The 243,793-nt window shown below is 42.4% G+C and overlaps 4 protein-coding genes across 4 annotated transcripts; all 4 read left to right on the top strand.

Moving 5' to 3' along the window:
* Positions 1–10,694: 10,694 nt before the first annotated feature.
* Positions 10,695–33,802, top strand: LOC148450933 (vomeronasal type-2 receptor 26-like; the record flags this gene model as incomplete). Its single annotated transcript, XM_088462501.1, has 4 exons — positions 10,695–10,991; positions 24,767–25,555; positions 32,954–33,181; positions 33,773–33,802. Coding segments are annotated over 4 exons (1,344 nt in total), but the record flags the coding sequence as incomplete, so codon positions are not given.
* Positions 33,803–33,815: 13 nt separating this feature from the next.
* Positions 33,816–54,909, top strand: LOC148450932 (vomeronasal type-2 receptor 26-like). The gene is made up of 3 exons (XM_088462500.1): positions 33,816–33,824; positions 52,772–52,895; positions 54,002–54,909. Exons 1-3 carry the CDS (start codon positions 33,816–33,818, stop codon positions 54,907–54,909), a joined length of 1,041 nt encoding a protein of 346 aa, XP_088318626.1.
* Positions 54,910–63,665: 8,756 nt separating this feature from the next.
* Positions 63,666–127,616, top strand: LOC148450931 (vomeronasal type-2 receptor 26-like). The gene is made up of 5 exons (XM_088462499.1): positions 63,666–63,819; positions 64,251–64,379; positions 64,655–64,941; positions 112,941–113,237; positions 126,795–127,616. Exons 1-5 carry the CDS (start codon positions 63,666–63,668, stop codon positions 127,614–127,616), a joined length of 1,689 nt encoding a protein of 562 aa, XP_088318625.1.
* An 8,608-nt stretch (positions 127,617–136,224) lies between these two features.
* Positions 136,225–171,877, top strand: LOC148450930 (vomeronasal type-2 receptor 26-like). The gene is made up of 4 exons (XM_088462498.1): positions 136,225–136,353; positions 139,839–139,855; positions 169,614–169,741; positions 170,970–171,877. Exons 1-4 carry the CDS (start codon positions 136,225–136,227, stop codon positions 171,875–171,877), a joined length of 1,182 nt encoding a protein of 393 aa, XP_088318624.1.
* Positions 171,878–243,793: the final 71,916 nt, after the last annotated feature.

Here is a 243,793-nt window from a genome sequence, read left to right as displayed (position 1 = left end):
AGTATGGAGGACAGTCACATGCCAGGAGAGCAGGATCCACATACCAGTCTTGTAGCAGCCAGGAACAGTCATGATGACGATGCAAGACTGTCAATGTCATCTATGAAGGCCGATGCTCTAGGCCATGTAAAAAAATACTTTTGCCCTGTTAAAGAAAAAAAATATAAAGCTAACTCTGCTTTAGAGAAAAAAAATTTTCTCCAAAAAGACATAGATCTCCAAGGAGAGTCCAAGTGTGGCCTCAGTGTGTGAGCCTGACCTTTCTAATACTGTACTTGAAGAGGATCCTCCTTCCACCAGTTGTGTGCCTTCTGCAAAAGTGGGCATGAGCAGCACAAGTCAACATGTTGATGTAGAAATAGATAATGCTTCTGTAGAATTGCACCAGGAGGAGGAAGAGAATATTTCTGTAGTTGGCGGTAACAACAAGGATGATGAGGATATTGATTATGAGGATGTTGATGCCGAGGCTGTTTGTGTAAAAACTGTAAATCGGGCAACAGTTCTTGACCATGGTGGGAAAATTCCCATTATTGCCATGCCAGGACAAAGAACCAAAAAATCCACTTCTCGTGTGGAATCATTTCCACCCAAATCCAGACAACCTTTTCCAAGCCATGTGTGACCATTGCCATGTAACAGTGAGTAGAGGTAAGGACCTTAACCATCTAGGAACATCCTCCCTGTTATGTCACTTGCAGTGCAATCATCAAACTGGAAAGGGTATTTCAAATTCTGAAACTTTTGGGGACAAAAAACTGAACAATAATCAGTCCAGTGTCACCTTACTGCTCCCTTCTATATGGATCCAAGCACCTGCAATCTCCACCACCCACAAGTCTATGGGGCCACCGACTGACATGAGAGATCCTCCATTCTGGCTTGGTGATTTGCCAACAATGAGATGGACAATGCTGCGGAAAGTGACAATTTGTAAAACATCCTCCAATGCTGCCTGAACAGTGCGTCCGCAATGGAGTGATCATTACCCGTCACATGACAGGCTATAAACAGAATGATAAACTGCAAAGCGCACAGCACCAGCTCAGCAAGGAGACACAGCACTGAAACCAACGACAATCTTTGGTTCTTGATCACATGTACAACACCCAGATTATCGCACCAAACCATGACGGATCGGTAACATAACCAAAGACTCCATAGCTTCAGGGCCATGACTATGGTGAATAGTTCAAGCAGGAGCAAATTGTTGATCAGCCCCAACTAAACCCATACCACTGGCAAGGCTGAAAAACACCAATCGCCACCCAAACAAGAACCAAAACCTGACGAGCCTGCAGCATCTGTGAAGAGCTTCAGGCAAGAGTTAGACTGAGGATCCAAAAGCCATGCGCACACTCCGTTAATCCCAACCAAAAAGGCCTCCCAAACCACCAGGTCCAGTTTTAATTCAGACGATAGCTGCGGAAAATAATGTGTCAGCCGCAGCCCTACCAAGGCCCTCTGTAGCTTGCAACAAATAACCCTCTCCATCAGGATCACATGAAAGGCAACAATAACAAGCCCTAGCAAGGATTGCCCTTGCCAGAGAATTACCTTCCCCCCCTGTCAACGTGAGGAGGATAGCATCCTGCAAACAACGCACCTTGTCAGGCAGAAACCAGCATAATCCCTCCAAGGTATCAATTTTGATACCAAAGAAAACTAAATTAGTAGTGGGTCCCTCTATCTTCTCCAGGGACACTGAGAGGGGGGGAGCGGGTACAGATTACCCGGGCCCAGGCTTCCTGAGGGGCACGGCGGGGGCCCAGGTCAGATGCCGCCCCCCCTCCCTCACAGTAGCCCAGCACACAGCATGTGCTGAGCTGCAGTTGGAGACTGCTCGTGGCTGCCACAGCAGTCTCATGTGCCAGTGCGGAGGAGTGATCACATTGATCATGCCCCCCTGGCTTTGCGCCGGGCTGAGGGGGCTCAGAGCGCCCCCCTCCCCGGTGTGCTTCGCGTCGCTGAAAATCTTTTTTGTTTCATTTTTTTGCAAGGGGGCGTGGCCATGCATCCCGAAATTAGGCCACGCCCCTATTACCGAGGCCCGCCTTGGCTCTTGGTGGCCCTGATCTTACCGTGTGCAATTGGAACCCCAATTTCCAAGAAGAGTGCTTGCAATGAAAACAGGAGATGGGTGCAGTTATCAGAACCCACAGGACCCACACACAGGAAGCTATAAAGGTAATAAGCCTGCGGAAACACACCAATGGAGAAAGGAATTGAAACACTGAAAGAAGGTGCAGGAAACCAAACAACCCACAGGGAGACACTTGTCAAGAAAGTACCCATCCGGTAGCCAAAACCCATGATTTTTAAGAACTCAAGATGCAAGGGCAACAGCCTAAAAGCGGACTCAATGCCCACCTTCACCAACAAGGAACCCTGTCTGGAAATGCAGACTGGTGCCTGCATGGAATCGAATAACTGATAACATACCTGACACACACCCACCACTATGGTGTCGAAGCCGGATAATTGGCTGAGACAGGATCGGTTTAAAATTAAATCTGCATAACACCATTTTGAGAATGGCAATGACACGCCATTTTGCGACTGGCCGCCCTGCGCCATTTTAGTGAATCTCACCTATTATAAGGACATACGGCAATGCTATTATTTAGGGTCGTGCGATTCCCACGCAATAGAACGAAGTTAAAAGTCCTCACCATATAAATACAAACAGTCATTAAAACATATAAAATGATTAACCCTGCATAACATGTACCATGGTGTACACCACAAACACGTAGTCGTACAACGCTAACTAGCGTCTTTTCCCAAAACACCAATACTTACACACTGCACACTTACAAAAAAGATTCCCTAGCATTAAAGTGTAATAATCAAGGTTTATTCAGTATTATTAATGTTGTGAAATAAATGTAATTTGATATCTAAGGTTTAGTACATGGTAAGCAGACCGTGTTTGGTGTTGTACAGATCCACTGTGTCTTTGCAGATTTCCGGTATCATCGGTGAGAAGATCGCACCGTGTGTCTGCAAACTATGGACTATAGAGAGTTAAACATTAAAATGTACTCTGTAATGTAGCCAGCTTAGATTTATTATGCAGCAGGAAACAGGACACAAAGGGGTACATTTACTAAGATGGGAATTCTATTAAGAAGAGATGTTGCCCATAGCAACCAATCAGATTCCAGGTATTATCTTCTAGAAGGTGCTAGATAAATGAGAAGTACAATCTGATTGGTTGCTATGGGCTACAACACTTCTTAAATAGAACTCCCATCTTAGTAAATTTACCCCAAAGAGCTGTTGGAGGCTGTATTGTGTCCATTCGAATTGACCTATGAACTATACTGTAACAGAGGAACCAGGAAGAACCAATAGAATCATGCCAAACTGTTCTATTGTATTGCCTATCTCTGTAAGAGTATATATGTGGGCTCTCTAAACCTGTATGCCAGTCTGCTTGCTTTGCTGTTGATGGAGGTTTCTATTTTGATGCCTGTATCTGGGTCCAGAGCAGTGCGTATGTAACAACTGTACCTTGGGTCTGTATAAATTATTTGCGCTAATTGTATTTAGATCACAGCGTGTAACCACCTGTTTTTATATTGAATAATAACTTTTTGTGCTTTGGAACCACACTCAAAGTCTGAAAGCATTTATTTCTTGTGCGACTCATAATGCTAAATAGCGACAATTTTAGAAGGTATAGACAGGCAGGAATCGATAGTGGCATCATTAACTGAATTACATGACGGATGTGACATGTGAAGTACTAAATGGTAACTATCCTGGGCCTTCTTGGGGATAACTCCCACAAGTGATATTACAAAATTAGGTACTGGGGGTTCAACGAAAGGCCCAATAATGCGCCCCAGTCCAACCTCTTTCATAACCTTGTCCTTAACTAGGTGGAACAAATCGTAGGCGGAGTTAAATTCCTAGGGGACCAGGGACTCACTTACCCTATTATTGGGAGCAGAAATCCTCCTGCAAAACCCTTACACAAAAATTCGGCATCATCCCGTACAGAATATCAATCTAGCCATTTTGCCATAGCATCAAGGTGAATGGGAGATGCTGCTCTACTTTGAATTCTCAACCCACTTGGCAGTAGGTCTGTTAAGGCGGCTTGTGCCCCTCCCGTTCCATGGAAGCAATCCTTGCTGGGGTGAGCTACACCACAATGGATGTAAAGGTGTCAAATACAACACCTGGTTCCCAAGGTACAATTCCTGTTATTGTATGTCTAACATTTTCCCCTGTTCTACACTTCACTGGCTGCCTTCTGCACTGAAGGGTATGAGGGTTGAACTGGTCACCACAGGGCTGGATCAGAAAGAACATGTGCAGGCTGCGCTACCTCAATCCATACCTCTACATCCTTACAATCTAGGTCTATGATCTTAACCCGATCCTTCTTCTGGCGAAACTCCTAGTTGTATAAACACCTAGCCTTGCCCCGTGATGACTTGAACAGGCCATGTATTAGGTGTAGATACCAAATAACATTCAGGTACTCGGTCAGTCTAGACTTAAGGTAGCAAGCCAAAACCCTGAGATCCAATTATTGTAGGAGTTAAATTAATCTATACCAATACCCCCTTTAGCCTTTGCAGATGCAAAAGCCTTTTCTTCCTTAGCCGTAAGGGTGAACTTGTCTACATAGCTGCCTTTTCTTTATTTGCTGCTTAACCCCGGTATGCAGACCTTACGTGACTGCCATATTAGCTTAGTGCACCACATCCTCAGGACCTGCCCCACGGTCTAAACTACTACTAACCCCTGAGGACCTATCACTAGAATTCCTTTGATGATGCGAGTGACACATACGAAACCTCTTGGCCCATTTGCATCTAGCCATATCGCTCAACAAGGAAGGAGGAAATAGAACTAGACCACCTGCAGATACACTTTCCGGAAGGACTGTCAATGGCATTGGCAACTCCAGCCCCAGCGATGGTGCCAACATAAGCTAATCCGACCCTGGGCAGGCCCCAATCACTGGTAGTCCTTCCATGCTGTATTCTAAAAAAGAAGATAGAGAGGCACCATATTGTGCACTGACTGCATCCACAGCCTGATTGAGTTGAGGAAGGGAGACAGTAGAGGGAGCAAAAGAGACAGAATGAACAGCTGGAATAGGAGATAGGGAGAGACCGCAAATCCTGCCTAGCTGTTGCAACAGAGGGCCCAGCTGCCCCTGTACAGTGGACACCGATGATGATGATGAAGGAACCCCGGTGTCAGCAGCGCTTCTGGGCTGCTGCATCAACAGTGGTATCAAAGCACCTACTACAGACATCAGCAGCCCTGCAATGGCCATAGCATCCAACAAGGGGAAACTCCCAGGTGCTATAGACCCTGTAGGTAAACTGAAAAGAGAAAATAATGGGAGTGTTTTATCAGCTGCTAGTTTGAAATGTGATTATGACCATCGCCATGGGTTACGGCAATTCGTCATGGCCACGTGTCATGATTTATGTATTCTGTGTGCCCTGGGTAAAGTGTGCTCATGGTACTATGAGCAACAACCTGACCATGAGAGTGATGCATGTTATTATAGTTCCCCTAAAATATAATTTTTTCAGGAATGTCTGCTTGCTATGAAATGGTACAGTATGTCAAAACTGGGTTGCATCAGCTACTCAGAACCAAGTGGCCAGGTGCTATCTAGTAGGTTGGGGTGGACTGCGCACATCCATGGTGTGGTCAGTTTGGAGAATAATGTGAAGGGGTGAAATTTTTTGGGGGGAGAAATGGAGAGGAGGGGGTTGTGGTTGGGGTTAGTAATGCAGGTGGGGTAGGTGGTGGGGGGGTTAGTGGGGTTGGAAAAGCAGGCTGATGGGTGGGAGAGTAAGTATATTGTTGGTGGGTGGGGTGGATGGGTTGTGGGTTTGTGAATTGCTGCACCTTCTTACAGGAGTACCAGGTGTGAGGATCCCGGGTTTATGCCCTTCCGCCATGTACTGCCTTGAGAAGGGATGAAAGGTTATAGCTCTCTCTCGCACAGTACCCCAGGTCCTTTATGAGTCCCTTCAGATTGCACAGGAAACTAAACTATAGCAAACGTATAACAATACCTTTGTTCTGTGAAAAAGCTATCATACTGTGGTGCGAAACATGTCAGAGCAAACTACTGGACTCACTGCGTATACTCGCTGACACTTGCTGTTTACTGTCGAGACAGGAGATCCGGCTGCTTTATTGTGCGGCTGGACACATCAGGAGATCTACAAGATCGTGCACACCTGACTATTGTGGAGCCCTGGAGACATAGGGCCTGATTCAGAGCCGCTCGTTCGCTCTGACCGATGTTCGCACATCTGCGCATGCGTACGGATTGTAATACGCATGCGCGAACCAGTCAGTGCGGCCAAAAATCGTTTGTTCGCTATATAGCGAGTGCCTGCTATTTTGAGTGACAGAAGGAGGCATATGTGGGTGGTAACAGGGGAAGGTGCTTGGGGAGTGGAATTAGAACGCAGGCGTGCTTAAAGGTCAAAATGGGCATTTTAAGGGAGTGCATAATTAATACAGGAGCTTCATTAACCACGTCACTTGGTTGTTTTATAGGCAGAAATGCTCGCAAAATAACGGCATTATTTGTATCCGATTCTATGGTGTTTTTGTTTTGTTTACATCTTGAATGCCTGTGTGAGGTCCACGAGCATCACTTCCGGCGATCTAGGAACCCCGATGCCTTCCCCGTTGCCTGGCTAGTGTAAGTTAGTTCCGCCTGACGTCACTTCCGGTGATGGACGGAGCTGACTGCTAGCATGTGGCATGGAGACAGCGGGGCTCCGGCGGTGGTGTGATGCGAGTGGTGACGCTCCACAGGTGAGTTGTATCACAATTGAGATATTGGGTATTTAGCTGGCCATGGGCTCAGTAGTGTTTTGTGGTTCCCTGAGGACGGTAACCCGAAACAGCTGTTGGAGCCATCCCGGTTCAGAGCGTGTCTCCCCGGCCCTATGGAGGTTATACATTATCAAGATGTCAAGATGTGCTGAGTATTACTTCTTTCATTATTGCTCTATTGCTGGCTATTATACCCTGGTGGTGATTTTTAAACATTAAAGTTTTTTTTCATATTACTCTCTGCAAAAGGTGTGCTAGATTTTTGTCCATTACTGAACTTACTGCTACAAATCATTTGATCCGTGCACTCCTGAACAAGTTTTGTGTGTGACCTGACACTTGTTTCTACATATATATATATATAAATACATATATATATATATATATATATATAAATATATACTGTGTGTATGTGTATATATATATATATATTTATATATATATATATATATATATATATATATATACAGTGAACATGCATATTGTGTGTGCAGACAGTGTGTATGTATATATATATATATATATATATATATATATATATATTGTCGAAGCTGAATAATTGGCTGAGACAAGTTCAGTTTAAAATTTTATCGCGGCGACGCCATCTTGCGAATGGCCGCAAGACTCCATTTTGGAAATGAGATCGCAAGACACCATTTTGTGGTCAGCGTCAATTCAAGTTATAACTCAAGAGCTAAGAACAGATGGCAATGTTTTTGTTAACCTACCAAGGGCAACTGGAAAAACAAGCTTTCTGAGTAAAAGTAAATAAGAATAGACAATGGGTATTTTTACATACAAATTGGGAATCCCTGGATGCAGATAAAGTATAGTTGTGGCAATTGTAATATTATCCAGGCATTGATCTACACAATTGGATTTGTCTGAATCCTAGACAGGATGGCCCCAAACTCCACAGCTTGAGGTGGTAATACATTTGCATTTCACACAAGAGTCTGTGAGAACAAAAGAGGTTTTGTTTTCCTTTGAACACACAACAGGTGGGGGCCTGCTGACAGAGGGCATGTAGAACTACAACCCTCAGCCATCCACACTGCTGGATGTTCACTTCGCGTATGAGAGATTATGCACTTAAATCTCACCCATTAATTACTAGCGTCCTTATACCAAACCCCGAATACCCACACAGTACATATTCGCACACAAGGTTCCATTAGCATCAAATTGTATGATTCAAGTTGGTAAGTTAGTTTAAATGCTAAGAAATAGAGGTTTTTGATAACTAAGGTATTATACATGATAAGCAAGGTGTGTTTGGTTTCGTTCTGATGCGTACGCTTTTTACAGCATCCCGGTGTTATCGGTAGAGAGATCGCATCATGCAAACTCAAGTTACGGATCGCAGAACTTACAAGCAACAAAATGTTTAGCTGATGGAATGTTACAGGAGGCGTTACTAGAAAGACCCCTGTTGTCGGAGGCAGGGAAAGTCTATTTGAAACAACCTGTTAAATGTGCCGTAACATATGCTTCTCCTCTGGGAACCAATGAGATCAGCAGGAAGTTTTCCCTTTGTCCTGTTTCAGTCTGGGGGGAATAAATACATGTGTCCAAATACTGGTTTGCCAGTCCATGCTGAAGGTTGTATATACTAGGGGTCTCTAGTCTGAGGTCTATCTCTGGGTCCGGAGGTGCAAGCGTATGTATACTGTACTTGGGTCTGTATTATTTCCTTTTTATGCCTAAATTATGTATGTATAGATTGCGTGTAACTGACTGTAGTTTTACCTGAATAATACTTAATAAAACCACAGATACCACTCCTGTCTTTATTTGCAGTCATACTGCATACGCAATTAGCATTGTGTTTAGAGGTTTGTAGGAAGGTTTTCAGAAGGTATAGGCATGGGTATATAGAGGTTCATTTCTAATATTGTTACTATATATATAATGTATACACACAACCGTTCAAAAGTTTGGGCTTACTTAGAAAATTCCTTTTTTTTGAAAGGAAAAGCACTGTATTTTTCAATGAAGATAACATTAAATTAATCAGAAATACACTCTTTACATTGTTAATGTGGAAAATGACTATCCTAGCTGCAAACGTGTTTGGTAAGCGCATTAGAAGACTAATGGACTTTTAGAAAAAACCACTTGAGCAATTATGTTAGCACAGCTGAAAATGGCTTTGCTATAAAACTGGCCTACCTTTGAGCTAGTTGAGTATCTGGATGATCACATTTGTGGGTTCGATTATACTCTCCAAATGGCCAGATAAAAAAACATTTGTGTGAAACTCAACAGTTTATTCTTGTTCTTAGAAATGAAGGCTATTCCATATGAGAAATTAGCAAGAAACTGAACATTTCCTACAACGGTGTGTACTACTCCCTTCAAAGAACAGCACAAACAGCCTCTAACCAGAGTAGAAAGAGAAGTGGGAGGCCGAGATGCACAACTGTGCAAGAAGACAAGTACATTAGAGTTTTAGAGTTTCTAGTGTGAGAAATAGATGCCTCACAAGTCCTCAACTGGACTCAGAGGCGACTCAGGGATGCTTGCCTTCTAGGCAGAGTGGCAAAGAAAAAGACATTTCTGATACTGGCCAATAAAAGGAAACAATTAATATGGGCAAAAGAACACAGACATTGGACAGAGGAAGATTGGAAAAAGGTGCTATTGATGGAAGAATCGAAGTTTGAGGTGTTTGGATCACACAGAAGAACATTTGTGAGACACAGATCAAGTGAAAAGATGCTGGAAGAGTGCCTGACGCCATCTGTCAAGCATGGTGGAGGTAATGTGATGGTCTGGGGCTGCTTTGGTGCTGGTAAAGTAGGAGAGTTGTACAAGGTAAAATGGATTTTGAAAAAGGAAGGCTATCACTCCACTTTGCAATGCCATGCCATATACTGTGGACAGCGCTTGACTGGAGTTGGCTAAACTCTGTGTTTCAATAGATTAATTAAATTTATTTCTCTCCCAGGGATTGGCAGTCTGATCAGCAGTCGGCAGTTCTGTGTCACAAAGTGCAGATCATCTATGTGCGCACATAAAAAGGGGCATGTACAGTATATCATTTTGAAGAAGTAACCACATGCCACCTCCCCATTCTTGTCATGGTGGGGGCTTGCTCAGATCTCTGGGAGCTTTTGGCCAGCTCCCAGCATATCCCAGCACAGTGTGGGTGATGCATGTGTGTCATCCATCACTCCTGCAGTGCTGCTCAGTGACATCATCTGAGGGGGTGACACCAAACTAGCGCTGCTAATACCCTGTGTGCCTACACCCCCTAGTGATGCCACTGGTGTAGTGCACACATAGTGAAACATGTGTATATCAGTGACGTGCGGTGAGGTTAAATGGCTGGGGAGGCTCTGGCTAGTGTCAGAGCCAGATGTACAGATACATATATGATCCCGAGGGTATATGTGAGCATTGTACAAAGGAGCAGCAGTATATAGTGCTGGAAAATTGTGCAGTTTTGATCAGGGATGTGCAGAAAAGGTAGATAGGGGAGGCAGTGCCTCACCTGCCATACACTTTTTACTCCAGAGTTTTGACTATAAAAATTATTAGAATAATACAAAGAAGATATTTATAATATTTTTTTTATTTTTCTGGTAATTTTTATAGTAAAAATGTGAAGTATACCTAAGTATGACAGGAAGGCTCTGCCTCACCTCACTGAATCACTTCTGTATATATCATTGGAGATCTGCCTCCTTCCTCTATGGTGGCAGCTGGTCAGGATTCTTGCATATGTTCTTGTACTATCTTCCTTGATGGTGCTGATTATTATACATGTAATGTATAGCCTCAAATCTATACAAAATAAATAATGTCATGAAATGATTTGCTGTTTAATTTAAAGAAACCAAATCTAAAAATCTTGCAGCATTAACATTGAACAGTACAGAAGCATATTGTCTTTCATATTTGCTGTTGACAAAATTAACAAAGACCCCGACCTTCTCCCCAATGTTACTCTGGGTTATCATGTGTATGATACTTGTGCGGATACAAAGAAGACCTTAGGCTATGTCCTGCAGATATTGTCTGGAGAAAAGAAGGAGGCTCCTAATTACTCATGTAGGGAACACGGGGAAGTAGCTGGATTTGTCGGTGATTCTGGTTTCCATACAAGTCATGCGATGGCCCAGTTACTGAGTCTGTACCGGTACCCACAGGTAAGTGGTCTATCACTATGCACAGAGACACACATTGCCAGCCTGGGTCACTATGAATAAGAGCTAGTGTCACTTGTATGTATTATCAACACTGTCTCTGAGATAGATACTGATCATAATAATAATAATAATAATAATAATAATAATAATAATAATAATAATAATAGGGAAAGGCAGTGGTTTGCTATTGTGTAACATATGAAAATAATTCCACAGGTATCATTGATGGTCAATCAGCCAAGAATAAAATGTCATCAGGATTTAAAACATTTGTAGTCAATGTAGCACCAATTTGGTGTCATGATGGAACCAGCCACTTCATCCTCCAATATTAGGAAAAGGACTAAGTTACCAGCGCTAGAACTAATTACTAAATAATATTAAAAATGGAAGTAAAATGGACGGTTTCTCAATATATAAAAAACTATTTTATTACAATTGAAACATATAGCATGTTCTAAAAGGACATGGAATAAGGTATAATGGTTAAATGAATAATAAAATAGACCAATGGGTGTGGGCTGAGATCGCATAGGACAACCATATAAAGAACTGTTAAGTCATGAACCAGGTATAAAAAGACCATTTGGAAACACACAATACATGCTCCTGAGGAAGCTGGATTCCAAATACTTCCAGTGAAACGCGCTGAGTGCTACATTTGATTGCTATTTTGGATTTAACATACCTTATATACTTGGATATTTAGTTTGACTCTGGACTGAATTATATCAGTGATTGCAGCAGTTTACTAACATCCGGAGGACCCATTTCAGCCTACACCATTGCGGTTATCCTGCTAAGGACTGAATGAACATCTGGTATTCCAGAACCGGTAATATTGTGCTGCTCCATGAGTCGTAACCATTACCAAGGATACAAATTGAACAATTTATATGGTTGTCCTATGCCCACACCCATTGGTCTATTTTATTATTCATTTAACCTATATACCTTATTCCATGTCCTTTTAGAACATGCTATATGTTTCAATTGTAATAAAATTGTTTTTTATACTAGCGCTGGTACCATAGTCCATTTCCTTATATTATATTAGGGCTGACACCCCTTTTCACCAGCTTCTCTCATACAGTGCTTTGGCCCTTTTACATTTCATCCTCCAATATTGTATGCTACTGTGCATGTGCAACCATACCATGCTTTCTCAGCTCTGTCCTCCATGCTATAAGAATGTGCCCCTGATAATCTCCAGCATTATACTCATATGAGATTACACGTACCTGCTGCATTATCCATGTGTCATACTGTAAGCTTGTCCTGTCTGGTTATTACACCTAAGACCTGGTTGAATTTTCTACTGTGTGAACTAACCTGCATCACACACCACTGCCACCAATATCAACTATAGGATCTGACAATACATGATGGGTCCAGGCCACCGAGCTCTCACACCACTAATGTGTTCAGATTAATGATACCAAGAACTCTGCTACAGTGATACGGAATATGTGACAAGGAATCAAAGGATATGAGTGAGTACAGAACATTCCTTTTATAACAATAAGGGTGAAATGTACAGTGCAGGAGCAAGCATGAACTTTACCAAATTAGTGAGTGCAGAGAAATACACTACATGGAAGTTCATTTTCTCAATACAATTAAAGAGGTAAAAACTATGGAAAGTTACTAGTGCACCCGGTGATAATCCCAATCCAAATAATGTAGATAGTGCCATGGAAACCGTATGTCTAGCTGTAGAATAACATGTGTATTCTATAATTCATGGGAAGGTAACAGTACATGAAATGTGGATAACATAGCAGATATTCCTAATGAGACTAATTAACCTGATGCGCACTCTGAGCCTGATACAGAGATGTATACAATGGTAATTTTTATTCAGATCAAATAATTGTTTGCCATTGCACATGTAAACCATACTGTGCATTGTTTTGCAATTATGCCCACATGGAGGATCCATTAGCAAAGTGAGTGACAGGTAGTTGGCTTTTGGGTGTGGTAATGGTGGATGGTTAGAATAACACAGGCCTGTACATCCATTTACATGCTGTTTCGTGGGCAGTGGAAAACGCAGGATTTCTAGAGGGGGGTTTTCAAATGCTTGATTTTAGAGTGAGTGTGGCCAGTCCATGAAGAGGGCACAATTAGTACTTATCCAGCTTTACTATGCATCATGCAAAGTGTATTGTGTGTGATAATTCCAGCATATACAGGACAGCAATCACAGTAATTAGCCATTAGATATGTCATACATAGTGTATTCTGTGTCATAATTCCAGCATATACAGGATCAGCAATCACAGTAAGCCATTAGGTGTGTCATACATAGTGTATTGTGTGTCATAATTCCAGCATACACAGGACCAGTGATCACAGTAAGCAATTAGATACGGCAGTAGGGCCATCCTGCCTGAGCTGAATGTATTTATTTTAGATGTGGGCACCATTCCAGGGCATGGGAGCAAGTCTGGGAGTCTGTGGGAGCAGTAGAATAACCTAGCCCTTCCTTTGACATATATGTACATATTGGGCTCTACAGCAGCACATCTCTAACAGTGCATGTTTTCCAGATCTCCTAGTTAGTGCACAGGTTATTTATTACTGGCAGAAGCTCCAAGGGTGGTGCTAATTATTTAATTTGTGATACTGAGAAGAACATGCAGCACTAGTAAAATTCTATTACATTACTATGTCTATTGTGGTCATGGTGTGGGCTAGGGAGGGGGGTTTACAGGCAGATGGAAACCCACCTGCATTTGCCTATGCATGGGCATGTATAAAACAGTCATTGTGATATCCTTTGCAGCCTGGAAGCATCCTGCATGTCAGGAGAGCCGCTCTACTTGAGGAAGATCAGACCTTCTGCAAGGGCTGTATGCTTGGTCAAAATGCATCAATGTTACCGATGTTTGTGCTGGTGCACAACATTGTACGGACATGAGAAGGCAGCAGTGGGCATCAATATGCTTGGGTATACTTTTCCATAATTAGCATATTTTTGCAGCTGTGATCTGTGTGAAATCGCAGCTGTGATTGCATTAGTGCCTATCTCTGTATCACGTCCACGTTCATGTTCTTTCCCGGTGGTTATGTTTTTTTAACACATTTCTTTACAGGTGAACTACAGGTACCAGCAGGCCCTTAATGAACCACAGGCTGGTACTTGTGCTTCTCCAAGTACCAGCATGAGGGGAGGCTTGCTGGGACCTGTAGTTCCACTGTAAAGACAATGCTGATATTTTTATTTTTTACACAGAACATACACTATCAACCAACCACCCACTGCCCTAGGGTGGCGGGGATAGCCCCAGGCTATCAGCCTAGGCCAGGGGCACCCTGGAGAGGGGTACCCCTTTATTATGGGGGTAACCAACTCCCCAGTGATCCCTGGCCTGGGCTGGATAGAGGTGAGGACTGATGCTGTGGCTGGGGGACCTAGTGAAAGGGCTCCGCTGGCTCTGGCATCAGCCCTGAGCTAGAAAGGATCCGGTGCTGGTTTTAATTATATGGGTACCCTTACACAATTTTTTCCTCTATAGTTAAAACCAGGACTGGCCCTGGTAACTAAATTATGGTGGAACCCTACTCATTTTGTTCCCCATAATTTTAGGTACCAGCACTGGCTGGCAAGTCCAGGGCTGGTTAGGCTTTTGGGGAGGGACCCTATGTTATTTTTTTTTTTAAATATACCCTATTTAAACTATTTACAGGCAGAAACATACACAAATGACAATGATTTGTGTATGTTTCAGCCAAACTCGCAGCTCTACAGGTGAGTGTTTAAAACTTCAGTTTGGCAGAGTTTGCAGGCATCTCACCCGAGATTGTCATCTAGGTTCTTGGTAAGAATTGTCATCTAGATTCTTGGTATACCTTTTAAGTGAAAAGTACTTCCGAGTTTGCCCGATGGTGATAAGATTTGAGTTTCCTATCTCCCCCGAGTTTTACGAGTGAGAAGAGAGTAATCTCTCTCTAACTCACCCGACTTTGCCTTTAGTCAATTTGCTAGTTGAAAATCATGCTTAAACTCTAAGATTGGCATCTATTCTCAACCATTCTCGATTCTTTGTAAATTTTCCCCCTAGACTAATCACAAACTCAAACATACACCAGACACACACAACTACTGGAAATACAATAAAAGAAAAGAAAAGGGAACACAAAGTAAACAAACATTAAAACAACATAAAAAACAGATAAATACACAAAACAACTTTCAATAACACTCACCAATAACCAAATCCCACCGCAACCACCAAGATACAGTACATCTACTAACTGTCTCCTCTACACAATTACTATCTCCTGCCACCATAAAACCACTACAGTGCACGTGTTCCATGGTTTGGGGCATTTTTATAAATGATTTGTGATGGCACAGATGCATGCGATGCATTGTATCGTTTGTAAAATGATAGGAAATGAATTCCGATAATGGTTGAATTTAATCGGTTTTGTTCACTTTTCATCACTTTCAAGCACATATATTGGTTTGCAAAGTCAATTTTACATGGAACCATACAAAACAAAATCATCCCGAAATCGCATATGATGCAATCAATGAATATCTGTCAAAAGCCGCTGTGCTGCTAACGCTGTGTGGGGTGAATACCGGACAAGCGTTCGCTGAATTCTCCTCCTTCCTCCTGTTAGGATCTGTTATTAGCAGCATATTGTTTGCAGTTTCAGCATGTGCACTAATTACTGCCTGTCTGTGTGCACTATCAGGTGCACATTGATTGAATTTCCTGTCTGAACACAGCCTAGGTGCTCAATAATATGTCATTAGGGAGACTTGCTCTGGTTGGGCCCTGTTTCTGTTAAATTCCAGCCCGCCCTTCACTACTTGCCGGTGATAGAGTTTCTTGTACTTCCGGTTTTTCCAGACTCCTGTTTTCCAGTCGAGTTCCAGAGCCAGTCTACTGTGTTTATCTACTGCTGCTTGTCCCATCCAGGTGGCACAGTCTGCATTCCACCTGCTCATGCTGCTTGTATCATCTAGGTGGCACAGTGTGCTTCCCCCACTTGATGCACCAGTCTGTGTCTGGTGCAAGTGTCAACCTGGGGACATTGGCCACAACTCAGCGGTCCAAGTGTGCAATCTGATGCACAGTCGCCAGTGTCATCTCTGCAACACTGGTAGCAACTCGGCATCCCCAGTGCATAATCCAGTGCACCATTGTGAGTGTCATCCCGGCGACACTGGTAGCAACTCAGCATCCTCCTGCCAAGTCATTCCGCCCTCAAGACAACAATCAGACCACAGGCTGCTACCGGCCCAAAGGCTGCATCACAACTGGCCCACAGGCCTCTACCAGCCCAAAGTCTGCTACAGTGGGGCTTGTCAGATGAAATCATCGATATCATGTCCAATATCCTGCCCCATGTTCTCTGGACGATCTCATGAGCCTGGCCATTCGTGTTGATCAACGGCTTCGGGAATGCAGAATGGAGAAGAAGTTACATCCTCAAGCCCCTCGGTCTCCATTATGGACTGTGCCACATGACTTCAATGAACCCATGCAGCTGGGAGCATTTCGCCTTCCTCCTGAGGATCAATTCAAGAGATGTCTGTTGGGCTTATGCCTTTACTTTGGAGGTACTTCACAAGGCTTCTCCATGGATCCTGGCAAGGTAAAAGCCATCTTGGTTTGGGAACAACCCACAATGCTGAAGGCCATTTAGCAATTCTTCAGCTTTGCTAATTGTTATCGGAGGTTCATTAAGTCATTCTCCTCGATTGTGTCACCCATTGTGGAGTTAATGAAGAAAGGAGCAGAGGTTGTTAATTGGTCTCCTAAGGCTATTCGGGCCTTTAGTATCTTGACAGAAGCTTTTGTGTCAGCTCCTGTCCTCCATAATCCTAATTCTGAGTATCCCTTCATTGTTGAGGTTGATGCATTGGAAGTTGGAGTAGGTGCTATCCTGTCGCAGAAGGATGTCAAAGATGGCAAGCTTCACCCATGTGCCTTTTTCACATGAAAATTTGATTCAGCGGTGAGAAACTATGATGTGGGCAATTGAGAGCTTTTGGCCATCAAGTGGGCCTTTGAGAACTGGAGACACTGGTTAGAGGGGGCTAATCATGTGGTGATGGTTCTCATGGACCATAAGAATCTTGAATATATTGAGACTGCAAAAAGGCTGTTGCGAGACAGGCCCGCTGGGCCTTGTTCTTTACTCAATTTAATTATGTGATCTTGTTCAGACCTGGATCTAAGAACATCAAGGCGGATGCCCTGTCTTGAAGTTTTTCCATCACTCATCCTCCAAGAGGCTCGGAAGAGAATATCGTGCAGACTTCCAGAATCCATTTTGCTGTGACCAGGACCATGGCAGATGCTCTCAGCTCGTGCCAGTCTGTAGCCCCTTGTGAGACACCATCTGGAGTGCTCTTTGTCCCGGAGAGACTGCATAAAGAGTTGCTGAAGGATTTTCATTCTTCCAAGATGGGGGGTCAACCCGGCACAGCCAGAACTCTGAAGCTGATGTCCCATTCCATTTGGTGGTAGTCCATGTAATGGGACACTTGGGAATTTGTCTTGGCATGTGATGTCTACTTGACAAATAAGACTTTCCATACTGCTCCTCAATGGTTGCTGTGTCCTCTTCCTATGCTCTCTAAGCCATGGTCCCATATTGCTATGGAATTTGTTGTCAACCTGCCAGTGTCCTCACATTGCTCTGTCATCTGGAATATCATGGATCAGTTCTCCAAAATGGTGCACTTTATTCCCTTGAGAAAGTTACTATCTGCTAAGGAGCTTTCTACACTATTTATCGACCATGTCTTCAGGCTCCATGGAATTCCAGTAGACATTATCTTGGATCATGGTACATAGTTCATTGCTCGGTTTTGGAGATGCTTCTTGCCGATCTGGGTATCAACGTCAGCCTGTCCTTAGGATACCATCCACAGTCCAACAGTCAGATGGAGCAGGCCAATCAATCGTTGAAGAAGTTCCTCCGCTGCTTCATTTCCAAATGTCAAGATGATTGGGTGCCACTTCTGCCTTTTGCATAATTCACTTACAACAATTCCTGCCTTTCTGCATCCTCCGTCTCTCCATTTTATTGCACCTATGGAACAAATCTTAGGAGTACTTCATTTCATCCTTCTGCTATGGGAACTCATGTCTTTTCTGCTGTGTCAAGGCTATGGTCAGTATGGAAGAAGGTACACCAGGCTCTCCTTCAAGCATTTGGGCGATCCAAGGCATGGGTAGACAAGCATCAGAGACCATGTAATTTCAGATCTGGTGATCTGGTGTGGCTATCTTCCAGGAATATTAATCTGCACCAGAAGTCACAGAAATTGGGGCAAAGTTCATCGGGCTATTTTGCATCCTTGCCCAGATCAATCCTGTAGCCTTCAGGATAAAGTTACCAAAGCCATTTTGAATCAACAGCACATTTCATTGTTCTCTCCCCAAACCAGTGTTCTTTTCTTCCAGGTTCATTTATAGATGTCCTGTCAGACCTCCACCAGTTCTCATCCAGGGGTGCCAATAGTTTGTGGTGGAGAAGATTTTGGACTCTAGATTTTCTCGTGGACATCTTCAGTTCCTGGTCCACTGGAAAGGGTTTGGACTAGAGGAGCATTCTTGACTTCCAGAAAGATCTCTGCATACTCCCACCTTGCAGAGAAGATTATTTGAGAACTTTCCAAACAAACCAGGCTCTAGGGGTTCCTTAACCCCCTCATCAAAAAGTGGTACTGTAACAAGCCACCACACAGCCAATGCTGTGTGGGTTGAATGCCGGACAAGCATTCACTGAAGTCTCCTCCTTCCTCCTGTTAGGATCTTTTATTAGCAGCATATTGTTTACAGTTTCAGCATGTGCACTAATTTATGTCTGTCTGTGTGCACTATCAGGTGCACACTGATTGATTCTTCTGCCTGAACACAGCCCAGGTGCTCAATAATCTGTCATTTGGAAGACTTGCTCTGGTTGGGCCGTTTCTGTTAAATTCCAACCAGCCCTTCAATCCTTGCCAGTGATAGAGTTTCTTGTACTTACAGTTATTCCTGTCTCCTGTTTTCCAATCGAGTTCCAGAGCCAGTCTACTATGTTAATCTACTGCCATTTGTCCCATCCAGGTGGTGCAGTCTGCATTCCACCTGCTAGTGCTGCTTGTGTCATCTAGGCAGCATGGTGCACTTCCTCCACCAGAGGCACCAGTCTGTGTCTGGTGCCAGTGTCAACCCGGCAACATTGGCTGCAACTTAGCGGTCCAAGTGTGCAATCTGGCGCACCATCACCAGTGTCATCTCTGCAACACTGGTAGCAACTCAGCATCCTCAGTGCACAATCCAGTGTACCATCACCAGTGTCATCCCGGCGGTACTGGTAGCAACTCAGCATGTTCCTGCCAAGTCATTCTGCCCTCAATGCAACAACCAGCCCAGAGGCTGCTACTGGCCCAAAGGCCACATCACAATTTATAGGCCAACAGGCCTCAACCAGCCCAGAGGCTGCTACTGGCCCAAATGCCACACCACAGCTTACTGGCCCTCAGGACTCAATCAGCATGGAGGCTCCAAGGGCCGCATCACATACTCCAGCCCTCAATGCTGTGCAGGACTTTTTCCCACTAGTGTTTCAGAGCCATTAACAGTATCATCATCAGATCAAAACAGACATTCAAAAATGCCCTTTACTACATTTGTTGTTAGGAGTATAAAACATTCCAGCAATTTCATTTAGGACCAAACATGATTTTTAGTAAATTTACCCCCTAGGCTTTCATGAGGCAGCTTCAAGTAGGATTCAAGTAAGTTAAATGTTGCAACACCACAATAACTTGTGATGCTAGCCATGCAACATTTCAGAAACTGAGACTACAGTTGATAGTGCTCAATAACAGAGCAGGAGTTTTATGAGAAGCAATAAAGGTAGACCACCTAAAGGTATAGTGAGTAGATTGCTAACTTTGGGCCTGATTCAGAGCCGCTCGTAAGCGGTCGCTCGTTGATTCCGAGCAATGTTTGCCCAACTGCGCATGCGTATGGATCATAATACGCAAGCGGGAACCAGTCATTGCAGCCAAAAATCATTTGTTCGCTAAATAGCGAATGCCTGCTAATATGAGTGACAGGAGGAGGCGTATGTGGGTGGTAACAGGGGAAGGTGCTTGTAAACGGGGAGTGGAGATCTGAACACAGGCGTGCTTAAAGGTCAAAATGGGCGTTTTATGGGTGTGCATAATTAATACAGCAGCGGACATGACGTAGGATGCGAGCGGCCAGGGGGCGTAGTTATCCAAAAAAAGACCGCATGTTTTGTTCGCTCATTCAGACATAGAGGCGTGAACAGACCGCAAAGAGTGAATGGTTCATTTGAATAGCCACCCCCTTTTCCTGAACGACCGCCCGCAAATTGCGTCCGGCTCTGAATCAGGCCCTTTGTTTGTTATAAACATGATACTATACAAGTCAAGCACCATCTAGCATAAGTGGAAAGTAGCCATAGACAAGGAGCATAAAGCTTAAACTGACACATGGACAGACTGTACAACTATAAAACAGTTCTGCTAGAAACTAAACATTGACGGAAGTCTTACTCTCTACAAAACTGAAATGCTGCCAAGGATTACACCTAAAAATCAGGTGTTTATTATGTGGAGAACTTCTCACCTGGTGCAATACATTATGGTCATTGCTATATCTGCTATGTATTGTTTACTGCTACTGTATATCAACTAAACTTTGATTCAGCCTTCTTAAATGGTGAGCTAGCTGAGGATTTTATCAGGAGCAACCAGTACATTACAATGTAAATACATTTTGGAAATTGACTTTGCACAATCTAAAACTGAAAATTAGTTGTACTATAAATGGAAAGAGAAAAAAATAGTTATCATAGTTGTGTATGGAAATTATTTGTTGCTTGCTGGATGGGAAAGCTAATTTGCCAATTGTTGCTAAGTAATATGTTTGAACTAAAAGCTCTTGAACTGGCATACCATCTAAGAGGTCAGAGAATCAAGACAATATGAATACTGGGACTGTTACTATTGATCAGCAAGGATACACTAAGCCGATGCTCAAAACTGTTGCATGGCAGATACTAAACCACTCAGTATACCAATTTACAAAAGTACTAAAGTATTACTTGTCAAAATTCAGAGGCAGAGGTGGAGGAAATGAGAGGATTTTCTAATCAAAGTGCCTTGGAAAATTATTGTATGCTAGCATTGGTATACATTCAGACACCACACATGCAGACAGTCCTATCAGCCAATTTGCTATCAATCCAGGATTGGACTGCTAATAAACTTTTCCTGACATAGCTGAATAGTACAAGTTCTCTGAAACTAAAATTTGAGAAAACTTGAAGTTCAGACCTACAATCTTTCTGATTTTGGAATCAGATTAGGTTGATAGGTGTTCCTACATCAAATACCTGTTGACCTTAGTGGGTGAGTTGTATGCTAATAATAACATCACTGCTTCATCTTTGGACACAGCAAATATGCTAAATATGCTAACACTAACCCTTACCCCTAACACTCCCTCCCCCTAGTGCCAAAATATAACCCTCCTCTCTTAATGCCTAAATGTAAACCCACCACCATAGTGCCTAAACCTAATCCTAAACCTAATCCTCTCTCTCCCCAGTGTCTACACCTAACCCTCCCCCCTTAGTACCTAATCTTCCCCCTAATGCCTAACCCTAACCCCTCACCCTCCCCCTATCCCCCAATACATACCTTTGGGTTCTTAGCCAATGAATGCTTCCTCTAACCAAAACTAACATTACATAAATGTACCCCTAAATCACTCTGCACATTTTACCCCTATTGTGTGGTATATATTATTAGAGAATAGAGCTGAGATGATGGTAGAACTGGGAAAACATTAGGCCGAATTCTGCCAGCTCTATATATGATGGTGGTTCAAAAGTAATATAACAAGCCCTCTAACATGTGTATTGCTCTCTACTTGACTCTCAAGTAGACTACTGCTTCCCCTCACGGCCATTATACAGCTCCTCATATCAGTCATACTGTCCCAAAATCAGTTGTAAGATGACTGGACTGGTGTACACATGGTTACACTTTGAGGTGCTTAGTGTGATTAGATTTCTGCTTCTAAAGGGCACATCAGCAGCTGAGATTCATTGCCAACTTGTCGAGGTGTATGGTGAAGTCTAGGAAGCCCCAAACTTGAAAAGAACTTCCACCATAATTCACCGTTGCCTGCAGACACTCATTATTGTACCCTCCTCTATCCTTTCAGCTCATAACTGGCAGACAAAAGTGGGACCCAAGTACACCCATCTACTATTCAGAGAAGTCTGGTTAGAAGTAGTCTTCATAGAAGAATTGCGGCCAAAATATTTAACATCAATGTGGAAACAAGGCAAAGTGACTCAACTATGCATGGACACATAGGAAACAGGGTGCATAAAAATGGCAGCTGGTGTTCTTAACTGATTTATCAAAATTTTAAATATTTGGCTGCAACATAAGGCAGCCAAAGTGCTGGAGAGCAGTAGTACAATAATGAGTGTCTACAGGAAACTGCAAAGCATGGTGGAGGTTCCTTGCAAGTTTGGGGATGCATTTCAGCAAATGGAGTTTGGGATTTGGTCAGGATTAATTGTGACATCAATGCTGAGAAATACAGGCAGGCACTTATCCATCATGCAATACTATCAGGGAGGCGTCTGATTGGCTCCAAATTTATTCTGCAGCAGGACCATGACCCCAAACATACCGCCAATGCCACTAAGAACTAGTTTCAGCGTAAAAAAGAACAAGGAATCCTGGAAGTGATGATATGGTCCCCACAGAGCCCTGAGCTCAACATCATTGAGTCTGTCTGGGATAACATGAAGAGAAAGAAGATCTGTGGTTAGTTTTCCAAGATGTTTGGAACAAACTACCTGCCGAGTTTCTTCAAAAACTGTGTGCAAGTGTACCTAGAAGAATTGAAGAATTGATGTTGTTTGTAAGGCAAAGTGCAAAGTTTACTAAGCGGCAGGTTCTAAACCCCGATGGTTTGGTGGGGGTTTTGCTATCCACAGATTTACTAAGGCCAAAATCACTGCAAAACCATAGCAAAACCGCAATCAAAACACATTTTAGAATAGAGCAGGGCTGTCATTTAGAAACTGCCATCAAACTGCCACCAAACCACCGAGGGTTAGAACCCACTGCTTAGTAAATTTTGCCCAAAGGGTGGTCACACCAAATATCGATTTGATTTAGATTTCTCTTCTGTTCATTCACTTTGCAGTTTGTTATTTGATAAAAATAAACTATTAACACTTCCATTTGTGAAAGGATTCTCACTTTGCAGTATGCTTTCCACACCTGCATTTAGCACAGTACTGTGTATATATATATATATATATAGGGACATATGGTTCTCCAAGTGCTCCACCTATGAAAAACAAATTTATTCTACTATTATTTAAATATTAAATCCCAGGTGGTACAGAGAGGGGCCCTGGAGTAGTTGGTATTAGGACTAGTTGTATCGAGGAGGTGGCTCCTGCACATTTTTAGCTCCTGCACATTGGTGACAACAGGCCTAGGGTTGGTGGAAACAAGGTGTCTTTCCTCTATAGTTCTGCTAGCCAAGGCCTGTCAAGCTTAATGCTATTAATGGAATTAGTTATGTTTAGAGCAGGGCCTATTAAAAGCCAAATTGTCCTATACTGAGGATAGGAGAGTTGTGATCAGTGCTGTGTTGGTGTGGCTAGAGCCATGTGGGTGTGTACAGTCCCACTATCTCCCTAAATACAAAAAATAAAATATATGTTTTTTTTAAGACTAGAGAATCAATGTTATATACTTAGGGTCAACTGTGTGGGGAGCTAGTCAGCTTATCAGCATCGTACAGCCATAATGATGGGCCTTTATTTATGTAGAGGCCTGGAGCTGGAGCTCCATATACTCCATTGCTAATCAGGCTCTAGTTTAGAGGTGATGCCCATGTTACATTACATATTTAACTTATTTGCATATTTTCAGCAAACGTGCTGGAAACATGCTGGAATATCTGTGACTTGTGGCTTCACAACACACCACCTGTCATCGGACGTTAAAATCAACTTTGCTGAAAAAACAGCCATTGGTACCAGAGAGTTTTACCTTGACAAAAACTTGCAACCTATTACATCTTCCCCATTGTCTCTGTACAGTTACAAGTTACCTGCAAGGGAGCATTACATTTGGAACATTAATTATCCCTTTGTCTACAACCCTCTGATATAGTGGAAATTTGCAACAGGCTTCAGCCTGGTACATTGACATTCCCCCACATGACACGCCCGCACTCTTACCAAATCACAAATATATACTCACTGTCTACTGGGGATGCAGTTTAAATAATGGTGGGCAGGATGCCGGCCGGCAACTGTCAGAATACCTGCGCCAGCATCCCAACCGCCAGCATTCCATTGGTAAGTATAGGGGTTAATGTCAGAGGTTATGTTGAGGCACTAGGAGGGGGTTTAGAGTTAGGCTGTGGTGGGGGAGGGAAACGGTTAAGATACTTACTAAAATGTGCCGGTATCCCGTGCCCAACCCATTTGCAGAAATGTCTGTATATCTATGCAGATAAGAACAACCCATGTGAGCTGATTGCAATGAAGCCTCCTTATATGTTTATTATTTGTTGTGATAAAATGGGGAAACCAGCAAAGGAACACTTTTCCCTGTAATGTGCCTGGCTACCTCTTTTAACATTGTCCCCTCAACAATCATCATATATCTATTTTTTGTGATGAATTAATATTGCAATACCTACAATATTCCCCAGTATATTATGCTTTTTCAGATCAATTATGGAACCACTGACCCTGTTCTAAATGACAGAGAATTATACCCAACCTTTTACCGGATTGTCCCAGGGGATCGGGTCCGTTATGCTGCGATAGTGAAGTGTCTGCTACTTTTTGGATGGAACTGGGTTGGAGTCATTACACCAAGTGACGGTAGTGGGGACATGGAACTACGAGAACTGAGTACAATGATGACCCAGCATGGGATCTGCATCGAGTTGATCATCAAATTTACTAATGATGACAACATTAACATGAGGAAAATGACTGAGATTGAGAAGTTAACTTCTAAAGTTATAGTAATATGTGGTCTTTTCTCTATAAAGTATTTTAAATATTTTGATAAATCTGATAATATTAATGAAAATATCACACTAATCCTACATGACTCATGGATTAATATTAAATGTATGGCAGAAACCATCTTTACATCAGTTAATTGTAGTTTAATGTTCATATTTCCCCCTAAAAATATTTCCAGGATTAGTCATCATGTTAATAATGTAAACCCATCTAATCGCCCAACCGATCCACTATTGGAAGATATTTGGCTCTGGATTTTTCATTGTCTTTCTCCAAACAAATTAAAAAATTATTTTTATCAGTTTATACATAACTTTTCTGGGGTGAACTGTACGGACAAAAGGATTCTTCCGCCAAATTTCTATGGAATTACTGAGTCAAAGTTGTACTATACATTCTCGGCAGTATATGGTCTGGCTCACGCTGTGCACAAACTGATACAACGTGATAAAAATGCCCAGACATATGGAGTAAGACAATTAGTAAGTTGTATGTATTTACTGTACACAAAGTAAGATGTTTTTGGTAGTCACAATTAATACAATATTTATATGGAACCACTTCCTGCCCTCAAATCGTGTTGGCTCTATTATTTAGATTGTAACAAGAAAGTAAATGCGCCCAAGCCTAATTTGTTAAAGCTCAATGGACTGCAGCAAAGAAAGGGCCTGATTCAGGAAGGAACGCAGTTGCTAATACACACACAATCGGATGATTGCTGCGTACTGCGTATGAATCTCAGTGCGCGTGCGTGAATCGGCCACTGTGACCGGGACTGCGATCTCAGAGACTACATATACCCATTGCAGAAAACTTGACAGGAAGTGCAGTGTGCGGGTGGTGATGGGGGAGGTGGTTGGCAGAAAGCAGGTGCGCCAGTACATTTGAATGCCGTTTTGTGGGTGTGCATAAATTATCCACTGTGATGCCATACGCAGCCTGAGGTCTCATAGCGTGCGATGAAGATAGCAATTCTTGAGTAAGGTCAGGGCTTGTGCAAGTGTGCGTGAGGCTGCGATGGTACTCGATATTACCGATGGTTTCGCAGTATTGCTAAACATTATGGATATGTGTAAGGTAAAGTGGGCATCTTTATGTTGCGCTGCGAATAAAAGTGTTTGGTAGAGCGAGGAACCCTGCATACTATAGTAATACATCTCCCTGTCTCTCCCACTCCTAGTAGAGATGAGCTAGTCCAGTTCTCCAAGAAACCAACCAACCAAGACTTGCAGATCTGAGGCAAGATCTGAGTCTGGCTCGGGATTTCCCTCCTGACTCAGATCTCAAAGTGAGGCAAATCATCATCATCCTGCTATGTCAGATTCTCGCGGGTTTTGGATTGTATAAAAGTCCCTCACCCATGGTGATTGGCGCCAATTGATTGCTTAGTCCCCAGCTGTCAGGGCTGTACTTCATCCAAGAGGGGCTTCTGTGTCTATCCAGGGTCTACTGTGTTCATCTCTGTTGTGTCCATACTGTGTCCATCCAGGGGTTTCAATTGCTGTGTCCATCCAGAGGTTGTTGTTGCTGTGTCCATCCAGGGGCAGTGGATGCTGTGTCCATCCAGGGGTAGGGGCTGCTGTGCCCATCCAAGGGTTTCTGACTGTGCCCATCCAGGGCCAGGGGCTTCAGGGGTGTATTAGTAAAAATTATTGACACTGTTAGTGGAAATGCAGTGTATACATAAAATATATTGTCACACTGTAAGTAGAAACTGCAGTGTTTTCGTAAAAAATATTGTCACATTAAGTGGAAAATGCAGTGTATTAAAAAAAAATATTGATACTGTTAGTAAGTGGAAAATGCAGTGTATTAAAAAAAATATTGATACTGTTAGTGGAAATGCAGTGTATTCGCAGGCTACTCTGTGTATCACCGGTTTCACAAAGAGTCAAACCGCTGATAACCTCTTAGAAATACTCAGGGAAATAATTGCTATATGGCTTACCCCACTTGGACTCTTCTTGGGATTTGTGATTTCTGACAATGCCAGCAATATTGTGCGAACATTACATGTGGGTGAATTTGAACACATCCCATGTTTTGCTCACAAAATTAATTTGGTGGTGCAACATTTTAAAAAAAATTACAGGGGCATGCAGGAGATGCTCTCGGTGGCCCAAAAATTTCGGGACATTTTCAATATTCAGCAACTGCATGTCAAAGATTGCAGCATCAGCAAGAACTGTGGAATTTGCCCTGCCATCAGCTGAAGCAAGAGGTAGTAACTAGGTGGAATTCTACCCTATATATGCTTCAGAGGATGGAGTAGCAGCAAAAGGCCATCCAAAGATACACTACGGCCTATGATATAGGGCAAGGAGCAGGAATTCACCTTAGTCAAGTGCAGTGGAGAATAATTTCCATGTTGTGCAAGGTTCTCAAACCCTTTGAACTTGCCACATGTGAAATTAGTTCAGACACTGCCAGCTTGAGTCAGGTCATTCCCCTAATCAGACTTTTGCAAAAGCAGCTGGAGAAATTGAAGGAGGAGCTATAATGGAGTGATTCTGCTAAGTGTGTTGGACTTGTAGATCAAGCACTTCATTTGCTTTGCCAAGATCCAAGGGTTGTCAATCTCTTGAAATCAGATCACTATATTTTGGTGACCATACTTGATCCTAGGTTTAAGTCATACATTGTGTCTTTCTTTCCAATGGACATAAATCTGAAAAGATGCAAAGAGCTGTTGGTGAAAATATTGTCAGCTCAAGCGACACATGACAAAGCAGCACCTCCTCCTTCAGTTTCTGCAGCTGCCAGGAAACAACTACATTTTCATAAGGTAACCACTGCTGGTGGTGATGCAGATCAGTCAGCAAAACCTAATGACATCTTGTTGGGTCTGAAAGAACTGCCTACAATGAGTGACATGTCTACCGTGACTTTGTCTGATACGGTCACCATTCAGAGAATGGTGGATGATAATTTTAGGGATAGCATCGAAATAGGGATGCCAGACAGTCCCTTTCACTACTGGCAGGAAAAAGAGGCAATTTGGAGTCCCTTACACAAACTGACTTTGCTTTACTTAAGTTGCCCACCCTCCAGTGTGTACTCTGAAAGAGTTTTCAGAAGAGCCGGGAACCTTGTCAGTGATCAGCATAGGAGGTTACTTCCCCAATATGTGGAAAAGATGATGTTCATCAAAATGAATTACAAATTCCATGAGGAAGACCTTTACCAGCAATTAAGTATAAAAAAAATACAGAAGCGTCTAAAAAGGTGGATTTCTGCAGGGACAAATTAATATTGTGTGAAGAGGAGGATGCACACACTGATGGAGATGACAATGACGATGACGACATCTGATCTTACATATGTTGTAAAGCTAGTTTGTGTATGGGATCATTGCCACAAATGTCCACTAGGCATTGGCAGCTTGTTTTGTGGGGGTCAAAACAAATCATTAATTTCAGCAACAAGTAGCAGTCCCTGTCACTGAAGTGATTGGTTTTTTAAACTGTGAATGTCCTGTTTCATATATACAACATAAGGGTGGGTAGGAGGACCAAAGGACAATTCCATCTTGCACCTTTTTCCTTTCCATTATGTGCTGGTCGGGGTGTTGCTGCCTGACATTTTTAATGTTATGGTTTATGAATATCCAGAAATTGTAATGGCCACAGACAGCATCTCCTGTATGCCCCTTTCATTTTTTAAAGAAAATTCTGAACCACCAAATTGATGGGGTGGGCAAATATGAGCAGCAGCAGCACAGAGCATCTTTCTGCCAGGATGTGTGCAATAAAGTGCACTGCAAATACGTTTAATACAAAAATTAGTTGTGTATGTTGGTCACATACATACATATTTACATGGTGCGTACAGTGCATAAAGCAGGCTGAGGTAACCTGAAGCATCACACCTGTTGTCAAATAACTTCCAGTAAGCTTAGCAAACATCACAGATGCTGGGACTTCTAGTTTAGGTGGAGAACTACAGGCTGCTTTCCTCTGATGTAAAAAGCAAGTCTTGGTCCCATTATCCCTAACAACATCTCTGAGTACAAACTAGTAAACGTCTGTTTACAGTATGTTCTAGCAGCACCTCCACAAGCAAGGCCACCTCATATTTTTTTTATTAGATCATGATGTATTATATAAAAAAATAAAAAACCTCCTACAGATCAAAGATGTAATTTAGGAACTTAATAACTTGATTGTAGATTGATCTTCCCTCATAATTATTTTTAAGAATCAAAATATTAAATTTAATCAATTATAACTAATCAATCCTTCCGTCCTTTCCTTGTCTTCAGTCCATAAACATTCCAACTCCGTCGGGCCTCTGACCTAGTTAAGGAAAACATTCTTTGTATTTAAAATTCCTAGGGGTCGTATAGTTTAATAAACTGCCATCCTGTCTACCACTGCAATGCTGCTTAGCTTAGTCAGCCAGCTAGCTGGATGGAACCTTTTGGTCCTTAACTAGATGAAAAAAAATCAATATTGTGAGCTGTGAGTTGGTCAAAATTGCCTGAAAACTAGGGATGAGCGAGTACGGATTTCTGAAATCCGATCCCCCCCCGATCCCCCCCGATCCAAGTCGTATCGAGTCAGGCTCGACTTTTCCCGCCTGACTCGGATCGGAAATCGAGGCAAAACGCCTTCCGAGTCTCGCGGGTTTTGGAACCTATATAAGGCCCCCGTGTCGGTGCCATTTCTCACTCCGGCTGTGGACAGTGAAGAGGGAGGGTGGGAGCTAGGGTTAACTGGGCTGTGTTGTGCTGCTGTTGTCCATAGGGGCTGGCTGGGCTGTGTTGTGCTGCTGTCATAGGGGCTGGCTGGGCTGTGTTGTACAGTCAGTTGCAGTCATAGGGGCTGTGTCCACTCCAAAGTCTATAGGGGCTGGCTGGACTGTGTTGTGCAGTGTCCCATAAAGGCTGTAGTCCTAGAGGGGTGCTGTAGTGTTGTCCAGGGGGTGATCTGTGCATCAGGGGCACTCCCCCAAAGTGCACTCCAACAAACAATTTTTTTCTGTGTTTGTGAATTGTGTGCGCAGTAGCTGCACGTGCATCAACAAAGTAAAGCCAACCGTGCGCATGTGTCATAAGTAAAGGGCCAGCTGGCTTGACTGTTAAAGGTGCTGTAACCCCCAAAGTGCACTCCAAAAAAAATAAAAAAAAATTTGTGTTTGTGAATACTGTGCACAGTAGTTGCACGGGCATCAACGAAGTAGCGTCAAGCGTCAAGCGTGCGCCTGTGTCATAAGTAAAGGGCCAGCTGGCTTGACCATTAAAGGGTGCTGTAACCCCCAAAGTGCACTCCAAACAAAATAAAAAATTATTTTCTGTGTTTGTGAATTGTGTGCACTGTGGCTGCACGTGCATCAACAAAGTAGCGCCAAGCGTGTGCCTGTGTCATAAGTAAAGGGTCGGCTAGCTTGACCGTTATAGGGTGCTGCAATACCCAAAGTGCACTCCAAACAAAATAAAAAAATATTTTCCGTGCTTGTGAATTGTGTGCACTGTGGCTGCACGTGCATCAACAAAGTAGCGCCAAGCGTGTGCCTGTGTCATAAGTAAAAGGTCGGCTAGCTTGACCATTATAGGGTGCTGCAATCCCCAAAGTGCACTCCAAACAAAATAAAAAATTATTTTCTGTGTTTGTGAATTGTGTACACTGTGGCTGCACGTGCATCAACAAAGGAGCAGCACCAAGCGTGCGCCTGTGTCCCATAAGTCTGTTAAAGGGTGGTGTAACCCCCAAAGTGCACTCCACAAAAAATAATCAATTCTTTTTTTCTGTGTTTGTGTGCAAAATGTATGCCGAGTAGCCGCACGCGCATCAACACAGCAGCAGCGCCAAGCATGTGCCTGTGTCATAAGTCAAGGGCCAGTTTGGACATCTGGTCCAGCTTGATGGATGTGCCAACAATTTCTTACATGTCTACTGTCACTGCATATGATACTGTCACCACTGGCAGAATGGTGGAGGAATTATTTTCTGTGTTTGTGAATTGTGTGCACTGTGGCTGCACTTGCATCAACAAAGGAGCAGCACCAAGCATGTGCCTGTGTCCCATAAGTAAAGGGCCGGCTGGCTTGTCCGTTAAAGGGTGCTGTAACCTCCAAAGTGCACTCCACAAAAAATAAAATATTCTTTTTTTTTCTGTCTTTGTGAATTGTGTGGGCTGTAGCTGCACCTGCATCCTCAAAGCAGCAGTGACAGGCGTGCGTCTGTCTGTTAAAGGATTACATCAGTGACAGCATCCAAGTAGACATGTCAGGCAGTCCATACCTGTACTGGCAGGAAAAAGAGGCAATTTGGAGGCCCCTGTACAAACTGGCTCTATTTTACCTGAGTTGCCCCACCTCCAGTGTGTACTCCGAAACAGTGTTTAGTGCAGCCGGGAACCTTGTCAGCGAAAGGTGTAGGAGGTTGATTCCACAAAATGTGGAGAAGATGATGTTCATAAAAATTCATTATCAACTCTTCCAGGGAGACCAGCCTCCAGAACGTATAGAGGGACCTGTGGTGGTGGATACCAGCGGGGATGAATTAATACTTTGTTAGGATGAGGATATACACAACACTGAAGAGGGTGAGGAATCGGTGGATGAGGAGGATGAGGATGACATCTTTCCTCCGTAGAGCCAGTTTGTGTAGAGACAGATTAATTGCAAGCTTGTTTTGTGGGGGCCCAAACTAACCAATCATTTCAGCCACAGTCGTGTGGCAGACCCTAGAACTGAAATGATTGGTTTGCTAAAGTGTGCATGTCCTGTTTATACAACATAAGGGTGGGTGGGAGGGCCCAAGGACAATTCCATCTTGCACCTCTTTTTTTTCTTTGCATTATGTACTGTTTGGGGCCTAGTTTTTCAAACTGCTATCCTGTCTGCCACTGCAGTGTCACTCCTAGATGGGCCACGTGTTTGTGCTGCCCACTCGTGTTGCTTAGCATAGTCATCCGGCTACCTCGGTGCAACCTTTTGGACATAAAAGTACTATTGAGTGGTGTGATATGTTCAGAATAGTCTGGAAATGAGTGGAAATTAAGGTTATTGAGGTTAATAATAGCATAGGAGAAGAAATACCCCCCAAAATTTTGTGATTTTAGCTGTTTTTATGCTTTTTTTCAAAAAAATACAGATCCAAAACACAAAACCCAGAACCCAAAACACGTAAGGGTGGTTTTGGTAAAACCAATCCAGATCCAAAAACAAAATACAAAATACGAAACGTGGCCGGTGCTCACCCCTACTGGAAACGAGTGGAAATAAATGTTATTGAGGTTAATAATACTGTAGGAACAAAAACAGGCCCAAATTATGTGATTTCAGCTGTTTTTATGATATTTTTAGAAAAAATACAGATCCAAAACCAAAAACCAAAACACACAAGGGTGGTTTTGGCAAAACCAATCCAGATCCAAAACAGGAGGAGATACAGATCCAAAACCATAACCAAAACATGGGGGTCGACGCACACCTCCAAATCATAGCAAAATGCACAAGGAAAAGACTTTATTGGAACATCTCACTTGTTGGTGAGTCTTTAGATACACAGAATGAATATATAGTTAGCTCTTTTTTTTTTTTACTAAAGTGACATTTTGTCTATTATGCTTCATCTCAGGTGCTGTTTATGTAAGATGACACAATACTTTAAGGGGGAAACATTTATCCATAACAATATCACTGGCGGTAGGTGAGAGATATTACAGCTCAGAGAGTCCAAAGCTGTTATCAGTTTTATGTTTACAGTGAGGTCACACATTCAATTAAATTAAATATGATCTTTGCCCACAAAACCTATTTAGTTACATATAATAGAAAGTATTAGCCCTATATAGCCCAATATAGTCACATATAATATAAAACGTACAATTTATTGTAGTTTTGCTTTTCTATAATTTTTATTTCCCTATGAAAGCGCCACTATATGAAAAACCTTCATTACACAGATCCCACTGGGGAAGAGATGATCTATAATGAGAGAGGAGATCTGCCCTCTATGTGGTCTCTAGCAAACATGGTCATATATACAACTGAAATTAGACATAAATTTGTTGTAATACCCATGACCACCTTTGGAGAATCGCTAGAAGATGCGCAGGATTACCATATCAAACCAGGAAAAATGACATGGAAAAAAGGCACGGTAAGTGATTATCAAATATCCTGTATAATAAAGGAACTCAGTTGATGTTTGATACAAAGCATATGTCATAGTATAAAGAAGATAATTAACTTTTCCACATTCAAATATTTTTACTGGAAAGTGAAATACACTATGTAGACAAAAGTAATTAGAAACCCCCGTGTTCCAGCTGGTACTGTATATAGAGATGTTATCAATACCTCTGTGCTCCCTACATTGTGGCAGTTCTATTGGAACTACAAATGTTTTTATCGGGATAACTATGCCACCTGTCATGTTTTCAGGGTGATGCTGGACTGGTATACAGAAAATTCGGCAACCCGGACAGACTGGCCAGCTCAGAGTCCAGATATTAACCCCACTGAGAACCTATGGGACAAATTAGAGCAATGGGTGATTTTTAGGCTAACTCAATCTTCTTTAGTGTCACAGTTGGTCACTGTACTTAGGGCAGAATGGCAAAATATACCGCCTGCTGTTGTCCAAAAACTTGTAGATAATTTGCCAAGAAGGGTGTTTGCAGTAATCACTGCATCTGGTGACATACACAGTACTGAATTCAAAAACTGTCATTGATCTATTTGCTCTCAGTGTCCTATCACTTTTATCTACAAAGAGTAGCTTCTGAGGCAAAATGCGTGAGGTAAAATTTCAAGTCACTTTCCCAGGTTGTTCTACTGATTAGACAGAAAGTAACTTTCATGGAAGGTGGAGAATCCAACTTTTATCAGTGATAAAACTGAGGAAATTACTGTGTTCTCATTATCAGGAATAAAAATTACTCCAAGAAATTCAAGCAGAATGGGACAATTTGAGAGACTACATAATAAAAACCTTCACAAATTTGTGGAAACATTTTATACATAATGCATCAAAGGGATTTATTGCAAGGTGCCGCTACTATTAGGCAGCTGCCTAGGGCACCAGCCCCTGGAAGATACCATTGAGCCCCCTAACAAAAGTAATGAAGGATGATTCCAAAAGATTTGTCCTTATTTACATGGCCCTGGTGGCAGCCACAACCCGTGGGACTTATTGGCCACCATTATCCTTGTCACCCTCACACACTACGCTGCCAGCCCAGGTCTCATTGTCTTTCTCATTGCTGGCAATAGCTACAGCACTGACAGTCATATGACTGACCAATGCTGTGATGTGTACAATCAGTGCTGGGCAGCAACTACCCCCAGAACAAATCTTCCCTTAATTCAAAGAAGACAGACTAGGAGGAGCGAGATAGTATGATAATTCAAATGTAGTAAGTACAGGAATGGGGGGGTGGAGTCCACACAGGTTCACAAATTAAATAAGAAACATTCATTAATCTAATTAAATTTCTTAACTAATCCATTATGGTTTATAGAAAGAAAAAAAACAACATAAAAGGTCTATCATATATTTAGAATGGTAAGATGACACTAGGTTGGTGGTGCACCCACAGAATTTGTGCACAATAAGAGTAAGAATTTTTTGCAAAGAACAGAAATTAAAAGTTAAACACAAATATGCCTTTGTTGGGGCACTCTAGGTGAACAAATCATTAAATAATTTATATATGATGAATGAATAATGAGATAAAACTTAGCGTTTAATATACAACATAAAATAAATTCTCTCTTATAGGTAACTAATAAAGAAAAGGATAAATAGTACCGGAAAGTACACAATGCATAGTTCTGAATGTACCATGGGTTAGCAATGTGCTCTGCTCTCCAATATCCTCTGTGTGAGTCCTGCTTCTCCCCTGATGAAGACAGCTACATGTCACAACCTTTGGCTAATGTAGTGGTGACTCCTAGGAGTTATGTGAGCCCTGTAGGAATGAATGTAACTGATGTTACAGTGCATGGCAGGGAGGGGACTCCGAGTAGAGATGTGTGTTGTATCCATGCTTTGGATTTGGGTTTGGCTCTAAAACCATTTTTTGTTTTGATTTTAGCTTTGTCCAAAATTCCTTTTGTGTTTTGGTTTTGTAATTCAATAAAAATGGCCAAAAACAGGTTGTTCATGAATGTTCATTTACAGTGCATTTTATAAGTGAACACCTCTGAACTTTCAATACTTTAAATTTAGAGCTTCAGGTTTGAATTGGATGAGAATAAATGTGTTGTCAAAAAATGCAGGACCCCATAACCCCGATGCCATCTAAACCATATATTTTTCAATTGATTACAAACAGTTACATTTGATTTGATTAAAACAATTATAATGATTTGTTTTTGATAGAGACCCTGACAGCAGAGCTCACTGACTACTATAGATATAGGTAGGTATATGTGGTGAGGATGATATGTACCATATAGCAAACTCCAATAATATATTTTTTGGTTACAGTCTGCAGCAAGGCAAATAAACAACTGTGGAACTCTTGGCCTCCCAGCCACAATGGCCAGTAATCAGAATTACGATACTTTAAATCATCTAAAGAGTATACATTAGTATCTATGTCTGGTGCCAGCATCAGAGTTCCAATTTTTGGGTTTCATTACATCCCCTTCCCCACTCCGCATCATTAGCATGAATTAAAGTGTCTGCAGTTAAGGTTCTAGTAGGAGACACTGCTTCTGGTTCCCAAGGAGATTGACACCACATATCAGCATAACTGGCAGTAATCAGAACTAGGAGACTATAAAGCCTCTACAGAGCAGCCATTGCCATTCAAGGATGGTGCCACCAGCAGCCTTTCTATTGTTTGGCTCTATACTTAGTCCTCAGGGCCTTGGACTGATGGGAATAACCAAAAACAAGTCCACAACAGATGATAAAATGCACAAACTAGGGGCTAGGACAGACTGAGTGAGTCCCTCTAAAACCTTTGTTTAAAAATAAAATGACTAAGAAAAAAAATAAATTAATAATGATGTTGATAATAATGATGATGATTATATAATTTTTGTCATTATTATATTTATTTTAATCACAATTAGTTGTCATTATCACTCAGTGTTGATTGAATTTGTTGAGAATCTTTTCTTCTCTTTTTGGCTAGGTGCAAATGTAGTATACAGTATGGTATGTTATTATGAGTCTTTCTGATCAAGAAAAACAGGTTCAGGACCCACCACAAGCAGCAGCATTTATACATATTGTACAATAAATGATGATTTTGTTTTTGGTTTGGAAATTATTTGAATTGTTTGTTACTGCTCCAGCACAAATTAGTTCTAACACCATTCTCATGTCACACACAAGGGGCACACAAGGTGCTATGACAGCCAGTGGGCATTAACAGTATCTGCTATTTTTTATCTTATATATAAACCTGCCTGAAGTACCCGGCATTGCCTGGGTTTAAATCTTCAAGTTATTAAATTGATCATCCCAGACCAATTGCCTCCTCTCTGTGAAGTTTTCATCCAAATCCATCCAGTGGAAAGCTCAGAACAGGCTCCCCAGGTCTAAATACATACACAAATTGATGTGCCTTGTTTCACCTGGGTAGACCTTAGATATTTAATATTTCCATTTCCTTCATCCCATTTTAACTTAAATATATATGCTTAGTTAATTTTATGCCTCTGTGGTAAAGGAGCGTGGTAGTACCCATTTAAATAAATTGAGATTTTTAAGCTTTTTTTAATATGAATGAATTGAAGGTGGATTATAAGACATATATAAACCTTTTTTTCTCTCAACTTAAGGATTTCTTTGCAAACCACATTGGTGGTTCTATCTTGATGAGCTAGGGTCAATAGGCTGCTGGTTAAGCTCACTCTGGAGCAGGCCGCATAGAACTGCCCATGTGAGAAGCAGTCCTCCCTCAAGTCAATCCCTGCCACCTTCAGTGACTGACTCTGGGACTTGTCGATGGTCATTGTAAAGCAGACCTTGAGGGGGAACTGCAGTTTCTTGAACTCGAAGGGGTGCTCTGATGTATGAGTGGTATGTGATGAGTGGTAGAAAAAACAACTCTCCTCAAGCGCAGCCTGTGAACACTGTGACCTCGATGATGTTCCTGTGGAGGGCCTTTAATTGCAGCCTGGGACCATTGCAGAGTTTGGGTGGGTTGAGTTTCTGCAGCAACATCATTGGAACCCCAACTTTGAGGAGAAGCTTGTGGACTGGAAGGCCAGTAGGGTTAAGGGTGTTGACGAAAATACATGGGGGAGGTGGAACACATCATCCATTTGCAGTGCTGAGTCTACAGATATGAACTCCATTTCTGTCACATTGAATGACTGAAGTGGAGTGTCATTAATGACATTAGCCGTGTCATTCTTCGGGGTCAGAATGGCACATTTGCACAGCCAGTCCATTGATTTTTTTGGAGATATTGGCAATATTAGGGTATATCCTAGCTGTGAGGTCTTCTAGGGTCTGAACTACTGTGCCTAGGCCTGCAGGGATGGACACCTTTTCCTCAAACTCAGGATACTCTCCATTTCCTGATTTGCATAGGAATTTGGAGTATTCCCAGCAGAGGCATCACCCCTCATGTGGACCCTCATGTTCTTCATTAGAGAGAGTTTCTATATGTGGGGCCACAGATATGATGCCTTGACACATGCCTCAACTTCATAAGCTTCAGTTTTCCTCGGTACTACTGGCAGTCTGCCAGAAGTCTTCACCTAGTAGCACAGTGACACCACCCATCACTCCATCATTGCCCCTGATGTGTATGAGGGACCTGATCAGTGCCACAAAACCCCCCTTGTGTGCCATGGTACATTCATCCCAGACAATGAGCTTACAGTCCTGCAGCACTTGGGCCATGTTGCTCTGTCACCCAAACACCACGGTCAAGAGGAAATATTTTACCACTTTTCAGCCCTTTAGGATTTACATTTTAAGAAATCTCTGCTTAGTGGGTGCTTAGGTCATAAAAGGAACTTACTCCCCAAATTTAATATTTTTAGACCCAGGGCTTTGGACTGATGAGTCAGTGAGTCAGGATATTTGTTTTAGATAGAAAGATAAATAGATAAATAGATATGAGAGATAGATGGACAGATAGATAGATATGAGATAGATAGATAGATAGATAGATATGAGATAGATGGATGGATAGTTATGAGATAGATATATATATTATTATGAGATAGAGAGATAGATAAATAGATGAATAGATAGATATGATATAGATAGATAGATATGAGATAGATAAATAGATAGATAGATAGATAGATTGACATGAGATAGAGAGATAGATAGATAGATAAATAGATGAATAGTTAAATATGAGATAGATAGATAGATAATAGATAAATAGATGAATAGATAGATATGAGATAGATAGATAAATAGATAAATAGATGGATAGATAGATAGATAGATAGATATGAGATAGATAGATGGAAAGGTATGAAATAGATAGATAGATAGATAGATAGATAGATAGAAGAGATAGATATGAGATAGATAGATAGATAGATAGATAGATAGATAGATAGATGAATAGATAGATATGAGATAGATAGATAAATAAATAGATAGATATGAGATAGATAGATATGACATAGATAGATAGATAGATAGATAGATAGATAGATAGATAGATAGATAGATAGATGAACCGATCAACCATAACATTAAAACTATTGACATTACTGAAGAAGTGACCATTGAGACACCATGTGGTTTTGTGATAGTCTCTGTGGGTTTAGTACATTGCTTAATGTATGATGCAATATTGGGGAGAGACTTTGCTCACTTCTGAAAGTTGTGGGAAAGCCAATTTTGCCAATTGTGCCTCCCAATGAGGTGGGAAGTGTTGTTGAGCCAGTTGATCGTCTGCCTGATTTAGAGGTCAGAAGAGAGGTCTTTGCCGTGGAGCAGTTAAATGACCCTACTCTGGAAAAAGCCAGGGAGAATGTCAAGGTGATCGATGGTAAACCCATAGACCATGATAGTTGTGAGGACATGAGATGTGTGTTACAAATGTGCTGGCAGCATCTCAGTCCTTGCAGAGATCAATTTACTTTTTAGTCCTTTTGTGTTCCCCTTCCTGTCTCCTAGTGTATGTGTGATGATACACATTTCCATTAGCATGTATATTATGTACTGTAATAATGTAAGTAATTGTAATGTTTAATTCTGGATAAGCCTTGATATTAGCCTGGTCCATATGTCTGTGTTATTCGTAACCACTAGAGCAAGGTGACACTTCCCAGAACAAAAGACCCTCTAAGTTAATTCCCACCTCCCCAGGGGACGCTCAGGATTTACTCCTCCTTCCATTTGCCTGTTTTGTGCCTCATGTGAATCTGGTAGACTGAATGGAACCATCGCAGCAGGTGTTCCTCAGGGAGCTGTGTGCTGTGGAAAAATAAACCATCACATTGGTTTCATCTGCTCGGTGTCTGGGTGATTGAGAGAACCCCGTATCCTCACATTTGGCGGCAGCGACAGTGATATCATTCAAACATCAGTCAAGGAGCAGAGAAAGTGTGAAGTCACTCACAATAGAGAAGAGAGGATCAGGCCATATGTAAGGAATTTGCAGTAAAGTGGTCCCAGAAACTGAGTGGTTGTCAGTCCTGTAAAAGGTAAAATGGTGCTAAGGAAAGAAAGTCAGTGATTCAAGTCTCCCAGGGCAGTGATACTCGTGGATGGAGGTACGTTGGCATGTCGGCAGGCTAGGAAGCCGGATATTTTATTTATTATAAGGATGCAGTACATATGGGCATACTGGAATGATGCTCGGAGGATGATTAGCGGGTGGAGAGTATCCAGCTTAACAAACAAATTGTGTAATCTGGGAGATGCTTTCATGCACTGCAGAAGTGAAGCAGTCACATGGAAGATGCTGGATGAACCAGAGTTTGAAGAATTCATGGAGGAAGTGAAGGCTACAATGGCCCAAATGATACAAGCAAGCCACTGTGCAAAGACAGAAGGGCATGTCCAGGATAAGTTGTCCTCCTGGATAGACCCAGAGGAAAGATCCGAAATAGGACTACTGCAACCCGGCCAGACGACCGAGGGGGTGCCCCAAAATTATCTGTTACCAGTGTACAATAATCTTTGTCAAGAGGGCCCCTAACCCCTCTGGAAGAAAAGAACATGGAGGAGTTGATAGCAGAATGCCAGCTGCGGGGCATCCCTGGCCAATTTGGCATGCACAGGGAAATCCTTCAGTGTATACTCCAGGACCAGGGGGACCCCACCAAAGCGTTCACTGATTATCGGACATTTATCCTCTTTCACAGCCCACAGATGAGTGTGGGGGAACAGCTGGAGTGTTTGGAGTTGTGCTTTGTTGTGGCAGAGGAAGAGGCCTCAGATCATGGTCTCCTGGATACCCCAGGCTGGAGGGACCAGCATTGCAGGGTGGATGTGGAAAGGCGCAATCTGCAAAAGCTTCTCCCACTCCCAAAGGACACAGCTGCCCAGTGTACTATACTGGGAGAGGCTAGCGTCCAAGTGCAGGAAGCAGTGCCCCTAATACAGGCACCCCAGGAGGAGTCACATTACACCTTCCCTTTTGCTGAGGTGGAAGATGGAGACCTATTAACCAGCTACCAGGGGATCTATGAGGACGGTGTCCATGAGGAGATCACCAAGGTTGGGGGAGTACCATCTCACTTCCTGACCACAAGCATACCAGTCGCAGATGGCATCGTGGTCCAGGCTGTTCAGCATACTCAGCTGGGAGAGACCCATCATGATGAACTGGTAATGGCAGACTCTTTTATTTCATCGGGGAGGCTGAGGAAAAAATGTCCTGTGTATATCCTGCTATCCTAACTCCCCCTGAAGGATATGAAGGATTGTACCCGATCCCCTATTTGGAAACTGAGGAATTGCAGGCAAAATGTTGGTACGTACCCTGTGATTTAAATGGAACATGGGTAGCAAAGACTGTTAACCTAACATCAGACCATAAATCAGAAGAGGATTTGTTATCACCCTGTAATTACTCAGACAGTGGTGTAGACTGTAACTGTGTGCCAGGGGATATGCCTGCTGTTGGTAAGATTCCAGCAAGTACAGACTAGGTGGATGTCAGGAGACAGTGCTTGCAAACCCTTCTCCCACCCCAGGGAGAAGGTACTGCACAACCCGGCCCCCTGCATCTCACAGAACATGAGACATTCACGGAGATAAGTTTGGAGTGTTCAGCGGTTAAAACCCTAAGTGGTACCCAACCAGTTATCCAGCCGACCGGGCTAGTAGAGGGAGTTACCAAGGAGGAGGACAGCCCAAAAGAAGTTCCAGGTGAGACACTGGCTTTTGAGGGGGGAGGGCCTGGACAGGTCTAGCCTGTCCTGGTGGTTCCCTTGCAGCCACTAACTGCATTGTTCCATATAGAAGGTTCATCCTGGGGCCTGAGCCGTGAGGAGCCCACATGTTGCACTGAAAGTTGTCAGCCCCCCAGTTGGTATTTGGGGGAGGAAGGAATTGTCACTGCCACAGAAGTGCCATGTACAGAGCCCCGATATTTGTATCATGCTCCAAGGCCACATTTTAAAAGTCCACTAGTCCCGTTACCCATTATTGAGGTGCCATTTGAAAGAATAGCAATTGATTTGGTTGAACCCTTAATGAAATCTGCACAGGGCCATCAATATATTCTGGTGATAATGGATTATGCTACCAGGTACCCGAAAGCGATACCGTTGCACAATATGTCAACCAATACCATTGTCAGAGAGTTAGTCCATGTCTTTAGCAGGTTGGGAATACCTAAGGAAGTACTGACTGACCGAGGTACCCCATTTATGTCAAAAGTCATGAAAGAGTTATGCCACCTGTTCAAAATCGAACAGTTAGGAACTTTGGTCTATCACCCCCAAACCGATGGGGTAGTGGAGAGGTTTAACAAGATGTTAAAACATATGCTAAGAAAAGTAGTCGACAAGGATGGTAGAGATTGGGATTACTTGTTACCTTGCTTGTTGTTGGCCATAGGAGAGGTACCTCAATCCTCCACTGGGTTTTCGATTAGTTATATGGAGACACCCAAAGGGGTTATTAGACAATGCCAAAGAGAAATGGGAGGGGCAGTCCAGTCCGTAGAAAACCATTATTGAGCATGTTTCCCAAATGCAAGAAAGAATTGCTGCTGTGGTGCCTATAGTCAGGGAGCACTTAGAACAGGCCCAATGGGCACAGCAGAGGGTATACAACCGCAATGCCCAGTTATGCGTCTTTGCTCCTGATGAAAGAGTGTTGGTTCCCACAGTAGAAAGTAAACTCTTGGCTAAGTGGCAAGGACCCTTTGAAATTTTAGAAAAAGTGGGGAAGGTTAATAATAAAGTTTACCAGCCAGGGAAAAGAAAGCCAGAACAGACATACCATGTAAACCTCATAAAACCCTGGAAGGATATAGGAGCTCTGTCAGCCATCTGAGCCCCTCCAGTAAACCCAGGGCCCTTGGTTCCCAAAGTGACAGTGGCAAAAACCCTGCCAGCGGTGCAACAGCAGGAAGTTAAGGAATTTCTTATCAGAAACAGGGTGCTGTTTTCTGACATACTAGAAAAAACCATGGTCATTAAACATGACATAATCACTGACCCAGGGGTTAAGGTTAACCTAAAGACCTATAGGTTACCAGAAGCCCAAAGAGAATCAGTATCGAAAGAAATTAAAAAGATTAGAGTTGGATGTAATTGAAGAATCGCATAGTGAGTGGTCAAGTCCCATTGTGCTTATTCCAAAGCCAGGCGGGAGTGTGCATTTCTGCAATGACTTCCGTAAATTGAACAGTGGGACTGATTCAGAGCCGGACGCTCTGAATGAGCGCCCGCTCTGAATCAGGGCGTTTTTTCTTTTTTAGTAGCGGCCTCTTGGACGCTTGCATAGCTGTGGGTTACCACCCACAGCTTATGCGAGTGTTCATGATGATGGTTTACCACCCACAGCTTATGCGAGTGTCCATGATGATGGTCGCGATGGTCAAAACCATCGCGACCATCGGGTTTGCGACAATACCCTTGTGGTTGGGTCTCGTCTGCCGCAAGCCCAGGAGTGCTTTTGGCTCTGATAGACATCACTAGTGATGTCAGTGGGGCCGGCCCCAGATGGTAGGCGTTCCCATGGAAACACCTCCATCTGGGCAGCAACACCCCCGACACACCCACCAAAGGTTAGATAAAGCCACAGCTTAATAAAATTGAGGCAATACAAAACTGGCCACGACCCCTGAATAAGCGGCAGGTGAGAGCCTTCTTAGGGATTACTGGTTATATACCCAATTTTGACACTATTGCAATCCCACTGACTGACCTTACCAAAGGCAAACAGAAAGTCATGGTGGAATGGAGTCCGGAAACAGAGAAGACTTTTCAGGAGTTGAAAATAGCATTGTGTTCCCAACCAGTTCTGATGACTCCGGAGTTTGATAGGGAGTTTGTTGTGCAAACTGATGCTACAGAAGTAGGTATAGGAGAGGTCCTGTCCCAGAGCAAGGAAGGTGAGGAACATCCTATTTTTTACTTAAGCAGGAAATTAAATGTTCATGAGAGAAACTATGCTACAGTTGAGAAGGAAGTATTGGCCATAAAATGGGCGTTGGAAACTCTCAGGTACTATTTGGTGGGAAGAAGATTCAGGTTGATCACTGACCATGCCCCATTGAAGTGGATGTCAGAGAACATGGAAACCAATGGGAGAATAACAAGGTGGTTCTTGGCATTACAGAACATTAAATTTTCAGTAGTACACAGGCCAGGAAGCCAGCTGGCCAATGCAGACACTTTGTCTCGCGTTCATTGTTGGGGGCTGCAGTTGTTCCACCCCACAGGTCAAAACAAAGGGGGGTGATATGTGATAAAAGCACTGGTACAGTTTTCAATGGCTTTGATTTCTGTCCCAGATTCCTGTCCTATGTGTTTTAAAACCCCCCCGGGAAAAGTCTGTTTGGAAAAACAGACTAGAAATGTTGGCTTTAATGAAAAGCCAGAATGGGTCCTGGGGGTGTGGATGTGAGGAGAGGGAGGGCTCCATCCACAGGCCACTCCAGGTTTTGTGCCTTTCAGCCTGGTATCAGGCTCGTTAGGGCTTGCACCTGAAAGTGGCTCAGATAAACAGGGTTTTGTTATAGCGGAGTGTCTCATACATGGGAGGGCAGGCTCACAGGCTAGCTTGCTCTGAGACACTGGGCCTGATTCAGACCCGCTCACGAGCGCTGAGAGCTCACAAGCGGGTCGATGTTGCCCAAGTACGCATGCGCACGATGGATGGAGCTCTGTTGTGCGCATGCACGAGACCCGAAAAGCCACGGCCAAGCCGTCACTATGGGTCTCGCACCAAATGGGGAGTGCTGTCGATGGTGAGTGACAGCACGCCCCCTTTGGTGGGCATGCCGGGGGCATTGCTGCCCAGACGGAAGGGGTTCCCATGGGAATGCCTACAGTCTGGGTCCGGCCCCACGGACATCACTAGTGATGTCAGTGGGAGTGCTTTTGGCTCTGATAGAGCCAAAAGCACTCCGGGCTTGCGGCAGACTAGACACTACCGCAAGGGTCTCGTCACAAGCCCGATGGTTGCGATGGTCTTGACCATCGCCACCATCTTTTTGGCCGCTCACATAAGCTGTGGGTGGTCACCCACAGCTATGTGAGCGGCCAGGAGGCCACTCCAATAATAGGTAGGATGGCCCTGATTCAGAGCGAGCACTCTTGTCAGAGCTTCCGGCTCTGAATCACACCCACTGTGTGATACCACCTGTAAGTACTGTGGACGTGAACTTATTTAGTCTTCTGTTAGTGAGGGAACCTGCTATATAGTAAGAGGCCAGATGGGCTAGGATTTTTGGGCCTGATTCAGACCCACTCGCGAGCGGCTGTCCGCTCGCAAGTGGGTCGATGTTCTGCACTGAGCGAAAGTCCTTCGCTCGTTGTGTCTGATCAAAGGGGGCATGCTGTCGATGTTGATTGACAGCACGCCCCCTTTGGTGGGCGTGCCGGGGGTGTGCCTCCCTGATGGGGGCGTTCCCAAGGGAACGCCTCCCATCAGAAGCCGGCCCACTGACATCACTAGTGATGTCAGTGGGAGTGATTTTGGCTCTGATAGAGCCAAAATCACTCCAGTGCTTGCGGTTGAAAGCCTCAACCGCAGGCTCCGGCTCGCAGTTTCGATGGTCGCGATGGTCACGACCATCGCGGCCATCAAACTGCACACTCGTATAGGCTGTGGGTGGTGACCCACAGCTATACGAGCGTCCAGGAGGACGCTCCATTTTTATGGAGGGCGGCCCTCATTCAGAGCGTGCGCTCTGCTCAGACCGTACGGCTCTGAATGAGGGCCTTTGTTTGTGTTTTTTTTAATTTATGTGTCCAGTACAATAAAGACTGGCTCCGACCAGCTTGCATGAGAACCCCAGAATTGTGTCCTGTTTCACCAGCTGCTGTGTGTGTAAGGAGGGAGTCCATCTACCCAGGAGAGGGACCCCTATCCTGACTGTGTCACAGTATATATATATATATATATATATATATATATATACACACACACATACACACAAATTTTCAGTCCCAAAGAAGCAGAAGAGACCAGCACACCACCATTATAAAGTGCAATTTTCTTGTTTTATATCGTATCAGCCTTAAAACACCATAAGGCAGCTTTTTCATAATAAAATACAGCAGCAGAATATATTTCACGCAAGGGTTATACTTATCAAAACTGCCCCATGCTCAATTCAAATGAAAAAGCAGAGAAAGATAAAGCTGTTACTGCAGTACAACCACATTCCTCAAGGATATATATATATACTATAGGGGATGACTCTTACATGAATTACCCACATTCCTGTGGGATCAGCTTCCTCCAAAGGAGACTAAAATAAAACCTGTGCAGTCTGGAGTAACAGTAGATGCCAGGAAGTCCAGGTTTTCAGGATTTCACAGGTCCAGCTGCAAGTCATTACTGGAAGACAGGAAGAGTTTAAACCTCTCATTCTCCCGATGCTCTGGGCACTGACGCCGAATAGCGGCCAGTGAGTGGAACTGAGTTTCTGTAGTGCCAGGAATTTCAGAATTTGCTGTGCTAGGAAGAATAACAGACTGTGGCTGAGTGATATTGCAGCAGACAGAACATTAGCACTTTGGGATCATTTATTTCCACCTACTGTACATGTCTAATTACTGTGCCTGTGTGTCCAGCCTTTGTGTGTATATGGGTAGGAAGATAGTAGAGGATTTCTGCACAGGACTGCCTATTTACATATGTGATATTCTCACACCAACCATACACAGAGTACAGGACATCTTTATCTCTTTATCTCTGTCCCTACACTTACTTATTATGAACCTATATGAATACTTGTCTAATCTAACTAATATATTGAATATTTTGAATTCCTGTCCAATTTGTTTTGTTAAACAATAATGTGCTGCATACTGCACTCATACCAATACTCTGTTACACAATAATCTGCTGCATACTGCACTCATACCAATACTCTGTTACACAATAATCTGCTGCATACTGCACTCATACAAATACACTGTTACACAATAATCTGCTGCATACTGCACTCATACCAATACTCTGTTATACAATAATCTGCTGCATACTGCACTCATACCAATACTCTGTTACACAATAATCTGCTGCATACTGCACTCACACCAATACTCTGTTACACAATAATCTGCTGCATACTGCACTCATACCAATACTCTGTTACACAATAATCTGCTGCATACTGCACTCATACCAATACTCTGTTATACAATAATCTGCTGCATACTGCACTCATACCAATACTCTGTTACACAATAATCTGCTGCATACTGCACTCATACCAATACTCTGTTATACAATAATCTGTTGCATACTGCACTCATACCAATACTCTGTTACACAATAATCTGCTGCATACTGCACTCATACCAATACTCTGTTACACAATAATCTGCTGCATACTGCATTCATACCAATACTCTGTTACACAATAATCTGCTGCATACTGCGCTCATACCAATACTCTGTTACACAATAATCTGCTGCATACTGCGCTCATACCAATACTCTGTTACACAATAATCTGCTGCATACTGCATTCATACCAATACTCTGTTACACAATAATCTGCTGCATACTGCACTCATACCAATACTCTGTTACACAATAATCTGCTGAATACTGCATTCATACCAATACTATGTTACACAAAAATCTGCTGCATACTGCATTCATACCAATACTCTGTTACACAATAATCTGCTGCATACTGCATTCATACCAATACTCTGTTACACAATAATCTGCTGCATACTGCACTCATACCAATACTCTGTTACACAATAATCTGCTGCATACTGCATTCAAACCAATACTCTGTTACACAATAATCTGCTGCATACTGCACTCATACCAATACTCTGTTACACAATAATCTGCTGCATACTGCATTCATACCAATACTCTGTTACACAATAATCTGCTGCATACTGCACTCATACCAATACTCTGTTACACAATAATCTGCTGCATACTGCATTCATACCAATACTATGTTACACAATAATCTGCTGCATACTGCATTCATGCTAATACTCTGTTACACAATAATCTGCTGCATACTGCATTCATACCAATACTCTGTTACACAATAATCTGCTGCATACTGCATTCATACTAATACTCTGTTACACAATAACCTGCTACATACTGCATTCCTACCAATACTCTGTTACACAATAATCTGCTACATACATACAAATACTCTGCTACACAATAATTGCTACATACTGCATTCATATTAATACTGTTACACAATAATTGCTACATACTGCACTCATACCAATACTCTGTTACACAATAATCTGCTACAAACTGCATTCATACTAATACTCTGTTACACCATAATCTGCTACATACTGTATTCATACCAATACTCTGCTACACTATAACCTGCTACATACTGCATTCATACCAATACTCTGTTACACAATAATCTGCTGCATACTGCATTCATACCAATACTCTGTTACACAATAATCTGCTACATATGGCCTTCATTCCAATACTCTGCTACACAATAATCTGCTACATACTGCATTCATACTAATACTCTGTTACACAATAATCTGCTACATACTGCATTCATACCAATACACTGTTACACAATAATCTGCTACATACTGTATTCACACCAATACTCTGTTACACAATAATCTGCTACATACTGCATTCATACCAATACACTGTTACACAATAATCTGCTACATACTGCATTCATACCAATACACTGTTACACATTAATCTGCTACATACTGCATTCATACCAATACACTGTTACACAATAATCTGCAACACACTGCATTCATACCAATACACTGTTACACAATAATCTGCTACATACTGCATTCATACCAATACTCTGTTACACAATAACCTGCTGCTTACTGCATTTATACCAATACTCTGTTACACAATAATCTGCTGCATACTGCATTCATACCAATACTCTGTTACACAATAATCTGCTGCATACTGCATTCATACCAATACTCTGTTACACAATAATCTGCTACATACTGCATTCATACCAATACTCTGTTACACAATAATCTGCTGCATACGGCCTTCATTCCAATACTCTGCTACACAATAATCTGCTACATACTGCATTCATACCAATACTCTGTTACACAATAATCTGCTGCATACGGCCTTCATTCCAATACTCTGTTACACAATAATCTGCTGCATACGGCCTTCATACCAATACTCTGTTACACAATAATCTGCTGCATACGGCCTTCATTCCAATACTCTGTTACACAATAATCTGCTACATACTGCATTCATACCAATACTCTGTTACACAATAATCTGCTGCATATGGCACTCATTCCAATACTCTGCTACACAATAATCTGCTACATACTGCATTCATACCAATACTGTTACACAATAATCTGCTACATATGGCCTTCATTCCAATACTCTGCTACACAATAATCTGCTACATACTGCATTCATACCAATACACTGTTACACAATAATCTGCTACATACTGCATTCATACCTATACTATGTTACACAATAATCAGCTACATACTGCATTCATACCAATATTCTGTTACACAATAATCTGCTACATACTGCATTCATACCAATACACTGTTACACAATAATCTGCTACATACTGCATTCATACCAATACACTGTTACACAATAATCTGCTACATACTGCATTCATACCAATACACTGTTACACAATAATCTGCTACATACTGCATTCATACAAATATTCTCTTACACAATAATCTGCTACATACGGCATTCATTCCAATACTCTGCTTCACAATAATCTGCTACATACTGCATTCATACCAATACTCTGTTACACAATAATCTGCTGCATACTGCATTCATTCCTATACTCTGTTACACAATAATCTGCTACATACTGCATTCATACTGCACCAAAACTCTGTTACACAATAATCTGCTACACACTGCATTCATACAAATATTCTGTTACACAATAATCTGTTACATACTGCATTCATACCTATACTCTGTTACACAATAATCTGCTACATATTGCATTCATACCAATACTCTGTTACACAATAATCTGCTACATACTGCATTCATACCAATACTCTGTTACACAATAATCTGCTACATACTGCATTCATACCAATTCTCTGTTACACAATAATCTGCTACATACTGCATTCATACCAATATTCTGTTACACAATAATCTGCTACTTACTGCACTCATACCTATATTCTGTTACACAATAATCTGTTACATACTGCATTCATACCAATACTCTGTTACACAATAATCTGCTACATACTGCATTCATACCAATACTCTGTTAAACAATAACCTGCAACATACTGCATTCATACCAATACTGTATTACACAATAATCTACTGCTTACTGCTTTCATACCAATACTCTGTTACACAATAACCTGCTACATACTGCATTCATAACAATCCTCTGTTACACAATAATCTGCTACATACTACATTCATACCAATACTCTGTTACACAATAACCTTCTACATACTGCATTCATACCAATACTCTGTTACACAATAATCTGCTGCATACTGCATTCATACCAATACTCTGTTACACAATAATATGCTACATACTGCATTCATAATAAATATTCTGTTACACAATAATCTGCTACTTACTGCATTCATACCTTTACTCTGTTACACAATAATCAACTGCATACTGCATTCATACCAATACTCTGTTACACAATAATCTGATACATACTGCATTCATACCAATACTCTGTTACACAATAATCTGATACACACTGCATTCATACCTATATTCTGTTACACAATAAATTGTTAGATACTGCTTTCATACCAATGCTCTGTTTCACAATAATCTACTGCATACTGCATACAAATCAATACTCTGTTACACAATAATCTGATACATACTGCATTCATACCAATACTCTGTTACACAATAATCTGCTACATACTGCATTCATTCCAATACTCTGTTACTCAATAACCTGCTACATACTGCATTCATACCAATACTCTGTTACACAATAATCTGTTGCATACTGCTTTCATACCAATATTCTTTTACACAATAATCTGCTACATACTGCATTCGTACCAATATTCTGTTACACAATAATCTGATACTTATTGCATTCATACCAATACTCTGTTACACAATAATCTGGTAAATATGGTATTCGTAACAATATTATGTTACACAATAATCTGCTACTTACTGCTTTCATACCAATGCTCTGTTACACAATAATCTACTGCATACTGCATTCATACCAATATTCTGTTACACATTAATCTGTTACATACGGCATTCATACCAATACTCTGTTACACAATAATCTGCTACATACTGCATTCATACCAATACTCTGTTACACAATAATCTGTTACATACTGCATTCATACCAATATTCTGTTACACAATAACCTGCTACATACTGCATTCATACCAATACTCTGTTACACAATAATCTGCTGCATACTGCATTCATACCAATACTCTGTTACACAATAACCTGCTACATACTGCATTCATACCAAAACTCTGTTACACAATAACCTGCTACATACTGCACTCATACCAATACTCTGTTACACAATAATCTACTGCATACTGCATTCATACCAATACTCTGTTACACAATAACCTGCTGCATACTGCATTCATACCAATACTCTGTTACACAATAACCTGCTACATATTGCATTCATACCAATGCTTTGTTACATAATAACCTGCTACATATTGCATTCATACCAATACTCTGTTACACAATAACCTGCTGCATACTGCATTCATACCAATACTTTGTTACACAATAACCTGCTACATATTGCATTCATACCAATACTCTGTTACACAATAACCTGTTGCATACTGCATTCATACCAATACTTTGTTACACAATAACCTGCTACATATTGCATTCATACCAATACTCTGTTACACAATAACCTGCTGCATACTGCATTCATACCAATACTCTGTTACATAATAATCTGCTACATATTGCATTCATACCAATACTCTGTTACACAATAACCTGCTACATACTGCATTGATACCAATACTCTGTTACACAATAACCTGCTGCATACTGCATTCATACCAATACTTTGTTACATAATAATCTGCCGCATACTGCATTCATACCAATACTCTGTTACACACTGTAATAACCGGTTTTCAGATTTTATTTATGTGCAATCTAAAATTATTTTTGGTTTTTTTTCGCAGTCGCCACGCTGAATATATCTTTATTATTTATGATCATTTAGATCATATGTGCTGCATACAGTATAATACACACATATTGGATTTCTGACTCATTTATATGACAAGCTGTTGTGCTGTTTTAGGTTCTCTTAGTTGCCCTGATGAATGTATTGATGTCATAGTTGCTGTATGATACATACACATACATATTACAGGTCTGATAACATTTCTGTATTAGGAGTCAGGACCCATAATATAATTGAAATTAACCTCATTGTAGCTATACAGCCATCAAGTTGCTGATATTATGACAAAGAGACATGTTTTCAGCAATTTTTTAGACCTAAATGAATAAATAAAAGAAAAAAAGTTATTTTTTACAAGATATTTGTTATAGTCCCTGATACATTGTAACAAATTATTGAAACACATAATAAATTGTGTTTCTTCTTCCTATTTGTTTCTATTTCTTTCTATACTGGACACACAAATGATTTATTTTGGTAAATAAATATTTATATTCAGCATTTGTGCTGTTAACAATATCTAATAACCAATCTGACATAATTATATAGGTTCAGTTTTTGTGAGATTAGACTAATATCTGACTAATCTTAATATTACATCTCAAAAAGTTTACTTAGTGCCTTAAATATTTCACCCATTACCTGTAAATATAAACGTAGGGAATTTTTGGAATAATCTAACTGTACCAAATTTATTTACCATATTTTATTAACAATTAAAAGTTTAGTTTTAAAAAATACCTTTATAATACAGTATATTATCTGGTCTTCTAAAGCGTGCCCCCACAAAGGACTTCTTTCTGCTTCTTTCCTGATCTCAGTAGAGAAATACCGACTCTTTGTAAGCTCTGTGTGTATATGTTATACTGCAGTGTCTGCTGCCATTAAAAGACTCTATTTAATTAATAATATATTCATTACTCCCTGTACAAGGTCCCCAGATCCCGATGCAATGACAAATGTTCTCCTGGATACAGAAAAGCTTCTAATGGAGGATTCCATGTCTGCTGCTATGACTGTGTCCCGTGTTCTGAGGGGGAAATGTCCAATGTTACAGGTGGGGATGTGTCATACACAGGATTAATCATCATATGTGAGTAATAGGCTGCAATTGTTATGGGAATGCGCTTAAGATAAAAGGGGATGTAGTCAGGAAACTGAAAGTCGAAATGCTGACCACCGGCTGCCCGACTGTCAAATCCAAGCAGGGTACTAATGACAGGTGTCAAAATCCCGACACCTGTCATTATACCTATGCTTGGAGCCCGACGCCCAGCATACCGATCGAAGGTGAGCCAGGTGGCGGGCATGGACAGCCATGGGGGGAAGGGTTAGGTTAGGGGCTCGCGGTTTAAGCTGCAGGGAAGGGGGGGTTAGGGTTAAGCACTGGGGGAGACGTTAGGGTTAGGCACCCCTAAGGGAGGGTTAGGGGGGTAGGGTTAGTAATACTCACCTAAATCCCCTGTGGGGATTTTCACTGCTGCCAGTCTGCTGGTGTCAGGATTTGAACCGCCAGCCTTACAGCCAGCGGTCATTCATCCTGATTCCGATAGAAGACATATGACAAAATGAATATAATATGCAGATTACAATAAATAATGTTCTCCATGTCACTACCCCTCGGGGTTACTGAACCAAAACAATGTTGGAGTACTACATTATTCCTATCTGAGACCCACATGTATTACTTTAATATATTTATTATCCATAACACATACATTACATACATATGTAACACAGGTTTCCACACCAGGTGACCAAACTGATGAGCAGCACAGTGATGATGATTATCAGAGGCAGACCTACCATACACAGTGCCAGACCTGCTGGTAAGTTCTTCAAGGGGGCCCATCCATACCAGGGGAACAACCAACTCTGCAATGTGGTGCGGTTGATTGATCTATATCTGCAATCTCCCCACTCCTCCCCTTGTCCCAGTCACTTCCTCTCCTCCTGGTTTTGCAATTAGTTATGTCTTTATGACCTCAGTGTACCATCTACAGTACTGCATAAGTCATTTAAGGTAGAGACACAAAAATCTCTTATATTTGGATATTTTTGTGGGGTAGATTTCAATTTAATAAGGTTGTTCAAGAATAATTTGAAGTTAAAATAAATATTGCCCACACAGATAATATGTCTATGTTCTATATTCAATTACAGACAGTGATGTCTGCCATAGATGTCCTGATGAAGAATGGCCAGATGAGAGAAAAGTGAGCTGTATTCCCAAAACTTACGACTTTCTGTCATATGAGAAGGACATTGTGGTGCTAATTTCTGCAGTAACAGCTTCATCTTTTTCTGCCATAACATTATTTATATTAGGGAACTTTATTTATTACTGGGACACTCCCATTGTGAAAGCCAATAATCGGGCTGTAAGCTTCATTCTCCTGGTCTCCATTTTGCTGAGTTTCCTCTCTGTGTTCTTGTTCCTCAGTCGACCGGTGGATATAACCTGCAGGCTGAGACAGACATTATTCGGGATCTTCTTCTCCATAGCTGTCTCTTCTGTACTGGCAAAGACGATCACTGTCTGCATTGCTTTCAAAGCCACCAAACCTGGCAGTCACAGGAGGAAGTGGGTCACACTCAAAGTGTCTAATTATGTGGTGATTGTGTGCTCCGCTGTACAAGCTCTAATCTGTAGTATCTGGCTGTCTATTTCTCCTCCCTACCAGGAGTATGACCATCACTCCTATCAGGGAATGATCATCATTCAGTGTAATGAAGGATCGGTAGTTGGGTTTTACTCTGTGTTGGGTTACATGGGGATCCTGGCAGCTGTGAGCTTTGTTCTGGCTTTCATGGTGAGGACTTTACCGGACAGTTTTAATGAGGCCAAGTATATCACCTTCAGCATGTTGGTGTTCTGCAGTGTCTGGATTGCAATGATCCCAGCCTATCTGAGCACCAAAGGTAAAGACGCGGTAGCTGTGGAGATATTCGCAATATTGTCCTCATGTGCTGGAGTTCTGGGCTGTATATTTTTCCCAAAGATGTATATTCTGCTTTTCAGAAATGAATTGAACACAAGAAAAATTATGATGAAGAAGACTAAATTATAAAGAGTTACACATAGTACTAATATACAACATATTAGTTTTTGTTACCTGGACATTGTTTGAAAAACCCAGTTGCATCATAAGATTATTTATGGAAATAAGTGTAGATGCATTTAGAGCTATTCCAAGTGATATATTATAGTATCCCAGCAGCCCCCTTACCAAGGAACTAAGTAATATGTCAACAGAATAGTGCAATAATTATGTCCACAAATGTAGTTCTATAATAGATACTGTACAGTATATAACTATCCTCCTATTACATATTATTCTATGTATCAAACATATTAATGTATAATTAAAATGCAATAAAAATTACAGATGAATGTGCCCTGTCTACACTCAGTGGAAATGGAATAGTTACATTTAGATTATATTGAGTACATTACACACCGCTCATCCTCCCATTATTAAATTGTCACATCTCCTCGGGGAAAAGTACCAAATAAGTTTTCTATAAAGGCCGTCACTGAGCGTAAGTCTGCTATTAACTTTATTTATATAAAATAAAAATTATTCCAATTTTCTCTAAGCATCTTAGGGCACTTACTATACCCAAACCACAGCATTAATCAGACCGGCCTCATCTTCGGTGTCTGACACCAGTGACCATGTTACCAGATTATAGAGTTCTTATACAGTATTTAGGACTGCATGTGATCCTAGCCCTCTCTTTAGGGGGTGAGATTAAGACAGTTCCTTCCTCCCTCCTCCTCTGGTCAGATATAAGCAGGTCAAACAGAGAATCCAGTATAGAAAATGGTAATTTATATAAAAATGTAATTTTTATTACCATAACATAAAAACAGGATTTCTATGAAAAATAAAGGGCTGCAAGAATCCTGTAAAATGGACAAAAGTGGATGATGGTAAAAAATAAAAAAGGTATATAAAACATGAATAAAGGGCCTGCAGGGTCCGGTTCTCTGCATCCACAAACAACACAGTTCACAAATGTCCAAAACGGTGTCCAGCTGTCCTATCTCCCTCACCAACGAGTTTCAATTTGATGGTTCAAATCTTTGTCAAGCTACTGAGGGAATGTCCTACAGCCTACATTTATACCACTCTAATGGGGCTAAAAATCAATTGAGTAATGAGAATCAGTTTAACCTGTGAAACAAAACCCTTCCTCATGTGTACCAATAATGAACTTGTAGAGTCCTATCCACAGTCGCAGTGCGGATACATGTTCCGTCCTCTCCAAAGCCAATCTCCATGGTGCTGCATCACTTCTGGTTCTATTGCCAGACGCTGCTGGTTTCTATGTGTCCTAGCGTCTCATTGCTAGGACACAAAGGGAGGGGACTTCCTGATGGTCAGGTCTCTGCCTCCTTTTGGTATTCTAGGGTTGTTCCTTCACTTCCTGTATATGTGGTGGCTATATTTGTAGTTTTTATTGTCCTTTAGACTCCCAGTATCCATGGTAACGAGAGTCTCTGATAACATCGTAGATAATAAATTGTATAAGAATAAATGGGCTAAAGGGGATATAAATAAGATGTATCAATACTTAAAATTCAAGATGGCAAATCACAATAAATATGTGGATAGTATACAATAAATAAGCAAAATCAAATATTAAATATGTTAGTTTCCTTATTTTAAACAATAAGATAAAAACATAAACTCAATCAAACTATGGCCCATATTCAATTCCAGGCAAAAACCCATTATTGGCGATGACATCATTTACGCCTATTGTCATTATCCACGTATTCAATTACACAGACTTTTTGCAGGTGCGAAAAGTTAATGTAAAAAAACAGGGATAATTTTTCTCCAACCTTTATCTTGCAATAAAAAAGTGCAGAATTGGGGTTTAGGAGTGCAAAAAATAGCCTGCACCCCTGGGAATGCCCCCTAAAAACAATGTGTGTAAAAAAAAGTTTTAAAAAAAATCGGGACACCCCCAAAAAATATTTTCAATTTTAGGGTTAAAAAAAATACTAGGAAAGACACTTATAAAATAGCTAAATTCAATCCAGAGGGCTTCCCTTATATGCGGCAGGTGATTTCTTCATTGCGGGTAGTACCGGCAGGTGCATTTTTGAAGAAGTTTTAAAAATCATTTTAGGGACTTAAAAATAAGCTTGCACCCATTTTCATGCACCCCAAAATTGATGGGCATAGTTATTTTTGCCCCAAAAAATTGCTAAATGCTCTTCTGCATCACCTTCTTCAAAGCCGCATTTATGCACCTGCTGCGGCTATTTAAAAACCCGACTTCCCTTCAGCATGCAAAAACAGGGGTACCCATAGTTATCCCCCATGTCTGGACATCTTTAGGGGGGTGACAGGATGTTTTCCCGAAAATTCCCATTTTTTTTGCCGCTTCCAGTTTGCCGGGTCCCGTTTTCGCGTTCTTTGAAATGTAATATGGGGATTATTGGGCGCGCGCGATACTTTTCCACCTGGAAAACAGATGAAGGAGGTGAAAAGTCCAGCAGATTGAATATGGGCCTAAATCTATATATATAATGAATAAGTTATAAAATCCCTAGGGGAATAAAATAAATGACATATTTGGGAAGTGCTGGTACAAAAGAAGCAGAAGAATACTAAAATATAACAATGATAAAAACCATTTAATCTAGAAGTCCTGGTTCAATCCAGTGGTGCTAGGGTTTTGTAGTTAATTATATGCTTCATTTCTTCTTTCGCTAGTAGTGTGGTATCATTCTTATGTATTTCAGAGTTACTTTACTAGAAAACTTTTATTTCATTAGTAGAGTAATTGTGAATGTTTTTAAAATGTGGGAACAATGGGCCTGATTCAGAGCCGCTCGTAAGCGGCCGCTCGTTCGCTCCAAGCGATGTTTGCCCAACTGCGCATGCGTACGGATCGTTATACGCATGCGCGAACCAGTCAGTGCGGTCGAAATTCATGTGCTCGCAAAATAGCGAATGCCTGATAATTTGAGTGACAGGAGTAGGCATATGTGGGTGGTAACGGGGGAAGGTGTTTGAAAACGGGGAGTGGAGATCCGAACGCAGGCGTGCTTATAGGTCAAAACGGGCATTTTATGAGTGTGCATAATTAATACAGCAGCGTCATTGACCACGTCACTGGGTTATTTTATAGTGAGAACTGCTCGCAAAATTGTGGTAGCAAAAACCAACCACACGAATAGCGAGCAGCTCATACCCTGGTCGATGTACTCGATTAATCTAATAAATAGCGGAAATGACGTAGGATGCGAGCGGCCAGGGGGCGTATTTTTGCAAAAAACGACCGCAAGTTTTGTTCGCTCGTTAAGACCTAGAGGCGTGAACAGACCGCATAGAGCGAACGGTTCATTTGAATAGCCACCCCTTTTTTCTGAACGAGCGAGCGCAAATAGCGTTCGGCTCTGAATGAGGCCCAATGTGTGAAATTCTAGGCATTTGCAGATATTCCAGAAATGTTTGCTGTATCTAGTTTTTAAATTCCTAGTTGTTCTGCCGATGTAAAACTTACAGCAGCTACATTCAATTGCATATATAACATTCATGGAGCTGCATGTAATACATTGATTTATTTTGTGTTTTTTCCCATTGATTTCTAAAGCCTCTACTTTTTTTGTAGTAATGCTCCTTTTAACATTTCTTCACCCTAAACAAAATCCACATCTATAGAACCCTGCAGACTTGATTTGACCCTTACTTTGTTTTGGTCCTACGTACGCACTTTGGGATAGTTTCCTTTTTTAATTTTTGGCCCTTCTGTAGATATATGTTGTTCTAGAGGGAATTTCTGGTCCCAAGATGGTAGGTAGTATTGACCAATGATTTTTACTTATTCATTCCACCTCTTTGTGTTGGGAACTATATCTGGAGAAAAATGCCCATTTAAACTCTTTTTTTTGCTTGTTTGAGTTTAGGATTTAATAGATCTTCTCTATTCTAAAAATAGAAGACTTCTTGAAACAAAGGAAATAAAAAAAATTAATAGTGATAGAAATAATGTAAATGTACATATTTTAGAGGATTCATATAATGAAAATGATTGTAAGGGGGAGTTCTCAACATCTTTTCAGACACGACAAGAACCTGAACTGAACAGAGTCAGTGGATTATTTTATCCCAGGAACTATCGAGATAAGAGCAGGAGACTTTTATCCCCCACTAATAAAGATTATTACCCTAAGTCTAGGACTTTCAAAAATAGGGAATATAAGAATATAAGAGACAGAGATATACAAATGTGGAACCAGAAATTCCACTCACCAGTAAAACATAGGCCAAACCCCCAGTGGCGGATCTAGACTTTTCTCTTAAGGGGGGCGGTTTACCATTTACCACCGACTCCTCACCTCTCCAATTAATTTATTTAAGACCTTTGTCTTGCCAGCCAATGAGGTGAGCTGGATTGAGGAGGGATGGACCTGTGATTATGTATGTCCCTGTACTAAGCAGCAGGGAGCTCAGCTCGGCAGGGGGTACACAAGCTTATAGGCAGGCAGTAAGGATGGAGGAGGGAGGGTCCATGAGGTGGAAGCAAGACTGCTGGGAGTTGAACAGGATGTTCGCAGTGAACCCTCAGGTTTTCTCTAAATACCCCAATTCTCTAGAGGCAAAGCTGCCAGAGATCATGTATATATAATGTATAAGGACAGGTTTTATAGGAAGCACACACACACATATATGTAACATGTCCATGTAAATGGCACCCTGAGAACTTGTACCAACAGACATGCAGGTCCTATGTGTCTGGTGTCCCCGTGACCACTCCTCATGTATTATTCCTACCTGCTCATGCTGCTCTGGCCGATCACTGCTTTGAGCCTGCTTTCCCTGTGGGACACACATCTCACTGCCATATCCAGCCTGGTCATCCTCTTGCAGCAGCATAGACTGAGACAGGGAAGGGGAGTGGGGAGAAGGGGGACCCAGGTAACTCTTTCCCTGCCAGACTCTACAGGCAGATGACACAATCACAGTGGAGGTAGGAGTGGTCCAAGTAACTACTGTGACCAGTGATGCATCTGCCACCAGAGTACCAGGGATCACACTGGGGAGCCCGACATGCTGCTGTGGTACTTTCTGTACTTTCTGATGGGGGCTGGTCCATGGGAAAAATGCAAATGCTCCTCATCTCTTTCACACAGACACAGGGAACATCTGCTACCTCTAAAAGTCACAATCTAGTGCCCAAAACTCTACCCCCTGATGCCTGCAGCAGCATGACCTGACTGGCTACTATTTTCTATGGGGTTGGGAAGTGCTGTCCTGCAGCAGCCGGGTGTGCTACTCTGTCTGCTCGGGGGGCAATCTCTGGATCTGCCAGTGCCAACCCCTCCTTTATACATTATAAAGAGGGGGGGAGTGGGTACAAATTACCTGGGCCTGGGCTTCCTGAGGGGCCTGGCAGGGACCCAGGTCTGCCACCACCCCACCTCTCCCTCTCAGCAGCCCAGCACACAGTGGGTGCTGACCTGCAGTGGGAGACTGCTCGTGGCTGCTGAGAAGCAGCCACAGCAGTCTCCTATGCCTGTGGGGGGAGTGACACACTGATTATGCCCCCCTGGCTTTGTGCCAGGCTGAGGGGGCTGAGAGTGCCCCCTCACCAGCGAACAGCTCCGCTTTGCTGCACTCACAATCTTTATTTTTATTTTTGAAGGGGGCATGGCCATGCCTTCCGCAATTAGGCCATGCCCCCTGTTACCCTGGTCCGCCGCGGCTCTTGACGGGCCTGTATACATACACCACAGTATAATAGAGAGGGATGAGGAAATCCCAAAAGGACTAAAAGTGAAAAAAGAGGAAGAGGAGGAGTAAATAGAATAAAGAGGAAAAGGGTGAGAAAAACAAAAATTGAAACAATAAGGGTGAATTATAAATCTCATCCTAATCAGGTTAATTGAGATAAACCTATTGAACAGCAAAATAAAGTGAAGATGTTTAATCTGAGTTCACATCTACTAAGCAACCATGAAATTTCACTGCTAAGTAAAGGACTTAAATATGCTCCAGTGGGTAAGATTAACAAATTTGAACTCTTTGTGGATATCCAGAAGTACATCAGGAAATTGACAATAAAGAAATTATTTTTAAATAAAGATGTTGAAGACTATTTGGAGAAAACGGAGAGCATGTCCAAGCCTGCATTTCGACCAAAGTCTACTTTTTTCCCCATCCACATGAAAGGAATTTTCATAGAAACATTTTCAGTCCAAGTCCTAGAAGGTATTAAGAACCTCAAAGAGAAGAAACTTAAATTCAATTTAAACTTCAACGAAAGGAAGGCTTTGAAAGAATTCAAAGAGAATAAAGAACTAATAATTAAACTCACTGATAAAAGGGGTGGCATTGTCCTCATGAATATATCAGACTATGGAGATTAGGTTTTTAACAGATAGTGACATTTATAAGAAAATTAGATAAGACCCGAATGACTTATTTCAAACAGAAATGAAGCAAATAATAGACCTATATTTAGACAGTGGCACTGTAAAACTAAATAATGCAATATTCCTTTTCAATGAGAAGCCACAGGTACCGGTATTATACATATTACCAAAGGTACATAAAAATCCAGTCATTCCCCCTGGCAGACCGATTGTGTCAGGGTGGATTCATTGACTGCGAACCTGTCAGAAATTTATGGGACATTTTAAACAGACTTAATAACTTCCATTGGGAGCCAAATAATTGTTTAGTATGTGCAGACGTTACTTCTTTGTGTACTATTATTAAATTTGGATTGGAAGCAGTTTCCAGTTTTTTAAAGAAATCTGATCTTAGAGTTTCTCTTACAGGAATTTTTAATGAAAAGTATTGATTTTATTCTCAGACTTACATTTTTTCATTTCAAGAAGATTTCTACCTTTAACAGATCGGGACTGCTATGGGCACTAGGTTTGCCCCAAGTTATGCCAATATTTTCATGGGGTTATGGGAAGAGAACATGATTTGCAATAATAATCCATTTGGGGAAAACCTAGTGTCCTGGTCCCAATACATTGATGACAAAAAAGTTTTTTGGAAAGTGGAGAAAGCAGTTTTAGATGATTTTTGTACTTTTTTAAATAATAATGACATGAATATCAAAGTGACATTTGACATCCAAAAGGAAAGTATAATTATTTTAGATATTACTATTTATATAGAATATGATTGTCTACAGATGAAAACTTATAGAAAACCCATGGACAAATGGTTGTAATCCATTCCCAATGGACAGTTTAAAAGACTATGAAGGAACTGTACTGACATCAACATATTTAAGGAATAAGCATGTGATATGAAAAATGCATTTCTTACCTGTTGACATAGAGAAGAAGAAATTTCTAAGGGTCAGACAAGTACGATAGAAACAAATAGAGAAGATCTATTAAAACTGTAGACCTACCCAACAAGAAGTCCCCTCATTTTATGTCCTAGCAATGAGATGCTAGGACACGTACAAACCAGCAGCTTCCAGCTATAGAACCGGATGTGATGCGGCTTTGGAGAGGACGGAACATGTATCTGCACTGTGGCTGTGGATAGGACTCTACAAGTTCATTATTGGTACACATGAGGAAGGGTTTTGTTTCACAGATCAAACTGATTCTCATTACTCAGATTGATTTTTAGCCCCATTACAGTGGTATAATTGTAGGCTGTAAGACATTTCCCCTGTACCTTGACAAAGATTTGTACCATCAAATTGAAATGCATTGGTGAGGGACATAGGACAGCTGAACACCATTTTTGACATTTGTGAACTGTGTTGTTTGTGGATGCAGAGAACCGGACCCTGCAGGCCATTTATTCAGGTTTCATATACCATTTTTATTTTTGACCATCATCCACTTTTGTCCTTTTAATGGGATTCTTGCAGCCCTTTATTTTCTGTGAATGAGAACTTCAGGAGGGAGTGGGAACTTATTACAGAAAATTGTTCCCTTTCTCTCATGGAATTGATAGTCAAAGAGAGACGTAAGGACTACCAGAAAAAGAATAAAGATTTAGAGAATTGGACATTGCCAAGTAGACGATATGTCCCTCATAGAATAAAAAGCAATCCTAGAGCATATCACAATAGATATAACAAGATAAATGAGATTTCTGATCCAGAGTGGAGAAATACTCCCTCAGGAAATAGGGAACATAGGAAATACTGTCTAGATAGGGAACTAAGATTCTCTTACAACCGGTTCTCCCCATTGAGAGAGGAATCCACATCACCTCATTTTTTAGAAGAGGATCCCCCTCTCAACAGATACAGATAAAAAGTTTTCAAACATATAGAGGCAAAAGGGCTGGCCAAAAAAAATCAAAAAAATCTAGACCTAGAAAAAAATTAAGAAATAAAAACAACCAAAAAATAAACAATACTCCTTCATCTTTAGAAATAAATCCTGAAACAACTAACATGAAAGCGAAGGTATTTAATCTCAGCTCTCATGTATTAATGGAAAGTGAATCTTCTTTATTAGAAAAAGGATTGCAATATGCTCCTACGAACCATATAAACCCTTTGAAATCTAACTGGACACACAACGGTTCATACGAAAACTAACGATAAAAAAGTTTTTCGCAAGTCAAGACAATAAAGAGAAAGATAATGTAGGAGAGATTGCTGCTACCCCTTTTCATCCTAAGTCAATCTTTTATCCTAAACATGTACAAGGTCATTATATTAAGACTTTTGGATCGTTAATAGAAGAAGATTTAGAAAAATTAACAACTAACAAGGATAGGAGAATTACTAACCTTACATTTAAAGAAAGGAAAGCATTAAAAGATTTTCGTCAACAGACTAATGTCATAATCAAGCCAGCAGATAAGGGATGGGGGGCATTGTTCTGATGAATTTAGATGATTACATAAAAGAAGGTTTGAGACAACTAAATGATTCTTCTACATATAAAAAATTGAGAAATGATTCAACTGTTGTGACTCAAAATAAATTAAAAATGTTAATAGATAAGTATGAAAGTAAAGGTACTTTGACAGAAAAGGAAGCAAAATTTATTATAATTGAGACCCCCAATACTCCGGTTATGTACCTCCTCCCCAAGATCCACAAAAGTCTTGTGAATCCTCCGGGGAGGCCGATCATATCTGGAATAAACTCTTTTTCTTCAAACTTGTCACAATTTATTGTTTATTTATTACAACCTCTAGTTTTGACCAACAAATCCCATTTAAGAGATACGAAGGAATTTTTGGTGTTGTTAGAGTCAATAATTTGGGAAACTGACTATCTGCTAGTCACCGCAGACATCAGCTCCCTTTACACCATTATAGATCATACTTTGGGTATAGAAGCTATACTGCACTATTTGAAAAAATCAGACATTAAACAGGATCTACAAGAACTGGTGTCAGAGGGAGTTGATTTTATTCTTAAGAATATTTTTTTCATTTTTAAGGACACTTTCTACATACAGAAGACCGGGACAATGATGGGTACCAGGTTCGCTCCAAGTTATGCGAATTTCTTCATGGGGTTGTGGGAATGCGAGACCATATGGTCAAACAACCCCTTTGGAGCGAACCTGGTATCCTACGCACGGAACATAGACGATATTTTTTTTCGTTTGGAAGGGCAGTAGAGAAATTTTATTAGAGTTCTGCGCATTTCTTAATAATAATGATAAAAATATCGTTTTAACATTTGATATTAATGAAAAAATTGTAAATTTTTTGGATATAACTATCTACGTTCAGGATGGTAAAATTGAAACAAAAAATTATACCAAACCAACTGATTCGAATACATACATATCATCAGGCAGTTGTCATCATGAAACCTGGTTGAACTCTATTCCTATAGGTCAACTAACCCGACTAAAGCAAAATTGTACAGAAGAAGAAATTTATAAAACACAAGCTAAGGAAATGACTAATAAATTTATATGTAGTGGCTACAAAAAGGATAAATTAAAGAAATCTATTGAGAAAGTAGACAATTTCCAACGTAAAGATCTGTTACAAACTTCTCATAAAGATAAAAAAGACACAAAATTTGAATGGGCTTTCATTACTGACTACAATGATCAATATAAATTAATTGAGAAGGTGTTAAAAAAACACTGGGGACTTCTAAAGAAAGACCCGGTGGTAGGTACCCTCATTCCCGAGAGACCTATCCACATTTATAGAAAAGCCCCAAATTTAAAGAGCAAACTTGTGTCTAGTTCTCTTCCTTGTAAACCCACTGAAATAATGATTGTGTCCAAAGGCTTTTTTAGATGTGGAAATTGCATTGGATGCAGAAACATAAAGAGTGAGGGTAGTAGCAAAATTGAAAAGATCACAATTAATAATAAACAGATAGAAATAAGAGATTTTGTTACCTGCAACACCAAAAACGTGGTGTATGCTATTAAATGTACATGTAATTTATTCTATATAGGTCGAACTTCGAGAATGTTTAAAATTAGAATGGGGGAACATGTTAGAAATGTGAGAAAGGGATTTGAATCACACTCTCTTTCGTCACATTTTAGAAATGTCCATAATTGTTCAGTTTCAGAAATTGTAGGCTTTTATGGTATTAAACACATTAAGGATAACCTAATATATAAAGATACTGCCACAAGATTAGCTAGGGCTGAAATGAATGACATTTATGAATATAAGACTTTAAGTCCTCAAGGTTTAAACTAGGACTTTGAACTGAAGTGGTTCCTATGAACCATTTCAGTTTTTTATTTTTTTTATTTTATTTACCTTGGTCAGCCCTTTACTCATTTCTGTTATATTTGGTTTGTAATTTCTATTTATAGGTGGTATACATATTTACTTACCTCTATGAACTGTGAATATGTTTTAAATTTTAATATAGGATTGTTCGTCCCACCACAATATCTTTGTAATCCAATATAGTCCTTTATAGCCATACCCCCCCTTTTTTATAGTATATTTTATTCCACTATCATTATAATTGTCTAATATTATGTTTATTATGTTATTTCTTTGTATGTTCGCAAAGTTATCCTGCTTTAAAAGTCCTGAACGTGCGTTCATCGGGTTTCCATGACAATAGAATAAATACCATCTAAGAATGTATCCATGACCACTGAATAACAGAAGTTCCACTCTATAGTATGGACTTTATGTCCCAAGATCTTCTACAGTTTGATGTCCGGATGTCTAGGAGCTTTACACCACTTCCGCCTTGCCTGTGTGTTTTGATTGCATTTCCATGGCAACGCTGTGGATGCCGCTTGGAGTTACATACATGGACGATGGGTGGCAAGAGCTCTGCTTCACGATGTGGACTACATATCCCATGATCCTTCATTACGGATTTTTCGGACTTTTAACAACGATATGTAAATAGAAGCTAGAGATCCCTGAACAAGGAAACTAATCGCTGACCATAGTATTAAGTGAGGATACTCCTCTGTATATTTTGGATTGACCATGACTATTGTAGATATTATGTTTTAGTGGTACCATCTGCGTGTAAACTTTGGACTACATTTCCCAGAATTCAATTACCGGAAGTGGGGTTCTTTTCCATTAAGCTTAATTACGATTTACTTGTTAAAATGTAATATGCTGTGTTCATAAATTATGTGTACAGATAAGAAGTACAAAATATATGTAAACAAAATTTTTTTATATGTAATAAGAGCACATTTATAAATTTTACACACCTAATGGTAATGAATGATTATACGAATAGTGACCATTTCCTGTGAGCAATTGATAGGTGCTTTCTCACATAAATATCGAGCTCCTCACACCAAAAGGATGTCTTGAAAAAGGTCCTAGTGACCGAAATGCGTTGACAACTATTCAAGGTGTGAGTAGCCCAATACTGGCATTTTATTTCCATCATTGGAATTTTTTTATTCAACATTGAATTTATTCATTTTTGCATTTTTCCTTTTCTCTTTTTTTGGTATTATTTGTCTTTTAACTGTACTGTGAATGCACTTTTTATGATTTTTTTGTGCTGCTATTTTTATTGGGGACATTCAAGTTAAAATGTTTTTGGATTGGAATAATTTTGTGGCTGCTTACTTACGTATTTTGGAGTAATACCATTGAAGTTCCACACTGAAGGTCTGGAGTTTGTTTGGAAAAAGATACCTTGATAGGAGTTCCATTGTCGCACCCTATGTGAGTTTTGGGTACGCATCCACATCTTTTTATACAAAGATACCTTTACATGATTTAACAGCTACAACAGAGTGTGAGTAGGGGTACGCTGTTTTACATCTTATAGCTGAAAAGATTTATATCCATCAGGAAAAATCGTATATATTTCCTTATGACATATTGGCTAGCAGGATTAAAGATACCTTTATGCATTTTATCCACAAAAACAAGAAGTGAGTTGGGTACGCCAAACCTATTAAAAGGGAAAATTTCCTCATCAAAGATACCCTTTTTACGTGTGTTCCCGCCACATATGATGTGAGTGGGGTACGCTATAATACATTATACATTATCTAATATAGAGGATATCCCATTTTGAACAATTGATTTGCTATTGGTGGTTATAAGACACTACTACACATTGGTTCTTTCATCTTTTTAATGTTTTTCTGGATGCTGTAACCAAGCAACTATCAAATTTTGGGACTGCATTAGGAAGACAAAATATTCCAGTGGATTGCATCATCTATAAGACCACAGTCTCTACATCAAAGGGATGTATTATTATCATACCCATTTAGCGCCGTAATTATTGTCTATTTCGTATCTCTATGTTATGTATTGTTATTTTGAATTGTGGTGAAATTCGAGGAATATTGACTAAATTAAAGGAAGCTGGGTAACGCGCCCTAAGAAGTTTTCTCCTCACCTCCCTTTTTAAGATTCATAGAAATCCTGTTTTTATGTTACGGTAGTAAAATAAAATTTTTATATAACTTAACATTTTCTATACAGGATTCTCTGTTTGACGGGCTTATATCTGACCAGAGGAGTAGGAGGGAGGAAGGAACTTCTTAATCTCACCCCCTAAAGATACCTTTATATTGCGTAAGCAATAGTCATCTAACAATGAGTAGGGTATGCCCACATTTACAACTACATACTTTGGAATAGGATCACATGAAGTACTAAATTCTGTAAAGTTACCTTGATGTGCTTCATTTTATCCCCCTTCATTGTGAGTGGGGTACGCTGTTTCCTTTTAGTAACTTTTGGGCTGATTGTGGTATCTATATGCTTTAAAGAGTATTGCGTAACATTTGAAACAATTAAAGATACCTTGATGCACCTGGTTTTACCCTCCTTCATTGTGAGAGGGGTACACCTTTTTGTCCAAGACATTTTCACTAATAATTGTTAGGTGTATTCTTGTTTGTTGTCTGTTATATCTCCTTCTGTAACATGTCTACATGAGAGTGACAAATACAAATGGAAAATGATCTGATCTGGACATCATAAAAATTATTTTTCTTTTTATTTTATGTCCATTTAAAATATATTGTCATTCCACTTTCAGAACATATTTCTTTCTATATATAGAGTTCTTATACCATATCCAGCACTCTCTGCATTTTCCTGTTGCCAGCTACAGTATAGTTTACCTTTGATTATGTTGAATATGTGTGTACTATGTGCGTACTATGTGTGTATTACTTAGCAATGGTATAAGCAGAATAATAGTACACACCAGATGATCCTCAAAGTCATCAAATAGTTCAGGACTTAACAAGTGTGGTGTACTGAGTGGTAGTGAGTTTATACAGCCGTACTCACTGTTACATACACAATATCTGAATGAAGTGGAGCTTGAGCGCAAAATACAGAGCACCAACTGGTGATCTATGTGGACAGTGGTGCGTATACAAGTGGTGTTATCAGGAATACTGTAGATATATCACAGGGTCTCTTGGAAGCTCAGTGTATCATATCTGTGTCCCACCCTAGCACAGTGACAGGATTGTGCCACACATGCACAGAAAACAAAACAGCAGCCATCTTTATAAGGTAATGATGCTTCCCTAAAGGAGCCTCATGGAGACTGCGTATTACAGTAGTGTCACAAGGGGGGTGCGGGCTACACCTGGGTGTCACCCGCTGAAGGGTGAATCCAAAGTGCTGACTCCCCCTCAGTGGCAGGAGCCAGGTGCTGCCCTGTAGCATTACATGCAGCACACGGCTCCTGACACAGTGAGGAATCTGGCACTACACACAGCTTGGTCCCAGGAGGCAACCCGCACCTCCAGCAACCCCCCTGTGACAAAAACAAGGGTTCATGCCAGGAGACCATGCCCCCTGTTCCAAGGTATGTAACTTTGCCACATGCACTACATGCCAAGCCGTCCCTGCCTGCACCCGATGTCTACCGAGGTAGGGGCACCACTGGTAGTAGTGCCCTCCATATTTACACATTCTGTCTGATCCTTCATTATCACTAAAGTAAAAGGAAAGGGGTCGGGGAAAGATTTATGCACAGGATTATATTGGTAGTCACTCTAAATCAATATAGTACTACCAACACTGTTGTAATGTCATTAGGCTAAAAGTTCCTATAAAAATAACACTGTGTGGGTGATGCACCCAAGAGTCACTCTAGTACTATATTTCATTGGTTTTTCACAGGCAAAAGAGAAAAAAATCCTTTTTGGGGAACTCTTTATGAAGATAAATCTATGATATGATTGTAGATATTAAAATATACCTTTTATTTTAATGAGCTTAGTAAAATAAGTGATGGGAATTGTCATCAATACATATTTAAACTAGGGATGAGCGGGTTTCTGATTTCTGAGACCCAAACCCCCCGAGCCCCCCCCGATCTGAGCCGGGAACCAAGTCCAGCTTGGGTTTTCCCGCCTGGCTCAGATCTTGAATCGAGGCAAAACATCATCATCCCGCTGTCGGATTCTAGCAGGTTTTGGATACTATAAAAGGTCCCCATGTCAGCGCCATTTTTCACTCTGGTTGTGGACAGTGAAGAGGGAGGGTGGGGGTTGCTGTGCTGGTGCTGCTGCTGTCCATAGGGGCTGTGTCCAAAGTCCATAGGGGCTGGCTGGGCTGTGTTGTGCAGTACTTTGGTCCAATACAGTGGCAAACGCTGGATTTCCAGAGGGGGGTTTCCAAATGCTTAATTTTAGAGCTAGTGTGGCCTGTCAATCAAGAGGGCAGAAATAGTACTTAACCAGCTTTAATAAGCATCATACAAAGTGTATTGTGTGTATTAATTCCAGCATATACAGGACAAGTGATCACAGTAAGCCATTAGATGCACCAGTAGGGCCATCCTGCCTTAGATGAACATATTTATTTTATATGTGGCAGCAATCCAGACTATCGGAGCAAGTCCAGGAGCCTGGAGTAGCAGCAGAAGTACCTAGCTTTGCTCTGGACATACTGTATATGTACATTTTGGGCTCCATAGCAGTGCATCTCTAACAGTGCATGCTTTCCAGATCTTCTAGTTGGTGCACAGGTTATTTATTACTGGCTGATACACGTTAAAAGATCCACAGGTGGTGCTAATTATTTAATTTGTGATACTGAGAAGAACATCCAGCACTAGTAACAATCTATTATATTACTATTTCTATTGTGGTCATGGTGTGGGCTGGGGAGGGGGGCTTTCCATGCAGATGGAAACCCCCCTGTGTTTGCCTATGTCATAAAGGCTGTAGTCCTAAAGGTGTGCTGTAGTGTTGTCCAGGGGGTGCTCTGTCCTTCAGGTGTGCTCCCTCCAAGTGCAAAAAAATATATAAATTTTTTCTGTTTCTGTGCGCATTAGTCGCACGTGCATCAACAAAGTAGCACCGCCAAGCGTGTGCCTGTGTCATAAGTCAAGGGCCAGCTGGCTCGTCTGTTGAAGGGTGGTGTAACCCCCAAAGTGCTCCAAAAAACAAAAGAAATATATTTTTCTGTGTTTGTGACTTGTGTGCACCTTAGCCGCACGTGCATCAACAAAGTAGCAGCGCCAAGTCTGCGCCTGTGTCATAAGTCAACGGCCAGTTGGCTTGTCTGTTGAAGGGTGATGTAACCCCCAAAGTGTTGGAAAAGAATAAAAATAAAATCTTTTTTATTTGTGTGTGTGCAGCTTAGCTGCAATTGTCAATATCACATAAATGGAGGACAAAAATTTGTCCGATAAAAATAAAATAGGGAAAGAACAAGAACCACTTTCTCTAAGTGCTGAAACTGCTGCCACTAGTCATGACATAGATGATGAAATGCCATAGACATTGTCTGCCAAGGCCGATGCCCAATGTCATAGTAGAGGGCCTATAAAATCCCAAATGGAAAAGTTCAGGAAAAATATCCTTATAATATAAATTTAAATCATCTGAGGAGAAAAGTAAACTTGCCAATATGCCATTTACGACATGGAGTGGCAAGGAATGGCTAAGGTCCGCCCCCTATGTTCATGACTAGATGTTCAGCTTCACATGACAATGGAAGCCCTTTCCTGCTACAAAAATTTAATGAGTTAATCTGGCAGAAGCACAGCAAAGAACTGTGCGTTCTAAGAAGATATCACAAATCCCCAAGGAGAGTCCAAGTGTGGCAGCGGTTGCGATGCCTGACGTTCCCAACAGTGGACAGGAAGATGTGGCTCCTTCTACCATTTGCACGCCCTCTGCAAGTGCTGGAAGGAGCACCCACAGTCCAGTTGCTGATATTCAAATTGAAGATGTCACTGTTGAAGTACAACAAGATGAGGATACTGGTGTAGCTGGCACTGAGGAGTAAGTTGATGAGGAGGATTCTGATGGTGATTTGGTTTGTTTAAATCAGGCATCGGGGGCACAGTTGTTGTCCGTGGGATTAAAAAGCCCATCACGGTCATGCCAGAAAACCAAATTTTCACCTGATTGGTCTGGAAAAATTTCAGTCCAAATCCGGACAACAACTGTCTTACCATATGTTGCATATGTAAAGGTGTAATAAGTAGGGGTAAGGACGTTAACCACCTAGGAACATGCTCCCATATATGTCACCTGCAGCACATTCATAAAGTGTTACTGCCAAGTTCAGAAACTGTGGCTCAGACCATAAGCTGTCCAGTGACACCTAAATCCCTTTGTCCTGTTGTATCCAAGCACCTGCAAACCACGCAGTCAACTCCCTCCTTGTCAATTTCCTCCTCAGTCAGGATCAGAAGTAGTCCTGCCGGCCATGTCTCTGGCATGACTGACTCTCCTATCCGGACTTCCTCCGGAGGACCCTGCATTGCTATGCCTACTGCTGCCGCTGCTGCTGTTGCTGCTGGGAGTCGTTCATCATCCCAGAGAGGAAGTTGGAACACCACTACTTCTTTTACTAAGCAATTGACCCTCCAACAGTCCTAAGTGAGGAGGATGAAGTATGACAGCAGTCATCCTCTTGCAAAGCGGATAACTGAGGCCTTGACAGCTATGTTGGTGTTAGACATGTGTCCGGTATCCACCATTAGTGCAGTGGGATTTAGACAATTGATGGAGGTAGCGTGTCTCCAGTACCAAATCCCATCCAGATTTCACTTCATTAGGCAGGCGATACCGAGAATGTACAGAGACATCAGAAAAAGTGTCCTAAAAAATGTGGTTGTACCCAATGTCCACTTAACCGCGGACATGTGGACAAGTGGAATAGGGCAGAATAAGGACTATATGACTGTGACAGCCCACTGGGTAGATGTGTCACCTCATGCAGCATCAACAGCAGCGTCACCAGTATCAGCATCTCAGAAACACCAGTTCGTTCCAAGGCAGTCTTCACTGTGTGTCATCGGTTTCAGTAAAAGGCACACCACCGACAACCTCTTAGAGAAACTGAGGGAAATCATCACCCAATGGCTTCCCCCACTTAGACTCTCCTGGGGATTTGTGATATCTGACAATGCCACCAATATTGTGTGGGCATTACATCTGGACAAAAATCCAGCATGTCCCATGTTTTGCTCACACAATAAATTTGGTGGTGCAGAATTTTCTGAAAAACGACAAGGGTGTCCAGGAGACGCTTTGGGTGGCCCAAAAAATTTCTGCCCATTTTCACCATTGTGTGCCAAAGACTGGAGCATGAGCAAACACTCTTGAACCTACCCTGCCATAACCTGAAGCAAGAGGTTGTGATGCGGTAGAACTCAACTCTCTATATGCTTCAGAGGATGAAGGAGCAGCAAAAGGCCATACAAGCCTATACATCCAAATGTGACAAAGGCAAAGGAAAGGGTATGCACTTGACTCAAGCTTAGTGGAGAATGATTTCCGTGTTGTGCAAGGTTCTCCAGCCCTTCAAGCTTGCCACATGTGAAGTCAGTCAGACACTGCCAGCTTGAGTCAGGTCATTCCCCTCATCAGGCTTTTGCAGAAGCAGCTGGAGAAAGTGAAGAAGGAGCTAAGACATAGCGATTGCACTCGGTATGGTGGACTTGTATATGAAGCTCTTCATTCAATTTGCCTGGATTCGAGGGTGGTCAATTTGTTGAAATCAGACCACTACATATTGGCCACCATGCTCAATCCTAGGTTTAAAGCCTACATGGTATCTCTTTTTCTGATGGACACAAGCCTTTAGAGGTGCAAAGACCTTCTGGTGAAAACACTGTCAACTGAAGCGGAATGTGACACATCAACAACTCCTTCTTCATTTTCTTCCACAACTGGGGCTGCCAGGAAACAACTTAGGTATCCTAAGCAACCTGTTGGCAGTGATGCAGGGCAGGCAGGATCAAGTTTGGACATCTGGTCCAGACTGAAGGACCTGCCAACAATTTCTGGCATGTCTTTTGTCAGTGCATATAATACTGCCACCATTGACAGAATGGTGGAGGATTACATCAGTGACAGCATCCAATTAGGCATGTCAGACAGTCCGTACCTGTACTGGCAGGAAATAGAGGCAATTTGGAATCTCTTGTACAAACTGGCTCTATTTTTCCTAAGTTGCCCCCCTCCCCATTGTGTACTCTGAAAGAGGTTTTAGTGCAGTCGGGAACCTTGTCAGCAAAAGGCGTAGGAGGTTATTTCCACAAAATGTGGAGAAGATGTTCAGCAAAATGAATTATCAATTCTTCCAGGAAGACCAGCCTCCAGAAAGTACAGTGGGACCTGTGGTGGTGAATTCCAGTGGGGACAAATTAATACTCTGTGAGGATAAGGATGTACATGACACTGAAGAGGATGAGGAATCGGTGGATGAGGAGAATGAGGATGACATCTTGCCTCTGTAGAGCCAGTTTGTGCAGGGACAGATTAATTGCCAGCTTGTTTTGTGGGGGCCCAAATAAACCAATAATTTCAGCCACAGTCATCTGGCAGACCCTGGACCTGAAATAATTGGCTTGTTAAAGTGTGCATGTCCATTTATACAATGTAAGAGTGGTTGTGAGAACCCAAGGACAATTCCATCTTGCACCTCTTTTTTTTCTTTGCAGTATGTACTCTTTGGGGCCTAGTTTTTCAAACTGACATCCTGTCTGCCACTAAAGTCCGTAGAGTGCCCAGTGCCTAGATGGGCCACATGTTTGTGCCGCCCACTTGTGTCGCTTAGCATTGTCATCCAGCTACCTCGGTACAACCTTTTGGCCTAAAAACAATATTGTGAGTTGTGAGGTGTTCAGAATAGACTGGAAATGAGTGGAAATGAATGTTATTGAGGTTAATAATAGCGGAGGAACAAAATAAAAAAACAAATTCTGTGATTTTATTTTGTTTTATGATTTTTTCCAAAAAAATACAGATCCAGAACCCAGAACCCAAAAAATGGAAGGGTGCTTTTGGCAAGACCAATCCAGACCCAAAATACAAAGAAAAATCCAGATCCAAAACTAAAATACGAAAAGTGGCTGGTGCACACCCCTAATATATATATATTGTATGTGCCCGACACCTGTGTTTTGGTTGTGGATCTTGATCTCCCCTGGTTTTGGATCTGAATTGGTTTTGCCAAAACCTCACCTCAGTGTTTTGTTTTTGTGTTTTGGTTTTAGTTCTGGATTTTTTCTTAAAAAATAAAAAAACAGGTAAAATCACATAAAATGGCCCTTTTTTGTTCCTACAGTATTAATAACCTCAATAACATTTATTTCCACTCATTTTCAATTTTGACCACCTCACATCTCAAAATATTGTTTTGTTCATCTTTTTTAGGCCCAAAATTTGCACCAAGATAGCTGGCTGACTAAGCTAAGCTGCAGCAGTGGGCGGCGCAAACACATGGCAGTTCAACTTGGCCCATCAGCAAACACTTTTTTTATTCAAAAGAGGCCTGAGGGAGTTGGAGTATGTATATAGTAGTGCAGGGACAGGAAGGATTGATTGGTAGTAAATTTAGTTTAGTTTTTTGTATCAAAAGAAAATTTATGAGGGAGAAGGGGAGGGGAGGAGGCATTTACAAAAAAAATGTGATACAGTACATTTACATTAGTCCTTGCCACAGAAGAAACCTTGAGCATGGCTGCTGCTGCTGGGAGTTGATTTTTTCATCCCAGAGGGGGACCAGGAATAGTGCTTTCCAAAAAAATAAACAATTGACTTAAATAATGCTTTGCAATTTATCTAAAAAGGCATCTCCCAACCTGTACAGGGACATAAAAAAATGTGTGGCCTTCAAACTGCTGTTGTTCCCAATGTCCACTTAACCATATTAGATATATTGTGAGCAAGCAAAACAGAGCAGCAAATGCAACATTTCAGATTTAAGGTTTAAGTCTTATGTTATGTCTTTCTTGGGAATTCTTTCTTGAGTGCCATGCCTGCTTGCTGGGAGTGGATTTTTTTCATCCCAGAAGGGGACTAGGAAGCTTGCTTTCCAAAAATAAATAAACAATTGACTTAAATAATCCTTTTAGTTAGTTAGTGGCCTTTAAATTGCCATTATTCCCACTGTCCACTTCTTAGATATGTGAATATGTTAGAATGCAGAAGGCCAAAAAGTGGGTGGACCACACATGGCTGATTGATCAACCATGGTGACTGGATTAGTGTCATATGGAATAGGAGGCTGCAAACTGGATGTCATGTTATGAGTTGGCCATATGGGGTATGTTGCTGTTAAGGGATAAGGCTGGTTAACAGTGGACACATTATTATAGTTGTTGTTATTTTGGGTTGCCATCTCCTGAAGGGTGTTTACCAACAGACAGAGACTATCTATCTATTAGCTCAGGCATAGACACTTCCTGAGGAACAGAGCTCTGTTCTCTGGAGGAAAGCCAAATAGGTGGAAGCCCCTATTCCAACATCTAAAGCTCTTACATCTCCACATCATCTATTACAGATGAAAAAAAATGGCAGGAAGAAGGTCTAGCAACAGATGGGGATGGTCATTATCAAGACCTGGTCCCCACAGTGGGTGTAGTCTGGGAGGTATTGGTTGGCATGCAGGCAGCGGAATAACAAAGGCATTAATTTTGTCTGTGCTTCCTATTCCGTATTTCAGTTTGCGATTCAGGTAGGAATAAAGTTGGCTACAGAACACAGTGACATAATCACTGGATGTCTTAGTACATTCAGGCCAAATACGATCCATGAATTCCCAGACAGATTCCAGACAGATGAATCCTTTGCTTGTAATAATCTTTGATAATTCCTGGCAAAGGTAGGTGTTATAGCCAGACACTTTGAAGGCTGTAACTTTGAACTGCTTTATAGAAAACATGTGAATGAAACCTTTCCACACTGCAGAACATGATGGAGAAATCCCTTGAAGTTCAGCACCTACAGCATCTATTTTCATGTTCTCTGAGGCCTCTCCTGAGTTTTGTTTATGTTTTTGAATAGAACAGTTTTAGAATTTAGGATGTCTACTCTATATAGGTTTGTAAATAAATATAGGCTTTAGTTTTTTAGAGCATATAACTTTATAAGCTTTTAGGATAACATTTCTGCTATATTTAAGAATAAAAAAAAACTTTTTGTAACCCAATAACTTAAAAAAAGTTATCATTGCAATATTCATGCAGACACTTGACAGCAGCACAGCACCCCTGCTCGCCTACACCGATGATAGTGACAGTCAGGTGTGGCTGACATGCACACAATAAAAACTGTTTACTTATTATTTTGGGCAGCAGCACCTTGACAGACAGCAGCACAGCACCCCTGTGCAGTTATGCCGATGACAGTGACAGCCAGGTGTGGCTGACACATACAATAAATATTGTTTATTTATTATTTTGGGCAATAGCCCCTTGACATAAGGAGAACAGCACCCCTGCGCACCTGCATTGATGACAGTGACAGCCAGGTGTCGCTGACATGCACACAAAATTTTTTTTACAAAAAAAAAAGACAATATATTTTTATTTATTTTCAGCTGAAGAACTTTGGTCCAGAGCACAGATTAATCATGACTGGAGTTGGGAAGCACTAGGTTGCAACTTGTGTTGCTGGTTGGATCTTATGCAGTACTGCAGTTAAGCCTAACATGTGTGCACACACACACACAGAAAAATATAAAGGACACTTTGAATTTTTTTTTACTACATTTTTTTTTGAGTCCAGAACTTGGGCCCAGATGGACACAGCACCAGCCCAGATGAATCTGCAGTTCTGCACCAGCCCAGATGGACACAGCAGACAGCAAAGCACAAGCCCAGAATGGATCAGCAGCACCACCCCAGGACACAGCAGACAGTACAGATAGCCCAGATGGATCAGCACCAGCCCAGATGGACACAGCAGACAGCACAGTGACAGCACCAGCCCAGAATGGATCAGCACCAGCCCAGGACACAGCAGAGAGCACCAGCACCTCTCCCAGCCCTACACAACCCACCTTTCCTGATTAATCTCCACAGCCGGAGTGAAATGGCATCCGTTGCGTGGTCCATTATATACTACATTGATGAAGGAGATGAAATCTTGTGAACCACAAGATTTCAGACTCTATAGTTTTGCTTTGGTTTGAGATCCGAGTCATGCAGGAAAAATCGAGCCTGCTTGGATCCAACTCAGATCAGCTAAATTCGGGTGGTTTTGGATTTCTGAAATCCGAACCCGCTCATCTCTAATAAAAACATGGTATCACTTCCTTAATGGCAAAGCAGGAATATTTGTGTCAGGACTGCAACTATTTCAGCACATAAAGATAGACTACTTTTGCCAAAGTTCCATTGTGGTCATTGGAGGAGCTATCCTGCTTGCTGGCATGCTTCTCATTCAGGGGATAGAGTGTTAAATTGATCATCTGTTTCCCAGGTGTTGTCAGGTTGTGGGATTCCTAGATTGCTCATTATTTCAAACCTGATTCCATTTGGGTCACATATTCTGAAACTTCCTATGGATCACAGACTTCTAGTATAATGCTTGTTACTAACTGTGTCTCAGTGTCTGTGCAACATTGCTTTCAGGTCTTTCTTGGACTCCAGCCAGATCCCCACTGTGCCTGTGGATTGCTGTGGACTTTGTTATATTCCAGATGAACTTCTGATGCCAGTTATCCATTGCACTACAGAGCCCAGCATTCCTATTGCCTAAGTGTTGCTTATTGCTCCATCACTGTGGTTTCATCATTTTGCTGCACTATTTACTTTGCCTGTTGTCTTTCCGTTCCTGTGGATATTGAACTCATCCTTGTTACAGTTGTCAACTGCACCATTACAGTATCATTTCTGCATCACAGGGCTCAACCCCGCTCTGAACCTTAGCCATGTCACAGGGCTGAACCCTGCTACAATCTTTTCTGCATCACGGGGCTCAACCCCGGTCCGAACTCTACCCATGCCACAGGGCTCAACCCTGTACCAGAATCTCATCACATCACAGGGCTCAACCCTGCTACAACCTTTTCCACATCATGGGGCTCAACTCTGCACCGAACTCTAGCCACATCACAGGGCTCAACCCTGTTCCAGAATCTCATCATATCACAGGGCTCAACCCTGCTTCAATCTTTTCTGCATCAAGGGGTTCAACCCTGCTCCAAACCCTAGCCACGCCACAGGGCTCAACCCTGTCCTGGAATCTCATTGCCTTACAGGGCTTAACCCTGCTCTGACTTCACTACACCACAAGACTCAAGTTTGCTTCATACAGAGAAAAGTACAGAGAAAAGTACCCAGGTGCGAAAAGTGTTAATTTACACACCCTGAAGCAGCACGGTTGAAAGGGATAGTCAGTCCCAGTAGCAAAGAAACAATCTATAAGAAAAGACAGACGGTGTATCAGGGGGTATAAGTAATATATGACAAAGTTCGTATATTAAAATAAATGAATTTATTGACAATTAAAAATATATATGGGTATATATCCCTGGATAATCTGATTAAAATGACTGTACATTGAAACACATTAGCAATCTTTCTGTAAGTTTACCAGTGTCCAGATTGAATATCTGTGGGCCCGCTGGCTGTGAAAAAAATGTGTCCATGGACTGATGATACAAATTGATACACTTGCCACCACTGTATTAAAAAGTGATCGTGGATGTCCCCTTTGAATAGCAGAAGAAATACTTCGAATTAGCTGAAATTGCCTTTTGTGAGGTGAGCGGTCTGCAGCACGGTGTCACGATGGAAAGCTCTCACCTTTGTCAAGGGAGCTTGGATCTCCGTGTGACGGCTCTTTTTCTAGTGGCAGCAATCCCCGTGTTGGAGAGACTCGATCTCCGCAAGCAGCTTTCAGCGTGAAGCACGGGAGGTACAGCTGGTGTTTACTGACCTCCCCCTTGTTGTATTCGGCAGAGGGAACGGGCTGTACAGGCGCTGAAATGGCTTGCAGCAATGCAGCTCAACCCAGGTGTGGGGAACTGGAAGTGCCTGTGTAGCCTGAGCCAGTGGAGATCTTCGTGCTGTATGTCAGCCAAGGTGGTTCAGGGCAAGCGTGTAAATAACAGGCAGCGTAAATGGTAATTGCCATACAAAACAGATATCAGAGTGTCGCAGTGATAGTCCAGGGATAATTTCAATGCTGGCACAAGTTTGCTTCATCTCTCACTGCACCGCTGGGCCCGGCCCTGTCCTGGAACTATGTGTTAGTGTTACTATATGGCAGTGTTACCTCACTGCTCCACATGCATTATGCCCTGCTCGTCTTTAGTGTAATTCAGCTCAGTAGTAGAAAATAAACTGTGGCTTAGTCAGAAGTACAAAAAGCCTTTAAAGGGTAAAGGTCAGGGTGCAGTTGCTATTCTCAGGGGTGCCGAGTGTGGGGGGGAGAAGGAACTCATTTTCTGGGTCCAGGCTTGCTGGAGTGGCCCGGCAGGGGGCCGGGTCCAGCACCAATCCCCCTCCTTATGTCGCAGCAGCCCAGCACACACTGCTGTGTGCTGGGCTTCTATGCCTATGGGGGGAGCGATCATGCTGTTCGTGCCCACAAATGGCTGTGTGCCAGACTGAGGGGAACAAACCCCCCCCCCCTCCACAATGCTGAAAAAAATATTTATTTTCTTTTTTTTACTAAGGGGGCATGGCCACGCCAACCGCTATTAGGCCATACCCACTGTCACATGGGCTTGGCACAGCTGTCAGCAGCCCTGGCCATACTGTTCCATTGACAGTACATCTCTGTCACACCATAATAACCCTTCATAGGTCAAGCACATGATTATAGGCGTAGACCACAAGCATCACTTATGGTGTACATGACCGCAAAAATGGATTTTGAAAATGAATTGTGAGTACCTAATCAGATCATTTTTGGGGGGTATAAATATCACCATAATCTGAACAGCATGTTATCCACATCTGAAGAAGAATTGATCACAATTGGAAATGCATTATGGACTACATGGTACAGGGGAACCTCTGACTACCAGCAAGCCAGGACACTTTACATTCCCTGTGGTGGTGCCGAGATTCATTGCCCAGGACCTCTTGAATTTTGCTTTGTTTGCATCAAGCCCACTGCAGCCTTGTCTAATGGTGAGATGTTGTTTTCTGGTTACCCCAATATTTATGTTATCTTGATTGTATGGAATATATATATATATATATATATATATATATATTGTTACACAGTTGTGATAGGGGTCCCTCTCCGGGGGTAGATGGACTTCCTCTTTACACACAGCAGACCACAGCAGCAGTAGTAAAAGGAGACAAGTCTGAGAATCTTGTACAAACTGGTCAGCACCAGTCTTTATTGTACCACACACAAAAATATAAACAAAAGCATAAACATAAGTCCTAGCCCGGCTGGGCATTAACTACACAGCAAATTCCCTTGCTACAACAAAGGTAGGGCCTATTGCCCTTACCATCAACAAAACACATGCACAGTACTTACAAGGTTTTAATGAAGTGTCTCTGAACAGGCTAGACTGCCAGCTCCCCCAGGTATGAGACACTCAGCCACAAACAAACCAAGCTTAAATTAGCCAGTTTCATGTGGAAGCCCTAATGAGCCTGCTACCGGGCTAAAAGGCCCAAAACCTGGAGTGGCCTGTGGATGGAGCCCTCCCTGTCCTCACATCCACACCCCAAGGACCCATTCTTGCTTTTCACAGAAGCCGACTTTACTAGTCTGATTTTCTAACAGACTTCTCCTGGTGGTTTAAAAAGACATAAGACAGGAATATGGGACAAATATAGAAACCATTCCACACTTCTCCACTGCTTCTATCACATATTCCCCCCTTTGTTTCGACCTGTGGGGCAGAACAACTGCAGCCCCCAGACAATGGACACGTGACAAAGCATCTGCATTGGCCAGCTGGCTTCCTGGCCTATGTTATTCCATGAACTTAAAGGTCTGTAATGCCAAGAACCACCTTGTTATACTCGCATTACTATCTTTGTTCTTGGACATCCACTTCAAAGGGGCATGGCCAATGATCAATCTGAACTTCCTTCCCACCAAATAGTACCTGAGAGTTTCTAAGGCCCATTTTATGGCCAATGCCTCCTTCTCAACTGTAGCATAGTTTCTCTCATGTACATTTATTCCTGCTTAGGTAAAAAATAGGGTGTTCCTCACCATCCTTGCTTTGGGACAGGACCGCTACTATACCTTATTCTGATGCATCAGTTTGCACCACAAACTCCATGTCAAAATCAGGAGTCACCAGAACAGGATGGGAACAGAATGCTATTTTCAACTCCTGAAAAGCGTTCTCTGCTTCAGGACTCCATTCCACCATGACTTTCTGTTTGCCCTTGGTAAGGTCAGTCAGTGGGACTGCAATGGTGGCAAAATTGGGTATAAAACTCCTATAATACCCAGTAATCCCTATTGAGGCTTTCACCTGCTTCTTATTCAAAGGTATTGGCCAGTTTTGTATTGCTTCAATTTTATTAAGCTGTGGCTTTATCTAACCTCTGCCAATGGTGTACCGAGGATACTTTACTTCTTCCATCCCTAGACAACACTTTCTTGGGTTGGCTGTCAAACCTGCCCTATAAATGGAGTCCAAAACTGCTTGTACTCTAGGCAAGTGAGCCTGCCAATCATGGCTATGAATGACTACATCATCCAGATAAGCAGCAGCACACTGTCTATGGGGCATTAGAAACCTATCCATCATTCTTTGAAAGGTTGCAGGTGCCCCATATAACCCATTGGGCAACATCTTGTATTGAAATAACCCTCTGGTGCTGAAAAAGCTGTCTTTTTTTGGCATTCTCAGTTAATGGGACTTGCCAATACCCTTTGGTTAAGTCTAGTGTGGTTAAATATCTGGCTTTTCCTAGCCTTTACATTTATTCATCCACCCTAGGCTTTGGGTAGGTGTCGAATTTTGACAAATTGTTCAATTTCCGTAAGTCATTGCAGAAATGCACACTCCCATCGGGATTTGGAATAAGCACAATGGGGCTTGACCACTCACTATGCGATTCTTCAATGACACCCAATTCTAAATTTTTTTAAATTTCTTTAGACACTGACTCCCTTTGGGCTTCTGGTAACCTATAGGGCTTTAGGTTAACCTTGACCCCTGGGTCAGCGATTATATCATGTTTAATGACAGTGGTTTTCCCTGGTATGTCTGAAAACAAGACCCTATTTCTGATAAGAAATTCTTTAACTTCCTGCTGTTGAATGGCTGACAGGGTTTTTGCTACTTTCACTTCGGGAACCAAGGGCCCTGGGTTTACTGGAGGGGCTCAGATAGCTGATAGAGATGCTCTATCCTTCCAGGGTTTATAAGATTTACATGGTATATCTGTTCTGGCTTTCTTTTCCCAGGCTGATAAACTTTGTAACTAACGTCCCCCACTTTTTATAGAATTTCAAAGGGTCCTTGCCACTTAGCTAAAAGTTGACTTTCTACTGTGGGAACCAATACCAACACTTTGTCCCCAGGAGTAAAGTTGCATAAGCATGCATTGTGGTTGTACACCCTCTGCTGTGCCTGTTGGGCCTGTTCCAAGTGCTCTCTTACTATTGGCACTACAGCAGCAATTATTTCTTGCATTTGGGAAACATGCTCAATAACTGTTTTATACGGACTGGACTGCCCCTCCCATGTCTATTTTGCAAGGTCCTGTAATCCCCTTGGCTGTCTCCCATACAATAAATCAAAAGGGGAAAACCCTGTGGAGGATTGGGGAATCTATCTTATGGCCAACAGCAAATAAGGTAACAAGTAATCCCAATCTCTACTGTCTTTGTCCACTACTTTTCTTAGCATGTGCTTTAAAGTTTTATTAAACCTCTCCACTAACCCATCGGTCTAGGGATGGTACACAGAGGTTCTTAGTAGATCAATTTTAAACAGGCGGCACAACTCTTTCATGATTTTTGACATAAATGGGGTACCTTGGGTGTCTCCCATATATCTAATTGAAAGGTGAAAACCCTGTGAAGGATTGAGGTACCTCTCTTATGGCCAACAACAAATAGGGCAACAAGTAATCCCAATCTCTACCATCCTTGTCAACTACTTTTCTTAGCATATGTTTTAATGTCTTGTTAAACCTCTCCACCAACCCATCGGTTTGGGGGTGATAGACCGAAGTTCTTAACTGTTCGATTTTGATCAGGTGGCATAACTCTTTCATGACTTCTAACATAAATAGGGTACCTTAGTCAGTCAGTATTTCCTTAGGTATTCCCAACCTTCTAAAGACATGGACTAATTCCCTAGTAATGGTCTTTGTTGACATATTGCACAATGGTATTGCTTCTGGGTACTGGGTAGATTAATCCATTATCACTAGAATATATTGATGGCCCCAGGCAGACTTCATTAATGATCCAACCAAGTCGATAGCTATTCTTTAGAAGGGAACCTCAATAATATGCAATGAGACAAGTGAACTTTTAAAATGCGGCCTCAGAGCATGATATTGACATTCAGGACAGGACATATAATAGTCAGACACCTCTTTATGGACCCCAGGCCAGAAAAACCTCTGCAAGATCTGCTCAGTGTTTTTTTCTACCCCTAGGTGACCTGCCGTTATGACTGTGAGCCAGGTCTAACACTGTTCCACAATGCCTTCCCCTTTTTTAGTCACTTGATACAAAAAATCCTGGCACACAGCATGTGAGGATACAACAATGGACTATCAGGGTCTATAGGTTTGCCATCAATTACTTTTACATTTTCCCTGGCTTTTACTAGAGTAGGGTCATTCAACTGCTCCACAGCAATGACCTCTCTCCTGACCTCAAGATCAGGCAGGCGATCCACGGCTCAAAAACACTCCCCACCTCAGTGGAAGGCACAGTGCCTGGTGAGCCACCATCACTCTCAGGTTGGACAACCATGAAGGAAAAAGGGAACATCACAGACTCTGCAGTAGCACCAGTAACCCCCTCAAATGTGTCGGGGTTGTTTACTTCTGGAACAAATCGGCTATCCCACAACTTCCAGAAGTGGGCAAAGTCTCTCACCAATATCACATCAAACATTAAACCATGTACCAAACCCACAGAGACTATCACGGAACCACATGGTGTCTCAATGTTCACTTATGCAGTAATATAATACCTAGTTTCCCCATGTTTGCAGGTCACACCAACAGTTTTCCCCTTACGCTTCAAGGGGTTCACCAGTTCAGCTTTCATAAGTGTAACCAGGCTAACAGAAACTAACAGAGCCTCTACTCAGTTGCCTTCTACAGTGAGTACACACATGTGCTTATCTGTCTCAGCGTGCTGGTCAGCAGTACAGGCTGGCTGTGCAAAGAAAGACATCCTGTGGTTAATATGAGCAGTATCACATTGCATAGGTTCAGAGATTAGTGAACAATTTGCCGCAATATGGCTGAAACCACCACATCGAAAACACTGAATCATATTATAACCTAGTCTTTTATGGTGTAGGAACCTTTCTGGTCTGTCTCCAGGTTCCTCACCCTCAGTATTGGGTACATTCCATCACCCAGCACCCTTCTCCCCTGGAACAATCTTACCAGCCTCGATGGGAGTTCACCGGTGCATCATCGGGGCTTGATCGACCAGACTCAACAGCTCCTCAGCCGCCACATACCTCTCTACCAGTTCGACTAACTGGTCTGCGTATTTAGGGTCTGCATGGCTCACCCACTTGTGCAGAAATGCAGGTAGCGATCATAGATACTGGTCCATCACAACTCTTTCCACAATCTGTGGTCCTGTTAGCATCTTGGGCTGCAGTCAGTTTTTGGTAAGATGGATGAGGTCATGCATCTGTGAGTATGGAGGCTTTTTCATTTGAAACTCCCAGCGGTGGACTCGTTGGGCGCGAATGAATAGGGTGACTCTTAAACGAGTTAGGACCTCTCATTTTTTCAATTCTCATAGTCTTTGGCATCAGCTAGGCATAAGTCATAGTAGGCCTTTTCTGGCTCTCCAGACAGGAAAGGTGCCACCAGACTTGCCCATTGTTCCTTTGGCCAACTCTCCCTCTCTGCTATTCTCTCAAAAGCAGTGAGATATGCTTCCACATCATTGCCCGAAGTCATCTTCTGTAGGAAGTGACAGGCACATATGGAGGGAGGACCAGTGGTAGCATCACCAGACAGGGATACTAGGTGATGTACAATCTGCTTTAAGGCCTGGCTATTTTCCGCTAAGGCCTGGTGGGTTTCCTCAATGGTAACCTGTTGCTGCCACTGGGCCGGCTCCAAGGCCAACAGTTGCACCTGGGTGGATTCCGGCTGAGCTCCGGTAGCTTCCTGCTGAGCCACCATAGCTTGGAGCAAGGGTTTTATAACATCCTCCATGCTGCTTTTAGGTGTGAGCTGGAAGCAAAATCTGGCTTCTCTAAGCATCTGTGGGTGCCACCTAAATGGACTTCAATGTTATATCTGTCACTTTAAATTTTAAACATAGAAATTTTTTCCTGGCTGCAACTTCAGTGTGTTTGCCTGCATTCTCCACCAAATGTGATACAGTTGGGATAGGTGTCCCTCTCTGGGGGTAGATGGACTCCCTCTTTGCAGAAAGCAGCAGTAGAAACAGAAGACAAGTCTAGGAATCTCATACAAACTGGTCGGTGCCAGTCTTTATCATGCCACACACAACAATATAAACAAAAACATAAACATAAGTCCTAGCCCAGCTGGGCACTAACTACACAGCAGATTCCCTTCCTACAACAAAGGTAGGGCCTATTGCCTTTACCATCAACAAAACACATGCACAGTACTTACAGGGTTTTAACCAAGTGTCTCTGAACAGGCTAGACTGCCAGCTCACCCAGGTATGAGACACTCAGCCACACACAAACCCAGCTTAAATCAGCTATTTCCAGGTGGAAGCCCTAATGAGCCTGCTACCAGGCTGAAAGGCCCAAAACCTAGAGTTGCCTGTGGATGTAGCCCTCCCTGTCCTCACATCCACACCCCAAGGAGCCATTCTGACTTTTCACAGAAGCCGACATTACTAGTCAGCTTTTCTAACAGACTTCTCCTGGGGGTTTTAAAAGATATAAGACAGGAATCTGGGACAAATATAGAAGCCATTCCACACTTATCCAGTGCTTCTATCACAATATATAAATATATATATATATATATATATATATATACATATATGAAATAAATGTTGTTCTCTCCTTTATCCTTGATTGGGATACATATATATATATATATATATATATATAATATATATATATATATATATATATATATATATAATGTATCCATCTGAGGCATTAGCGCCATTCCTTTTCACCTCCATAATTGTATTTTCTTTACTAGCCTGTGAAGTTGGTGTTTCCTTCAAGTTGGTGTTTTAGGAGGTTGCTTATGCCTAGTTTTGCACAAAAGTATTGATTGCCCTTAATATTTTTGTGATTCATGAAGAGGCATACCAGTGTCAACCTGTTAGAAAAACATAGAGATGTGATTGCAAAATACCCAACTAATGACTCTCCCCAGAATTTGTAATTTCTGATAATGCCAGTGATATTGTGAGAGCATTATATCTGGTTGAATTTGAAAATGTCCAATGTTTTGCACACACAATAAATTTGGTGGACCAGAATTTTTTTTTTTAAATTACAGGTTTATGCAGGAGATGCTGTCTGTGGTCCAAAACATTTCTGTACAATTTTGGCATTCAGTTACCACATGTAGAATATTGCAGTTGCTGCAAGAAAAATTCATTTTGCCATGACACCAACTAAAGAAAGGGGTACTTGTGATGAAGCGAGGTATTGATCTCACCTCTAAACATCTGCACCCTGATACTCACAAAGTGTGTACTAGAAAAACATATACTTTTCTAGCCTAGGGTTCCTTAGTGATATTTAAACATATATATATATATATATATATATATATATATATATATATATTGTATTTGTAAGTGGTTATATGTCTGGCAGCATGACTTTCTTATCTTGTTTATACATGAAGACTAGTCTGTTGTTATAGCATAGGCAGAATGATTATTGTCCACCAAATGACTAAAGGAATGTACAGTACTGTACATCACACCAGGGGCCAGGTGCAATAGGGTGACAGTTTTCTCACACTTTTTATACTTGGCCAATGTCATAGAGTCTGACAAAAAAGCAACAGAGCAAACTCCCAGGTTCTACAGACTCAAAAAAACTCTCACGATTTAAACTCTCATCCAGATGTTTTCCCATTTTGAAGATAAAACTCGATATTTGTATTAGGATGAGAGCTTTACTGCTAAACACTCACATTTCCTAAACTCTAACAATATTAAACTTGGCCCCAGGTGTTCTCATGTCCTATGTTTAGCTGCGTGTGTTTAGATAGGGAATGTGTCAATGGATAGATAATTACATTTTCTGTGTAAATGTAACATGCTTGCCGACATTTAGCTCCATCTTTCCGGGAGGGCGCTGTCTAGCTTCCACAGCCTGGGGGGCATGACACTGTAAAAGTAGGCATGGTGCAGTAGATGATGCATAATTGGGGATGGGACATGGGGCATCACAGCGCTATCACGTTATTGTGACCCCGCCCACCCTCACAATGGCAATTTTAATACGCGAATCGCATCACCACCACCACCCCTGCTGCAGAGATTTATACTGTAACTGCAGGGGATGGGGGGGTGGACAGGTTACCAGGAGGCTTGCCTGCCTTTCCGGGGGGCTGGGAGCGGCACCTGATTTTTGGGAGGCTCCTGGCCAAATCAGAAAGGTAGGCATGTATGAAATGTAATGTCTATGGAGTGTGACCGTGTTTGCACAACTGCTGCTGTATAGCCACAGAACAATACCTGACCTTAATTATATCAAGAGTGACCCATCTGCTGTTCCTATGTCTGCAGGTTTACCTGTGAAAAGGTAACACAGAAAAGGACAAATCAAGCCGGTCCTAGACCTCCTCAGATGGTCACTTCTGCCTTTAAGAGAGTTTGTAACACCAATGGGGTATTCACTACCCACTGATAGCTAAAGGCTGGCAGGCATTGAGATTTCGATCTTAGCCATGTGTCAGGAAAGGGACAATCGGTTCCTGAAGTACTGCCTTTGTCTGGATTTTCCACTGGCAGAATTCTTTAGACACCTAGTTATTATCGGATTCTTATTGCAATAGGCATCATTTTGTGTACATTACTGTATTGTATGGAATTCCTAATGATACATGCACAAGGGGTTTCAGGATCCGGGTATGTAACCATTTTCCTATGATTGCCCTAGCGTGTCCTTCTGAATACTTTACATAACAATTTATTGGTGTTCCATACCATATATTCTCTCAGACGTTTTAGATCTGAGAATAGAGATTGAGCATACACATATAGGCAAAATTATTGACTACACGATTCTTACTTATATTGTTTAAACAGCCCTTATTATCTGTATATGATAAGAGGACGTTATCTTCATGTAATACATCTATAATTTCTCTGTGGTTCTCACACCCACCTTATGATTCTCTCATTGATTGTCTGATGCCCTGTGGTATGACAACCAACAGCAGAAATTGGGGTTGATGACGGGGACCTCTGTGTAACTAACATTTCTCAGAACCACAGCACTAGCAGATCTCTCACTCCTTCTCCTCTACAATTCTGTATGAGACTGAGCAGCAGAGCCTAGTTGCAGAATCTTTGGCCGTTACTTCTCTATACACCTGTGAATTTTCCATGTTGACGTGATGTTGCCCAGTTATCATATTCCTATCCAAAGGACTGCAAACCTGAATGATTGATTACTGTTGGGTATAACAGCCGCACCAACCAGAGGTTATTTACCTTCTCACTCAGTGTGCTGCAACAATTCTTGCAATATTTCTATGCCATCCCATTGGCCCTCATACCAACCTAATAGTTCACTCATTTGTTGTCCAATACCTTTAGGTAAGACAACCAATAGTAGTAACTAGGGTTGATGACGTGGACCTTTGTTGAATATTATCTCTAGGGATTACCGCAGATCTTTCACTTGAATTCCTCCACTATTCAGTGTGAAAGGAGCAGCAGAGCCTAGTGCAGGGTCTTACATCCCCAACTTCTCTGTCTACTTTTTCTTTATTTTTTCCTCAGTTACCACCCTAGCTAGGTATAATTTTATATGGCTATTTATATTTATATTTTCATATATTGTTCTTTGGATACAATAAATTAACATCTTAGACCAGGTGCATTTTATATTGTCTTACGTGTTTCATGTTGTAATGTCTATTACATGTTTTTTCTATATTTCGCCTTTTTCATTTGTGTTATTATAACCAGGATTCTCTACCCACTCTTATCACTCTTTCTGGCAGATATCTTGATATCTGTGTGAGGCCATTTTATATTATTGTGTTGTTAATATTAAACGTTATGTTTTATTTAAGACATTTAGGCTATTATTGTGAACTCCTTCAAGGGTTCTTAGGTTGAAGTTCCTCTTGAACTAACAAACATCCACCTTTTTCTGCTCCAATGTACTTACTCTGAGTAGCACCACCACCGCAATAACTAAAGGTATCATTGAACCCAATACACATTAGATGTGGACATACAGTAGCATATCCATACCCACTAATTCATTTAGATCTATTTTGATTGGTGCGGTGACCATTTTCTACACTCTTCCCCTCTTCCCCCCTTTGCGAGCAGACAGGAGTACTCAGATGAGGCAGGAACACAAACTGGAGGTAGCGAGGTGGAGAACACAGCTGGCAGAATTGCTGGGTATAAACTGACATGGCTAGATGCGGCCTTGCAGGCCGAGGTACAGGAACCAAACAGCAGACAGGTGTATTCAGATGCAACAGGAACACAAACTGGAGGCAGCAAGGTACAGAACACTGTAGGTATGATAAGCTGGAAATAAACAGACATGGCTTGACAGAACTGTGGTATAGAAATTATGCAGGGCTGAAGACTGAGAGGATCAGGATACAAGAACAGTTGAACTAGGTAAACCAACAATAACTCAGGTAACTGTGAACTGAGCAACATACACTGGTAGTCAGACAGCATAACTGGCACAGAGTGCAGGGCAGGCTGTAACTTTTGAGATGCAGGATCCAATCAGAGCCATTCCTTGCAGAGAGCCTTTCCTAATGACAGGCTAGTGTGCAGCTGGGTTTAGCACACAGAGAGACAATTAAGTAGTGTGCAGCTTTCTGTCTGTGTACAAACTACAGCTTAGAGCTGAAAACAGATTAGAAAGGATTTCTAGCTGCCTGCAACAGTCGGAACAAGGACAAGACATGGTGTGGTGTCCCAGTTGCAACTATGACTGGGAAAAGCCACCAAGATGATCTGCTAAACGCATATTCTAACAACTAGTTGCCAAACTTCTGTGCCAGGTTCTTGCTCTAAAGTAGGTTGGACTAATCAGTACAATAATCATTAATTCCTCATCACTTTGCTCCCCCCTACATCCTCCACCCCTGTATCTGCTGCACTTCCAATCTTATCTAGCAAATGGTCTCTCTGTTGGGTGTGTCTGAATTCTTGTCAGTCTCCCTCCCATAATCAACATCTGTTACAACATGGAACTCATCAGGGTTACTCACCAATTGACATTCACGTTACATGATGTCCTTGGTCATAAGTGTAGGGGATGAGCTTGGCATGTGGTGTGTAGGAAGGTTTGGTTCCCAGCTCTGAATCCTGGTGAATGATTGCACAAAGTGGGTCACCAACCCTGGGCCCAAATTTATGGTCCATCCCCCAATCCAGATATGCCTGGGCAATTGGAATGTTGGTTTGCTGACTGCCAGCCTTGGCAATTTGCACATGCTGACCTTGCTTCCAGACCTTAAATTTTGTAGTTTCTCACCCACAAAAACTGCATGTTTCCCTTTATGTTGCTCTGGGCATGTTGTCCCTCTCCCAAGTCCAAATCCATTAGATAGACTCCCTCCATCACCTCTATCCCATCGGGATGAGGATCCTCACTTTCTAGTAATCCTTGGGGGCATAATATAGTACTGATATTGGGGTAACTCAAGCCCCAGGAAAAAGACCCCATGAATGAGGACACTCCAGGTGAGTTTTTGAGTCCAATGTCTAAATCTCTTCTGGGACACATCAGAGATATTAAAGAAAGAACGACAGTTGATTGTACAATTAACACAACCAAATATAGATTTTATTTTGAGATTGAGAATTTAATTATTATCTTGTTTATTACTCTGCAGCTGTAGCTCTGAGTCTATATCAGTCCCAGATAATGTATATAAGCTGCTGGTGACTGTATAATCCCCATGTACTGGGGATCTGCAGAGCTGTCAGTGACTATACAGAATGAGAAGATCCTGTGTATGTCATGGACTGGTCTCCTGTACATTCTGCCTCCTATTTGCTGTTACTCACCCTGCCGGTAACATGTTATGGACGTATAATACAGGACTCAGCCTTTCAGTGTAACCTGGCTGCACATAAATCTTTTTTTGAGTATAAATATTACCAAGATGGAGACATAATTATCGGAGGATTAATATCTGCTCATTCCAAAACCTTAGAGTACACCAATGTGAGAGGAGAATCTATATTATTCACACTATGCGTGGAGTAAGTCTTTTCTAAAATTCATTTGTTTTGTCATACTTAAACGTTATGTGATTAGGGTATGTACTGTATGGATTGTTTCCTATGGGTAGTGGCTAAAATAGTTAAAAAATTAACACACATTTCCACCTGACACACATCCTGTTACATATACTGAGATAAACATCACAACATGGGCTCTATTCATCATATAGACAGTGGCAGCAGGTAGTAGACAAGCAGTGGGCAAGGGGACTGAGGCAGCAGGCAGGGGACAGAGGCAGTGGACAGGCAGCAGACAGGGGACAGAGGCAGTGGACAGGCAGCAGGCAGGGGTCAGAGGCAGTGGGTAGACAATAGAGACAGTGGGCAAAAGGGAAGAGGCAATAGGCAAAAGGACAGAGGCAGTAGTGGGTAGTGGGAAGACGCAGCAGCAAAGGGACAGAGGCAGTGGGCAGGGGACTGAGGCAGGGGACATAGGCAGAGGGCAGGGGACAGAGGCAGTGGGCAGGGGACAGAGGCAGCAGGCAGGAGACAGAGGCAGTGGGTAGTGGACAGAGGCAGAGGGTAGGAGACAGAGGCACTAGGCAGGAGACAGAGGCAGTGGGTAGTAGACAGAGGCACCAGGCAGGGAACAGAGGCAGTGGGTAGTGGACAGAGGCAGCAGGGAGGAGACAGAGGCAGTGGGTAGTGGGCAGAGGCACCAGGCAGGGAACAGAGGCAGGGGACAGGGGCAGTAGGCAGGAGACAGAGGCAGCAGGCAGGAGACAGAGGCAGTGGGTAGTGGACAGAGGCAGCAGGCAGGATACAGAGGCAGTGGGTAGTGGACAGAGGCACCAGGCAGGGAACAGAGGCAGGGGACAGGGGCAGTGGGTAGTGGACAGAGGCAGCAGGCAGGAGACAGAGGCAGTGGGTAGTGGACAGAGGCGCCAGGCAGGGAACAGAGGCAGGGGACAGGGGCAGTGGGTAGTGGACAGAGGCAGCAGGCAGGAGACAGAGGCAGTGTTTAGTGGACAGAGGCACCAGGCAGGAAACAGAGGCAGAGGACAGGGGCAGTGAGTAGTGGACAGAGGCAGCAGGCAGGAGACAGAGGCAGTGGTTAGTGGACAGAGGCACCAGGCAGGGAACAGAGGCAGGGGACAGAGGCAGTGGGTAGGAGACGGAGGCAGCAGGCAGGAGACAGAGGCAGTGGGTAGTGGACAGAGGCACCAGGCAGGGGACAGAGGCAGTGGGTAGTGGATAGAGGCAGCAGGCAGGGGACAGAGGCAGTGGGTAGTGGATAGAGGCACCAGGCAGGGAACAGAGGCAGTGGGTAGTGGACAGAGGCACCAGGCAGGGAACAGAGGCAGGGGACAGGGGCAGCAGGCAGGAGACAGAGGCAGTGGGTAGTGGACAGAGGCAGAGGGTAGGAGACAGAGACAGCAGGCAGGAGACAGAGGCAGTGGGTAGTGGACAGAGGCAGCAGGGAGGAAACAGAGGCAGTGGGTAGTGGACAGAGGCACCAGGCAGGGAACAGAGGCAGGGGACAGGGGCAGCAGGCAGGAGACAGAGGCAGCAGGCAGGAGACAGAGGCAGTGGGTAGTGGACAGAGGCAGCAGGCAGGAGACAGAAGCAGTGGCTAGTGGACAGAGGCAGCAGGCAGGGAACAGAGGCAGGGGACTGGGGCAGTGGGCAGTGGACAGAGGCAGCAGGCAGGAGACAGAGGCAGTGGGTAGTGGACAGAGGCACCAGACAGGGAACAGAGGCAGGGGACAGAGGCAGTGGGTAGTGGATAGAGGCAGTGAACAAGGGGACAGAGGCAGGGGACCGGGGCAGTGGGTAGTGGATAGAGGCAGTGAACAAGGGGACCGAGGCAGTGAGTAGTGGACAGAAGCAGAAGGCAGGGAGCAGAGGAAGTGGACAGAGGCAGTAGGTAGACAACAGAGATAGCGGGCAAATGGGCAGTGGCAATGGGCAAAAGGACAGATGCAGTAGTCTTTAGTGGGCAGAGGCAGTGGGAAGAGGACTAAGGCAAGGGACAGAGGAAGCAGGCAGGGGACAGAGGCAGTGGGTAGAGGACAGAGGCTGCAGGCAGGGGATGAACAGACTGCAGCAATATTCAGGTGGACGGGGTATGGATGGGCGAGCTGCACAGTGTGAGTGATCTGAACAGATCCCTCTGCTGCACACGATGATAAATATGCTGCTGGCTGCTTGTTAGCTGTATTTAGCATAACAGGGAAACAGTTTAACTTTCAAACTTCAAAAATAATGTATTTTCAGAGATTTATGAATCCCACAATTTTAGAATCCCCATTATCCAGTTTAGGGAATGTAAATAACTGTTATGGATAGTTTTGTAACAAGGAGACATAAGAGATATCTTTTTTGTTATAGGTTAGATGTATAGGGATATTACATTAAAATTCTCAGACATCCGAACCCACCAAAACTTAGCGATGCGAGTTGGCTCAGGTTTTCCTTCTTGACTCGGATCTCAAAACGAGGAAAAATGTCATCGTCCCGTGGTCAGATTCTTGCGGGTTTTGGATTGTATAAAAATCCAGTGATCGCTGCCATTTTATTTCTGGCTGTGGAGAGTGAAGGAGGGAGCTGTGATCGCTGTGCTGTGTGTGTATAGGGGCTGACATCTGTTGTCACTTGTCAGGGTCTGTCTGCTTAATGTCCACATACTGTATAGGGGCCGGCTGGCTGTTGTCCACTAGTCCATAGACTCCATACTAGAGCTGGCTGCTGTGCTGGGCTGGGCTGTGCCTGTTGTCCATAAGGGCTGTGTTACTCTGAGCTGTGCTGCAGACAGAAGAGGGGTCTTCAGTGGGTCCTGTGTCATTGCAGTTCATAAGGGGTGCTGCTGTATTGTCTAGGGGGTACTCTGTCCATCAGGGGTGCTCTTCACCCCCAGTGTATGTGCATTCATTACCCACACTTGACAGCAATGTAGCTGCATAGGGGTGCTGCCTGTGTTGTTTATCAAGGGGCTGCTGCTTCGTTCAGGGTTGCTTCCCCCCCCCCCCGCTGTGTAAGAAAATATATATATGTTTATTTTTCTGTATGTGTGCATGGTAGCCACACTTATCAGCAATGTAGTTGCACAGGATTGCTGCATCTATCGTTTATCAAGGGGCTGCTGCCTTGTTCTGGGGTGCTGTCTCCCCCAAGTGTAAAAAAATAAAATATGTTGTTTTTTCTGAGTTTGTACATGTTAGACACACTTATCAGCAATGTACAGTATTTGCGCCGGATTGCTGCATTTGTCATTTATCAAGGGGCTGCTACCTCATCAGGGGTGCTCTCCCTCTCAAGTGCAAAAGATTGTAAAAAAGTATTTTTTTCTGTGTGTGTCTGCATGTTAGCCACACTTATCAGCAATATAGTTGCAGAGGATTGCTGCATCTGTCAATTATCAAGGGTCTGCTGCCTCGTTCAGGGGTGCTCTCCCACAGTTTTAAAAATATTGTTTTTGTGTGGTTGTGTGTGTTACCTACAACTTAGCTGCACTATAATTGCTTGGTGACATTGCTGTAAGACAGCAGTGAGTATGGAGGACAGTCACATGACAGGAGAGCAGGATCCACATACCAGTCTTGTAGCTGCCAGCAATAGTCATGATGACGAAGCAAGGCCATCAACATAATTTATGAAGGCCGTTGCTCTAGGGCTTAAGTCAGGCCATGTAAAAAAAAAACTTTTACCCTGTTAAAGAAAAAATATATAAAGCTAAGTCCACTTTAGAGAAACAAAAAATTGGCAATATGCCATTCACTACACAAAGTGGCAAGGAAAGGATAAGGCCTTGGCTTTTATTTATGACCGGTGGTTCTAGTTGTGATGTTTAAAGCCCTACTGCTTATAGAAGAGGTAGAAAAAAAAATTGTCTCCAAAAAGACATAGATCCCCAAGAATAGTCCATGTGTGTCTGCGGTGTGTGAGCCTGACCTTTCTAATAATGTACTTGAAGAGGATCCTCCTTCCACCATTTGTGTGCCTTCTGCAAATGTGGGGATGAGCAGCACAAGTCAACATGTTGATGTAGAAATCGAGGATGCTTCTGTGGAATTGCTCCAGGAGGAGGATATATACATAGTTGGCGATAACAACAAGGATGATGAGGATGTTCATGATGATGAGGATGTTGATGCCGAGGATGTTTGTGTAAATCGGCAACAGTTCTTGCCCATGGTGGGAAAAATCCCATTGTTGCCATGTCTGGACAAAGGACAAAAAAATCCACTTCTCATGTGGAATCATTTCCACCCAAATCCAGACAACCTTTTCCAAGCCATTTGTAACTGTTGCCATGTAACAGTGAGTAGAAGTAAGGACCTTAACCATCTAGGAACATCCTCCCTGTTATGTCACTTGCAGTGCCCTCATCAAATTGGAAAGTGCATTTCAAATTCTGAAACTTTTGGGGACAAAAAGCTGAACAATAATTAGTCCAGTGTCACCTAGCTGCTCCCTTCAATCTATATCCAAGCACCTGCAATCTCCACCACCCACACCTGCATCATCAGTAACATCCTCATTCTTGATCAGAAGTAGTCCTGCATCCAAGATCATAAGTACTTACTCCTCTCCTATCAGTTGTTCCTTAGAAGGATCCTTGAGTGCTATGCCTGCTGCTGCTGCTGTTGTGAGTGGATCTTCATCCCAGAAGGGGAACAGGAAGAAGACTACTTTTAGTAGTTCAACCACACCATTGACTGTCAAACAATCCTTTGCATTTGCAAACAATTTTGACAGCAAACACCCAGTTGCACAGTAGATTACTGATGCCATAAAAGCTATGCTGGTATTCGAAGTGCATCCAGTATCTGCCATTGTTTCAGTGGTTTTAGACAGGTAATGGAAGCCCTGTGTCCCTGCTACCATGTCCCTTCTAGATTCCACTTCTCTAGCCTCCAACAGTGCAAACAGCAGCAGCATCTAATAAATGCCAGCTCATTCAGAGGCAGGCTACTCTATGTATCACCGGTTTCACTAAGAGACAAACAGCTGAGAGCCTCTTATAAAAACTCAGGGAAATCACTGGAAAATGGCTTACCCCGCTTGGACTCTCCTCGGGATTCGTGATTTATGGCAATGCCAGCAATATTGTGTGAGCATTTCATGTGGGCAAATTCGAACACATCCCATGTTTTGCTCCCACAACAAATTTGGTGGTGCAACATTTTTTTTTAAAATGACAAGGATGGCCCATAAGATTTCTGGACATTTTCGACATTCAGCAACTGCGTGTCAAACATTTCAGAACCAGCAAAAACTTTTGAATTTGCCCTTCCATCAGCTGAAGCAAGAGGTAGTAACAATTTGGAATTCTACCCTCTATATGCTTCAGCAGATGTAGGAGCAGTAAAAGGTCATCCAAGGCTACACTATGGCCTATGACATAGGGAGAGGAGCGGGAATACACCTTAGTCAAGCACAGTGGAGAATAATTCCATGTTATGCAAGGTTCTCAAACCTTTTGAACTTGCCACATGTGAAGTTAGTTCAGACACTGCCAGCTTGAGTCAGGTCATTCCCCTAATCAGACTTTTGCAAGAGCAGCTAGATAAACTGAAGGAGGAGCTGAAATGAAGTGATTCCACTAGGTATGTCTGACTTTTAGATCAAGCCCTTCATTTGCTTCATCAGGATCAAAGGGTCATCAATCTCTTGAATCAGATCACTATATTTTGCCAACCATATTTGATTGTAGGTTTAAGTCATACCTTGTGTCTTTCTTTCTAATGGACATAAATTTGAAAAGATGCAAAGAGCTGTTGGTGAAAAAATTGTCAGCTCAAGCTGCACGTTACACAGCACAATCTCGTCCTTCAGTTTCTGCAGCTGCCAGGATAAAACTACATTTTCCTAAGACACCCACTGCTGGTGGTGATGCAGATCAGTCAGCAAAAACTAATGACATCTGGTTGGGTCAGAAAGAACTGCCTACAATGAGTGACATGTCTACTGTGACTTTGTGTGATATGGTCACCATTCAGAGAATGGTGGATGATTATGCTAGGGATAGCATCCAAATAGTCCTTTCAGAAAGTCCATTTCACTATTGGCAGGAAAAAGAGGCAATTGGGAGTTCCTTACACAAACTGGCTTTGCTGTACTTAAGTTGCCCACCCTCCAGTGCTTACTCTAAAAGAGTTTTCAGTGCAGCTGGGAACCTTGTCAGTGATCAGCATAGGAGGTTACTTCCCCAGAATGTGGAAAAGATGATATTCATCAAAATGAATTACAAATTCCATGAGGAAGACCTTTACAAACAATTAAGTAAAAAAACTACAGAAGCATCTGTAATGGTGGATTCCAGCGGGGACAAATTAATATTGTGTGAAGAGGATGTACACACTGATGGGGATGATGATGATGATGATGATGACAACATCTGATCTTACCTATGTTGTAAAGCCAGTTTGTGTATGGGATCATTGTCACCAATGTCCACTGCGCATTGGCAGCTTGTTTTGTTGAGGGTCCAAAAAAAATAATTTCAGCCACAAGTAGCAGTCCCTGTCACTGAATTGATTGGTTTGTTAAACTGTGAATGTCCTGTTTCATATATACAACATAAGGGTGGGTAGGAGGACCAAAGGACAATTCCATCTTGCACCTTTTTCCTTTCCATTATGTGCTGGTCGGGGTGTTGCTGCCTGACATTTTTAATGTTATGGTTTATGAATATCCAGAAATTGTAATGGCCACAGACAGAATCTCCTGCATGCCCCTTTCATTATTTTTAAAGAAAATTCTTAACCAACTGCTGCTTCTGTCAACCTGGCAGGACAAGTCGCACAACAGTGACATTCAGCCAAGGGTTCTGAGCCCTCAAGGCTGCTACATGGCTAAAAGGCTGCATTCTTCCCACAGCCCAAAGGCCACATCCTGCCAAGAGTTCTCAGCCATCAAGGCTGATACACTGCCCAAAGACCGCATCCTGCTTCACAGCCCAAAGGCCACCTGTCATCACTCCTCACCAGCCCTCAAAGCTGTAATGGATGCAACTTGCCAAGAGTTCCAGTCCTCAAGGCTGTTGCAGGACTGGTTCCTAATCATAGCTCTGTATTCCAGTACTACTCAGCCAGGAGGCTGCATCAACAATTAATTATCAACTATTAATTCTTACATCAGCCAGTGGCTGCACCACTGAGTGGGATGTGTGTGCCACATAACTGCTCAGACCTCAGTTGCATATACTGCATGTGTGTATTCCAATGAGCACACAATTCTGTGAATTAGCAGCTCCACCACTTTGTGAGTGACAGCAATCTCACTCTGTGAGTGCTGAATCTGCAGTTAACCACTTGGTGTCATGGCATACCATATCTGTATTATGCAAGGAACATGTCCATTAAGGTGACAGTCTTAATTATCACAATTTCATTGCTTTTTGGAGTTTGAGCGGCAGAAATTCAACAGGTTTTGTGAATTTTCAGATCATGTCTAAGCAGCCATAATGGGACATGTGAAACCATAAGGTTTTTGTGCCTATGGAATATATATATATATATATATATGTATATATATATATATATATATATATATACAGTATATATATATATATATATATATATATATATATATATACTGTGTGTGTATCTATATATATATATATTAGGGATGTGCAGGCTCGGATAGGTTCGAGTTTGCACGTTGAGTTCGGATTTTTCCCTCCAAAAAACGGAACTCAGAATGAGGCTAAACGTCATCTTACATGGACGAACATCATCATTCCTGGACAAAAGTCCAGGAATGATGATGTTCGTCCATGTAAGATGACGTTTAGCCTCTTTCTGAGTTCCGTTTTTTGGAGGGAAAAATCCGAACTCAACGTGCAAACTCGAACCTATCCGAGCCTGCACATCCCTAATATATATATATATATATATATACATACAGGGCTGGACTGGACATCAGGCAATTCTGGCAAATGCCAGATGGGCCGGTCTTGATGTCTGTGCAGGTCTGCCAGGCAGCAGTGCCTCCTGGGTGGCACTGCATTATGCTCAGTCAGAAGGGAGCATCATTGTGGAATGAGGTAATTCCACGGATGCATAGCGATGTCATTCTGTGTCAGCCAGGCATAAAAAGTGCGGTGGTAGGAAAATCACAGGAAGCCCAGAGTCCATGCACCTCCTGTGACCTGGCGTGCAGGGCTGCTCCACCTCCCATGCATTCATAGCAATGGCATATTGTCCCACGTATGAGCATAACATGGCATCACGCTGTGCATGTGCTCTGCAGTGGAGGAGCTGAACACCAGTTCATAGAAGAGGACACCATTGACTTGTCATAAGTTTCTGACAACATTGTGGATGAGAGGGGAGAAAAGTACTTGACAGAGGGGACACACAGGACATGTGCTTGGAATGACAGAGCTGGGGGAGGGACAGGACATGTGCTGGAGTGACAAAGGGGACACACAAGGCAGGTGGCAGAGGGGGCTGAAGGGGACACAGAGGACATGTGTTTGGAGTGACAGAGCAGGGGGGGATACATAGGGCATGTGGCTGGAGTGACAGATGGAGCTGGAGGGGACAGAGGGCATGTGGCTAAAATGACAGAGGGGGCTGGAGGGGACACACAGGGCATTTGGCTCAAATGGAGTGACAAAGGGGGCTAGAGGGGCACTGGGCATGTGGCTACAGTGACAGAGGGGAGACATGGGGCATGTGGCTGGAGTGATGAAGGGGAGAGGAGGGGACACATGGACGATGTGGCTAAAGTGACAGAGGGGGCTGGAGGGGAGACAAAAGGCATGTGGCTAGAGTGACAGAGGGGGCTTTAGGGGAGAAATGGGGCATGTGGCTAAAGTGACATAGGGAGTGGGAGGGGACACATAGGCCATGTGGCTACAGTGACAGAGGGGGCTGGAGGTGAGGCATGTGCTTGGAATGACAGAGCTGGGGGGTACATGGAATGTGGCTGGAGTGGCTGGAGTGACAGTACATGGAATGTGGCTGGTGTGACATGGGGACACACAAGGCAGGTGGCAGAGGGGGCTGAAGGGGACACATAGGACATGTGGTTGGAGTGACAGAGCAGGGGGGGATACACAGGCCACGTGGCTGGAGTGACAGATGGGGCTGGAGAGCACAGGGCATGTGGCTGGTGTGACAGATGGGGCTGGAGGGCACAGGGCATGTGGCTAAAGTGACAGAAGGGGCTGGAGGTGACACACAGTTCATGTGGCTGAACTGTAGTGACAATGGGAGCTAGAGGAGGCACTGTGCATGTGGTTAAATTGACAGTGTGCTGGCAGGGAGACACAGGGCATGTGTCTAGAGTGACAGAGGAGGCTGGAGGGGACACATTGGCTGTGTGGCTACAGTGACAAAGGGGGCTGGTGTGGAGACATCGGGCATGTGGCTAAAGTGGCAGAGGGGGCCGGAGGGGAGACATGGGGCTGGAGTGATGAAGGGGGCTGGATGGGCCACATAGTTCATGTTGCTACAGTTACAGAGGGGGCTGGAGGTTAGACATAAGGCATTTGGCTAGATGACAGAGGGGACTGGAGGGGACACATAGGCCATGTGGCTACAGAGACAGAGGAGGCTGGAGGGGACACATAGGCCATGTGGCTACAGTGACAGAGGGGGCTGGATGTGAGACATGTGCTTGGAATGACAGAGCTGGGGGGTACATGGAATGTGGCTGGAGTGGCTGGAGTGACAGTACATGGAATGTGGCTGGTGTGACATGGGGACACACAAGGCAGGTGGCAGAGGGGGCTGAAGGGGACACATAGGACATGTGGTTGGAGTGACAGAGCAGGGGGGGATACACAGGGCATGTGCCTGGAGTGACAGATGGGGCTAGAGAGCACAAAGCATGTGGCTGGAGTGACAGATGGGGCTGGAGGGCACAGGGCATGTGGCTAAAGGGACAGAAGGGGCTGGAGGTGACACACAGTTCATGTGGCTGAACTGTAGTGACAAAGGGAGCTAGAGAAGGCACTGTGCATGTGGTTAAATTGACAGTGTGCTGGCAAGGAGACACAGGGCATGTGTCTAGAGTGACAGAGGAGGCTGGAGGGGACACATTGGCTGTGTGGCTACAGTGACAAAGGGGGCTGGTGTGGAGACATCGGGCATGTGGCTAAAGTGGCAGAGGGGGTTGGAGGGGAGACATGGGGCATGTGGCTGGAGTGATGAAGGGGGCTGGAGGGGCCACATAGTTCATGTGGCTATTGTTACAGAGGGGGCTGGAGGTTAGACATAAGGCATTTGGCTACATGACAGAAGGGACTGGAGGGGACACATAGGCCATGTGGCTACAGAGACAGAGGAGGCTGGAGGGGAGAGATGGGCTATGTGGCTAAAGTGACTAAGGGGACTGGAGGGGACACATAGGGAATGTGGATAGAGTGACAGGGGGATGGAGGGGACACATAGGGCATGTGGCTGGAGTGACAGGGGGTTGGTGGGGAGACATGGGGCATGTGACTGGAGTGACAGTGGGGGCTGTAGGGGATGCAGGACATGTGACTGGAAAGACATGGGGAGCTGGAGTGACACAGGAAGGATGCTCTGTTGTATGATGATGACATTGGTTATATTGTTCCACAATCAGGCATTTTCTGAACATGTGATCTCCAACATCACCCTGTTCCTCCTCCAGTCATAGGGAGGCTCATACTCTTCTCACACCATGTGCTCTGTGGCATTTAAACCATGACAGGGGTGGATGTTGTCCTGCTCGGGGCCATCTCTCTTCTGGAGGAAAGAGGTGGATCGTGGAGTTGTCCTGCTCGGGGCCAACTCTCTTCTGGAAGAAAGAGGTGGATTGTGGAGTTGTACTGGCTTGGGACCTTCCCCTCCGGTGGCCAGAAGGGTGGGGTGGCAACAGGCATCACTTCTCATCTCCTGCAGTGACTGTGGGCCTTATTTACCAATAAGTTTTATTATTTACAATGAGTGATAAAACTTGTTTTGTATGATAAATGTTGCTCCAGCCAATCAGCTCCCAACTGTTATTTTTCACACAGATGACAGTTGGGAGCTGATTGGCTGGAGCACCATTATCATACTCGTTGTGAATGATGAAACCAGTTTATAATTAAAGGCCCACAATGTGTGTGTGTGTGGTAGGTCTTGTGGTTATTGCACTGGAGTCTGACATTTCCTCAGTCTAGAAGTTATTCAGTGCTCAAATCCCCTGGAGGCACTTTGGACCTCATTCAGAGTCAGTCATGAGCGCCAATGTGCTCATATCCAACTCGATAGTTTGGCTTGCGCACGCGCAACGGCCGCACTTGCGTGCGCAAGCCCCGGAGCGACAGAGAAACTCTGTCACTCCGGAGCTCGTTACCAAAGGGGCGGCTGTCGATGTTGATCGACAGCTGCCCCCGTTTGGTAGGCGGGCCAGGGGGTGGTTTCCAAAATGGAGGCGTTCCTTTACGAACGCCTACCGTTAAGGGGGCGTGCACTGACATCATCAGTGATGTCAGTGGGGAGCTTCTTGCTCCATCAGAGCAGAAAGCTCCCTGGGGCTTACGAGTGCCCAGACCCTACCCTAGGGTCTTGTCGTAAGCCCTGATGGTCGCGATGGTGATCACCATCGCAACCATCAACCTGGTCAGTCATTAAGCTGTGGGTGGTAACCCACAGCTTAATGATCGTCAAGGAGACAACCGTTCAGGATGCAAGCAGCCGCCCTGATTCAGTGCAACCGCTTGCATCTAACGACTGCCTCTGAATGAGGTCCTTTGTTTTATGTGTGCCATGGCATAATATCATATAATGCCCAGCTAGGTCTGTGCCCATTGGTCATGCCTAGATGCTCATTCACCCAGTGAGATCAGACTGGATAAGAAATGAGTCTTGATCTGTGTCCCAGGGGTTCATCTGGCATAGGACGGCTAATGGGGCCTAGTCCTACCACAATATATTTTATACTGATGCACTGTAAGGGACGCCACATGCAAAAACAATTTGGATGATGGGCTTCTATTTATTATGACATGTTTCTATAGATTTCTTGGTTAATAGGTATTTCTCTTTAAAATGTAAAATATCTTAGATTTCAGCAGGTACTGTAGACATAATTTAAATAATCATGTTACAGCTTTGGTTTTAGACATGTAGGATTGTAATGCATTGCTTTACACTGAGTGAGCAGGAAGCACTTCATCATGGATGGCTAGCATAAAATGTGCTGGTGGCACTTGGGAACTCATTCAGAGCTGCTCGCAAAAAGCGGGCGCTTGCTCTGAATGAGGGCGGCTGCTTTTTTTTTTTTAGCCGGCCTCCTGACCACTCGCTAAGCTGTTGGTGACTACCCACCGCTTTTGCGAGTGGCCAGGTGATGGTCATGATGGTCGCGACCATCGGACTTGCGACGAGATCCTTGTGGTAGGGTCTCATCTGCCGCAAGCCCCAGTGAGCTTCCTGCATGAGGAGTGATGTCAGTAGGGCCGCCCACAAACGGCAAACTTGCTCCGGGGCCTGTCTACAAAATGGGGCGAGCTGTCGATCAACATCGACAGCCGCCCCATTTGTAGTGAGCCCTGGAGCGAGTGAATTTCTCACTTGCTCCAGAGCTTGCATGTGGCATGCGCGGCGCATGCGCAGTGCCCCACCAGTGACCCACTTGCGAGCGAGTCTGAATGAGGTCCTTGCTGTGACATAATCTTAAATTTCAGTAATACTGGTTGGCATAATATGAATGAAGGAAATAATTTTTTGCATTATATGAACTGGGAGCGTTACTGTTTGCCATATAATGATTTTGGGAAACTAATATTTGGAATACAATGAATTAGGGGCCATATTGTTTAATAGGAAGCAGTATGTGGCTGCCTGACAAAGGAGGAAATCCCGATCATCCTTAAGGTAAGTATAAACTAAAGTAATTATACCCCTTATCCCTAACCTCCCCCCCAGGTGCCTAACAATAATCCCCTCTAAGTGCCGTAACCTAACCCCCCTTCCCCACAGCCAAACCCTAAGTCTCCTGGGGGGTGCCTAACCCTAAACTCCCTCCCCCGGAGGTGCCGAACCCTAACCCCCCTTCCCCTAGCCTAACTCTAACCTCCCGGGGGGGTGCCTAACCCTAAGTCCCCCCTGGGAGCCCCTAACCTAACCCTCCCCCCCACGGCTGTCTGTACCCGGCTTACCTTCGATCGGTAAGCCGGGTGTCGGGTTCCCGTCATAGGTCTAATGATAGGCATTGAGATTTCAACACCTGTCATTTCTACCTTGCCGGGATTAAGCAGTCGGAAAGCCAGCAGTCAGCATTGCGACCACCGGCTTCCTGACTTCTTCCCATTTAATAAAAAGAGTTGTGGGTACTACTCTTTGGCACAATGTGAATTGTGGGGACTACAGCTAGGCATTATGTGAAATGTTGGAGCTGCTCTTTGATTTGTGAATTTTGGGGACTGCTATTTGGCATAATGTGAATTGTGGGGTGTCAGTAAGGGTTGGAACTGGGACCACCCATTACCACATGTCTAGTCTCACCTATGCTCAGCGGGTGGAGGTTCATGTGTGGCCATGTTGTGACATCATGATGTGGCCGCACACTGATGTGAAGAGCTGAGGACGTAGTCTAGTCAAATCTTCTAGCTCTCCCTGTGTGGAAGGCATGGTCATGAGGTGACTGGCTATATATATATATATATATATATATATATAGTGTGTGTGTATATATACGTATACAGTATATATATATATATATACATACACTCTACCATTCAAAAGTTTGGGGTTACTTAGAAATTTCCTTCATTTTTGAAAGAAACGCACAGTTTTTTTCAACGAAGATAACATTAAATGAATCAGAAATACACTCTATACATTGCCAAAATGGTAAATTACTATACTAGCTGCAAACATGTTTGGTAAGCGCATTAGAAGACTAATGGATGATTAGAAAACACTTTAAAACACTTGAGCAATTATGTTAGCACAGCTGAAAATGGGTTTGCTCATTAGAGAAGCTATAAAACTGGCCTTCCTTTGAGCTAGTTGAGTATCTGGAGCATCACATTTGTGGGTTTCATTATACTCTCCAAATGGCCAGAAAAATAGAACCTTCATGTGAAACTTGACAGTCTATTCTTATTCTTAGAAATAAAGGCTATTCCATATGAGAAATTGCCAAGAAACTGAACATTTCCTACAATGGTGTGTACTACTCCCTTCAGAGAACAGCACAAACAGCCTCTAACCAGAGTAGAAAGAGAAGTGGGAGGCCCCTGTGCACAACTGTGCAAGAAGACAAGTACATTAGAGTCTCTAGTTTGAGAAATAGACACATCACAAGTCCTCAACTGGCAGCTGCATTAAATAGTACCCGCAAAACGCCAGTATCAACGTCTACAGTGAAGTGGCGACTCAGGGATGCTGGCCTTCTAGGCAGAGTGGCAATGAAAAAGCCATATCTGATACTGGCCAATAAAAGGAAAACATTAATATGGGCAAAAGAACCCTGACATTGGACAGAGGAAGATTGGAAAAAAGTGTTATGGACAGAAGAATCGAAGTTTGAGGTGTTTGGATCACACAGAAGAACATTTGTGAGACACAGATCAAGTGAAAAGATGCTGGAATAGAGCCTAACACCATCTGTCAAGCGTGGTGGAGGTAATGTGATGGTCTGGGGCTGCTTTGGTGCTGGTAAAGTGGGAGATTTGTACAAGGTAAAATGGATTTTGAATAAAGAAGGCTATCACTCCATTTTGTAACACCATGCCGTACCCTGTGGACAGCACTTGATTGGAGCCAATTTCCACCTCCAACAGGATAATGACCCAAAGCACACCTCCAAATTATGTAAAAACTATTTAGGGAAGAAGCAGGCAGCTGGTATTCTGTCTGTAATGGAGTGGCCAGTGCAGTCACCAGATCTCAACCCCATTGAGCTGTTGTGGAAGCATCTTGACCGTGTGGCATGCAAGAAGTGCCCATCAAGCCAATTTAACTTGTGGTAGGTGCTTCATGAAGTGTGGTGTGATATTTCTTCAGATTACCTCAACAAATTAATAGCTAGAATGTCAAAGGTCTACCAGCTCCGTTGTGCGTATGTGCTGTGGGCCACCATCGACCCGGTTGCGAGCGCTCAGTGCTTGCGACCGGGTCTGAATCAGGCCCCTAGTTCCAAAACTTGCAGGGAACAAAACGAGTATGATTCAGAGCTGATTGGCTAGTGGCCCTTGAAAAATAACTAGGGGTGTGCACCGGCCACTTTTCGTGTTTTGTGTTTTGGTTTTGGATCTGGATCTTTCTTCGTGTTTTGGATCTGGATTGGTTTTGCCAAAACCACCCTTCCGTGTTTTGGGTTCTGGGTTTTTTGTTTTGGATCTGTATTTTTTTTTAAAAAAGCATAGAAACAGCTAAAATCAGAATTTGTGGGTTTTTCTGCTCCTATGCTATTATTAACCTCAATAACATTAATTTCCACTCATTTCCAGTCTATTATGAACACCTCACACCTCACAATAGTGTTTTTATGTCCAAAAGGATGCACCGAGGTAGCTGGAAGACTATGCTAAGCGATACGAGTGGGCGGCACAAACACGTGGCCCATCTAGGAGTGGCACTGCAGTGGCAGACAGGATGGCAGTTTTAAAAACTAGGCCCCAAACTGTACATAATGCAAATGCAAAGAAAAAAAAGAGGTGCAAGATGGAATTGTCCTTGGGCCCTCCGTCCCACCCTTATGTTGTATAAACAGGATATGCACACTTTAACAAACCAATCATTTCAGTGCCAGGGTCTGCCACACGACTGTGGCTGAAATGATTGGTTCGTTTGGGCCCCCACAAAACAAACTGGCAATTAATCTGTCCCTGCACAAACTGGTTCTACGGAGGCAAGATGTCGTCCTCATCCTCCTCATCCACCGATTCCTCACCCTCTTCAGTGTTGTGTACATCCTCATCCTCACAGAATATTAACTCGTCCCCGCTGGAATCCACCATCACAGGTCTCTCTGTACGTTCTGGAGGCTGGTCTCCCTGGAAGAGTTGATAATTCATTTTTATGAACATCATCTTCTCCACATTTTGTGGAAGCAACCTCCTATGCCTTTTGCTGTCAAGGTTCCCGGCTGTACTAAACACTCTTTCAGAGTACACACTGGAGGGGGGGCAACTCAGGTAAAAGAGAGCCTGTTTGTCTCTTTTTCCTGCTAGTACAGGTACGGACTGTCTGACATGCCTACTTGGATGCTGTCACCAATGTAATCCTCCACCATTCTGTCAATGGTGACAGTATCATATGCAGTGACAGTAGACATGTCAGAAATTGTTGCCAGGTCCTTTAGTCCGGACCAGATGTCCAAACTTGGTCCTGCCTGCCCTGCATCACCGCCAGCGGGTTGCTTAGGATACCTAAGTTTTTTCCTGGCAGCCCCAGTTGCGGGAGAAAATGAAGGAGCTGTTGACAATTCTTAGTAAATTTACCTCTAGTACTGGACATTTCTTTTTTGGTTTCAAAGTCCTACAGAAAAGATTTTTCCTGAATTACATGGGCATTACTTTGGTATTTTCCCACATTTATCTACTTTTTAGCTACAGTATTTATCTTAGATAGTTTGGTATCTTAACAAAATACACTTTTTAGAATTATTTATTAAATAATTTGTTTGAGATGCTAATTCCTACTGCGCAGGTCTTCTCTTTTCTCTTTGTTTGCATTTTCTTTCTAGAACCCTCACATTTGGTTTTCTTGGACCTGCAGCAAATGGAATTTTGATTTTCTTGATTGTGCTATATTATTTTATTAAGGTTTGAAAGTGCCTTGTTTTTTGGTATTGTGTCTTTGCTGAAGACGGCCTGCTATTTTTTTACCAAACCCTCAACTTCTCTACCTGTCTTACATAACATTTTGAATAACTTTAGAGTGGCCTCTTTTTATAAACTAAATACATTTAAATCTGATGCCCTCCCAATTAATATTTTCCCATCTTCACTATCCTTTACTTACCATGGTGTGCATATTCCAATATTAAAGATGTTTTGGAATTTAATCTGTCTCTGATGTTTGTACATTTGTCTGTGCTAGTTCTCATGAGATTTCATGGCTAGGTCGTATTGCTGCCTTCAAAATTACATTACTTTCCCACTATTTAATGATGTTTAAAAAATGAATGTTATCATATGTTTAAAAATAAGCCTCCACGATTAGCGGCCCATAAAATGGCTCTTCCAAAGTAATTAATCCTTTATCAATCAATCTGCATTTTGGCACAACTTTGCATCTGGTTTCTGCCATCTGGGGTCAAGCATTGGGTTGATCTAGGACATGCTACCATGGTGGGATATCCTCTAGCAGACCTACTATGGCTCCAAAAACAGGTCTGTCCCCTACCTAAGTTCTGCCTACTAGCCATTACTAAAGCTCTGAGGGTTTGGGATACTACTGTTATCTCTAGTGCAAATTGGGAATATATAAGGGATATTTGTTTCTCATATGTGTTTGTTCAGCCTACACCTATTGACTAGTCTACAGCCCAACTAGGTTGGGAATCTGTTTTGCAGTGTACTTTTACCCCCCTACAATGGGAAAGTATTTACAATAACTCATTTCATATATCTTTGTGTGCTAATCAAATTGAGATGCATTTTAAATTACTCCATCAACTCTATATTACTCCAATTAAGTTGCACAAAATGTGGTCCTAAAGCTCAAAATTCATCTGGAGGCAATGTTTGCAGGAGCTTACTCTTTTTCACATGTTTGGGATTGCCGAGTCATTCATGGTTTTTGGTTTGAGATTTTTGAGTTATTATCTAAAGTTCTTAAGGAGATTTTAGTTATTTTTTCTTGTTAGATTATATTTATGTACTATGACCCTTTGTCTGTATTTGATGGCAAGATACTACCCATATGCTGTATTTCTGTTTTACTGTAACTCCAGATGTTTATTTGCAATATGGACAATTGCCCTTGTTTGCTTTTTACCACCACGTTTTTTTTGTCTTTAATTCCCCCTTTTTTTGTACTTTATTATGTTTTCAATAAACTAATTGTTGATGTAAAAAAAAATAGACTAATCTGCGGAGCACCCTAGAATTACAGGGATAGATAACAGGTGAGGCAACAAGAGCTCAGCTTCAACTCTCAGACACTGCTTGCACAGAAGGGGATGGGGCCAGTCCACAGCCTGTAATACTGCACAGAAAGAGAGCTCAAAGAGGCAGAGGCATGTCTCACTGTGCGGGGGCGGAAGTGCCTTGAGCACTGATGGACACCTTGGATGTGTGATGTGACCAGGAAGTGTTCTGCTTAGAAACTCACCAGAGCTCAGTCAGCAGCAACAGAGGAAGGAAGAGAAAAGACACAGTTTATGATGCAGGTAGGAGAATCAATAGACACTGAAGCTTAGTGTATTGAGGTGAGTGTAGTAGGGTGTGAGACAGGCTTTCAGCATTCTGACCAGCCCTTATGTGTGCCTCTCTAGCCATTGACCATTGACTTCACCACATGTCAATTGAACCTGGTTCTGATGAAGGAGGGGGTCCAAGTACACAGAAGAGCAAAAGACAAGGAAAGAGCTAAAAATAACAGAAAGACAGATAGGAATGAATAGCAGAGGAAATGAAAGGGAGAAAAAAATCCAAGAGAATGAAAAGAAAGCTATCTAAAGAACAATCAGCATTTGTCACAGACACTTCCTAGATAAACAACCACCACCAAAGAGGCTTATCCCCAGTAAGGCAACATTCATCTTATAGGGTAAGAATATGTGATTGACAATTGGGCCATCACCCAGCCTTGTGGTTTAACCCACTTCCTGCATAGTCTGCCCTTAGTTTTTCTTATGTGCAATCCAAGACACATGAGATCTGATGTCCTGGGATTATGATGTTTTGTCTCGATTTGAGACTCAAATTTGACTCAGAACCCCCAAGTTCAGCTGTATTTGGTTTTCAGGAAAACTAAACTGCTCATCTGATTGTATGATGAATGTCACAGGCTGAATACCGACAGCAGTATTCCAACATTCAGAATCACAAGAGGATTAGGTAATTATCCTAGCCCTACCCCCTAATCCACCTTTCCCGTGGCCTAACCCTCCCCCCTAGTGCCTAACTCTAACCGCTAACCCTAAATCTCCCCCTAACCCTAATACTTACCATCTGGATGTGAGTGGTTGGGATTCTGGCACCTGTTATCAGAGCTTAAAACAGCCTATCCTTAATCCTCCCCCTCCGCAGCCCAACCCTAACTCCTAACCCAAATATTTACCAATCAGATGTCAGCAGTCGGGATTCTGGAGCTGGGATTCTGACTGCTGGAATCCCTTTGACCGGGATGCTGACTACATCCCTGCTAGCTCTATACTACAAGCTGTATCCCAGCATTTCTACTATACATACTCAGGGGCAGATTGGGCCATCAGGAATTGAGACACTTCCCACTTGGCTAAACTCCATGTTTCAATAGATGAATGGGGGGACATGTGTCAGGGTCCCCTCTCTCCGAGGGCCACCCATCACTGATTGGATTGGAAGTCTGATCAGCAGTCGGCAGTTCTGTGTCACAAAGTGCAGGTCATCTATGCGCGCACATAAAAAGGGGCATGTATATCATTTTTAGAGAGTGACCGCATGTCACCTCCCCATTCTTGTCATGGTGGGGGCTTGCTCAGATCTCTGGGAGCTTTTGGGCATATCCCAGCACAGTGTGGGTGATGTGTGTGTGTCATCCATCACTCCTGCAGCGCTGCTCAGTGACATCATCTGAGGGGGTGACACCAAAGTAGCTCTGCTAATACCCTGTGTGCCTACACCCCCTAGTGATGCCACTGGTGTAGTGCACTCATAGTGAAACATCTGTATATCAGTGACATGCAGTGAGGTAAATGGCTGGGGAGGCACTGGCAGTGACATGCAGTGAGGTAAATGGGGAGGCACTGGCTAGTATCGGAGCCAGATGTATAGATACATATATGATCCTGAGGGTACATGTGAGCATTGTACAAAGGTGCAGCAGTATATAGTGCTAGTAATTTGTGGAGTTTTGATCAGGCATGGGCAGAAAATGTAGATAGGGGAGGCAGTGCCTCACCTGCCATAAACTGTTTACTCCAGAGTTTTGACTATAAAAATTATTAGAATAATACAAAGAAGATATTTATAATATATATTTTTTTCTTATCATTTTTATAGTAAAAAATGTGGAGTATACCTAAGAATGACAGTAAAGGCTCTGCCTCACCTGCCTCACCTCACTGCACATTACTGCTGTATATAGCTATAGAGATCTGCCTCACCTCACTGCACATTACTGCTGTATATAGCTATAGAGATCTGCCTCACCTCACTACACATTACTGCTGTATATAGCTATAGAGATCTGCCTCACCTCACTGCACATTACTGCTGTATATAGCTATAGAGATCTGCCTCACCTGCCTCACCTCACTGTACATTACTGCTGTATATAGCTATAGAGATCTGCCTCACCTGCCTCACCTCACTGCTGTATATAGCTATAGAGATCTGCCTCACCTCACTGCACATTACTGCTGTATATAGCTATAGAGATCTGCCTCACCTCACTGCACATCACTGCTGTATATAGCTATAGAGATCTGCCTCACCTCACTGCACATCACTGCTGTATATAGCTATAGAGATCTGCCTCACCTCACTGCACATTACTGCTGTATATAGCTATAGAGATCTGCCTCACCTCACTGCACATCACTGCTGTATATAGCTATAGAGATCTGCCTCACCTCACTGCACATCACTGCTGTATATAGCTATAGAGATCTGCCTCCTTCCTCTATGGTGGCAGCTGGTTAGGATTCTTGCATATGTTTTTGTATTATCTTCCTTGATGGCGCTGATTATTATACGTGCTCTATGTAATGTATAGCCTCAAATCTGTACATAAGAAATAATGTCATGAAATGATTTGCTGTTTAATTTAAAGAAACCAAATCTAAAAATCTTGCAGAATTAACATTGAACAGTACAGAAGCATATTGTCTTTCATATTTGCTGTTGACGAAATTAACAAAGACCCCGACCTTCTCCCCAATGTTACTCTGGGTTATCATGTGTATGATACTTGTGCGGATACAAAGAAGACCCTACACTATGTCTTGAAGATATTGTCTGGAGAAAAGAAGGAGGCTCCTAATTATTCATGTAGGGAACACGGGGAAGTAGCCGGATTTGTCGGTGATTCTGGTTTCCATACAAGTCATGCGATGGCCCAGTTACTGAGTCTGTACCGGTACCCACAGGTAAGTGGTCTAGCACTATACACAGAGACACACAGTGCCAGCCTGGGTCACTATGAATAAGAGCTAGTGTCACTTGTATGTATTATCAACACTGTCTCTGAGATAGATAGTGATCATAATAACAATAGGGAAAGGCAGTGGTTTGCTATTGTGTAACATATGAAAATAATTCCACAGATATCATTGATGGTCAATCAGCCAACAATAAAATGTCATCAGGATTTATAACATTTGTAGTCAATGTAGCACCAATTTAGTGTCATGATGGAACCAGCCACTTCATCCTCCAATATTGTATGCTACTGTGCATGTGCAACCATACCATGCTTTCTCAGCTCTGTCCTCCATGCTATAAGAATGTGCCCCTGATAATCTCCAGCATTATACTCATATGAGGTTACACGTACCTGCTGCATTATCCATGTGTCATACTGTAAACTTGTCCTGTCTGGTTATTACACCTAAGACCTGGTTACATTTTCTACTGTGTGGACTAACCTGCATCACACACCACTGCCACCAATATCAACTATAGGATCTGACAATACATGATGGGTCCAGGTCACCGAGCTCTCACACCACTAATGTGTTCAGATTAATGATACCAAGAACAGTGATACGGAATATGTGACAAGGAATCAAAGGATATGAGTGAGTACAGAACATTCCTTTTATAACAATAAGGGTGATATGTACAGTGCAGGAGCAAGCATGAACTTTACCAAATTAGTGAGTGCAGAGAAATACACTACATGGAAGTTTATTTTCCCAATACAGTTAAAAAAGGAAACATTATGCAAAGTTACTAGTGCGCCCGGTGATAATCCTAATCCAAATGATGTAGACAGACCCATGGGAACTGTATGTCTAGCTGTAAAACAGCATCTGTATTCTATAATTCATGGGAAGGTAACAGTGCATGAACTGTGGATAACATAGCAGATATTCCTAATGAGACTAATCAACCTGATGTGCACTCTGGGCCTGATACAGAGATGTACACAATGGTGATTTTTATTCAGATGAAATAATTGTTTGCCATTGCACATGTTAACCATACTGTGCATTGTTTTGTGATTATGCCCACATGGAGGATCCATTAGCAAAGTGAGTGACAGGTAGTTGGCTTTTGGGTGTTTATAATGGGGAATGGTTAGAATAACACAGGCCTGTACATCCGTTTAAATGCTGTTCCATGGGCATGTATAAAGCAGCCATTGTGATATCCTTTGCAGCCTGGAAGCAGCCTGCGTGTCAGGAGAGCTGCTCTACTTGAGGTAGATCAGACCTTCTGCAAGGGCTGTATGGCTGATCAATATGCATCGATGTTACCGATGTTTATTCTGGTGCACAACATTGTACGGATATTAGTAGGCAGCAGTGGGCATCTCTATGCTTGGGTATACTTTTCAATAATTAGCATATTTTTGCAGCTGCAATCTGTGTGAAATCGCAGCTGTGATCGCATTAGTGCCCATCTCTGTACAGAATACGTTCACATTCACATTCATGTTCTTTCATGGTGTGTGTTTTTTTACACATTTCTTTACAGGTGTACTACAGGTACCAGAGGGCCCTTAATGCCCTGCATGCCGGTACTTGTGGTTCTTCAATTACCAGCATGCGGGGGAGGCTTGCTGGGAGCTGTAGTTCAACTGTAAATACAATGCTGATATTATTATTTTTTACATACAACATACACTATGAAGCTGCCACCCACTGCCCTAAGGTGGCAGGGATAGCCCCGGGCTATCATCCTAGGCCAGGGGCACCCTGGAGAGGGGTACCCCTTTATTGGGGGGGTAACCAACTCCCCAGGGATCCCTGGCCTGGGCTGGCTAGCAGTCAGGACTGATGCTGTGGCTGGGGGGCCTTGTGAAATGGCTCCCTTGGCTCTGGCATCAGCCCCCAGCTAGAAAGGGTCCGGTGCTGGTTTTAATTATAGGGGTACCCCTACACATTTTTTTCCCTATAATTAAAATCAGGACTTGCCCTAAAGCCTAGTGCTGGTAACTAATTTATGGTGGAACCCTATTCGTTTTGTTCCCTGTAATTTTAGGTATCAGGACTGGCTGGCAAGTACGGTTAGGCTTTTCGGGGGGACCTTATGTTATTTTTTTTTTTTTTAAATATACCCTATTTAAACTATTTACAGGCAGAAACATACAAAAATCACAATGATTTGTGTATGTTTCAGCCGAACTCGCAGCTCTAGAGGTGAGTGTTTAAAACTTCAATTTTGCAGAGAAATTGCAGGCATCTCACCCGAGATTGTCATCTAGATTCTTGGTATACCTTTTAAGTGAAAATTACTTCCGAGTTAGCCCGATGGTGATAAGATTCAAGTTTGATATCTCACCCGAGTTATACGAGTGAGAAGAGAGAAATTTCCCTCTAACTCACCCGACTTGCCTTTAGTCAATTTGCGAGTTGAAAATCATGCCTAAACTCTCCTAAGGTTGGCATCTCAACCATTCTCGATTCTTAGTAAATTTACCCCCTAGACTAATCACAAACTCAAACATACACCAGACACACACAACTACTGGAAATACAATAAAAGAAAAGAAAAGGGAACACAGAGTAAACAAACGTTAAAAACAAAATAAAAAAACAGATAAATACACAAAACAACTTTCAATAACACTCACCAATCACCAAATCCCACCACAACCACCAAGATACAGTACATCTACTAACTGCCTCCTCTACACAATTGCTATCTCCTGCCACCATAAAACCACTACAGTGCACGTGTTCCATGGTTTGGGGCATTTTTATAAATGATTTGTGATGGCACAGATGCATGTGATGCATTGTATAATTTGTAAAATGATAGGAAATGAATTCCGATAATGGTTGAATTTAATTGGTTTTGTTCACTTTTCATCACTTTCAAGCACATAAATTGGTTTGCAAAGTCAATTTTACGTGGTACCATACAAACAAAATCATCCTGAAATCGCACATGATGCAAATCGATGAGTATCTGTCACAAGCCACTGTGCTGCTAATGCTGTGTGGGGTGAATACCAGACAAGCGCTCACTGAAGTCTCCTCCTTCCTCCTGTTAGGATCTGTGGTTAGCGCAGTTCCAGCCTCTGCACTAATTACTGCCTGTCTGTGTGCACTATCAGGTGCACATTGATTGATTCTCCTGTCAGAACACAGACCAGGTGCTCAATAATCTTTCATTAGGGAGACTTGCTTTAGTTGGGCCCTGTTTCTGTTAAATTCCAGCCAGCCCTTCACTCCTTGCCGGTGATAGAGTTTCTCGTACTTCCAATTCTTCCCGTCTCCTGTTTTCCATTCGGTTTCCAGAGCCAGTCTACTGTGTTTATCTACTGCTGCTTGTCCTATCCAGACAGCACAGTCTGCATTCCACCTGCTCATGCTGATTGTGTCATCTAGGTAGCATGGTGCGCTTCCTCCACATGATGCGCCAGTCTGTGTCTGGTGCCAGTGTCAACCCACGGACAGTGGCCACAACTCAGTGGTCCAAGTGCGCAATCTGGCACACCATCGCCAGTATCATCTCTGCGACAATGGTAGCAACTCAGCATCCTCAGTGCACAGTCCAGCACACCATTGCGCACCATAATCTCTTCACAGGGCTTATCCCTGGATCCTGGCAAGGTAAAAGCTATCATGGATTAAGAACAACCCACAATGCTGAAGGCCATTTAGCGATTCTTGGGCTTTGCTAATTATTATCGGAGGTTCATTAAGTCCTTCTCCTCTATTGTGTCACCCATTGTGGAGTTAACGAAGAATGGAGCATAGGTTGTGAATTGGTCTCCTAACGTTATTTGGGCCTTTAGTATCTTGAAAGAGGCTTGTCTGTCAGCTCCTGTCCTCCGGCATCCTAATCCTGAGTTACCCTTCATTACATAGAAACATAGAAACATAGAATTTGATGGCAGAGAAGAACCATTTGGCCCATCTAGTCCCATTTTTAAACATATTATTACATCACATTACATTACATTGTTGAGGTTGATGCATTGGAAGTTGGAGTAGGTGCTATTCTGTCGCAGAAGGATGTCAAAGATGGCAAGCTTCACCCATGCGCCCTTTTCTCATGAAAGTTTGATTCAGCAGAGAGAAACTATGACGTGGGCAATTGAGAGCTTTTGGCCATTAAGTGGGCCTTTGAGAACTGGAGGCACTGGTTAGAGGGGGCTAATTATGTCGTAATGGTTCTCACGGACCATAAGAATCTTGAATATATTGAGACTGCAAAAAGGCTGAATGCGAGACAGGCCCGCTGGGCCTTGTTCTTTACTCAATTTAATTATGTGATCTCATTCAGACCTGGATCTAAGAACATCAAGGCGGATGCCCTGTCTCAAAGTTTTTCCATCACTCATTCTCCAAGAGGCTCAGAAGAGAACATCGTGCTGACTTCTAGAATCCATTTTGCTGTGACCAGGACCGTGGCAGATTCTCTCAGCTCGTGCCAGTTTGAAGCCATTTGTGAGACACCATCTGGAGTGCTCTTTGTCCCTGAGAGACTGTGCAAGGAGGTGCTGAAGGAATTTCATTCTTCCAAGATGGGGGGTCAACCCGACATCGCCAGAACTCTGGAGCTGATGTCCCGTTCCATTTGGTCGCAGTCCATGTTATGGGACACTTGGGAATTCGTCTTGGCATGTGATGTCTGCTCGAGAAATAAGACTTTCCATACCGCTCCTCAATGGTTGCTGTGTCCTCTTCCTATGCCCTCTAAGCCATGGTCCCATATTGCTATGGAATTTGTTATCAACCTGCCAGTGTCCTAATGTTGCTCTGTCATCTGGACTGTCATGGATCGTTTCTCCAAAATGGTGCACTTTATTCCCTTGAGCAAGTTACCATGTGCTAAGGAGTTGTCTACACTATTTATCCACCATGTCTTCAAGCTCCATGGACTTCCAATAGAAATTGTCTCGGATCATGGTACGCTCTTCATTGCTCGGTTTTGGAGATGCTTCTTTGCTGATCTGGGTATCAACATCAGCCTGTCCTCAGGATACCATCCACAGTCTAACAGTCAGATGGGGCAGGAAAATCAGTAGTTTGAGTAGTTCCTCCGCTGCTTCATTTCCAAATGTCGAGATGATTGGGTGCCACTTCTGCCCTTTGCGTCATTTACTTACAACAATTCCTGCCACTCTGCATCCTCCATCTCTCCATTTTATTGCACCTATGGAACACATCTTAGGAGTAATTCATTCGAGCCTGCTGCTACAGGAACTCATGACTCTTCTACTGTGTCAAGGCTACAGTCAGTATGGAAGAAGGAACACCAGGCTCTCCTTTAAGCATCTGGGCAATCCAAGGCACGGGCAGACAAGCATCAGAGACCATGTCATTTCAGAGTCAGTGATTTGGTGTCTTCCAGGAATATCAATCTGCGCCAGAAGTCACAGATCAATCCTGTAGCATTCAGGCTGAATTTACCAAAGCCCCTTAGAATCAACAGCACATGTCATTGTTTTCTCCTAAAACCAGTGTTCTTTTCTTCCAGGTTCATTTATAGATGTCCTGTCAGACCTTCACCAGTTCTTGTCCAGGGGCAACAATAGTTTGTGGCGGAGAAGATTCTGGACTCTAGATTTTCTCGTGGACATCTGCAGTTCCTAGTCCACTGGAAAGGGTTTGGACCAGAGGAGCATTCTTGGGTTCCAGAAAGATCTCTGCATACTCCCACCTTGCAGAGAAGATTCTTTGAGAACTTTCCAAACAAACCAGGCTCTAAGGGTTCCTTAACCCCTCATCAAAAGGGGGTGGTACTGTCACAAGCGCCGCGCTGCCAATGCTGTGTGGGGTGAATGCCAGACAAGCATTCGCAGAAGTCTCCTCCTTCTTCCTATTAGGATCTGTGATTAGTAGCATATTGTTTGCAGTTTCAGCCTCTGCACTATTTTCTGACTGTTTGTGTGCACTATCAGGTGCACACTGATTGATTCTTCTGTCTGAACACCGCCCAGGTGCTCAATAATCTGTCATTAGGAAGACTTGCTCTGGTGGGGCCCTGTTTTTGTTAAATTCCAGCCAGCCCTTTATTCCTTGCCAGTGATACAGTTTCTCGTACTTCGAGTTGTACCTGTCTCCTGTTTTCCAGTCGAGTTCCAGAGCCAGTCTACTATGTTTATTTACTGCCGTTTGTCCCATCCAGGTGGCACAGTCTGCATTCCACCTGCTCGTGCTGCTTGTGTCATCTATGCAGCATGGTGCGCTTCCTCCACCTGAAGCGCCAGTCTGTGTCTGGCACCGGTGTCAACCCGGCGACATTGGCGGCAACTTAGTGGTCCAAGTGCGCAATTTGGTGCATCATCGCCAGTGTCATCTCTGTGACACTGGTAGTAACTCAGCATCCTCATTGCACAATCCAGTGCACCGTTGCCAGTGTCATCACAGCGACACTGGTAGTAACTCAGCATCCCCAGTGTGCAATCCAGCGCACCATCGTCACTGTCATCCCGGCGACACTGGTAACTACTCAGCCTCCTCAGTGCATAATCAAGTGCACCATCGCCAGGGTCATCCCGGCAGCACTGGTAGCAACTCAGCATCCTCCTGCCAAGTCGTTCTGCCCTCAAGGCAACAACAAGCCCAGAGGCTGCTACTGGACCAAAGGCTGCATCACCACTCATAGGCCCACAGGCCCCAACCATCCCAGAGGCTGCTACCGGCCCAAAGGCCACATCACTACTTTTAGGCCCTTAGGCCTCAACCAGCCCAGAGGCTGCTACTAGCCCAAAGGCCGCATCACAACTTATAGGCCCACAAGCCTCAACCAGCCCAGAGGCTGCTACCGGCCCAAAGGCCACACCACAGCTTACTGGCTCTCAGGCCCCAAAGGGCCGCATCATAATTATACAGCTGCATCTTGCCAATATACTCCAGCCCTCAATGCTGTGTAGGACTTTTTCCCACTAGTGTCTCTGAGCCGTTAACAGTATCATTATCATATAAAAATAGACATTCAAAAATGCCCTTTAATACATTTGTGTTTAGGAGTATAAAACCTTCCAGCAATATCATTTGGGACCAAACATGATTTTTGGTAAATGTACCCCCTAGGCTTTCATGAGGCAGCTTCAAGTAGGATTCAAGTAAGTTAAATGTTGCAACACCACAAGAACTTGTGATGCTAGCCATGCAACATTTCAGAAACTGAGACTACAGTTGATAGTGCTCAACCACAGAGCAGGAGTTATATGAGAAGCAATAAAGATAGACCACCTAAAAGATATAGCGAGGAGATTGCTAACTTTGTTTGCTGTAAACACGAAACTATATAAGATGCAAAGTCAAGCACCATCTGGCATAAGTGGAATGTAGCCATAGACAAAGAGCATAAAGCTTAAACTGACACATGGACAGACTGTACAACTGTAAAACAGTAATATGCAATTGATTCTTCTGCTAGAAACTAAACATTGATGGAAGTCTTACTCTCTACAAAACTGAAATGTTGCCAAAGATTACACCTACAAATCACGTGTTTATTATAGAGAGAACTTCTCACCTGGTGCAATACATTATGGTCATTGCTATATCTGCTATGTATTGTTTACTGCTACTGTATATCAACTAAACTTTGAATCAGCCTTCTTAAATGGTGAGCTAGCTGAGGATTTTACCTGGAGCAACCAGAATATTAAAATGTAAATACATTTTGGAAATTGACTTTGTACTGTATAAAACTGAAAATTAGTTGTACTATAAATGGAAAGAAAAAAATATTTATCATAGTTGTGTTTGGAAATTATTTCTTGCTTGCTGGATGGGACAGCTAATTTGCCAGTTGTTGCTAAGTAATATGTTTGAACTAAAAGCTCTTGAACTGGCATACCATCTAAGAGGTCAGAGAATCAAGACAATATGAATACTGGGACTGTTACTATTGATCAGCAAGGATATACTAAGCTGATGCTCAAAAATGTTGCATGGCAGATACTAAACCACTCAGTACACCAATTTACAAAAGTACTAAAGTATTACTTGTCCAAATTCAGAGGCAGAGATGGAGAAAATGAGAGGATTTCCTTATCAAAGTGCCTTGGAACGTTATTGTATGCTAGCATTGGTACACATTCAGACACCACACATGCAGACAATCATATCAGCCAATTTGCTATCAATCCAGCATTGGACTGCTGTTAAGCTTATCCAGACATAGCTGAATAGCACAAGTTCCCTGAAACTAAAATTTGAGAAAACTTGAAGTTCAGACCTACAATCTTTCTGATTGGGAAACAGATGAGGTTGATAGGTGTTCCTACATCAAATACCTGCTGACCTTAGTGAGTGAGTTGTATGCTAATAATAATATCACTGCTTCATCTTTGGACACAGCAAATATGCTAAATATGCTAATGCTGCAAGAGGTGTCTGAAGGGGTTGGGTATGGGATCCCAGTGGTCAGGATGTCACTGGTCAAAATACTGGCAGTGCCACCCTGACAATCAGAATCATGACATCCTTAGGTAAGTAAGCTAACACTAACACTTACACCTAACCCTCCCCCTAGTGCCTAAATCTAACCCTCCTCTCTTAATGCCTAAACGTAAACCCACCACCATAGTGCCTAACCCTAATCCTCTCTCTCCCCAGTGTCTACAATTATCCCTCCCCCCTTCATACCCAATCCTCTCCCTAATGCCTAACCCTAACCCCTCCCACTCCCCTTATCTCCCAATACATTTCTTTGGGATGCCAGTGATCAGAATTCTGGAGCCAGGATCCGATGCTTTCAGGACTCTGGTCCCGGTATTTTGTCTATCAGCATCCCGTACAAAGAAAGCTGACTACATCCTGTCTGAAGAAGAAAGATGCCTCCTGTTGGCATCGCAGATTTGAGTTCTGCATCTGAAGATGTAGCATTGACTCAACAATGCAATGGCCACAATCAACACCCATCTGTGTAAGTCTAAGCAGAGTCAGCAGACGAATACCATGGCCTCCTCACACCCATCACCACCCATTCCCCACACTCAAATGACAGGGTTGCAGTGGCATGGCAGTCCATTAACCATTGGACTTTTACACAAGGCTCCCCCTTCCTGCCTGCTCCATTGCTGCAATTAATATTTAAATTTGGACGCACCCGAACCAAATATAAGGGGTAAATTAACTAACCATTGGTTTGGGTTCTAAACCAAAATCAATGGTATTGATGGACATCGCTTTCATGTTGCAGTAAAAAGACTATTTGTCTTCCATCAGATTTCAGCTTCATTTGAAACCAGTTTTTGCACCTGTAAATTCCATTGTTATGATCTTTCAGTTTAGCAAATAGAAGTTAAAAAATTCATGACAAACACATCCAATTTTTTACAGTAATGAATAAAGAACATATCATGTGCAGGCTTTGTTACTGTAAAAAGTAAACAATGAGTTCAATTTAAAAAATAAAATGTTTTGGGTCCCTTCAGATCTATAACCATCCTGGACCTTTTAGCCTTGGCTGATATGGCAAAATAGAGGGAAAACTGGTGTGGGGTTCCCATATTATCTTAAAACAGCACTGGGCTCAACCAGCATAGGGGCTAAAGCCATAGTAAGGAGACACAGAGAGTGGGGGCCTCTGCCATCACATTAACCTGCACCAAACTGGTCAGATCAAAGTAGGATCTAATTGTTTTCTGAAAATAGCAAACCAAAAACCTGAGCCCCACAGGTCACTTGGGGACACTGTCATAGGAATGAATGGAGGAAGTACTGATTGGATGAGAACACATTCTCCAATGTTCTTCGCCAATGATTGCTTCCTCCAACCAAAACTAACCTTACATAAATGTATCCCTAAATCACTCTGCACATTTTACCCCTATTGTGTGGTATATATTATTAGAGAATAGAGCTGAGATGATGGTAGAACTGGGAAAACATTAGGCCAAATGCTGCCAGCTCTATATATAATGGTGGTTCAAAAGTAATGTAACAAGACCTCTAACATGTGTATTGCTCTCTACTTGATTCTCAAGTAGACCACCGCTTCCCCTCATGGCCATTAGACAGGTTTTCATTTCAGTCATACCGTCCCAAAATCAGTTGTAAGATGACTGGGCTGGTGTACACATGGTTACACATTGAGGTGCTTAGTGTGATCAGATTTCTGCTTCTAAAGGGCACATCAACAGCTTTAATTCATCGTCAACTTGTCGAGGTGTATGGTGAAGTCTAGGAAGCCCCAAACTTGAAAAGAACTTCCACAATACTTCACTGTTGCCTGCAGACACTTATTATTGTACCCTCCTCTAACCTCTCAGCTCATAACTGGCAGGAAAAAGTGGGACCCAAGTACACCCATCTACTTTTTAGAGAAGTCTGGCTAGAAGTAGTCTTCATGGAAGAATTGCTGCCAAAATATATACCTTCAATATGGAAACAAGGCAAATTGACTCAAGTATACATGGAAACAAAGGAAACGGGGTGCAGAAAAATGGCAGCCGCTGTTCTGGACTGATTAATCAAAAGTTTAAATATTTGGCTGCAACAGAAGGAAGTTTGTTTGCCAAAGGGCTGGAGAGCAGTACAATAATGAGTGTCTGCAGGCAACAGCGAAGCATGGTGGAGGTTCCTTGCAAGTTTGGGGATGTATTTCAGCAAATGGAGTTGGGGATTTGGTCAGGATTAATGGTGTCAGCAATGCTGAGAAATAAAGGCAGTTACTTATCCTTCATGCAATACTATCAGGGAGGTGTCTGATTGGCTCCAAATTTATTCTGCAGCAGGACAATGACCCCAAACATACCGCCAATGCCACTAAGAACTAGTTTCAGCGTATAAAAGAACAAGGAGTCCTGGAAGTGATGATATGGTCCCCACAGAGCCCTGATCTCAACATCATTGAGTCTGTCTGGGATTACATGAAGAGAAAGAAGATCTGTGGTTAGTTTTCCAAGATGTTTGGAACAACCTCCCTGCCGAGTTTCTTCAAAAACTGTGTGCAAGTGTACCTAGAAGATTTGAAGAATTGATGCTGTTTGCAAGGCAAAGAGCAAAGTTTACTAAGCGGCGGGTTCTAAACCCCGACGGTTTGGCAGTGGTTTTGCTATCCACAGATTTTCTAAAATCGATGCAAAACCGCCATCAAAACACATTTTAGAATAGAATAGAACAGGGCTGTCATTTAGAAACTGCGGCAAAACTGCCACCAAACTGCTGGGGTTTAGAACCTTCCATCTAACCGAGGGTTAGAACCCGCTGCTTAGTAAATTTTGCCCAGAGGGTGGTCACACCCAATATCGATGTGATTTAGATTTCTCTTCTGTACATTCACTTTGCAGTTTATTATTTTATAAAAATAAACTATTAACACTTCCTTTTGTGAAAGGATTCTCACTTTGCAGTACGTTTTCCACACCTTCATTTTGCACACTACTGTGTATATATATATATATATAAATATATTGTGGCAGTGTCACCAGAGGTGGCACTGGTGAGCAGCAGATCCTGTGTGGGGCAGGGGAGATGCGCCCACACAGGGAAGAAAAGAATGCTGGGAAGCTGTGTAAGGGCTGCCTGGTGGAGAGAGCTCAGGTGTGGGCTGGTGAGACAGACCAGTCAGAGAGCCCAGTGAAGCTGAGTGAGCCATTGGGAGGCCAGGAGGTCTGTGTCCGAATCTTGCAGGAGGCATAGGGGGGACCACAAAATCTCAGACTGTGACAAGAAGGCAGTGAAGCTGCAGGCTGAGGAAGCCAAGGCCTAACCTGCAGGAAGCAGGGCTAAGCTGACTTGGGACTTTTGTTTGCAGACTAGCTGCTCCCTTATAGAGGGGGTGGAAGAAGTGAGCTAGTGCCCTAAACAAGGGCTAGGTTTTTTATTGTTTTCTGTTTGTTTCCTGATTTCACATGCCGGGAGTAAAGCATCACCTTGTTTATTTCATCTGAAAGCTGTGTGTGGACCCTCATTAAGCGCCTAAACACTGCACCCATTCACCCTCTGCCGAGCTAATTAACCCCAAGACATCACATTATATATATATATATATATATATATATATATATATATATATACTGGGGACATATGGATCACCAAGTGCTCCACCTATGAAAAACAAATTTATTCTACTATTATGTAAATATTAAATCCATGGTGGTACAGAGAAGGTACAGAGAAGGTACAGAGAGGGGCCCTAGAGTAGTTGGCATTAGGGCTGGTTGTATCGAGGAGGTGTCTCCTGCACATTTTTGGCTCCTGCACATTGGTGACAACAGGCCTAGGGCTGGTGGAAACAAGGTGTCTTTCCTCTAGAGTTCTGCTAGCCAAGGCCTGTCAAGCTTAATGCTATTAACAAAGTTAGTTATGTTTAGAGTAGGGCCTATTAAAAGCCAAATTGTCCTATACTGAGGATAGGAGAGTTGTGATCAGTGCTGTGTTGGTGTGGCTAGAGCCATGTGGGTGTGTACAGTCCCACTAACTCCCTAAATATAAAAAAAATATATACATTTTTTTTTTTTAAACTAGAAAATCAATTTTATATACTTAGGGCTTATGGCCGACTGTCAGCTTATCAGCTTTAGTCAGCTTATAAGAGTCATACAGCCATAATGATGGGCCTATATTTATGTAGAGGCCTGGAGCTGGAGCTCCATATACTCCATTGCTAATAAGGCTCTAGTTTAGAGATGATGCCCATGTTACTTTATATATTTAACTTATTTGCATAATTTCAGCAAACGTGCTGGAAACATGCTGGAATATCTGTGACTTGTGGCTTCACAACACACCACCTGTCATCGGACGTTAAAATCAACTTTGCTGAAAAAACAGCCATTGGTACCAGACAGTTTTACCTTGACAAAAACTTGCAACCTATTACATCTTCCCCATTGTCTCTGTACAGTTACAAGTTACCTGCAATCCTGGAATTAGCAAAGGGAGCATGTACGGCTCCTAACATTTGCTGTGTGCTGATACCTAGCTCTGTTCTTCCCCAGGATCAGAAGGGAGCATTACAATTGGAACATTAATTACCCCTTTGTCTACAACCCTCCTATATAGTGGAAATTTGCAACAGGCTTCAGACTGGTACATTGACATTCCCCCACATGACACGCCCGCACTCTTACCAAATCACACATATATACTGGCAGTCTACTGGGGATGCAGTTTAAATCCTGGTGGGCAGGATGCCGGCCGGCACCTGTCAGAATACCGGCGCCAGCATCCCAACCGCCGGCATTCCATTGGTATGTATATGCTAGAGGTTATGTTTAGGCACTAGGAGGAGGTTTAGAGTTAGGCTGCGGTGGGGGAGGGAAACGGTTAAGATACTTACTAAAACGTGTCAGTATCCCGTGCCCAACCCATTTGCAGAATTGTCTGTATATCTATGCAGAAAAGAACAACCCATGTGTTCTGATTGCAATGAAGCCTCCTTATTTGTTTAATATTTGTTGTGATAAAATGGGGAAACCAGCAGAGGAACACTTGTCCCTGTAATGTGCCTGGATACCTTTTTTAAACATTGTCCCCTCGTCAATCATTATACATCTATATTTGTGATGAATAAATAATAGCAATACCTACAATATTCCCCAGTATATTATGTTTTTTCAGATCAATTATGGAACCACTGACCTTGTTCTAAATGACAGAGAATTATACCCAACCTTTTACCGGATTGTCCCAGGGGATCGGGTCCGTTATGCTGCGATTGTGAAGTGTCTGCTACTTTTTGGATGGAACTGGGTTGGAGTCATTACACCAAGTGATGGTAGTGGAGACATGGAATTACGAGAACTGAGTACAATGATGACCCAGCATGGGATCTGCATCGAGTCGATCATCAAATTTACTAATGATGACAACATTAACATGAGGAAAATGACTGAGATTGAGAAGTTAACTTCTAAAGTTATAATAATATGTGGTATATTCTCTATAAATTATTTTAAATATTTTGCTAAATCTGAAAATATTAATGAAAATATCACACTAATCCTACATGACTCATGGATTAATATTAAATGTATGGCAGAAACCATCTTTACATCAGTTAATTGTAGTTTAATGTTCATATTTCCCCCTAAAAATATCTCCAGCATTAGTCATCATATTAATAATGTAAACCCATCTAATCGCCCAACCGATCCACTATTGGAAGATATTTGGCTCTGGATATTTCATTGTCTTTCTCCAAACAAATTAAAAAATGATTTTTATCAATTTACACATAACTTTTCTGGGATGAACTGTACGGACAAAAGGATTCTTCCGCCAAATTACTATGGAATTACTGAGTCAAAGTTGTACTATACATTCACGGCAGTATATGGTCTGGCTCACGCTTTGCATAAACTGATACAACATGATAAAAATGCCCAGACATATGGAGTAAGACAATTAGTAAGTTATATGTATTTACTGTACACAAAGTAAGACGTTTTTGGTAGTCACGATTAATATAATATTTATACGGAACCACTTCCTGTCCTCAAATCACGTTGGCTCTATTATTTAGATTGTGACAAGAAAGTAAATGCGCCCCGGCCTAATTTGTTAAAGCTCAATGGACTGCAGCAAAGAAAGGGCCTGATTCAGGAAGGAACGCAGTTGCTAATACAAGCACAATCGGATGATTGCTGCGTACTGCGTATGAAATAGGGATGAGCGGGTTCGGTTCCCTGAGAACCGAACCCACCCGAACTTCGGGGATCCAGGGCGATCCGAGCCCAAGCTCGGATCTCCCTGTCTGCCCCGGATCCCTCTCCCGAGGCAAAACCTCGAGGTCTGCTGTCGGATCTCGAGGTTTTGCCTCGAGCGGCCATTTTAAAAAAAATGCCTTTGCCTTTACTGGGCAAAGTGCTGATTGGCTGACAGAGCCGTCTGTCACGGCTCTCAGCCAATCAGCATTATGGTGCTCATTTGCATGTAGCACGGACTCGTGAGATCCGTGCTACATGCATCTGTGTGACTGACAGTGACACAGAGCACAGATGGGTCAGTGAGACCCGTCTGTGCTGCTGTGTATTTCAATGACACAGATGCACGCACGGACCAGGAGATCCATGCTACTTGCATCTGTGTCATTGACACAGAGCACTGACGGGTCCGTGAGACCCGTCTGTGCTGCTGTGGTAAAAAAAAAAAAAAAACCTGTGTAAAAAAAGAAAAAAATGGCGTGCCCCCCCCCAAAAAGAGCAACCAGCCCCGGGCATTAGAGACCCAGTGCTGGGTGTGCTTAAATACAGGGGACAAACGACGTAGGGGTCCCCTGTACTTAAGCACAACCAGCACCGGGCTAGTCAGAACCAGCGCCGGTTGCCAAAATACGGGGGACAAACGACATAGGGGTCCCCCGTATTCTGCGCAACCAGCTCTGGGCTCTGATCCGGTCCTGGTTCTGGAAATACAGGGGAAAAAAATTAGTAGGGTTCCCCTGTATGTTCCAGAACCAGCACCGGACTTTTTCTAGCGGGGAGCTGATGCCACAGCCAGGGGAGCCCTTTCACCGGGCCCCCCAGCCGCAGCATCAGCCCTGACCGCTAGTCAGCCCAGGCCGGGGATCCCTGGAGAGCTGGGGACCCCCCCAATAAAGGGGTCACCCTCTCCAGGGCACCCCAGGCCCAGGCTGATAGCCCGGGGCTATCCCCGCCACCCCTGGTGGCGGTGGGTGGCGGGTTGATTGTGTGGTGTGGTGTAAATAAAGAATATCAAACATTGTCTTTACAAGTAGAACTGCAAGTCCCAGCTAGCCTGCCCCACATGCTGGTACTTGGAGAACCACAAGTACCAGCATGCAGGGCATTAAGGGCCCACTAGTACCTGTAGTTCACCTGTAAAAAAAATGTTTAAAAAAACACAGGACACACACACCGTGACAGTATAAGTTTATTAAACATACATACACACACACACACATGTACACATACTCACCTATGTAACCCTGTAACAACGGTCCACTTGTCCGGTAAAGTATCCATAGGGGACCTGTGAAAAAAAACATACTCACCATCTCCTATGCGCGGTTCTGTCCTCTTCGTTCCAAAGTAGGCATCCCCGGACTTGGCAAAAAAGCAAAACGAAAACGCAATCCACGAACTTAGTACCGTTCTATAGAACGGTACTTCCCGAATGAGAGCTTAGCGGCGGGGTATCACCATGGAAACCCCGCTACTAAGCGTTCATTGGCTGAGAGAGGTCATCTCCCGTCTCTCAGCCAATGAACGGCTCCCTCCATTGTAGTCAATGGTGGGAGCCGCAAGGTTATTAAAGTTTACCCTGCGGTTCCCACCATTGACTACAATGGAGGGAGCCATTCATTGGCTGAGAGACGGGAGATGGCCTCTCTCAGCCAATGAACGCTTAGCAGCGGGGTTTCCATGGTGATACCCCGCCGCTAAGCTCTCATTCGGGAAGTACCGTTCTATAGAACGGTACTAAGTTCGTGGATCGCGTTTTCGTTTTGTTTTTTTGCCAAGTCCGGGGATGCCTACTTTGGAACGAAGAGGACAGAACCTCGCATAGGAGATGGTGAGTATGTTTTTTTTCACAGGTCCCCTATGGATACTTTACCGGACAAGTGGACGATGTTACATAGGTGAGTATGTGTACATGTGTGTGTGTGTATGTATGTTTAATAAACTTATACTGTCACGGTGTGTGTGTCCTGTGTTTTTTTAAACATTTTTTTTACAGGTGAACTACAGGTACTAGTGGGCCTTTAATGCCCTGCATGCTGGTACTTGTGGTTCTCCAAGTACCAGCATGCAGGGCAGGCTAGCTGGGACTTGCAGTTCTACTTGTAAAGACAATGTTTGATATTCTTTATTTACACCACACCACACAATCAACCCGCCACCCACTGCCACCAGGGGTGGCGGGGATAGCCCCGGGCTATCAGCCTGGGCCTGGGGTGCCCTGGAGAGGGTGACCCCTTTATTGGGGGAGTCCCCAGCTCTCCAGGGATCCCCGGCCTGGGCTGACTAGCGGTCAGGGCTGATGCTGCGGCTGGGGGGCCCGGTGAAAGGGCTCCCCTGGCTGTGGCATCAACCCCCCGCTAGAAAAAGTCCAGTGCTGGTTCTGGAACATACAGGGGAACCCTACTAATTTTTTTCCCCTGTATTTCCAGAACCAGGACCGGATCAGAGCCCAGAGCTGGTTGCGCAGAATACGGGGGACCCCTACGTCGTTTGTCCCCCGTATTTTGGCAACCAGCGCTGGTTCTGACTAGCCCGGTGCTGGTTGTGCTTAAGTACAGGGGACCCCTACGTCGTTTATCCCCTGTATTTAAGCACACCCAGCACTGGGTTACTAATGCCCGGGGCTGGTTGCTCTTTTTTGGGGGGGTGCACGCCATTTTTTTCTTTTTTTACACAAGTTTTTTTTTTTTTTTTACCACAGCAGCACAGACGGGTCTCACGGACCTGTCATTGCTCTGTGCCAATCACACAGATGCATGTAGCACGGATCTCCCGGGTTCGTGCTACATGCAAATGGGCACCATAACGCTGATTGGCTTCCTGTCTGCCACTGCAGTGCCACTCCTAGATGGGCCACGTGTTTGTGCCGCCCACTTGTGTCGCTTAGCATAGTCATCCAGCTACCTCGGTGCAACCTTTTGGCCTAAAAACAATATTGTGAGGTGTTCAGAATAGAGTGGAAATGAGTGGAAATTAATGTTATTGGGGTTATTAATAGCGTAGGAACAAAAAAAGGCCCATTTTATGTGATTTTAGCGTTTTTTTTTTATTTTTTAAGAAAAAATCCAGATCCAAAACACAAAACCCAGAACCCAAAACACGGAAGGGTGGTTTTGGCAAAACCAATCCAGATCCAAAACACGAAGAAAGATCCAGATCCAAAACCAAAACACAAAACACGAAAAGTGGCCGGTGCACACCCCTAGTATGAAACGCAGCGCGTGTGCGTGAATCGGCCTCTGTGACCGGGACTGCGATTGCAGAAACTACATATACCCATTGCAGAAAACTTGACAGGAAGTGCAGTTTGTGGGTGGTGATGGGGGAGGTAGTCGGCAGAAAGCCGGCGCACCCGTGCATTTGAATGCCGTTTCGTGGGCGTGCATAAATTATCCACTGCAATGCCATACGCAGCCTGAGGTCTCATAGCATACGATGAAGATAGAAATTCCTGAGTAAGGTCAGGGCTTGTGCAAGTGTGCGTGAGGCTGCGATGGTACTCGATGTTACCAATGGTTTCGCAGTCTTGCTAAACATTACGGATATGTGTAAGGTAAAGTGGGAATCCTTAGGTTGTGCTGTGAATAAAAGTTTTTGGTAGAGCGAGGAACCCTGCATACTATAGTAATACATATCCCTGTCTCTCCCACTCCTAGTAGATATGAGCTGGTCTGGTTCTCTGAGAAATGAACCAACCAAGACTTGCAGATCTGAGGAGAGATCCGAGTCTGGCTTGGGTTTTCCTGCCTGACTCCGATCTCAAAGAGAGGCAATCATCATCATCCCGCTGTGTCGGATTCTCACGGGTCTTGGATTGTATAAAAGTCCCTCACCCATGGTGATTGGTGCCAATTGCTTGCTGAGTCCCCAGCTGTCAGGGCTGTGCTTCATCCAAGAGGGGCTTCTGTGTCCATCCAGGGGTTGGTGTGTCCAGAGGCTTCTGTGTCTATCCAGGGTCTGCTGTGTTCATCTCTGCTGTGTCCATCCAGGGGTTTCTATTGCTGTGTCCATCCAGGGGCAGTGGCTGCTATGTCCATCCAGAGGTTGTTGTTGCTGTGTCCATCCAGGGGCAGTGGATGCTGTGTCCATCCAGGGGCAGGGGCTGCTGTGTCCATCCAAGGGTTTCTGACTGTGACCATCCAGGGCCAGGAGCTTCGGGGGTGTATTAGTAAAAAATATTGACACTGTTAGTGGATACGCAGTGTATTCATAAAACATTCTCACACTATAAGTGGAAAATGCAGTGTTTTCATAAAATAATATAGTGACTCTGTAAGTGGAAAATGCAGTGTATTAAAAAATATTGATACTGTTATTGGAAATGCAGTGTATTCACAGGCTACTCTGTGTATCACCAGTTTCATGAAGAGTCATACCACTGAGACCTCAGGGATATCATTGCTATATGGCTTACTCCACTTGGACTCTAATTGGGATTTGTGATTTCTGACAATGCCAGCAATATTGTGCGAGCATTACATGTGGGCGAATTCGAACACATCCCATGTTTTGCTCACAAAATTAATTTGGTGGTGCAACATCTTCAAAAACATGACAGGGGATGCAGGAGATGCTCTGGGTGGCCCAAAAGATTTCGGGATATTTTCGATAGTCAGCAACTGCGTGTCAAAGATTGCAGCATCAGCAAGTACTGTTGAATTTGCCCTGCCATCAGCTGAAGCAAGAGTTAGTAACTAGGTTGAATTCTACCCTTTATATGCTTCAGAGGATGGAGGAGCAGCAAAAGGCCATCCAAAGATACACTACGGCCTATGATATAGGGAAAGGAGCAGGAATGCACCTTAGTCAAGTGCAGTGTAGAATCATTTCCATGTTGTGCAAGGTTCTCAAACCCTTTGAACTTGCCACATGTGAATTTAGTTCAGACACTGCCAGCTTGAGTCAGATCATTCCCCTAATCAGACTTTTGCAAAAGCAGGTGGAGAAACTGAAGGAGGAGCTAAAACTGAGTGATTCTGCAAAGTATGTTGGACTTGTAGATCAAGCCCTTCATTTGCTTTACCAGGATCAAAGGGTTGTCAATCTCTTGAAATCAGATCATTATATTTTGGTGACCATACTTGATCTTAGGTTTAAGTCATATCTTGTGTCTTTCTTTACAATGGACATAAATCTGAAAAGATGCAAAGAGCTGTTGGTGAAAATATTGTCAGCTCAAGCGGCACATGACACGGCAGCATCTCCTTTAGTTTTTGCAGCTGCCAGGAAAAAACAAATTTTCCTAAGGTACCCACTGCTGGTGGTGATGCAGATCAGTCAGCAAAACCTAATGACATCTCATTGGGTCTGAAAGAACTGCCAACATTGAGTTACATGTCTACCGTGACTTTGTCTGATGCGGTCACCATTCAGAGAATGGTGGATGATAATTTTAGGGTTAGCATCCAAATAGGCATGTCACACTACTGGAAGAAAAAATAGGCATGTAAGTCAGTCTGTTTCACTACTGGGAGGAAAAAGAGGCAATTTGGAGTCCCTTATACAAACTAACTTGGCTTTACTTAAGTTGCCCACCCTCCAGTGTGTACTCTGAAAGAGTTTTCAGAAGAGCCAGGAACCTTGTCAGTGATCGGCATAGGAGGTTACTTCCCCAAAATGTGGAAAAGATGACGTTCATCAAAATGAATTACAAATTCCATGAGGAAGACCTTTACCAGCAATTAAGTCAAAAAAATACAGAAGCGTCTATAATGGTGGATTCCAGCGGGGACAAATTAATATTGTGTGAAGAAGAGGATGTACACACTGATGGGGATGACAATGACGATGACGACATCTGATCTTACCTATGTTGTAAAGCCAGTTTGTGTATGGGATCATTGCCACCAATGTCCACTATGCATTGGCAGCTTGTTTTGTGGGGGTCAAAACAAATCAGTAATTTTGGCCACAAGTGTCAGTCCCTGTTGCTGAAGTGATTGGTTTGTTAAACTGTGAATGTCTTGTTTCATATATACAACATAAGGGTGGGTGGGAGGACCAAAGGACAATTCCATCTTGCACCTCTTTTATTTGCATTATGTGCTGTTGGGGCATTGCTGCCTGACATTTTTAATGTTATGGTTTATGAATGTCTATAAATTGTAATGGCCACAGACAGCATCTCCTGTATGCCCCTTTCATTTTTTAAAGAAAATTCTGAACCACCAAATTGATGGGGTGGGCAAATATGAGCAGCAGCAGCACAGAGCATCTTTCTGCCAGGATGTGTGCAATAAAGTGCACTGCAAATACGTTTAATACAAAAATTAGTTGTGTATATTGGTCACATACATACATATTTACATGGTATATACAGTGCATAAAACGGGCTGAGGTAATCTGAACCACGCCACCTGTTGTTGTCAAATAACTTCCAGTAGGCTCAGCAAAAATCACAGATGCTGGGAGTTCTAGTTCAGGTGGAGAACTACAGGCTGCTTTCCTCTGATGTAAAAAGCAAGTCTTGGTCCCATTATCCCTAACAACCTCTCTGAGTACAAACTAGAAAATGTCTGTTTACAGTATGTTCTAGCAGCACCTCCACAAGCAAGGCCACCTCATATTTTTTTATTAGATCATGATGTATAAAAAATTAAAAAACCTCCTACAGATCAAAGATATATTTTAGGAACTGAATAACTTGATCACAGATTGATCTTCCCTCATAATTATTTTTAAGAATCAAAATATTAATTTAAATTAACTAATAACTATTCAATCCTTCTGTCCTTTCCCTGTCTTCAGTCCATGAACATTCCAACTCCTACGGGCCTCTGACATAGTTAAGGAAAACATTCTTTGTTTTTAAAATTCCTAGGGGTCGTATAGTTTATTAAACTGCCATCCTGTCTACCACTGCAATGCCACTCTGTGCCAAGGTCAAAGCTGAACTATCACATGTTAGTGCTGCCCACTGCTGTCGCTTAGCTTAGTCAGCCAGCTAGCTGAATGCAACCTTTTGGTCCTTAAGTAGATGAAAAAAATCAATATTGTGAGCTATGAGGTGGTCAAACTTGACTGGAAATGAGTGTAAATAAATGTATTGAGGTTAATAATACTGTAGGAACAAAAACAGACCCAAATAATGTGATTTTAGCTGTTTTTATGATATTTTTAGAAAAAATACAGATCCAAAACAATCAAAAACACAAAACACACAAGGCTGGTGTTGGCAAAACCAATACATATCCAAAACAAGAGGAGATACAGATCCAAAACCAAAACACGGGGTTTGGTGCACATCTCCAAATCATAGCAAAATGCACATGGAAAAGACTTTATTGGAACATCTCACTTGTTTGTGAGTCTTTAGATACACAGAATGAATATATAGTTAGCTCTTTTATTTTTTACTAAAGCGACATTTTGGGCCTGATTCAGACCCAGTCGCGAGTGGCAGTCCGCTCGCAAGTGGGTCGATGGGGTGCACTGCGCATGCGCACGATGGAGGGAGCTCCATCATGCGCATGCGTGAGACGCGATGAGTGAAGGACTTTCCTTCGCTCGTTGTGTCTGATCAAAGGGGGCGTGCTGTCGATGTTGATTGACAGCACGCCCCCTTTGGTGGGTGTGCCGGGGGCGTGCCTCCCAGACGGGGGCGTTCCAAAAGGAACGCCTACCATCAGAAGCCGCCCAACTGACATCACTAGTGATGTCAGTGGGAGTGATTTTGGCTCTGATAGAGCCAAAATCACTCCGGACCTTGCGGTTGAGAAACTCAACCGCAGGCTCTGGCTCGCAGTGGCGATGGTCGCGATGGTCAAGACCATCGCGACCATCACCCTGCACGCTCGTATAGGCTGTGGGTGGTGACCCACAGCTATACGAGCGTCCAGGAGGACACTCCATAATTATGGAGACCGGCCCTCATTCAGAGTGTGCGCTCTGCTCAGAGCGTCCGGCTCTGACTGAGGGCCTTTGTGTCTTTTATGCTTCATTTCAGGTGCTGTTTATGTAAGATGACACAATACTGTATTCAAGGGGGAGACATTTATTCATCACAATATTACTGGCGGTAGGTGAGAGATATTACAGCTCAGAGAGTCCAAAGTTATTATCAGTTTTATGTTTACAGTGAGGTCACACATTCAATTAAATTAAATATGATCTTTGCCCACAAAACCTATATAGTTACATATAATAGAAAGTATTAGCCCTATATAGCCCTATATAGTCACATGTAATATAAAAAATACAATTTATTATTGTTTTGCTTTTCTATTATTTTTATTTCCCTATGAAAGCGCCACTATATGAAAAACCTTCATTACACAGATCCCACTGGGGAAGAGATGATCTATAATGAGAGAGGAGATCTGCCCTCTACATGGTTTTTAGCAAATATGGTCATATATACAACTGAAATTAGACCTAAATTTGTTGTAATACCCATGACCACCTTTGGAGAATTGCTAGAAGATGAGCTGGATTACCATATCAAACCAGGAAAAATTACATGGAAAAAAGACACGGTAAGTGATTATCAAATATCCCGTATAATATAGGAACTCAGTTGATGTTTGATACAAAGCATATGTCATAGTATAAAAGAAGATAATTAACTTTTCCAAAAAAAAAAAATTTTGACTAGAGAGTGAAATACACTATGTAGACAAAAATAATTAGAAACCCCCTTGTGTCAGCTGGTACTGTATATAGACATGTTCTCAATACCTCTGTGCTCCCGACATTGTGGCAGTTCTTTGGGAACAACAAATATTTTTATCGGGATGACAATGCCACCTGTCATGTTTCCAGGATGATGCTGGACTGGTATACAGGAAATTCGGCAACCTGGATAGACTGGCAGCTCAGAGTCCAGATCTTAACCCACTGAGAACCTATGGGACAAATTAGAGCAATAGGTGATTTCTAGGCTGACTCAATCTTCTTTAGTGTCACAGTTGGTCACTGTACTTAGGGTGGAATGTCAAAATATATCGCCTGCTGTTGTCCAGGAACTTGTAGAAAGTTTGCCAAGAAGGGTGTCTGCAGTAATCACTGCACATGGTGACCTGATTCAGAGCCTGACAGAGCGCTCGCTCTGAATCAGGGCCATCCTTCTTCATTTTTAGAGTGGCCTCCTGGCCGCTCTTATAGCTGTGGGTGACCACCCACAGCTATAGCGAGCGCCCAGGAAGATGGACGCGATGGTCAAGACCATCGCGACCATCGGGCTTGCGACAAGACCCTTGTGGTAGGGTCTCGTTGCCGCAAGCCCTAGACTGCTTTTGGCTCTATCAGAGCCGAAAGCACTCCCACTGACATCACTTGTAATGTCAGTTGGGCCGGCCCCAGATGGTTGGCGTTCCCATGGGAATGCATCCATCTGGGCAGCCACGCCCCGGCATGCCCACCAAAGTGGGCGTGCTGTCACTCAACATCGACAGCATGCCCCCTTTGGTGCAAGACCCAGAGCGACGGCTTGCCCGTCGCTATCCGGGTCTCGCGCATGCGCACGATGGAGCCGGCTCTGTCGTGCGCCTGCGCATTAGGCCAACATCGACCTGCTTGCGAGCGCTCAGCGCTCGTGAGCGAGTCTGAATCAGGCCCTGAGGTCAATAAAATGTCATTAATCTATTTGCTCTCAGTGTCCAATCACTTTTATCTACATAGTGTATCATCCGAGGCAAAATGTGTGAGGTAAAATTTGAAGTCACTTTCCCAGGTTGTTCTACTGATTAGACAGAAAGTAACTTTGGAAGGTGGAGAATCCAACTTTTTTCAGTGATTAAACTGAGGAAATTACTGTGTTCTCATTATCAGGAATAACAATCACTCCAAGAAATTCAAGCAGAATGGGACAATTTGAGAGACTACATAATAAAAACCTTCACAAATGTATGAAAACATTTTATACGTAACGCATCAAAGGGATTTATTGCAAGGTGCCGCTACTAATAGGCAGCTGCCTAGGGCACCAGCCATTGGAAGATGCTATTGAGCCCCCTAACAAAAGTAATGAAGGATGTTTCCAAAAGATTTGTCCTTATTTACATGGCCCTGGTGGCAGCCACAACCCATGGGACTTATTGGCCACCATTATCCTTGTCACCCTCACACACTACGGTGCCAGCCCAGGTCTCAGTGCCTTTCTCACTGCTGGCAATAGCTACAGCTCTGACAGTCATATGACTGACCAGTGCTGTGATGTGTACAATCAGTGCTGGGCAGCAACTACCCCCAGAACAAATCTTCCCTTTACTTCAAAGAAGACAGACTAGGAGGAGCGAGATGGTCTGATAATTCATGTGTTGTAAGTACAGGAAAGGGGGGTGGAGCCCGCACAGGTTCACAAATTAAATAAGAAACATGAATTAATCTGATTAAATTTCTTAACTAATCCACTATGGTTTATAGAAAGAAAAAAAACAACATAAAAGGTCTATCATATATTTAGAATGGTAAGATGACACTAGGTTAGTGGTGCGCCCATGGAATTTGTGCACAATAAGGGTAAGAATTTTTTGCAAAGAACAAAAAATAATAGTTAAACACAAATATGCCTTTGTTGGGGCACTCTAGGTGAACAAATCATTAATTTATTTATATATGATGAATGAATAATGAGATAAAACTTAGCGTTTAATATACAACATAAAATAAATTTTATCTTATAGGTAACTAATAAAGAAAAGTATAAATAGTACCGGAAAGTACACAATGCATAGTTCTGAATGTACCATGGGTTAGCAATGTGCTCTGCTCTCCAATATCTTCTGTGTGAGTCCTGCTTCTCCCCTGATGAAGACAGCTACATGTCACAACCTTTGGCTAATGTAGTGGTGACTCCTAGGAGTTATGTGAGCCCTGTAGGAATGAATGTAACTGATGTTACAGTGCATGGCAGGGAGGGGACTCCGAGTAGAGATGTGTGTTCTATCCATGCTTTGGGTTTGGCTCTAAAACCATTTTTTGATTAAGAAGAAAAATAAATTAATAATGATGATGATAATAATGATGATGATTATATAATTTTTGACATGATTACTTTTCTTTTAATCACAATTAGTTGTCATTATCACTCAGTGTTGATTGAATTTGTTGAGAATCTTTTCTCCTCTGTTTGGCTAGGTGCTAATATAGTATACAGTATGGTATGTTATTATGAGTCTTTCTGATCAAGAAAAACAGGTTCAGGACCCACCACAAGCAGCAGCATTTATACATATTGTACAATAAATGATGATTTTGCTTTTGGTTTGGAAATTATTTGAATTGTTTGTTACTGCTCCAGCACAAATTAGTTCTAACACCACTCACATGTCACATACAAGGTGCTATGGGCATTAACCACTTAATTGATGATTTTTTTTTTCTAAAAACTGCTCCAAAATTGTCAGGTTTTTTTTAGTGAATTAGGTGAGAAACATCCATTTTAACTTATTGATCAAAATAAAATAAAAAAAATTTTTGAAAGATTTTTTTTTAAAAATTCTGGAACATCAGAAACATCAGAAACATTGCTACCATCGCAACGTTCAATTTGAGACTGGATCCAGGCACCAGGTATGTTATGGGAGTGAGGGGGGAAGTTAATTTACTTTTCCCCAGCGGCTACTCAGTTCTGCAGGCACTAGGTAGGGGGTCCTGCTTTGATGACCAATCAGCAGTGATCGGCTGCACAGCAGACAGAGGGGGAGAGGGTGCTGACAAGCAGAGGGACCGGAAGGTCCCTCTGAGAGCAGCAGCTATGGAAAGATTCTCTTCTTGCAGCCGCACATGTCTATCTGTCTGGACAAAACTTTACGTCCAGTACAGATAAAGAACTGCCTGGTGTGGACAGAAGCTTACGTCCATGCCAGGCAAGTGGTTAACAGTCTCTGCTATTTTTTATCTTATATATAAACCTGCCTGAAGTACCCGGCATTGCCTGGGTTTTAATTTTCGAGTTATTACATTGATCATCCTAGACCAATTGCCTCCTCTCTGTGAAGTTTCATCCAAATCCATCCAGTGGAAAACTCAGAACAGGCTCCTTAGGTCAAAGTTCTGCCCATCATCCCCAGGTCTAAATACATACACAAACTGATGTGCCTTGTTTCACCTAGGTAGATATTAGATATTTAATATTTCCCTTTCCTTCATCCCATTTTAACTTAAATATATGCTTAGTTCATTTTATGCCTCTGGGGTAAAGGAGCGTGGTAGTACCCATTTAAATAAATTGAGATTTTTAAGCTTTTTTTAATATGAATGAATTGAAGGTGGATTATAAGACATATGTAAACCTTTTTTTCTCTCAACTTAAGGATTTCTTTGTAAACCACATTGGTGGTTCTCTCCTAATGTGCTAGGGTCAACAGGCTGCTGGTTGAGCTCACTCTGAAGCAGGCCACATAGAACTGCCCATGTAAGAAGCAGTCCTCCATCAAGTCAATCCCTGCCACCTTCAGTGACTGACTCTGGGACTTGTCGTTGGTCATTGTAAAGCAGACCTTGAGGGGGAACTACTGTCTCTTGAACTCGAAGGGGTGCTCTGATGGTATGAGTGGTATGTGATGAGTGGTAGAAAAAAACAACTCTCCTCAAAGCACAGCCTGTGAACACTGTGGCCTCGATGACGTTCCTGTGGAGGGCCTCAGGTTAATGCACCCAGCCACACTGCAAAAATTGTTTAGAAAAAGTTTGATGAACAAAAAGTTCAAATAGTTGCCTCCATATTCACCAGATCTAAAACTGATCAAGCTCCAGAGGGTTGTGCTGGAACATGGAGGCCCCACCTCACACCTTACAGGACTTAAAGAATGTGCTGCTAATATCTTGGTGCCAGAAACTATGGTACACCTTCAGTTGTCTAGTGAAGTCCATGCCTCGGCAGGTCAGAGCTGATTTGGTGGTGTGAAAGGGACGTACAGAATGGCTGATACATGTATGTATATATATATATATATATATATATAGAATCTCTATAGGCGGCACTCCGCACAAATATAAGACAATAAACAGGATTGTGATGAACTCACACACCGATGTTTCAGGGTCCTTTATTGCCCCGTTTTCAAGGTAACCCACACATATAAACAAACAACAAATTTATACTCGCATAACCCCTCGTGTAGTTTTGCGCCCTCAGGGGCTCCCGGTCCGGGTCGCCATATGATGATGTCACACCGCCCGACCATCACATGAGCATCTACACCAGATGCATCAGTGCCGGAAGGATGGGAGACGCCCATATCCGGCGTCCCCATAACCATGGACACCCGTGAAGTAACGAGACTATAAATACAAATAAAAAATACAAATACAAAAATGGCATCAAACATATGTCATATCAGTACATATATATATCATTTAAATATATATATCAAATCACCCATAAATCTATCAGTGCTATGAATCAAGAGCATATTAATACAATCAACCAGATGGGGGTAAAATATCGGCCCTTCAGACATCTTATAATGGGTGAATAAAACATCATAAAAAATTTCAACAAACACCATAATACACTGATTGGTACAGCCTACTACCCACTACATCTCCTGCAGTCAAAAACATTATTTTAATTTAAATTCTATTAAATCATTTATGGTATACAAAAATTGTAATGATAAGAATCATAACATGAATCACCCAGAAAAAGGACAACATAGCAGAAAAAGGACTATTAGACTAGTTTAAAGAAAACAATGAAGCCCAAGATGCTCATTCAGGCCCCTCGGTGCTAAAGCATCTAATCTGAAAATCCAGCGTGATTCACACTGGAGCAGCATCCGAGACCTATCCCCACCACGTAGCGGTTTAGGTATGTAGTCAATAATCATATAGCGTAGCATCGTGAGATTATGTCCATGCCTCACAAAATGACACGCCACCGGTTGGTCACTGTCACCCGCAATAAGAGCAGCACGAATGGCCGATCGGTGTAACGCCATCCTTTCACGAAGAGTTCTCTCCGTTTTTCCCACATATATTAATGCACAAGGGCACGTAATCATGTATACGATAAAGTTGGTAGTGCATGTAACACGGTGGTGAATACAAAACTTGTGACCACTATATGGATGACTAAAGGAATTGCCCACTGTTAAAGATCAACATGTGAGACAATTCAAACATCTGTAGCATCCTAATTTTGGCCGTAAAAAACTTTGGGATAATGATTTCTCAATACCATTCATGTCCGTCTTCACTAGCCAATCGCGGAGATTACGTCCGCGAGTGTAGCAAGGCATGATACGAGTATCATGAAGATTTAAATCCGGATCTGTGCCTACAATTGGCCAGAGAGATCGGACAGAATTTCTAATATGATTACTGTTGGGATGAAAATGATTGATCCATGGTAGCATATGACCCTTATTTTCTTTGGGCTTACTAGATTCCAAAAGTCGTGTTCTAGGAATGGCCAAAGCTTTATTTTTGGCCTGAGATAAAATCTCTTCCGCATATCCTCTCTCTCGAAATTTGGTATACATACTATCAATTTGTTTCAATGCAGTATCTTCATTACTACAGATGCGACGCACACGAATAAACTGTGAGAAAGGTAGACCGTATTTCAAAGGCCTAGGATGACAGCTCCCATAGTGTAAAAGTGTGTTCCTATCAGTAGGTTTGTGGAACAATTCCGTAACTAGCTTGTCACCCTCCAACCTAAGATGGACATCTAGATAATCAATAGAAAAATCATCAATATTGTATGTAAACTTAATCGGGTTAGAAGATGAATTATGCAATTCAATAAAATCAACAAAATCCCCCTTAGAACCAACCCAAATCAAAAAAATTTCATTTATATATCTGGCATAGAAAAAAATCTTGCCAGATATATAGATGTCATGAAAGAAAATTTCCTATTCAGCTTGAAACATATAAGCATTGGCGTGGGATGGGGCCACATTCGACCCCATCGCTACGTCACTTAATTGTAGGAACAATTTATCCCTATGCATAAAGACATTTTTCGTCAATATCATTTCCAATAGATCAACCACTAAATCCACATCTGGACCTGTATATACATTACTCTCCAAAATCAATTTTCTAACAGCTAACAATCCCTCATTGTTTGGAATAACCGTATAAAGGCTGCTAATGTCTATACTACACAAGTAGCAACCAGTGGGAATAGGAGGTAGACTCAATATTTGATTCAAGAACATAGTAGTGTCTAATAAAAACCTCGGATGTTCCTTGACACAAGGTTGTATTACACTATCCAAATACACTGAAAGCGGCTGGAATAATGAACCCCTGGCAGACATAATCGGTCGTCCAGGGGGGTTATCCAGGCGCTTGTGTATTTTAGGTAGGGTATAGATCAATACCTTGATGGGATGTTTAGGGATAAGTACCTCACTCAATTTACTGGAGATAACTCCTTCCAAAACCGCAAGATGCAATCTATCCTGTAAAGCTTTAGAAAATACCTCAGTAGGATCATTATGTAATAACTTATAAACCAACACATCTGCTAGTTGTCGATCAATTTCCAATAAATACTTAGAGGTATCCTGTATAACAATACTTATGACATCATTATATTCTGAAAGATTCCGGAGAGCCCTCCATTCACCCACAGATAAATTGTCATATTTTCTGTTTTTAACTATGTCACCAGAACTCTCTTTAACCTCATGATCCAACATCCGAGTAAAGGTTTTGATCGCCGCGTTATTGGAAATGGGATCATATTGTGATTTGGGCAAAATTTTTCTCAATGATTCAGGAATGTCATTGTCAATAGTAGACGGTAAACGTGGTGATGCCTTAGGTCCATTAAACATTTCATGGAGTTTCAACTGTCTGTTGAGATGATAATTCTCAATCTCCCATTGCATGGGGTCGAATTTAGTAGTTGGAACATAGGATAATCCACGATTAAGCACCCTCTCTTCAAGAGGCGTTAATGTACGTGAAGAAATGTTAATAACTATCGTCTCCGATGGAGTGGCGGTCTGCCCACCTTTCTGCGTTCCCTTACGGGTCCACTGTCTCCCTCTACGAGTGAACCTCCGTCACCTCTTGGGGGTAATGGGGTGTTGGTACCCCTCCCTAAAGGGACTACATGATGTGAATTGTTAAGGTTAGCAGAATCAGAATCACTTGTATTGTATTGTGATGAATCCGATATACCATACGGTTTTCGATATCCACGTCGCATCGGACGTCTTTGTTCACACTGAGCATTATTGATCCAGTTTTAGACCGTATTGTGCTCATAATCAAGAGTAACCTTGGTCATTTTGTTTTTTTTAAACTGGATAAGCTCGTGTTTATAGGTAGTTATCTGATTGTTCAATTTTTCCAACCAAGCAGTATTCATATCACTTTCAAACAGAGGTTTAAATTCTCTTTCAAAGGTAGATATTTTATCACATACAATAACAATCTTATGACTGGCTTCCTCAATGACCAATAAGATTAGGTCATAACTACATTTGTTGAGTATGGAAATCCATCTCTTACAAAAGTTAGAATTATGACGACCAATAGTCGGGCAGTTCTTAATACGGAAGCCGCGTGGAATTTTCTTTTGTTTATAGTAATCACTCAGGGTCAGACCGTGATAATGAAAGTCCAACTCCTTTTGTTTGAGTTTAAGCCAATCTCCGTATAAATGCCGTAGACTGGGTAGCTTCATCATCACAGAATTGCTCTTTGAATAAAATAGCCTCCGCGTCCGTATCAGAGAACATAAACGTACTTCCCTGAGTTAAAAGTGCCAGTTGATAACTTCAAATGGGCCATCCCCCCCTCCACTTCTATGCCTTCTGCCATAATGTACACTGACAATCCTTCTGAAGTCAGAAAGGGTAAAGTTCCATACAGCAGTAGATAAAACGTCAGTGGGTGCCTACTCCCAGTGTATAACAGCTCCTGTAACTGTTAACACCACAAAAGAAAGTCCGCGGGTGGCACTCCCAATAAGGTAAACGGTATAGCAGGTGCCCTCCTTACAGAAAGACAACCAAGTTGTCTCCCTATTATATCTGCCAGGGGGTCATTATTCCAGGCGCTTTCGGTGTATTTGGATAGTGTTATACAACCTTGGGTCAAGGAACATCCAAGGTTTTTATAAGAAACTACTATGTTCTTGAATCAAGTATTGAGTCTACTGGTTGCTACTTGTGTAGTATAGACATTAGCAGCCTTTATACGGTTATTCCAAACAATGAGGGATTGTTAGCTGTTAGAAAATTGATTTTGGAGAGTAATGTATATACAGGTCCTGATGTGGATTTAGTGGTTGATAAATTGGAAATGATATTGACGAAAAACTTCTTTATGCATAGGGATAAATTGTTCCTACAATTAAGTGGCATAGCGATGGGGTCGAATGTGGCCCCATCCTACGCCAATGCTTATATGTTTCAAGCTGAACAGGAAATTTTCTTTCATGACATCTATATATCTGGCAAGATTTTTTTCTATGCCAGATATATAGATGACATTTTTTTGATTTGGGTTGGTTCTAAGAGGGATTTTGTTGATTTTATTGAATAGCATAATTCATCTTCTAACCCGATTAAGTTTACATACAATATCGATGATTTTTCTATTGATTATCTAGATGTCCATCTTAGGTTGGAGGGTGACAAGCTAGTTACGGAATTGTTCCACAAACCTACTGATAGGAACACACTTTTACACTATGGGAGCTGTCATCCTAGGTCTTTGAAATATGGTCTACCTCTCTTGCAGTTTATTCGTGTGCATCGCATCTATAGTAATGAAGATACTGCGTTGAAACAAATTGATAGCATGTATACCAAATTTCAAGAGAGAGGATATGCGGAAGAGATTTTATCTCAGGCCAAAAATAAAGCTTTGGCCATTCCTAGAACACGACTTTTGGAATCTAGTAAGCCCAAAGAAAATAAGGGTCATATGCTACCATGGATCAATCATTTTCATCCCAAAAGTAATCATATTAGAAATTCTGTCCGATCTCTCTGGCCAATTGTAGGCATAGATCCGGATTTAAATCTACATGATACTCGTATCATGCCTTGCTACACTCGCGGACGTAATCTCCGCGATTGGCTAGTGAAGACGGATATGAATGGTATTGAGAAATCATTATCCCAAAGTTTTTTAAGTCGAAAATTAGGATGCTACAGATGTTTGAATTGTCTCACGTGTTGATCTTTAACAGTGGGTAATTCCTTTAGTCATCCATATAGTGGTCGCAAGTTTTGTATTCGCCACCGTGTTACATGCACTACCAACTTTATCGTATACATGATTACGTGCCCTTGTGCATTAATATATGTGGGAAAAGCAGAGAGAACTCTTTGTGAAAGGATGGCGTTACACCGATCGGCCATTCGTGCTGCTCTTATTGCGGATGACAGAGACCAACCGGTGGCGTGTCATTTTGTGAGGCATGGACATAATCTCACGATGCTACGCTATATGATTATTGACCACGTACCTAAACCACTACATGGTGGGGATAGGTCTCAGATGCTGCTCCAGTGTGAATCACGCTGGATTTTCAGATTAGATGCTTTAGCACCGAGGGGCCTGAATGAGCATCTTGGGCTTCATTGTTTTCTTTAAACTAGTCTAATAGTCCTTTTTCTGCTATGTTGTCCTTTTTATGGGTGATTCATGTTATGATTCTTATCATTACAATTTTTGTATACCATAAATGATTTAATAGAATTTAAATTAAAATAATGTTTTTGACTGCAGGAGATGTAGTGGGTAGTAGGCTGTACCAATCAGTGTATTATGGTGTTTGTTGAAATTTTTTCTGATTTTTTATTCACCCATTATAAGATGTCTGAAAGGCCGATATTTTACCCCCATCCGGTTGATTGTATTAATATGCTCTTGATTCATAGCACTGATAGATTTATGGGTGCTTTGACATATTTATTTAAATGATATATATACTTATATGACATATGATGCCATTTTTGTATTTGTATTTTTTATTTGTATTTTTAGTCTCATTACTTCACGGGTGTCCATGGTTACGGGGACGCCGGATATGGGCGTCTCCCATCCTTCGGGCACTGATGCGTCTGGTGTAGACGCTCATGTGATGGTCGGGCGGTGTGACATCATCATATGGCGACCCGGACCTGGAGCCCCTGAGACCGCGAAACTACACGAAGGGTTATGTGAGTATAAATTTGTTGTTTGTTTATATGTGTGGGTTACCTTGAAAACGGGGCAATAAAGGACCCTGAATCGTCGGTGTGTGAGTTCATCACTATCCTGTTTATTGTCTTATATTTGCGTGGAGTGCCGCCTATGGAGATTCTACATAGGGAGACAACTTGGTTGTCTTTCTGAAAGGAGGGCACCTGCTACACCGTTTACCTTATTGGGAGTGCCACCCGCGGACTTTCTATATATATATATATATATATATATATACATATATATATATATATATATATATATACACACACAAAGTTTCAGTCCCAAAGAACCAGAAGAGACCAGCACACCACCATTATAAAGTGCAATTTTCTTGTTTTATATCATAACAGCCTTAAAACACCATAAGGCAGCAGAATATATTTCACGCAAGGGTTAATATTATCAAAAGTGCCCCATGCTCAATTCAAATGAAACCGCAGAATGATCTAATAGCTGTTTCGGCAGTACAACCACATTCCTCAAGGATACATATATATATACAGTATATTGTAGTGGTGGAGGATGACTCTCACTTGAATTACCCACATTCCTGTGGGATCAGCTCCCTCCAAATGAGACTAAAATTAAACCTGTGCAGTAGCAGTGGAGGTTTGGAACTCCAGGTTTTCAGGATTTCACAGGTCCAGCTGCGAGTCATCACTGGAAGACAGGAAGAGTTTAAAACTCTCATTCTCCCGATGCTCTGGGCACTGACGCCGAATAGCGGCCAGAGAGTGGGCATGAGTTTCTGTAGTGACAGGAATTTCAGAATTTGCTGTGATAGGAAGAATAACAGACTGTGGCTGAGTGATATTGCAGCAGACAGAACATTAGCACTATGGGATCATTTATTTCCACCTACTGTACATGTCTAATTACTGTGCCTGTGTGTCCAGCCTTTGTGTGTATATATGGGTAGGAAGATAGTAGGGATTCTGCACAGGACTGCCTATTTACATATGTGATATTCTCACACCAACCATAAACCGAGTACAGGACATCTTTATCTCTTTATCTCTGTCCCTACATATACTTATTATGTACCTATATGAATACTTGGCTTATGCAACTAATATATTGAATATTTTGAATTCCTGTTCAAAAATCTGCTGCACTCATACCAATACTCTGTTACACAATAATCTGCTGTATACTGCATTCATACCAATACTCTGTTACACAATAATCTGCTACATACTGCATTCATACCAATACTCTGTTACACAATAATCTGCTACATACTGCATTCATACCAATACTCTGTTACACAATAATCTGCTACATACTGCATTCATACCAATACTCTGTTACACAATAATCTTCTGCATACTGCATTCATACCAATACTCTGTTACACAATAATCTGCTGCATACTGCATTCATACCAACACTCTGTTACACAATAATCTGCTGCATACTGTATTCATACCAATACTCTGTTACACAATAATCTACTACATACTGTATTCATACCAATACTCTGTTACACAATAATCTGCAACATACTGTATTCATACCAATACTCTGTTACACAATAATCTGCTACATACTGCATTCATACCAATACTCTGTTACACAATAATCTGCTGCATACTGCATCCATACCAATACTCTGTTACACAATAATCTGCTGCATACTGCACTCATACCAATACTCTGTTACACAATAATCTGCTGCATACTGCACTCATACCAATACTCTGTTACACAATAATCTGCTACATACTGCATTCATACCAATACTGTTACACAATAATCTGCTGCATACTGCACTCATACCAATACTCTGTTACATAATAATCTGCTACATACTGCATTCATACCAATACTCTGTTACACAATAATCTGTTGCATACTGCATTCATACCAATACTCTGTTAAATAATAATCTGCTACATACTGCATTCATACCAATACTCTGTTACACAATAATCTGTTGCATACTGCATTCATACCAATACTCTGTTACACAATAATCTGCTGCATACTGCACTCATACCAATACTCTGTTACACATTAATCTGCTACATACTGCATTCATACCAATACTGTTCCACAATAATCTGCTGCATACTGCACTCACACCAATAGTCTGTTACATAATAATCTGCTACATACTGCATTCATTCCAATAGTCTGTTACACAATAATCTGCTACATACTGCATTCATACCAATACTCTGTTACATAATAATCTGCTACATACTGCATTCATACCAATACTCTGTTACACAATAATCTGCTATATACTGCATTCATACCAATACTCTGTTACACAATAATCTGCTATATACTGCATTCATACCAATACTCTATAACACAATAATCTTCTGCATACTGCACTCATACCAATACTCTGTTACACAATAATCTGCTGCATACTGCATTCATACCAATACTCTGTTACACAATAATCTGTTGCATTCTGCATTCATACCAATACTCTGTTATACAATAATCTGCTGCATACTGCATTCATACCAATACTCTGTTACATAATAATCTGCTGCATACTGCACTCATACCAATACACTGTTACACAATAATCTGCAGCATACTGCATTCATACCAATACTCTGTTACACGATAATCTGATGCATACTGCATTCATACCAATACTATGTTACACAATAATCTGCTGCATACTGCATTCATACCAATACTCTGTTACACAATAATCTGTTGCATTCTGCATTCATACCAATACTCTGTTATACAATAATCTGCTGCATACTGCATTCATACCAATACTCTGTTACATAATAATCTGCTGCATACTGCACTCATACCAATACACTGTTACACAATAATCTGCAGCATACTGCATTCATACCAATACTCTGTTACACGATAATCTGATGCATACTGCATTCATACCAATACTATGTTACACAATAATCTGCTGCATACTGCATCCATACCAATACTCTGTTACACAATAATCTGCTGCATACTGCATTCATACCAATACTCTGTTACACAATAATCTGTTGCATTCTGCATTCATACCAATACTCTGTTATACAATAATCTGCTGCATACTGCATTCATACCAATACTCTGTTACATAATAATCTGCTGCATACTGCACTCATACCAATACACTGTTACACAATAATCTTCTGCATACTGCATTCATACCAATACTCTGTTACACGATAATCTGATGCATACTGCATTCATACCAATACTATGTTACACAATAATCTGCTGCATACTGCATCCATACCAATACTCTGTTACACAATAATCTGCTGCATATGGCACTCATACCAATACTCTGTTACACAATAATCTGCTGCATTCTGCATTCATACCAATACTCTGTTACACAATATTCTGATGCATACTGCATTCATACCAATACTCTGTTACACAAGAATCTGCTGCATACCGCATTCATACCTATACTCTGTTACACAATAACCTGCTACATACTGCCTTCATACCAATTCTCTGTTACACAATAATCTGCTGCATACTGCATACATAACTATACTCTGTTACACAATAATCTGCTACATACTGTATTCATACCAATACTCTGTTACACAATAATCTGCTGCATACTGCATTCATACCAATACTCTGTTACACAATAATCTGCTGCATACTGCATTCCTACCAATACTCTGTTACACAATAATCTGCTGCATACTGCATTCATACCAATACTCTGTTACACAATAATCTGCTGCATACTGCATTCATACCAATACTCTGTTACACAATAATCTGCTGCATACGGCACTCATACCAATACTCTGTTACACAATAATCTGCTGCATTCTGCATTCATACCAATTCTCTGTTACACAATAATCTGCTATATACTGCCATCATACCTATACTCTGTTACACAATAATCTGCTGCATACGGCACTCATACCAATACTCTGTTACACAATAATCTGGTGCATACTGCATTCATACCAATACTCTGTTACACAATAATCTGCTGCATACTGCACTCATGCCAATTCTCTGTTACACAATAATCTGCTACATACTGCATTCATACCAATACTGTTACACAATAATCTGCTGCATACTGCACTCATACCAATACTCTGTTACATAAGAATCTGCTACATACTGCATTCATACCAATACTCTGTTACATAATAATCTGCTACATACTGCATTCATACCAATACTCTGTTACACAATAATCTGTTGCATACTGCATTCATACCAATACTCTGTTACACAATAATCTGCTGCATACTGCACTCATACCAATACTCTGTTACACAATAATCTGCTACATACTGCATTCATACCAATACTGTTCCACAATAATCTGCTGCATACAGCACTCATACCAATACTCTGTTACATAATAATCTGCTACATACTGCATTCATTCCAATACTCTGTTACACAATAATCTGCTACATACTGCATTCATACCAATACTCTGTTACATAATAATCTGCTACATACTGCATTCATACCAATACTCTGTTACACAATAATCTGCTATATACTGCATTCATACCAATACTCTGTTACACAATAATCTGCTATATACTGCATTCATTCCAATACTCTATTACACAATAATCTTCTGCATACTGCACTCATACCAATACTCTGTTACACAATAATCTGCTGCATACTGCATTCATACCAATACTCTGTTACACAATAATCTGCTACATACTGCATTCATTCCAATACTCTGTTTCACAATAATATGCTACATAGTGCATTCATACCAATACTCTGTTACACAATAATCTGCTGCATACTGCATTCATACCAATACTCTGTTACTTAATAATCTGCTGCATACTGCACTCATACCAATACACTGTTACAAAATAATCTGCAGCATACTGCATTCATACCAATACTCTGTTACACAATAATCTGCTGCATACTGCATCCATACCAATACTCTGTTACACAATAATCTGCTGCATACGGCACTCATACCAATACTCTGTTACACAATAATCTGCTGCATTCTGCATTCATACCAATATTCTGTTACACAATATTCTGATGCATACTGAATTCATACCAATACTCTGTTACACAATAATCTGCTGCATACTGCATACATACCTATACTCTGTTACACAATAACCTGCTACATACTGCATTCATACCAATACTCTGTTACACAATAATCTGCTGCATACTGCATTCATACCAATACTCTGTTACACAATAATCTGCTGCATACTGCATTCATACCAATACTCTGTTACACAATAATCTGCTGCATACTGCATACATACCTATACTCTGTTACACAATAATCTGCTACATACTGTATTCATACCAATACTCTGTTACACAATAATCTGCTGCATACTGCATTCATACCAATACTCTGTTACACAATAATCTGCTGCATACTGCATTCCTACCAATACTCTGTTACACAATAATCTGCTGCATACTGCATTCCTACCAATACTCTGTTACACAATAATCTGCTATATACTGCCTTCATACCAATTCTCTGTTACACAATAATCTGCTGCATACAGCACTCATACCAATACTCTGTTACACAATAATCTGCTGCATTCTGCATTCATACCAATACTGTTACACAATAATCTGCTGCATACTGTATTCATACCAATACTCTGTTACACAATAATCTGCTGCATACTGCATTCATACCAATACTCTGTTACACAATAATCTCCTGCATACTGCATTCCTACCAATACTCTGTTACACAATAATCTGCTGCATACTGCATTCCTACCAATACTCTGTTACACAATATTCTGCTATATACTGCCTTCATACCAATACTCTGTTACACAATAATCTGCAGCACTCTGCAATCATACCAATACTCTGTTACACAATAATCTGCTGCATTCTGCATTCATACCAATACTCTGTTACACAATAATCTGCTGCATACTGCATTCATACCAATACTCTGTTACACAATAATCTGCAGCATACTGCACTCAAACCAATACTCTGTTACACAATAATCTGCTGCATACTGCACTCATACCAATACTCTGTTACACAATAATCTGCTACATACTGCATTCATACCAATACTGTTACACAATAATCTGCTGCATACTGCACTCATACCAATACTCTGTTACATAATAATCTGCTACATACTGCATTCATACCAATACTCTGTTACACAATAATCTGCTACATACTGCATTCATACCAATACTCTGTTACATAATAATCTGCTACATACTGCATTCATACCAATACTCTGTTACACAATAATCTGCTACATACTGCATTCATACCAATAATCTGTTACATAATAATCTGCTACATTCTGCATTCATACCAATACTCTGTTACACAATAATCTGCTATATACTGCATTCATACCAATACTCTGTTACACAATAATCTGCTATATACTGCATTCATACCAATACTCTGTTACACAATAATCTGCTATATACTGCATTCATTCCAATACTCTATTACACAATAATCTTCTGCATATTACACTCATACCAATACTCTGTTACACAATAATCTGCTGCATACTGCATTCATACCAATACTCTGTTACACAATAATCTGCTACATACTGCATTCATTCCAATACTCTGTTTCACAATAATATGCTACATAGTGCATTCATACCAATACTCTGTTACACAATAATCTGCTGCATACTGCATTCATACCAATACTCTGTTACTTAATACTCTTCTGCATACTGCACTCATACCAATACACTGTTACAAAATAATCTACAGCAAACTGCATTCATACCAATACTCTGTTACACAATAATCTGCTGCATACTGCATCCATACCAATACTCTGTTACACAATAATCTGCTGCATACGGCACTCATACCAATACTCTGTTACACAATAATCTGCTGCATTCTGCATTCATACCAATATTCTGTTACACAATATTCTGATGCATACTGAATTCATACCAATACTCTGTTACACAATAATCTGCTGCATACTGCATACATACCTATACTCTGTTACACAATAACCTGCTACATACTGCATTCATACCAGTACTCTGTTACACAATAATCTGCTGCATACTGCATTCATACCAATACTCTGTTACACAATAATCTGCTGCATACTGCATACATACCTATACTCTGTTACACAATAATCTGCTACAAACTGTATTCATACCAATACTCTGTTATACAATAATCTGCTGCATACTGCATTCATACCAATACTCTGTTACACAATAATCTGCTGCATACTGCATTCCTACCAATACTCTGTTACACAATAATCTGCTGCATACTGCATTCCTACCAATACTCTGTTACACAATAATCTGCTATATACTGCCTTCATACCAATACTCTGTTACACAATAATCTGCTGCATACAGCTCTCATACCAATACTCTGTTACACAATAATCTGCTGCATTCTGCATTCATACCAATACTATGTTACACAATAATCTGCTGCATACTGTATTCATACCAATACTCTGTTACACAATAATCTGCTGCATACTGTTTTCATACCTTTACTTTGTTACACAATAATCTCCTGCATACTGCATTCCTACCAATACTCTGTTACACAATAATCTGCTGCATACTGCATTCCTACCAATACTCTGTTACACAATATTCTGCTATATACTGCCTTCATACCAATACTCTGTTACACAATAATCTGCAGCATTCTGCACTCATACCAATACTCTGTTACACAATAATCTGCTGCATTCTGCATTCATACCAATACTCTGTTACACAATAATCTGCTGCATACTGCATTCATACCAATACTCTGTTACACAATAATCTGCTGCATACTGCATTCCTACCAATACTCTGTTACACAATAATCTGCTGCATACTGCATTCATACCAATACTCTGTTACACAATAATCTGCTGCATACTGCATTCATACCAATACTCTGTTACACAATAATCTGCTGCATACGGCACTCATACCAATACTCTGTTACACAATAATCTGCTGCATTCTGCATTCATACCAATTCTCTGTTACACAATAATCTGCTATATACTGCCATCATACCTATACTCTGTTACACAATAATCTGCTGCATACGGCACTCATACCAATACTCTGTTACACAATAATCTGGTGCATACTGCATTCATACCAATACTCTGTTACACAATAATCTGCTGCATACTGCACTCATGCCAATTCTCTGTTACACAATAATCTGCTACATACTGCATTCATACCAATACTGTTACACAATAATCTGCTGCATACTGCACTCATACCAATACTCTGTTACATAAGAATCTGCTACATACTGCATTCATACCAATACTCTGTTACATAATAATCTGCTACATACTGCATTCATACCAATACTCTGTTACACAATAATCTGTTGCATACTGCATTCATACCAATACTCTGTTACACAATAATCTGCTGCATACTGCACTCATACCAATACTCTGTTACACAATAATCTGCTACATACTGCATTCATACCAATACTGTTCCACAATAATCTGCTGCATACAGCACTCATACCAATACTCTGTTACATAATAATCTGCTACATACTGCATTCATTCCAATACTCTGTTACACAATAATCTGCTACATACTGCATTCATACCAATACTCTGTTACATAATAATCTGCTACATACTGCATTCATACCAATACTCTGTTACACAATAATCTGCTATATACTGCATTCATACCAATACTCTGTTACACAATAATCTGCTATATACTGCATTCATTCCAATACTCTATTACACAATAATCTTCTGCATACTGCACTCATACCAATACTCTGTTACACAATAATCTGCTGCATACTGCATTCATACCAATACTCTGTTACACAATAATCTGCTACATACTGCATTCATTCCAATACTCTGTTTCACAATAATATGCTACATAGTGCATTCATACCAATACTCTGTTACACAATAATCTGCTGCATACTGCATTCATACCAATACTCTGTTACTTAATAATCTGCTGCATACTGCACTCATACCAATACACTGTTACAAAATAATCTGCAGCATACTGCATTCATACCAATACTCTGTTACACAATAATCTGCTGCATACTGCATCCATACCAATACTCTGTTACACAATAATCTGCTGCATACGGCACTCATACCAATACTCTGTTACACTATAATCTGCTGCATTCTGCATTCATACCAATATTCTGTTACACAATATTCTGATGCATACTGAATTCATACCAATACTCTGTTACACAATAATCTGCTGCATACTGCATACATACCTATACTCTGTTACACAATAACCTGCTACATACTGCATTCATACCAATACTCTGTTACACAATAATCTGCTGCATACTGCATTCATACCAATACTCTGTTACACAATAATCTGCTGCATACTGCATTCATACCAATACTCTGTTACACAATAATCTGCTGCATACTGCATACATACCTATACTCTGTTACACAATAATCTGCTACATACTGTATTCATACCAATACTCTGTTACACAATAATCTGCTGCATACTGCATTCATACCAATACTCTGTTACACAATAATCTGCTGCATACTGCATTCCTACCAATACTCTGTTACACAATAATCTGCTGCATACTGCATTCCTACCAATACTCTGTTACACAATAATCTGCTATATACTGCCTTCATACCAATTCTCTGTTACACAATAATCTGCTGCATACAGCACTCATACCAATACTCTGTTACACAATAATCTGCTGCATTCTGCATTCATACCAATACTGTTACACAATAATCTGCTGCATACTGTATTCATACCAATACTCTGTTACACAATAATCTGCTGCATACTGCATTCATACCAATACTCTGTTACACAATAATCTCCTGCATACTGCATTCCTACCAATACTCTGTTACACAATAATCTGCTGCATACTGCATTCCTACCAATACTCTGTTACACAATATTCTGCTATATACTGCCTTCATACCAATACTCTGTTACACAATAATCTGCAGCACTCTGCAATCATACCAATACTCTGTTACACAATAATCTGCTGCATTCTGCATTCATACCAATACTCTGTTACACAATAATCTGCTGCATACTGCATTCATACCAATACTCTGTTACACAATAATCTGCAGCATACTGCACTCAAACCAATACTCTGTTACACAATAATCTGCTGCATACTGCACTCATACCAATACTCTGTTACACAATAATCTGCTACATACTGCATTCATACCAATACTGTTACACAATAATCTGCTGCATACTGCACTCATACCAATACTCTGTTACATAATAATCTGCTACATACTGCATTCATACCAATTCTCTGTTACACAATAATCTGCTACATACTGCATTCATACCAATACTCTGTTACATAATAATCTGCTACATACTGCATTCATACCAATACTCTGTTACACAATAATCTGCTACATACTGCATTCATACCAATAATCTGTTACATAATAATCTGCTACATTCTGCATTCATACCAATACTCTGTTACACAATAATCTGCTATATACTGCATTCATACCAATACTCTGTTACACAATAATCTGCTATATACTGCATTCATACCAATACTCTGTTACACAATAATCTGCTATATACTGCATTCATTCCAATACTCTATTACACAATAATCTTCTGCATATTACACTCATACCAATACTCTGTTACACAATAATCTGCTGCATACTGCATTCATACCAATACTCTGTTACACAATAATCTGCTACATACTGCATTCATTCCAATACTCTGTTTCACAATAATATGCTACATAGTGCATTCATACCAATACTCTGTTACACAATAATCTGCTGCATACTGCATTCATACCAATACTCTGTTACTTAATACTCTTCTGCATACTGCACTCATACCAATACACTGTTACAAAATAATCTACAGCAAACTGCATTCATACCAATACTCTGTTACACAATAATCTGCTGCATACTGCATCCATACCAATACTCTGTTACACAATAATCTGCTGCATACGGCACTCATACCAATACTCTGTTACACAATAATCTGCTGCATTCTGCATTCATACCAATATTCTGTTACACAATATTCTGATGCATACTGAATTCATACCAATACTCTGTTACACAATAATCTGCTACATACTGCATTCATACCAATACTCTGTTACATAATAATCTGCTACATACTGCATTCATACCAATACTCTGTTACACAATAATCTGCTACATACTGCATTCATACCAATAATCTGTTACATAATAATCTGCTACATTCTGCATTCATACCAATACTCTGTTACACAATAATCTGCTATATACTGCATTCATACCAATACTCTGTTACACAATAATCTGCTATATACTGCATTCATACCAATACTCTGTTACACAATAATCTGCTATATACTGCATTCATTCCAATACTCTATTACACAATAATCTTCTGCATATTACACTCATACCAATACTCTGTTACACAATAATCTGCTGCATACTGCATTCATACCAATACTCTGTTACACAATAATCTGCTACATACTGCATTCATTCCAATACTCTGTTTCACAATAATATGCTACATAGTGCATTCATACCAATACTCTGTTACACAATAATCTGCTGCATACTGCATTCATACCAATACTCTGTTACTTAATACTCTTCTGCATACTGCACTCATACCAATACACTGTTACAAAATAATCTACAGCAAACTGCATTCATACCAATACTCTGTTACACAATAATCTGCTGCATACTGCATCCATACCAATACTCTGTTACACAATAATCTGCTGCATACGGCACTCATACCAATACTCTGTTACACAATAATCTGCTGCATTCTGCATTCATACCAATATTCTGTTACACAATATTCTGATGCATACTGAATTCATACCAATACTCTGTTACACAATAATCTGCTGCATACTGCATACATACCTATACTCTGTTACACAATAACCTGCTACATACTGCATTCATACCAATACTCTGTTACACAATAATCTGCTGCATACTGCATTCATACCAATACTCTGTTACACAATAATCTGCTGCATACTGCATTCATACCAATACTCTGTTACACAATAATCTGCTGCATACTGCATACATACCTATACTCTGTTACACAATAATCTGCTACATACTGTATTCATACCAATACTCTGTTACACAATAATCTGCTGCATACTGCATTCATACCAATACTCTGTTACACAATAATCTGCTGCATACTGCATTCCTACCAATACTCTGTTACACAATAATCTGCTGCATACTGCATTCCTACCAATACTCTGTTACACAATAATCTGCTATATACTGCCTTCATACCAATTCTCTGTTACACAATAATCTGCTGCATACAGCACTCATACCAATACTCTGTTACACAATAATCTGCTGCATTCTGCATTCATACCAATACTGTTACACAATAATCTGCTGCATACTGTATTCATACCAATACTCTGTTACACAATAATCTGCTGCATACTGCATTCATACCAATACTCTGTTACACAATAATCTCCTGCATACTGCATTCCTACCAATACTCTGTTACACAATAATCTGCTGCATACTGCATTCCTACCAATACTCTGTTACACAATATTCTGCTATATACTGCCTTCATACCAATACTCTGTTACACAATAATCTGCAGCACTCTGCAATCATACCAATACTCTGTTACACAATAATCTGCTGCATTCTGCATTCATACCAATACTCTGTTACACAATAATCTGCTGCATACTGCATTCATACCAATACTCTGTTACACAATAATCTGCAGCATACTGCACTCAAACCAATACTCTGTTACACAATAATCTGCTGCATACTGCACTCATACCAATACTCTGTTACACAATAATCTGCTACATACTGCATTCATACCAATACTGTTACACAATAATCTGCTGCATACTGCACTCATACCAATACTCTGTTACATAATAATCTGCTACATACTGCATTCATACCAATTCTCTGTTACACAATAATCTGCTACATACTGCATTCATACCAATACTCTGTTACATAATAATCTGCTACATACTGCATTCATACCAATACTCTGTTACACAATAATCTGCTACATACTGCATTCATACCAATAATCTGTTACATAATAATCTGCTACATTCTGCATTCATACCAATACTCTGTTACACAATAATCTGCTATATACTGCATTCATACCAATACTCTGTTACACAATAATCTGCTATATACTGCATTCATACCAATACTCTGTTACACAATAATCTGCTATATACTGCATTCATTCCAATACTCTATTACACAATAATCTTCTGCATATTACACTCATACCAATACTCTGTTACACAATAATCTGCTGCATACTGCATTCATACCAATACTCTGTTACACAATAATCTGCTACATACTGCATTCATTCCAATACTCTGTTTCACAATAATATGCTACATAGTGCATTCATACCAATACTCTGTTACACAATAATCTGCTGCATACTGCATTCATACCAATACTCTGTTACTTAATACTCTTCTGCATACTGCACTCATACCAATACACTGTTACAAAATAATCTACAGCAAACTGCATTCATACCAATACTCTGTTACACAATAATCTGCTGCATACTGCATCCATACCAATACTCTGTTACACAATAATCTGCTGCATACGGCACTCATACCAATACTCTGTTACACAATAATCTGCTGCATTCTGCATTCATACCAATATTCTGTTACACAATATTCTGATGCATACTGAATTCATACCAATACTCTGTTACACAATAATCTGCTGCATACTGCATACATACCTATACTCTGTTACACAATAACCTGCTACATACTGCATTCATACCAGTACTCTGTTACACAATAATCTGCTGCATACTGCATTCATACCAATACTCTGTTACACAATAATCTGCTGCATACTGCATACATACCTATACTCTGTTACACAATAATCTGCTACAAACTGTATTCATACCAATACTCTGTTATACAATAATCTGCTGCATACTGCATTCATACCAATACTCTGTTACACAATAATCTGCTGCATACTGCATTCCTACCAATACTCTGTTACACAATAATCTGCTGCATACTGCATTCCTACCAATACTCTGTTACACAATAATCTGCTATATACTGCCTTCATACCAATACTCTGTTACACAATAATCTGCTGCATACAGCTCTCATACCAATACTCTGTTACACAATAATCTGCTGCATTCTGCATTCATACCAATACTATGTTACACAATAATCTGCTGCATACTGTATTCATACCAATACTCTGTTACACAATAATCTGCTGCATACTGTTTTCATACCTTTACTTTGTTACACAATAATCTCCTGCATACTGCATTCCTACCAATACTCTGTTACACAATAATCTGCTGCATACTGCATTCCTACCAATACTCTGTTACACAATATTCTGCTATATACTGCCTTCATACCAATACTCTGTTACACAATAATCTGCAGCATTCTGCACTCATACCACTACTCTGTTACACAATAATCTGCTGCATTCTGCATTCATACCAATACTCTGTTACACAATAATCTGCTGCATACTGCATTCATACCAATACTCTGTTACACAATAATCTGCTGCATACTGCACTCATACCAATACTCTGTTACACAATAATCTGCTGCATACTGCACTCATACCAATACTCTGTTACACAATAATCTGCTACATACTGCATTCATACCAATACTGTTACACCATAATCTGCTGCATACTGCACTCATACCAATACTCTGTTACATAATAATCTGCTACATACTGCATTCATACCAATACTCTGTTACACAATAATCTGCTACATACTGCATTCATACCAATACTCTGTTACATAATAATCTGCTACATTCTGCATTCATACCAATACTCTGTTACACAATAATCTGCTACATACTGCATTCATACCAATAATCTGTTACATAATAATCTGCTACATTCTGCATTCATACCAATACTCTGTTACACAATAATCTGCTATATACTGCATTCATACCAATACTCTGTTACACAATAATCTGCTATATACTGCATTCATACCAATACTCTTTTACACAATAATCTTCTGCATACTGCACTCATACCAATAGTCTGTTACACAATAATCTGCTGCATACTGCATTCATACCAATACTCTGTTTCACAATAATCTGCTAAATACTGCATTCATTCCAATACTCTGTTACACAATAATATGCTACATAGTGCATTCATACCAATACTCTGTTACACAATAATCTGCTGCACACTGCATTCATGCCAATACTCTGTTACACAATAATCAGTTGCATTCTGCATTCATACCAATACTCTGTTACACAATAATATGCTACATAGTGCACTCATACCAATACTCTGTTATACAATAATCTGCTGCATACTGCATTCATACCAATACTCTGTTACATAATAATCTGCTGCATACTGCATTCATACCAATACTCTGTTACACAATAATCTGCTACATACTGCACTCTTACCAATACACTGTTACACAATAATCTGCTACATACTGCATTCATACCAATACTCTGTTACACGATAATCTGATGCATACTGCATTCATACCAATACTCTGTTACACAATAATCTGCTGCATACTGCATCCATACCAATACTCTGTTACACAATAATCTGCTGCATACGGCACTCATACCAATACTCTGTTACACAATAATCTGCTGCATTCTGCATTCATACCAATACACTGTTACACAATAATCTGCTGCATACTGCATACATACCTATACTCTGTTACACAATAATCTGCTGCATACGGCACTCATACCAATACTCTGTTACACAATAATCTGTTGCATACTGCATTCATACCAATACCCTGTTACACAATAATCTGCTGCATACTGCACTCATACCAATACTCTGTTACACAATAATCTGCTGCATACTGCACTCATACCAATACTCTGTTACACAATAATCTGCTACATACTGCATTCATACCAATACTGTTCCACAATAATCTGCTGCATACAGCACTCATACCAATACTCTGTTACATAATAATCTGCTACATACTGCATTCATTCCAATACTCTGTTACACAATAATCTGCTACATACTGCATTCATACCAATACTCTGTTACATAATAATCTGCTACATACTGCATTCATACCAATACTCTGTTACACAATAATCTGCTATATACTGCATTCATACCAATACTCTGTTACACAATAATCTGCTATATACTGCATTCATTCCAATACTCTATTACACAATAATCTTCTGCATACTGCACTCATACCAATACTCTGTTACACAATAATCTGCTGCATACTGCATTCATACCAATACTCTGTTACACAATAATCTGCTACATACTGCATTCATTCCAATACTCTGTTTCACAATAATATGCTACATAGTGCATTCATACCAATACTCTGTTACACAATAATCTGCTGCATACTGCATTCATACCAATACTCTGTTACTTAATAATCTGCTGCATACTGCACTCATACCAATACACTGTTACAAAATAATCTGCAGCATACTGCATTCATACCAATACTCTGTTACACAATAATCTGCTGCATACTGCATCCATACCAATACTCTGTTACACAATAATCTGCTGCATACGGCACTCATACCAATACTCTGTAACACAATAATCTGCTGCATTCTGCATTCATACCAATATTCTGTTACACAATATTCTGATGCATACTGAATTCATACCAATACTCTGTTACACAATAATCTGCTGCATACTGCATACATACCTATACTCTGTTACACAATAACCTGCTACATACTGCATTCATACCAATACTCTGTTACACAATAATCTGCTGCATACTGCATTCATACCAATACTCTGTTACACAATAATCTGCTGCATACTGCATTCATACCAATACTCTGTTACACAATAATCTGCTGCATACTGCATACATACCTATACTCTGTTACACAATAATCTGCTACATACTGTATTCATACCAATACTCTGTTACACAATAATCTGCTGCATACTGCATTCACACCAATACTCTGTTACACAATAATCTGCTGCATACTGCATTCCTACCAATACTCTGTTACACAATAATCTGCTGCATACTGCATTCCTACCAATACTCTGTTACACAATAATCTGCTATATACTGCCTTCATACCAATACTCTGTTACACAATAATCTGCTGCATACAGCACTCATACCAATACTCTGTTACACAATAATCTGCTGCATTCTGCATTCATACCAATACTGTTACACAATAATCTGCTGCATACTGTATTCATACCAATACTCTGTTACACAATAATCTGCTGCATACTGCATTCATACCAATACTCTGTTACACAATAATCTCCTGCATACTGCATTCCTACCAATACTCTGTTACACAATAATCTGCTGCATACTGCATTCCTACCAATACTCTGTTACACAATATTCTGCTATATACTGCCTTCATACCAATACTCTGTTACACAATAATCTGCAGCACTCTGCACTCATACCAATACTCTGTTACACAATAATCTGCTGCATTCTGCATTCATACCAATACTCTGTTACACAATAATCTGCTGCATACTGCATTCATACCAATACTCTGTTACACAATAATCTGCAGCATACTGCATTCATACCAATACTGTTACACAATAATCTGCTGCATACTGCACTCATACCAATACTCTGTTACATAATAATCTGCTACATACTGCATTCATACCAATACTCTGTTACACAATAATCTGCTACATACTGCATTCATACCAATACTCTGTTACATAATAATCTGCTAGATACTGCATTCATACCAATACTCTGTTACACAATAATCTGCTACATACTGCATTCATACCAATAATCTGTTACATAATAATCTGCTACATTCTGCATTCATACCAATACTCTGTTACACAATAATCTGCTATATACTGCATTCATACCAATACTCTGTTACACAATAATCTGCTATATACTGCATTCATACCAATACTCTGTTACACAATAATCTGCTATATACTGCATTCATTCCAATACTCTATTACACAATAATCTTCTGCATATTACACTCATACCAATACTCTGTTACACAATAATCTGCTGCATACTGCATTCATACCAATACTCTGTTACACAATAATCTGCTACATACTGCATTCATTCCAATACTCTGTTTCACAATAATATGCTACATAGTGCATTCATACCAATACTCTGTTACACAATAATCTGCTGCATACTGCATTCATACCAATACTCTGTTACTTAATACTCTTCTGCATACTGCACTCATACCAATACACTGTTACAAAATAATCTACAGCAAACTGCATTCATACCAATACTCTGTTACACAATAATCTGCTGCATACTGCATCCATACCAATACTCTGTTACACAATAATCTGCTGCATACGGCACTCATACCAATACTCTGTTACACAATAATCTGCTGCATTCTGCATTCATACCAATATTCTGTTACACAATATTCTGATGCATACTGAATTCATACCAATACTCTGTTACACAATAATCTGCTGCATACTGCATACATACCTATACTCTGTTACACAATAACCTGCTACATACTGCATTCATACCAGTACTCTGTTACACAATAATCTGCTGCATACTGCATTCATACCAATACTCTGTTACACAATAATCTGCTGCATACTGCATACATACCTATACTCTGTTACACAATAATCTGCTACAAACTGTATTCATACCAATACTCTGTTATACAATAATCTGCTGCATACTGCATTCATACCAATACTCTGTTACACAATAATCTGCTGCATACTGCATTCCTACCAATACTCTGTTACACAATAATCTGCTGCATACTGCATTCCTACCAATACTCTGTTACACAATAATCTGCTATATACTGCCTTCATACCAATACTCTGTTACACAATAATCTGCTGCATACAGCTCTCATACCAATACTCTGTTACACAATAATCTGCTGCATTCTGCATTCATACCAATACTATGTTACACAATAATCTGCTGCATACTGTATTCATACCAATACTCTGTTACACAATAATCTGCTGCATACTGTTTTCATACCTTTACTTTGTTACACAATAATCTCCTGCATACTGCATTCCTACCAATACTCTGTTACACAATAATCTGCTGCATACTGCATTCCTACCAATACTCTGTTACACAATATTCTGCTATATACTGCCTTCATACCAATACTCTGTTACACAATAATCTGCAGCATTCTGCACTCATACCAATACTCTGTTACACAATAATCTGCTGCATTCTGCATTCATACCAATACTCTGTTACACAATAATCTGCTGCATACTGCATTCATACCAATACTCTGTTACACAATAATCTGCTGCATACTGCACTCATACCAATACTCTGTTACACAATAATCTGCTGCATACTGCACTCATACCAATACTCTGTTACACAATAATCTGCTACATACTGCATTCATACCAATACTGTTACACCATAATCTGCTGCATACTGCACTCATACCAATACTCTGTTACATAATAATCTGCTACATACTGCATTCATACCAATACTCTGTTACACAATAATCTGCTACATACTGCATTCATACCAATACTCTGTTACATAATAATCTGCTACATTCTGCATTCATACCAATACTCTGTTACACAATAATCTGCTACATACTGCATTCATACCAATAATCTGTTACATAATAATCTGCTACATTCTGCATTCATACCAATACTCTGTTACACAATAATCTGCTATATACTGCATTCATACCAATACTCTGTTACACAATAATCTGCTATATACTGCATTCATACCAATACTCTTTTACACAATAATCTTCTGCATACTGCACTCATACCAATAGTCTGTTACACAATAATCTGCTGCATACTGCATTCATACCAATACTCTGTTACACAATAATCTGCTACATACTGCATTCATTCCAATACTCTGTTACACAATAATATGCTACATAGTGCATTCATACCAATACTCTGTTACACAATAATCTGCTGCACACTGCATTCATGCCAATACTCTGTTACACAATAATCAGTTGCATTCTGCATTCATACCAATACTCTGTTACACAATAATATGCTACATAGTGCACTCATACCAATACTCTGTTATACAATAATCTGCTGCATACTGCATTCATACCAATACTCTGTTACATAATAATCTGCTGCATACTGCATTCATACCAATACTCTGTTACACAATAATCTGCTACATACTGCACTCTTACCAATACACTGTTACACAATAATCTGCTACATACTGCATTCATACCAATACTCTGTTACACGATAATCTGATGCATACTGCATTCATACCAATACTCTGTTACACAATAATCTGCTGCATACTGCATCCATACCAATACTCTGTTACACAATAATCTGCTGCATACGGCACTCATACCAATACTCTGTTACACAATAATCTGCTGCATTCTGCATTCATACCAATACACTGTTACACAATAATCTGCTGCATACTGCATACATACCTATACTCTGTTACACAATAATCTGCTGCATACGGCACTCATACCAATACTCTGTTACACAATAATCTGTTGCATACTGCATTCATACCAATACCCTGTTACACAATAATCTGCTGCATACTGCACTCATACCAATACTCTGTTACACAATAATCTGCTGCATACTGCACTCATACCAATACTCTGTTACACAATAATCTGCTACATACGGCACTCATTCCAATACTCTGTTACACAATAATCTGCTACATACTGCATTCATACCAATACTCTGTTACACAATAATATGCTGCATACTGCATACATACCTATACTCTGTTACACAATAATCTGCTACATACTGCATTCATACCAATACTATGTTACACAATAATCTACTACATACTGCATTCATACCTATACTCTGTTACACAATAATCTGCTGCTTACTGCATTCATACCAATACTCTGTTACACAATAATCTGCTGCTTACTGCATTCATACCAATACTCTGTTACACAATAATCTGCTGCATACTGCATTCCTACCAATGCTCTGTTACACAATAATCTGCTGCATACTGCATTCCTACCAATACTCTGTTACACAATAATCTGCTATATACTGCCTTCATACCAATACTCTGTTACACAATAATCTGCTGCATACGGCACTCATACCAATACTCTGTTACACTCTAATCTGTTACATACTGCATTCATATTAATACTCTGTTACACAATAATCTGCTGCATTCTGCATTCATACCAATACTATGTTACACAATAATCTGCTGCATACTGCATTCATACCAATACTCTGTTACACAATAATCTACTACATACTGCATTCATACCAATACTCTGTTACATAATAATCTGCTACATACTGCACTCATACTAATACTCTGTTACACAATAATCTACTACATACTGCATTCATACCAATACTCTGTTACACAATAATCTACTACATACTGCATTCATACCAATACTCTGTTACACAATAATCTACTACATACTGCATTCATACCAATACTCTGTTACACAATAATCTACTACATACTGCATTCATACCAATCATCTGTTACACACTGTAATAACCAATTTTCAGATTTTATTTCTGTGCAATATACAATTATTATGCTTTTGGGGGTTTTCTCATCCACCACGCTGAATATATCTTTATTATTTATGATCATTTAGATCAGATGTGCTGCATACAGTATAATACACACATATTGGATTTCTGACTCATTTTTATGACAAGTTATTGTGCTGTTTTAGGTTCTCTTAGTTGCCCTGATGAATGTATTGATGTCATAGTTGCTGTATGATACATACACATACATATTACAGGTCTGATAACAGTTCTGTATTAGGAGTCAGGACCCATAATATAATTGAAATTAACCTCATTGTAGCTTTACAGCCATCAAGTTGCTGATATTATTACTAAGAGACATGTTTTCAGCAATTGTTTTGATATAATCGAATAAATAAAAGAAAACAAGTTATTTTTTTACAAGATATTTGCTATACTCCCTGATACATTGTAACAAATGATTGAAACACATGATAAATTGTGTTTCTTCTTCCTATTTGTTTCTATTTCTTTCTATACTGGACACACAATTGATTTCTATTGGTAAATAAATATTTATATTCAGCATTTGTGCTGTTAACAATTTCTAATAATCAATCTGACATAATTATATAGGTTCAGTTTTTGTGAGATTAGACTAATATCTGACTAATCTTAATATTACATCTCAAAAAAGTTTACTTGGTGCCTTAAATATATCGCCCATTACCTGTATATATAAACTTAGGGAATTTTTGGAATAATCTAACTGTACCAAATTTTATTAACAATTAAAAGTTTAGTTTTAAAAAATACCTTTATAATACAGTTATTAATCTAATCTTCTAAAGCGTTCCCCCACAAAGGACTTTTTTCTTCTTCTTTCCTGATCTCAGTAGAGAAATAACGACTCTTTGTAAACTTCTGTCTGCTGCCATTAAAAGACTCTGTTTAATTAATAATATATACATTACTCCCTGTACAAGGTCCCCAGATCTCGGTGCAATGACAGATGTTCTCCTGGCTACAGAAAAGCTTCTAATGGAGGATTCCATGTCTGCTGCTATGACTGTGTCCCGTGTTCTGAGGGGGAAATGTCCAATGTTACAGGTGGGGATGTGTCATATACAGGAATAATCCTTATATGTGAGTAATAGGCTACAATTGTTAAGGGGAATGCGCTTAGGATAAAAGGGGATGCAGTCAGGAAGCCGAAAGTCAAAATGCCGACCACCGGCTTCCCGACTGTCAAATCCCGGCAGGATACTAATGACAGGTGTCAAAATACCGACGCCTGTCATTAAACCTATGCTTGGAGCCCAACGCCTGGCATACCAATCGAAGGTGAGCCGGGCGGAGGGCATGGACAACCATGGGGGGGAGGGTTAGGTTAGGGGCTCGCGGGGGGACTTAGATTCAGGCACCCCGGGAGGGTTAGGGTTAGGCTAGGAAAAGGGAGGTCAGGGTTAAGCACCCCGGGGGGAGGTTAGGGTTAGGCATCCCCTGGGGAGACTTAGGTTTAGGCTGCAGGGAAGGGGGGTTAGGATTAGGCACTAGGGAGGGACTAGGGTTAGGCACCCTTAAGGGAGGGTTAGGCGGCTAGGGTTAGTAATACTCACCTAAATCCCCTGTCAGGATTTTCACTGCTGCCAGTCTGCTGGAGTCGGGATTTGAACAACCGGCCTTACAGCCAGTGGGCATTCATCCTGATTCCGATAGAAGACATACAGTATGACAAAATGAAAATAATATGCAGATTACAATAAATAATGTTCTCCATGTCACTACCCCTCAGGTTTACTGAACAAAAACAATGTTGGAGTTATTATACTACATTATTCCTATCTGAGACTCACATGTATTACAATAATATATATTATTAAGCATAACATATACATTACATATATATGCAACACAGGTTTCCACACCAGGTGACCAAACTGATGAGTAGCACAGTGATGATGATTATCAGAGTCAGACCTACCATACACAGTGCCAGACCTGCTGGTAAGTTCTTCAAGGTGGCCCATCCATCCCATGGGAACAACCAACTCTGCAATGTGGTGCGGTTGATTGATCTGTATCTGCAACCTCCCCACTCCTCCCCTTGTCCCAGTCACTTCCTCGCCTCCTGGTTTTGCAATCAGTTATGTATTAATAACCTTAGTGTAGCACCTACAGTACTGCATAAGTCAATTAAGGTAGAGACACTGAAATCTCTTATATTTGGATATTTTTGTGGGGTAGATTTCAATTTAATAAGGTTGTTCAAGAATAATTTGATGTTAAAAATATTGCCCACACAGATAATATGTCTATGTTCTATATTCAATTACAGACAGTGATGTCTGCCATAGATGTCCTGATGAAGAATGGCCAGATGAGAGAAAAGTGAGCTGTATACCCAAATCGTACGACTTTCTGTCATATGAGAAGGACATTGTGGTGCTAATTTCTGCAGTAACAGCTTCATCTTTCTCTGCCATAACATTATTTATATTAGGGAACTTTATTTATTACTGGGACACTCCCATTGTGAAAGCCAATAATCGGGCTGTAAGCTTCATTCTCCTGGTCTCCATCTTGCTGAGCTTCCTCTGTGTGTTCTTGTTCCTCGGTCGGCCGGTGGATATAACCTGCAGGCTGAGACAGACATCATTTGGGATCTTCTTCTCCACAGCTGTCTCTTCTGTACTGGCCAAGACGGTCACTGTCTGCATTGCATTCAAAGCCACCAAACCTGGCAGTCGCTGGAGGAAGTGGGTCACACTCAAAGTGTCTAATTGTGTAGTGATTGTGTGCTCCTCTGTCCAAGCTCTGATCTGTGGTATCTGGCTGTCTGTTTCTCCTCCCTACCAGGAGTATGACCATCATTCCTATCAGGGTATGATCATCATTCAGTGTGATGAAGGGTCAGTTATTGGGTTTTACTCTGTGTTGGGTTACATGGGGATTCTGGTGGCTGTGAGCTTTGTTCTGGCTTTCATGGTGAGGACATTACCGGACAGTTTTAATGAGGCCAAGTACATCACCTTCAGCATGCTGGTGTTCTGCAGTGTCTGGATTGCAATGATCCCGGCCTATCTGAGCACCAAAGGAAAAGACTCAGTGGCTGTGGAGATATTCGCCATATTGACCTCATGTGCTGGAGTTCTGGGCTGTATATTTTTCCCAAAAATTTATATTCTGCTTTTCAGAAATGAATTGAACACAAGAAAAACTATGATGAAGAAGATTAAATTATAAAGAGTTACACACAGTACTAATATACACCATAATAGTTTTTGTTACCTGGACATTGGTTAAAAAACCCAGTTGCATCATAAGATTATTTATGGAAATAAGTATAGATGCATTTAGAGCTATTCCAAGTGATATATTATAGTATCCCAGCAGCCCCCTTACCAACGAACTAAGTAATATGTCAACAGAATAGGGCAATAATTATGTCCACAAATGTAGTTCTATAATAGATACTATATATAACTATCCTCCTATTACATATTATTCTATGTATCAAACGTATTAATGTATAATTAAAATGCAATAAAAATTACAGATGAATGTGTCCTGTCCACCCTCAGGGGAAATGTAATAGTTACATTTAGATTATATTGAGTACATTACACACCGCTCATCCTCCCATTATTAAATTGTCACATCTCCTCGGGGAAAAGTACCAAATAAGTTTTCTATAAAGGCCGTCACTGAGCGTAAGTCTGCTATTAACTTTATTTATATAAAATAAAAATTATTCCAATTTTCTCTAAGTGTCTTAGGGCACTTACTATACCCAAACCACAGCATTAATCAGACCGGCCTCATCTTCGGTGTCTGACACCAGTGACCATGTTACCAGATTATAGAGTTCTTATACAGTACTTAGGACTGCATGTGATCCTAGCCCTCTCTTTAGGGGGTGAGATTAAGGGCTTCGTAAGCGGCCGCTCATTCGCACTGAGCGATGTTCGCACAACTGCGCATGCGTACGGATTGTAATACGCATGCGCGAACCAGTCAGTTTGGCCGAAAATCATGTGCTCGCTAAATAGCGAATGCCTGACAGGAGGAGGCGTCTGTGGGTGTTAACAGGGGAAGGTGCTTGAAAATGGGGGAGTGGAATTAAAACGCAGGCGTGGTTAAAGGTCAAAATGGGCATTTTAAGGGAGTGCATAATTAATACAGCAGCGTCATTGACCAAGTCACTTGGTTTTTTTTAGTCAGATCTGCTCGCAAAATAGCGGTTGAAAAAACCAACCACAAGAATAGCGAGCAGTTCATACGCTGTTCGATGTACTCGATTAATCTAATAAATAGCGGACATGACGTATGGTGCGAGCGGCCAGGGGGAGTATTTTTCAATATTTTTCACTCGCTCGTTCAGACTTAGAGGCATGAACAGACCGCAATGAGCGAACGGTTCATTTGAATAGCCACCCCTTGTTTTTGAACGAACGACCGCAAATAGCGAGCGGCTCTGAATGAGGGCCTAAGCCAGTTCCTTCCTCCCTCCTCCTCTGGTCAGATATAAGCAGGTCAAACAGAGAATCCAGTATAGAAAATGGTAGTTTATATAAAAATTACATTTTATTACCATAACATAAAAACAGGATTTCTATGAAAAATAAAGGGCTGCAAGAATCCCATTAAATGGACAAAAGTGGATGATGGTAAAAAATAAAAAAGGTATATAAAACCTGAATAAAGAGTTTGCAGAGTCCGGTTCTCTTCATCCACAAACAACACAGTTCACAAATGTCCAAAACGTTGTCCAGCTGTCCTGCCTCCCTCACCAACGAGTTTCGATTTGATGGTACAAATCTTTGTCAAGGTACTGGGGGAATGTCCTACAGCCTACATTTATACCACTCTAATGGGGCTAAAAATCAATCTGAGTAATGAGAATCAATTTAACCTGTGAAACAAAACCCTCCCTCATGTGTACCAATAATGAACTTGTAGAGTCCTATCCACAGTCGCAGTGCGGATACATGTTCCGTCCTCTCCAAAGCCAATCTCCATGGTGCTGCATCACTTCTGGTTCTATTGCCAGATGCTGCTGGTTTCTATGTGTCCTAGCGTCTCATTGCTAGGACACAAAGGGAGGGGACTTCCTGATGGTCAGGTCTCTGCCTCCTTTTGGTATTCTAGGGTTGTTCCTTCACTTCCTGTATATGTGGTGGCTATATTTGTAGTTTTTATTGTCCTTTAGACTCCCAGTATCCATGGTAACGAGAGTCTCTGATAACATCGTAGATAATAAATTGTATAAGAATAAATGGGCTAAAGGGGATATAAATAAGATGTATCAATACTTAAAATTCAAGATGGCAAATCACAATAAATATGTGGATAGTATACAATAAATAAGCATAAACAAATATTAAATATGGTACTTTCCTTATTTTAAACAATAAGATAAATACATAAACTCAATCAAACTATGGCCCATATTCAATTCCAGGCGAAAACCCATTATTGGCGATGACATCATTTACGCCTATTGTCATTATCCACGTATTCAATTACAAAGACTGTTCACTGGTGCTAAAAGTCAATGTAAAAAAATGGGGATAAGTTTTCTCCAGCCTTTAGCTTGCAAAAAAAAGTGCAGAATTGGGGTTTAGGGGTGCAAAAAAATAGCCTGCACCCCTGGGAATGCCCCCCTAAAAACAATGTGTGTAAAAAAAGTTGGAAAAAAAATCGGGACACCCCCAAAAAATATTTTTCATTTTAGGGTTACAAAAAAATACTAGGAAAGACACTTATAAAATAGCTAAATTCAATCCAGAGGGGTTCCCATATATGCGGCCGGTGATTTCTTCATTGCGGGTAGTAGCGACAGGTGCATTTTTGAAGAATTTTTAAAACTCATTTTAGGGACTTAAAAATATGCTTGCACCCATTCTCATGCACCCCAAAATTGATGGGCATAGTTATTTTTGCCCCCAAAAATTGCTAAATGCTCTTCTGCATCACCTTCTTCAAAGCCGCATTTATGCACCTGCTGCGGCTATTTAAAAACCCGACTTCCCTTCAGCATGCAAAAACGGGGGTACCCATAGTTATCCCCCATGTCTGGACATCTTTAGGGGGTAATAGGATGTTTTCCCAAAAATTCCCATTTTTTTTGACGCTCCCAGTTTTGCCGGGTCCCATTTTCGCGTTCTTTGAAATGTAATATGGGGATTATTGGGCGCGCGCGATACTTTTCCACCTGGAAAACAGGTGAAGGAGGCAAAAAGTCCAGCAGATTGAATATGGGCCCAATTCTATATATATATATTATATATATAATGAATAAGTTATAAAATCCCTAGGGGAATAAAATAAATGACATATTTGGGAAGTGCTGGTACAAAAGAAGCAGAAGAATACTAAAATGTAACAATTATAAAAACAATTTCATCTCAAAGTCCTGGTTCAATTCAGTGGTGCTAGGGTTTTGTAGTTAAGTATATGCTTCATTTCTTCTTTCGCTGGTAGTGTGGTATCATTCTTATGTATTTCAGAGTTACTTACTAGAAAACTTTTATTTCATTAGTAGAGTAATTGTGAATGTTTTTAAAATATGCGGCCAATGTGTGAAATTATAGGCCTTTGCAGATATTCCGGAAATGTTTGCTATATCTGGTTTTTAAATTCCTAGTTGTTTTGCCGATGTAAAACTTACAGCAGCTACATTCAATTGCGTATATAACATTCATGGAGCTGCATGTAATACATTGATTTATTTTGTGTGTTTTTCCCATTGATTTCTAAAGCCTCTACTTTTTTTGTAGTAATGCTCCTTTTAACATTTCTACATCCTAAACAAATTCCACATCTATAGAACCCTGCAGACTTGATTTGACCCTTACTTTGTTTTGGTCCTAAGTATGCACTTTTGACTGGTTTTGTTTTTAAATTTTTGGCCCTTCTGTAGATATATGTTGTTCTAGAGGGAATTTCTGGTCCCAAGATGGTAGTATTGACCAATGTTTTGAAATTATTTGTTCCACCTCTTTGTGTTGGGAACTATATCTGGAGAAAAATGCCCATTTAAACTTTTTTTTGCTTGTTTGAGCTTAGGATTTAATAGATCGTATCTATTCTAAAAATAGAAAACTTCCTGGATCAGAGGAAATTAAAAAAAAATTAATAGAGATAGAAATAATGTAAATGTATATATTTTAGAGGATTCATATAATGAAAATGATTGTAAGGGGGAGTTCTCAACATCTTTTCAGACACGACAAGAACCTGAACTGAACAGAGTCAGTGGATTATTTTATCCCAGGAACTATCAAGATAAGAGCAGGAGACTTTTATCCCCCACTAATAAAGATTATTACCCTAAGTCTAGGACTTTCAAAAATAGGGAATATAAGAATATAAGTGACAGAGATATACAAATGTGGAACCAGAGGTTCCACTCACCAGTAAAACATAGGCCCAACCCCTAGTGGTGGATCTAGACATTTATCTCGGGGGGGGGGGGGGCAGTTTACCATTTAGCACCGACTCCTCGCCTCTCCAGTCCCAACTCCTCCTCTCTCCACTCCTGACTTGTCCCCTCTCCAATTAATTTAATTAAGACCTTTGTCTTGCCAGCCAATGAGGTGAGCTGGGATGAGGAGGGATGGACCTGTGATAATGTAAGTCTCTGTACTAAGCAGCAGAGAGCTCAGCTCGGCAGGGGTTACACAAGCTTACAGGCAGTGAAGTAAGGATGGAGGAGGGAGGGTCCATGAGGTGGAAGCAAGACTGCCGGGAGTTGAACAGAATGTTCGCAGTGAACCCTCAGGTTTTCTCTAAATACCCCAATTCTCTAGATTCAAAGCTACCAGAGATCATGTATATATAATGTATAAGGACATCTGTTATAGGAAGCACACACACACATATATGTAACATGTCCATGTAAATGGCACCCTGAGAACTTGTACCAACAGATACGCATGTCCTATGCGTCTGGTGTCCCCATGACCACTCCTCATGTACTATTCCTACCTGCCCATGCTTCTCTGGGTGATCACTGCTTTGAGCCTGCTTTCCCTGTGGGACACACATCTCACTGCCATATCCAGCCTGGTCATCCTCTTGCAGCAGCATAGACTGAGACAGGGAGGGGGAGTGGGGAGAGGGGGGATCCAGGTAACTCTTTCCCTGCCAGACTCTACAGGCAGATGACACACAGTGGAGGTAGGAATGGCCCCAGTAACTACTGTGACCAGTGATGCATCTGCCACCAGAATACCAGGGATCACACTGGGGAGCCAGACATGCTGCTGTGGTACTTTCTGTACTTTCTGATGGGGGCTGGTCCATGGTAAAATGGCAAATGCTCCTCATCTCTTTCACACAGACACAGGGAACACCTGCTACTGCTAAAAGTCACACTCTTGTGCCCGGAACTCTACCCCCTGATGCCTGCAGCAGCATGACCTGACCGGCTACTTGTTGCTATGGGGTCAGGAAGTGCTGTCCTGCAGCAGCTGGGTGTGCTACTCTGTCTGGTAGGGAGGCCGATCACCTAAATCGCCCCCCCTGGATCTGCCAGTGCCAACCCCTCCTTTATACATTATAAAGAGGGGGGGAGTGGGTACAAATTACCTGGGCCCAGGCTTCCTGAGGGGCCTGATGGGGGCCCGGGTCCAACACCGCCCCCCCTCTCCCTCATAGCAGCCCAGCACACAGTGGGTTCTGAGCTGCAGTGGGAGACTGCTCGTGGCATGCATTAGTGCATGAAGCAACGCATATTTAATAGGCTATGCACTATATGGTTTAAATGTATATTTTGTAGAGAAAATGCACTTCTTGAATATGTCTGTATAAGACATGAGCAGCCTCTGTGTCTGCAGAACCTAGATGCTAATTGTCATTCCCTTAGCAGGAGGTCTGATGAATAGGGGGACTGGAAGTTCTCTGTGTAAAGGTGGGACTAGTGTCATATAGCTAAACCCTTCATGTACAGAACTTCCTTTGAAAAAACAATCTGTTTTTAAGAACCTTTTGGATGTCACTGAATGTGTTAAGGTTGGAAATGCCAAACTGATTGATAAGGATGAATGTCATTTACTATTTCCTGTGAAATATTATATCAACATTTTAAGAGACAGTATAATGTATGATAAATCAGTTTGTGTTTAAAGCTTGGGTGGTGGATTAGGGAGGAGGATATTGAGTGACTCCTTTGAAATGTAATATGTTGTTAATTTATATTTTGTGAGCTAGAATGATTGGCTAGAAGGAACCCAGGGTGGACTTACCGCCTGTGGCACTGTGCTTTGAGTGGCATAAAAGGAGGCTTCATGCCTGGTAAAATTGTACAACCCTGTAACTTCTTTGAGGAGAAGATCTGCTGATAAGATTCCTGTATGCAATGTAACGTACCCCTTCATTTGGAAGGTTGAGTCTTCTTTAAGACATTGAGCAATAAAACACCGTTTGCCTTTACTTCAATTGCCTCGATCCTGCGACCAAAAGAATTGCGCCAAATGCTATTCCGTTCTCCAGCTGTTCTGGGTAAGAGCTCCATGTCTCCAAGTTCAAGCCCTCTGCCAAGCTACAAAGCAGACCTGGTCCATTGCGAGGGATCAGGAGGGAACAGCTGACACCAAACAGGAGTTGTATCCGCAGTTAGTCAAACGCATACGCAGCAGAAGCGGTTCCAGGTGCTGAGGCAGGAGCCTGATTGTAATGTAAAAAGCGGTTCCAAATGCCGATGGTAGAGTTTTATGGTGGCAGCATCGTTACACGACCACGACGCAGTGGGCAGAGTCAGTGACAGGCGGTCACTGACAGTGAGTGGGAGTCCAAAAGCGCTAACTCATGACCAGGACCAGCTTAGGTGAAAGGCGTCCAGTCACATCTGGTGGCATAGTGGTGGGATAATCCCAGGCGGCTTTTCGGTTTCCCGACGAGAGAAGCCAAGTTACTCAGGAGAGGAGTAACTGCAGTTCAGGAGAACGCGCAGGATGACTGATAACAGTGGAATGGAGTTGCATCAGATGGAGGTGGAAAGTGCGGCCAGCGTAACAAAGGATGCCCCTCAGAATGTGGTGAGAGCAACAAGTCCCGCCCCCTCTCACAGTAGTTATGTTTCTCAGCATTCCCCAGCATGGCAGGGATCCCAACGAATGGATACCCTAGTGGATTGGCTAGCGGAATAGGGAGAAAGGGCAATGGAACAAGAACGTATGCTAATCATTCGGATGTGGCATGATGAGCAGGCACCACTGGCTGTGGTACCCCAAGCACCGTTGCAGACTGCTGTACCCAGATCAGGATGAATACAATTTGCAGACATCAATGAGGACATTGATGGACATTTGCAAGTATTTGAAAGGACATGTCAATTACACGATTTACCCAAGCAGGAGTGGGTCAGACACCTGGTGGCCAACAAGGACTGTGGTGACTATGAATAAGTCGTAAGGGCCCTCCTACAGCAATACTTTGTCACTCCTGTGTCCTACAGGAAAAAGTTATGGGACTTGCCCAAGAACCCTACCAGCACCCATGAGCAGTTCGCCACCCAGCTGAGGCTGTATGTGGTGAAGAGGGTGAAGGGATCTGGTGCCACCACCTGAGATGCACTGATTGATCTGCTATGCCAAGAGCAGTTCTACCACAGGTGCACCCCAGAGGTGAAGGAGTGGGTGCTAGACTGGGAGCCACCAAGCTTAAAGATGGCGGCCCAGCTAGCAGACAAGTATGTGGCAATTTGGCCACAAGGGCAGAAGCGCCCAACTAGCAGCCAACCCCAATGGACTGTACAACCAGGGGAACACCCCTTTTCAGCTCATCACCCCTCAAAGTGGGCTTCCTCCAACCCGGGTGCTCCTGGCCAGCAATCGCCCCGCCCTGTCACTGCAAATCATCAGAGACCACCAGGGCCCCGACTAGAAAAGAAGTGTTATGACTGTGGGAAAATCAGACATCTGAGGATGAGCTGTCCCACTCCCCAAGCACCCCAGACTTGTGCCCCAAATCCGAGTGCTGTAGCCCGGCTTGCTTGCCTGACCCAGGGAGGTGAGCCCAAAGAGACTGTTCCTACTCCAGCCAGTCCAGTGGCGTGTGGGGAGAATCAGGTGGACTCTACAGAGAGAGTCACCTGCATGGCCAAGGGGCCACCCCAAAATATGTGGCACCACCTGCAGACGGTCCAAGTGGGGCCCCTGCAGGGACAAGGTTTAAGAGACTCTGGGGCCTCAATCACTGTCGTGATCTCCCAACTTATTGATCCTGCTGCAGTACTGCCAGGTCGCACTGCCAAAGTGACCATGGCAGGTGGAATGGAGCGCGAGGTACCTGTGGCGAGAGTCTACCTGGACTGGGGAGCTGGCCCAGAGTTGAGTGATGTTGCTGTCCTGGATGGCCTTCCAACTGATGTGGTCCTGGGGAATGATCTTGGTGGTGGAATCGTTACCACGTTTGCTGACTCCATTGCCCGGAGTCAAGTTTCCAGATCACAGTCTACAATATCTGTACCAGAAAAACTCAGCCCAGAGGAAAAAACCACAGCAGCTAGACAACTGCCAGCGCAGCTTACCACAGCATCAACCAGCCCAGAGGAAAAGATTACAGCAGCTAGATCAGCACATCTACCCAGCATGCCTTTTGCCTCTGGCATGCCTATGTCCCCTAGCAACACAGAGGATATTGGTTCTGGCTCATTGGATCCTGTGAGGGTGCCCAGTGATGCTCCTGTCCCTAGTGGTTTGCCAACTCTGGCGGTGAGTATGAATGACCACAGTGACTTCCCTTTGACTGACCTCAACCAGACTGACCCTAGCAATCCCAACCGATATCCCCCTGTAAACTGTCCCTACTTAGAAGGAAGTGAGGGCCCCAGACAGGAGTTCAGGGAAGCTCAGCTTGCTGACCCATATCTGAAAGGCATATTGTGCCAAGCTGGCAGCGGCCTTCCAGGGATAGCGGCAGTGAGTGTGACCTGGCAGGAAGGGTTAAGGTACAGGGTAGCCAGGAAGGTAGAAGGGGATAGGCCAGTTAGGGAGCAAGGTCCCCTGCTTGCGCCAAGTAGATTGGGGAAGACACGCAGCCTACCCGTGGTGGATTCCACACGGAGTTCAGAGGCTGGTGATCTGTCTGCCATCACTATGGAACAGGTAGCGGACGAGGTGGTGAGAGAAGATCTAGGTGACAGGGTAGGTTCCCCTAGTCATAGGTCGTTGGAGGAGGATGGTAGGGTAGGTCTGACAGGTAGTACAGACAGATGCCAGGTGGAGATGACAGAGGTGCAGTGCATAGGGTATAGAGTGGGGGGAGACAGTGGTAGGCCCAGAACAGTGGGGGTGGAGGCAACCAGAGACTGTCCCCGGCCCACAACCCCAAGGCAGGTACTGACTTTAGAAACTGGAAGGCCCTATGGATGAGTTGTCCCTAACTTTAGTGCTGTAGTGACACCCCTTACAGAGTTGAACAGGGAGAGACTACCCAAGTCAGTGGACTGGATACCCGCTTGTGAGTTGGCATTCCAGTCATTGAAGGAGGCTCTGATACCAGCTCCAGTGCAGATAGTGCAATTTCAAGACCAGGACATTGTGGTATGAACTAATGTGTCATTGCACAGACTGGGAGCAGTACAGAGCCAGGAGGGGCCATATGGGCAGGAGCACCCTTTGGCTTGTTTGAGCAGGAAACTGCTATGGTGGGAGGTGGGGTATGCCACAATTGGAACACAGTGGTTGGCAATTGTTTGGGCAGTGGACCCCCTTCGGCACTATGTGTGCAACCGGCCCCCCAAAAGGGAAACTGACAGACTGTTGTGGTGGAGCCTTGGAATTCAGTGTGACTATTTGGACATTGTGCACCGACAAGGAGAGGCCCACTGCAATACGGATGGACTGTCAAGGCAGGAGCTGAAGCCCCCCAGGTAGTTTCCCTGAACCCCCCAAGAGACTGCGGTACCAGGAGCCAAATCCTTGGGACATGGCCCTCTGGTAGCCCGCTTGAGGGGGAGGGGAGAAGTGTGGCCAGATGCAGGCCATATGGCGTTAATGGCTGCCACAGCACTGAAGTGGTTAACCCCCGTGCTATGCCGCCATTTTTAAAAGGACAAAAGGTGCCAGGAGCCTACTGTAAATGTATACTCTGCGCTACGCGCTGAGTGTTGATAAGTGTGTTTTTAATGTTTTATATGCAGCGGTCTGCACCTGCTGCACTGGGGGAGTGTAGGTAGAATGTGTCATGGCCGCTGCGGGACAGGGAGAGCCAGCTCCCACTGTGACCAGCGCTGAAACAGTTAAAGTGGACAGTTTAAAAGCATACTACACATGGTTCATAGTAAACTGTATTAAAATGTATATTTGTATTGCTGTAATGCACTGCAGCTGATCTGCAATGCATTAGTGCATGAAGCAACGTATATTTAATAGGCTACGCACTATATGGTTTAAATGTATATTTTGTAGAGAAAATGCACTTCTTGAATATATGCCTGAATATGACATGACCAGCCTCTGTGTCTGCAGAAACTAGATGCTAATTGTCATTCCCTCAGCAGGAGGTCTGATGAAGAGGCTTGACTGGAAGTTCTCTGTGTAAAGGTGTGACTAGTGTCATATAGCTAAACCCTTCATGTACAGAACTTCCTTTGAAAAGACAATCTGTTTTTAAGAACCTTTTGGATGTCACTGAATGTGTTAAGGTTGGAAATGCCAAACTGATTGATAAGGATGAATGTCATTTACCATTTCCTGTGAAATGTTATATCAACATTTTAGGAGACAGTATAATGTATGATAAATCAGTTTGTGTTTAAAGTTTGGGTGGTGGATTAGGAAGGAGGATATTGAGTGACTCCTTTGAAATGTAATATGTTGTTAATTTATATTTTGTGAGCTAGAATGATTGGCTAGAAGGAACCCAGGGTGGACTTACCCCCTGTGGCACTGTGCCCTGAGTGGCATAAAAGGAGGCTTCATGCCTGGTAAAATTGTACAACCCTGTAAATTCTTTGAGGAGAAGAGCTGCTGATAAGATTCCTGTATGCAATGTAACGTACCCCTTCATTCGGAAGGTTGAGTCTTCTTTAAGACGTTGAGCAATAAAACACTGTTTGCCTTTACTTCAATCGCCTCAATCCTGCGACCAAAAGAATTGCGCCGAAACGCTATTCTGTTCTCCAGCTGTTCTGGGTAAGAGCTCCATGTCTCCAAGTTCAAGCCCTCTGCCAAGCTACAAAGCAGACCTGGTCCATTGCTAGGGATCAGGTGGGAACAGCCGACACCAAACAGGAGGTGTGTCCGCAGTTAGTCAAATGCATACGCATACGCAGCAGATGCGGTTCCAGGTGCCGAGGCAGGAGCCTGATTGTAATGTAAAAAGCGGTTCCAAATGCCGATGGTAGAGTTTGGTGGTGGCAGCATCGTTACACGCTCACGGTGCAGTGGGCGGAGTCAGTGACAGGCGGTCACTGACGGTGAGTGGGAGTCCAAAAGCGCTAACTCGTGACCAGGGCCAGCTTAGGCGAAAGGCGTCCGGTCACACCAATATTGAATTCAACTTTTTTAAATGCAATGGGGGGAATCCAATTGTGGGTGGAAAATGTACAAAACCCTGCGGCATGGTGTTTTTCCCACAGCCGCAGGGTTTTTATCAATTAGGGGACTGAAAATGGGATGTGGTGATTTCTCTAGATATCTCTGCATCTTTTTTCTCGTACCTCCACAGCAAATCAGATTTTATCCTAAAATCATTAAATCAGCGGGACTTGCTCTGGCACCCTCTTGTCTCCCCCCCACCCCTGGCCGGCTGAGGACTAATTAAGCACTTCGAAGTTTCCGACAAGCCTAATTATTCTGAAGCAGTGTCTTCTTCAACCAAAAATGGGAGCCGAGTCTTCTGTAGTAGGGTTAATATGTGAGTATGAGAGTTTTTAAGTGTGTGCGTGAGTAACCCCCCCATTTGTGAGTGTATTCTCCCCCCTGTACCCAGCACTGGGAGAACTACATCTCCCAGCAGCCCCCAGGACTACCAGTAGCCTCCTCCCTAGTGAGAAGATGGAGGGGAGGTTTACTGTTACTAGTTGAGGCCTGTGAGCCGAAAGTGAGATGCAGCTTTTGGGCTGTTGAAGCAGCCTTGAGAGATGGTGAGTCTCTTTATGAAAATGTGAACAAGATGCTGAGATGCTACCAATGTTGCAGAGTTGACACTGGCATTGGTGTGCTGGATTGTGCACTTGGGACGCTGAGATGCTACCAATGTCGCCGGGTTGACTCTGGTGTAGGTGTGACGGATTGCACAATTGGGACGCTGAGATGCTACCAATGTCGCCGGGTTGACACTGACATCGGTGCACCAGATTGCGTAATTGGGACGCTGAGATGCAACCAGTGTCACCAGGTTGACACTAGCCGCTGGATGCTGGCATGCACCCGGGACAGAAGTGTACTCTGAACTGCTGGGATGACACACGCGGCTGAGGGCAGAGATACGCACTGTGCTGTTTAGATGACTCGAGCAGCACACAGCAGATGGAATTCAGACTGCACCTGAATGGAACAAATGGCAGTAAATAATACTTAAACTGGACACAGGTACTCAACTGAAAAAACAGTAGACTGGAACAACCGGAAGCACGAGAAACTCTGTCACTGGCATGGAGTGAAGGGCTGGCTGGAATTTAACAGAAACAGGGCCCAACCAGAGCAAGCCTCCCTTAATGACAGACTAGTGTGCACCTGGGCTGTGAACAGACAGGAGAATCAATTAGTGTGCATTTGATACTGTACACAGACAGACAGTAATTAGTGCAGTGCCTCAGTAGCAACTAAGGCTGGAAACTGCAAACAATATGATCTGCTTAACGGCAGATACTTGCAGTACCCCCCTTGATGAGGGGTTAAGGAACCCCTAAACCCTGGTTTGTCTAGAAAGTCCTCAAAAAACTTTCTTCTCAGGATAGGAGCATGCAATGACTTTTGTGGAATCCAGGATCGCTCCTCTGGTCCGTATCCTTTCCAGTGTACAAGAAACTGGAGACAGCCTCTGGAAATTCTAGAGTCCAGGATTTTTATCACAACAAACTCGCGGCGTCCCTGAACAAGAACTGGTGGTGGTCTGATTGAACATTTGAGAGAGTATCTGGTGGAGAGGAAGACTGACTTTAGAAGAGAACAGTGGAAAGTGTTATTGATCTTGAGAGACTGGGGTAAATTTAAACTAAAAGCCACAGGATTAATTTGAGCAATAATTCTGACTGGCCTGATGAACTTGGGTCCCAATTATTGAGATATTTGCGCAGATTGATGTTCTTGGTGGAAAACCAAACCAAATCCTCCACCTTCAGACTGCAAGGCCTGCGGTGTCTGTCTGCCCAGCCCTTGGAATAACCAGACACCTGCCGAATGGACTGAAGTACTTTCCTCCAGACGGATTGTAATCTGGAAACAGATATGAAGATGAAGGGCCTGCATTTGGTGAAGACTCAAAAGAATTGCTCCTGGGATGATTTCCGAAATTGGAGAAAAATGGAGATACTGAAGATGAAGAATGATGAGAATTGTTGTAGGCAAACTCAGCAAATGGCAAAAGAGACACCCAGTTGTTCTGATATTTGGCAATGAAGCAGTGGAATACTGTTCCAGAGATTGATTGGTCCGCTCTGTTTGACCATTGGACTGCAGATGATATCCTGATGACAGACTGACCTTAATGCACAGATCACCACAAAAGCATTTCCAGAAATTCACAACAAACTGGGTACCATGGTCAGAAACAATGTCCAAAGGAAGCCCATATGATCTAAAGACATGTTGAACAAAAAGTACTGCCAGTTCTTTGGCTGATGGTAATTTGCCAGGAGGAACGAAATGCACAATTTTGGAAAATCTGTTGATAATGGTCCAGATAACTGTACAATGAGCAGAAGATGGAAGATCCACCACAAAGTCCATTGCAATATGTGTCCATGGCTTGAGAGGAGTAGATCATGGACACAACAGACCGGTAGGAGAGGTATGGAGGGTTTTGTTCCTAGCACAGACATCGCAAGCTGCCACAAACTCACGAACATCTTGTGGCATGGACTGCCACCAAACAGAGTATGACAGCAGTTCTAGAGTCCTAGTGACACCTGGATGACCCCCAACCTTGTACGAGTGAAAATCTTTAAGGACAGCTTTGCGAGAGCTGTCCGGAACAAAAACTAAGCCATGGGGCATTTCTGGAGGAGCTTCCAATTGACGCCATCTTAGAGAGTCTGCCAAGGTTCTTGTCATGGCAAAATGAATCAGAGCAGAGGGAATGATGGTCTCCTCTCAGTAGGATACTGTTCCACAGAAAAACTATGCAAAAGAGCATCTGCTTTCACGTATTTAGACCCCTGTTGAAAGAAGATGGTATAATTGAAATGGGAAAAAGAACAGAGCCCATTGCGCTTGTCTGACATTCAACATTTTGGCAGAATCTATGTGCCAGATTCTTGTGATCAGTCAATATTGACACCACATGGTTAGCCCCCTCTAAAGAGTTGCACCAATCCTCGAATGCCCACAGTTCTCGGTTGCCTACAACATAATTCCTTTCTGCTGACTGGAATTTCCATGAGAAGAAGGCACATGGATGTAGTTTATTGTCTCTCAAATCTCTTTGGGAAAGTATGGCTCCTACTCCAATCTTAGAAGCGTCCACTTCCACTACAAAAGGAAGGTCAGGATTGGAATGACTGAGAACAAGAGTGCACACAAAAGCTGCCTTCAGTTGATTGAACACCTGTACAGCTTTGGGAGGCCAATTACAGACATCCACCCCTTTTTTGGTCAAGTCTACAATGGGCGAAACAATAGTAGAGAAGGGCTTAATAAATCGGCGAAGATAGTTCGAGAACCCCAAAAATTGCTGTATGGCCTTTAAAGATGTGGGTTGTTCCCAATCTAATAAAGCCTTCACCTTATTTGGATCCATGGAGAATCCCAGAGAGGAAATTATGTAGCCTAAAAAAGATATCTCCTCCACCTCGAACTCTCACTTCTCTACTTTGGCATACAGATTATTCTCCAAGAGTCTTCGCAGTATACGTCTCACTTGTAGTCGATGTTGCTCCACAGACTTGGCAAAGATGAGGATTTCATCCAAATATACGACTGCGAAGACTTCCAGGAAATCTCTCAAGATCTTGTTAATGAAATCCTGGAAGAATGCTGGGGCATTGGACAGACCAAAGGGCATGACTAGGTATTCAAAATGCATGTTCATCTCCTTCATGAATGCTGATGACATTGTAGGCTCTGCGTAAATCAATCTTAGAGAAGATTGATTCCTCCCATAACTGGTCAAACAGGCCGAAATCAAGGACAGAGGGTAGGCATTATTCACGGTGATCTTGTTTAGACCACGAAAGTCTATGCAGGGCAGGAGAGACCACAGAAAAAAGAAGATTCCCTCCAGCACACTGCAGCAATATTAGCAAAAATACTTGACTCCTACATGATAATAGAAATTCAGAGATATTGGTTGCATACATTTGCAAATATATGATTAAGCGCCGGGCCAGCATCAAGGCTCCTCTATACCAGCATCCCTAACATTAATGGGTTCATCTATACTTTACACTTCACTATCACCTTTCTTCCATTTTTCATGTGATGCCCTGGTAGTGGTCCTTGGCTTGGTTCTTTTGGGCTGCTCTGTGCCTCAGACATGAACCCCTTAATGTTAGGGATGCGGTATAGAGGAGCCTTGATGCTGGCCTGGCGCTTAATCATATATTTGCAAATGTATGCAACCAATACCTCTGAATTTCTATTATCATGTAGGATTCAAGTATTCTTTTTTCTGTAATTCAGTATAAACCCCACCCTTTACAAGCACCTGAGCAATATCATTAAGCTGACGTGAGCGACCACCATACTTTCTTTTTGCAGGGCCGGAGAGACCTATCTTTATTTTGGACAAAAAACAAACCGGCACCCACTGTGGATTTGGATGGCTGTATGAATCCCTTCTCGAGGGCATCCTGAATATATTCTTGCATTGCTTAATTTTCAGGGACAGATAATGCATAGAGCCTACTCTTAAGGAGTCTGGCATTAGGTAATAGGTCAATCGCACAGTCAAAGGACTGATGAGGTGGTAGAACATTATCAGCTTTTTTTTAAAAAAAAAACCTCTGCCAGGTCACAATATGGAGCAGGAATCATGGGAGTTTCTGAAGAAATGACTGTGGCCAGACAAACAGGATGAGATAAACAATGATTGAAACAAGTGGAATCACACTGTAGAATCTCCCCAGTGTGCCACTGGATAACTGGGTTGTGTTTATTTAACCATGGTAGACCAATAACCACGGGAGCCATCAGACACTGGAGGAGAAGAAAGGACAGTACTTTATGATCAAGGGCTCCTATGGTCAACTGTATGGGTGGCATCCAGAAGGAAATAGGAATAGAAGAAAGATTATTGCCATCAAGCCCAACAGCGACTGGGTTATCCAGGAGTTCAGGAGATAATCCCAAGGTCTCGAAGAATGCCTGGTCAATAAAATTCTCTGCAACCCCACTATCAATAAAAGCTGAGACTGAGTCCTGGCCATACGAAGACTGGAGCAAGGTGGGGAAAATAACTGAATTCCTAGGAGAGATGGATGGAAGTCCTAGATGTAACTCTCCACTACCATCTAGATCTTTCCTTTTACTGACTTGACAGGGCAGAGTTGGGCCACATGTCCTTTACCCTCCGCAATACATGCATATTGTGCATGTGTTCCCAGTGTGCACCTCCTCCATTTTTCCTCTGCAGGAAGATGGAAAGCTCCCAACTGCATTGGTTCATCATGATCTGAAGAAGGAACCCAAAAACATGAACGGGGGGCTAGAGACAGCAGGTTCCTCTCCAGTCTGCGCTCCCGGAGACGTTGATAAATGCATACTGCCAGGTTCATAAGGTCATCCAAAGTACCTGCAGAGGGATGTTTAACCAGGACATATTTAATCTGTTCTGACAGACCCAATCAAAACTGACTCCGCAGAGTAGGGTCATTCCATCCGGAGTCCACGGCCCATTTCTGGAACTCAGTATAGTAGTCCTCCACTGGCCAATTCTCCTGTCTCAGAGACCGAAGGCTAGCCTCTGCCAGAGCTGCCTTGCCTGGGTCATCATATAGTAGTTTGAGATCTGAGAAAAGAGTCCACAATCTGAAGGGCAGCATAGGTGAAGAGGAGACCAAAAGCTCAAATCTGCGGATCCACTTGCAGGAGAGAAATTATTATCCCAACTCACTGAACCTCGAAACCAAAGGATTGAGGCCTAAGCTTGAAATAAAGCTTGCAGCTTTCCTTAAAATTTATGAAGTCCTTACGACTCCCTGAGAAATGGTCAGGCAGATTAAGTTTGGGTTCATGAACCACAGGGTGTATGGGAGCCACCCGTGTATCCTCAATTTTAAGGAAAAGTTCCTGGACCTTCTGGGTTAACACCTGAATTTGGGCTGCCAGGATTTGCGCCAGATTCTGTCCGGCTTCCATGACTAACCTCTGTAAATCTCCTTTTTATGGCCAGTGATAATGTTAGGAACTCAGGGTTAAGCATACAAGATCAAGTTTAGTGAATTGCATTGACTAGCCATGGCCAGAGAGCTTAGGGAGTGATGCAGCCTCTGGGCTGTGGAAGCAGCCTTGAGGGCTGATTTGCCTTTACTAGTTGTGACCTGTGGGCAAAAAGTGAGACGCAACCTTTGGGCTGGTTTGCTTTTAATAGTAGTGAAGCACGAGAACCTCTATCACCGGCATGGAGTGAAGGGCTGGCTGGAATTTAACAGAAACAGGGCCCAACCAGAGCAAGCCTCCCTTAATGACAGACTAGTGTTCACCTGGGCTGTGCACAGACAGGATAATCAATTAGTGTTCACCAGATACTGCACACACACCGGCAGTAATTAGTGCAGTGCCTTAGTAGCAACTAAGGCTGGAAACTGCAAACAATATGATCTGCTTAACTGCAGATCCTAACAATATGAGCATAAGTCACCAAATATTGTATTTACTATCTACATTAATCTGTGAGTGTCTAATACAGTCTACATATCTATAGTCTCATCTGTGACCGCTCAGATGGAAGGATAGCACCCATCCTGTGACAGTGATCAGACAGCAGTTATATCAGGACTGAGGACATAGATACAGCCGCTCAGTAGGCACAATGTGGAATCTGTTACTATTCTCCTTTCTCGGTGCCACTAACCTGTTCTGGAGAGGAAGCTGCAGTAATGAGGCAGAAGGTTAGTGATGCTGTATGTACAGAAATGAATGTAAGTAGGTTCCCCAGCACTGGGCTCATTCCTGCCCTATGCACTAACACAGGGAGAACTTCTAAGTGCCAATCACTGCATTCTGTAGTGATTATTGTGTGTATGTAGTGAGCAGCAATGTGATTTACTGACATTTACTGACATTTACTGACAATTCTCCTTATGGTAACAGTAACAAAGTGGGTGACAAAGCAGCATTGTGACAGGGTGGAGCTCTAACATTGTTCTACACACACATGTACAGCAAAGGGAAACATTATAAAACACATGTACAGCAAGGGGAAACATTATAAAACACATGTACAGCAAAGGGAAACATTATAAAACACATGTACAGCAAAGGGAAACATTATAAAACACATGTACAGCAAGGGGAAACATTATAAAACACATGTACAGCAAAGGGAAACATTATAAAACACATGTCCAGCAAAGGGAAACATTATAAAACACATGTACAGCAAGGGGAAACATTATAAAACACATGTACAGCAAAGGGAAACATTATAAAACACATGTCCAGCAAGGGGAAACATTATAAAACACATGTACAGCAAAGGGAAACATTATAAAACACATGTCCAGCAAAGGGAAACATTATAAAACACATGTACAGCAAAGGGAAACATTATAAAACACATGTCCAGCAAAGGTAAACATTATAAAACACATGTACAGCAAAGGGAAACATTATAAAACACATGTCCAGCAAGGGGAAAGATTATAAAACACATGTACAGCAAGGGGAAACATTATAAAACACATGTACAGCAAAGGTAAACATTATAAAACACATGTACAGCAAAGGGAAACATTATAAAACACATGTACAGCAAAGGTAAACATTATAAAACACATTTACAGCAAGGGGAAACATTATAAAACACATGTACAGCAAGGGGAAACATTATAAAACACATGTACAGCAAGGGGAAACATTATAAAGCGCATGTAAAGCACGGGAAAACAATATAAGCCATGTCACACATGTACAGAAAGGGAAAATAGTATAAAACATGTCACGTTTACAGAAAGGGGAAACACTATAAGACACATCACACATGTACAGCAAGGGGAAACACTATAAGACACATCACACATGTACAGCAATGGGAAACACTATAAGACATATCACACATGTACAGCAAGGGGAAACACTATAAGACATATCACACATGTACAGCAAGGGGAAACACTATAAGACATATCACACATGTACAGCAAGGGCAAACACTATAAGACATATCACACGTGTACAGCAATGGGAAACACTATAAGACACATCACACATGTACAGCAATGGGAAACACTATAAGACATATCACACATGTACAGCAAGGGGAAACAGTATAAAACACATCATGCGTGTACAGCAAGGGGAAACACTATAAGACACATCACACATGTACAGCAAGGGAAAATAGTATAAAACATGTCACGTTTACAGAAAGAGGAAACACTATAAGACATATCACACATGTACAGCAAGGGGAAACACTATAAGACACATCACACATGTACAGCAAGGGGAAACACTATAAGACATATCACACATGTACAGCAAGGGGAAACACTATAAGACATATCACACATGTACAGCAAGGGGAAACACTATAAGACATATGACACATGTACAGCAAGGGCAAACACTATAAGACATATCACACGTGTACAGCAATGGGAAACACTATAAGATACATCACACATGTACAGCAATGGGAAACACTATAAGACATATCACACATGTACAGCAAGGGGAAACAGTATAAAACACATCACACATGTACAGCAAGGGGAAACAGTATAAAACACATCATGCGTGTACAGCAAGGGGAAACACTATAAGACACATCACACATGTACAGCAAGGGAAAATAGTATAAAACATGTCACGTTTACAGAAAGGGGAAACACTATAAGACATATCACACATGTACAGCAATGGGAAACACTATAAGACATATCACACATGTACAGCAAGGGGAAACAGTATAAAACACATCATGCGTGTACAGAAAGGGGAAACACTATAAGACACATCACACATGTACAGCAAGGGAAAATAGTATAAAACATGTCACGTTTACAGAAAGGGGAAACAGTATAAGACATATCACACATGTACAGCAAGGGGAAACACTATAAGACACATCACACATGTACAGCAATGGGAAACACTATAAGACATATCACACATGTACAGCAAGGGGAAACAGTATAAAACACATCATGCGTGTACAGCAAGGGGAAACACTATAAGACACATCACACATGTACAGCAATGGGAAACACTATAAGACACATCACACATGTACAGCAAGGGGAAACAGTATAAAACATGTCACGTTTACAGCAATGGGAAACACTATAAGACACATCACACATGTACAGCAAGGGGAAACAGTATAAAACATGTCACGTTTACAGAAAGAGGAAACACTATAAGACATATCACACATGTACAGCAAGGGGAAACACTATAAGACACATCACACATGTACAGCAATGGGAAACACTATAAGACATATCACACATGTACAGCAATGGGAAACACTATAAGACACATCACACATGTACAGCAAGGGGAAACAGTATAAGACATATCACACATGTACAGCAAGGGCAAACACTATAAGACATATCACACGTGTACACCAATGGGAAACACTATAAGACACATCACACATGTACAGCAATGGGAAACACTATAAGACATATCACACATGTACAGCAAGGGGAAGCAGTATAAAACACATCATGCGTGTACAGCAAGGGGAAACACTATAAGACATATCACACATGTACAGCAAGGGCAAACACTATAAGACATATCACACGTGTACAGCAATGGGAAACACTATAAGACACATCACACATGTACAGCAATGGGAAACACTATAAGACATATCACACATGTACAGCAAGGGGAAACAGTATAAAACACATCATGCGTGTACAGCAAGGGGAAACACTATAAGACACATCACACATGTACAGCAAGGGAAAATAGTATAAAACATGTCACGTTTACAGAAAGGGGAAACACTATAAGACATATCACACATGTACAGCAAGGGGAAACACTATAAGACACATCACACATGTACAGCAATGGGAAACACTATAAGACATATCACACATGTACAGCAAGGGGAAACAGTATAAAACACATCATGCGTGTACAGCAAGGGGAAACACTATAAGACACATCACACATGTACAGCAAGGGAAAATAGTATAAAACATGTCACGTTTACAGCAAGGGGAAACACTACAAGACACATCACACATGTACAGCAATGGGAAACACTATAAGACACATCACACATGTACAGCAAGGGAAAATAGTATAAAACATCACACATGTACAGCAAGGGGAAACACTATAAGACATATCACACATGTACAGCAAGGGGAAACACTATAAGACATATCACACATGTACAGCAAGGGGAAACACTATAAGACACATCACACATGTACAGCAAGGGGAAACACAATAAGACATATCACACATGTACAGAATTGGAAACACTATAAGACATATCACACATGTACAGCAAGGGGAAACACTATAAGACATATCACACATGTACAGCAAGGGCAAACACTATAAGACATATCACACGTGTACAGCAATGGGAAACACTATAAGACACATCACACATGTACAGCAATGGGAAACACTATAAGACATATCACACATGTACAGCAATGGGAAACACTATAAGACATATCACACGTGTACAGCAATGGGAAACACTATAAGACATATCACACATGTACAGCAAGGGGAAACAGTATAAAACACATCATGCGTGTACAGCAAGGGGAAACACTATAAGACACATCACACATGTACAGCAATGGGAAACACTATAAGACATATCACACATGTACAGCAATGGGAAACACTATAAGACATATCACACGTGTACAGCAATGGGAAACACTATAAGACATATCACACATGTACAGCAAGGGGAAACAGTATAAAACACATCATGCGTGTACAGCAAGGGGAAACACTATAAGACACATCACACATGTACAGCAATGGGAAACACTATAAGACACATCACACATGTACAGCAAGGGCAAACACTATAAGACATATCACACGTGTACAGCAATGGGAAACACTATAAGACACATCACACATGTACAGCAATGGGAAACACTATAAGACATATCACACATGTACAGCAAGGGGAAACAGTATAAAACACATCATGCGTGTACAGCAAGGGGAAACACTATAAGACACATCACACATGTACAGCAAGGGAAAATAGTATAAAACATGTCACGTTTACAGAAAGAGGAAACACTATAAGACATATCACACATGTACAGCAAGGGGAAACACTATAAGACATATCACACATGTACAGCAAGGGGAAACACTATAAGACATATCACACATGTACAGCAAGGGGAAACACTATAAGACATATGACACATGTACAGCAAGGGCAAACACTATAAGACATATCACACGTGTACAGCAATGGGAAACACTATAAGACACATCACACATGTACAGCAATGGGAAACACTATAAGACATATCACACATGTACAGCAAGGGAAAACAGTATAAAACACATCACACATGTACAGCAAGGGGAAACAGTATAAAACACATCATGCGTGTACAGCAAGGGGAAACACTATAAGACACATCACACATGTACAGCAAGGGAAAATAGTAAATAGTATAAAACATGTCACGTTTACAGAAAGGGGAAACAGTATAAAACACATCATGCGTGTACAGAAAGGGGAAACACTATAAGACACATCACACATGTACAGCAAGGGAAAATAGTATAAAACATGTCACGTTTACAGAAAGGGGAAACAGTATAAGACATATCACATATGTACAGCAAGGGGAAACACTATAAGACACATCACACATGTACAGCAATGGGAAACACTATAAGACATATCACACATGTACAGCAAGGGGAAACAGTATAAAACACATCATGCGTGTACAGCAAGGGGAAACACTATAAGACACATCACACATGTACAGCAATGGGAAACACTATAAGACACATCACACATGTACAGCAAGGGGAAACAGTATAAAACATGTCACGTTTACAGCAAGGGGAAACACTATAAGACACATCACACATGTACAGCAAGGGAAAATAGTATAAAACATGTCACGTTTACAGAAAGAGGAAACACTATAAGACATATCACACATGTACAGCAAGGGGAAACACTATAAGACACATCACACATGTACAGCAATGGGAAACACTATAAGACATATCACTCATGTACAGCAAGGGGAAACAGTATAAAACACATAATGCGTGTACAGCAAGGGGAAACACTATAAGACACATCACACATGTACAGCAATGGGAAACACTATAAGACACATCACACATGTACAGCAAGGGGAAACAGTATAAAACATGTCACGTTTACAGCAAGGGGAAACACTATAAGACACATCACACATGTACAGCAATGGGAAACACTATAAGACATATCACACATGTACAGCAAGGGGAAACAGTATAAAACACATCATGCGTGTACAGCAAGGGGAAACACTATAAGACATATCACACATGTACAGCAAGGGCAAACACTATAAGACATATCACACGTGTACAGCAATGGGAAACACTATAAGACACATCACACATGTACAGCAATGGGAAACACTATAAGACATATCACACATGTACAGAAAGGGGAAACAGTATAAAACACATCATGCGTGTACAGCAAGGGGAAACACTATAAGACACATCACACATGTACAGCAATGGGAAACACTATAAGACACATCACACATGTACAGCAAGGGAAAATAGTATAAAACATCACACATGTACAGCAAGGGGAAACACTATAAGACATATCACACATGTACAGCAAGGGGAAACACTATAAGACACATCACACATGTACAGCAAGGGGAAACAGTATAAGACATATCACACATGTACAGCAATGGGAAACACTATAAGACATATCACACATGTACAGCAAGGGGAAACACTATAAGACACATCACACATGTACAGCAAGGGGAAACACTATAAGACATATCACACATGTACAGCAATGGGAAACACTATAAGACATATCACACATGTACAGCAATGGGAAACACTATAAGACATATCACACATGTACAGCAATGGGAAACACTATAAGACACATCACACGTGTACAGCAATGGGAAACACTATAAGACATATCACACATGTACAGCAATGGGAAACACTATAAGACATATCACACGTGTACAGCAAGGGGAAACACTATAAGACATATCACACATGTACAGCAATGGGAAACACTATAAGACATATCACACATGTACAGCAATGGGAAACACTATAAGACATATCACACATGTACAGCAAGGGGAAACACTATAAGACATATCACACATGTACAGCAATGGGAAACACTATAAGACATATCACACATGTACAGCAAGGGGAAACACTATAAGACATATCACACATGTACAGCAATGGGAAACACTATAAGACATATCACACGTGTACAGCAATGGGAAACACTATAAGACACATCACACGTGTACAGCAATGGGAAACACTATAAGACACATCACACATGTACAGCAATGGGAAACACTATAAGACATATCACACATGTACAGCAATGGGAAACACTATAAGACATATCACACATGTACAGCAAGGGGAAACAGTATAAAACACATCATGCGTGTACAGCAAGGGGAAACACTATAAGACACATCACACATGTACAGCAATGGGAAACACTATAAGACATATCACACATGTACAGCAATGGGAAACACTATAAGACATATCACACGTGTACAGCAATGGGAAACACTATAAGACATATCACACATGTACAGCAATGGGAAACACTATAAGACATATCACACATGTACAGCAATGGGAAACACTATAAGACATATCACACATGTACAGCAAGGGGAAACACTATAAGACATATCACACATGTACAGCAATGGGAAACACTATAAGACACATCACACATGTACAGCAATGGGAAACACTATAAGACATATCACACATGTACAGCAATGGGAAACAGTATAAAACACATCATGCGTGTACAGCAAGGGGAAACACTATAAGACACATCACACATGTACAGCAATGGGAAACACTATAAGACATATCACACATGTACAGCAATGGGAAACACTATAAGACATATCACACGTGTACAGCAATGGGAAACACTATAAGACATATCACACGTGTACAGCAATGGGAAACACTATAAGACATATCACACATGTACAGCAAGGGGAAACAGTATAAAACACATCATGCGTGTACAGCAAGGGGAAACACTATAAGACATATCACACATGTACAGCAATGGGAAACAGTATAAGACACATCACACGTGTACAGCAATGGGAAACACTATAAGACACATCACACATGTACAGCAATGGGAAACACTATAAGACACATCACACATGTACAGCAAGGGGAAACACTCTAAGACATATCACACATGTACAGCAATGGGAAACACTATAAGACACATCACACGTGTACAGCAATGGGAAACACTATAAGACATATCACACATGTACAGCAAGGGGAAACAGTATAAAACACATCATGCGTGTACAGCAAGGGGAAACACTATAAGACACATCACACATGTACAGCAATGGGAAACACTATAAGACACATCACACATGTACAGCAAGGGCAAACACTATAAGACATATCACACGTGTACAGCAATGGGAAACACTATAAGACACATCACACATGTACAGCAATGGGAAACACTATAAGACATATCACACATGTACAGCAAGGGGAAACAGTATAAAACACATCATGCGTGTACAGCAAGGGGAAACACTATAAGACACATCACACATGTACAGCAAGGGAAAATAGTATAAAACATGTCACGTTTACAGAAAGAGGAAACACTATAAGACATATCACACATGTACAGCAAGGGGAAACACTATAAGACATATCACACATGTACAGCAAGGGGAAACACTATAAGACATATCACACATGTACAGCAAGGGGAAACACTATAAGACATATGACACATGTACAGCAAGGGCAAACACTATAAGACATATCACACGTGTACAGCAATGGGAAACACTATAAGACACATCACACATGTACAGCAATGGGAAACACTATAAGACATATCACACATGTACAGCAAGGGAAAACAGTATAAAACACATCACACATGTACAGCAAGGGGAAACAGTATAAAACACATCATGCGTGTACAGCAAGGGGAAACACTATAAGACACATCACACATGTACAGCAAGGGAAAATAGTAAATAGTATAAAACATGTCACGTTTACAGAAAGGGGAAACACTATAAGACATATCACACATGTACAGCAATGGGAAACACTATAAGACATATCACACATGTACAGCAAGGGGAAACAGTATAAAACACATCATGCGTGTACAGAAAGGGGAAACACTATAAGACACATCACACATGTACAGCAAGGGAAAATAGTATAAAACATGTCACGTTTACAGAAAGGGGAAACAGTATAAGACATATCACACATGTACAGCAAGGGGAAACACTATAAGACACATCACACATGTACAGCAATGGGAAACACTATAAGACATATCACACATGTACAGCAAGGGGAAACAGTATAAAACACATCATGCGTGTACAGCAAGGGGAAACACTATAAGACACATCACACATGTACAGCAATGGGAAACACTATAAGACACATCACACATGTACAGCAAGGGGAAACAGTATAAAACATGTCACGTTTACAGCAAGGGGAAACACTATAAGACACATCACACATGTACAGCAAGGGAAAATAGTATAAAACATGTCACGTTTACAGAAAGAGGAAACACTATAAGACATATCACACATGTACAGCAAGGGGAAACACTATAAGACACATCACACATGTACAGCAATGGGAAACACTATAAGACATATCACTCATGTACAGCAAGGGGAAACAGTATAAAACACATCATGCGTGTACAGCAAGGGGAAACACTATAAGACACATCACACATGTAAAGCAATGGGAAACACTATAAGACACATCACACATGTACAGCAAGGGGAAACAGTATAAAACATGTCACGTTTACAGCAAGGGGAAACACTATAAGACACATCACACATGTACAGCAATGGGAAACACTATAAGACATATCACACATGTACAGCAAGGGGAAACAGTATAAAACACATCATGCGTGTACAGCAAGGGGAAACACTATAAGACATATCACACATGTACAGCAAGGGCAAACACTATAAGACATATCACACGTGTACAGCAATGGGAAACACTATAAGACACATCACACATGTACAGCAATGGGAAACACTATAAGACATATCACACGTGTACAGCAATGGGAAACACTATAAGACACATCACACGTGTACAGCAATGGGAAACACTATAAGACATATCACACGTGTACAGCAAGGGGAAACACTATAAGACATATCACACATGTACAGCAATGGGAAACACTATAAGACATATCACACATGTACAGCAATGGGAAACACTATAAGACACATCACACATGTACAGCAAGGGGAAACACTATAAGACATATCACACATGTACAGCAATGGGAAACACTATAAGACATATCACACATGTACAGCAATGGGAAACACTATAAGACATATCACACATGTACAGCAATGGGAAACACTATAAGACACATCACACGTGTACAGCAATGGGAAACACTATAAGACATATCACACATGTACAGCAATGGGAAACACTATAAGACATATCACACGTGTACAGCAAGGGGAAACACTATAAGACATATCACACATGTACAGCAATGGGAAACACTATAAGACATATCACACATGTACAGCAATGGGAAACACTATAAGACATATCACACATGTACAGCAAGGGGAAACACTATAAGACATATCACACATGTACAGCAATGGGAAACACTATAAGACATATCACACATGTACAGCAAGGGGAAACACTATAAGACATATCACACATGTACAGCAATGGGAAACACTATAAGACATATCACACGTGTACAGCAATGGGAAACACTATAAGACACATCACACGTGTACAGCAATGGGAAACACTATAAGACACATCACACATGTACAGCAATGGGAAACACTATAAGACATATCACACATGTACAGCAATGGGAAACACTATAAGACATATCACACATGTACAGCAAGGGGAAACAGTATAAAACACATCATGCGTGTACAGCAAGGGGAAACACTATAAGACACATCACACATGTACAGCAATGGGAAACACTATAAGACATATCACACATGTACAGCAATGGGAAACACTATAAGACATATCACACGTGTACAGCAATGGGAAACACTATAAGACATATCACACATGTACAGCAATGGGAAACACTATAAGACATATCACACATGTACAGCAATGGGAAACACTATAAGACATATCACACATGTACAGCAAGGGGAAACACTATAAGACATATCACACATGTACAGCAATGGGAAACACTATAAGACACATCACACATGTACAGCAATGGGAAACACTATAAGACATATCACACATGTACAGCAATGGGAAACAGTATAAAACACATCATGCGTGTACAGCAAGGGGAAACACTATAAGACACATCACACATGTACAGCAATGGGAAACACTATAAGACATATCACACATGTACAGCAATGGGAAACACTATAAGACATATCACACGTGTACAGCAATGGGAAACACTATAAGACATATCACACGTGTACAGCAATGGGAAACACTATAAGACATATCACACATGTACAGCAAGGGGAAACAGTATAAAACACATCATGCGTGTACAGCAAGGGGAAACACTATAAGACATATCACACATGTACAGCAATGGGAAACAGTATAAGACACATCACACGTGTACAGCAATGGGAAACACTATAAGACACATCACACATGTACAGCAATGGGAAACACTATAAGACACATCACACATGTACAGCAAGGGGAAACACTCTAAGACATATCACACATGTACAGCAATGGGAAACACTATAAGACACATCACACGTGTACAGCAATGGGAAACACTATAAGACATATCACACATGTACAGCAAGGGGAAACACTATAAGACATATCACACATGTACAGCAAGGGGAAACACTATAAGACATATCACACGTGTACAGCAAGGGGAAACACTATAAGACATATCACACATGTACAGCAAGGGGAAACACTATAAGACATATCACACGTGTACAGCAAGGGGAAACAGTATAAAACACATCATGCGTGTACAGCAAGGGGAAACACTATAAGACACATCACACATGTACAGCAATGGGAAACACTATAAGACATATCACACATGTACAGCAATGGGAAACACTATAAGACATATCACACGTGTACAGCAATGGGAAACACTATAAGACATATCACACATGTACAGCAATGGGAAACACTATAAGACATATCACACATGTACAGCAATGGGAAACACTATAAGACATATCACACATGTACAGCAAGGGGAAACACTATAAGACATATCACACATGTACAGCAATGGGAAACACTATAAGACACATCACACATGTACAGCAATGGGAAACACTATAAGACATATCACACATGTACAGCAATGGGAAACAGTATAAAACACATCATGCGTGTACAGCAAGGGGAAACACTATAAGACACATCACACATGTACAGCAATGGGAAACACTATAAGACATATCACACATGTACAGCAATGGGAAACACTATAAGACATATCACACGTGTACAGCAATGGGAAACACTTTAAGACATATCACACGTGTACAGCAATGGGAAACACTATAAGACATATCACACATGTACAGCAAGGGGAAACAGTATAAAACACATCATGCGTGTACAGCAAGGGGAAACACTATAAGACATATCACACATGTACAGCAATGGGAAACAGTATAAGACATATCACACATGTACAGCAATGGGAAACACTATAAGACACATCACACGTGTACAGCAATGGGAAACACTATAAGACATATCACACATGTACAGCAAGGGGAAACACTATAAGACATATCACACATGTACAGCAATGGGAAACACTATAAGACATATCACACGTGTACAGCAATGGGAAACACTATAAGACACATCACACGTGTACAGCAATGGGAAACACTATAAGACACATCACACATGTACAGCAATGGGAAACACTATAAGACATATCACACGTGTACAGCAATGGGAAACACTATAAGACACATCACACGTGTACAGCAATGGGAAACACTATAAGACATATCACACATGTACAGCAATGGGAAACACTATAAGACACATCACACGTGTACAGCAATGGGAAACACTATAAGACATATCACACGTGTACAGCAAGGGGAAACACTATAAGACATATCACACATGTACAGCAATGGGAAACACTATAAGACATATCACACATGTACAGCAATGGGAAACACTATAAGACATATCACACATGTACAGCAATGGGAAACACTATAAGACATATCACACATGTACAGCAATGGGAAACACTATAAGACATGTCACACGTGTACAGCAATGGGAAACACTATAAGACATATCACACGTGTACAGCAATGGGAAACACTATAAGACATATCACACGTGTACAGCAATGGGAAACACTATAAGACATATCACACGTGTACAGCAATGGGAAACACTATAAGACATATCACACATGTACAGCAATGGGAAACACTATAAGACATATCACACATGTACAGCAATGGGAAACACTATAAGACATATCACACATGTACAGCAATGGGAAACACTATAAGACACATCACACGTGTACAGCAATGGGAAACACTATAAGACATATCACACGTGTACAGCAATGGGAAACACTATAAGACACATCACACGTGTACAGCAAGGGGAAACACTATAAGACATATCACACGTGTACAGCAAGGGGAAACACTATAAGACATATCACACGTGTACAGCAAGGGGAAACACTATAAGACATATCACACGTGTACAGCAATGGGAAACACTATAAGACACATCACACATGTACAGCAATGGGAAACACTATAAGACATATCACACATGTACAGCAATGGGAAACACTATAAGACACATCACACGTGTACAGCAATGGGAAACACTATAAGACATATCACACATGTACAGCAAGGGGAAACACTATAAGACATATCACACATGTACAGCAATGGGAAACACTATAAGACATATCACACATGTACAGCAATGGGAAACACTATAAGACATATCACACATGTACAGCAATGGGAAACACTATAAGACATATCACACATGTACAGCAATGGGAAACACTATAAGACATATCACACGTGTACAGCAATGGGAAACACTATAAGACATATCACACGTGTATAGCAATGGGAAACACTATAAGACATATCACACGTGTACAGCAATGGGAAACACTATAAGACATATCACACGTGTACAGCAATGGGAAACACTATAAGACATATCACACATGTACAGCAATGGGAAACACTATAAGACATATCACACATGTACAGCAATGGGAAACACTATAAGACATATCACACATGTACAGCAATGGGAAACACTATAAGACACATCACACGTGTACAGCAATGGGAAACACTATAAGACATATCACACGTGTACAGCAAGGGGAAACACTATAAGACATATCACACGTGTACAGCAAGGGGAAACACTATAAGACATATCACACATGTACAGCAATGGGAAACACTATAAGACACATCACACGTGTATAGCAATGGGAAACACTATAAGACATATCACACATGTACAGCAATGGGAAACACTATAAGACACATCACACGTGTACAGCAATGGGAAACACTATAAGACATATCACACATATACAGCAAGGGGAAACACTATAAGACATATCACACATGTACAGCAATGGGAAACACTATAAGACATATCACACATGTACAGCAATGGGAAACACTATAAGACATATCACACATGTACAGCAATGGGAAACACTATAAGACATATCACACATGTACAGCAATGGGAAACACTATAAGACATATCACACGTGTACAGCAATGGGAAACACTATAAGACATATCACACGTGTACAGCAATGGGAAACACTATAAGACATATCACACGTGTACAGCAATGGGAAACACTATAAGACATATCACACGTGTACAGCAATGGGAAACACTATAAGACATATCACACATGTACAGCAATGGGAAACACTATAAGACATATCACACATGTACAGCAATGGGAAACACTATAAGACATATCACACATGTACAGCAATGGGAAACACTATAAGACACATCACACGTGTACAGCAATGGGAAACACTATAAGACATATCACACGTGTACAGCAAGGGGAAACACTATAAGACATATCACACGTGTACAGCAAGGGGAAACACTATAAGACATATCACACGTGTACAGCAAGGGGAAACACTATAAGACATATCACACATGTACAGCAATGGGAAACACTATAAGACATATCACACATGTACAGCAATGGGAAACACTATAAGACACATCACACATGTACAGCAATGTGAAACACTATAAGACACATCACACATGTACAGCAATGGGAAACACTATAAGACATATCACACGTGTACAGCAAGGGGAAACACTATAAGACATATCACACATGTACAGCAATGGGAAACACTATAAGACATATCACACGTGTACAGCAATGGGAAACACTATAAGACATATCACACGTGTACAGCAATGGGAAACACTATAAGACATATCACACGTGTACAGCAATGGGAAACACTATAAGACATATCACACGTGTACAGCAAGGGGAAACACTATAAGACACATCACACGTGTACAGAAAGGGGAAACACTATAAGACACATCACACGTGTACAGCAAGGGGAAACACTATAAGACACATCACACATGTACAGCAAGGGGAAACACTATAAGACATATCACACATGTACAGCAAGGGCAAACACTATAAGACACATCACACATGTACAGCAATGGGAAACACTATAAGACATATCACACATGTACAGCAAGGGGAAACACTATAAGACATATCACACATGTACAGCAAGGGCAAACACTATAAGACACATCACACATGTACAGCAATGGGAAACACTATAAGACATATCACACATGTACAGCAAGGGGAAACACTATAAGACACATCACACATGTACAGCAAGGGAAAATAGTATAAAACACATCATGCGTGTACAGCAAGGGGAAACACTATAAGACACATCACACATGTACAGCAAGGGGAAACACTATAAGACACATCACACGTGTACAGAAAGGGGAAACACTATAAGACATATCACACATGTACAGCAATGGGAAACACTATAAGACATATCACACATGTACAGCAAGGGCAAACACTATAAGACATATCACACATGTACAGCAATGGGAAACACTATAAGACATATCACACGTGTACAGCAAGGGGAAACACTATAAGACATATCACACATGTACAGCAATGGGAAACACTATAAGACATATCACACATGTACAGCAATGGGAAACACTATAAGACATATCACACGTGTACAGCAATGGGAAACACTATAAGACATATCACACATGTACAGCAATGGGAAACACTATAAGACATATCACACGTGTACAGCAATGGGAAACACTATAAGACATATCACACATGTACAGCAATGGGAAACACTATAAGACATATCACACGTGTACAGCAATGGGAAACACTATAAGACATATCACACATGTACAGCAATGGGAAACACTATAAGACATATCACACGTGTACAGCAAGGGGAAACACTATAAGACATATCACACGTGTACAGCAATGGGAAACACTATAAGACATATCACACATGTACAGCAATGGGAAACACTATAAGACATATCACACATGTACAGCAATGGGAAACACTATAAGACATATCACACATGTACAGCAATGGGAAACACTATAAGACATATCACACATGTACAGCAATGGGAAACACTATAAGACACATCACACATGTACAGCAAGGGGAAACACTATAAGACACATCACACATGTACAGCAATGGGAAACACTATAAGACATATCACACGTGTACAGCAATGGGAAACACTATAAGACATATCACACATGTACAGCAATGGGAAACACTATAAGACATATCACACATGTACAGCAATGGGAAACACTATAAGACATATCACACATGTACAGCAATGGGAAACACTATAAGACATATCACACGTGTACAGCAATGGGAAACACTATAAGACATATCACACGTGTACAGCAATGGGAAACACTATAAGACACATCACACATGTACAGCAAGGGGAAACACTATAAGACACATCACACATGTACAGCAATGGGAAACACTATAAGACATATCACACATGTACAGCAATGGGAAACACTATAAGACATATCACACGTGTACAGCAATGGGAAACACTATAAGACATATCACACGTGTACAGCAATGGGAAACACTATAAGACACATCACACATGTACAGCAAGGGGAAACACTATAAGACACATCACACATGTACAGCAATGGGAAACACTATAAGACATATCACACGTGTACAGCAATGGGAAACACTATAAGACATATCACACATGTACAGCAATGGGAAACACTATAAGACATATCACACATGTACAGCAATGGGAAACACTATAAGACATATCACACATGTACAGCAATGGGAAACACTATAAGACACATCACACATGTACAGCAAGGGGAAACACTATAAGACACATCACACATGTACAGCAATGGGAAACACTATAAGACATATCACACGTGTACAGCAATGGGAAACACTATAAGACATATCACACATGTACAGCAATGGGAAACACTATAAGACATATCACACATGTACAGCAATGGGAAACACTATAAGACATATCACACATGTACAGCAATGGGAAACACTATAAGACATATCACACGTGTACAGCAATGGGAAACACTATAAGACATATCACACGTGTACAGCAATGGGAAACACTATAAGACACATCACACATGTACAGCAAGGGGAAACACTATAAGACACATCACACATGTACAGCAATGGGAAACACTATAAGACATATCACACATGTACAGCAATGGGAAACACTATAAGACATATCACACGTGTACAGCAATGGGAAACACTATAAGACATATCACACGTGTACAGCAATGGGAAACACTATAAGACACATCACACATGTACAGCAAGGGGAAACACTATAAGACACATCACACATGTACAGCAAGGGGAAACACTATAAGACATATCACACATGTACAGCAATGGGAAACACTATAAGACATATCACACATGTACAGCAATGGGAAACACTATAAGACACATCACACATGTACAGCAAGGGGAAACACTATAAGACACATCACACATGTACAGCAAGGGGAAACACTATAAGACACATCACACATGTACAGCAATGGGAAACACTATAAGACATATCACACGTGTACAGCAATGGGAAACACTATAAGACATATCACACATGTACAGCAATGGGAAACACTATAAGACATATCACACATGTACAGCAATGGGAAACACTATAAGACATATCACACATGTACAGCAATGGGAAACACTATAAGACATATCACACGTGTACAGCAATGGGAAACACTATAAGACATATCACACGTGTACAGCAATGGGAAACACTATAAGACACATCACACATGTACAGCAAGGGGAAACACTATAAGACACATCACACATGTACAGCAATGGGAAACACTATAAGACATATCACACATGTACAGCAATGGGAAACACTATAAGACATATCACACGTGTACAGCAATGGGAAACACTATAAGACATATCACACGTGTACAGCAATGGGAAACACTATAAGACACATCACACATGTACAGCAAGGGGAAACAGTATAAAACACATCATGCGTGTACAGCAAGGGGAAACACTATAAGACATATCACACGTGTACAGCAATGGGAAACACTATAAGACATATCACACATGTACAGCAATGGGAAACACTATAAGACATATCACACATGTACAGCAATGGGAAACACTATAAGACATATCACACATGTACAGCAATGGGAAACACTATAAGACATATCACACGTGTACAGCAATGGGAAACACTATAAGACATATCACACGTGTACAGCAATGGGAAACACTATAAGACACATCACACATGTACAGCAAGGGGAAACACTATAAGACACATCACACATGTACAGCAATGGGAAACACTATAAGACATATCACACATGTACAGCAATGGGAAACACTATAAGACATATCACACGTGTACAGCAATGGGAAACACTATAAGACATATCACACGTGTACAGCAATGGGAAACACTATAAGACACATCACACATGTACAGCAAGGGGAAACACTATAAGACACATCACACATGTACAGCAATGGGAAACACTATAAGACATATCACACATGTACAGCAATGGGAAACACTATAAGACACATCACACATGTACAGCAAGGGGAAACCTTATAAAACACGTCACACACAGCCCCTCACAATAAAAATAATATTACACTTTGGCTCCCACAGGAAAAAAACAGACATTGGCACCACATAAAACAAAAAATAAAACTTGATTATTGCCCCAGTTCCCCACAAAACTTACCTGACCTGATGGTGGCAGAGATAGGCGCTCACAAGCATCCCTGTCCCTCAGCCACTGATAGCACATGCAATCACTTACTGCAGAGTGCAGAGAGAGAGCAGTAAGTGTGGGCGGGCAGGACGGCGACGCAGCGTGCGTGACCTATGATGTCACTCCACTGCATCTCATAGGTCACGGCCCGGACAGTGTCTCTGAGCTACCTGGAGGAGCCTAGCGTAGCCCGTGCTTGAAGTTAAATTGGCAGCATCTCATACATGCCTACCCTCCCGGGTTTTCGCGGGAGGCTCCCGATTTTTCGGGTAACCCCCCGCACCCCCGGTGGGTAGGCATTTCTCCCGCATTCTGCCCACTTCCTAGTGAAGTGGGCAGAATTAGGAGAATACCCGCAGCAATCGCGGGTCTCCGTGAAGGGGGTGGGGCTTAAGCTGTGATTCTGCATGAATCACAGCATTTGGCCCCGCCCCCTATGTAAATTGTGCCCAATCGCGGCAATTTTACCGCGAGGGGGCGAGGCTTAATGACGTGAATCGTCAAGCCCCGCCCCCGTCGGCCCCCTGCTGCTTCTCTTACCCGGGCTTCTCCCGGGAAGAGAATATTAAAGGTAGGCAACCCTGCAGCATCTGTGTACTGGCCGACTTCTCCGACGGCACAATTGATGACCACTTGCGGCACAGTTGTTGAAAACTGCTGCAGCAATCTCTAGGGCGAGGTAACTGTGCATTCTTATAGGGTATTCTTATAATGCTTTTTTAAGATTTCATTTTCTATTAGTTCTGCTGATACCTTTTACATTTCTCCCATCATATGTTTTGGCAATAAAATTTATATATTCTTAAAAACTGTATACAATAATTCATATCTAATTACATCCCCTGTCACAGTCCATACATAACCTCACACATAGTCTTTCTTTCATATCCTCCGAGTCCTTAACTTTGGCCGACATTCCTGTGTGACTGGCTCATGCAGCCCACTAAGAAACTCTGCAATCTAGCTGGCCCAAAATGCAATATATAGCACCTATCCTTGTGTATCAATGCCTATTTCCATATATATTGTAAGCTTGTGAGCAGGGCCCTCTTACCTCTATGTCTGTCTGCTATCACCCAAGGAATATTTGTACTAAATAAGAAACTGTTAATAAATTAATTAATTTTTTCATGTGTATAAAGATCATTATTAATATAATGACTGATGCATGTGCAGTTTAGTATTCTAACATTTTAAGCTTTGATTTTGTGTTTTATGTATTCGGGAGACAGACAGAGAGACAGGCACAAACATAATCACCAGTCTATCTTCTCAGAGTATACATTACTATATAATGCACTCCCATTCTGTATTAGAGATGCAGACTTGCAGTAGACCTTAGATATTTACTGTTTCCATTTTCATGTCAGTAACACATTACTCCTTCACAATCCACTCCCTCACCTGTGTACTAACACATTCCACTCCCTCACCTCTGTAGTAACTTTTCCCTCCCTCGCCTTTGTTGTAACACATACAACATTAACTTTCCCTCACCTCTGTAGTAACACATTACACTCCCTCATCTCTGTAGTAACACATTCCACTCCCTCACCTCTGTAGTAACTTTTCCCTCCCTCGCCCTTGTTGTAACACATACAACATTAACTTTCCCTCACCTCTGTAGTAACACATTACACTCCCTCATCTCTGTAGTAACACATTCCACTCCCTCACCTCTGTAGTAACTTTTCCCTCCATCTCCCTTGTTGTAACACATAAACATTAACTTTCCCTTACCTCTGTAGTAACACATTCCACTCCCTCATCTCTGTAGTAACACATTCCACTCCCTCACCTCTATGGTAACTTTTCCCTCCATCTCCCTTGTTGTAACACATACAACATTAACCCTCCCTCATCTCTGTAGTAACAAATTCCACTCCCTCACCTCTGTAGTAGCACATTGCACTCCCTCACCTCTGTAGTAGCACATTCCGTTCCCTCACCTCTGTAGTAGCACATTCCATTCCCTTACATTTGTAATAACTTTCCCTCCCTCGCCCATGTTGTAACACATACAACATTAACACTCCCTTACCTCTGTAGTAACATATTCCACTCCCTCACCTCTGTAGTAACACATTTCCCTCCCTCACCCTTGTTGTAACACATTTAACATTCCCATCCCTCACCTGTGTGTAGAAATACACACCCTCCCTCACACCTGTAGTAACACATTCTCCTCCCTCACCTCTGTAGTAACACATTACCCCACTTATTTTTATATACAATATATCTAAAACTCCATACACTTAAATTTACATTCCATAAATATCTAATATATTTTCTAAGAAGAATACATACAAGCTATCCATGAGGTATTTGTACTCCATGCCCCTCCTTGTGCAATACAGATATGAAACCACAAGATACATGATCAGACATATGATCATCAGCTCTAATGACATAAATTTAAAAAAAAATGTGTTATATATACAGTATATATATATATATATATATATATATATCAACAAATGTATAGAGATGTGCTGGATGTTAAATGAATTGGTGCACACCAAGACAATAATGTCCCCCCGAGCTTACGTGTATGCAATGTCCATATCTTTCTTATATTACACCATTACCAGTCCCCATGTCATGTTCTATGTCGCCTTACATGTACTGTGGGTCTGATTTAGTATGAGGAGTAAATGTAGCTGGAAGGAGCAGTTTGCACGTGATGTGATGTTGGGGGGGATGATGGAGGGTTGGGAGGGGGCGTCCTGCCTTATCTCTAACTCACAGAGGTTATTACACTGCACTGTGGTTTCCCTAACTGTAAGGACATTATCTCAGACTGTGCCCCAAGTTGTTTCCACTTCTGTACAATATCTTTAGGTGTCAGCTGAATGATTAATAGATGCCAAATGTAAATGCACAATTGGAGAATATGTACTTGTATTTTATTTTGTTGTATTCACAATCACATATATATTAATTATGTGTTTAATAGCCAGTACAAGCATAATGATTGCTGTACCCCAGAATAAGGGGGTAACATATCAAGCAGGGTGACCGTAAGGGTTTGATATGTTATTGGAGGCTATTGGAGGTACTGAGCTGAAATTTGGCATGGGCTGGTATAACTGTCGCTCAGGCTAAAAATATAAAAAATGGGGATTTGGGAGTGATCTAAATTTCCAACTGTCACTTTTTTCTGACATTGTCAGTTAGGAGCACTTTTCTGCTGTTCTTTATGGGGGGATTTTGGGAAGGCATAACTCAGGGTAGGGGACGAATTTAGACTTGAGCTTTGCTTTATTAGGTAGCTATTGTGCCAGGGTACGTGCTTTTGGGATTCAGGTAAACTAGAAAGTTACAGTTTTTAAACTATTACCTCAAGAATGCGCCATTATACAGATAGGAAGTTTCAACTTGTTGCACAGTCCCAGTTGATGCCTTGAGCAGGTGTATTCACTGTGGCTTTACTTGGGTGCACCAAGATGGCTGTCGTTTGTGGGTGCTGGTGGCGCTGGGACCCAGCAGTGTCAGCAGTGTGGACTCTGTGGCGGAGCGTCCATCAGCGGCAGTAATATTTACACTATACATAATCAACCCAGCACCCATCGCCCAGGGGTGCCGGGGATAGCCACGGGGTATCAACCTAGGCCTGGGGTGCCCTGGACAGGGGGACCCCTTTATTGGGGGGAATCCCCAGCTCCCCAGGAATCAACAGCCTGGACTGACTAGTGGTCAGGGGTAATGCTTTGGCCGGGGGACCCAGTGAAAGGGCTCATTTGGCTGTGGCATTACCTCCCACTAGAAAGGGTCTGATGCTGGTATTGCTAAATACAGTGGAACCCTACTACCACTGAATTTCCAAAAACCAGGACCGGCTCAGAGCCCAGTGCTGGTTGTGCTAAATACAGGGGACTGCTATGTCTTTTGTCCCCTTTATTTTGACAACCAAGACTGGCTCTGAAAAGCACGGTGCTGATTGTGCTTTGTGGGAGGGTGGGGGGCACATATTATTATTTTTTTTTTATTTTATACATTCAATTTTAAACAGATGCATAGATGTATCTCACTGACGCGTCCATGCATCTGTCTTATTGATTTTTATTTTCTCAGGTGCATGCCCAGTACCAGTGAGCTCATTTGCTGATGCCCCTGTCCTCCTGACCTGCTGCTGCCACTGCTCTGCACCCCTGCTGCTGCTGTTACCCCGCACGCCTACAGCCCGCCCCTGCAGCCATCTCTCACTGCACCTCCCAAACCTTCTCCTGTGTGCCAGCCCCTCTTCCACCTACGCTGGTGTACAATTTTGTTACCCTTCTACCCTACAAGTGACATGGTTTGCTCCTCCAAACCCTGAGAGGTAATACATTTTAAAAGAGCAATGAAATTCCATAGACATAAAACATTACTGTTTCACATGTCCTATTAAGGCTTTTTAGACATGATCTCAATTTTCACATAACCTACTGAATTTCTGCCACTCAAACTTAAAAAAGCAATGACATTCCAATCATTAAGGCCAATGCCTTAATGGACGTGACGTGCTCCTTGCACAATACAGATATGCCTTGCCATCACACCCTTTGCTTAACTACAGATTAAGCACTCTCACAGAGTGAGATTGCTGTCACACACACAAGCTGCTAAATGACACAATTGTGTGCTCATTGGAATACACACATGTAGTCTATGCAACTGAGGTCTGAGCACAAAGGCATGGAGAGGGGGAAGATGAAGCAGTAGAGATGGGGGGGAAACCAAAGTGATTCAGATGGGTGGAAAACAGTTGTGCGGATGGGGAAAGACAGCAGTGCAGATAGGGGGGACACAGAGTGGCATAGGTTGGGTGGACAGAGTGATGTGTTTGAAGTGCAACAGAGTGGCAAGGACTCCGGGAAGACAGGGCATCGCAGATGGGTAAAGACAGATTGGTGTGGATGAGAGAATACAGACTAGCACAAATGGGAGAACACACAACAGTAGGGATTGGGAAAAATGAATTGGTGCTGATGTGCTGGAAGACACAGTGGTGTGGGTGGGGGGGACAGAGTGGTGCAGAAGGATGAAGAAAGAGTGGGACAGATGAGGGGAAGACAGAGCGGCATGGCTGGTGGAAAGTAGTGTTGCAGACATAAGGAAACAGAGTGGCACAGATGTAGGAAGACAGGGCAGTGCGGATGGGGAAAGACAGATTCGTACTGGATGAGGGAACATGAACTAGCACAGTTAGGAGACCACACAGCAGTAGAGATTGGGGAAGATAGAGCAGCATTGAAGTGTATAGGGGAAGATAGTGTACATGCATAGACAGAGTATAATAGATTTAGCAGTTAGGGAGCTGAATGTGTATAATAAATGAGACAGATGTATGGAGTGAGAAGGATGTTGGAGCCCAGTGGGATTATTATTGTGGTGACTGAATGGGAAGATTGTGGGCACTGAGTGGGATGTGGGAACCACATAACTGCACAGACCCCACTTGCATAGACTGCAGGTGTGTATTCCAATGAGCTCACAATTCTGGGAATTAGCAGCTCCACCATTCAGGGTAAATAAATAGACCATGGTGGAAGCCCACTGCCGGCTTCACAGATCCACTGCCGGCCTCCGAAGATGCAGCATTGGATCCATATTGCTACTTTCAGGCATCTGAGCAACACGGAAGCTGCAGCCAAACCTAAGCTTCCGGAGGCCAGAGATTCTGCTTCCAGGGACACAGGCTCTGACTTTGGCACACCCCAAAAATTGACATTCCTTAATTTCCAAAGCTTCTCCCAATCTCCACCCCCTGCGGCTCCATCACATGCTCTGAAAAAAAAACATTGTGGCCAAATGGGCAGAGAATCCGGGTCTGGATCAGTACTTGATAAGTGTAAAGGGTCAGGGTTTTGGCTCAGAGGTTTCCTGACTAGATCTAATTGCCCCTGTGGTCTGTCCACATTTAGGTAGAGGCTTTACCATAAGCTGAAAGAAGAAAAGTCTTTGCTGCATGTAAATATCACTTCTATGTGATCATACGCTATAGGCGTGTACGAAAGGGGTGTTACATATATTTTATATGAATATGGTTCTCTGTATAATCTTTTACTCTGCAAGTATGTTTGACTAGATATGTGGATATATTATTGGTATATTTTCAATTTTAGTTCAGTGCATTCAACTAAAGGGCCTATTTATTCTTATTCTATGTATTCGATATGTTAATTATCGGTGTCCCCCAATAATAAACTTAATGGGCCAAATGTAATATAGTGAGAATTTAGAAAATGTCAGAGTTTAGCAGTAATCTCACAATATTTAACTCGCCCAATGTAATAGAGTCTGACAACATGGAAACTCATCCAGTGTAATAGAGACAGAGAACATGTAAACTCACCCAGTGAATAGAGAACATATAAACTCGGCCAATGTAATAGAGTCTGAAAACATGGAGACTTGCCCAATGTAATAGAGTCAGAGAACATGGAAACTCCCCCAATGTAATAGAGTCAGAGAACATGGAAACTCACCCAATGTAACAGAGACAGAGAACATGGAAACTCTACCAATGTAATAGAGTCAGAGAACATGGAAACTCCCCCAATGTAATAGAGTCTGAGAACATGGAAACTTCCCCAATGTAATAGAGACAGAGAACATGGAGACTCACCCAATGTAATAGAGTGATAGAACATGGAAACTCGGCCAATGTAGTAGAGAACATGTAAACTTGCTCAGTGTAAAAGAGTCTGAGAACATGGAAACTTGCCCAGTGTTATAGAGTCTGAGAACATGGAATCTCCCCCAATGTAATAGAGTCAGAGAACATGGAAACTCCCCCAGTGTAATAGAGTCTGAGAACATGGAAACTCCTCCAATGTAATAGAGACAGAGAACATGGAAACTCACCCAATGTAATAGAGTCAGAGAACATGGAAACTCGGCCAATGTGATAGAGTCAGAGAACATGGAAACTCACCCAATGTAGTAGTCAGAGAACATATAAACTCGCCCAATGTAGTAGAGAATATGGAAACTTGCCCAGTGTAAAAGAGTCTGAGAACATTGAAACTCACCCAATGTAATAGAGTCTGAGAACATGGAAACTCCCCCAAAGTAATAGAGTCAGAGAACATGGAAACTCCACCCAATGTAATAGAGTCAGAGAACATGGAAACTCACCCAATGTAATAGAGTCAGAAAACATAGAAACTCGGCCAATGTAATAAAGTCAGAGAACATGGAAACTCTCCCAATGTAATAGAGTCAGAGAACATGGAAACTCCCCCAATGTAATAGAGTCAGAGAACATGGAAACTCACCCAATGTAATAGAGTCAGAAAACATAGAAAGTCGGCCAATGTAATAAAGTCAGAGAACATGGAAACTCACCCAATGTAATAGAGTCAGAGAACATGGAAACTCGCCCATTGTAAGAGTCTGAGAATATGGAAACTCACCCAATGTAATAGAGTCAGAAAACATGGAAACTCACCCAATGTAATAGAGACAGAGAACATGGAAACTCTACCAATGTAATAAAGTCTGAGAACATGGAAACTCACCCAATGTAATAGAGTCAGAGAACATGGAAACTCACCCAATGTAATAGAGTCAGAGAACATGGAAACTCACCCAGTGTAATAGAGTCAGAGAACATGGAAACTCACCCAGTGTAATAGAGTCAGAGAACATGGAAACTCGCCCAATGTTATAGAGAACATGGAAACTCACCCAGTGTAATAGAGTCAGAGAACATGGAAACTCACCCAATGTAATAGAGACAGAAAACATGGAAACTCGCCCAATGTTATAGAGAACATGGGAACTCACCCAGTGTAATAGAGTCAGAGAACATGGAAACTCACCCAATGTAATAGAGACAGAAAACATGGAAACTCACGCAATGTAATAGAGACAGAGAACATGGAAACTCACCCAATATAATAGAGTCAGAGAACATGGAAACTCGCCCAATGTAATAGAGTCAGAGAACATGGAAACTCGCCCAATGTAATAGAGTCAGAGAACATGGAAACTCACCCAATGTAATAGAGACAGAGAACATGGAAACTCCCCCAATGTAATAGAGTCAGAGAAAATGGAAACTCCACCCAATGTAATAGAGTCAGAGAACATGGAAACTCGCCCAGTGTAATAGAGTCAGAGAACATGGAAACTCGCCCAATGTAATAGAGTCAGAGAACATGGAAACTCACCCAATGTAAAAGAGTCAGAGAACATGGAAACTCGCCCAATGTAATAGAGTCAGAGAACATGGAAACTCACCCAATGTAATAGAGTCAGAGAACATGGAAACTCACCCAATGTAATAGAGTCAGAGAACATGGAAACTCACCCAATGTAATAGAGACAGAGAACATGGAAACTCACCCAATGTAATAGAGTCAGAGAACATGGAAACTCACCCAATGCAATAGAGACAGAGAACATGGAAACTCCCCCAATGTAATAGAGTCAGAGAACATGGAAACTCACCCAATGTAATAGAGACAGAGAACATGGAAACTCACCCAATGTAATAGAGTCAAAGAACATGGAAACTCACCCAATGTAATAGAGTCAGAGAACATGGAAACTCACCCAATGTAATAGAGAGAGAGAACATGGAAACTCTCATGTCTTTAGACTCGGAAAACTCTCATGATATAAACTCTCATACAGATGTTTTCCCATTTTGAAGATAAAACTCACCCAATGTGAGAGGTTACTGCTAAACTCTCACCCTATTACATTTGGCCCTATAACTCACTGCGAGCACCAGAGCAATTCAACATTGCTCTGGTGCTGAGAGAGCTGTTGCTAAGATCAGCTGCCCACATAAATATTCAGCAGTGCTACTGTGCATCCATGAACTTGGGCTCATTCATGCATGGCATCCAGCAAAAGGAGCTGAGCAGTGATGGAGGGATCCGAATATATCCCTCTTTGCAACCGGGACTGCTTCCCATAGGGAAGGAGCAGGGAGCGGGAGCAAGCGCTATCTGAAGATGGCAAATCCTCCCACAGTTAAGCTCCTGCAATACCTTTAGAAAGAATAGCCCTGATACTTAATGTGAAAAAAAGTAGGTAAAATTGTAATTTCTACAAAGCAGGTAAAAATAAAGTGATGATGAATAGACCCCATGCTTCCTTCCCAAATGTTAATAAGTAAAAAATTGTCTACGTCTATGATTATTGATACATTTCTAAAAATCATTTGATGAAATGAAATACATTTTATGCCATTCATGTATGGTGACCTAAAATTTTACTATATTTTTCCTTTTTAGTGCATGTATCAGAGGGGTATAATGATGATTATTACCTGGACATCAGTATTGATTTTGAACATGAAAATTGGAGCAACAAAACCATGCAAAGTTCTTCACGTAAGAGTTTTTACTGTTACATGCTTCAGATGATCAAAGGGCCTGATTCAGAGCCGGACGGTCTGACAGAGCGCCTGCTCTGATTCAGGGCCATCCTCCCTGATTTTTGAGTGGCCTCCTGGCCGCTCGCATAGCTGTGGGTGACCACCCACAGCTATAGTGAGTGGCCAAATAGATGGTCGCGATGGTCAAGACCATCGTGACCATCGGGCTTGCGACGAGACCATTGTGGTAGGGTCTCATCTGCCGCAAGCCCTGGAGTGCTTTTGGCTCTATCAGAGCCAAAAGCACTCCCACTGACATCACTTGTGATGTCAGTGGGGTCGGCCCCAGATGGTAGGCGTTCCCATGTCACTCACCATCGACAGCACGCCCCCTTTGTAGCGAGACCCATAGCGACGGCTTGCCCATCACGATCCGGGTCTCGTGCATGCGCACAACGGAGCCAGGTCCATCGTGCGCATGCGCACTGGCCCAACATCGACCCGCTTGCAAGCACTCAGCGCTCGCGAGCGGGTCTGAATCAGGCCCTCAATGAGATGTCATGACATCACATGTATGGGTGGCTGACTTTCAAAAGGCAGCATGGAGCCTAGTCCAGCAATGATGAGCTGTGTGCATTGATCTTGTGAGAGGAAAATTTTTTAATGCTTTTGTACTCAGCACCCCAGTATTCTGGTCACAAGCTGTGCCAGGACCTGTGATGTTGGCAGTCAGAGCTAAAATCTTGAGTTCACAGCTCTTACTGCTAATAATCTTACCTACTGCTGTGCCTATACTGCGTCCAAAGATCTCAGCTACATACTGCATACAGTTACCCTTTGGTGAGTTACCTCTGAGGAACTACTGTATGAGGAGGAGCTTCATTAGACCAGCCCACATTGTACACTCTGCTACTAGACCTATGGTTCCTGTACCGAATTCACAAGACACCTGATACCTGACACATTGGAGCCAAGAACTGTCCTCTGGAAGAAAACATGTTCTGGCAACAGGTTAGATTCCAGAGCTGGCTTAAATAGGGTGGAGCAGATCATGTGATCATGGCTGCTTTAAACTGGTAGAAGTAGTGAGCCTCCAACCAGAATCCATTATGGCCATGCCCCTGTTTGCCTGTAGATTGTTTTCATTTTCTGCTGTGGTGACTAGATAATGTATGGAGCATGGTGATATGGCACTGCTGGTAATGCATGGAGCATGGTGATATGGCACTGCTGATAATGCATGGAGCATGGTGATATAGCACTGCTGATAAAGCATGGTGCATGGTGCTATGGCACTGCTGATAATGTATGGAGCATGGTGATATGGCACTGCTGATAATGCATGGAGCATGGTGATATGGCACTGCTGAGAACGCATGGAGCATGGTGATATGGCACTGCTGATAATGCATGGAGCATTGTGATATGGCACTGCAGATAATGCATGGAGCATGGTGATATGGCATTGCTGATAATGCATGGAGCATGGTGATATGGCACTGCTGATAATGCATGGAGCATGGTGATATGGCAGTGCTGGTAATGCATGGAGCATGGTGATATGGCACTGCTGATAATGCATGGAGCATGGTGATATGGCACTGCTGATAATACATGGAGCATGGTGATATGGCACTGCTGATAATGCATGGAGCATGGTGATATGGCACTGCTGGTAATACATGGAGCATGGTGATATGGCACTGCTGATAATGCATGGAGCATGGTGATATGGCATTGCTGATAATGCATAGAGCATAGGGATATGGCACTGCTGAAAATACATGGAGCATGGTGATATGGCACTGCTGATAATGCATAGAGCATGGTGATATGGCACTGCTGTTAATGCATGGAGCATGGTGATATGGCACTGCTGATAATGCATGGAGCATGGTGATATGGCACTGCTGGTAATGCATGGAGTATGGTGATATGGCACTGCTGATAATTCATGCAGCATGGTGATATGGCACTGCTGATAATGCATGGAGCATGGTGATATGGTATTGCTGATAATGCATGGAGCAAGGTGATATGGCACTGCTGATAATGCATGGAGCATGGTGATATGGGACTGCTGTTAATGCATGGAGCATGGTGATATGGCACTGCTGATAATGCATGGAGCATGGTGATATGGTACTGCTGATAATGCATGGAGCATGGTGATATGGCACTGCTGATAATGCATGGAGCATGGTGATATGGCACTGCTGTTAATGCATGGAGCATGGTGATATGGCACTGCCGATAATGCATGGAGCATGGTGATATGGCACTGCCGGTAATGCATGGAGCATGGTGATATGGCACTGCTGATAATTCATGCAGCATGGTGATATGGCACTGCTGATAATGCATGGAGCATGGTGATATGGCACTGCTGATAATGCATGGAGCATGGTGATATGGCACTGATGATAATGCATGGAGCATGTTGATATGGCACTGCTGATAATACATGGAGCATGGTGATATGGCACTGCTGATAATTCATGCAGCATGGTGATATGGCACTGCTGATAATGCATGGAGCATGGGTGATATGGCACTGCTGATAATGCATGGAGCATGGTGATATGGCACTGCTGATAATGCGGCACTGCTGATAATTCATGCAGCATGGTGATATGGCACTGCTGATAATACATGGAGCATGGTGATATGGCACTGCTGATAATGCATGGAGCATGGTGATATGGCACTTCTGGTAGTGCATGGAGCATGGTGATATGGCACTGCCGGTAATGCATGGAGCATGGTGATATGGCACTGCTGCTAATGCATGCAGCATGGTGATATGGCACTGCCGGTAGCTCATGCAGCATGGTGATATGGCACTGCCGATAACGCATGGAGCATGGTGATATGGCACTGCCGATAATGCATGGAGCGTGGTGATATGGCACTGCCGGTAATGCATGGAGCGTGGTGATATGGCACTGCCGGTAATGCATGTAGCGTGGTGCTATGGCACTGCCGGTAATGCATGGAGCGTGGTGATATGGCTCTGCCGATAATGCATAGAGCGTGGTGATATGGCACTGCTGGTAATGCATGGAGCTTGATGATATGGCACTGCTGATAATGCATGGAGCATGGGGATATGGCACTGCTGATAATGTATGGAGCATGGTGATATGGCACTGCTGATAATGCATGGAGCATGGTGATATGGCAGTGCTGGTAATGCATGGAGCATGGGGATATGGCACTGCTGGTAATGCATGGAGCATGGTGATATGGCACTGCTGGTAATGCATGGAGCATGGTGATATGGCACTGCTGGTAATACATGGAGCATGGTGATATGGCACTGCTGATAATTCATGCAGCATGGTGATATGGCACTGCTGATAATGCATGGAGCATGGTGATATGGCACTGCTGATAATTCATGGAGCATGGGGATATGGCACTGCTGATAATGCATGGAGCATGGTGATATGGCACTGCTGGTAATGCATGGAGCATGGTGATATGGCACTGCTGATAATGCATGGAGCATGGTGATATGGCACTGCTGATAATGCATAGAGCATGGGGATATGGCACTGCTGATAATGCATGGAGCATGGGGATATGGCACTGCTGGTAATGCATGGAGCATGGTGATATGGCACTGCTGATAATGCATGGAGCATGGTGATATGGCACTGCTGGTAATGCAAGGAGCATGGTGATATGGCACTGCCGGTAGCTCATGCAGCATGGTGATATGGCACTGCCGATAACGCATGGAGCATGGTGATATGGCACTGCCGATAACGCATGGAGCATGGCGATATGGCACAGCCGATAACGCATGGAGCATGGCGATATGGCACTGCCGGTAACGCATGGAGCATGGCGATATGGCACTGCCGATAACGCATGCAGCATGGCGATATGGCACTGCCGATAACGCATGGAGCATGATGATATGGCACTGCCGATAACGCATGGAGCATGGTGATATGGCATTGCTGATAATGCATGGAGCATGGTGATATGGCACTGCTGATAATGCATGGAGCATGGTGATATGGCAGTGCTGGTAATGCATGGAGCATGGGGATATGGCACTGCTGATAATGCATGGAGCATGGTGATATGGCACTGCTGATAATACATGGAGCATGGTGATATGGCACTGCTGATAATGCATGGAGCATGGTGATATGGCACTGCTGGTAATACATGGAGCATGGTGATATGGCACTGCTGATAATGCATGGAGCATGGTGATATGGCATTGCTGATAATGCATAGAGCATAGGGATATGGCACTGCTGAAAATACATGGAGCATGGTGATATGGCACTGCTGATAATGCATAGAGCATGGTGATATGGCACTGCTGTTAATGCATGGAGCATGGTGATATGGCACTGCTGATAATGCATGGAGCATGGTGATATGGCACTGCTGGTAATGCATGGAGTATGGTGATATGGCACTGCTGATAATTCATGCAGCATGGTGATATGGCACTGCTGATAATGCATGGAGCATGGTGATATGGTATTGCTGATAATGCATGGAGCAAGGTGATATGGCACTGCTGATAATGCATGGAGCATGGTGATATGGCACTGCTGTTAATGCATGGAGCATGGTGATATGGCACTGCTGATAATGCATGGAGCATGGTGATATGGTACTGCTGATAATGCATGGAGCATGGTGATATGGCACTGCTGATAATGCATGGAGCATGGTGATATGGCACTGCTGTTAATGCATGGAGCATGGTGATATGGCACTGCCGATAATGCATGGAGCATGGTGATATGGCACTGCCGGTAATGCATGGAGCATGGTGATATGGCACTGCTGATAATTCATGCAGCATGGTGATATGGCACTGCTGATAATGCATGGAGCATGGTGATATGGCACTGCTGATAATGCATGGAGCATGGTGATATGGCACTGATGATAATGCATGGAGCATGTTGATATGGCACTGCTGATAATACATGGAGCATGGTGATATGGCACTGCTGATAATTCATGCAGCATGGTGATATGGCACTGCTGATAATGCATGGAGCATGGGTGATATGGCACTGCTGATAATGCATGGAGCATGGTGATATGGCACTGCTGATAATGCGGCACTGCTGATAATTCATGCAGCATGGTGATATGGCACTGCTGATAATACATGGAGCATGGTGATATGGCACTGCTGATAATGCATGGAGCATGGTGATATGGCACTTCTGGTAGTGCATGGAGCATGGTGATATGGCACTGCCGGTAATGCATGGAGCATGGTGATATGGCACTGCTGCTAATGCATGCAGCATGGTGATATGGCACTGCCGATAATGCATGGAGCGTGGTGATATGGCACTGCCGGTAATGCATGGAGCGTGGTGATATGGCACTGCCGGTAATGCATGTAGCGTGGTGCTATGGCACTGCCAGTAATGCATGGAGCGTGGTGATATGGCTCTGCCGATAATGCATAGAGCGTGGTGATATGGCACTGCTGGTAATGCATGGAGCTTGATGATATGGCACTGCTGATAATGCATGGAGCATGGGGATATGGCACTGCTGATAATGTATGGAGCATGGTGATATGGCACTGCTGATAATGCATGGAGCATGGTGATATGGCAGTGCTGGTAATGCATGGAGCATGGGGATATGGCACTGCTGGTAATGCATGGAGCATGGTGATATGGCACTGCTGGTAATGCATGGAGCATGGTGATATGGCACTGCTGGTAATACATGGAGCATGGTGATATGGCACTGCTGATAATTCATGCAGCATGGTGATATGGCACTGCTGATAATGCATGGAGCATGGTGATATGGCACTGCTGATAATTCATGGAGCATGGGGATATGGCACTGCTGATAATGCATGGAGCATGGTGATATGGCACTGCTGGTAATGCATGGAGCATGGTGATATGGCACTGCTGATAATGCATGGAGCATGGTGATATGGCACTGCTGATAATGCATAGAGCATGGGGATATGGCACTGCTGATAATGCATGGAGCATGGGGATATGGCACTGCTGGTAATGCATGGAGCATGGTGATATGGCACTGCTGATAATGCATGGAGCATGGTGATATGGCACTGCTGGTAATGCAAGGAGCATGGTGATATGGCACTGCCGGTAGCTCATGCAGCATGGTGATATGGCACTGCCGATAACGCATGGAGCATGGTGATATGGCACTGCCGATAACGCATGGAGCATGGCGATATGGCACAGCCGATAACGCATGGAGCATGGCGATATGGCACTGCCGGTAACGCATGGAGCATGGCGATATGGCACTGCCGATAACGCATGCAGCATGGCGATATGGCACTGCCGATAACGCATGGAGCATGATGATATGGCACTGCCGATAACGCATGGAGCATGGTGATATGGCACTGCCGATAACGCATGGAGCATGGTGATATGGCACTGCCGATAACGCATGGAGCATGGTGATATGGCACTGCCGATAATGCATGGAGCATGGTAATATGGCACTGCCGATAATGCATGGAGCATGGTGATATGGCACTGCCGGTAATGCATGGAGCATGGTGATATGGCACTGCCGGTAATGCATGGAGCGTGGTGATATGGCACTGCTGATAATTCTTGCAGCGTGGTGATATGGCACTGCTGATAATGCATGGAGCATGGTGATATGGCATTGATGATAATGCATGGAGCATGGTGATATGGCACTGCTGATAATACATGGAGCATGGTGATATGGTACTGCTGATAATTCATGCAGCATGGTGATATGGCACTGCTGATAACGCATGGATCATGGTGATATGGCACTGCTGATAGTGCATGGAGCATGGTGATATGGCACTACTGATAATTCATGCAGCATGGTGATATGGCACTGCTGATAATGCATGGAGCATGGGGATATGGCACTGCTGATAATGCATGGAGCATGGGGATATGGCACTGCTGATAATGCATGGAGCATGGTGATATGGCACTGCTGTTAATGCATGGAGCATGGTGATATGGCACTGCTGATAATGCATGGAGCATGGTGATATGGCACTGCTGTTAATGCATGGAGCATGGTGATATGGCACTGCTGATAACGCATGGAGCATGGTGATATGGCACTGCTGGTAACGCATGGAGCATGGTGACATGGCACTGCTGATAACGCATGCAGCATGGTGATATGGCACTGCTGATAACGCATTGGAGCATTGTGATATTGCACTGCTGAGAATGCATGGAGCATGGTGATATGGCAGTGCTGGTAATGCATGGAGCATGGTGATATGGCACTGCTGATAATGCAAGGAGCTTGGTGATATGGCAGTGCTGATAATGCATGGAGCATGGTGATATGGCAGTGCTGATAATGCATGCAGCATGGTGATATGGCAGTGCTGGTAAAGCATGGAGCATGGTGATATGGTACTGCTGATAATGCATGGAGCATGGTGATATGGCACTGCTGATAATGCTTGGAGCATGGTGATAAGGCACTGCTGATAATGCATGGAGCATGGTGACATGGCACTGCTGATAATGCAGGGAGCATGGAGATATGGCACTGCTGGTAACGCATGGAGCATGGTGATATGGCACTGCTGATAACGCATGCAGCATGGTGATATGGCACTACTGATAACGCTTGGAGCATGGTGATATGGCACTGCTGATAACGCATTGGAGCATGGTGATATGGCACTGCTGAGAATGCATAGAGCATGGTGATATGGCACTGCTGAGAATGCATGGAGCATGGTGATATGGCACTGCTGATAACGCATTGGAGCATGGTGATATGGCACTGCTGATAATGCATGGAGCATGGTGATATGGCAGTACTGTTAATGCATGGAGCATGGTGATATGGCACTGCTGATAATGCAAGGAGCTTGGTGATATGGCAGTGCTGATAATGCATGGAGCATGGTGATATGGCAGTGCTGATAATGCATGCAGCATGGTGATATGGCAGTGCTGGTAAAGCATGGAGCATGGTGATATGGTACTGCTGATAATGCATGGAGCATGGTGATATGGCACTGCTGATAATGCTTGAAGCATGGTGATAAGGCACTGCTGATAATGCATGGAGCATGGTGACATGGCACTGCTGATAATGCATGGAGCATGGTGACATGGCACTGCTGATAATGCATGGAGCATGGTGATACGGCACTGCTGATAATGCATGCAGCATGGTGATACTGCACTGCTGATAATGCATGCAGCATGGTGATACGGCACTGCTGATAATGCATGGAGCATGGTGATTCGGCACTGATGATAGTGCATGGAGCATGGTGATACGGCTCTGCTGATAATGCATGGAGCAAGGTGATACGCACTGCTGATAATTCATGCAGCATGGTGATATGGCACTGCTGATAATGCATGGAGCATGGGGATATGGCACTGCTGATAATGCATGGAGCATGGTGATATGGCACTGCTGATAATGCATGGAGCATGGTGATATGGCACTGCTGATAATGCATGGAGTATGGTGATATGGCACTGCTGATAATGCATAGAGCATGGGGTACTGCACTACTGATGGGATATGGCACTACTGATAATACATGGAGCATGGTGATATGGCACTGCTGATAATGCATAGAGCATGGTGATATGGCACTGCTGGTAATGCATGGAGCATGGTGATATGGCACTGCTGATAATGCATGGAGCATGGTGATATGGCACTGTCGGTAATGCATGGAGAATGGTGTTATGGCACTGCTGATAATTCATGCAGCATGGTGATATGGCTCTGCTGATAATGCATGGAGCATGGTGATATGGTACTGCTGATAATGCATGGAGCATGGTGATATGGCACTGCTGATAATGCATGGAGCAAGGTGATATGGCACTGCTGATAATGCATGGAGCATGGTGACATGGCACTGCTGATAATGCATGGAGCATGGTGACATGGCACTGCTGATAATGCATGGAGCATGGTGACATGGCACTGCTGATAATGCATGGAGCATGGTGATATGGCACTGCTGATAATGCATGGAGCATGGTGATATGGCACTGCTGATAATGCATGGAGCATGGTGATATGGCACTGCTGATAATGCATGGAACATGGTGATATGGCACTGCTGGTAATGCATGGAGCATGGTGATATGGCACTGCTGATAACGCATGGAGCATGTGATAACGCATGGAGCATGGTGATATGGCACTGCTGATAACGCATGGAGCATGGCACTGCTGATAATTCATGCAGCATGGTGATATGGCACTGCTGATAATGCATGGAGCATGGGGATATGGCACTGCTGATAATGCATGGAACATGGGGATATGGCACTGCTGATAATGCATGGAGCATGGTGATATGGCACTGCTGATAATGCATGGAGCATTGTGATATGGCACTGCTGATAATGCATGGAGCATGGTGATATGGCACTGCTGTTAATGCATGGAGCATGGTGATATGGCACTGCTGATAATGCATGGAGCATGGTGACATGGCACTGCTGGTAACGCATGGAGCATGGTGACATGGCACTGCTGATAACGCATGCAGCATGGTGATATGGCACTGCTGATAACGCTTGGAGCATGGTGATATGGCACTGCTGATAACGCTTGGAGCATGGTGATATGGCACTGCTCATAACGCATTGGAGCATGGTGATATGGCACTGCTGAGAATGCATGGAGCATGGTGATATGGCACTGCTGATAATGCATGGAGCATGGTGATATGGCACTGCTGATAACGCATTGGAGCATGGTGATATGGCACTGCTGAGAATGCATGGAGCATGGTGATATGGCAGTGCTGTTAATGCATGGAGCATGGTGATATGGCACTGCTGATAATGCAAGGAGCTTGGTGATATGGCAGTGCTGATAATGCATGGAGCATGGTGATATGGCAGTGCTGATAATGCATGCAGCATGGTGATATGGCAGTGCTGGTAAAGCATGGAGCATGGTGATATGGTACTGCTGATAATGCATGGAGCATGGTGACATGGCACTGCTGATAATGCATGGAGCATGGTGACATGGCACTACTGATAATGCATGGAGCATGGTGATACGGCACTGCTGATAATGCATGGAGCATGGTGATACGGCACTGCTGATAATGCATGCAGCATGGTGATACGGCACTGCTGATAATGCATGGAGCATGGTGATACGGCACTGATGATAGTGCATGGAGCATGGTGATACGGCTCTGCTGATAATGCATGGAGCAAGGTGATACGGCACTGCTGATAATTCATGCAGCATGGTGATATGGCACTGCTGATAATGCATGGAGCATGGGGATATGGCACTGCTGATAATGCATGGAGCATGGTGATATGGCACTGCTGATAATGCATGGAGCATGGTGATATGGCACTGCTGATAATGCATGGAGTATGGTGATATGGCACTGCTGATAATGCATAGAGCATTGGGTACTGCACTACTGATGGGATATGGCACTACTGATAATACATGGAGCATGGTGATATGGCACTGCTGATAATGCATAGAGCATGGTGATATGGCACTGCTGGTAATGCATGGAGCATGGTGATATGGTACTGCTGATAATGCATGGAGGATGGTGATATGGCACTGCTGATAATGCATGGAGCATGGTGACATGGCACTGCTGATAATGCATGGAGCATGGTGACATGGCACTGCTGATAATGCATGGAGCATGGTGACATGGCACTGCTGATAATGCATGGAGCATGGTGATATGGCACTGCTGATATTGCATGGAGCATGGTGATATGGCACTGCTGATAATGCATGGAGCATGGTGATATGGCACTGCTGGTAACGCCTTGAGCATGGTGATATGGCACTGCTGATAACGCATGGAGCATGGTGATATGGCACTGCTGATAACGCATGGAGCATGGGGATATGGCACTGCTGATAACGCATGGAGCATGGTGATATGGCACTGCTGTTAACGCATGGAGCATGGTGATATGGCACTGCTGATAACGCATGGAGCATGGTGATATGGCACTGCTGGTAACGCATGGAGCATGGTGATATGGCACTGCTGATAACGCATGCAGCATGGTGATATGTCACTGCTGATAACGCATGGAGCATGGTGATATGGCACTGCTGATAACGTATGGAGCATGGTGATATGGCACTGCTGATAATGCATGGAGCATGGTGATATGGCACTTCTGGTAATGCATGGAGCATGGTGATATGGCACTGCCAGTAATACATGGAGCATGGTGATATGGCACTGCTGATAATGCATGGAGCATGGTGATATGGCACTGCCGATAATGCATGCAGCATGGTGATATGGCACTGCTGATAATGCATGCAGCATGGTGATACGGCACTGCTGATAATGCATGGAGCATGGTGATACGGCACTGATGATAGTGCATGGAGCATGGTGATACGGCTCTGCTGATAATGCATGGAGCAAGGTGATACGGCACTGCTGATAATTCATGCAGCATGGTGATATGGCACTGCTGATAATGCATGGAGCATGGGGATATGGCACTGCTGATAATGCATGGAGCATGGTGATATGGCACTGCTGATAATGCATGGAGCATGGTGATATGGCACTGCTGATAATGCATGGAGTATGGTGATATGGCACTGCTGATAATGCATAGAGCATTGGGTACTGCACTACTGATGGGATATGGCACTACTGATAATACATGGAGCATGGTGATATGGCACTGCTGATAATGCATAGAGCATGGTGATATGGCACTGCTGGTAATGCATGGAGCATGGTGATATGGCACTGCTGATAATGCTTGGAGCATGGTGATATGGCACTGCTGGTAATGCATGGAGTATGGTGTTATGGCACTGCTGATAATTCATGCAGCATGGTGATATGGCTCTGCTGATAATGCATGGAGCATGGTGATATGGTACTGCTGATAATGCATGGAGGATGGTGATATGGCACTGCTGATAATGCATGGAGCATGGTGACATGGCACTGCTGATAATGCATGGAGCATGGTGACATGGCACTGCTGATAATGCATGGAGCATGGTGACATGGCACTGCTGATAATGCATGGAGCATGGTGATATGGCACTGCTGATATTGCATGGAGCATGGTGATATGGCACTGCTGATAATGCATGGAGCATGGTGATATGGCACTGCTGGTAACGCCTTGAGCATGGTGATATGGCACTGCTGATAACGCATGGAGCATGGTGATATGGCACTGCTGATAACGCATGGAGCATGGGGATATGGCACTGCTGATAACGCATGGAGCATGGTGATATGGCACTGCTGTTAACGCATGGAGCATGGTGATATGGCACTGCTGATAACGCATGGAGCATGGTGATATGGCACTGCTGGTAACGCATGGAGCATGGTGATATGGCACTGCTGATAACGCATGCAGCATGGTGATATGTCACTGCTGATAACGCATGGAGCATGGTGATATGGCACTGCTGATAACGTATGGAGCATGGTGATATGGCACTGCTGATAATGCATGGAGCATGGTGATATGGCACTTCTGGTAATGCATGGAGCATGGTGATATGGCACTGCCAGTAATACATGGAGCATGGTGATATGGCACTGCTGATAATGCATGGAGCATGGTGATATGGCACTGCCGATAATGCATGCAGCATGGTGATATGGCACTGCTGATAGTTCATGGAGCATGGTGATATGGCACTGCTGGTAATGCATGGAGCATGGTGATATGGCACTGCTGGTAATGCATGGAGCGTGGTGATATGACACTGCTGGTAATGCATGGAGCGTGGTGATATGGCACTGCTGATAATACATGGAGTGTGGTGATATGGCACTGCTGGTAATGCATGGAGCATGGGGATATGGCACTGCTGATAATGCATGGAGCATGGTGATATGGCACTGTTGATAATGCATGGAGCATGGTGATATGGCTCTGCTGGAAATGCATGGAGTTTGGTGATATGGCACTGCTGATAATGCATGGAGCATGGTGATATGGCACTGCTGGTAATGCATGGAGCGTGGTGATATGGCACTGCTGATAATACATGGAGTGTGGTAATATGGCACTGCTGATAATGCATAGAGCATGGGGTTATGGCACTGCTGATAATACATGGAGCATGGTGATATGGCACTGCTGATAATGTATGGAGCATGGTGATATGGCACTTCTGGTAATGCATGGAGCATGGTGATATGGCACTGCCGGTAATACATGGAGCATGTTGATATGGCACTGCTGATAATGCATGGAGCATGGTGATATGGCACTGCTGATAATGCATGCAGCATGGTGATATGGCACTGCTGATAATGCATGGAGCATGGTGATATGGCACTGCTGATAATGCATGGAGCATGGTGATATGGCACTGCTGGTAATGCATGGAGTATGGTGATATGGCACTGCTGATAATGCATGGAGCGTGGTGATATGGCACTGCTGATAATGCATGGAGCATGGTGATATGGCACTGCTGATAATGCATGCAGCATGGTGATATGGCACTGCTGATAATGCATGGAGCATGGTGATATGGCACTGCTGATAATGCATGGAGCATGGTGATATGGCACTGCTGGTAATGCATGGAGTATGGTGATATGGCACTGCTGATAATGCATGGAGCGTGGTGATATGGCACTGCCGATAATGTATGGAGCATGGTGATATGGCACTGCTGGTAATGCATGGAGCATGGTGATATGGCACTGCTGATAATGCATGGAGCATGGGGATATAGCACTGCTGATAATGCATGGGGTATGGTGATATGGCACTACTGATAATGCATGGAGCATGGTGATATGGCACTGCTGATAATGCATGGAGCATGGATATATGGCACTGCTGATAATGCATGGAGCATGGTGATATGGCACTGCTGGACACAGTAAGTGATCCTAAGCCCCCGATGTGTTACAGTACCCCATTATGACTAGTAACTGGACACTTTGGATGGGGTTTAGCTGGAAATGTACAATTAAAATTTCTAATACAGGAGAATAACTATCCAATTATTTGATCCAGGACCTTTCTTCTGGGCCATAATTCCTTCCAGTCCACTAAATACAGGAGACAATATCCATATTCAGTTTGTCTCAGGGCCCTTTTAAGTTTTACTTACTGTAACCCCTTTCTTCCCTATCCCTCCTCCATCCCTTGGTACATTTGCCCCCAGCCGTGACCTCTCCAGTGTCACCTGGTATGGTGACTCCTTGCCCGGAGGTCTCCTGGGTTGTGGCATATTACAGTGATACCCGAGTGGTTCAGGCACACTTCGGTAGTGCTGAAATATAGTAATATTAATCCATTCATATTATCTTCTTCTTGACCTATATTATGTAGGGTAGATATAGTCTCAGCTATCCGATACATCATCATTACAGGCTATAGCGAATAAGTTCTATTTATTATTTCTCAGCTATCTGATATATGGGATATAGAAATCTGCATTTAGGTTTTGTGCAATTTCTCCTGTTTTACTTTCTCTTGTCCCTCTGATCCCTTTAAAAATAAGTTTTACGTCCAATCAAGTCTAGAAGATAATCTCAATTATGGGTTCCATATCAATGAGTAAGAACCCTATGATCTTTATAGTGGAGGTATATGCATGTAAAACACATAAAATCCTTAAATACATACAGTATATACTGTGTACAAACTATAAAATGTATACATTCAAAAATGTATAGGTAAAATACAAGTGCATTTATAATCATTCATTTTGTTTTGTGAATAGAATATAAATATTCTAGTAAGTTGGTGTGGTACCCCACTAGTCTGTTGGGTAGTCTTGGACTGCCCACATTATGTAATATGCAGCTATGTGAGTATTTATTGTATTAAAAGTAGGGGTGAGCGGGTTCAGATTTCTGAAATCCGAACCCCCCCCGAGCCCCCCCGATCTGAGGACAATCCGAGTCAGGCTCGACTTTTCCCACATGACTCAGATCTGAAATCTAGGCAAAACGTCATCATCCCGCCTTCCGGGTCTCGCGGGTTTTGGATCCTATATAAGGTACCCGCATCGGCGCCATTTTCTCACTCGGCTGTGGACAGTGAAGAGGGAGTGTGGGAGTTAGGGCTGGCAGGGCTGTGCAGTGTAGTGTAGTGTAGTGCAGTGCAGTGTTGTGCTGTGCTGTGCTGCTGTTGTCCATAGGGGCTGTGTACACTCCTCCAAAGTCCATAGGGGCTGGCTGTGTTGTGCTGTGCTGCTATTGTCCATAGGGGCTGTGTCCACTCCAAACTCCCGTGCAGTGTCCCAGTCCTAAAAGGGAGCTGTAGTGTTGTCCAGGGGGTGCAAAAAAACTAAACATTTTTTCTGTGTTTGTGAATTGTGTGCGCAGTAGCAGCACATGCATCTACAAAGTAGCGCCAAGCGTGCGCCTGTGTCATAAGGAAAGGGCCGGCTGACTTGACCGTTAAAGGGTGCCCAAAGTGCACTCCAAACGAAATAAAAAAATATTTTCTGTGTTTGTGAATTGTGTGCACTGTGGCTGCACGTCCATCAACAAAGGAGCAGCGCCAAGCGTGCGCCTGTGTCCCATAAGTAAAGGGCCGGCTGGCTTGTCCGTTAAAGGGAGCTGTAACCCCCAAAGTGCACTCCAAAAAATATATATATATATTTTTGTGTTTGTGAATTGTGTGCGAAGTAGCCGCACGTGCATCAACAAAGTAGCGCCAAGCGTGCGCCTGTGTCATAAGTAAAGGGCCGGCCGGCTTGACCATTAAAGGGTACTGTAACCCCCAAAGTGCACTCTAAACCAAATAAAAAAATATTTTCTGTGTTTGTGAATTGTGTGCACTGTGGCTGCACGTACATTAACAAAGGAGCAGCGCCAAGCGTGCGCCTGTGTCCCTTAAGTAAAGGGCTGGCTGGCTTGTCTGTTAAACTGTGCTGTAACCCCCAAAGTGTACTCCAAAAAAAATAAAAATATATATATTTTTGTGTTTGTGAATTGTATGCGCAGTAGCCGCACGTGCATCAACAAAGTAGCGCCAAGCGTGCGCCTATGTCATACTCAAAGGACCGGCTGGCTTGACCGTTAAAGGGTGCTGTAACCCCCAAAGTGCACTCCAAACCAAATAAAAAAATATTTTCTGTGTTTGTGAATTGTGTGCACTGTGGCTACACGTGCATCAACAAAGTAGCGCCAAGCGTGCGCCTGTGTCATAAGTAAAGGGCCGGCTGGCTTGACCATTATAGGGTGCTGTATCCCCCAATGTGCACTCCAAACCAAATAAATAAATATTTTCTGTGTTTGTGAATTGTGTGCACTGTGGCTGCACGTGCATCAACAAAGGAGCAGCGCCAAGCGTGCGCCTGTGTCCCATAAGTAAAGGGCCGGCTGGCTTGTCCATTAAAGGGTGCTGTAACCCCCAAAGTGCACTCCAAACCAAATAAAAAAATATTTTCTGTGTTTGTGAATTGTGTGCGCAGTAGCCGCACGTGCATCAACAAAGTAGCGCCAAGCGTGCGCCTGTGTCATAAGTAAAGGGCAGGCTGGCATGACCGATAAAGGGTGCTGTAAACCCCAAAGTGCACTCCAAACCAAATAAAAAAATATTTTCTGTGTTTGTGAATTGTGTGCACTGTGGCTGCACGTGCATCAACAAAGGAGCAGCGCCAAGCATGCGCCTGTGTCCCATAAGTATAGGGCCGGCTGGCTTGACCGCTAAAGGGTGCTGTAACCCCCAAAGTGCACTCCAAACCAAATAAAAAAATATTTTCTGTGTTTGTGAATTGTGTGCGCAGTAGCCGCACGTGCATCAACAAAGTAGCGCCAAGCGTGCGCCTGTGTCATAAGTAAAGGGCCGGCTGGCTTGTCCATTAAAGGATGCTGTAACCCCCAAAGTGCACTCCAAAAAAAATTAAAAAATATATATATTTTTGTGTTTGTGAATTGTGTGCGCAGTAGACGCACGTGCATGTACAAAGTAGCACCAAGCATGCATTTGTGTCATAAGCAAAGGGCCGGCTGACTTGACCGTTAAAGGGTGCAAAAAGAGCACTCCAAACGAAATAAAAAAATATTTTCTGTGTTTGTGAATTGAGTGCACTGTGGCTGCACGTCCATCAACATAGGAGCAGCGCCAAGCGTGCGCCTGTGTCCCATAAGTAAAGGGCCAGCTGGCTTGTCCGTTAAACTGTGCTGTAACCCCCAAAGTGCACTCCAAAAAAAATAAAAATATATATATTTTTGTGTTTGTGAATTGAATGCGCAGTAGCCGCACGTGCATCAACAAAGTAGCGCCAAGCGTGCGCCTGTGTCATAAATAAAGGACCGGCTGGCTTGACCATTAAATGGTGCTGTAACCCCTGAAGTGCACTCCAAAGCAAATACTAAAATATTTTCTGTGTTTGTGAATTGTGTGCACTGTGGCTACACGTGCATCAACAAAGTAGCGCCAAGCGTGCGCCTGTGTCATAAGTAAAGGGCCGGCAGGCTTGACCATTAAAGGGTGCTGTATCCCCCAAAGTGCACTCCAAACCAAATAAATAAATATTTTCTGTGTTTGTGAATTGTGTGCACTGTGGCTGCACGTGCATCAACAAAGGAGCAGCGCCAAGCATGCGCCTGTGTCATAAGTAAAGGGCCGGCTGGCTTGACCATTAAAGGGTGCTGTAACCCCCAAAGTGCACTCCAAAAAAAATAAAAATATACATATTTCTGTGTTTGTGAATTGTGTGAGCAGTAGCCGCACGTGCATCAACAAAGTAGCGCCAAGCATGCGCCTGTGTCATAAGTAAAGGGCTGGCTGGCTTGACCATTAAAGGGTTCTGTAACCCCCAAAGTGCACTCCAAACCAAATAAAAAAATATTTTCTGTGTTTGTGAATTGTATGCACTGTGGCTGCATGAGCATCAACAAAGTAGCGCCAAGCGTGCGCCTGTGTCATAAGTAAAGGTCCGGCTGGCTTGACCATTAATGGGTGCTGTAACCCCCAAAGTGCACTCCAAACCAAATAAAAAAATATTTTCTGTGTTTGTGAATTGTGTGCACTGTGGCTGCACGTGCATCAACAAAGGAGCAGCGCCAAGCGTGCGCCTGTGTCCCATAAGTAAAAGGCCTGCTGGCTTGTCCATTAAAGGATGCTGTAACCAACAAAGTGCACTCCAAAAGAAATAAAAATATAAATATTTTTGTGTTTGTGAATTGTGTGCGCAGTAGCCGCACGTGCATCAACAAAGTAGCGCCAAGCGTGCGCCTGTGTCATAAGTAAAGGGCCGGCTGGCTTGACCACTAAAGGGTGCTGTAACCCCCAAAGTGCACTCCAAACCAAATAAAAAAATATTTTCTGTGTTTGTGAATTGTATGCACTGTGGCTGCACGTGCATCAACAAAGTAGCGCCAAGCGTGTGCCTGTGTCATAAGTAAAGATCCAGCTGGTTTGACCGTTGAAGGGTGCTGTAACCCCCAAAGTGCACTCCAAACCAAATAAAAAAATATTTTCTGTGTTTGTGAATTGTGTGCACTGTGGCTGCACGTGCATCAACAAAGGAGCAGCGACAAGCGTGCGCCTGTGTCCCATAAGTAAAGGGCCGGCTGGCATGTCCGTTAAAGGGTGCTTTAACCCCCAAAGTGCACTCCAAAGCAAATAAAAAAATATTTTCTGTGTTTGTGAATTGTGTGCACTGTGGCTGCACGTGCATCAACAAAGTTGCGCCAAGTGTGCGCCTGTGTCATTAGTAAAGGGAGGGCTGGCTTGACCGTTAAAGGGTGATGTAACTCCCAAAGTGCTCTCCAAACCAAATAAAAAAATATTTTCTGTGTTTGTGAATTGCGTGCACTGTGGCTGCACGTGCAAGTACATAGGGGCTGGCTGTGTTGTGCTGTGCTGCTATTGTCCATAGGGGCTGTGTCCACTCCAAAGTCCTGTGCAGTGTGCCAGTCCTAAAAGGGTGCTGTAGTGTTGTCCAGGGGGTGCAAAAAAACTAAATATTTTTTCTCTGTTTGTGAACTGTGTGCGCAGTAGCCGCACGTGCATCTACAAAGTAGCGCCAAGCGTGCGCCTGTGTCATAAGTAAAGGGCCGGCTGACTTGACCGTTAAAGGGTGCTGTAACCCCCAAAGTGCACTCCAAACGAAATAAAAATTTTTTTTCTGTGTTTGTGAATTGTGTGCACTGTGGCTGCACGTGCATCAACAAAGGAGCAGCGCCAAGCGTGCGCCTGTGTCATAAGTAAAGGGCCAGCTGGCTTGTCCGTTAAAGGGTGCTGTAACCCCCAAAGTGCACTCCAAACCAAATAAAAAAATATTTTCTGTGTTTGTGAATTGTGTGCACTGTGGCTACACGTGCATCAACAAAGTAGCGCCAAGCGTGCGCCTGTGTCATAAGTAAAGGGCCAGCTGGCTTGACCGTTAAAGGGTGCTGTATCCCCCAAAGTGCACTCCAAACCATATAAATAAATATTTTCTGTGTTTGTGAATTGTGTGCACTGTGGCTGCACGTGCATCAACAAAGGAGCAGCGCCAAGCGTGCGCCTGTGTCCCATAAGTAAAGGGCCAGCTGGCTTGTCCATTAAAGGGTGCTGTAACCCCCAAAGTGCACTCCAAATAAAATAAAAAAATATATATTTTCTGTGTTTGTGAATTGTGTGCACAGTAGCCGCACATGCATCAACAAAGTAGTGCCAAGCGTGCGCCTGTGTCATAAGTAAAGGGCCGGCTGGCTTGACCATTAAAGGGTGCTGTAACCCCCAAAGTGCACTCCAAACCAAATAAAAAAATATTTTCTGTGTTTGTGAATTGTATGCACTGTGGCTGCACGTGCATCAACAAAGGAGCAGCGCCAAGCGTGCGCCTGTCTCATAAGTAAAGGGCCGACTGGCTTGTCCATTAAAGGATGCTGTAACCCCCAAAGTGCACTCCAAAAAAAATAAAAAATATATATTTTTGTGTTTGTGAATTGTGTGCGCAGTAGACGCACGTGCATGTACAAAGTAGCACCAAGCATGCATTTGTGTCATAAGCAAAGGGCCGGCTGACTTGACCGTTAAAGGGTGCCCAAAGAGCACTCCAAATGAAATAAAAAAATATTTTCAGTGTTTGTGAATTGAGTGCACTGTGGCTGCACGTCCATCAACATAGGAGCAGCGCCAAGCGTGCGCCTGTGTCCCATAAGTAAAGGGCCGGCTGGCTTGTCCGTTAAACTGTGCTGTAACCCCCAAAGTGCACTCCAAAAAAAATAAAAATAAAAATATTTTTGTGTTTGTGAATTGAATGCGCAGTAGCCGCACGTGCATCAACAAAGTAGCGCCAAGCGTGCGCCTATGTCATAAATAAAGGACCAGCTGGCTTGACCATTAAATGGTGCTGTAACCCCTGAAGTGCACTCCAAAGCAAATACTAAAATATTTTCTGTGTTTGTGAATTGTGTGCACTGTGGCTACACGTGCATCAACAAAGTAGCGCCAAGCGTGCGCCTGTGTCATAAGTAAAGGGCCAGCAGGCTTGACCATTAAAGGGTGCTGTATCCTCCAAAGTGCACTCCAAACCAAATAAATAAATATTTTCTGTGTTTGTGAATTGTGTGCACTGTGGCTGCACGTGCATCAACAAAGGAGCAGCGCCAAGCATGCGCCTGTGTCATAAGTAAAGTCCCGGCTGGCTTGACCATTAAAGGGTGCTGTAACCCCCAAAGTGCACTCCAAAAAAAATAAAAATATATATATTTCTGTGTTTGTGAATTGTGTGCGCAGTAGCCGCACGTGCATCAACAAAGTAGCGCCAAGCATGCGCCTGTGTCATAAGTAAAGGGCTGGCTGGCTTGACCATTAAAGGGTTCTGTAACCCCCAAAGTGCACTCCAAACCAAATAAAAAAATATTTTCTGTGTTTGTGAATTGTATGCACTGTGGCTGCATGTACATCAACAAAGTAGCGCCAAGCGTGCGCCTGTGTCATAAGTAAAGGTCCGGCTGGCTTGACCGTTAAAGGGAGCTGTAACCCCCAAAGTGCACTCCAAACCAAATAAAAAAACATTTTCTGTGTTTGTGAATTGTGTGCACTGTGACTGCACGTGCATCAACAAAGGAGCAGCAACAAGCGTGCGCCTGTGTCCCATAAGTAAAGGGCCAGTTGGCTTGTCCGTTAAAGGGTGCTGTAACCCCCAAAGTGCACTCCAAACCAAATAAAAAAATATTTTCTGTGTTTGTGAATTGTGTGCACTGTGGCTGCACGTACATCCACAAAGTAGCGCCAAGCGTGCCCCTGTGTCATAAGTAAAGGGAGGACCGGCTTGACCGTTAAAGGGTGCTGTAACCCCCAAAGTGCACTCCAAACCAAATAAAAAAATATTTTCTGTGTTTGTGAATTGTGTGCACTGTGGCTGCACGTGCAAGTCCATAGGGGCTGGCTGTGTTGTGCTGTGCTGCTATTGTCCATAGGGGCTGTGTCCACTCCAAAGTCCTGTGCAGTGTCCCAGTCCTAAAAGGGTGCTGTAGTGTTATCCAGGGGGTGCAAAAAAACTAAATATTTTTTCTGTGTTTGTGAATTGTGTGCGCAGTAGCCGCACGTGCATCTACAAAGTAGCGCCAAGCGTGCGCCTGTGTCATAAGTAAAGGGCCAGCTGACTTGACCGTTAAAGGGTGCTGTAACCCCCAAAGTGCACTCCAAACCAAATAAAAAAATATTTTCTGTGTTTGTGAATTGTGTGCACTGTGGCTACACTTGCATCAACAAAGTAGCAGCGACAAGCGTGCGCCTGTGTCCCATAAGTAAAGGGCCAGCTGGCTTGTCCACTAAAGGTTGCTGTAACCCCCAAAGTGCACTCCAAAGCAAATAAAAAAATATTTTCTGTGTTTGTGAATTGTGTGCACTGTGGCTGCACGTGCATCCACAAAAGTATCGCCAAGCGTGCGCCTGTGTAATAAGTAAAGGGCTGGCTGGCTTGACTGTTAAAGGGTGCTGTAACTCCCAAAGTGCACTCCAAACCAAATAAAAAAAAATTTTCTGTGTTTGTGAATTGTGTGCACTGTGGCTGCACGTGCATCAACAAAGTAGCGCCAAGCATGCGCCTGTGTCATAAGTAAAGGGAGGGTTGTCTTGACCGTTAAAGGGTGCTATAACCCCCAAAGTGCACTCCAAACCAAATAAAAAAATATTTTCTCTGTTTGTGAGTTGTGTGCACTCTGGCTGCACTAGCATCAACAAAGGAGCAGAGCCAAGCGTGCACCTGTGTCCCATAAGTAAAGGGCCAGCTGGCTTGTCCGTTAAAGGGTGCTGTAAACCCCAAAGTGCACTCCAAAAGAAAAATATATATATATATTTTTGTGTTTGTGAATTGTGTGCGCAGTAGCCGCACGTGCATCAACAAAGTAGCGCCAAGCGTGTGCCTGTGTCATAAGTAAAGGGCCGGCTGGCTTGACCGTTAAAGGGTGCTGTAACCCCCAAAATGCACTCCAAACCAAATAAAAAAATATTTTCTGTGCTTGTGAATTGTGTGCACTGTGGCTGCACGTGCATCAACAAAGTAGCAGCGACAAGCGTGCGCCTGTGTCCCATAAGTAAATGGCCGGCTGGCTTCTCCGGTAAAGGGTGCTGTAACCCCCAAAGTGCACTCCAAAGCAAATAAAAAAATATTTTCTGTGTTTGTGAATTGTGTGCACTGTGGCTGCACGTGTATCCACAAAAGTAGCGCCAAGCGTGCGCCTGTGTAATAAGTAAAGGGCCGGCTGGCTTGACCATTAAAGGGTGCTGTAACCCCCAAAGTGCACTCCAAAGCAAATAAAAAAATATTTTCTGTGTTTGTGAATTGTGTGCACTGTGGCAGCACGTGCATCAACAAAGTAGCGCCAAGCGTGCGCCTGTGTCATAAGTAAAGGGAGGGTTAGCTTGACCATTAAAGGGTGCTGTAACCCCCAAAGTGCACTCCAAACCAAATAAAAAAATATTTTCTCTGTTTGTGAATTGTGTGCACTGTGGCTACACTTGCATCAACAAAGGAGCAGAGCCAAGCGTGCACCTGTGTCCCATAAGTAAAGGGCCAGCTGGCTTGTCCATTAAAGGGTGCTGTAACCCCCAAAGTGCACTCCAAACTAAATAAAAAAATATTTTCTGTGATTGTGAATTGTGTGCACTGTGGCTGCATGTGCATCAACAAAGGAGCAGCGCAAAGCGTGCGCCTGTGTCCCATAAGTAAAGGGCCGGCTGGCTTGTCCATTAAAGGGTGCTGTAACCCCCAAAGTGCACTCCAAAAAAAAAAATATATATATTTTCGTGTTTGTGAATTGTGTGCGCAGTAGCTGCACGTGCATCAACAAAGTAGCGCCAAGCGTGCGCCTGTGTCATAAGTAAAGGGCCGGCTGGCTTGACCATTATAGGGTGCTGTAACCCCCAAAGTGCACTCCAAACCAAATAAAAAAATATTTTCTGTGTTTGTGAATTGTGTGCACTGTGGCTGCACGTGCATCAACAAAGTAGCGCCAAGCGTGCGCCTGTGTCATAAGTAAAGGGCCGGCTGGCTTGACCGTTAAAGGGTGCTGTAACCCCCAAAATGCACTCCAAACCAAATAAAAAAATATTTTCTGTGCTTGTGAATTGTGTGCACTGTGGCTGCACGTGCATCAACAAAGTAGCAGCGACAAGCGTGCGCCTGTGTCCCATAAGTAAATGGCCGGCTGGCTTCTCCGGTAAAGGGTGCTGTAACCCCCAAAGTGCACTCCAAAGCAAATAAAAAAATATTTTCTGTGTTTGTGAATTGTGTGCACTGTGGCTGCACGTGTATCCACAAAAGTAGCGCCAAGCGTGCGCCTGTGTAATAAGTAAAGGGCCGGCTGGCTTGACCATTAAAGGGTGCTGTAACCCCCAAAGTGCACTCCAAAGCAAATAAAAAAATATTTTCTGTGTTTGTGAATTGTGTGCACTGTGGCTGCACGTGCATCAACAAAGTAGCGCCAAGCGTGTGCCTGTGTCATAAGTAAAGGGAGGGTTGGCTTGACCATTAAAGGGTGCTGTAACCCCCAAAGTGCACTCCAAACCAAATAAAAAAATATTTTCTCTGTTTGTGAATTGTGTGCACTGTGGCTACACTTGCATCAACAAAGGAGCAGAGCCAAGCGTGCACCTGTGTCCCATAAGTAAAGGGCCAGCTGGCTTGTCCATTAAAGGGTGCTGTAACCCCCAAAGTGCACTCCAAACTAAATAAAAAAATATTTTCTGTGATTGTGAATTGTGTGCACTGTGGCTGCATGTGCATCAACAAAGGAGCAGCGCAAAGCGTGCGCCTGTGTCCCATAAGTAAAGGGCCGGCTGGCTTGTCCATTAAAGGGTGCTGTAACCCCCAAAGTGCACTCCAAAAAAAAATATATATATATTTTTGTGTTTGTGAATTGTGTGCGCAGTAGCTGCACGTGCATCAACAAAGTAGCGCCAAGCGTGCGCCTGTGTCATAAGTAAAGGGCCGGCTGGCTTGACCATTATAGGGTGCTGTAACCCCCAAAGTGCACTCCAAACCAAATAAAAAAATATTTTCTGTGTTTGTGAATTGTGTGCACTGTGGCTGCACGTGCATCAACAAAGGAGCAGCGCCAAGCGTGCGCAGGTGTCCCATAAGTAAAGGGCCGGCTGGCTTGTCCGTTAAACTGTGCTGTAACCTCCAAAGTGCACTCCAAAAAAAATAAAAATATATATATTTTTGTGTTTGTGAATAGCGTGTGCAGTAGCCGCACGTGCATCAACAAAGTAGCGCCAAGCGTGCGCCTGTGTCATAAATAAAGGACCGGCTGGCTTGACCATTAAAGGGTGCTGTTACCCCCAAAGTGCACTCCAAACCAAATAAAAAAATATTTTCTGTGTTTGTGAATTGTGTGCACTGTGGCTGCACGTGCATCAACAAAGGAGCAGCGCCAAGCGTGCGCCTGTGTCCCATAAGTAAAGGGCCGGCTGTCTCATTTCTTAAAGGGTGGTGTAACCCACAAAGTGCACTAGTCTCCAACAAAAATAAAAAAATATTTTCTGTGTTTGTGTGCGCCTTAGCCGCACGTATATATCAATATAACATAAATGGAGGACCAAACTTTCTCAGATAAAAATAAAATAGGGAAAGATCAAGAACCACTTCCTCCTAGTGCTGTTGCTGCTGCTGGGAGTTGTTCATCATCCCAGAGAGGAAGTAGGAACACCACTACTTTTACTAAACAATTGACCCTCCAACAGTCCTTAGCGAGGAGGATGAAGTACGACAGCAGTCATCCTGAAGCAAAACATATAACTGAGGCCTTGACTGCTATGTTGGTGTTAGACGTGCATCCGGTATCCGCCATTAGTGCAGTGGGATTTAGACAATTGATGGAGGTAGTGTGTCCCCGGTTCCAAATCCCGTCTAGATTCCACTTCACTAGGCAGGCGATACCGATACTGCACAGAAACGTCAGAAAAAGTGTTCTCAGTGTCCTGAAAAATGCGGTTGTACCCAATGTCCACTTAACCACGGACATGTGGACAAGTGGAACAGGGCAGACTAAGGACCATATGACTGTGACAGCCAACTGGGTAAATGTATCACCTTACGCAGCAACAACAGCAGCGTCACCAGTAGCAGCATCTCGGAAACGCCAGCTCGTTCCAAGGCAAGCTACGCTGTTTATCACCGGTTTCAGTAAGACGCACACCACCGTCAAACTCTTAGAGAAACTGAGGGAAATCATCGCCAAGTGGCTTACCCCACTTAGACTCGCCTGGGGATTTGTGATATCTGACAATGCCACCAATATTGTGCGGGCATTATATCTGGGCAAAT

Source organism: Taudactylus pleione, unplaced genomic scaffold (genome assembly GCF_031769625.1).
Source record: "Taudactylus pleione unplaced genomic scaffold, aTauple2 ptg001253l, whole genome shotgun sequence".
Classification (NCBI taxonomy): Eukaryota; Metazoa; Chordata; class Amphibia; order Anura; family Myobatrachidae; genus Taudactylus; species Taudactylus pleione.
Note: the sequence above shows the minus strand (reverse complement) of the source record. Positions and strands in the feature narration are given on the sequence as shown.

Coding starts and splice junctions, on each gene's coding strand:
- LOC148450930 (XM_088462498.1), top strand. CDS start 136,225: ATGGTCATATATACAACTGAAATTAGACCTAAATTTGTTGTAATACCC. Junction 169,742..170,969: donor GGAAATGTCCAATGTTACAG/GTGGGGATGTGT, acceptor ATTCAATTACAG/ACAGTGATGTCTGCCATAGA.
- LOC148450932 (XM_088462500.1), top strand. Junction 52,896..54,001: donor GGAAATGTCCAATGTTACAG/GTGGGGATGTGT, acceptor ATTCAATTACAG/ACAGTGATGTCTGCCATAGA.
- LOC148450931 (XM_088462499.1), top strand. CDS start 63,666: ATGGGGGGCATTGTTCTGATGAATTTAGATGATTACATAAAAGAAGGT. Junction 63,820..64,250: donor AGATAAGTATGAAAGTAAAG/GTACTTTGACAG, acceptor TTCATTTTTAAG/GACACTTTCTACATACAGAA. Junction 113,238..126,794: donor GTCTGTACCGGTACCCACAG/GTAAGTGGTCTA, acceptor ATGTTTTTTCAG/ATCAATTATGGAACCACTGA.